Source organism: Canis aureus, chromosome 12, assembly GCF_053574225.1.
Source record: "Canis aureus isolate CA01 chromosome 12, VMU_Caureus_v.1.0, whole genome shotgun sequence".
NCBI classification, from domain to species: Eukaryota; Metazoa; Chordata; class Mammalia; order Carnivora; family Canidae; genus Canis; species Canis aureus.
The window spans coordinates 49,210,554-49,498,911 of record NC_135622.1 but is presented as its reverse complement, the minus strand read 5'-3'; the positions used below and the strand labels follow the sequence as shown (position 1 = coordinate 49,498,911).

Genomic DNA, 288,358 nt, shown 5'->3' with positions numbered 1-288,358 from the left:
CGAGGGGGGAGACTGAGGCTCAGAAAGGTAGAGGGACTTGGTCAAGGCCCCTCAGTTAGTGGGTGTGTGGCTCTGGGACTCTGGAGCCATGCCCTGCCCCAGCCAGGGAGGGATGCTTGGAACCACCACCACCACTAACAGAAACGTCCAAGTTCCAAGAATTGAAACGGCCTGGGGACCACATGGCTCATTTTTTCTGGAATCTCTGTCGAATCCAGCCAAGTGGAAAGTCCGACCTTTGTTCCCTTCCCAGCCTCACAGGCCGAGCCAGGGTGGATGGCCACCCCGGCCCTCGACTTCCTGCTGGTCCCAGGTGGCCCCTCCGGGGGTGCTCCTCATACACTTGGCTGGGGCCGCCTGAGCTCAGGAAGGGGGGGGGGCGGGCGGCCGCCACCCGCGGGGAGCCCCAAGAGCGCAGTGGGGCTTTCCCTGGGCTCCGTGAGCTGGGCCTTTCTTCCTGGCTCGGCCTGGGGCCAGCATCACGCCCCCCCTCCCCCCCGCCCCGGCCTCCGCCTCCACCCCTCCCTGTCTCAGGCCCAGGCCCCGGGAGCAGGAGCAGTTAGGGGGCGGTGAGCTTCCCGGGCTGTCCACTGCCAGGGCTTCCCCAGGACAGCTGTGACCTCATCTGCCAGCAGAGCAGGCCGGGGGACATCCTGCGTGACTCATCGGTGGGCCCCGCACCAGGGGCTTCCGGGCCCAGGAGAAACCAGACACAGAGGCCCATTGTTTGCTCCGGAAGCCCCCCCTCTCGCGCTGCAGCCTCAAAGGGGGCGTTTGTGTGTTCTTGGTTCTCTGTGGCTAGAGTCCTCTGGGGCGTGGGGGCCCCTGCGGCAGGAGGAAAGTCAGCAGCCAGGCACTCACCCTTGAACCCCAAAAGTACACCCCTGATGTGGGACCCCCTCTTTCTCCCTCCTGGCTCCAAAAAAAGAGTGAGTGAAAAGGCTGTGGGTCAGCAGGTGAGGCAGCTATGACCTGTTTCTCTCTGCTCTCTCCGGGTCCCCATGTAGGGCACCCCCCAGGACCCAAGGGGCCGGGCAGGTGGCCTAAACTGGGCACAGCTGGGGAATGAGGAGGAGCGGGCTGCCCCGCTGCCCCTGGGGACGGGCCAAGCTGGGTGTCCTTAGAAACCTCAAGGGGAAAACAAACAAACAAAACAAAACTTTTTCTTTCTTCTTCTTCTTCTTCTTTTTTTTTTTTAGAGGAATCAAAGGATATAAAAGAGCATTTACAGGAAGCAAAATCCAAACGACTAACAAGTTCGTGAAGAGGTTGTAAACCCTGCTAGCTATCAAGGAAATGCAAATTAAAACAATGAAGTACTATTTCACACCCAAGAGATTGGCAAAAATGACCAAGACAGGTGTTGTCGAGAATTGGCAGCATGGGCAAGGGGGGAATCAACTCTCAGGAGCTGCTGGGGGGAAAAAACACCGGCAGGCAAGTGATGGGTTTTTACTGGAAATCTTTATGTAAATTCAATGTGTACAGACCTCTGAGCAGGAATCCTGCCCCTGTGGAGCTCAGCCCCAGAGTACTGGGTGAGGCCCTAGAGTACCATGGCAGAGAACACTTCCCCAGCTGGGGCCCCCCCACCCCCATGCACACGTATTCCCCAGTGTGCGGGCCTTCTTCAGCAAAACCTGGAAACCTGGAAACCAGGCTCCAGGGAGGTTCCCTCACCTGCTGTCCTTCCTGGAACCCACCACTGTCCAGCTGCCGACTCTGGCCCTTGGGGGTTTGGTTTCAGGACCCTGACCCTGAAGAAAGCAAGACACCCCATTTCCTTTCTAAGCTCCAGGATAACATCCCAACCCTCCCCACTCAATATGAGCTTTCTATCTTTGGGGAGCAAATCACCACAAACTTGGCAGCTTAAAGCAGCATGCCTTTGTCACCTCATCTCACAGTTGCTGTGGATCAGGAATCTGGGCCTGGCTTCTCTGGATCCTTTGCTCGGGGCCTCAAAAGAATGTAGTCTAAATGTAAGCCGGCAGCATTCTCATCTGGAGGCTCAAGTGGGGAAGAAGCTGCTTCTGAGTTCAGGCATTTCCTTGCAGCTGGATGACCGAGGCCCAGCTCTTTCTGACTTCAGCTGGAGGCCACGCCCTGATCGAGACCGCCTGTGGTTCTTTGCCACATGGGCTTCCTTGACATGGCTGTTTATTCCACCAAGCTGGCAAGGACAGGCTGTCTACTCAGAGGGGGCCCAATCCCATGTTTAAGGGTTCTTCCCCAATTAAGCCAGTCCCACTCAGAATAACTCCTGTTTTGATTAACTCAGAATTGACTGGTTTGGAATCTTACCGACACCTGCAAAATCCCTTCATATTCTATGAGCTAGGACCAAGTCACAGGTCCTGCCCACACCGAAGGGGAGGGAATTATGGGCTGAACGTAGGGCGGGAAAACATGGGGGCCACTCTAGGGTGTGTCCACCACCTTTTCTGTCTTCCTGTAGAGGAAAGCTCCCATCTGCTGAAGGGAGGTGAAGGCTCAGGTTGTAAAGAACAACCTTGGGAGATGCAGCCTTCCCCACAGGGTGGTACAGGGTACCTGATGCAGGGTGGGACAGGGTACTTGGTGAGGGTGGGACTGGGCACCCAGTGAGGGGGAGAGAGGGCGGGGCTGTGGAGTAAGGGCCAACAGGAGTGGTGCTGGGGTGCTTGTCTACCTGAGGTGTGGAGGATTTTGAGGGGTAGGTGGGAAATGAGGTCCTGGGGAGGGCTGGCCTCTCCAACAGCATGAGTAAGTGAGGAGGAGTTGGGGCAGTAGGCACGGTGTACTCTGTGGGTGCCCTGGGATGACCAATTCTCTATTTCCAGCTGAGAGGGCCCCAGAGATAGGCACTCCTCATACATGTCAGCCCCTTACATTGCAACCTCTTCTGCCCCCACTATCCTTGCAATTGGGGGACCCACCCCCTCCTCTGCACAGCTTTCATGGGCACCTAAGAGGTCAGCTATGGGGCAGATGGGAGGGCACTACGTATCCCCACAGAGGGATAGTGGGAGGATTGTCAGCCTGCTGGCCTCAGCTCAGCCTGCTCCAAAGAGGAACATTGTCAACCAAGAACAAGCACCCACTATGCTGGGCCTCCTCCCACTGCTGGGTTCGGATCCAGCAGGGACCCTCTTGGAGGTTCAGAGCCTTTAGTGTCTGTGGGCTGCCCTGGCAGCCCAGGTTTCATACTATGCCCTCCTGAGAGAAAGGCACAAGGCCCTGGTGGCCCCGGGTAAGGGTGAGTCCTTGAATCTGGGATCCTGCCCAGATGTCCTGGCTTTCATCCTGCCCAGTTCTTGAGAACTCCCTGCCCTGCCTCTGCACCTTGACCACCTGCCAAGCTGTGAGGTGGATGGGATACCTGCCTCCTCTGACCTGGCCAACAAGGAGTCCCAGCCCTGTGCCACTGACTGGACCCTGGATCTCAGGCCTACTTCAGTTTCCTCTCACATTCTGGCCTACCTACCACTCTCACCCTAAGCTGAGTGCTCCCAGGACCAGGTTCCTGACCCAGAACCAATATCCTCAATCACCCTCAGCCTTTGCTCACACGTCAACCAAGCAAGGGTTCCAGATAAGGCATACACAAGCAAAGGTGGGGCCCTGGCACGATGGTTAACTCCTCTGAGCGGTGCTGGCCTCAGCACACGCTGGTCTGTTGCACTTGGTCTTCAGATGCAAACCACAGAAACCAGCTTTGGCTAACTTACTTAGAAAAAGATTTTAGTGGAAGAGTATTGTGCTGCTCACAATGGATTATCAGGAAGGCTGGAGAGCAAGGGAGGTGAGCACCGCTGGACAGTGTCTCCCATGGGGACAAAGTGCTAGTACTTTCCACCCCTGGGTGGACCCTACTGGATCCTTCAATCGTGTCAGCCTCTTTCTGAAGCTTTGTGTCACTCCCTCCAGATTCAAAACCCCAGGTACAAGAGTTTGACTGGTCAAGCTACCCCCTGGCTGAGGAGTGAGGAGTGGATAGTAACTTCATCTTCTATGGTGCGAAGTAGGCTCTCCTTTCTTGGGGGTCGTCCAGCAGAGGAAGAGCATGGCCGTCACCTCTCAGGTAGACTCCCCCATCTTGGCAATGGTGACTCCTGGGGCCCAGCATTCCCAGTGTGCATCAGATCCAACCAGTACGGGTTGAGGTCTCTCTGACCTGCCTCAGGATGTCTGGAGGACTGGTCACTCTTTGGACCTGGCCTGTGCACTCTCCATTTGTGTTGATGACAAGCAACTGTGCCTCGTTTCATCCCAGAACTGAGTCCCCCACCAAGCCTTAACAGACACACAGGGCCTGCCTGCGTTTCTCATTTGTGTTTCATACCTTGGGGTTTCTGACACTCCATATCTGGTACGTGGCTCATAGACTTCAGCTTAACTGGTGTTTTGCTCCTCTAGCGAATGTCCACCCTCAGAGTCATCAAATGGGGCATTTCTTCTATGATTTTACAAGATTCCCTATAACATTGTTTGGTTCTGCTGAACAAGGACATGAAGAATCCCTGGTCTAGGCTGGGCAGGGCTGGGAATGAGGAACCCGGAGCAGCAGCCTCCCAGCTGAAAATAGTCAGTATCCAGAGGGACATCTGGGAGGCCAGGAGGATAGGCCAGAGACTGCTCTCTTGGTCCTGCATCTAGAGGCTTCTCTCCTCTCCCGTGGCTCAGGGGATGGGCCTGGGGAGGCGTGGGGTGCCATCCCCGTCACAGTTCTGCTTCCAGACTCCTGCCCCGGTTGACTCAGCCTGCTTTCTCCAGCAAACTGAATTCTGGCCCTGAACACAGAAGAGGGTTCCTGAGCATTCGCTTGACCTGACAACCACCCCACAACACCATAAGGGTCTGAAGGGGAGGAGCAGAGCCCAGAGGCAGCTACCATGAAAGCTTGATCCTCAGAGCTGACTCATGGGCTCAGACCCTCCAGGGCTTCTAGGCTCAGCTAACTGCCCACCTTAGGATGAGGAATTTGCTCCCCGAACGAGGGGGATCAGATTGCACATTCCTGAGGCCTGAGTCACTCCCGGATCTTGCCTATTTTCGGGAATGTGTTTGTGCTAAGGCTGGGAGGAGAGCTGAGGGCCTGGAGGGATTGCACACTCCACAGGCAGTTCACTCCGTGTCCAGCTGGCCTGGGGCGGGGGATGAGGGCCCTCCCCCAACAAAGACGAGAGGGACAAGGCTGTGACCTTTGGAGCCACTGAGATGCGGTTCTGAATGGGCCCCAGAGGACCAGAGAAGGAAGAGGTCAGACTGAGGCAAGAACCCGAGCCTTTGCTTTGTCCAGAGTTGGCTTTAATTTGATCCCATGGGACAAAGAGTGGAGAGGGGCCAGTCCAAGCAGGGCTCCCTTGCCACAGCCCTGGGAAAAGGACTTGGTCCCTCCCCACCTCCTTCCAGGAAGGACAACCTCCTGGAGGGCACAGAGAGCTGAGTGAGGGTCTGGTTGCTCCTGGCTCCCCCTGAGCCATGGCTGTGAATCCTAGCCCCTCGCCCACCTTAGGGTGCTCCATCCAGGGTGCTCTGTTGAGATGCTCCTTTTCTGTCTCCAGCATGATCCACGCAGCTATGGAGAGAACCCCCGCACTCCTCAGTAAATCGGCGGCTGTCACAGAGGGCATATTCAGGCACACACTGTAACCAAGCCCTTTGTGTTGTGTGGCCACGTGCCCTGGTTTGCCTGGATTGCTGGACAATTATTAGTAGTACCTCTTTTCCCTCTCAAAAATGTCCTGGTTTGGAAGATAGGTGTATATTCACTCTAATTTTATAGATATTATTTTATTTAGTCCCCGCAATGCCCTACAAGAGGGGCTAAGAGCCCCATTTTATGATAGAGAAACCAAGGCTTACAGAAGAGAAATAACTTGCCCAAGGTCATACAGTTGGAAGTGGCAGATCCGGAAACTGTTAGGAACTCAGCTCTTGACTTCAAAGCCCCTTGACTTAGCCACAACACAAATTTCCTCTCCTTTGATGCCTTGAAGGAGTGAGAATCCAGTATCTCCAAATAGTAGAGAAATAACAATTAAAGTCCTGGAGTTATCTTGGCTCTCCTCCCAGCCCCACACTTCGGCTATCTTTGGCATGTTGTTCCCTTTTTGAGAGACAGCGTGCACAAATCTGATTTGCTTGTTGGCGGTGGAGGTATCATAATCATCAGACGAACAAGCATCGCTGTGCCTACCGTGTGCCAGGCGTTGCATCCAACCCTCACGCCAGCCCTGCAGGCAGGATGTTTTGGTCCTCCTTGCACAGAAAGGAAACTCCCCAAGGTCATACAGCTGCAAGGAGTCAGAGGGGTCAGAACGTGGAGATCCCAGCTTTGAGCCAAGTGAACTCTGCGCAGGGTGCCATTTCGGAAGCTCACCAATGGAGCGCTGTGTGGGCTGCAAGGGAATAAGGTTCCACTGCGTGTATGGCAGAGACAAATGGCTGAACCACTTTATGGACCCAAAGACTCTCAAAGTCCCCAGGCATCTTGGCTACCGAGGAGCCAGGGCTGTCTTGCCCAAGAGCACAGCAATAAGCCCCATGAGTTGGTCTGAGGCCCATACACAGATGGTCTTCATTTGCTGATACATCACATTTAAAAGGTTTCCAGACGGCGCTTTTCTTTGGTGGAGAGATCAGACAATGTTCAGAGCAGAGCATGTCCACCCTGAAGGTAGAAAACAAACCGTTTCTGGAGCCCAGAACTCCCTGCTCCAGTTTCTGCACCCAGAGACCAGCACACTGTGAGAGCCTCTTCCCGCCCCAACACCCTGGTCCCTGGGGGAGAGAGATATAAAAGCAAGCACATTCCAGATGGTCCAGGGAAAAGGGGATTTGGGAAAAGGATGTTTGTTCAAAATTTACCAAAAATAGATAACCAAGGGGAGGAAGAGTCCACCTCTTGACCCATTTAAAAAGCTATTTCCCAGGAAAGACTTTCTAAGTAGTGGACAGTCACAAGAGGAAAAACCAGTGGCTTTGACAATGTAAAAATATAAACATTGGGAGGTTAAAAGCCATCAAAAAACAAAAATAAAAGGAAACAGCACACTAGTAAAACACATATGCCACAAATGTCACAATGGCAATGTAGAGAGAGCTCATAGAGTGATTTGCTGGTATTTCCAGGAACTGGTGCAGACCCATGACACTGGTCCTCTTGGACCTCAGCTGGTGGTGGCATATAAGTCAGGGACAACCCTTCTAGAAATATTTTGGCAGAATCAAGGATGTTTAACTAGACAACATAAATGTCTTGGAATTTTCTCTGTGGAAATAATTAGAAATTCAAACAAGAAATTATGGGCAAAGATGATCCATAATGGGAATGTGGAGTAGCAAAAAACTCAGAAGCCTAGATATTCCAAAATAGGTGAAAAATTAAATATATTACACTCCAGCTATATGATTACGCGGCCCTTTAAAATGGTATTTTTGAAGAATGTTCATGCAGAGCAAAAAGAACTATAAAATGTTATTGAACAGGGGGATCCCTGGGTGGCACAGCAGTTTGGCGCCTGCCTTTGGCTCAGGGCGCGATCCTGGAGGCCCGGGATCGAGTCCCACGTCGGGCTCCCGGTGCATGGAGCCTGCTTCTCCCTCTGCCTGTGTCTCTGCCTCTCTCTCTCTCTCTCTCTGTGACTATCATAAATAAAAATTAAAAAAAAATGTTATTGAACAGACTGCAAGGCAATTGTATGATCCCAATTTTAAAAAGCATGCATCCGTACATGAATGGCACGGCTATGTAGAAACATGACGACTGCCAACCATATACCCCGGGGTCAGGGAGAGTACGTTATGGCACTTTCCCTTCAGGCACCATCTCTAAGGCATGTAAGCTGGCACCACCCCCTGCCCTCTGAGGATGGTAGGCACGTCATGAGATCACTTAATGTTCCAGAGGATGGAGGGGAGGCTGGGAATGGGGAAGGAGCCTGGGGGAAGGTCCAGAGCAAAAATGGCCCGGAGAGCAGGACGTTCAGGTGCCACCAGTAATGGTAGGTCCGGAGAATGTCAGGGCCAGTGGACCATAGGCCAGTGGACCACAAATATCACCACAATCCGAGTCCAGATGACAGCATCAAGGACCAGTCCCCAGATTAGCTCCATGGATAGAGACAGGCGCAATGGTTGGGTTGACCTGCTCTGTGGAAAGGAGTCAGAAGAACTGGGTCGTTGGCCTCTGTCTCTGCCCCAACTCACCACCTGGTCCTGGTGAGATGCTGAGCTTCTCTAGCCCCCGTTAGCTCATCTCTAACACTGGATGTGAGTTCACCCTTTGCCTACCTGTTGTGAGGACTGAAGCAGGCCGTGTAGACCATGTGGGGATCTATGGATTCCTGCTGGCCTCTGAGGGATGAGGCTGATTCCAGGACTTGATAGCCCCGGGCCCCTCCAGAGCCAGCCTTTTTCTAGAATCCTTCCCTTTCCACAAGCCCCAGGCCTGTTTCTTCTGGACCCCTCCAGCACTTTCTGCCTGACCACACAGATCCTTAGCTCTTTCATGCGTGAAAAGCTCGTCTTTATGTATTTTTTATTTAAACTCAATTAGCCAACATAGAGTACATCATCAGTTTCAGGTGTAGTGTTCAATAATTCATCGGTTGCGTGTAAAACCCAGTGCTCATCGTATCGCGTAAAGCTTGTCTTTACAATTACATTGTCAGATGGTTGGCTACTAAGGACGCTCGACTGTGCCCCAGGCTCTGTCTGGAGAAGAGCATCCCGCAAGGGGAGTGAGACATGCTCCTCTCTGAGAGTGAAGGGACAGTGGCCAGCGCAATCGTATGGCTGCTCTGGCTCCCCTGGAGGTGGAGACGGGCACTGCCGCAGGTGACTCAAGGGCCTGTCTAGAGACCAGCCCCGCCACCTGTTGACCATAGAAATCCGCAGATGGACACGGCTCTTGCTGGAGGAAGGCAGGGTGTTGGAGACACTGCCTGAGGCTGTTTAACCTCCAAGCGCCAGGATGGGCTGTGTCACTTCAAAGCTCTCTTCCAGATCCCAAGGCTTCAAGTTCCAGGACGGTAAGCACCCAAGGCCTTGGGATTCAGAGGACAGAGAATTCCAAGTGGTGCAAGTCCTGAGACTCTGAGAAGTGTCCTCAGGAACAGCATCCCCGGGCCGCCCTCCTCCATAGAAGTCACACAGCTTATTCAAACCCATGGGGGCGCCTCCCCTTGACATTGGGGAAGTCAACATTTCTGCCCAGAAGCCTCCACAGCCAACCTGTCACCAGAAAACCAGAGGTGGGTTATCCAAAGGAGAGGTGCTAATTAGTCATCTAAGACCAGGGCTCGTGCAAATGAAACACAGGGACATGAGACCCTCAGTATGTTCTGTCCAGAGTGTGCCCTCCTGAGACAGGTCTTCTCAGATGCTTGCTGTCCCTGGCTGGGTCATTGGGAAAGTCAGAAGCCTAAGTCCTTGCCCTGGGGCAGGGCCTAGCTCTTGAGAAGGAGACATTCCAGTGGGTCTCAGAGTTTTAACTCCCTCCTCACCATGGTGAGAAGGGTGGGAAGGCCACCCGATGTGTCCTTGGATCTTGTTGCTGACTTACTGTGCTGCCATCCCTGGGGGGAGGCTCGGATTCACTGGGGCGGAGGGGCCTTGAGAGACATACAGCCAAGCACACCCTGTCCAGCCTCCCTGGAACGTGTGGCCCCCGAAGGACAAAAGAACAGCCTGACCACAGGCTTAGCCCAAGGAACAAGGGGTGGCTTCTGGCCCTGGGACTGATGAGCTCATCAGGTCCCTCTGGCCTCATGCAGGCCAGAACGTTCCCTATGCTGCAGAACCCTCAGAACCTGAACCCTGTCCCCACCCGTGCCTGGCACAGCAGCCTAGAGCTGCCTGGTGGGAGCAGGGCTCTATCTGCAGGGCACGGCAGGTAGGAAGCAGAATGGGGAGTTGTCTTGACCATGAAGTTAAGCGTGGGTGTGAACCTGGCACTCGAGAACTCACATCTGGCACAACTGCCTTCTCCAGGTTAATATTCCAGTGCCTCAGACCTCTACTCTACTGAAGCCCAGATGTTTCTTTATTTTTATTTTTATTTATTTATGATAGTCACACAGAGAGAGAGAGAGAGAGAGAGAGAGAGAGAGGCAGAGACACAGGCAGAGGGAGAAGCAGGCTCCATGCACCGGGAGCCCGATGTGGGATTCGATCCCGGGTCTCCAGGATCGCGCCCTGGGCCAAATGCAGGCGCTAAACCGCTGCGCCACCCAGGGATCCCAGCCCAGATGTTTCTATGTGACTCCACAGTTCAGCTCAGCACTGAGTTGGGGCAGGAGCTGATCCTCCCCCAGCCCTAGCACAGATGCCAGCTGCCAGGCAGGGGCCCTGGTAGGCTAAAATGCCACTGCAGTTGGAGAGGGACATCCCTGGGGCCAGGAGGACTGGCTCTGATCACTGAATGCCCACAGGTTTCTTTCCTCTAAGCCGAGAGCCCACTGTGGAACGGGATGCACTCACACACTCCTACACACGGTCACCTTGGACTTTGTATGTATGGATTTATGTATGGATTTATCCATATGGTTTTTTGTCACTCAGCAAAAACCAGTGGGTCCCAGCAGTTCTCAACTGACTGCTGAATTCCTGGTGCCTGGCACACAGTAGGCACTTAGTCAGCACCTGAATGAATGAATGAGGCTAATGCATCGAGGTCATCCAGGCCTCAGCAGTTCTCAGGCTGCCCTTGCTGGATTCCCCACTCCCCTCCCGGTGGACAGATGGGGGTGCTGAGGCAGAGGCCAGGCAGCCCGCCGGCTCTGGCGATTTTGCCTGAGTGGCTTGGACCTCAGGCTCTGGGCTTTGTGCATGGACTTTGGCTCTGGGCTCGAGCCTAATCCTCATTCCCTGTATCCTCCTCACTTCCAGCTTGGCCGTGGGCCTCCCTTCTTCCCAGCTCTGCAGGGTCTGTGAGACACCGAGGGAGGGTGAGTGGCATCCTCTATTTCCTCTTCACCGGAAGCTGGTGGAAGGGTGTGTCTCCGGCCTCTGGGGCTCCCTGTGGGCAACAGTGGGATTGGATCATGGCAGAGGGCCCGTGGGGCCTGCCTCCCACCGGACACTGGAAGCAGCTCCTTGGCCTCCCTCCTCTCCATGTCACCCTCTCCCAGGTCCCGGCTGTGTCTGACTCATTGGCCCCTCATCCCACCCCTTCACCACCTGACACAGCTGACAGATGGATCCCCCACCCCCCATCCCTGGGGCATGGGCAACTGGACTAACCGGTATTTCTAGACTCAGAGTCAACGCAGGGGTGGATACTGCCCTGGCACTGAGCTAGGATTTCACCTCTACCCACTTTGGTGATCCTTGTCGGACTCTGTGAAGTGCCGTGTATTGACTCCGCGTCGCACTCGAGGAAACTGGGGTGCAGAGGGTTGAAGCTACTGGCCCAGGACGAAGAGCTGAGCTGGTGCTTCTCCACACGCCACCCAGGAGCCCCACGCCGGCCCTCGCCCCCCTCTCCTCTGTGTTACATGATCCTCACCCTGCGGAGCTGCGAGTGTTGGCAAGCGTGGCATCTCCGGGGAGTGGGGAGCCCTCGGGAGCAAAGCCAGGCTCCGGGGCCGGGCCGGGGGGCAGGATGGTCTCCCCGGGGGGCCTGGAGCCAGCCAGCCAGGCGCTGGTAGTTTACAGCTGTTCTCACGACACAGGGGGCAGAATCCAAGACTTTCCCAGCCACTGAAGAGGGGCATCTCCATCTGTGCCCGTGTCCCTGTGATGCCACCAGCTCTGTCCGCGACGGGAGCTGCCAAGGGAGGAGAAACCTTCTGTCATCGTCCTGGGGCAAGGAACAGCCCTCCTGCCACACTCACTGCCTGGTTACCTTTCTCCTGCTTCACAGGAACAGGACCCAGTCTTGCTTGAAGCTGTCTACCCCCAGGCCACAAAAAGCCTCAAATGTCGCAGGGCCACCAACCGCCACAAAGCCTCCGCTGCTCAGAGCGTAGGAGCCCCGAGAATCAGACGCCGCTCAGGGGTTCACTGTCAGAGTGTTTGTCCTCCGACTCCCGCACCGGCCCCGTATGTGGTCCTGCTGCCCTCTGGCCCTTTGGAGCCCATGTGAGCTGAGATTTTTCTTTGTTTCTTTGTTTCTTTCTTTTTTTTTTTTTTTAAAGATTTTATTTATTTATTCATGATAGACACAGAGAGAGAGAGGGGCAGAGACACAGGCCGAGGGAGAAGCAGGCTCCACGCAGGGAGCCCGACGCGGGACTCGATCCCGGGACTCTGGGATCACGCCCTGGGCCGAAGGTGGCGCTAAACCACTGAGCCACCGGGGCTGCCCGTGAGCGGAGATTTCCGAGCAGGAGCACAGCCACAGGCGGCTGGCTTGGGGCGGCTATGAAATCTGACAGCAACTGGCAGGGCTGCGAGGGACATTTCGATATCATGTCCTGCAGTGGGTCCAAGGACCGCACAGCCCTGGCACCAAGGCCGCGCCCAGTCCGAGGCTCTAGGGGAAGATCCTTCCTTGCCTCTTCTAGGTTCTGTGGCCCAAGACATCCCTAGCCTGTGGCTGCATCCCGCCATTGTCTGTCTCCGCATCTACACGGCCTTCTCCTCTTCTCTGTGTCCATCCTCTGAGGGTCTCTTGCAAGGACACTTGTCACTGGATGACCTCAGCTCGCAATCCTTAATTTAATTACATCTATAAAGCCTACCTTCTCCAAATAAGATCCCATTCACAGGTGCTGGGGGTTGGCACGTAGGCATATCTTTTGGGGGGAGCACAATTCAACTCACGACAGGTCATTATGTCACACATTATAGGTCTACACCGGCCGGGGAGGCCCTGTGGGATCTGGTGCCCATCCAAACTCTGCACCTCCCACCTCAGCCCACCGCTGCCCACTTCCACCCCGGCACCCCTGCTGTTTCTCCAGCACACCAGGTTAGCTCTGGCCTGGGCTCCTCGGGTGCTGGTCCCGCTGCTGGGAGAGTGCACCGTGGTCTTTCACACACCTCTCATCATCAGAGACAGCGTTCTTTAGGGTGTCAATCTTCTGATGGGGAGGCCTCCTTGGTCACCCCGTCTAAACTTCTGACACTCTTCCAAGCACTCCCTCTCTGTCTCCTGCTGTGTCTGTCCCCTCAGCGCTCATCACATTGAACCTACATGCAGTTTCCTCCTTTATCTGTGTGCTGTCTGCCCTCTCCTAGGAGGCAGGGCTGTTTCTGTCAGTTGTGCTCATGGCTGTGTCTCAGCAGCTAGAAGGGCTGGGGCAAGGCGGCCTTGGTTGAATGCATGAATAAATGAATAAATGAATGAATGAATGGATAAGCCTCTGCTTAGGCTGAGTTCTGAGTTCCCAGAAGCCTTCATGGTTGTGCTAGCCCCACTTCCCTGAACTTTTGGCACAACTTGGACTCTGAAGGGCCCACAAGTCAACCTGTGAGCATCCTCTTTATCAAGGGTAAGTCTAGAAGGGGGTCACTACTGCTTCTGCAGACACTCCCTGAGTCCACAGACAAGTCAACCCCAGGCCCTGGGTCTCTCCTGGCCCCTCTTGCCACACACTTGCCCTGGTCACAGTCATCCCATTCAGACATGTGTACCCAGGGACCAGTGTGGGAAGGATGGGTGGGCCCTGCTGCCCCTGCCCCCCTTCAGAGCTGCCATGGGAGAGGGGCACAGGGTGGGAGCAGGTCCTTCTGATGCACTAAAGCCTGGATGAAGGCCTCCAGGGCACAGAGGAACACACATGGGCAGCGCCCAAGGCCCTGCAACACTGTGGGGAGGCTCCCCCAAACACCACCCCTACATTTGGTTGAAAATCCTCCCCAGCAGAGTCTCCACTTCAGAAGTGGTAGATTATGGCCAGAACCCTGGGCCCAGAGGTAGGCAGGACCCTGTCTTTCCCCTCCCAGCTGTGGGACACACACACATTCCCTTCTATTGCTGGTCTGCTTCCTCATCCCTAAGTCAGGGCGCTCGAGCGCAGGAGGGATGGCTGAAATAGGATTCTTCTATGTTGACCCAAAGAGCTCTGTTGTGGCTGCCTGGAGCATTGAGTTGAGAAGGATTCTGAGGTTCAGTCGAGGGTTACAAGGAAGGAAGCACAGTGGTCAGTTAGCAATGTCTGCCATGGGGCTGGCGGGGGGCGGGGGCCGGGGGAGAGTGAGTGCCAAGGTGTGGGAAGGCTCAGTGAGATGTGTGTGACGGTGCTTTGGGCTACAGGTCTACACGGGTCTGCGGATGCCTGCGGGAGCACCAGAAGTCCTTGCTGGGTTCGGTTGGGGACTCTGAGGCAGCCGAGGTGACTGCTGGCCGGGAAATCCTCAGTGACCCAGTGGAGACACTGCTCCTTTCCTAGGCTGGAGTGGAGGCCACAGGACAGTGAGCCGAGGCCCCACACTACACTTTGGCTTCGGTGTAGCCCTGGTGCTTGCCGGTGGAGGCTGGCTTCTGGCCCGGGCTTGGATCAATGCGGCCGTGGCCCTGCCTGGGCCTGGCCAATGCCCTCCTCAGCTGTCAGAAGTAAGGGCTCCTCGGGACAGACACGGAGCCCCGCACACCCCCTCCCGGAATGCTGGGAAGACTTTTCACAGCCAGAGTTGCCAGAGCAGCCTGAGCGCCTTGGCCACCTTGGGAGGAGGTGCCCCAACATGCCTAGAGCCTCCGTTTCCCATCCGTGAGGTAGGAATCACACCAGCTGTTGACTTCTCAGGAGGGGCAGGTGTAGCTGTGCCTGGCAGAAAGGCAATGGCCGTTGGGTGGGTGAGTGGCAGCCACATGGCCAGGGCCAGAGCTGTGGCCACCTAGAGGATGGACCACCTTTTCCTAATGTGCACAAAGGCGCCCTGCGGGCCAGTGGCAGCTCTGGGGTTCCAGATCATGCTGAACCACTAGCTTCATCGTTACAGATCTTCATGCTCTGAATGAGGCAGGCAGGTTCAGAAAGAGGGAGTCATCCGACGTGGTGCCAGGAAGGCTTCCTGGAGGAGGGAGGGCTTGAGCTGCGCCTCGCGGGGTCCGAAGCAACGTTGACCACCACGGGCCAAGTCTGGACAGCTGACTTCCCCCAGACGGACTGCGACCGCTCTGTGCCTTTCCCAGCAGAGCTGTTTACTTTCCTACTTCTGTATTTTGGTTCCTGCTGACTCTTCTGTGACATAAATGCAAATGAGACAACAAGCACAACAACTTCAAAGCCAAGGAAGCCTGCAGAGGGGGCTGTCCCCACGGGACCCTGCTGGGCAGGGAAGCTGGGCAAGGGGATGGCCCCCTCCCTCAGTGTCTGCCCTCCCCCGGGCTCAGCTCAGCTGGGTGAAGAGGCCTTCAAAGGGCCCCAAGACCTCTGAGCGACCAGCAGGAGAGGGCGGCTGGGGGCAGAGTTCTGCACTAACCGACAAGAACTTCTAGCATGGCTCACGGCTGGATTTTCCACATAATTTTTTTTTTTCTTTTACCACTGGGAACTTAATTCAAAGGTTTTCCTGTGCGGAGCTCCAGAATATAAAATGGAAGAAGGAATGACCCGGAGCTTACACCCTATCCACTTTTTGGACACCTTCCTGAAACACTTCTTGGGCCACCAGTAGTTTGAAAACTCCTGAGCCCCAGGATGCGACCCAAATGTTTAAAGCTCTTGCCAACTTTCCCCTCTGCCTGCCCAACACCTCTGCAGCCCCATGTGTGGCCACACCAGGTACTCCCGTTCCTGGCCAGGCCTTCACAGGTTTTCACACTGTCTGCTTTGTCATCCCAAATGCTAATCTCTCTCCCTTTCTTCCTTCCTCCCTCTCATTTTTCTCCTGGAAAACTCCTACTCATCCTTCACGACCCCAGCTAGGATACCACTTTGTTAGAGAAGCTTTTACCGTGATGTCCCTCCACCAGCCACTCACAGATGTAGACAAAGTGGTCCTTTCTTCCTCTCCCTTTGCTTCATCCCCAGCCCAGCATCAAAGTATTCCTTCTACTGTGTTTGAAGTACCTGATTCCCTGTTTGTCCCCACAAGTGTCTAATCTCCTTCAGAGCCTGCTGTCTTTTCACCTCTGCCTTCCCTAGGGCTGGGAACCCATCTGCCCCATATGGGTGACTGCTCAGTGGTGTCGGGAGGCAGCCACAGGGGCCTCAGCTTACTGGCCTGAAGGTGGGATTTGGGCCACTTGATGGTGTTTGGAGGTCCAGCTCAGGGCCACTCCTAAGGCCACACAAAGTGGTTGAGCCTGCATCATTGCTAATTTCCGCATGCAGAGGGAGGCCCAGAGGATGGAGGAACCCTGGGCTCCCTCGATCTTTCTGGTGTGGCTTTGGAGATCCAGGTTTATAGGCCTTGAGCAGTGTAAGGCTCTTCATCTTAGCTCCGGCCACTGCCGCCCCCCACCCCCGGCCCTCCAGCCCAGCAGGAAAGAGGCATCTCTGTTCCAGGACTCTGGGGCAAAAGGTCACTTCCTGGGCCAGGGTAACCATGGCAGCAGCGTGATCGCCTCCCTTCCCCTCTCCCCCAGCAGCCTCGGACCAGCCAACTGTCTTCACAAGCTCTGATTTTGTCCAAATCTGCAGTTTCAGGCTGAGGAAGGTCTTGCACCAGTTTCTGAGCCCCGGCCAGATTCCCAGGTGTCCTGGGCAGTGTAGGATCTGCCGCTTACTCATCTGGGGGGCTCCTGTAAGCTGCTGAGCCTTCTGCTTCAGTTTCCTCAGCTACAAGGGAAGGAAGCTGATTTTGGTGAGAGGTGATCAAAACTGGGCTGAAGAAGCCTTAGGATTCCACAGACCTAAGAGTACTTTTGCCAAGCCCACTACTTTGCACGTTTGTTTTGTTTTGTTTTGTTTTGTTTTAATGTCAGACATGTTAAAGCTCTGGGTAGGATTTTTTGCTTGAGAAAAGAATAAAGATTTTAGCTGATTAAAAAAAAAAACACCTGTGAATTACTAGATACGATTTCTATGCATTTAGACACCCAGTGTGTCCTGAAATTCTCAAAATTGGGACAGAGAGAAACTGGGGGGGAAAAGAGCTGTTTCCTGTTTCCCAGCCATGAACCTCTGCTGTCATTGTGACATTACGAGGTGCCTGCAAAGCCTCTGTCTTCCCTGTCTTTTGCTTTCAATGTCAGCATTTCACTCACTTAAGACCGACTATATTTTTGTGCTCTTCAAATTCTTTTAGGGGTGCCTGGGTGGCTCAGATGGTTGAGCATCTGCCTTGGGCTCAGGTCATGATCCCAAGGTCCTGGGCTCGAGTCCCACATCAGGCTCACTGCTGGGGGTGGTGTGGGGGTAGGGGAGTCTGCTTCACTCTCTCCCTCTGCTGCCCCCCCTGCTTGTGCTCTCTCGCTCTCACTCTCTCTCATATAAATGGGTGGATAAAATCATTAGATAAATAAACAAAGTCTACTTTTAAATCTCCCTCCTCCTTCTCCATGGGTTCCTGGGGTGGTCAGCGGAGTGTCTCCCTGGCATAGGGGAGGGAGGGGATGGATGTGGGGGAGGTAGGCTGGGGGTTGGCTGGATGGGGTGAGCGGTGTGGAGACAGGGACACGGGGAACTGAAGCCCGAGTGAGCACTATCCCCTGGGACCTGGGGCCTATAGGAGAGGTTACTAAACTCTGCGGGCAAAGTTTCTATTATTCTGCCCAGGCTCCTGGCAGCTGACCCAGTAACAGGGGCTGCTGGGATTCCAAAACAGGAACTGGGGCAAGAAGATGGAGGAGCTGTCACGGCCCAGGGCTGAGCGAGGACACAGCAGTGCCGGCCTGTCCCACACTCCCTGCCACCCCCCGGGGCCCAGGGAAATGCCTCTGACGTGGGCAGTGCTGCCGGCCACAGCGAGCCACCTGGATTCATGCCCAGCTGGGGACAGGAGCCTGCATCACCCCAGTCCTCCTGGCCACCCAGGTCAAGCAACTGAGATGTGGGTATTTTAAAATCAGAATGGGACACATTCCAAACCCGGAGTCTGTCTCAGGAGAGAGTATTGGCACTGGAGACGGAGGCCAAAGGACCTTTGAACCTACTCTGCAATGTTCTCTTTTTTCTTCCCCCAAGGAAAACGTATTCGTGGACTACTTAGGTAATAAAAATTATTAAAAGCCTTAAAGAACTTACTGTAAAAATATCAACTGTCTTACAGTTAACTCCGAACATGCTCCTTTTTAGAGATGGGGGTAGGGACTGACTGGTTCGGACCGTGCTCCCGACTTGTCAAGTGGTCAGATCTGGCTCCTTGGGCCTCCGTTTCTCCATCTGTACAACGGGGAGGTGAACCCAACAGGCTCCAAGGTCCTTCCAGCCCTGACATCAGGTAACAAGAAGCTTTACTGTGTGAGGCAGCAAACAACCAAACTGACAGTCTGTGTCTGTCCAGGTTCTTCTGGGCCTTCTCAAGGTTTATACTTATGTGGTCTGGATTCATTCCAGATGCAGTGTCCCCTGAGCTGCGAGCCCTCAGGGGCTTGGGTGTGGTCCCAGGGCCATAGGCCACCGCAGAGCAGCCCGGGGCTCTTCGGGCAGCTGAGCTGAGCTGCCTTTCTGGGGACAGTATGCCAGGCCTCAGAAAGCCTCAGGGTAGTCAGGACAAACACTGGCCTAGCAGCAGGATTTGTCACGTCCCTTTCTGAGTTGGGGATTGAACAGCCATGACCTGTGTGTGTCATTAAGACAGAGATGGTCTGGTGAGGGACATTGGCCCAGTGACCCTGCCCCCCCGGCACCAATCGCTATGACAACAGCTCAATAGGGTCCCAAGAGCCTAAGAATCCTGCTTCCACTGAGAGCGGGGTTGGCTAAGGTCAGACAAAGAAGGATTAATAGAGCCCTGTTCTCATTAAGCCACAAAGCGCCATTATTACAAGTCGCAATGGCTCTACCAGGAGATGCATCATGTTTTCAAGTCACAGAAAGCCCAGTACACCAAAGGGAATGGTTCCAGCATCAGCCTCATAGTCACCCTGAGCCCAGAATCTGAGGAGGAAGAGAAAAACGAGAAACACCCCAATGTTCAATAGATGGTTACATAAAGCATAGCGCGGTCAAACCACAGCCTGGGCTGCACTCATGCACACGTCCACGTTCATGATGTTATTGCGTTGAAGTCCTCACAGTACACGGAAACAAGGTTACAAAATCTGTCCATAGATGCCTTTTTTGTTAAGAAAAAATCATATGTATATCTATAAATCATATACATATATATGTATACACAGCAAAAATACAGAAGAAAATATTTTAAAATGTTTTCAGTGATTATCTTTGGCAAATGTCACTTTTTTCTCTTGGTTTATCTGTATTTTATAATGAACATATATTGATTTTTCTTATATATATATTTTTAAGATTTTTATTTATTCATGCGAGACAGAGAGAGAGAGAGAGAGAGAGAGAGAGGGGCAGAGACACAGGCAGAGGGAGAAGCAGACTCCATGCAGGGAGCCCGACGTGGGACTCGATCTTGGGTCTCCAGGATCAGGCTCTGGGCCGAAGGCGGCGCTAAACCGCTGAGCCACCCGGGCTGCCCTTTTCTTGTATTTCTAAAAACTTGTTTTCTTAAACGTTGGTACAGAGAATTAGAGGATGGTCATTCTTTCCCTCTGTAGTCAAACTTCAGTTAATAAAACTTAAAAGACCTCATTGATTTGGAGGATCAAATTTTCTTGTAAAGAATATTTATAATCTAATATTTATAATGTAATATTTTATTAATTCAGGAACACATTTTTTAAAATTTTGCATTAGTTGCATTTTCCTTGGCCATTAAGAAGCCCTGTGTATGTAATTCTACACACTGACTTTACCCTTAGTTCTCTGTCAGATGCATACTTATGTTTTGTCTAGAATTCTTTATTTATAGTTTTCTTCTTATTTGAATTTCCATAAGTAGCATCAAATTATGTTTGGATCAAAGTGTCATATCATTTAAAAAATTCTTTAAAAGTCTCAGCTTGAAAAAACAAAAAAGAGAATCAAGAGCTTTTGCTATTTTGGTATGGGCACAGTTTTCTATGTGAAATATTGTTTTAAAAAACGGGGAAATCTATGACCCCAAAAGTACAAACTACCAAAGAAAACCAAAACACATTGGTCTTCGTTAAAATCTAAAACTTCCGTGCTTCAAAGAACACTACTGAAAAAGTGAAAAGGTAGCCCACAGAGTGAGAAAAAATATTTGCAAATCGTAGGTCTGATAGGGGACTTGTATCTAGAATATATAAGGACCTCTTACAACTCAATAATAAAAAATCAAACCATCCAATTACAAAATGGGGAGAGACTCTGAACAGACCTTTCTCCAAAGAGGATATAGGAATGGCTAATAGGCACAGAAAAGATGCTCAGTATCATTAGTGGGAAATGCAAATCAAAAGCACAATGAGATACCACTTTATATTCATGAGGCTATAATGAAAAGACAGATAGTAACAAGTGTTGGGGAGGATGTAGAAAAATCCAAGCCCTCATCCAGCACTGCTGGGAATGTGAAGTGTTGCGCCTACTTTGGAAAACATTCTGGCCGTTCCTCAAAAAGTTAAACATAGAATTACCATATGATTCAGCAATTCTACTATAGGTATATATCCAAGAGAAATGAAAACATATGGCTACACAAAAACTTGTGTGTGAATATTCCTAGCAATGTTATTCATAATAGTCCAAAGGTCTATTTGGGTCTAAACAACCCAAATGTCCATCAATTAATAAATGGATATTCCAAAGTGTGGAATAATAATATAATAATAATTTATTCCATATAATAATACGATGGAATATTATTTGGCCACAAAAAGAAAGAAATACTGATGCATTCTAGAATGTGGAGGAACCTTGGAAATATTGTGCAGGGTGAAAGAAACAAACAACAAAAAGCCATTTATTTGCTTGTTTCTCTTATATGAAATGTCCAGAAAATAGATTGATTGCTTAGGGCTAGGGGGTTGGGGAGATTGGCATATGGTAGCCAAAGAGTGTGGGGTTTCTTAGATGATGAAAAATGCTCTGAAATTGATGGTGCGGGTTGTTGTGCAGCTCTATGAATATAAGAACCACTGAATTGTACATTTTAAGTGGGAGAGTTGTATAGTATGTGGATTACATCTCAACAAAGCTTGTTAAAAAATCCTGGGAAGTCGCCATGCTTGGCCCACTCAGTAGAAGGAGTGTTCTTGGCAACTCAGGTCTACATGGCAGCAGAGATGGGTTTAAACTCCAGCTCAGCCATTTCCCAGCTGGGTAACCTTCTCACAGGAGTCCCTTCACCTCCCTAAAATGGACACAGTGATAGCAGATGCATCATGGGTTCCTGCTGGGCCTAAGGCAGCCAGCACTCAGACTATGATGCTCTCCGGGGGGTCCTCTGTAGCACCCCTCAACCCCGCCTCCACCACTGCCGAAACCTTCCTAAGTGACCGGGACTTGCAGATTCTCTTTATGGGATTTGACTGCCATGGGCCTTGTTAATGTTTAAATAATTAAATAGCAGTTCATCAGAATTTACAGGTTTGAGAAACTCAGAGAGAGTGCTGGAAGGCAGGAACATATCGGGAGCTATTTTTCCCACCCCTGTTCCCTAGGGAGCCTGATCCGGGGCGGGCTGGGGATGGCCTGAGGAGTGGCTGTCTGCCCTTCAGTGGCCATTTCATTCCTTGACCTTCAGCTGAAGAATGAAGAGCTCTTCAGTCTACACCCTGTGTGTCTCAGGCCTTATATAAACTGCCCTACTTTTTTTTTTTTTTTTAAAGATTTTATTTATTTATTTGAGAGAGAGCATGAGCATGAGCGGGGCGGTGGTGGGTAGGAGGGCAGAGAGAGATGGGGAAGCGGGCCCTTCCTTCAGAGTAGGAAGCCCCACACCAGGGCTCAATCCCAGGACCCTGAGATCATGACCTGAGCTGAAGGCAGACACTTAGCCGACTGTGCCACCCAGGTGCCCCATAAACTGCCCTCTTTCCAGACAATCCTCAGGAACAGCCTAGGACTGGAGTGTAGTCATAAAATTACAGAAAGTCAGGGCCAGCCCCCCTGCTGTTCGAAATGAGGGGTCAGGGGTGCAGAAATGGGCAGGCCCTGCCACAGCAGCCTCCTCGCTCGCTTGGTTCCCTGAGGATTCAGATACATTCAGGGACCCCCTCTAGGGTGCTATACTCTGCTCACGGTTCAAGTGCATTCCTGCACTTAATCCCAGCAAGAAACTTATGAGGTGGATCTTATTTCCCCTCCTATGAATGAGCCCACAGAGATTTGCCCAAGGTCACTCAGGATGTAAGCAAGTTGGATTCCAACCCAGCCTGTCAGATGCCAAAGCCCATGCCCTTTCTCCTGGACTGGGCTCCCAGTTTCTCCACTTCAGAAATCAAGCAGGTCACAGGGGAGACGGTCACCTCCATACCCATCCCCCATGAGGGGCTGCTCCACACTCGGGCTTTACAGAGTTTGCTTGGGCCTCACCTGGTCCTGTTGCTGTCCTTCCACCTCCCTCCCCCGCCACCTGGCTCATTTCTTCTTCCAGGGGCTCCATGCTCCCCAGCCCAGGTCTGTCCCTCTCTCAACCTGAGCCTCTGTGCTTCGGTTTCAACTCCCATGGGAGAGATGGAGAACCCGTTATGGATGTCCCCACTTCTAAGCCTTGAGCCTATCTGTTAGGATGTCTTCTGTTGCCAAGGAAAATGAAACAGATGTCTGGCAATAACTTCACAGGTTTCCTGCCAAACCAGGGGAGAGCTTGTCTTTGGTTTAGAAGCAGCCAAGAAAGACAAGCCCTGGCCCATATCATTCTCAGGAAACACACGAACACACACGGGCTTCTCAAACCTGGGGGGCCTGCGCTCCAGCAGCCTCTCCCACCAGGATTTCAACATCAGCTGTGGAAACATGCTGCCTCCCTTCCTCCACCTGCTTCATGCCTTCCATCCTCCATGGCCCCCCCCGGACCCCACCACTGCCTGCTCCCCATCAGCTAGTGATTCCGTTGCCTCTTGGCCCGGCAGGCAAGGCCAACTTCCTTGCTGGGCTTATTTCCCAGCATGCCCTGGGTACACTTGTGTGTGTGTGTGTGTGTGTGTGTGTTAAAATACACACAATGTAAAATTTACCATTTTAACCATTTTAAGACATACAATCCAGTGGGTTGGTATATTCACAACATTGTATGCCCATCATGACTGTCTACTTCTGATCACCCCAAAAGGAAAGCCCATAGTCATGAGACAGGCACTCCCCATTTCTCCAGCCCCCAGCCCCTGGCAACCACAAATCTGTCTTCTGTCTTCTATGGATTTTTCCATTCTGGACATTTCATATAAATGGTTTCATACAATATGTGGCCTCTTGGTGCTTGGTTTCTTTTGCTTGGCTTAATGTCTTCAAGGTTCATCCACGTTGGAGCACATGTCACTACTTCATGTGTGGATGTTCTCTGGCCAAACAATATATACCACATTGTGTTTACTCACCCATCAGCGGGTGGACATTTCAGTTGTTTCTATCTGTGAGCTGTTTTATGAATGGTGCTACCATGAATATTCTCGTGCAAGTTTCGTTTGAACATTTTTTTTCAATTCTTTGGGGGCATATATCCATGAGAGGATTTGCTGGACCTTACTGTAACTTTTTGTCTACCTTTTTAAGGAACCACTAAATTTTTTCCTCAGCAGCTGTACCATTTTGCATTCCTGCTGGCAGTGTGTAAGGGTTCCAATATCTCCATAGCCTCACAAACTTGTTATTTTTCCAATATTTAAAAAAATGAAAGTCATCCTACTGAGTGTGAAGGGGTATCTCATCGTGGTTCGGATTTGCATTTTCTTGATGACTACTGGTGTTGAGCATATTTTCATGTGCCTCTTGGCCATTTATATATCTTCTTTGGAGAAATGCCTGTCAAAGTCCTCTGAGCATTTTCAACTGATTTGTTTTATTTTATTGTTGAGTTGTAAGAGCTCATTATGCATTCTGGATTCTAGATCATTATCAGATATATGGTTTACAAATACTTTCTCCCATTCTCTGAATAGACATTCCACTGTCTTGGTGGCATCCTTTGAAGTACGACTGCCTTTAATTTTGAATTAAATGAAATTTATTTTTTCTTTTGCTGCTTGTGCTTCTGGGGGGCATATCTAAGACTCCATTGCCAGATCCAAGGTCATAAAAATCTACCCCTATGGTTTTTTTCTAAGGATTTTATAGATTTAGCTTCTATATCTATTTAGGTCTTTGATTCATTTGGAGACAATTTTTGTACATGATGGGAGTTAATATCCAAGTACATTCATTTGCATGTGGATATCCCCTCTGGCACCGTTTGTTGAAGAGACTTTCTACATTGAATGCTCCTGGCACCTTTGTCAAAAATCAACTGACCAAAAAAAAAAAAAAAAAAAAAAATCAACTGACCATAGATGTATGGGTTTATTTCTGGACTCTTAGTTCACTCCACTGATCTATGTCCATCCATAGTACCACACTATTTTGTTTAAACTTGGCTATACATTAAAAAAAATAATTTAAATTCTATTTAGTTAACATATAGTGTAATATTGGTTTCAGAAGTAGAACTTAGTGATTTGTCACTTACATATAACACCCATTGCTCATCACAAGTGACCTCCTTAACACTTGTCACCCATCTAGCCCATCACCTGTCCACCTCCCTTCCAGCAATCCTCAGTTTGTCATCTACAGATAAGTCTCCCTCTCTTTTTTTATCCCCTTCCCCTATGTTCATCTGTTTTGTTTCTTAAATTCCACATATGGGTGAGATCATATGGTATTTATCTTTCTCAGATGGACTTATTTCACTTAGCAGAATATACTCTAGCTTCATCCATGTCATTGCAAGGGGTAAGATTTCATTCTTTTTGATGGCTGAGTAATATTCCATTATATATATATCCATATATATCCATATATTAATGGATAAAGAAGAGGATATATATATATATATATATATATATATATATATATATATATAGTTGGTGGACATTTGGGTTCTTTCCATAATTTGGCTGTTGTTGATAATGCTGCTGTAAACATTGGGGTGCATGTGTCCCTTCAAATCAGTATTTTTGTATACTTTGGGTAAATACCTAGTAGTGTAATTGCTGGGTCATGAGGTTTTGAGGAAACTCTAAACTGTTCTCCAGAGTGGCTGCATCACTTTGTGTTCCTGCTACACTATTTTGATAACTGTAGCTTTGTAGCAAGTTTTTATTTTTATTTTTTAAATACTTATTTATTTATTTTAAAGATTTTATTTATTTATTCATGAGAGACACAGAGAGAGAGAGGCAGAGACATAGGCAGAAGGAGAAGCAGCTTCATGCAGGGAGCCTGATGAGGGACTTGATCCTGGGTCTCCAGGATCATGGGCCAAAGGCAGATGCTCCACAGCTGAGCCACCCAGGCATCCCTGTAGCCAAGTTTTAAAATCAGAAAGTGTGAATCCTCCAATGTTGTTGTTGTTGTTGTTGTTGTTGTTCTTCTTCTTCTTCTTCTTAAAGATTTTATTTATTTAGTCATGAGAGACACACAGAGACAGGCAGAGACACAGGCAAGGGGAGAAGCAGGCTCCCCGTGGGGAGTCTGATGTAGGACTCGATCCCGAGACCCTGGGATCACGCCCTGAGCCGAAGGCAGATAGATGCTCAGCCACTGAGCCTGAATTCAGGTGTCCCTAATGCTATTCTTCTTTTGCAAAATTGTGTTAGCTATCTAGGGTTCCTGGCAATTTGACACAAATTTTATGGTTATGTCTGGGCCTGCCTGGCCAGAGGAAAAATAAACCACCAATTCTTGCTGGTCTGACTGGCAGGTGACCAGAGAGAACGGATGGCCATCCAAGAGATGCAGGTGTTCCAGGGCACCTGGACCTCTGGCAGGTGGAGGCTGCTGACTTGGCATGGAAACCTCTGCGGGCAGGACCTTTTGTTCCCTTGCCTCTTAGCTGGAGGGAAATCCTGTAAATGTCCACAGTGATGCCCACGGCCCTGAAGCCAGGCATCTCAGTGAAGATAATGCTGCCAGCCACAGAAAAGGCAAGCTCGGTGCATAAGTTCAGAGACAAAATCCAGATGAGTCCAAGTCGATGATTTGAGGTCATATCCTCATAGGAGCCCTTAGTACCTTCTCTAAGACCAGGCCAGAGGCTGCTGGGGATCCTCAGCCAGGACTGGCACCAAATAACTCCTAGGAAAATTAGACAAAACAATCTTGACAGTGGCATGCCCCTTGGGAAATGATGGGTCAAGTAGACCCAAAGTAAATATGAATATAGAATTCTGAGAAACATAATTAGTAATTTAAAAATTCTATATATTCTACTTGTAGAATTTAAAATACCCATTTAACATTTATAAAAGTTGGCTATGTGTTAGGCTATAAAGAAAGATTTCAAATTATAGAAAGCAGAAATCATACAGATTCCCATTCCCAGATCATATGCAATAAGACTAGAAATGAATCACAGAGGGATAATAATAATAATAGTGATAAAACCTTGGAAGCAAAAGCACAAACACATCAACATTGCTAGTATTTACCATAGCTCGTCACTTTTAAATGGGAAATAAAAACTTCCAATTTAGAATTCTAAAAAATTAATGAAAATGTGAAGATTATGAAATCTGTGGGAGGTGACCCAAACTGTGCCAGAGAAAATTCTGTAGTCATACATATTTTTTAAAGTAACAACAAAAAAGGAAAAGTAAATTAAAAATGTGATTCTAAAAAAACAAGAACTAAAAAAAAATAAAACAAAACAAAACAAAAAAGGAGAAACGGATAAAGTGGAAGTTAATGAATTAGATGGAAAAGAAGTAAAATAGATCCTTCATACCAAAAACTGGTTCTTTGAAAAGATAAACAGAATAAATTTCTGACAAATATTACCAATTAAAAAGAAGAATAAAAAAAGAAAAAAACCCAGAAATGAAAATTGCACTATAGCCAGCAGCATGAAGACAATATTTAAAGGTATAAAAGAGCATGATATGTATTTGACATCTGGATAATTTTCTTTTTAAAAAATCTTTTTTTAAAATTTATTTGAGAGAGAGAGAGAGAGAGAGAGAGAGAGAAAACAAGCAGGGGGAGGAGCAGAGGGAGAGGGAGATACAGGGCTCAACCCCAGGACCCTGGGATCATGACCTGAGCTGAAGGCAGAGGCTTTACTGATTGAGCCACCGAGGTGCCTTGAACAATTTTCTAGAAAAATATAAATGATCAAAATTAACTTGAAAAGAATTAGAAAAACATGAGCAAACTCATGTTCATAGAAGAACCAGAATAATTACAATGGGCTAAGCCCCACCAGAGCGCAGGACATTTCAGAGATGAGTGGCAGGTGGGGTTGAGGATCCACCTCCAGGAGGGGGAGGAGCAGGCCTGAGGGCTGGCTGGAGAGCTTGCCCAGGTGCCGCATCACCTCTACAGTATGTTTTTTCTGATCTCCGTGCAAGTCCGGGGACCTAGATTCAGGATTCAGACTCTGGGCTCCCTCTTCTCTCTCTAAACTTGGGACCCTTGAGCCTCATGTCTAAGGGCATCTTCCTCAAGCTCAGCCCAAAGACACCAATGCCAAGAAACAAATTCTTTCAGGAACAGGTGGGAACAACAGCAGGAGCTGCCTCTCACCTATTAGCAGCACCTTAGGCTTACATTAAGGGGAAATGAGGTAGCCTGGGTAAAGCTCCTCCAATGCAACCATGTAGCCTATCCGCTTGTAGGTGACCATGGGACAAAACAAAACACCTACCTATGTGTCCAGTGCCACAGGAGGATGAGATTCTCCTGGGAGGCAGAGGCCTGGCCCTGCCCCAACCAGCATCCCTACCTGCTGTTCTAACAGGGCCGTGTGAGCAGTCTTTGGCTCTCTGCCCCTGAGAGCCACACAACAGGACTTCCTTGATCCCAGCAAGCAAAGATCCATGCATTTTCCAGCCCAAAGGGAGAGCTGGTGGCAGGACTGAGACTTCAAAGTCTGCTCCCAGGGTCCAGGTGGACCACTGAGTTTCCTCCCAGGAAGGCTCATTTTCTTGACAGCTTGTGTAACCCAAGTCCCTGGACCTTGTAGAGGCCTTTGGGAGAGCCCCTGGCATGATTTCCTAGTACTGAGGCCTCTCAGCTTCGTTCCATGAGAAGACAAAAGGAGCAAAACCTGGACGTGCTTCTCCATGATTTGCTCAGGAGAGCTCACCCACCTCTGCAAGGCACCGCTCCATCTTACAAGAAATCCTCTCCATCTACCTGTCCAGGACAGCTACAAGGAGGAAAAAAGGAAAGATGGAAATCATACAGAAGAGAGGCCGTGGAGGATGTCACTGAAGGTGGGGCACTGTCTGGATGGCCGGGCTGACCTCTTGGAGCAGCAGGCGTCTTCTAGGTTGGTGAGCCCCAACTTGTCGTTCCTTTTTTTTTTTGTTTGTTTTTTTAAATAGACTTTATGTTTCAGAGCAATTTTTATTTCACAGCAAAATTAAACAGGAAGTACAGCGATTTCCTCTATCCCCCCTGCCTGCACACAGCCTCTCCCATTATCAACATTCCCCACCAGGGTGGTACATTTGTTATAAATGATGAATAAATGATGAATCTGCACAGACACATCTTCTCCCAAAGCCCAGGGTTTATATTAGGGGTCACTCTTGGGGTTGTACATCGATGGGTTGGCCTGGATGCAGAATGACATGTATCCACCATCCTGGCATCCTACAGAGTGATCTTACTGCCCTCAGCATTCCTCATGCTCTGTCTGTTCATCTTTCTTCCCTCTGTCCCTGGTCATCACTGATCCTTTCACTGTCTCCATACTTGTGCCCCTTATGGAATGTCCCACTGTTGGGATCACATGGCATAGAGCCTTTTTTAGATTGGCTTCTTCCACATGCATTTCAGGTTCATCCGTAGAAGGAAGTTCTTTTTGTACCTCAATGATTCATTTCTTTTTTGTGCTCAGTAATATTCCATTGTCTGGATATATCACCGCTTGTTTATCTATTCATCTGCTGAAGGACATCTTGGTTAATGGGTTACTTCCAAGTTTTGGAAATTATGAATAAAGCTGCCCTAAACCTTGGTGCGCAGGTTTTTTAAAAAAAAATTTATTTATTCATGAGAGACACAGAGAGAGGCAGAGACATAGGCAGAGGGAGAAGCAGGCTCCCTCCCGGGGACCCCGGGATCATGTCCTGAGCTGAAGGCAGATGCTCAACCACTGAGCCACCCAGGTGTGCAGGTTTTTGTGTGGATGAAAAGTTTTCAACTTATTTGGGTAAATACAGAGGAGCATGATTGCTGGATTGGAGGGTTAAGAGTATGTTTAGTTTTCGTATCCTGGTTCCTTTTTCAACAGCTTTCTGGAGGTATAATTCACATACAGTAAAATTCCCCTGTTTTAAGTGTACAATGTAATGAGTTTTGTTTATAGTCATGCTCAAATTTTAGAATGTTTCTGTCATCTCAGAAAGTTTCCTCAGGCACCCTTGTCCAGCCCCAGCCCCTGGCAACCACTGATCTGCTGTTGCTATGGTTTTGCTTTTTCTAGAATTTCTTATAGATGGAATCGCACAAGATGCGGTTTTGGGGGGCCTAGCTTTTTCCACCTAGTCTGTTTCTGAGACCTACCATGACAACATATCTGTCCGCATTTTCCTTTTCTTTGCTGAGCCGTATTGCACAGTGTGGGTGTATTTGTTGGTTTATCTGTTGACCAGCTCCCGGTTACTCGGTTCCTTCCTTCAGCTGGTTCTATTATGAATAACAGTGCTATGAGCATTTGCATATATGTCTTTGTGGGTGTGGCTTCTTTCCAAAGGGGAATGTACTAACCCCACCCCCAGTCCTGGGAGATGAGGAAGTTGGAGGAGGCTCAAGGCATAAAGAGGAAGGGGTATCACGTTCAGGCCCTCTTCACAGCCCAGAAACCTCTCTCCACCCCACTTTCTCTCCCCAGCCCTGCCCAGCCAGTTGCTCTGAACAAAAGGTCAGGGGCCAGCAGAGGGAAGTAATGTGTTTATTTCCTTGTCTCCATGGTGCTGGGAAAGCTGTACTTGGTCTGGGGTGTGGGGTGTGCTGGGATGCGCTCCCTGATGCCATGGCCCTGCAGGTGTTATTAGTAATCCTCATCAGAATGACGTCTTCTCCAGAGGTTCCTTTCCAGCATGTTCCATCTGCCCTTCCTCCGGTCACCTTCCATGGCCCATCCAGATCTAGGACCCTGGCCACATCTCAGAGCCCCCAGCCACCAGGTCCCTTTGTGGCTCTCAGATGGCATATCTGTCACATATGATGTCTCCCGTGACCCCCACCTCACGTGAGGTGGGCAGAGCAGATTGACTTGCCCCATGTGGCAGATGGGCAGACCGTGGTCAGATGAGCCGAGAGGCTGGCATGGGACGGCACGCCCTCAGATGGCAAGCCTCATCGGCTTCCCCTTTCTTCCCCAAAGGTCCGGCTCTTACTCTCAGATGAAGAGAAGGAGCACTTGAATCCTAGAATTACTTGTAGTTCAACCAACTGAGTCACAATGCCCTGGAATGTTAGTTCTTCACATATGTGTACTAGGCGTCAGGCACTGGTCAAAGAACTTTACAAATTCGAGCTCATTTTCTCCTTATACTTATCCTAATGCAGCAGATCATTACCCCCGTTTTGTAGGTGAGGACACCGAGGCACAGAGAGGGTAGGTAACTGGCCCAGGGCCACACAGCCAGCAGGTAGGAGAGCAGGGAGCTGCCCTGCACTTTCAGCCACGGCACCCGGCTGCCCATGGGTTGGCTTGCTTGTTTCATGCTCCACTCATTGATTTTTAAAACAGTTTGATGGAGGTATAATTTAATGGCATACTTTAATTTAAAATTCACCCACTTTAAAAAGTAAAAGAATTTCAGTAAACGTACAGAATGGTGCAATCATTACAACAAACCAGCTTTAGGCCATTTCAGCCACTCCAAAAAGGAGCCTTTGTATCTATCTGCAGTCACTGTTTCCACCTCTAGCCTGAGGCAGCCACTGTCTACTTTGTGTCTACAGATTTGCCTCTTCTGGAAATTTCATAGAAATAGAATCACCCATTCTGTTCTTTTTTTATTGCTGCATAGTATTCCATCGTGTGGCCAGCCCACATTGTGCTTAGCGGTTCGCCAGCTCACGGGCTTGGTGATGGTTTCCACTTCTTGGCCGTGGTGAATGAGGCTGGTCTGAACATTCGTATACACTCTTTGTGGGGACATCTGTTTCCTTTTCTCTCTGGGTATGTTCGTAGAAGTAGAATTGCTGGGGCATATGGTAAATTCATGTTTGACTTTGAAAAAACTGCCAGGCTTTCACCAAGGTGCCGAAACAGTTTCCATTCCCATGCCCATGGGTTTTACAGTCGGGGGCCAGGGGCAGGGTTCTAATCCCAGGGCCACCCGTAAAACCAGACGAGCCTGATGAGAATCCCAGGCCATCGGGCCATAAAACGAGGCCCTCAGGCCACCAGCAGATCCTGCAGAGCCTCTTTGCTGCCCCCGATGGCCTGAGAAACAGGGAGACAAGAAGTCAGCTGTTCTGCTGTTTCACCTAGAAGAATCACCTTCTGGGACCAACAGCACCTGCTGGGAAAAATCAGCAAAATGGCTATTAAGCCAAGAGAAAAAGCCCAACCACACATGTGGAGAAGTTGGGAGAGATCTCACAAGGGAAGAAAACCAACTGGAGAAAGCAGGGGAGGCCCCCTCGGGCGCTGGGGAGTGGGCCAGCAGCTCTCAGGCTCTGGAGGCCGGTTCCCACCACCAGCTTCGTCAGAGGCCCGGCAGGAAGATGATGGGGAGACAGTGGGAGGGCAGCCCTGGCGGCCAGCTGCCCGGGAAAGCCATCAGGCCACTCCTGAGCCAGGGCTCTGAGCAGAAGGCACTGCGGCCCCACCAGCAAGCCTTCCACCTGCACTGTGGGACCCTCTAGGAAGGGAGACGTGGGCCCCTGTTAGCCAGGACTGCTCAGAGCACTGCTGACTTTCCATTTGGAGCCACTGGTTGTTCCAAAGAGTCATTTTTTAAAGGAAGTTTTGAAGTTTCCTTATTCAATAAAGAGATACAATTTTTGATTGAGAGGTTTCGGGATCCCTGGGTGGCGTAGGGATCCCTGGGTGGCGCAGCGGTTTGGCGCCTGCCTTTGGCCCAGGGCGCGATCCTGGAGACCCGGGATCGAATCCCACGTCAGGCTTCCGGTGCATGGAGCCTGCTTCTCCCTCTGCCTGTGTCTCTGCCTCTCTCTCTCTCTCTGTGTGACTATCATAAATAAATAAAAATTAAAAAAAAAAAAAAAGAGGTTTCGACATTGCTGGTGGCAGCTGCAGATGAGAGAACTCTTACTCTGGCACATGGCAGGTGGCCATCAGACACTTCCCTCCCTGTTCCCTCCCTCATACAGACGGGGTGGAGATGACGGGGTACTACTGACATACCCCTAGAGCCCGCAGGGATGGCACAGGGGCCACGGCCTACACAGGTCAGGGATGCTGCCTGCCTGAGCTTACCCCTAAAGCCAGTGGTTCAGGACAGGAAGTTTTTTGACCCATTCTCGGCCTGCCATTGCCTGGGGAAGAGGAGGCTTGATACCCAGGGAGGGTAAGGCCACACCTTGGCCAAGTGGGGAAGGACGTGAAACTCCACAAGTCACACACTTGGTGTGTCCTGCTCCCATCTCTGATCACAAGTGATGACAAAGGTTGAGATTGCTGTCAGTGGCAGGTCGATTCCAGGGTCTCCCAAACCTTATATGATAAGTACCAGATGGCACCCAACGGGCCCTTGGAGAAGGTCTTTGCCAGGCCCCAGAGTGGATACTGAGGGGGCAGAAATCACCGCTTCTGCTATCAAGTAACTCAGCCTGTGGGAAGGTCCCAGGCCCTTAGTGACTATACAGGGTGGAACAGCGTCCTCCCCAAATTCATGTCCACCCAGACCCGTGGACGGGACTCTATTAGGAAATCGCGTCTTTGCAGATGTAATTAAGGTCAAAGGAGATCATACTGGGTCCTAATCCAATGGATGGTGTTCTTACAGGAGGAGGGAATTTGGACACAAACCAGAGAAGACACAGAAGACAGAGATGGGCGTGACGCAGCTACAAGCCAAGGAACTCCAAGGAGTGCCAGCAACCACCAGAAGCTGGAAGAAGCCAGGAAGGATTCTCCCCAGAGCCTGAGCAGAGTGGCCTTGCCAACACCTTGATTTCGGATTTCTGGCCTCCAGAGCTGAGAGGGAATACATTCCTCTTGCTCAAAACCACAGCAGACGGGAAGCTGGGCTCAGGGTGCACGCAACACTGTGCTGGCAGGTGCTGGAGGGGAGGGAAGAGAGGTGCCAGGAGGAGGTGCCTCTTTCAGCTGCGCCTGCTGTTTGGGCAGGAGGCCCGGAGAACAGAACTGGAGCTAGGGGCTCCGCGTGGCTCACGGCTGACCTAGCTTTAAGGGCTTATGTTTTTCCATCTCTGCGACCTCTCTGGAGCCTGGGAAGGGCACCGGACCCCGTAGGTGCTCAGGAAATTCTCCTGGGATCTCTCATTCCCTGTGTCCCCGGAGCACCCGAGCTGTGCCTCCTACTTGGTCCCGGCCTCCCTCTGCTTCGTGCTGGATTCTGGCATGACTGGCCGGCGGGCTGGAGGAGCTAACTTGGCTTTACTAAATCTAAAAACAATTTAGACGCTGCTGCTAACTGCTGAGTTGGCAGAGAAGCATCGGCGCCCCTGGACGCAGTCAGTGGGGATCCCTGCTTACGAGGCCACAAGCTCGGCCCATATCCCCCTCCAGGGGCTGTGGTTTTATCCTGAGGAGTGAAATCGCTCAGCTCTCCCCGTGGCTGGAGTCACGGAGAGCAAGAGCCCGAGGTCAGCATGAGGGGGGTTAGCACCGGTCCTCCAGGTTATGCTCATCGCGTGGTCCCGTGCGCCACGCTGCATGGGGCCCAGCACTTGGCAGCCTGGATGCTGGGCTGAGCTGAGCGGAGTTTGCCTTCTGACCGCCCGCCGCTTCCCATTAGCGTTCGGCTCATCCTGGGCAGGGGTCCCTCTGGGACACGCTGGTGATCAGCCCACGAGGACTCCTTCAGCACCAACAGCACATCATAGTCCACTTGGCCCCTTCACGAGAACCCGGGGAAGTCTCTTCACCTGGCACGGTGGGTCATGGTAAGAGGGTGCCACAGGGCCCAGCTGGACTGAAACCTCGATCTTTCCATGCTCAGAGCCTGATGGCCGATTCCTCCAAGGGTCCTTTGGTAACTATCCCCCCCCCCCCCGAGGCCTCCGGGTGCTGTTGGGGAACGGTTTGATCAGAGTTGGAGCTGAATTGTACCCTCCAAAACTCGACACTGAAAGGTCAGTCACTCTAGAAGGCCCTGAGTGTTGGCCACACCTGGTCTGGGCAGCCATCAACTCACGCGAAGACCAAGCAGCCCTGGGAGGTGCCTGCCACCCAGTCAGGGCCACTGTCTGGGGGACGGCAGCTCCACGGCCCTTCTCTCTTCCAGGATATGATCAGCCGGACAGTGGGCGAGCTGGACAACTGAACAGGATTTCCCACACCAGGCCTCCCTGGAGATTCCAGGGGTGAGGCCAAGCCAGGCCTACTGCTGGGTGTTAGTCTCCCCACAGAGCGTATCAACACAGTGCCAAGGGGGCAGCTGGGCAGGGGCCAGGGGGGCCCTGAAAAGGGCTTGGACTATTGCCATCTTGTCTGCATCCAGCATGAGGACTCAAGCTTTGGGGCAGCCCCCAGAGCTCGTGGAGGAGAGGGAGGTTCCAGACAGTTGCCCCGACGTGAATATGGGACTCAGAAGGGTGCGCGCTCCCCGGTGAGCCCCACTGCGCAGCCTGGCCAGGGCATGAGCTAGCATCGGGACTTTCCAGCAGAACTGGAGTTCCTGGCTTCCTGAGAGGAACAATGCTGGAAGGAAGGGGACCCTTGCCACAGATGGCACATCCTGTCTATGGAGCTCATAGGGGCTTCAAAACAAAGAAGGCCGCCTCAAATCCCGCCCCTCGGCTCACTTTGTGTGGTGAACTTTCAGCTGTAGGCTCCTTCTCAGAAGAGCCCAACTGTTTGTCCTTGGGAGCCAAGACCCCAATTCAAGCTTGGTTACGAGGCCCAAAGCCAAGTGGTGGGAGGAGGCCAGCGTTGGTCCACAACCTGGTCCCGCTCGGGGGCTCCCCGGCTCCTGGGGACCCATTCCTGGTTCCCCAGTGACTGTCAGATGCAGAGCTATCGGCGCAGGACCTCTGGGGTCCAGGCACAAAGCAGCCTCTCAGAACCTGAGCTCCAGCAGGGGTGCGGAGGCCAGGACAGGTTTGTGTGCGGATGGATGGCTTTATATGGAAGGGCTGTCTGATGTCAGAGCTTAAAGACCCTAAGATGGGTCCAAGCCTAGGCCAGTCGCCACTATGAGGAGATGGCACATCTGGAGAAGGGAAGCATTCTCTTTCCAGACTGTTATCCAAGGGTCCTGGCTGGCCAGTTACTGACTCAGTGATCCCTGTGGGGCCTGGGCCTCTAGCCCCTCTGCCTCAGTTTACATAGTGGAATCCTCCCTTTGGCTTCAACTCCTAGAAAGCTACTACTTTCTAGCCTGGGAGCCTGGGTAGAGCCGTGGAAGACCTGAGGGTCCTTCAAGGGCAGCTCCTCTTGCTGAGCCCACTGGTAACAGGATACTCTCTGCCCTCCTCCCCGCCCTGCCCCCAGTATTTCCCATCAGCCCAGGCGCGGAAAAAACACCATTAACAAATGCTGGAATGAGTCACGGAAATGAACTTTATTGGATCACTGGGCGTCATCAATTCACCAGTAGGTCACAGACCCGTGGTGGAGAACCAACCACAGATTGAGCATCATCATCTGGGGACGTGCACATGCTCACTCAAGTGTCTAGGTGGTGCCAGGCCTCCAGGGAGGCCAGCCTGCTGCGGATGAACCCCCACCAGGATGGCAGGTTCTGTCCGTGACCCCTTCCAGGCCTGCAGGCTGAGCCCCCATCACAGTTGGCGAGAGGTGGTGGTGGGTGGGGAGCCGGCATAGGAGGGAGAACAGGGGGCAGCCCTCACCTGGGCACTGACTGCCTCTGAGGTCTCCTGGGCTCGGGGCATGAAGGCCTGGCAGTGAAAGGGAAGCGGAGTGGCAGGCACTAGGAGCCCCAGAGCCCGTGCAGAGCCCTGGGGAGAGAGGCCTTGGAGCCTGGGTAAGGCAGCGGAGAAGGCATTCAGCTCTCAGACCTCACAATTGCCTATTTCCTGCCACTCTGGCCTAGGCTGGGGGAGGGCAGCCTTCTCAGACCAGACAGCTGACCGACGGGGGCGCCAGGGTGCATGAGACACAGGACAGAGCAGAGGGAGGGCTCCCACAGCCCCACAGGCCCAGGCCCAGGCCCAGGGCAGCAGCAGGGGTGCCAGAGACTGATGGCGGCGAACAATCAGCTTGGTCAGGGCGCCCCATCAGGGAAGCGTCTGGGGTCCTGGTTCCAGACCCTCTCCCATGTCTTTGTCAAGAAGAGGCCAAGGGACAACAGTGGTTGTAGTTCATTAAAAACCGTGTTTCATTAAAAACTAGTTCTGAACACAAAGGATATATTTAAAAAGATATTCTTTGCTCTATTAAACATCATTCACTGAGAATTTCCTGAGCACCGAGTGCCGGGGCGTGGGGGTCCAGGGGAAGGCTAAGGCACGGGCCCTGCTCTGGCACAGGGCTCCTTCTCCCTAGAAAGGCGGTCCCCGCTGCTGAAAGGCCGGAGAGCGTGTGCAGATCTGGGAGACTGGCAAGGCCTGGCAGCGCCCACCGCGGGAGAAAGTGCTCGAAGCTGCAGCTGAGAGCATCCCAGGCCCACTGTGGGTAGGAGGGACACCCCAGCTGCAGGCCCAGCAGAGTTCTGCTCTGCTCAGAGCTGCAGTGGTGGACACTGGCCATTTGGCCAGAGCCCCATGGTGGCTGTGGTCTGGCCAGGCATTCCCCGGGCAAGGAGGAGGGAGGAAGACCAGGGGCTTGTCAGGCCGCCCACACTCCAGAGAGGCAGGCCTGGGCCTCATGTCTCCCTCAGGTTGGATGCAAGGGAAAGTGTATCCTGCTTAGCACCTGATGACCAGAGGCAGCTCAGGGACGCCCCACCCGACCAGGCTCTCCCAAGCACCACTCGGCATCTGTTCCTGGGGACCCTCTCAGAGCCCACAGGTCTCCAGGAGCCACACTGCTCAGGGACACCACCCTTCCTTCCAGGTTGGGCACATCCTCCCTACTGTGCAGTGGGCACGATGGACACACCCTCCCTGCCCCGAGTAGGGCCTCCCTGGGTCCCTCCTGTCTCGCTTCATCCTGCGGGCTGGGCTGAGCTCCTGGTTAGCAAGGCACCTCACGTGCTCTCCCTTCCACATCCACGTGGCTGAGACAATTTGGACTCCAGTTCTAACGGTGACCTCTCTCTGTGCCCTGCAGGGTACTGTGACCTTGCAGGCCCAAAAATAAAACCAAAAACAAAACAAGGTGGTACAGGGGGTCCTCTGACCTGGGCACCTGCCCCTGCCTTGGGAATTGAGGCCCTGGTCCTGCAGGGCAGAGTACCCACCTTGCCATACACCCCTCGGGGGAGAGGCTCTGCTAGCCCAGGGCCAGTACAGGGGTGGGAGGGTCAGAAGAGGCTGGGGGCAGCCTGGCCAGGTGCATCATGGTCCCGGATATACTGTAGGATGTCCATTTCGTCCATGGCTTGAATCTGCTGCTGCTGCTTCTGCTGCCCCGCCAAAGCCTCAGGCAGGCCTGCTTTGGGGGGCACAGCTGGCTTTCTGGGTAGTGCTGGCTTGGCTGCCACTGGCGGTTTGGGCTTAGGCTGGGGCTTGGGTGTGGGCTCAGCCCCCAGGTTCAGAATCTGGTCCAAGTCCTCTTCAACTCTAGGGAACCAGAAGGGAAGCTCTGAATATAACCTCCTGCAAAGGGAACAAGGCCCCAAGGCAATGACACCCCACTACAGGCCTCAACCTGGCCTTGGCCCCAGCCTGTCCCCAGGGAGGGACAGGGGCAGGCTACTCCTTCCCCGCAGCCCCACAGCACAGGGGGAGCAGAGCCCGCCCCTCAGCAGCCTCTGGAGAGCTGCTTTTCAGGTGGTCCCTCTCTAGATGATGGCCCTTTATGGGATTTATCCTTCAACCTCTCAAGGAACGAGAATAACAGCTGCCAGATACAGACCTCCCGCTCTGTGCCCAGCACTTCACACACACTATCTTGTTTTATCCGCAAGCCCTTTCGGGGTACGACCGAGCTCTACCCTACAGATATGAATGCTCAAGCCCCAGGAAGCCGAGCTACCCTACCCACCTAAGGTGACAGTGTGTGACGGTGTCTGAGTCGGGACCAGGGCGTCTGACTTCAGAAGCTGAGCCATCATCTAGACCAAGTTCAGCCTGAGAAGGACTAAGTGAGGGGATCTGATCACCGTGGGGTGAGGCTGCCCTCCATGTACCCACTGTGGGCCGCCCGGGTTCTAGGCAGAAAGCCCACCGAGGGCAGGAGCCACCATGGCCCTGGACCTGACAGCCCATTGCTTGGTGGGACTACAGCCCACAGGAGCCTGACAGTCACACGGGACCTGCCCCAGGTACTGGACGGCAGTTAAGGAAAGCAGGCTACAACCTGGCTCTGCCCTCTTTGCCAGAGGGGAGTACTTGCTGCCAGTTCCTGGTAGAAGAACTCAATTTCTGGAAACCAGAGGCACAAGGCAAGACCCTTTTGATCTATCCCACCAGCTTCCCACTCGAGCAACATTCTGCTCAATATCTAGTGTGGTCAGGCATTTCCACATCATTAACTCACTACATAACCATAAGATGCTGTCTGGTAGTAGGTATTAGCCCCATTTTACAGATATGGAAACTGAGGTACAGAGACATGAAGGGCTTTGCCTGGGGCCCATGGCCAGCTCGCGAAGGACTAGGACTTGGCCCGGGGGTGGCTGGGTCTCTCAGGTGCATCTGCCTTCCTGGGACACCAATGCAACAAAGCCCTTTCAGGTGGGGTTTCTCCAAGGTCGAGGGTCCCTCTTTATGCTGAGGCCACAGATCCCCTGAGGCCCTTCAGGTGACACCTGCTGGACCTGTGGCCTCTGGGGACCTGACCCAGACACGCTCTTGCCTCCTGAGGGAGGAGCTTGGGGCTCTGTGATAAGCTCCATACACCTGCGTCCTCAGGGACTATCCCCCCGCCACTGCTCCCGGGGTCAGGCTTCACGACACTTGCTGTCCACTCCTCTGTCCCTCGACAGATGGCAGTCCCATGTGGGACATGGTGATTCTAAGAACTGCAAAGTAAGTGACCACTGACAGGGCCCTTCCCCTCCCTGGGTCTTAGATTCCCCATCGGCGAGGGGTCGGATGAGGTCATTTCACGGATGTTCTCGCTTCCATGAGATGCTAAGGAAGAATGGCCTGACCAGTGCTCTCATGCTCTCCACTCAGCCAGGCAGAGGGTGGATGGACGCTGTCCTGGCCTCACGCTCCCAGGGGCACAGCAGCCTCCATCCTGCCCTCTGGGAGAAGGTGTACACTGGCCAGCCTGTTCTGGAACCAGGAGACAGCAGGAGACCCAGGGTTGGGTGTGGGGGCAGGAGTCTGGCAACACTATCCTGGGGGCTTTCACAGAGTCACATGGAAAATACCCTTTGAAATCCAAGGGCCAATGTATGAATTCCTGAAAGAGGATTCGTGGCCCTTTACACGCTTCCTATACCAGCCACCAGCAGAGACAGCCAGACAGATGCTGCCCACACGTGGGCCGAGGTGTCTAAGGCAGCTCAGTAGACCTCATTCGGCCATGCCGGGGACAGGGGAGGGAGGGCACAGGTGCTGGAAGCAGAAGACCCCGGTGTCCTCCTCTGTGGGATGGTAACAGCGGCATTAGCCAGCAGGACTGCAGAGCCACTGGGTGTCCAGAAACCCAGCGCTGTGCACGGAGCACAGTCCCATTTCTCTCCTGGGACTCCTTCATCAGTGGCCTCAGGTCCACCTCATCACTCTGCTCTACTTCATCCTCGGTCTCCCCATCTGTAAACGGGATCCAGCTCAGACATCAGCAGGGCTAGGAAGAGGTCTGTTTGAGCGTGGAGTGCCCAGCACAAACCTCCCCTGGAGGGGTGCCTGCCGAGCACCAGCTGCCAGAGGAGCTCTGGGTCACCCTCCTGCAGTGAGTGGGGCACAGACCCTCAGGGGAGAACTCACAGCCTCTGTGGATGGCAGTGATGTGAGCCTACGGCATCTTTCCAGCCCAGGCCGAGAGGGTCCAGCCCAAGCCAGGCCTTCAAAGACAGGCAGCTATCTTGGGTTTGCAGCAGTCTCAAGAAGTGTAACCTAGGACAGGCTGCTCCTGGCAACCTCAGCTCAGGTGTGCCCTGGCTCCCCACAAGCAGCAGCTTCTCCCTGAACTCCCTGGGGGCAGGTGCTGGCTCTTCCTCACCCTCCACTGGAACTAGAGCCCAGGAAAAGCTCAGAAGGACCGAATTATCCTCACACGGGACCCTTCGGTAAATAAAGCAGCAGCTAAAAGCTTGTTTCAGAGTCCAGGATTTACACTGCTTGGGAAATCACTGTTTGGAACTCATCAGAAGCTGCTCTGAGGTGGCAGGTGGGGCAGTCACACTCGGGTTGGGGGGGCCTCAGGGGTACCCCTTTCCATGTGCTCCCAGGCTACCTGAGTCATGGCTGGAATTAGGACCCACTAACTCGAGGTCTAACCCTCCCTCTGTTCCAGGCCCTGCCAGTGCAAGGTCAACCACTGAGAGGCTGCGGGGCACTCGGAGGACCCTGGTGCCCCTCCCCTTCCCCAGGTCCCTGCAGAGGACAGGCCACACCTGCAGGCCTCCCACTGGCGTGGCTGCACAGCAAGAGGAGACTGAGGCATATCGGACTCCACCACCTGCCGCTTCGGGCTAGCTGATGGCCATGAAGGCATGAATGGTGACAGCATCAGTGAATGAAATGAGTATCAGGAAGTTTTTTTTTTTTTTTTTTTTTTTAATCATAAGGAACCCCGATCACTGCCTGGATAGTCACAGAGCCAGCACAAAGGAGAATAAAACATGGCTCCTGCTCTCAAAATGTGAATTCTTTATCACCAATGTGTGGCAGAGCGAAGACAGGGCTGCAGACACCTGGCCCCTAAGGGAGTGATTCCCAGAGTGCTCTGTGGGACGCCAAGGGGCACGACCAAGGGAAGGGTCCCAGAGACCAACAGGGACGTGGAATGCTACACTCAATTTCCCACTCATGCCCTCAGAGTCCTGCTTAACACTGGCACTGCCCCAGCCACCAGCCACGGAACCCCTTTGAAGGCAGAACTAGAGCTCTGCAGAACGTGGGTTGGGAAGTGCCGGTGTCATGGATTTAGAATGAATTGTGCCAGGAAAGTCCCAGTAGGATGGCCTCCCTGGAATATTAAAAAAAGAAAACCATATCTGGGGGCATCACAATGCCAGATTTCAGGTTGTACTACAAAGCTGTGGTCATCAAGACAGTGTGGTACCGGCACAAAAACAGACACATAGATCAATGGAACAGAATAGAGAATCCAGAAGTGGACCCTGAACTTTATGGGCAACTAATATTCGATAAAGGAGGAAAGACTATCCATTGGAAGAAAGACAGTCTCTTCAATAAATGGTGCTGGGAAAATTGGACAGCCACATGCAGAAGAATGAAACTAGACCACTCTCTTTCACCATACACAAAGATAAACTCAAAATGGATGAAAGATCTCAATGTGAGACAAGTTTCCATCAAAATCCTAGAGGAGAACACAGGCAACACCCTTTTTGAACTCGGCCATAGTAACTTCTTGCAAGATACATCCACGAAGGCAAAAGAAACAAAAGCAAAAATGAACTATTGGGACTTCATCAAGATAAGAAGCTTTTGCACAGCAAAGGATACAGTCAACAAAACTCAAAGACAACCCACAGAAGGGGAGAAGATATTTGCAAATGACGTATCAGATAAAGGGCTAGTTTCCAAGATCTATAAAGAACTTACTCAACAGCAAAGACACAAACAATCCAATCATGAAATGGGCTAAAGACATGAAGAGAAATCTCACAGAGGAAGACATAGACATGGCCAACACGCACATGAGAAAATGCTCCGCATCACTTGCCATCAGGGAAATACAAATCAAAACCACAATGAGATACCACCTCACACCAGTGAGAATGGGGAAAATTAACAAGGCAGGAAACCACAGGTGTTGGAGAGGATGTGGAGAAAGGGGAACCCTCCTGCACTGTTGGTGGGAATGTGAACTGGTGCAGCCACTCTGGAACACTGTGTGGAGGTTCCTCAAAGAGTTAAAAATAGACCTGCCCTACGACCCAGCAATTGCACTGTTGGGGATTTACCCCAAAGATATAGATGCAGTGAACCGGCAGGACACCTGCACCCCGATGTTTCTAGCAGCAATGGCCACGATAGCCAAACTGTGGAAGGAGCCTCGGTATCCATTGAAAGATGATGGATAAAGAAGATGTGGTCTATGTATACAATGGAATATTCCTCAGCCATTAGAAATGACAAATACCCACCATTTGCTTTGACGTGGATGGAACTGGAGGGTATTATGCTGAGTGAAGTAAGTCAATCGGAGAAGGACAAACATTTTATGGTCTCATTCATTTGGGGAATATAAATAACAGTGAAAGGGAATAAAGGGGAAAGGAGAAAAAATCAGTGGGAAATATCAGAAAGGGAGACAGAACATGAGAGACTCCTAACTCTGGGAAACGAACTAGGGGTGGTGGAAGGGGAGGTGGGCAGGGGGTGGGGGTGACTGGGTGACGGGCACTGAGGGGGGCACTTGATGGGATGAGCACTGGGTTTTATTCTATATGTTGGCAAATTGAACACCAATAAAAAATAAATTTATATATATAAAAAAAAAGGATGGCCTCCCTGGGGCATGCTGGGTCCTGGAGATGGCAGTCTCCCAGGCAGGGTGCACTCAGCACGGCCCTGCCACCCTCCCCAGGGCTGACTCTACTACATCTGCTTCTCTGTGCCTCAGTTTCTCCTCCTAAAGATATAGGAGCTTCTCCCAGCCTGCCAGGGCTGTCAGGGGTGAGGACACAGGATGACAGAGAACAGATGCGAGGGACCACGGGGAGATGTAAAGACAAGACACCTTCGCTGGGACGCAGGCGTGGTGGGCACTCACAGGGCTGCTTAACAGCCCGAGGCCGCTAACGAGGGTGCAGATGGCAGCCTCTCGGGACCACATGCCCCATATAACTGTTCCTGGAAAGAGACTGCTCAGCTTCCTGTAGACCTCTGAGCATAGCCGCGTTCTGGGGGGCGTGCGTGACGCAACGGAGACGTGTGATGGCAAGCACACCGAGAATGCAGCGGCATACGCAGAAGCCCAGGGAGTGTGGCCAGCCCAGGGCCGGAGGCCAATCTTCCAGCATCTCCTCCTCTAAGTGCTCAGAGTCCTGGAAGGAGTGGAGGGGACGGGACACAGGTGGGTAGACTGGGTTCCAATTGTGGCTCTGTCCCTTGGGAGCTGCGGCCTTGGACCATCTACCTTTCCCACACTCTGTTCTCTAAAGCAGAGAAAATCGTGCCTAGGTGGCGGGCTGCTGTGAGGATGGAATCAGGCCACGTGTAGGGTCTAGCACACTGACCACGGCAAGCAGTCTGACGTAGGAGCAAGCACTTGTGCACACGTCGTTGATCCAGACTAGGCCTCGGTCTCCCCCCTAAAACCTGCTGTGGGGACCCTGCAGGGACTGGCCGCTGTCCAGCATATGTGTGTCCTGCTCCCTTTGGGAGGGCTGCCTGCTACCGAGAATCCATTTCACTTATTTCCCAATCCTGTTTATGCCAGTGATCCTTGCGCTTGGAATCACATAATTTAACCATTCTTCACATCAACTACTAAAGTGTATGTGAAAAGGAAAAGACTTATATTCACTAAGTTCTTTCTGGAATTTGCTAAGCTGCCCTGGACCACTGACTACCCCCACCCCTGAATCAATCCCCGCCACTGCCTCCTGGTTGGTGCCCACCCACAGGCTCCTGCCTCTGATGGGCCGAGACTGCCTCCCTTGGAGGCTGAAGCTGATGAGACGCTCCCATGCTGGGACGGGTCCCTGGCTCTGTCCAGGCTAGTCTCGGGGCTTGTGGAGCACCGCGGGGGACAGGTGGTACCTGAACAGCTCCGGGTGGGACGTGGGCCCTCCACTCTTGTTGGCGGCAGGCAGTAGTAAGGGGTCACCCAAGGGGACGGCCCCGCCGAGATCAGGATCTTCAAACAACTTCAGGGCTGTGGAGAAGGCAGGAACAGAGTGTTCAGAGGAAGTCCGGGCCTGTTCTCAGCTGCAGGGGGTACATGGCAGAGACAGCCTGGCCCAGCCTCCTGGCCCAGCCAGGAAACAGTGAGCAAGGGACAAGACACAGCACAGAAGAACCAGAAGAACAGAAAGAAGGGAAGGGACAGAAACTCAAAGGCTACCCTGTAATTGTCAGGATGTATCCTCAGAGCCCTGAGGCCAGGACTGTGTCTTTCTCATCAATGAGTTCCCAGGCTCAACACAGAGCCTGGCCCTCAGTGGCTGGTCACCAAGTGCTGGTTGGATCCATGGGTGACATCATTTGTCCATCCTGAAGGAGGAGCCGGGTGGGGTGAGCAAACGTCAGACCTAGGATAAGCATGAAGTCCCAAGGCCGTTTGGTTTTCCCCTTTCCAACTCTGCACAGGACCCTCCAGAGGAGTCTATACAGGTCACACAAAATCCCTCATTACAATCTGAATTGTAGAGTCACAGCACTCCTGGGGTGGTTGCATCCAACTCCCAGGCAGTGCCCACATCTGGCCACTGGAATGAAAAAGATTGGTCCACTCACAGTCCACACTTCTCAAGCGACCAAGGTGCCACCTTCTCTTCCATGGGATGATTAGAATAAACACCCAGCCCTGGAATGTTCCAGGCTATCGGGACACGAAGTGCAAGACTAGATCTCCCCAGAAGAAAAATCTTCATAAGCTGAGTGTGCATCAGGTCAAAATAGGACAAGGGGAAGATTTCCATCATGCTCACGTGTGGCAGGTCCGAAGCCACTTACAGACACTGGCTGGGTCACTGAACGGACACCAAGAGTGAAGGGAACACTTGGAGGCTCTACTTACGGTCCTTCAGGGGCACGTCCTCTGCAGGGCGCTGGGCAGAGAGCTTCGTGCTGGGGCCAAAGAGCCCCTCATCAGGGTCCACCTCCTCATCAAAAATGGTGAGTCGGGGTGAGGGCTTGGGCTTCACAGCCACTTCGGGGCGTTTCTTGGGCTTCTTAGAGCTACAGAATCACAGACACAGCTTAAGGTTAGGACTTTTCTCGAAAGCACTGATGGCCAGTGCACATGGCCTGGTCAGAGCCACACAGGCTAGGTGAGCTTTAGCTTGTGTCAAGAAGGAACTTTCTGGCACCCTGACAGTGGAGGTGTGAGGCCCTGCTACTGCAAGTGGCTGAGCCCTGTGCCCCAGGAACCACTGCCGTCAGGATATGAGGGAGGAGCAGGTGAAAGTCTGAATGAACCAAATGACTGTCGCACAGCTCCCAGCCCTGAAGGGCCACCCAGGACTCAGGCCTGCCTGCATGGTCACAGGGCAGGGAAGCTGCTTTCCTTCTGGAGGCTGTGGGGGCCGACGCCTCCTGCTGCTCCCAGAGGCTAGGCTCAGAGTCACTCCATAGCCACTGGAAGGGGGGCTGGACGCAGTCTGAGGCTGCGGACAGGTGGTACCGGGGAACAGCAGAAAGCAGCCTTGGTAAATGCTCCCCTGTGTCTCTGCCCCCTGAGAAGTGGAACCTCTGTCGATCTAGCAAACTCTTCAGTCCCACTGAGCAAACCCCACCTCCTTCAGGACACCCCCTTGGCTACTCGGAGCCCCACTGGCTCTGTCACCCCCACTAAGATCCCTTTATGTCTCATTCACCCACTGGCCAAGGTCCTGCCTTGGACTAGATGCTGCTTCGGGAAACTGGGAGAGAGCACAAGGGAAGCTTCTGGACCACGGGACGGCTTTGTTTCCCGACCCGGGTGGTGGTTAAACAGAGTGCATGTAAGCACTTGTGGAATTGAACCCTGAAGGTCTGCAGCCACATTGCTGATAAATAAACAAACTTGGTTTAACTTTAACACGGTGATCCAATCCCCGCTCTTTTTTTTTTTTTTTTTTTTTTTTAATCTATTTATTTTAATCTACGATAGTCACACAGAGAGAGAGAGAGGCAGAGACACAGGCAGAGGGAGAAGCAGGCTCCATGCACCAGGAGCCCGACGTGGGATATGATCCCGGGTCTCCAGGATCGCGCCCTGGGCCAAAGGCAGGCGCCAAACCGCTGCGCCACCCAGGGATCCCCCAATCCCCGCTCTTGATGCCCAACTTAGCCATTATAAGGTTCCCACAAATAGTGAAAATCCGCTTTTTACTGGAAACAAGCCGTCTGCCTGGCAGGCAGCTCCACTGGACAGAGGTCACCGTCTGGGCTCACGTTGGCAACAGTGTGCGGCAAGACTGCACTGAGAAGCCGGCCCTGCCCTCAGCAGTGGTCAGCCCAACCGGCGGCAGATGGACAAAGCAGCAGGGTGGCCCTGGGTGCCAGAGGGCAGGGTGCTCCGAGGAGACTGTTCCCACGGTCTGGGGATAGACTTCCAGTACAATCTTGGGCTCCCGCTGACATGCGAGAAGCTACAGAAGCTGGAAATGCACCTGCTGGAGGGTCACACTTCCAGGATGCAGCACACCTAGGCACTCTGGCAGAGGCCCGCTCACGGTCCTTTGCTCATGGTCCTGTGTCCCAGGAGCAGGAAACACATCCAGGATGCGGGGAGGACAACAGGTTCAGGGATGCACATTTTGAGGATGAAATGGAGAGCGGAGACTCAGTGGCAGGGCGGTGCCAGCAAGCCCCAAATGCCCCCGTTCCTGCTTTCTCTATCCTGGGCACAAGCCAGACAGGCTCATGCCACAGGCCACTAGGGACATGCCTCTGCTTTGGCATCACCCCCCAGGCCCTGCTTGTGGTGCTGGGCAAGGTGGAAGGAGCCTGGCCTGCTCCCTTCTCGCAGCAAGTGCTTTCCAGAAACTTCAGCCATGCCACCTCATACGCCTTGAAGGGCCAGGGTGGCCTGCTCTGACAGGGACACCTGTGTTTTGTTTTACTGGTCAGGCATGTTGGTTTTAACGGCCCCTGGGAAATGGATACCAAAGACAGGCCGGGCCCCTCGAGGCAGGCCAGCCGGAGATGGCTCCAGCCGAGACCTACTGAGTCAGAACCGCAGGGCCAGCCCAGGAAGCTGTGGTGGAGTCTCCGTGGAATCTGATGATCAATGGGCTCTGCCCCACTGCTTCCCTCAATCACCCAATGGCCACCCCTCCCCTGGCCCTTCCCGGCCCCTGCCCAGGGCTGTAGTCCCCAGGGAGGGCTGGGCCGAGGCCTTCCCTCTGCAGCACTGTCCGCAGGTCCACCCTGTTCAGAAACTAGCAGGTCCCTGAACATTTCTTAGGAAAGCAAACTCGAATCCTATACGGAGCACATGGGTCCCCAGGGGCAGGGGGGTGACAGGCTTCCCATGAACCAGAATTTGGAGGAAACACAGAAAGGAGGGAAGCGTCTGAAGAGCAAAGGAAGGGAGAGAGAACAAACACGACGAGTTATGTCTGGAGCAGCTTTGCAGAGATGTCAGTGATCTCCCTTCTTACACCTACTCTGGTTCTGAGAACGCAAATGAGGCCTGACTTTCCTGCTATGTGACTTCTCCTCTCAGATTGGATGAATGTTCTTGTTTTTCTCCCTGGAGCCATTTCTGATCCTTCCTTGTCTTGAACTGAAATCAGGTGAACCTATGGCACGTGTGAAGACAGGCAGTTGCCAGCACTAGTCTGAGACAGACGGTACGTGGAGGGCTCCGCTCCTCCAAAGCCCGCAGTCCCGTCAGCTGGTCTCCTCACCGGCCCTCGGCCACTCTGTAAGCAGCTCCTGCCTTCCTCCCCAGTGCCCCGTGTGACCCAGCACTCTCGAAGCACCTTCCACGTGCAAGATCCTGGTGAGACCTGCCACGGTCCCCAGAAGCTCACAGCTGAGAGTCAGACACGCAGAGACCCATCATGACCACACAGAGCAACGGTCCCGGGATACGCGGAGCACAGAGGAAGGATCCAACCCAGCCCAAGGGCTCCTGGAGGAGCCAAGGCGATGGAGGCATGGACTCGGCACTGGAAGCGGGCCCTTCGTCTGTGGAGGTCTGCCGAGAGCATGGCTCGAGCACGACCAGGAATCAGGTCCCCACGGCAGCTCGGCTCATGGTCCATGGAGAAATGATCAGGGCCTGGCCTGTGGGAGCACCGCAGTGTGACGGGGAGACGAGGACAGAGAGAATGGGAGAATGTGCTCCTAGAAAGGCGAAAGTGCTCCTAGAAAATCTGGACTGGGAAGTGATCAGTGGGCAGAAGGGGCGTGCCTAGAATGATGCCAGATTTCTGGCCTTGGGGACAGGGTCAGGCATGTCATGTGCGAGGTGAGTCTGCAAGCGCGGTTTCTTCCCTTCATCCACAGACTGCATGAGCGTGGCCTCCAGGCTGCACACACGGGTTATGGCCCTGGAGCGCCTCCCCCATCCCTGCTCTGCTCCTGCCCCACCAGCATCCACCTGGCTGTCTGCAGGAAAGATCTAAATGTGAGACAAGATTCCATCAAAATCCTAGAGGAGAACACAGGCAACACCCTTTTTGAACTTGGCCACAGCAACTTCTTGCAAGATACATCCACGAAGGCAAGAGAAACAAAAGCAAAAATGAACTATTGGGACTTCATCAAGATAAGAAGCTTCTGCACAGCAAAGGATACAGTCAACAAAACTCAAAGACAACCTACAGAATGGGAGAAGATAATTGCAAATGACGTATCAGATGAAGGGCTAGTTTCCAAGATCTATAAAGAACTTCTTAAACTCAACACCAAAGAAACAAACAATCCAATCATGAAATGGGCAAAAGACATGAACAGAAATCTCACAGAGGGACATAGACATGGCCAACATGCATATGAGAAAATGCTCTGCATCCCTTGCCATCAGGGAAATACAAATCAAAACCACAATGAGATCCCACCTCACACCAGTGAGAATGGGGAAAATTAACAAGACAGGAAACCACAGATGTTGGAGAGGATGTGGAGAAAGGGGAACCCTCCTGCACTGTTGGTGGGAATGTGAACTGGTGCAGCCACTCTGGAAAACTGTGTGGAGGTTCCTCAAAGAGTTAAAAATAGACCTGCCCTATGACCCAGCAATTGCAGTGCTGGGGATTTACCCCAAAGATGCAGATGCAATGAAACGCCGGGACACCTGCACCCCGATGTTTCTAGCAGCAATGGCCACGATAGCCAAACTGTGGAAGGCACCTCGGTATCCATCGAAAGATGATGGATAAAGAAGATGTGGTCTGTGTATACAATGGAATATTCCTCAGCCATGAGAAACGACAAATACCCACCATTTGCTTTGACGTGGATGGAACTGGAGGGTATTATGCTGAGTGAAGTAAGTCAATCGGAGAAGGACAAACAGTGTATGTTCTCATTCATTTGGGGAATATAAATAACAGTGAAAGGGAATATAAGGGAAGGGAGAATAAAAAGACTCCTAACTCAGAGAAATGAACTAGGGGTGGTGGAAGGGGAGGAGGGCGGGGGGTGGGGGTGACTGTGTGACGGGCACTGAGGGGGGCACTTGACGGGATGAGCACTGGGTGTTATTCTGTATGTTGGTAAATTGAACACCAATAAAAAATTTATTAAAAAAAAAAAAAAGGATGCACTGCCTAGCTCTGCTGTTTCCGTCTGCCAGCCCACCCTCAGCACCAGCGTGATAAAGGATGCCTCTCCTCTCCCTTCACTGATTAGACTCTTGTCACCAGGGCTGGGGTAATGGGGCAGCTGGGCACTGAAGAGAGCTGTGCCATGGACAACAGAACTGCTCCTGCCTTCCTAGTGAGCACGCAGGAGGTCACCTGAACTTGTGCAGGCTCTGACACAGCACAGGTGGCAGGAGATGGGTTGGGGGCTCCCTGGATGGGTGCGGGCGAGTGGAAGCAAGTTCCTGTAGCACGCAGGTGTGTGCATGGACAGACGTCAGCTTTCCTGCTTTGTGTGCCTGATGGCAGACAGATGTCCAGCCCAAGCCGCATTCTGCAGGCGAGTGTGGAGCAAACGTGAGGGAGGCAGCAGATGCCGAGGCTGACAGCTCTGACAGTCAGAGGCAGCCCTGCTCATGTGGCTCAGGCAGTTCTGGTGACAGTGACAGACACATGACAGCAGCCTCCCCTCCAGCCACCCAGGGGGCCTATGTCCGTGTTCCCAGATGCACCTGCCTCCCAACCCCAGCAGACCACCGATGGGCACCAGCTGCCCAGGACCCGCATCACTTGAGTTACAGGAGCATCTCCTGGACCAGACAGAAGGTGGTCGATCCTTCTGAAGCCAAGACTCAGTGACAACATGACTTACCTTTAAAGCCAGAGTGATGCTTCACCAAACACAGAAGTCAACCTCCTTTCCAGTCATACAATTTTCCTGCCTTTACACATTGGTTTTCATTTTTAAATTTTAAATTCAGTTCCTTTTTCATTTAGAGAAAATTCTCAGAGTACCCGTAAATGAACTTTTGTGAAGCTTATTCCGGGACAACGCTATCTGTAGCAGCGCCAGGCCTCGGGGCTTCCACGATGACCCAACAGTGTGGTACAGGTCACTGAGGAGAGGCAGTCACCCGTGAGCCGGGCTAGCCTCCCCCGACAGGAGCTTCGGGGAAGTGCTGGGTGGGGGCTGAGCAGAGTCGGGGAAGTGATGCTCTAAGGCACAGAACGGTCCTATAAAATGCCAAGGTGGGAAGAGCTTGGCTCATGCAGAGTGGCCAAGAACTGGGCAGCAGGCACACGGGGGAGGGAGGAGTCTGAGGGGAAGTCGGGCCCACAGGCCAAAGGGCCTGGGGAAGATTCTGGCCTTTCTGTTCCCGGGGAGGAGCACTGGAGGGGCATCCATGTCTGACCTCAGACCAGTCATTTCACTTCTCTGGGTCTTTCTCCTTAGCTCTTAAATGGGAGCAAGGAATGCTCTGGAAGCTGCGACATGGAGCCCACATGCAGGCTGGCACAGGGCACAGCAGGAGACAGTGATCACACGGCTAGGTTCACATGTTTCAGCCCCAAAGACTTGATTCTGGGCCCTAAAACATAAACGAGGCCTGGCAAACATCCACCATTTGCTGTAGCCCTAGGGTCACACTCAAGGATCTTTCTCAACAGCCGGAGCCTGGCTTCCCAGCCACGGAGCCCCACTTGAGGGCTGACCAGCACCTCGTGACCCCCCACCCTTCTCAGCTGGGCTGTGTAGACATTTCTTCTTGTCTCGCCGGGGCCAAACCCTGACCCTGCCGCAGCACGGCTCCTGCATCACCACGGAACCAGGCTGGTCTGGCTGCAAGGGCACGTCCCCCCACTGCTGGTCACACCCGAAACGGCCCCGAGAGACCGAACATACTAATGGGCAACGGTCCCGATGGTCAGGACTTGACCAATAACTGCCGGCAACCCTCATCTTTACCCCTGTCTCCCGCTTCATAGGACCAGCTAAAGAAAGCCAAATATGCTCCCCCAACCAAGTGCACAGCGTGCAGGACGCCCCACTACCAGTCAGCAGCCTCCCTTGCCAACCGCCTCTAGTCGGGGCACACCTGAGCCTTCTCGTTCCCATGAGGAATCGTTCCTACTCCCAGCCTGCCTTTGAGTCTCTGCTAAATGCAGGTCTGAGGGCCGACCCCTGCTTTGCCATCTAAGCTCCAGGATGGTGCTGGATTCCCAGCAGGGCTGGCTATCCTAGGCGGGGGTCTGAATCCTATCCTATCCTATCCTATTCAAGGCTCTGAATCAAGGCCTTTGCCTGTTCTCACCGGGGCAGTCTTGGTTTATTCCCACATCCCTGAGGACACTCCAAATGCTCACATGACCAGTGAGACCTGGAAGTCCCTTGGATTGAGAAAACCCATCAGCTCCATCACCCAGCATGGAGAATGCATGGATGAGGGCTGGGAAGCTGGCACCCTGGCACAGCTCCTGCCAGGAGCTCCATGGTACATGAGTGTATGATCTCTTGAAGGCTCCTGATTAATAACCAGGAAGACTCTGGATTTTTCCCTCAAGTCCTTCAGTTTAAGGACTATGTCATTCTAATGCTGTTACTTGCGGGTCCCCCGAGGCAGGGGAATGGCAGGCCTGACCTCCCAAGTTTCTATGGAGTCAAGTGACCATTCAATCCCATAGAGGACAGCTAATCAAGCCTGCTGCTCTGAACCATGTTCAGGACCACGTTCTGGACCAAGGCTACCGGGAGGCACCCTTGCCACCTGGAAGCAGCAAGTCTGACAGGCTGTACTGGGTGCTGGTATTTGCATAACAGAACAGGAAATGGGAAGGCTGCCTTTAGTTCAAACAGCCAAGGGCTTCTTCAGAGCGAAGCTAATCCGAAATGGTCGTAACATTACCCAAAGGAAATTTCCTGTACTACATCTCATTTCATCCTTCTACCCCTGGGGCTACTTCATCCTTCTACCCCTGGGGCTACTTCATTCTTCTACCCCTGGGGCTAGACTTGGTCTTTCATTTCTAAAAGGACAAACTGAAGTGCTAAAAAGTTCAATGACCTGGACAGTCTCTCTGGCTGGTAAGAGGCAGAACTGGGACGGCCTGCCTACGCCTAATTCGGCTGCGCCGACCACACATTCAGCTTTCCCAGGGACTCTCAGGCCGTGCTCTAGGGGCCTGGACCTCCTCTCAGGGGAGAGGTGAGCTGAGGCCGAGGCAGCAGAGATCCAGGCTCTACTCCTGTCCCAACCAGGCCAATTCTCCCTCATTTGGCTTCATACATACTGGGGCTCTGTAGGAGATTTCTCTTGAGCTGAAATTTCTGCAAATGAATTAAAGAAGTGGAAAGCACTGTCACACCATTCATTCAGGCCAGATGCTGTGCGCTGACACGGACGGGGAAATACGGTCAGCAGAGCACGTAATGCTGCCCTAATGGGGGGTGTGGCTGTGATCAGAGGGGCAGCTCCAGGGTGCGGCCGGCGGTGGCCGTCATGGTGCCCCCTGCATTCCTCATTGATTTTGGTCTCAGGCCACAGCTGAGTGGTATCTGCAGAGATATAGGGCAAGGCCCGCCGGTGCTGGCTCACAGCCCAGCTGTGACCAGGAAGAGCCATGTCCTGGCAGGTGGCAGGTGAGAAAGTAGGGAAGCCTGAGAGCCAGAGGCGGGCCAGGACTGAGGGTAGCAGGAAGAGCCCTGAGCAACCCCCCAGCCCCCCGAAACCCCTGTGGGTAGCAGAGCCGTGGCCAGTGAACCTGCTGCTCCTGCCTCATCCAAGGCTTTCATCAGCTTTGGTTTCTGGGGCTCCTCAAATGCGAATTTCCCTAAATACGTGAATCACCTAAAGAACTCCTTAAAGCCCAAGTCTAAGAGGACTTCTCGCAAGCTCCAGGATGGTGCTGGATTCACAGCAGGGCTGGCTATCCTAGGCGGGGGTCAGAACATTAAAGACATCCCAAGCCAGTGAGGTGGCCACGAAGCAGCTCCTGTGCATCTCACCAGGCGGGGCTGAGGCCACCTGCACGGCCCCTCCACGGCCCACCCTGGGGGACCTCTTGCTCCCAAATCTCAGAAATAATAGTTTTGTGAGGTGATAGAAGTGGCAACTAACCTTACTGTGGTCACTACTTTTCAATATACACACACATTAAATCATCACATTGTATACCTGAAGCTCACACAATGTTATACGCCGATTTGTTCTCCATAAAACCGGGGCAAAGAGAAATAAATCTCCAAGTGGAGCAAATCTGGGGGTACCTGGCAGTGTGCTGAGAGGTTTTCAAAACCACAGAGTCATCCCAGAGCAGTGATTTTATCCAAATATAAGGAGTAAGACGTTTTTATACTACAACACATAGGAAACTTTGTGAAGATAAAGCAAAATATGTATACACAACTGTGACAAAATACAGGATTCACACTCCAAAAAAAAAAGGGTCTAGCCTCCTGACTTGAGGCCATCCCTGTGAGCAGAGAGAGGGAGGCCCAGCCCAGCTGTAAGGGAAGCCACATTCATGGAGGGACCAGCCTGCCCCTCGGGGAGCTGAGGGTCCTCTGGCACCTGGGGCTGGAGAGGGGCTCCCTGGGCACTGGGGGAACAGGTGGGGGGCAGCGACCTTGCCTGGTGGGCAGGGTTTGCAAAAGCAGAGATGCCTTCCCAAAAGAGAGGGGTTAAGTCCCTAAAAGAATCCTTTCCTGGAGTTGCACAACCAAGGCCCCCAGGGAAGAAGCTTCCAGGACCTTGCTCGAGGGCAGTTATCTGGGAGGAAAAGCTCCATACACGATAAGCTCCTCACTGTCTGTAACAGAAAACACCACGATGCCCCCAGGCAGGCACCTGGCAATACCACTCACAGCACACCCACCGGGCCCAACGGACCAGCACAGTTAAGAACAGAGAAGTCAGTCTATTTACTGATCTAGAAAGACCTAGCATAGAAGCTGAAAATAAGCAAATTTTGGAATGGTGTACTCAACACAATCCCTTTTTTAGTATGAAAAACAGATATCCAGAGATGCCTGGGTGGCTTAGCAGTTGAGCATCCGATTTTGGCTCAGGGCATGATCCTGGGGTCCCAGGATCAAGTCCCACATTGGGCTCCCCATGGGAGCCTGCTTCTCCCTCTGTCCCTCTGTCTCATGAATAAATAAATAAAACATTAAAAAATGTGTATCCAAAACCATATACCTTCATGGCAAAAGGCCTTTTCACTGCGTCGTTAATTTTTCTGTTTCAGTCCTATGTTATTCAAGTTACAATTAAAGATGTTCCTAACAGGGTATTTCCGGCAGAAGGCAGAGCTATTATGGTAGAACTTCGTCTTTCTCAGACGTGTGAAGTCTCTAAAATAGTGAAACACGGGAACTGTGTACAACGCGCAAGGGGACCGTGAGAGGACAGAGAGAAGCGCTGCGCGTGTGGTTACCGGGTGGCCGGGACAGGGACGCTCCTGCAGACAGGAGGGCAGCAGGGCCAGGACGGGCCGCCTGAGAGCTCTCTCCCTCTCGAAGCACTTGGTACTGGTGTAGCAACTCGTCTTTTCCCTAATCAGAACCAGGTTTAGGAGACAAAGAAAAGCCAGGCCAGTCCTCGCACGGGGCTTTGTGCTGGCCACCCCCTCCCCCGCCCCCCAGCAGCCCTGCGGTGGAGCAACAGCGCCCCGCCTGGTCCACGGCAGGAAGGACCGGACGCCTATCACCTGGAAAATGTGGCTGCTCCAGAAAGCCAGGCCCAGATGGGTGCTTGGGGGGGGGGTACACATCTGGGAGAGTGGGGTGCTGCATCTGCAGGGGGACTTGAAGGCACCAGAGCGGGACATATACATGCAAGGTCTAAGTCTCCTGCAAGAACCAGAATGCTCCCCACTAACAGGCAGGTGGACAGCCTGCTCAAGAGTCAACAGGTCACGGTGGTGGGGGGCGGCAGGGGGGTCGGTGCGCTGCCACACACAGGGCTCAGCCAAGTCCCTGCTCAACTGTCCTCAACTTTCCCATCTGTGAAAGGGGGATAATCCTAGGGCCTCGCCCACCTCCCACACTGCAGAGTAACTGGAATCAGGGGACAGTGCCAGGGGACGCCATTGCATCATGACTCTGCCATTGGTGGCTGCATGAATTTGGATGAGATATTTGTCTCCAGACTTCGGCTTCCACACACACGATGAGCCTGATGCCACTGCTGGCTTTCTAGAGCACCATTTCTCACACCAGATCCACACAGGTCCTGGGAGCAATGTGTCATGACCTCTTAAAAAAAAAAAAGGGCAGAAATAGAAATGTCTATTTACATGAATGGGAATTGGTTCCTGGCATTTAATAAGCTCTCAAAAAGCCTTAGTTGTTTTGTTTTTATCCCTAAGATAATAACATAACTGCCCACTGCCACACCAGTCGTTAAAGGAGAAACTAGAAGGTCTGAAGCCTCTGGGATCCCTCTGAGGTGCTATGCTTTCCCAGGATCCAGGAATGAGGTCCCTGGAGTGCAGAGCTGGTGACGGTGCTGGGGGGCAGGTGGTCCCAGACAGCTGACGCATCCCACGAAAATCTGCTACTAGAAATAAGTAGGAAATTCAAGGCGGCCCTTGCCAACCCCAAAGAGCATTTTCCTACCCAAAAAAGGAGCCGCTTTGCTAAGCGTGACCTTCAGCCAAAGGCTGGCGTAAACCCTTGAAGTCCTTCTCAGTTTGGCTTCCCATGTGGTTACTCAGAACAACAGAGAACATGAGTTCAAACAAAGCCTTATCCTGACCCAAATAAAGCCCAAGAAGGGCCTGCAGGTCGTCCAAGGCTGATAAGAGTGGCTATGACTGGCTTCTCCCCATGTAACCTCGCACCCTCTCCCACTGGGCTGCTGACCCCCGTTCAGGTCAGGGCGGCTGTTGAGGGCCGGGTTGGGGGGCGAGGACACCTGACTCCTGGGTACCAGGGTGCTGCACGATTTCTGGCTCTGGTCCCACATCTCCTGGAGCACCAGATCTTCCCTGAGTGTAAACCCTTGTCCCCTCTAGGCTAGTCACAGGGCGGCCCTGCTGCCACACCTCCTGCGTGTCCCCAGCCTCACATCCCCTCCCCCACCTCCACCCCAGGAGAGAAAGGCTGGTGGATGGCGGGTAGAGCCTTCTAGACTGTGATTCTTATGCCCTTTATGGTGAACTTGCCCCTCCCTGACTTCTGGAACAGGACTTGCGAGACTGCCCTCCCCTCATCTGTTGACTGAACTTCGATCTCTCATCAGGGCAGATGGGATGTCACCCCAGGTCTGCGGTCTGATTCTGCTGAGGTGGTGGGGCAGTAAGCTGCGGCCATGAGAGGAGTGAAGCACTAGCATATCTGTTAACTCAGTGTCCACAGAGCCCTCCAGAGAGGTGCTATCATTCCCCTATTCCTTGCAGAGAACCAAAGACAAGGGGTAAGTTGCCAGGGACACATGGCTGGCAAATGGCAGACCCAAGATGAAGCCCAAGCAGTGAGGCACCAGAGTCCAGGACCCTGACCTAGATCTGAATCCCAGGACCAGTATTTACCGGCTGTCTGACCTTGGGCAGGGCCCTTGGCCTCTGCAAGCTTCGGTCTCTTTCACCTGTAGTGTGAGATAACGGCATCTCCTTGCAGGCAGGGTGTCAGTGAGTGCAAAGTACAAAGCTCCCCCCAGCACAAAACAGTCATGCGGCAGGGGCTCAGGAGCAGCACACTGATGCCGTAAGGCCGCTGGAGGGCCAGGAAAGGAGAAGGCCGCAGGATGTGGAGTCAGGACACCAAGGGGCCACCAAGACCACACCTGCTTACCTCTTCTCCAGCCAGTGTACCTGTGTGCGCACACCTGTGTGCACGTGTGTACAGGTAAAGGCGACACCTCTGACCAGCCAGGGGGCCCCAGGCCTCACTCTATCATCTTCATCACACACAGGTGGCACCTTACAGGTTATCAGTTCCTTCCACCCGTGTGATTTATGGGCCTTATGACTGCCTTGTGGGGAGGCAGGGCCCAGGTAAGCACCCCTGCTTTAAGAACAGTGAAATAGGGCCCACGGAGCTCCGATCGTATGCCATGAGTCCCAGGCTGCCGGTGATGAGCGGAGGTGGGGGGTGGAGGGCCCAGCCCAGGGCTCTGGGGCCGCTGAGCTGTCGGGGGTGGGGGCAGCTCTGCTGGGACTCAGTGCAGAGCTGGGGACCAGGAGCCTGCCCTGTGGCCAGGGAGGAGAAGGCAATACCTGAGCCCAGCCCGAGCACACCAGGCCACATGGAGTGATGACCCAGGAAGACGGGTTTTCTCAGACTTCCAGGATAGAGGGAGAGCCTGGAGCAAGCCAGAGGAGGCTCTATCCAGAGACCTACCGCATGATGCCCAGAGGGTCCAGTGCCTCTTCCTCTTCCTCCTCAGATTCTCCTGCATCCTCACCCTTCAGGTCTGGGATGGGCAGATCCTCACCCTCCGCTCGGTCCTGCTGCTCGAAGAAGTCAAAAGCCTCCGCATCATCCTGGGCCTGGTTGTGTGCATCCAGGACGGAGACATCTCTGCTGGAAAGATCCGCAGCCCCTGGAGATCTGGTGCCTGTGGAAGGACATGGAAATGAGCACCTGACAGTCATGGCCAGGGGACAAGGGGGCGACGCACCATACCCCAGCTCCTGTGCCAGGACCTGTGCTAGGGGCTTCCTACCGTGTCCTGGGACAAGTGTGGTGAGTCTGGGTAGACAAGGGGCAGCCAGGGCTCCAAGCCTAGAGCCTGCAGCAAAGCCTCAGTGGAGTGCTTATAGGTGGGAGCCTTGGAACAAGTTGGCACCACCCCAATAACAGAGCCTATGGCCACAGGCTAAGGGTAGGAAACGCCCGCCAGTGTACATTGTCAGGGAGCTCTGGCAATCACACAGGAAGGCCCACTCCAAGGTCTGGGCACTTAGACCATGAACCCAATGGATACATAGTGACCCCATGGAAGATTCCAGAACAAGCTGTAATGGCTCCATTACAAACTGGCTTACATCAGCACTTCTCAAAGCATGGCCCACAGACGGATGTTCATGATGCGGTAAGCACAGAAAGGGAGAGCAGGCATCTGGAAACTTCCATAGCAGCTTGGCATTGTCACGACATCCAGGCATGTGATTTTGTATTTGTGAAAGTATCTGTCTGTGACAGATTGGGAATACAAATCTAGTCCTTCCCCACGGATGGATTGAGAAACACGGGTTTGGACTACTTGTTCATCTCTATCCAGATAGTTACCAAGTGTAGATCTTTGAAAACAGTTCCTTAAAAAAGAAAATACCACGCTTAGATAGAGAACCTACCAGATGCCTGGCATAGAGGAAATTAATATGTACACCAAAGTAATACGTGTGACCGCGTTACATAAAACTCAGCAGTAATGATTACGTTGCCTCATATTGCGCTTTGTTATTTTATTAGGACAAATGTGAAAAAACCATTCGAAATCGCATGAAACTTCAAGTTCACATAAGAGGCATCGTGTAAAAATCATCTCAGAGGGGCGGATTCACTGAACCGCCCCTTTGTAAAAATTGTAAAAAGTTTTGTGTAAAATTGTAAAAATCCACGTGAGGGATCCTGTCTGCACCTTCACTTTACAGATTAAGAAACGGAGGTGCAGAAAGGCTAGGAGAGTTAGACCATCTTATCCCGCTTCTCTGTAACCCAGGGGCCAGGAGATCTGGAGTTTCTTCCTGTTATGGGTCAGCTGGAGCCCCCACATCACAGGCAACACAGCCCACTGGGAAGCAAGCAGGTCGTGACTGGGACCTCGCCACCAACGACCCGGGGCCGGCAGGCACCTATGAGAGAGAAGAACCTGTCGCCTTACCCAGCCCCAGCCTTCTGTGCATTCACCGCCTTTGCTTTCTTTATCCTTCACCCTTAAACGTTTTTTTGGCTGTTAATTGTCTTCTGAAAGACTCCCCTCTGTCTTGTGGAGCTTAGAGACCACAGTCATCGGGGAGGAAGAGCTAAACAGAACAGTCCAGAGAAGACAGAGTCGGGGGGCAGGGAGAGCCCAGCACCTGCCTCGGGGACCCCTCGTCTGCCTCGGGGTACCTGTGTGAGCCCGGCCAGCGCCAGGGGTGCTGGGTTGGGGGGTAAGTGTTAGCCAGCCTTCTAGAGCACCTCCTGCCCGGCAGGCTCTGTTGTAGGCACTTCACATGTGAGAGCTCCCTGACTTCTCACGCCACCTGGCAGCCAGGCATCCTCCCCTCTGAGAGCTGAAGAAACTGGAAGGGGGACGAGGTGGCTGTGGACACGGCCTGAAAGGGTCTGAGGTCCCCATTACTGGGCCAGCGTGGGGGGAGCCTCTGGCGGCCATACCCACCCACATCGCTGGGCCAGGTCCCCAGGCCGAGCGGGGCGGGGTGTGTGTGTGTGTGTGTGTGTGTGTGTGTGTGTGTGTGGAGGGGTTGGGAGGGCTCTGGGGATGGCCGGGAGGGGCATGGGTGGGGTCAGTCCTCGAGGGCCGGGTGCGTCTCCTCCTGCCCCTCGCCCTGGCCCACCTGCCCCAAGAGGCTGGCGGAAGCTTCCCGGCTGCAGGCAGAGGCCGCGGCACCACTCGCCTCGGCCAGGGCAGCAGGGCAGCGAGGCCTCGTTCTGGGCCAGCGGACACCTCGGGGTTCGGGGCGGAGCCTCAGGTACCTAGAAACTCTAGCAGCTCGGGGCTTCCTGCCAACTCGGCGTCCCTGGAGACACAGCGCAGAATCTCATTGAACACGGCTCTTCTTTCCCGGATGTCGGACTCCCCGACGAACAGGACCTTCTTGGGGAGCGGGGGAAGGCTGGCCGTGGGATGACGACTGCTCAGCTTCTGGTAGAACTCCTCGATCTCACTGTACTTTCTGGAGACCTGGAATGAGAGGGGCACGTGCCTCCTACCCTCTCCTCACCCCGCTCCGTCCGACGGGCGCCTGGGCGTCCTCGCTCTCTGACCCCGCAGCCCCCCCCGAGGCTCCATTCCCAACACCCCCAAGCAGCGCTAGGCTAAATGGCTGACGTCTTAGTAGCCAAAGGGAAGATACAGTCACTGTGGATTCCATTCGCTGTCACAGGTCCAGGTAGACACATCCGACACAGGGGCCCTGGCCTGGCCCGTGGGTGACCACGGAGGCTGGCTGCCTCCATTCTGGGCCCTCAGCATATTAGTGGGGTGACCTCGCGGTCTGGCCGGCTGTTAGGTCACCTTCGCACAACAGCACGAGTCACCTATTCTCAGCACAGATCTCGGATGGTTCTCCCGTGCACGAGCAGCAGCCTTCTGGTGGGGACGGTCCCTACAGTGCTCATGTGGAGAAGGAGCAGCTGTGGTACGGCTGTTTGTCGGCGCTGCTGTCAGCCAGGACCCCACTGCACCCTGGGACTCCAGGGACGCAGGCCACTCGAGTCACCCTGAGAGCACACTCAGTTTCCGGCTGAGTTTGCTCTGTGACAGGTCACCCCAGCATGGTCTCTGCCCCACAAGGCTCGGGCCTCATGTGGAGCGAGCAGCTGTAACACGGGGTGGTGGTGGCATCGCTGTAGTCTGTGTAGCCCAAGGTGGGCTCTCTAAGAGGCCCCCTGCCCTGAGCCACATACCCCAGCACTCCCAGCGTCCTCCCCTGTCTTGGACCCTGTGCTCTCCCTGTATGCTAGACCTGTCTCCCCGGCTCCTCCGAGGGAGCATGGGGCATGGAGCGTGCAAACACGGATACTCCCACTTCTGCTCCCAGGCCAGGGCTGTGTCTGCAAGCACAGCACTACTGAAATGCCGGTGTGGCTGATGGACTGGGGGCGGGGGCCAAGGCAGGTGGGTGGAGGTGCTGACATGAGACCTGGCAACCCCGGTGCACAGCTGTGTCAGAGCACGTGCCCTGGCTAACCAGAACTCTCACCAGTCCCCCCAGCCTGTGAGAGTCTCAGAGGCCGGCAGGTGTTTGGGGCGGAATTAGGATCTGAGCGCCCGGGGCCCCACACATACGCTGAGGGGTCATCTGGGACAGGAGGCTGCAGCCTGCAGTTGTCAACACCAGGGCCTGGCTCTGGAGCTTTCCTGAGAACAGCCCTCGAGGAAAGGTAAGAGGATCCTTTCACAGAAGTGATGCAGGCTCTAATCCCTGGTGCTCCTGAGGATGGTGACTCCAGCCAGGCTGACTCAGCCCAGGCCTGAGCGGAGTTCTGACCCTGAGGGCTGAGCGCCCTCTGCTGGCTTGACAGCGCCATGCGGGCCCAGCCCCCGGACCCACCAGGACTCGGGGCCTGGAAGCTTTGAGTCTCCAGAGCTCTGATGCTGATGGTGCGAGGGGGCGGGCAGTTTTAAGTCAGGGTGTCACCCCATCCAGGGCCCACATTTAGCAGTGTTCCAAAGCCAGGGCTTTTCATGTGGCTGCCTGAACAGCAGCAAGAGGAGGCTAAGAGAGAGGCAGGGAGTGCAGAGGGCGGGAGCTCCTGTTTATCTGGCGCGTCCACGTGCAGGGTAGACGGCACTGCTACCCGGAGTCTCTGGCGAGAGTGTGTGTGCCTGTGCCACCAGCACACGTGGAGTCCGCCAAAGGGCAAGCGTACACAGTGCCCCTGTCTGGGGGCTGGTTTTACTTTCTGATCAGCAATTAAATTCATTTTTCTATTAAAACATGTATATCTGGGGACCCCTGGGTGGCTCAGCGGTTTGGCACCTGCCTTCAGCCCAGGGCGTGATCCTGGAGTCCCGGGATCGAGTCCCGTGTCAGGCTCCCTGCATGGAGCCTGCTTCCCCGGCCCCCTGCCTGTGTCTCTGCCTCTCTTTCTCTCTCTGTCTCTCATGAATAAATAAATAAAATCTTTAAAAAAAAATGTATATCCTTTTCAGAAATAGAATGCAAAACGCTTTTTTTCTTTTAAGCTAAATCTCAAAACTTCAGAGATTTTCAGGCTTTGGGTTGCATCCCCAGATTTCATGGGGCGTAAATGCATGCTTCTCTGCTCTCACAGGTGGTTCAAATGCCTGAGAAGCACCTGCACGAATGGCCACGCAGGCACGCACACACACCCTCTGCAGGGTGTGGGTGTCACTGGTCAGAAAAGTGGCACTGGTGTGATGCGTGGAGGTATAGAGACATCTTCACGCACAGCCTCACACGTAAGGCTGGCCCTTGGCATGGGACAAGCAGGCTGGCGTGGATGCTCCTCAGAGCTCCCAGAATGCTATTTCCATTATTGACCAAAAGTCAATCCAAGTAGCAAATGAAAGACTTTTAGACATCATGCTCTTTTAGATGTTTCCGGTGTGTTAAGTATCCCTCAAAGAAACACCTGTGCCATACATTTTTATCTCCTGAGAAGGGGATACCTCTGCTACCAGGTCACCAGGGCCAGGTAATTCACTGTTTCCCTTTCTGTCTTGGCTGCCAGGAGATTCAGAACCCTCCATGTGCAAAGCTGTGGCTACTGATCCCGTCTATACCACAGGGCACTTGTTCATTTTACCTTTATCTTAAAGCTTTCTCTTCCCTTAGCTCCTGTGACTCCTCGACTTCTCTCCCCGTGGCCTCAGCAGCTCCTCCCTCTCCATGACTGTCCCCGGGCTGCTGTGTCTCTGGGGTTCCCTCCTAAACCCTCCCCTCCGCCCTTCACATCCACCTACTCCCAGGCTTTCAACCTCACCTCTAAGCTGATGTCTCCCAAACCTGCGTCCTAGGCCTTCACAGTCCACCACCCCACCCAAACCTGCCCCTCTGCACCTTACTTCCGTTGGTGCGGATGGACGGTCAGTCAGCAGATGACACACCCGTTACCTTGGAGATATTTTACAACTGTCTGCCTCCCCCTCACACCAACCATGACCGGCCTGCCTTTGGCCCTCCCCTGGGGCAGCACTGGCCCCGTACCTGGGCCCCTTGTCCCTGCCCCTGCCTGGTTCCGTCCAACCCAACTCTACTCCCCTCCAGATGGGCCAGGGAGTCACTCCCCTACTGAAAACTCCTCCTTGGCTGCAAGATGAGTCAGGCTCCCTACGTGCCCTCCATGACCTGGACTCTGCCCGTCGCCTCCCGCTTCCTCCAGGATGATACTCAACTGTGGGCAGCTCCCCGCGCACAACACCCTGCGCCCGCCCCGCTGAGGCTGTGCCCTCCGCCCGGACACCCTTCCCCGGCTGTGCAGCTCTACTCGCTCAGCCCTCAATCTTCTGAGAAATCCTCCAGAACATTTCCCGAGGTGGGTCAGGTGCCTCTTCACATGCCCACAGCCCCTTGTGCTCCCGGCACGGCCTGCATCTCTTTACAGGTCTATCTCCATGGACCAGAAGCTCCTGATCTGTCCTTGTGCACTTACTGCCCGACCGGCCCTGGCCCTCTCAGGCCCCACATCCTGATGCCGCTCACGCCTTGTGGTGGGTGTGTCTGTGCACCTGGTCCCCGGGCCCCCTGGGGAGCATCCCGGCAGAGTCCCGGGCTCACCAAGAACTGGACGACATCCTCGGGCCGGTGCTTGGCCGACTTGAACGCCGCCAGCCGGGTTACCACCAGGATCTGGTACTCCACGTGGCCTGACATCATCTTGCCCCGCACCTCCTGGTGCTGGGGCACGGTCAGGTCGAGGCCCGTGTGGACATTCTGAACTCGCCTGCCAAAGGGAAAGAAGGCAAAGGAAGCTCAGGTTCAGGTCAGCAGGCTTCTCGAGCGAAACGCAGACAGGACCTCAGGGTGGCCTGCAGGCCTGGCTGGGAAGCTGCGCTGCTGGCTGTCCTCAGCGGCCCCTGCTTTGGGCCACCGAGACCACCACACACGGGCCCCTCACAAGGCCTGGGCCCTCCCAAACGGCTGACCCCAGCAGGAAAACAAGTGGGAACAGAAGAGACGGGGCTCGGGGCAAATCACTAACAGTGACGTGTGTCCCACATGCTCGGTGCATGAGTCCCCGCAGGATTTGGAGGGACGGCATCCGGGGCTCTGTTCTCTCCAAGGAAAGTGCCTGGCTCTGCGCACAGCCCAAGAAGGACACGCCGCCAGGAACCCCGGTAGAGACACAGCTCTTCAGCCCATCGGTGGGCCGCAGACCTACGACAGAACCTGCCCGGGGCGGGTAGGATGGAAAGGGCACTGGATGCAGGGCCCCCATTAGCCTCGGGGCCCCGCAAGGCACTGAGGAGGCTGCTGTGTGAGGCTTTGAGAGGGTGCTCAGTAGAACATCGCGGCTCTTGGAGAATCTGTACGCGCTCCCCACGCATACTGAATTGTACGGGGGGCAAACGAGTCATGAAACGTTTTCTCTCAAGTGATAAAAAACGGTAACTGTGCCCTTATCCTCTGTAAGGGGGTAACGTAGACCCACGTGGACAAATACATGTCACACAAACACCTGTGACAGGACCCCTCCTCATCAAGGTGGAGACCTACTATGTGCTCGGCAGGACTTCCAGGACAGGAGCAAAGGGATGCTCTGAGGAGGAGGGCGCTTCTGCACTAAAACTATACCAGGGCAAGGGCTTTTCCCTCTCTGGTCTAATGTCCCGATCATTTAGAGACACTCTGTCCCCCGGGGCTCCTTCCACACGGATTCCTGCCACCTCCACACTAGGCATGCAACACCATCACCATGGTGATGCCGCTGTCACTCAACTAGGGAGGACAACTGCCATTCGCCTGCATATGGTCCATACACAAGCCTGGACCAGACAATCCTCCACACACACGAACGTCCTCATGTGGCACAAGGTGCGCTGTCATAAGCACTGGCCACTTGGGAAAGCCCAGGCGAGGCCAAATGCACCTCTGCGAGATGGAAAAGCACACCTGACTTATCAGCCCTCCTTTCCTTTGGCCAGTAACCTAATGAGCATTCTTGGCCTTACACTGAGGTGAGACCATGGTGCTCCTGGCTTAGCGCATCGTCTACTTGGGGGTTCCTGCTACAAGGGCAGGGGCACAGAGTGGATTAAAGGGGAGCCTGGTAGCAGCTGGCACTGCTGCAGGCTCTACGGACCTCACCTAAGAGTCACTCCTTCCTGGCTGCCCTGCAGTGGGTCACAATTGCTCAGACCCATTTAAAGAGAAGGGAAGAGGCACAAAAAGGGAGTCACCTCTCCGGGTCTCAGCAAGTCAGAGGTGAAGCCAGGGTTCACACCCAGGCAGCTGCCCCAGAGCCCGGGGCTGCCTCTTCTCAGGTGGAGGGAAGTAGGCATTAGGATCATTATGGCAACGGGGCATAGGTGGGTGGAAGTGCAGAGGAGCGGGGCCTCTTGGCCAAGAAAAGCAGGTGTGAAGGACCCCCTGACCTCCCTGCTGGCAGGAACCTCCTGTTGGCCGTGCTCACTCTCTCCCTCTTAGTACCTTGCATTTGGCAGTTCTTTGGCCCCGCGAGGGCCTGCAGTTCACCACCTCAGTGCCATCCACTGTCCCTCCTGTTCCCATCATGCCTCCTCCGCTGGGAGGCCCTGACGTGCCACTACTGGAACCAACTGCGTCCGGCCTCTGCTCCTCTGCTCACTCCGGGTCTCTGCCTCCTTTGTACTGGGACCTGGGACTGGGACACTCATACATGCCACCTGGTCCCACAACCTGCAAGCTGCAGCCTGGGTCTGGCACCCCTCCCTTAGACTAGATCTGAGCTTCTCAAAGTGTGGTCCCTGCTGCATCGGTGTCACCTGGGAAATTCAGGCCCCTGAATTGAAGCCCTGGGGAGGGGGGGACCCATTATCTTCATGTTGCCAACTCCTCCAGGTAACCTTTTTTTTTTTTAATTTAAAGATTTTTATTTATTTATTCATGAGAAACACACAGAGAGAAGCAGAGACACAGGCAGAGGGAGAAGCAGGCTCCATGCAGGGAGCCTGATGTGGGACTCGATCCCGGGACTCCAGGATCACGCCTTGGGCCAAAGGCAGGTGCCAAACTGTTGAGCCACCATCCTCCAGGTAACTCTGATGCATCCCAGCCTGACTCACTCACTCTCCCGCTCCCCTGGACCCCAGGCAAACTTTTGCCATAAAAGGCCAGATTAAGTAAACATTTTGGGCTTTACAGGACATATGACCTCTGTCACAACTACTCAAGGCAGCCATGTGGCATGACAGCAGCCACAGACGACATATAGACTTTATTTACAAAAAGGAGAGGTGGGCAGGACTTGGCTCCTGGGTGTAGTATTCCCAGCTATGCCTTAGACCAAGCTTCTCCACCCTCAAGTGCATCCCAGTCACTTGAGGAAGCTGTCAATATGCAGATTTGGATTCAGCGGGTCTGGGACGGGGCCTAAGAGTCCGCATGTCCAGCCAGCTCCCAGGGGATGCAGATGCTACTCTGCTGTTCCTGGGACCATCTGCCGAGCAGCAAGGCATGGAGTCGAAGCTGCCTCTCTCAACAAACTGCCCATAAGCGCCCAATACCTGTTCTTCCCCGAAAGCTCTGGTTCTTATTTCACTGAGAAGGGCAGCAATCAGAGAAATCCCTGCATCCATTTCCCTGACCCCTGGGGACACACTGGTTGGCTCCTACCTGAGGTAGGTTTCTGGATCTTCCCCCTCCCTTCTCTCTCTCCCTTCACCTCCTCCTCACCATAGTCCCCCCACTGCTTCCAAGCCCACAGTTCTTCACTGCCTCATCCAACACTCCCCCAGGCGTACTCCACTCCAGCCATGCTGGCCTCCTTGCTGGTGTCCAAGCACCCCCTGCCCCAGGACATTGGCTCTGCTGTCCTCTCTGCTCGGTACGTCTTGTTCAAGGTATCCTCATGGCTCTCTCCCTCAGGGAGCTTGTCAGGATCTGCCCAACTGCCATTCCATCAGAATGACACTCCTGGACAAATCAGCACACCCCAAAACCCAGCACTCATTCCTCCTATCTCCTCCCCCCCACCACTTTATTTTCCTTCATGCCAGTTATGATCCCTGACACATTATCTATTTACCTACTGTCCAGCTGTTCCCACGGAAGCTCCATGAGGTGGGCTTCATTTTGTTCACTGCTGCACCCTAGAATCTGAGCCAGTACTTGGGACAGAGTAGGCACTCGATCAGTAGCCGCTGGATGAACGCAGGTGTGAATGCATGTGGTGGTGAGTGGAAAGCTGAGTTGGGGCCCAAGTGTGAAGAGCCTGCCTGGTGGCTGGTCTCAAGTGTTGGGACCCACCCTGTGGGCAGCTCCTTGGATTGGCCAGTGCCTGCCAGCAGGAAGGACTGAGCACCACCCACCTGGCCTTCATCACCAGCACCCATCACTGTGAGCCAGCCCCGCTCACAGGGTTGGGGCAGTGAGGGGAGCCACCCACCCCCTTCCGAAGAACCCCACTCCAAAGTCACACCATGTGGTGTGTGTGTGTGTGGGGTGGGGGTGGGGGTGCTGAGGGGGATGTCTGCTGCCAGCCCTATTCACACCTGCCAATCTCAAACCTCCTTTTTGCAGAAAATGCAACTGGCTCCGGGAGAGGTGACTTATGTAGCACCAGATACACCTCTTTTGACAATGACAACACAACCTGTGACCTCACTGCGTCATGCAGAGGACACCAAACAGGTTCTGGCATCAGGGTTTACTTACAGAATCACATTTTTCTAGACCTGAAGTGACCGAGGATACATCAGATTACAGCTGGAAAAACAACAGTTGGGCTGGGAAATCAATAACATTCGTTATGCAATCAACTGACATCTTCGACCAAGACTCTTGTAGGGGGAACAAGAGGGGTGTCCATGAAAACACCGTGGTCCCTCTACAGAGGAGTCAAAGCATGTGCATCCCATCCTTCCCAGGGTCCATCTTGCCCTGGGTCCCCCAGGTCGGGGTCAGGGTGGGGCCACACTGCACCTGCTGCCTCCCGAGGCCTCCTCTGCTGTAACTTGCACTTCTCCGAGCTACTTCCTTGAGCAGCTGCCACCTCTTCCCTCCCCTCCACCTGGTTAACTCCTACTCTTCCCGCTGCGGCGCCGGGGCCCTTGCACTGTGCGCCCAGGGCAACCCCCACGGCAACCTGAACCTACTACCTCCCCCGGCTTCTGGCCCCCGCGGGTGTTCATGCCGTGTGCCCTGCAGAGCCGGGCCTTCGTGATTCCCCCCATCCCCAGGGCCATGCACCGCGCCTGGCACACAGCGAGCCCTGAAAGGATGCGTAAACTGTATTTTCGGGGCTGAAAAGAAACGAACCGTGCAGAGACGGGGAGAAGTGACCCCCTCTCCGCCCGCCGGCGGGGCCGGCCAATCCCGGCCTTCCACTGGGTCCTGGACGGGTCCGTTACCCTTTTAAGGGCCTCAGTTTTGCCATCTGTAAAACGGGGACACTCCATGCGCCCACCTCTCCTGCAGGGCGGTGGAGCGGCCGAGCCCGGACGACGCGCCGGGGCGCTGGCGAGGCCGGGCCGCGAGGCCAGGGGGCCGGACGCCCCCGCCTGCTCCTCCGACTGGCGCGCATGGAGCTCGTTCGCGCGCACCCGAGGCTCCGCGGCGCCGGGCACGGGGTCTGGCTCACCTGGAGGTGACGAGCACCGCCGGGGACTGCATGACCGCGGGGGCTCCGGGCGGGGCGCACGGTCACGGGACCCGCTGGCGCTGGCGCTGGCGCCGGCGTCGCCACGTCCCCGCCCCGCGCGCTCGGCCCGCCCCGGCCCCGGCGCCGGCCCCGGCCCCGGCCCCGGCCCCGGCCTCCGCCCGCCCCCTGGCGGCCGCCGCGAATTTCCGGCCTCCCTGGAACTTGGGCGCGGACCGCGTTCGGACTGCGCGGCGGGAGGCCCGGGTCCAGCTAGGCCCCGCCCCCGACCCGGCCGGCCCCGCCCCCGCCCCACCGGCCCCGCCCCCTGCTCCTCCAGGCCCCGCCCCCGCCCCGGCCGGCCCCGCCCCCTGCTCCTCCAGGCCCCGCCCCCGCCCTCATTGGCCACGCCCCCTCCAGGCCCCGCCCCCCGCCCCTCCCTGGCCCCGCCCCGCCCCCCGCGCCCGGACCGCTGTCCTGAGCCAACCCTGCGGCCAGGAGGCGAGCAAGCAAAAGCGGGGGAGCCTTGCTGGTACCCGCAGGGCCGGGTCTGCGCCAGGTGTCCCGGCAGCCACAGCGCCCGGTTCACTGTTGGGACTGCCCGGAGTGTCCCGGCTCAGACGCTAAATTACTTGGCTCCCCTGGCTTGGGGAGGGTGTCGGGAAACAAGGCAGCCAGTGGTCACTTAGAGGAGGGTCAAATGAGGTAACCCCTAACCCAGCAAACAAGACCCACCCGACCCGACCCGTTCTGGGGCGTTGTCTAAAGCAGCAGCCGCCGAGCACTCCAGAGGCCTGCCGGTGGCTTTCCGCGAAGAGGCGGGCAGGGTCTTCCCAACCAAAGCTTCCCAAAGCTGCTTCTCTCTCCCCCGCTGCAGAGACGTTGTCGGGACGCTTGCTAAAACCCCACGGAGGACTTCCTGAGGCTGCTGCGATCTCGATGGGCTCTGGACTCCCGGAGCAGGGGGGCCGGGCCCAGCTCAGTACACTCAGTACAGCAAGGGGTGGGGGGAGTCGGGCTCCACCTTCCCCATGGTCCTGGTGCTGGGTCAGGGTCAGGGTCAGGGTCAGGGTCAGGGGTGGAAGACTGGAGGGGGCAGCAAGGAGAGGGGGGTTCTTACTAAACCCACCTAGCAGGATTCTTGCTGAAGGCAGGCCAGGACTTAGACATCATATGTGGAAGTGATCAGTTTTCCCCCCAGGGGGTGGGGGGAGTTGGTGGTGGGGGGCAGTTGTCTCTCAACTGACTTAACAGGATTCTTTTTTCTTTGTTTAATTTTATTTACTTATGAGAGACACACAGAGCGGGCAGAGACACAGGCAGAGGGAGAAGCAGGCTCCATGTGGGGAGCCCGACATGGGACTGGATCCGGGGACCCAGGGAATCACCATCTGAGCCAAAGGCCGATGCTTAACCACTGAGCCACCCAGTGCCCCTGCTACCCAGTAATTCTATCAGGAAACTCCAGCTGTGCAACCACCTGTAAGGTGGGCCAGAGTCCACAGTGACATTTAGTTAATATGTTTGTGCTGCTCCAATGTGTAGCACTAACGAGAATTCTGCTTGGTTTCTGCCACCAGTCAGATTCCATCACAAAACTGCTCTCTGCTTTCTCTTATGGCCTTTTCATGCATTCATGCATTTACTCATTCATTCATTCAATAATATCTACTGAGCTGGGCCTCTATTCCGGGCCCTGGGGACGCTCCGCCCCTCAGGGCTGGAGACCCTGATGTCAGGTCCTGGGTAGGAAGCTGCGGAAGCTGCCTGGGGCTGAGCCTTCATTGAACCCATGGAGAAGATGGCCCAGGAAGATTTTAGGGAAGCGCTTGCCCCCCTCCCCCAGCACAGGTGGGAGGTTGCCAAGAAGGGTACTGGCCCTTGTTGTTGCAACTGGTAGCCTGCCTGTCACCAATGCCTTGCAGGCAAGTGAAGCTCAGGCCCTGGAAGCCCAGGGTTCCTGAGTGCACAACGCTGGGGCACTTGCTGCTCCTAGTGGCTGCCAAGAATACGACTGGTTCCCTATGAGGGTGTGACCCCATCCCTGAGAGCAATCCCACTTTCTGTCTCTGTGTGTCCTTCTTGCCCCTATGTGGCTCCAGTGGATAATTGTATACAATGCACGGAATGTGGGATCTAAATCTGATATTTTCTGCTTCCTGCCTGACTCAGGGAGCCCCTTCCATGGCTGAAGCTGCAGTAATGCAAACCACATTGCAGAGGATCTTATAATTTCCCTTCTCACTGCCCTGGAGGAAGGCTCCAGGCGTCAGTCCCCCTACCCCAGGGAAGTCCCTGGGCCCTGGGTGGGGGGGCAGTGCGATCCACAGCCACAGGGAGTCTGATCTGAGCTCTGGCCATACCATGCTCTAACATTGCCCTTGTTTCTGGTGGGGTGGGTCTTCTGGGGGGTCTGCTGATTTGTCTCTGTCCTCTAAAGTGATGCTTTAGCACCTTAGGGGTCTAGACATCCCAAGTGGAGCAGGGCCACCACCTCCCCGGTTACTCAGCAAATGCTTCCAGGCACAGCTCTGGGCCTGTGACCTTGCCAGGCTTTGAGGATGCAGAAGACACAGGCTTTCTTAGTGGGGCTCACACATCACTCAGGAATGGTTGGAGACATCAGCACGGATGCAGGCCCAAGATGCGGAGGGAAGGAAGGGCATATAACTAACTCAGCCTGGGGTTGAGGCATTCAAGGAACTCTTCTGGGGAGAGGAGGTGGTGTTAGACCTGGGTCATAAAAAACCTGAGTGTCATCTCTGAGCTTTGGGTTTTCTCATGGGTGCAATGCACATAATGGAAACCTTTAATTCACAGCACTGCTTGAGACTAAATATGACTGGGATGAGAGGAAATGTATGGTAAGCACTGTAGATGAGCTACCCCAAAGCCTTTCACAACCGTCTTTAGCTTTTACTGCCACAGAGGCTGGAAAGGCAAAACACTCCCAGCTTCCCTGGCAGTTAGGAGGGCATGTGTGACAACTCTGGCCATATATACAGAAGTCCCTGTGGATGATTTGCCTTGTTAGGAGAAAACTTTTTGTTTCTTCCCTGTCTTCTTTCTGGAAAGGAGATATGATGCTGGAGAGGCAGCAGCCACCTTGTGGCTGTGAAGCACAAGCCTGAATTTGGGGCCTACATATCTAGGATGGAAAAGGCTGGAGACCTGATGGCTCATGAACTAGCATACAAGCCCTAGACTCTTTCTTGAGATGTGTCAAGCCTTCTCCTTGCACAGGTGCTTAGACCACTCTAAGTGGGGCTTTCTACAGTGGATTCCATGTTGGTACAGTTGTAAAGTACTTACATAAGGTCTGAAATTAAAAAAAAAAAAACTGTTCAATACGGGCTAGGGATGCTTGAGGAGGAGGGGGTTGGAGAAGACATAGAGTGTATCCTAGGCAGCAGTGCAAAGCCAGGGTGCCTCCAGACAGCCCAGTGTACTCGGGGCTAGGGAGAAGAGCTTGCAGAGGGAGGGGTGGCCTGGACAGGAGGCTGCAGGTACCACATGGGATCTGCACTTGGGGGGTGGGCTTGTGTGCCACGCCCAAGAGTTTATATTTACCCTGAAGAAGAGTGGACTCAGAATGAACAAAGGAAAATAATATTTCAGGATGGGGAACTGGGAGTGTAATGAGCAGTACCCTCTAGGAAGCCAAGGCCAGAGTCAGGGTTAGCCTCAGGATGGAACTGATGGGGACAGGGATGGTGAGCTTGGCACCCTTCTCCAGAAGCTTGATTCTGAAGCAGAGGAGGCAAGCAGGGGATCTTCTAGAACTGTTATACAGAGCTAACTCATCCTCACTGAAAAAATACATGAAATATGGATAGTCCAAAAACAAAACAACATAAAATTCACCACTCATTCTATAGCAGACCTAACAACTATTAACTATTTTAATAGTTCCTGCCCTCTTGACGTTGTGTTCTATACCCATACATATCTTTCCAACAATGCAAAATCTTACTGGATGTAGTATGTTGTGACTTGCTTTTTTATTTACCACCCTGTTAACAGTTTTCCATGCTAAATTACTGCCCAAACCATTTTAAATCCTTACCTAGGATTCCGTGTGCCAATATACCATAACTTGTCCAGTCCTTAAGCTATAGATATATGATGGAAAGGCGGTGTGTGTGGCGGGAGATGGATGGGTGATCTTGCAAATGCTAGCTGGCTGTTTGAACCAGATACACCAGGAAAAGGCCGTGTGGGGGGAAAGGGCTAATGTCAGAAAACACGTTGGTGAGTCTCCGTGTGCTTTGTTGAGTAAAGGGCGGTCTCGGGAGATTGGGAGAAGGGCACTCAGAGCAAGAGCTTAATCTTTTTGCATTAAAAAGTAATAGACATTTGGGAGGAGGTGTCTGTGGGCAACTTCTGAGCTCTGGGAGAGGAGGGTGGGTGCCCCAGCCGGGTGGAGGACCCTGCTGGGATGGTGGTGCTCAGTGGCTGCCTTGATCCTGTTCTGCTCTGTGATGCTCTTCCAAGACTCCCCACTGCCTGAGGCACAGCAGATCCAGCCTTTCTGTTTAGATGATAAAGTCTGGAGAACTTGGGCGCAGGCACAGGGACACAAAACTTTCAATGGCTTTGCTAACCACCATCGGACATTCCCGGGGAGGCTGGGTGCAGAGCAACTCCCCAGACCCTCTACAGCCCGGAATTCATTTTCTTAAATTCTCTCAAATTTTTTAAGTGAAAATGAGATGTCTTGATTTAGAAGTGTTTTATTTGACTCCTAGTGAGGTTGAACGTTTCCATCAGTTTGTTGGTCTCAGCATGTTTTTATGTAACACTCCTGTTTATTTCCTTTGTGCCTGTTAAAAATTGGGCTGTTTGTCTTTTTTTTTTTTTTTAAGATTTTATTTATTTATTTGTGAGAGACAGAGACATAGGCAGAGGGAGAAGCAGGCTCCCTTCAGGGACTCAATCCCAGGACCCCAGGATCATGACCCAAGCCAAAGGCAGATGCTCAACCACTGAGCCACCCAGATGCCCCTGTTTATCTTTTTCTTAATTGATTTGTGAAAATGCTTTATAAATCAAAGATATTAACCTTTTCTGATATGCACTATCCCCTGCTTGTCTTTAACTTACTTTTTCACCTAAGTGTTTATGTTGAAAAAGTTTCAAACTCACAGAAAAGCAGAAGGTTCATAGGTCACGTGCACACATTCACCTAGACTCACGCTGGGGTTTCAGGATGGAACCGGCAGATCACCAGGGCAGGCAGCAGGGCTGGGCAGAGGGGCTGAGTGCCCCAGGCATAGCAGAGGCCTAACCCGGGGCAGGGGGAGCTTGGATGACCCTCCTGAATTGAGAGGAGGAGGTAGGACTTTAACCCCTACACTGACCAGACCCCACAATGCGCTGTGGGCCACCCCTTGGAGGCAGCCCTCAACACAAGTCCCAGGGAGGACTGAGCAGAGACTCAGCACTCCCAGCAGGGAGCGGGTAAGCCCTTCAGCCCGGAGAGGGAGGAGGGAGAGGGAGAGGGAGAGGGAGACGGGTGTGGGGCTGCGGTGAGAGCAGCACAGTTAACACTGCCATTGGCTTTATCCTCTCTCTCTGTTCTTCCTGAAACACTGACGCGTTCAATTCTATTTTTCAAATTTTTTACATACAGGTTTTAAGATTTCCAGGTAGTTCCAACCCTGGACACTCCTCTTGGTGTTTTTCTCAATGAAATTATATAATAAAGAAGTATTCCTTACTCCAGACTGTTTAACAGTCACAATTTTTTTCCAAATATATTTTTTCACAATTAATTCTTTGATGCACTGGGACTTCATTTTGGTTTATGTCATTTTTTCTAATATTTAATAAAATATCCAGTACCATTCATTGGTAAGGGTTTTTGTTTTTTTTTTTAAACGATTTGTCCTTTCTTCCACTATCTAAATACTCACAAACACTATTGTTAGCAAACATTATTATCTGGACTCCCTATTCTGTTGTCTTGATCTGTCAATTCAGCTTCGAGGGCTACATGGGAATTCCTTTATATTGATATCTTTTTTTTTTAAGATTTTATTTATTTGACAGAGAGAGAAGAGAGAGCACACAAGCGAGGGGTGGGTAGAGAGAGAGGGAGAAGTAGGCTTCCCACTGAGCAGGGAGCCAATGCAGGACTCAATCCCGGGACCCCAGGATCATGACCCTGACTTGAGATGAAGGCAGCTGCTTAACCAACTAAGCCACCCAGGCGCCCCATACTGATATCTAATAATGAAGTTCTCTGAGGCAGATTTATTGTTTCATGATGTAAAAAATGTGCATCTGTTTGTAGATGGAGGAGAGAAGTGAGAGAGATTCTCCGAGGAGAGGAGATGGCTGGGGGTACAGAGCATGGGTGGAAGGACAGTGACAGACACAGTGACAGTTGGTCACACATCCATCAAGGCAGCCTGGCCTTTGGTATGGATGGATGTTCCGTCCTCTTCCTGTACTCTGTCTACCTGGCATTTGCAGTATCATGTATTGCAGGCATCTTTCGATGCTACCCACTGAAATCTGAGTCTTACAATAGGGGAAGAGCAACCTATGTGAGGGTGTATCATAATTTATTTTATTATGACTCTACTAAAAGCCATTTTGGTGATTTCCAGTTTTCACGATTTCCTCTATTTTAAAAATGCTTGTATATTTGTCTCTGCTTGTGTAAATATACCCATAATGCCTTAAATTCCTACAAATGAGAGTACTGAGTCAAAGCATTTCCTTTTTTAACATGTTGATGCTGTCACATTGCTCTTGGAAAATCTATGAATGACCTTACTTTCCTGACAAGGGTATACAGAATGCCCACCTTTCCACTGCTCACCAAATAGTGGGTTTTATCTTCTGTGGTTTTACTAACCTGAGAAGTAAAGAAAAATTGGCATCTCACTGTTCTTTTAATTTGTCATGATTTGCAGATGGCAAAATCCCAAAGGATTTTGATTTTGTCACCCAAAGTTTTCCTAACTCTCTCAGATTTGTGTCCTCAGGAATCAGGATAAGAATTTGATTAGAGTCCTCCAACTCTTTATCTAACCCAGGAAGCAAGACTGGGAGGAGAGAACCCAGGTGGGGTGTTCCCCTAAATTAAGGTATTATTTAGAGGTGGGTCAGCTACCTAGGCAAGTAGGGAGCACTTGGGGCGTGGTCATGGCCTAGGGCCAAGTTCCCAGTTTTGTAGCCAGCCTCTTCCTCCTCAGGGCAGCCTCAGAGACTGTCTCTTGAAGACAAACCTCACAGATACCTTTGCTACTTTGGGCCAGAAGACCTGAGAGAGGCCACCCAGTGGGTGGGCCATTGATGACAGTGGGCCCCCAGGTCAGCCCCAGAGCGCTCCCACTGCATATCCTGCTGTGGGAACCAGATTTTTTTGGTGCCTATGTCCTCATCCTCGGAGGCAACTGCAAGGTCTCACAGCACAGATTGAGAGACACAACTGGTCCCTCCAACTCTGCTCCTGACCCGTGTCAGCCCCCACCTTCTCAGACGAAGACAGTATGGTCCCCTATTCACTGTGTGTCTAGAACAGAAACTCTGAGCTCCTATCTGACCAAGATTAAAGGACTGGGCATTCCAAATCATTAAATATTCTAAGAGCACCTGTTTTTTAGTCCAAAAGGAATTTTGTTTTTAATCTTATGTGTCCATGAAGGTCTCCAAGAAAATCTCCAGAACATTCAGACCACTGATACTCACAAGATGGCAAGCTGACTGACAGAAGGGAAATGTCTCAAAGACAGTGGCAATACAGAGGGTACTGGATGCGGGTTAGGTTAATTAGCCTTCCAACTGGTTACACTGACACTTGCCCAGAAAGCAATAAAAGCCGTCATGTGTTGAGTCAGGCAGTGCGGTAAGGACTTTACCTACTTAATTCCCTTTACACTTTGGCGAACCATGACAAGTAGGAATCCCTACCTCCATTTAAAGGCGAGGAGATGGAGGACTACAGGTTAATTAAGTCTACCAGGGTCACAAGCTAGTGCACTGCTAAGGTGGTTTGCAAGCCAGGTCTGTATCACGACCCCATACTGTAGTCTCTTTCCTGACCTTAGTGGAGGCCTGCAGTCCTTGTCGTGTGCTCTCCCAGGATACCTTACAGCTCCAGGTCAGCTGGCTCCACTGCCAGGACCCCAGAGCAGGGACTCCTGAGTCTTACCCTAGACTGGCAGGGCGCTCTGGTCTCCCTGATTCCCAGTGGGCGGGAGCTCTGCCACACTGTGATGCTGTTATCACCAGCGACCAGCAGATGGCAGTGTCCACCAGCCCGTCATCGTCATCATTTGTCCCAAAGGGCAGCAAGGGCTCTGAGAGGTCCCCTGTGGAACTTCCCAGGAAAGAAGCCACCCACTCCTTTCTTCTCTGTCCCCTCCCCTCCCCCACTCAGCAGCCCGGGGGCCCAGGGGGCAGGTCGAGCAGGTGGTCCCGGGCCGGGCTGCAGCCGACCGGTGTGGATGCCAGAGCTGTTGCCGGGTAACCTGGGGAGAGGCAGCCCTGGGTTGAGCATGGGAAATTCCTGGGAGCCTGAGGAAGCCCAGCCCCGGGCAGGGCATCAGACGGGGACGGGGCTGAGCCAGAGCCCTGCTGGAATCTTCCCGCACCTGCAGCCTAGGCAGCCCCAGCCCAGGTCTGTCTGGGGGAGGCCTGCAGCGGAGACCAGCAGCACCCGATGCAGGGGTGGTGGCTCCCTCTCTGCACCGTAGTAACCAGAGAGACTGTCTTCAGGGGCAGAGCCAGGCTCACCCAGGGCCCTGCCTCCTCACCACGAACCCTCTCTCCAGCTCCAAGTAGCAAGGGCCAGAGGCCACAGTGGGTGCAGACCAGGAAGGCTCCTGGCTGGGTTCCTGGCAGTGGGCCCCACCCTCACGTGCTGTCCACCTCTCACACGGGCCCACGGTGGCCATTTGATTGTCCACCTCACTGTGCGTTTGCCAGGAGGGGCTGAGGGACATGCAGCCCAAGGTTAGGGGCTGGGTTTGGATTCTGGTCTGTAGATCCTCAGGAGCACCAACCAGTCACAGCCAGGGGTTATCGTTCTAGCTTCCAAAACACTGCTTGACTGCAGGGACCCAGAACCCTTCTAGAATCCCACTTGGCTGCCATGGGCAGGGTGGAGGCTGAGCCCTCATTGGCCTCACCTACAGGGTGCCCAGGCACAGCTGGGATGAGACTAGTTGAGCAAAAGCGCAGGATCGCAGAAGGGACTGGCCATCCCAGGTGGCTCGCTGCCAAGTAACAGAGCGCAGATCGCTTCCCTTCCCCGAGTCTTGGCTTCTTTGTGGACAATGGAAAAAAGCTTCCCATGCTCCTGGCATCAGACTTGGAGGCCCTGTGTCTGGTGTGGTAGGTGACACTTGTTCAAGGCTGAGCGGGCTGCAGCTGGGGCCGGGGCAATTTCTGGTGCTTGAAGGTCACTACAAGGTGACTCTAGGGAGCAGAATCCAGGACAACAGCTGACCCTTGAACTACAGAGTTTAAACTGCATGGCTCCACTTCTACGTGGATTTATTTTGATAAATTCAGGACAGAACCATAAATGTGTTTTCTTTTCCTTATGATTTTCTAATAACATTTGTGCTTTTTCTAGCTTATTGTTAGAATACAGCACAGAATACCTGTAATATATAAAGTGTGTGTGATATAAAATTCTACTGTTTATGTTGCCAGCGAGGGGCCTGGTCCAGAGTAGGCCATCAGTAGTTAAGTTTTGAGGGAGTCAAAAGCGATTTTCAGATTTTTGACTGTATGGGGCCAGGGGGTGATGGTGGTGGCACCTAATACCTCCCCCTGCCCTGTTTAAGGGTCAGATGGAACTTCCTAAGTGGCATCAGCCCAGCATGCCAGGCGGGCTCGTGTTCCAGATGCCACATAGGTTCTGGTCAGTAAAGGTGCCTTTGAGAGGTGTTGTGGCTCTCACAGCTGCAGTGTAATGAACTTGCTCACACTCAGAACTCTCAGAGGGCTGCGTGGGATGGGGCTTCCCATCTCTACAGGTATACAAGTACAGCTTGGGTGGCAATTTGTCGTGATTCAGGTATGGTGTGGAAAATTGGCCCAAATAACTCAAAATGTTCCTTTAGATTCTGGGATTCCATGACCTGAACCAGAGCCCTGGTGCCCTGAGAAAGCAAACAGCTTCTGCAGGGAAGGATGAGCAGCAGAGTACTCTCCAAGGAAAGGGTCTGGAAGTGAGAATGTGGGGCCGTTCCTCCCCACCCCAGTCAATGAACAACCACCCCTCCACCAGGCTGCTTTCATCCCCCCTCCCCACCTTGGAGCCAGTCTGGCCTCTTCTCTCTGAGGGGGTAACAGTGGTTGTTTGGAATTCTGGGGGTTGGGGAGTGGTCAGCAGATTGATGAGGAACAGAAGTTCAAAGTCCCCTGTTTTCTGCATCCCTCTCTGAACTTTCTGCACTGGCCTCAGGGCTGCATCAACAGCTTCTCAGTGACCTCTGGGGCAATGCAGAGGAGAGAGGGAACTCCCTTCAAAAGAAGCATCATGAAGAACACAGCTTCCAGGTCTGCAGGCGGGAGTGCTAGCTCCCTCCTGCCAGGCCTACGGAAGGCTACCTCCCACCCCCCACCCCTCCCCCAAGAGAAAGACTCAAGTAAGCCTGGGCCAGCCTGGCATTGGGAGCCAACCAAGGGCCACTTGCTCACCAGAGGCCTCAGCTTCAAGGAGTCAGGGACTCTGTGACTCCTGGGACTCAGAACTCCTGGTTTCACTTCTCTCCCCCCTGGGATGGCACCATCTTCAGGGTGGACAGATGCTTATTCATAGGCCCCAGAGCCCCCATAAACAAAGGTTAAGTCAAGCCCTGGTTGTGGGCCTGACTCGCTAGGCCATCAGATCCATATCATGTAAAATTAGCAGTTGGACCACATGCTCCTGCTAGCCCATCCTGTTCTGAGCTCTGTGGAGCCAGAGGCAGACCCTGCTGGGGGGATGATAGAATGTGTCCCAAGGCAGACGTTTCTAGCTCCTCGCTAGCAGCAGCAGCTGGAAGGAGTCCCCAGGGTGATACTTTCATGCTCTTCACCTGGACCTGACCAGAGAGTTTACTCTCTGCTAAGAATTTTCCAGAGAGATAGAGAGGGAAGGCAGGAGCATCTGCCTATTCGGCAGGGTCAGGGAGGGAACTGCACACCAAGTGCCTCACATGCCTACCTCCCTGTGGGCACCCAAGGCTTGGGCAAACATAGCTGGTGACCCCAGGCTCTGGCACTTACCAGGTGACCCAGCAAAAGGTGCTGAATTTCTTTGTAACCCTACTCTTTGCAACTCTACTTTCTTTGTCTATAAAATGGGAATAATAATACCTACCTCACAGGAGATAGCAGTGGTGGGAAGGAAGTGACATGAGGTATGGTAAGCAGCCAGCATGATGCCCAGCATTCAGAGAACGAAGGGTTACTGTCAGGGTTTCAGGGGAAAGAGAGGGAGCCAGACAGGGCCAAGTGTCCCTGGGCCTCCCTCCTCTCTGGGGCTCAGCTCTGCTGTGTCCTCTGCTGATCCAAAAGCCCCCACAGCTCTGTGCGTTGCTGACTCAGCAACCCAGAGAAGGCTACTGGCAGTAAGTACTTACTGGAAAGAAGGAATGAATGGGGGGGGGGTGGATAAATGAGGAACGAATGATTACCTCACAGTACAGACAAGAAACGCAGGTGAGAGTGGTTAAGTCCTGGCTAGAGCGCAAACAGCTGGCGGGCAGTCTTTTCCAGAGCCTTTTGGTGCCTATGAATCGCTTCTCTCTGGGCATCATCACCCATGTCCAGGAGGGCACAGGGCAGGTGGGGTGAGGAGCAAGGCTACTGAGCCTCATCTGTGCCAGACTGTTACCCTGGCCGCACCCAAACTCCCTGAGCCGAGAATCCTCTCATTCTACAGATGAGGAAATCTGGTCTCAAAGAAGCTCCGTGGCCCATTCCCATTGGGGCAGCAAGAATGCAGGGGTTCCAACCCAATACTAACTCCTAAGCCCCAAGGCAGCTGCTCGGCAGGGGGATCCTATAATCCACACGTTTACTTGGCACAGGTGAGGCCACACCTGTGCCAGCACCTTTCCATTCTCTCCTTGCTGTTAAGAGGTCAAAACCAGGACTAGAACTTGCTCTGCTGACCTCAGCCCGAGGTTCTAGGGTGTTTGTACAAATCAGAATCAGTTGATTTGTACAAACATCCAGCAATGGTTCACCTGTGGCTGCAGGGGGGAAGGCGGTGAGAAAGACAGCAGGGTGGCAGCACTGGCCTAGGCCTGGCGCCCTCTGGCCGAGCCGGAGGGAGCCTGAGCAGCGTCTCTAGGGTGAGGCTCTGTCAGCTTGCTCAGGTTTCCGCGGGGCGCTTTGGACCAGCACCACCCAGAGAGGGAGAGCTGTGCCCAGGGGCCTGTGCCTGGCACCCCGTCCTCAGTCCCCACAGCCCGGCGGATTAATGCAGCCCTTGTCACCCAGCTCCCGCTGCCCTTCTCAACCACACCGTCCCACGCTAATCTCAGGTCTTTCTCTGGCCCACCAGATGGGCCTGGGGTCCGGGCAGGGTGGGGGGCGGGTGGCCCCCCAGACCTCTCCTCCTGCCCCCACGTGTCCCCGGCCGTGATGAGGGGACCAAAGTGCCAAGATGAGCAGCCCTCGCGTCTCCGCGGTGGCCGGCACGGTGACGAGTGAGGAGCACGCTTGGGACCAAGCAGCTGGGGCAGGGGAACTCCGAGCCCGGCCGGAGTCGGCCTGGGAGCATCCTGGGCGGGGGCCTCTTCCGAGGGCCAATGTGGCACAACCCAGAGAGACTCGGGGCTCGCTCGGCCTTGGGTGCCGTGGCGTCGTGTTGGCGCTGGTCACTCACTCAGAGTGCCCGTGACGCACAGACCCCGTCTAGATGTCAAGTTCGGTAGCAAATCGAATTTTAAGGGATAACGCATCTGCGCTGCTTCGAGGGTCCGCTGGGCTCAGGCGCTCCGTCTGCCTCCCGGGACCTCGTCCTTCGGCGGGACGCGCGGCGTCGGTGGGGGCTGCGGTGGAGCTGAACCGACCGGTCCCTGCCGCCGCCGCCCTCCCTCCCGCAGCGAGTGCGCTGGGCGCGCCGCCACCCGCCACCCCGGCCCGGGACTAGGGCGGCGCCACCCGCGGGCTCTCCGCCGCCCGCCCGCCCGGCCTCCCGGCTTCTGGCCGCGCCCCGACATACCAGGTAGCCCGCAGCCGCTGGCCGGCCCCCTGGAAGGCTGCGAGGGTCGTCACTTGCGACGCACGGATGAACTCGCTGCCGAGCACGTCCTCCATCACCCCGGGCTGCCTCCGTAATTCCTGCGCTCCTTTGAGGTCTTGGCTCCGGCTTAAGCTCCCCTTCTCCGCCCGGACCTTTGCTTTCCGACTGTCGGCCGACGTCCGTCTGTCTTTCCGGCCGGCCCTTCCTGCCACGAGCCCTCGCTCTTCCCCACGGGTCCGCGCCCTGCTCCGGCCGCGCGCTCCGGTGCTTGGAGGCTGGGGCGGGCTGCGCAACCGTCGAGCCGGCGAGGGCAGGCGCGCCTTTGTGGGAGCCCCGCGCGCCGTGTGGCCTCCGCGCGCCCTCGGCCTCGCCGTGCGCCCCGGGCCCCGAGGTCCCGGCCCCCGCCTCCGGAGCCCCGGGCGCTCGCGGAACCGGGCGCGGCTGCTGCTCCTCGGCAGGGGAGCGGGGACCGAGCGGGGCGGTACGCGCGGCGCCTCGGAGCGGCCGCTCTGGAGGGCGCGTGGGGCTGGGGCGCGGCGGGGGCGGCGGGGGCGGCGGGGGCGCCCCGCCGTGGGGAAGGGAGGCGGGGCCCGCTCCGCGGCGGGAGCGCCGGCGGGTCCGCGGGCGGGCGAGAGTGCGGGCCCCGCGCCCGGGCGCGGGGAGGAGGCTCCGGGCCCGACTCCGCGTCAGGCCCGAGCGGGGGGCGGGGGGCGCGGGGCGCGGTGCTGCGGCTCCAGCGTTCAGCAGGGGGCGCTGCTCGGGGCGCTGGGCGGGGGTGGGGGAGGGGGCGGGAGGGGGCCGCGACTGGCTGCGCACGCTTCCCCCGTTATTAAACACTATGTTCAAAAGGCGCCGGGGGACTTCCCGGAGCCACGGAGCCCGCGCCGCCCGCCCGCCCGCCCGCCGGCCCACGGAGCCCATGGACCTGAGCGCGGCCGCCGCGCTGTGCCTCTGGCTGCTGAGCGCCTGCCGGCCCCGCGACGGGCTCGGGCTCGAAGCGGCCGCCGTGCTGCGAGCGGCGGGGGCAGGGCGGGCCGGGGGGCCGGGGGGCGGCGGCGGCGGCGGCGGGCGGGCCCTCGCCCCGGCTGCGGGCGTCTCCGCTGCCCCGGCCGCCGCGGCTCCCGGAGCCCGCGCTGCGCGGAGGGCCGCCGGCTCCGGCTCCGGCTCCGGCTCCGGCTCCGGCTTCGGGAACGGCTCGGTGGTGCCGCACCAGTTCATGATGTCGCTTTACCGGAACCTGGCCGGGAGGGCTCCGGCCGGCGGGGCCGCCGCCTCCACCTCGGGCTCCGGCCGCCGCGGCCGCGCGGACACGATCACCGGCTTCGCAGACCAGGCGAACCAAGGTACTCGCGCCTCCTCTGCGCCCGTCCGTCCCGTCCGCTCCTGGGCTGCGGCCACCGCCGGAGCCGAGCCCCCCGCTCCAGACCCTTCGGGGCGCGGCCCCCCACGTCCCAGCCTCGGGGGGAGAAACTCCGCCGAGGCCCACGCACCCCAAAGGGCTGAGCCGGGGCCCTCCGCCGGATCGTCCTGGCCCTGCCGGCCGGCCGGGTCCCCTCGAGGAGGCAGGATCCGAAGCACGAAGGGGCCCGGGCCGAGAGGGACTGCGCCGTGACGGTGGTGGTGGCAGCGGCTGTTGCACTGCAGCAAACTCTGCAGCTTCTAGCTCCTGGGGGGCGGGGGGGGGCGCGCACAAACTGGGGGAAACTCAGGGGAATGAGAGAAAAAGGCGGGCTGCAATAAACGGCCCCTGGAGAGGCTGGTGGCATCACCGGGTACTCGGAGGTCCCCTCTCGGCAGGCTGTGTCAGGGTGGAGGTGTATGGCTGTGGGTGCCCCTGCCCTGTGCTGGGCCCCTGGGACAGCCAGAGGTGGAGGACTCCAGTCGTGGGAGGTGGGGAGGATGGTCGGTGAGACCCTGCCGGAATGCAGGCCCGGTTGGGACAAGCACCCCACCTTACTCTGTCCCGGGTCCTTCAAAGGTAGGGTAGGACGTGGGTATGACTGTGGCGGTTGCCGTGTGTCATCTGGATTTTATTAATCCCTATTGAAGTCATTAAAGCAGACAGATAGGGAAAATTCAACTAATTTCAGGCGGAAATGCAAGTAATGTTGGCCTTAATTCTATCCAGCCAGAGACCCAGCATGGAAGGCAGGAGGGAAAGAAAGGGGAATAGGGCTGGAAAGGAAGCGGCAGGCTGGCTGAGCCTGGGAGAGTCTCTTGCTGTACACCCCAGACTCTGGCCCGGGAAAGCAGGTAGCAGTGGTGCAATGACGAAATCACCCACCTCCTCCTACACACGCACCATGCCTACACACAGACTGCTTTATTTTGGGTGCCGGGACCTCCTGGGCCCAGATGGCCCTATAGTTCAGTGGGAACCATCAAGCATTCTCTGAAGGCCTGGTATGCTCCCTGGATTGGATGCTGAGTACTCCTACAAAGCCTGGGTGCTAGTGTCCAGGGCCCCTGCGAAGGTTCCAGCCTTGAGGCTGCTGCGTGTGCCCCCAGGATAGAGGGGAGGTGGGTGTGCAGGATGCCAGCTGCTTTCTTAAGTAGACTTAGGCCTACCATTAGCCTCAGCCTGAACTAAATCTTTTCTTGTGGAGCTCTGCTTGGCTGGCAAGGCTCTGAGGGCACTTCTCTTCTTCCCTCTGTAAGGAGAGGATGCAGTGGCAGCACTCTGGCCCGGGCAGATGCTGCAGAGGCAGCTCAGAAAAAAATGCTCGGGGGAGCCCAGAGGGAAAGCAGTGGCAGGGGGGAGGAAGCACTTGCCCGGCACTCGGAGCCTCCCTCCCTCTCCACTCTGAGCTTCAACTTGGAGCAGGGTTACTTGAGGTCCCCAGAAGCCACTGGCAGAGCCCAGACTTTGGACCTCAGGACGTGAGGGCCTGGCGGCAGTGGTGGGCGAGCAGATCTTCAGTGGCGGGGGCAGCGTGCACAGTCTCTCCGACTTTGGGGCAAAGCGAAACCATATGACCCTCTTCAAAGGGAGCTCCTTATCTGCTGCTCTCGGTGGAATTTCAACCGTTTTTTCCCTCCCTAAGCCCAAAAAGAAAAAAAAAAAAGTGCCCACGACCAGAAATAAAACCCCCTAACTCTGAGAGGTAAGTCATGACGGAGGGAAAGAGTGTATCTGCGAAGGGATCGGCGGGTCCTGGAGGCGAGCCCTCCTTGAGACGCTGCCCTCACTGCAGCAAGGAAGGCAGCCCGGGCTGCCCCAAACCCTCCGGAGAAGGTTCCTTGCGCTCCTCTGCCGCCTTCCCACCTCCATCGGAGGTCGCAGAAAGTCGGGAGAAGCTGAGCTAGGGGCTTCCCACCGCGGCCAGCAGCGCTCGCCGCTAGGAGCCCTTGGGCCGAGCCGGGCGCCTCCCGCCTGGGCCTTAGCTCGCCGGCAGCGTAGCCGGGAGGCTGGATGCCCCGCAGGGTCGGCGGCGCGGCTGACGCGTCCCCCCTGGACGACTGGCACGCAGGGCCCCAGCTGCAGGGCAGGCAGGTCGTGGCGGGCAGGAGGGTCCAGGCGGAGCCGGGGCAGAGGCAGCCCAAGCTGCAGAGTTTTCAGGGGACGTGAATGGTCCGTTTCGCCCAGCCGGGCCTCCGCGGCCGTCCCGGGGCCTGCGCTGGGCGGCAGTGAGCAGTCCCGGCACAGCGCGGGGCCTCCGCGGGCCTCCGGACCCTGGACGGGGCGCAGGGCTTCTGAGGGGCCCCCCGGGCCTTCTGTCCGCCCGCAAGTCTGCCTTGGGGTCCGGGCCCCGCGAGCCCGAGGCTCTGCGTCAGGCAGCGGCGGTGAGTGGATGCCGCGGGTCGTCGCGGGGGCAGCGCGGTGGCGGGCGGCACGGACGGGACGGAAGCCCCGGGCGGGGGTCGGGCGGGGGTCGGGGCGGCCGTCGAACCGCCTAACGGGCGGGGCTCGCTGCAGCTGGGAGGCCCCGCGGCCGGGGTGCGGGGTGGCTCTCGGCCCTCACCGCGCCCTTTCTCTGTCTCTGCCCGACTCCTGCAGACGACCCGCCCGCCGAGACCGGCCAGAGCTTCCTGTTCGACGTGTCCAGCCTCCCCGACGCCGACGAGGTGGTGGCAGCCGAGCTGCGCGTGCTGCGCCACGAGTCGCCCGGGCCGGCTGCCGGCCGCGCCGCCGCCCCGCCGCTGCTGCTGCTGTCCACCTGCCCCCGCGCCGCCCGGGCGCCGCGCCTGCTGCACTCGCGGGCCGCCCCGCCCCTGGCCCGCGCGCGCTGGGAGGTGTTCGACGTGGCCGACGCCGTGCGCCGCCACCGCCGGGAGCCGCGCGCCGCCCGCGCCTTCTGCCTGCGGCTGCGCTCGGTGGCCGGGCCGTCGCGGGAGCCGCTGGCGCTGCGGGGGCTGGGCTTCGGCTCGCGGGGCGCGCGCGGCGCGGCGGCCGAGGAGCGCGCTCTGCTCGTCGTGTCCTCCCGCGCGCACAGGAAGGGGAGCCTGTTCCGGGAGGCCCGCGCGCTCGGGGCCGCGCTGGCCGCGGAGCCGCCGCCCGACCCGGGACCCGGCCCCCGGTCGCCCGCGGCGGTCACCGGGGGGCGCAGGCGGCGGCGGACGGCGCTGGCCGGGGCGCGGCCGGCGCAGGGCGGCGGCGGGGGCGCGGGCCGGGGCCACGGGCGCAGGGGCCGGAGCCGCTGCAGCCGCAGGCCTCTGCACGTGGACTTCAAGGAGCTGGGCTGGGACGACTGGATCATCGCGCCGCTGGACTACGAGGCGTACCACTGCGAGGGCGTCTGCGACTTCCCGCTGCGCTCGCACCTGGAGCCCACGAACCACGCCATCATCCAGACGCTGCTCAACTCCATGGCGCCCGACGCGGCGCCGGCCTCCTGCTGCGTGCCCGCGCGCCTCAGCCCCATCAGCATCCTCTACATCGACGCGGCCAACAACGTGGTCTACAAGCAGTACGAGGACATGGTGGTGGAGGCGTGCGGCTGCAGGTAGCCTGCGGGCCCGGCCCGGCCCGGCCAGGGAAGGGGCAGCCGCGCCGCCCCCGGGACCCCCCCGCCCCCGCCCCCGCCGAAGAGCGTGGGTGCGCGTCGGACTCTGGCCCCGAACCGGCCCCGTGGAGGGAGAGCGCGCGTTCACACTCACACCCACACACTCACGCGCACCTTTCCCGTGGGCAGCAGCCTGCGTGCGAACAGGAGATGACCCGACCTCCCCGAACGAACGAACGAACGTGTACTCCGCAAACACTCCGTCGCACCTCCCACCACCCCCTTTTGGAGAGAGAGGATGGTGGGTGTGTTAAGGTTGCAATGACAGGCACCAAGTCCGGTAGAAACGGGTTAGGGAATTGGGGGTTCCAGAATGGGTGAATTAATGGGGGTAGTGGAGTGACTCTTAGCCCACCCCCTTTTTCCTTGTGGCTGAGTGTGGGGGAACGCCAGGCTGGGTGGCTCAGTGCCCGCTGTTGCGCCCCGGTGTTGACCGGTAGAAAGGCTCTCTCCTGCCCTTTCTGAAGATTTGCGTTGCGTGGCGGCCGTTTACTCCGGGAAGGAACCGCTGCAAAAGGCGTGTTTATTCTTTAATTTTAAAAATCTAACGTGCCCCTTCGGTTTTGAAAGGGAACATTTGTCCGAAAGAATGCATTGTAGAACTACCCAGATCTCTGCAAGGGTCAGCACTACCCTTTTAAAAAACGTCAGTTATAATTAGGAATGATCTAGAATGTGGGGGGGGGGGTGTTTTTCTTCCGAGGGGGAAGTGAAATGGTGGAGAGGCTATAAACCGCCAGTCTGGTCTGATATGGACTTGGGGGTGGGGTGGCATGGGCCAAGTTCTGAAACTTCAGGGCTTTTCAGCTCACGGTGGCAGCGATGCCTTGGGGGTGCTGAGGGGGAGGCTTAGTGCAGTGGCTGGGAATGGGGAAAGGCCGACCGCTATGCCTTTTCCTAGAGACCCGCCAGGAGGTTTTGCTAAGGAGCTGAGAAAGAGGCTCCTAGGGCTTTGAAAGAGGCAGGGAGGCGTCCCGGGGCGGGCTTCTGCAGAAGTCTCAGGCTCCTCTGCCAGGTAGGCGCAACCCTCTCCAAATGGTGTGCTCGCAATGTGCCAACATGTGCTTGTGCTTAGCTATCAAGTCTGTGTTGGCTTTTACACGCTCTCACTGTGTTGTTGCTGTAGGTTTTGGCAGTGTGATAGTAACGGGAAGTGAAGCTACACAAAAGTGCTTTTGTGAGATTTCAGCTCCCCGCGAACCCAGTGGTTCAAGGCAGGAGGAAGCCCCTCACCGCCCCTCCCTTCTGCAATGTAGAGGGGCTTTTGCAGCTTGGCTGCTGTGGCCCCTTCAGAAGGGCAGGGCCTCGGTGGGGAGTGGGGTGGGGGGCAGAAGGGGAAGCCTCTCCTCCAGTCCCGTCTTTGTCTTGTTGATGGTAGGACTGCCTGCCCCGGTAAAGGGAAGCTGGAACACCCATCCTACATTGTTTTATTTGGTTCATTTCTGCCTGGGAGTGCTTTGTGGCCTTGCGTAAATGGTGGAGGGAGGAGAGGAGGAGGAGAGGAGAGGAGAAGCGACGTGGACTCCACCTGTCTGGGGCTTCTTTGAAAACCCCTGCCGCCTCCCTGGGTATTCTTTAAGGTCATGCTGGGCTTTCTCCTTCGGGGTTCCTGAGAAAGGCATCCATTCCATGCTTCTTGTCTTGGATGCTAAGGTCCAGATTTGAATTCTCAGTGATTAAAGATTCCAGAGAGAGGAATACTAAGGATTTAGATACAGCGAATTTACTTAAGGGCCCCACCTGAATCTGTTTTATCCCGTAAAATTTCCCCCAAAGGAAAAGAAAATGCACTTATAATATGAATTTATATGCTGTGGCTATGTGAGTAGCTATAAATAATCAGAAAATGCAAGTCTCTTTAGGTTAAAACTCACAAACAAAATTCCCAAAGTGGCAGCTATGGTACACTTCCTCTCAATTTCAGTGACCCGTGGCCCCCTTAGGTTTATGGATTTGGCCAGAGAAGCTTCACTTTTCCAAGTAGTTTTTAATAATTGCACAGTGATTGCTCTGTCATAATGAAGAATAAAAAAATGACACTAAAATATGAGAGGTTGTGGTATTTGAAGTTTTAGAAAGGGAGTTAATGAAACACTAGCTATCACTCTGCAGAAATTCTAGGTTATTTAATATCTTGGACAAAAGGAAACATTTTGATTCTTTTTTAGTGACTAGGAGAAACAATGTTTTGAGAAGAGATGTTTTGATTTAGCCTGAGCTTTTCGTGGCAGGGAAAAAAATGTCCATTTTCTCAGTTTTTTCCAGATGACCTCCTTTCTACCAAGATGTGTTGTAAGTGATGGAGGAAGTAGGCATCTTCCTGTATCTGGAGGTGCAGGCTGCATCCGGGGAGGGGGCTGGTCCTTGGGCAGTGGCAGCTCCTTCGATGCTCTCATGCTCTCGGATACCCTCAGTGTGTTCTTGTTTACGGAGTGGCAATGTCTCCAGGATAGTTCAGGAGCTGTACGTAGCCACCAGGGACCACCCGTGCCTGCTATAACTCAACTCAGGCCTCTGGCATCTCAGAGTTAAAAATAGGTGAATGGAGAAGATGTGTCACACTTTGTGAAAATGACAGCAAAGGGCCCCACCACATGTCGAGGCAGACATGTCTTTGCTGCTATGATGTGGTTGGATGAGCTTTGCCAGGATTTGGAGGAGGATTCTGCTAGCACAGTGGTAGTGGCCTGTACTGTCTGTCTTCTAGGCAGTGGGGTGCAGGGCCAAATCACTCAGCTGGAAGCCCCGGTCCCCACCCGTTGGGAGAGCTGGCTGCTGGCAAGTAGGGATAAAGTGTGACGGCACTGTGGGTGAAGGCAGTGCCCCCTCTCCAACTCAGACTCTCTTGGGTCTGGGGCCACCAGAATATTCCTCCTCCAGCAGTGAATTTTCCATTTTGTTCGGGAGACACGCGCACTTCTAGTTGAGGCCTTTTGAACCACTCCTTCGTGCTAGAGAATAGGATGTCGTCCCTGCTTGGGGAGCATGGGGCAGGCCAGCTGGTGCCCAAGGGGGTCGGTACTGGGTCTGCTAAACATGAAGACCGTCTAGTTCTGCTGCCTAGACACAGCAGAAGCCAGACTTCTGTATTAAGGGAGACATTTCCACTGGCAGACGGCTGTGTCCAGTGATGCCCAGACGCTCACCTGGTTGAAATCTGGTTTTCTGAGCAGCAGCCTTGGGTCCTCCTGAGAGGGTGGCAGGCTCTGTTGTCTTAGCTCATGGTCTGTCCATTCATCATGTACGTCCTAGGCTTCATCCTAGTGTGCTCACATCTTACTACCAGAGTGGCATGGGAAAAAGAAGAGCTGTGGATTGTGTGATGTCGAGTCAAAGCTAGCAAAGCTAGTGCAGTGACTGCTCCTGGGACAGTCTCCTGGAGGTGTCCGCAGGAGTGGGGACCCCGCTGTCAGTGTGGAAGGGAGTAGGGACCACCCTGTGGATGTAACAGAGCGTAACTCAAATCTAAGAAGTCATTTATCCTGCTTGTGATTTTTTATTTAAACTCATGGCAGAAAATAATCCAGGACTGTGGACTGATTGTCTTCTTAAAGCAGGGAGCAAAACTGAATTCTTCCCAAGAGGACTTGGTGCACATTAAAAGGCAGACTCTTCTCTTGCTTGAATCTAGTCTTTGGAACAGCCCGTGAGAAGAAGAGCAAACACTACTGCTATCTCTGGGACAGATGTCATTGGGGCCTCGCCAGTCTCCTGAGAGCAGGTTGGTGGGGTCACAGAAGCCTCCCCCGGCCCAGAAAGCAGGGCCTTTTCAGTGGGTCTGGGCCAGGAGCCCTCAGACAGGTGCAGCATCGAGGGTCTGGGAGGCAGCCATCTGTCAGAGGCAGGGAAGGACCTCCGTTGTTCCCCTGAGGTGTCTGGATTGGGAAGGAAAGAGAGGCAGCTGACAAGAGCGCCCCAGAGTTGAGAGATGTGGGGAGCAGGATAGGAGAGAACTGGAGCCCTCTGAGGTGTGTCTGGGCAGCGCTGGTGTGTCTGCAGACTTCTGTGTACCCGGGAGTGAACTGCCCCCTGCTGTCGCCTGCTGTCTGCCTGCTGTGAGGTCACCTGGGTGCTGGAGCTCCGAAAGGTGCCTCCTGAGAGGTCTGGGACGGTTGTGGGCAGCCACCTCCCTACCCGGAGCTTCTACTTCTGCCCCTGTAAAAGGAGCAGCTCTCCAGTCCCCTGGTTCTAGGATTCTAGATGGTCCAAAAGTCCATTAACAGAGTTTAAAGGCAGAGGAGCTGTGACTGTTCCTGGAAAGGCCCCCCGCCCCCCAATCCCAGAGCCACTTCTCACAAGTATCACAGCTCTTGCCTGTGTCTATGTGTGTGTGTGTGTGTGCGTGCGCGCATGTGTGCACGTGTGTCCATTACAATCCTAGAGTCTGTTGGTGCCCTATGGATGTGGCTTTGATTTCCAGCTGGGTCAAGGCAGGTGCAGGGGAGACCAGGATCTCAGGGGTAGGGCTCAGCTCACCAAAGCCACAAGCTTTCCTATGTTCTGGGTGAGGGGCACTACCAACCCAGCTGGAGATCTGTCCCCCCCACCCCCACCCCACTCCGCCACACACACCCAGGGGCAGGTGGAGCCACACCTGCTGAGATTGTCCTGTGACCAGATTCTGGGAAGGCTGCCGCCTGCTGCTGGGGCCTCTGTGGGAACGGCAGAAGAAAGCAAGCCTGGGCCTTGCTGGCAGCCCAGCAGGGACCTGGGACTGTCCCAGAGTCCCTGGACAAGGCAAGCAAGCCTGTGCAGGGTGAAGTGCTGGGCCAGGTCCCCACAGGCCCCCACCCCCTCCTCGCTGCCATGCCCATGTCTGGTCCAGCTTGCTGGAGGAGTGACCCAGCGGCAGGCACCTACAGAGCTGCTCTCTTCCTTTTTGTGGCCTGAAAAATGGTGGTAGAGTTTAACAGTGAGAGACAAGGAGGAGTCAAAAGAGGTAACTTATAATTTTTCAGGCAGCTCTGCCTTTTGTGCCTGGAGCTTCTGGCCACTTGGGCTAGAGCAAGCTTCTTCCTCCTTTTGTTGCCATTTCTGGACTTTAGCTTGTTAAATAGTTAAATCCCGACGGGACTCAAGGTGAGAGAAACCTGTTCTGGTCAGGAAGGCCACACTTCCCTTAAGTGGAGTCACCTGCCTGGAGGCAGCTGCAGGAAGAGGGTTGGAAGCTGGCTTAGGAAGTCAATGGGGGTGACTGAGGGCTTGACATTTGCTGTGTGGGCTCTGATGATTGGTTCAGGGATACTCTCTGCTCATGATGTGTGCACACCCAGCTCCACCAGAGCTTGGCTTCTTCCCACCCACCCTCAAACTGCCGGCACCAGGCCCGTGCTTGAGGCCGGCCTGGGACTTGGCCATTGGCCTTCTGACTGGGCAGCGTTTGGGTTGGCGCTTCACAGTGACTGCCACACTTTCGGCCGAGGAACCTGGGGAAAGGTGGAGTCGGAGTGTCAGCGAGGTCACTGAAAAACTGGTCTGCATTTCGAGTTTGTGCTTAGAGTTGTTGGAAAGTACAGCACGCCCTCCGACCGGCCCGCCTGGGGGGATTTGGTCCGCTTGCTCCTGCCTTCGTACACCTCCAGGGAGCAGTCCTGCAGGCCCCTCTGGCATCTGTGTGTGGGAGTGTATGTGTCTGGGCTGCAAAGGACAGGGCTGGTTTCCCTCACCCGCATCCCCCTACAATGGCAAGAGGGCTGCAGTGTGCATGGACGCTTCTGCAAAGAGGTGTTTCTGAGTCTGCTGGCAGGACAGCTTGGCGTGCTGGTCTATGAAGCACTTCCTTCCGCTTGGTTAGAAACCCTTCATTCCAGACAGGGCCACCTTGTTCTAAGTCAGTGATAGGAAGCTGAAACAAGTTGTTTAGAAAAACCAGGAAAAGCTTCTGATGGTCGCGTCTCAGGCACCTTTCAGCCTGGTAGTCCAGACCTTCCAGGCTGTGGCCGGCTGCTTGGTTTCTGCATTTCTGTGTTACAATCTTTTGAGCTGTTGGCGACTAGGAGTGCGGTGTGGAGGCAGCTGGAGATTTGGCCAGGCACGAGGCAGGAGGTGGGTCAGCGCTGTCTTCTTTGCAAAAATTGTCTCTGCACTGCTCCATCTGACCGGCAGTGGCAGCGACCACACCCAGCTGCTGCATCTAGAGATGGGGTGGTGGGGGTGAGATGCCTGTTCTGAGCCTCCACCCTGCTCGGACACTTGGCTGCAAGAATCTAGAACCTTGTCTGAACCTCCTGGTGCTGAGGTGTGCCTCTGTTTGACAGAAACCAGATCCCTTGCAAGGCTCAGGGGTCCTGCTGAGCTGGAGGTAAACACAAAGCAAGCGGAGGCAGGCGCTGGCTTCAGTGCCCCTGAGCACCCTGCCTGGTGCCGCTGCAAGGTGGGAGGGGGCGTGGTGGCTCGGTGCACCTGCACCTGCACACTTGGCCGCTGTTTGACGCACTTGCACAGCTTCCTGACCAGCCTGGCCTCCCTCAGACCTAGCGCCTGGGCAGCCCTAGCCTGCCTGGACTCCTCAGTGGAGTGAGTCTGAAAAGTAAGTCCGACAACGTGCACGGGAAGCCTTTCTTGGCCTGTGAGTGTATCTCCGAGCGTGGGAAGGTTGCTGAGGGCAGGAAAAGACGCACACGTCTGAGGTTTCCCCGGGGGGCTCGGGACAGCAGCAGCTTGGCTTGAGGTGAGCAGGCTTGTGGTTGGAGGATGGGGTGCCCCTGCAAGCAGGGCTTATTTTTCTTTGCAATTTATAGTTCCGGATCAGGGCCCGTCAGAGTCAGAAGAAAGCCAGCCATTCAGCATTCTGTTTAGAAAATGATGATACATGTTCAGGGAGAAAGCAAGAATGTATTTTCTGGCCGGGAGATACTCGAGTGTTCCAAGCCAGGAACAGAGACTCTGGAAAGCAGAGTTTCTCTGGCTTTCTCCACCTCCGATAAATCACGGATGGCGAACATCAGCTTCCTTACAGTAATTGCCGTTTTCCTGTTGTTGTTTGGGGTTTTCTGTTTTGTTTTTTTGTATTCCACTTTTTACCATAGTGCAAACAGCTTCTGTGTTTCCTGTGACAAAGAATCCTGAGTCCCCTTAGGTCTCTCAGCTGGAAGTATTTCGCCCCAAATGAGAAGTTAATGCATTTTTTTTTTTTTTACAAGGATTTGTATGCTGAGTGTAACTTGCTGTTCAGCAGTTGAGAATAGGGGATTCTGAAAAGTTTGGAAAAAAAGAATTTTAAATAGATATCAAGAGGTTCCTGCAGAACTCCCGCACCAGCCTCTGGCACACCTCTGTTTAAGCAGGCTCTTGGTGGGCAGCAGCTTCTGACATGACGGGCGCCCTGCCTCCGAGCGAGCACCCTGACTCTGCTGCCAACACCGTGATTCTAAGGATATGAGCGAAACTCAGAATTACAGTAATGCCATCACAGCTCAATACGTACCATTCCCTCGGCAGCTGAAGACAGAATGTATTATTTCGGGGGGCTCAAATCCCTTTCATTTCACAGCCATACCCACTATTTCTCAGCTTGGCTCGGGAGTCAGATGGGAAAAGTGGTGAGAATTTTAAGCTCATTGAATGCAAGCTGAGATCGCCTTCATCGGCAGTCGTCCAGCTCTGGTTTGGCCAGAGCAGAGCTCCGAGGCTTGGAGGCTGGAGAGCGGGCCGCCTCCCTGCTGCTCTGCTGGGCCGCTGGGGCAGCACGAGCTGATGTTGTGAGTGCTGCTCATGCCCAGACCAGCTGGCAGGGAGCTTTTCCAGGCCAGGTACAAACCCACTGTGTATATGTATTCTCAAGTTTAAATAGATTGTACATACTGGAATGTAAATGAACTGTAAAACAGCAATCTCTATTTTTCTTGACAGTTATATAGCAGTATATATTTGTTAAACAGGCTCGTATGCTCTTCATTAGCCCTTTTAAAATGTTGTACAGATAAATTGATTAAATATTTTATTGATACACCTGCTCCTGGCTGGTCTTTCGAGAACGGTTTTTTTTTGCCTTGCTATTCAGCCTCTCTCTGGTGGTCGGTTCCCAGTGCTCCACACCAAGAACAGAAGCCAACCATTTAGGTGTTAGGACAACTGCATGCCAATGGGGCCACACGGTGGCTCTGGGCCTGTCAGTCTTCACTCTGACCATTCCCCCTTGAAACAGCGCAGGCTGTCCTGTGCATGCATCTGGGGGCCTCGGGTCGTTGTGACCGCCGTGACTCCGGAGAACACTGCATGGCCTGTACCGCGTGAAGCCACGGCACAGGAAGGTAGCCAAGCTTGGCTTTGGGGGTGAAGAGGCCAAAGCGCAGCAGAAGACAGATTTCCCTTTGGAAAAAGGGCATGGCTATGTGTAGCGAGGGAGCGTTGTCACTGCAGACACAGTCCGAGCGGAAAGGTCTTGCTCCACACACAGCAGGCCGCTGGAGGATCTGTCTCACTTCAGGAAGCCTGGGCACCCCCATTCTGAGCTGTGCAGGGAAGCCTCTGAAACCCACAGCCAGAGCAATGCCCAGTTACAGCAGCTTCCCCTGCAAGGCCAGTTACATATTTTAGTGAAACCAGCGAAGTCCTACAGCCAGTTTGGCTGCTGTTGCTCCACGCTCTCCAGACAAGGATAAAGATCTGTGCTCAGTGGCATCACCTCGGACCCTTCAGGACCTCTCCCAGACCCGGCCAGAGAGGACCAGCCACTCATAACTTCTTCCTGCAGCAGAGGAAGGAGAAAGCTATTTCATCAGTTCCCAAAATATTTCTGGGGAAGGACAGGGACTTGGCCGCCAGGAATGACCTGTTACCAGAATGACCTCCTCTGGGATGTGGATACCGCTGGGCAGGAGGCACCTTTCTGCAGGGTCAGGGCAGGGCACGTCCACCGCAATCAGGTGTCCTGCTGTCCCAGTGGTCGTGTTTGTCTCTGTCTGGTGCGAAGTGGATCAAGAAAGTCTGCTCCCCTTCTGCCTCTTAATTTCATCAGTACGAAATAAAGGAGTCTTTTTCTTTGGAAGAAAATGAAGTTCACCTTTCAACTAACTCACTTGGTAGGTACAATTCCATATAAGATTTAAGACTCTGTCCTGGAGAAGTGTAAAGTCTTGTCATGCTTTGTTTATAACCATCCTTGGGCGGTTCTTCATTTTCCTATTTCCTGGTCCCTTCGTGGCCCGCCCGGGCTTTCTGTGGTTGCAGGGGGTGGATACAGAGTAAGCAGACTGTGGGTAGTTACAGGGAGAAAGGAAAGCCAGGGGTAGCATTTAGACATTTATCCTAACACTGATGAGAGCACATCTCAAAGGTCTGCAAGGACTGATGCTAACGGGAGGAGAAGCCTGCCGGCTCGGCTCCCTCTGGGGGGCCCTGGGCTGCTTGATACACCCTCTATGCCCGTTGGCTGCTCACTGCCCGGCTGCCGAGGCAGACACTTGCCACCTGCTGCCCTGCTGCGGGTGGCCCTGCCTGCCCTGCTTGTGGGTGCATTGTGCTCCCGTGCTCCCGGGGCGCCCCACACTCTTCTGTGCGGAAGGGAGGGTGATCTGGGGAGAAACTCATCCGTTGCAACGTGTCACCAGTGTGCAGCCACCGACTGCGAGGCCGTGGGCGGCTGCCAGTCCTAATCGCATGCAGGTGCGCGGCCCTTTAGCAGTGGCCAGTAGGAGGAAGCCCAGCTGTGGTGCAGAGCCTGAGCTGGGTGGATTTGCAGAGACGGGATTCTAGTCCCAGTGTGAGGAGGGGGGCCCTGCAGGTGCACCCGCACCCCCTGGCTGTAATGGACGCCCAGTCACAGGGTCACATTCCCATCCCAGGGAAGAAGAATTTTCCCATAGACTTACCCAGCAAGGAAGTCTGTCCCAACGTAGGGAGGTCAGCCCAGGCCCCTCTGCCAGAATGTCTGAGGAATGCGATCCAAAATGAAAACGCTCTGCTATCCCAGAGCATGGTCTTGTGTATTGTTGCTATAATTCCCGCTTGGGGTGCTGCACGGGGTTAGCACTCAAGAAGTAATAACCACATATTTGGTAGTTGCTAATACTCGGGCTCCAGAGGCTTTCTGACCTCGGAAGAATGAAGTTCTTGCCATCAGAGGGAACGAAAGTGGGCCCGAAGCTCGGGGGCCTGGCTTCCTGTCGTGCCCAGCGCCCGAAAGCCTGCCTTCGACGCCCCTGTCCTGCGCGGCTCAGCCGGGGACAGGCTTGAGGGACGAAAGAGCCCGTCCACTTCCCATTTCCATCTCCACACTCGTTGTGAGGGGCGCAGAGTCTCTGACATGTGACTCCCTGAGAGTCTGACCAACTGAGAGCGCCGTGCTTCTTGACAGGTTGGCCATCAGGTGTGGTACACACTTTAATTTAGGTGACACTTGCTGACTCTTCCGTGGAGAGGCCCTATAAGTCTATAAGCCCCAAGATGACAAGACACAAGTTCCATGTCCTCGAACTCTCCTTTTAAGGGCAGGAAGGAGTTGGGCAGCGGGGGCAGGAGGAGCAGAGACTGGAAAAACAGAATTCCAGCCCTGGCTGGGAAGTTCTCCAGTAGAGACATGGCCAGGGCACCATGAGGGCTGGGGGGGAGGCAGGGGGCGGCAAGAGCAGTTGGCCTTTGGGGCCGGGTTTGGGGGCGGGGAGGGTAGAGGCTTGGCTGCTGCCAGAGCTGGAGTGGTGGACGCCAAAGTTTCAGAGCACAGGTGCGGGGAGAGGTCAGCACCTGGAGGGCCAAGGTGGCTGGCCAGAGCGGAGGTCACAGTGAGGGCTGCAGCCTGCGCTTGGGCCCCTGCAGGCAGCCGGGCCTTCCTCCTTGCCATGTGCGGCCTGCCTGCTGCCCCCACTCCCCCGCCCCCTCCCCTGTCCCCTCCCTGTCACCTGCCAGCTGGTCTCTGTTCTAACCTGGCCCTCAGTCGCCCTTCCCTTGACTCCCAGGTCCAGCCCCCCACTCCTGTGGCGCTGCCCACTGTCGCCTCCAGGAGGCAGCAGCATGGTGTGGAAAGGGGAGGAAGCCCTGGCTCTGGAGTAGAGGCTGCCTCTCAGTCGCTGTGAGATCTTGAGCCAGTCACTTACCTCCCTCTTCTGTGGTGATCTGGTGAATAGGCCATAAGCTCAAGATAGCCTCAGGGTAACCTCAGCGACACCCCCTCCCCTCTTTCTGCAGCAGCCTCTTTCTGCAGGCTCCCTCCTCTCTCCCACACCACCCAAGCTCTCCCGGTCTTTCTGGCACTAAGAGCAACTGCCTCCCCTCTCCCTCTGGGTGGTTCCTCTTCACCGGTCTACTGGCAACCAGGAGCCTTCAGTCTGGCAGAAGAGGCCAGACCCATGTCACACAGTGGCTCCCCAGGGGGGACCAGAGCCATCACTCACCTACATCTCCACGGGGCATAGGCAGGAATCTCAGTCACTTTGGAAAGGAAAAAAAAAAGCTCCCTGCGGGAGAGCTTCAGCCTTAAGGCCTCAGAGAGAGATTTGTTCACAGACCACACTTAGTTCCAGCCACTGACCCCTCTTTTAAACCCCACCTCCCAGAGGATGGAGCAGCCCAAGTATGTCCCCTTCTCTCCTGCAAAGAAAAGGCCAGGAACAAAGATGATGCCTGATGTTATTTAAGAAATGTTCTGCTTCCTGCAACTTTCCTAAATCTACCGTAAAGTCTCCTCAAAGCAGATGCTCGAACATCCTGTGCTGCATGGGGGAGGACGGATGGCATGGCCTGGGACCAGAAAGCTGAGCCAGGTGAGCAACCACCCCCTCCCTCCACCCCCAACATGAAGCAGAAATGCTAAGACTGCAAGAATCAAGTTGCAGGCTAGCCTAGGTGAAACAATGCAGAAGCTGAGACATCACCGGGTTCTCTGCTGCACCAAAGAAAAGAGACAGTAAAAGAAAAACAAGTTTGCTAGGCTTTTCCTTCAGTCACTATTTTACAGAGCATCTACCATAAGCCAGACAGGGTGCTAGATGCTATATGCATGACCTCAATTAATCCCATTAAAAACAAACAAAAACCCTCTCCAAATCTAACATCTCAAAAGGAAAGCAAGTTTTTTTTTTTTTAATTTTTTTTTTAAGATTTTACTTATTTATTTAGGGGAGACGCAGAGACAGAGGCACAGACATAGGCAGAAGAAGCAGGCTCCCTGTGGAGAGCCTGATGGGGGACTTGATCCCAGAACGGTGGGATCACGCCCTGTGCCAAAGGCAGATGCTCAACCACTGAGCCACCCAGGCATCCTGAAAGCAAGTAGTTTATGAATGTAGAAATGGGTGGAGGGGGAGCCTCCGGGAGGCTAAGCCAATGTAGCATTGCAAACCCAATAAATGACAGATCCACGATTTGAACTCAGATCTCCACTTACTGCTCAGATGAAGAAATTTACTTTCTGGAAAAGAAGCAGTGGGAGACATATGCAGGAGAGAGCACAATGGCTTTTTAAAAATTACTTTTATAAATTTCAAACTCATATCAAACTTACAAAAAAGCTGCAGAACATTTTCTTTCCTCTGAACCATTTGAGAGTAAACTGGTCTGATGCCCCATCACCACCAGACCCTTCAGTGTGTCTTCAGTACAAATAAGGATGTTCTCTTCTCCACAACCCAACCACTGAAGTCTGAAAGTTAATATTGATTTCTTACTCCCAGCTCTAGACCCTGATCAAGTTGTGCAAACTGCCCCAACAATGTTTTTTTATAAGAAAGCATCTAATCCAGAATCGAGTGTTGCATTAAGTTGTCATGTCTTTTCAGTCCTTTTTAATATGGAATTAATTTTGGGCGCCTGGATGGCTTAGTCAGTTAAGCATCCGACTCTTGGTTTTGGTTCAGGTCATGATCTCAGGGTTGTGGGATCAAGGCCCATGTTGGGCTCCATGCTAAGCTTTAAGATTCTCTCCCTCTGCCCTTCTCTCCACCCTACATTATATTAAAATTAATTCCATATTATTTTTTAAAGATTTGCTTATTTGAGAGAGAGTGAGTGGAGAGAAATCAAATCTTTGGAGGCCCCTGGCTCTGGGGAAGTGGATAGTGATAGGAGTTCAGAGAGCCTCAGGAGCTGCCTCTGGAGATGCTCTGTCCCCAGCACAGCCTGAGGACACCCTTTGGGCAGTGATCATGACTCTAGCTTAGACTTTTCACTCAACACTAGATAAACTCCTATGAAGCTGAATCTTTGACAAAGGACCATCCATGTGGCTGACTGGAACATATAGACAGAAATGCTTTTGGAAAATGATTTCATCCACTGTTTATCAAGTTTAGTCTGTTTTTTATGATGATGATGTTTAATAATAAATTATTATAGCCAATCTTTTTAAAAAATTTTTTATTTGTTCAGAGGCAGAGAGAGAGAGGCAGGCAGAGAGGCAGAGGGAGAAGCAGGCTCCATGCAGGGAGCCCGACATGGGACTCAATCCCGGGTTTCCAGGATCACACTCGAGGCTGCAGGCAGCGCTAAACCGCTGCACCACAGGGGCTGCCCAATTATAGCCAATCTTTATTGAGAAGATACTATTGGTCAAGAATTGCACTAAAAGCTTTAATTTTACCTTTCCACTTATTTCTTCCAACAATATGAGGTAGGCATTATTATTAATTCTATCTTATTTTTTTAAGATTTTATTTATTTATTCATTAGAAATAGAGAGAGAGAGAGAGAGAGAGAGAGAGAGGCAGAGACACAGGCAGAGGGAGACGCAGGCTCCATGTAGGGAGCCTGATGTGGGACTCGATCCCAGGACTCCAGGGTCAGGCCCTGGGCTGAAGGTGGCGCTAAACCGCTGGGCCACCCAGGGATCCCTAATTCTCTTATAAGTGAAGACACCGAAGCTTGGAAAATTAGAAAAAGTTGCCTAAAAATTACACAGATGAGGTCTCCAGAGTTCTTATACCTTATTACCTCGTACATATGCATGGAAGCCTTTAGTCTTTGGTTTAATTCCTTTTTTTTTCTTTAAAGATTTTATTTATTCATAAACACAGAGAGAGAGGCAGAGACACAGAGGGAGAAGCAGGCTCCATGCAGGGAGCCCGATGTGGTACTCGATCCTGGGTCTCCAGGATCACACCCCAGGCTGCAGGCGGCACCAAACTGCTGCACCACCGGGGCTGCCCTTTGGTTTAATTCCTAATGAAATAAAATGAACTTTAATCTCCTAAAGTCGGATTCTTCCTTCTCTAAAAGAAGTACTGAGAAAAATGGCTTTTCAATTTAAGAGAGAGACTTTGACTTTCTCAGATTATACCCTCCTCCCCAAACAGAGAAATAAGGCCAGGCAGTTGTTAATGCTGGTAAAACATTTATTTTGAAAATTCATTTGGCCATCAGATGATAAACAGAAAACGAGCCAGCATCTTTTACTTTATCATTTTATTTTATTTTTTTAAGCTCTGAAAAACCAAAGTTAAGACACAATGTCATACATGTAGAATTCTGAAATACGTAGTAATATAAAATAATGCTGAAAGTAAAGCTAGGGGATATTATTATTCTAGTAGGTGTGATTCACCCAGGATTTGCTCAAATGTGTCAAGTTAGTACTACTGAGCATCTCCTATATGCAAGGCACTGCAGTGCCATGAATCCTAAGCTTCTAACATCAGACTTCCAGAAGGCCTCCCCTCACAGAGGGCAATCAGGATTTTGTGTGCAGCCCTGTGCCAATGGTCTGTGTGTCTCCTGGCTTCTCTCCAGGGCCAAGAGCACTCCTTGCCTGGGGCTTGGCTCTTCCCTTCTGAGAAGTCATTTGCTCAGATGCAGAAGCCATGCCAGGACAGCAACTTGTTCTATGCTCACCACTGGGTTGGCAGCATATCAGAACTGAATCCTTCATTGGGGGCTTTAGGGCTTTGGAAGGAAGGACAATATTCTATTGTTCTTAAGGAATGATAACACCATGAGGGGGGTCTCCTCTAGGAGAAAACTGAATGTTCTGATTAGTCGTCAACTATCACTGCTGTCAGTGGGACTTATTGGCTCCTAGGGTCCCAGGATTGAGTCATTTTAGGGAAGGCAGAAATATAGTGAGCCTACTCGAGACTGGACAACAAGCTTCTCTACTGGACCTCAAGGCATCCAGAGAAGGTGAATTCACATGATTCATTATGGCTTCTTTTGGTTCATTAGTAAAACAATTTCTTTCCAACTAACAAAGCCGGGGCAGAAATGTAGAACTCATTTATAGCAATTCTCTATTCAGCAACTGAAAGATGCCCTCCCGAAAGTTACTTACTGGAAGATTTTCCTAAGAAAAGAATCATGACATAGCCAAGAACTTTATCCTCAATGCCTAGCACAGTATTTGGCTCATAGCTGGTCCTCAATATAGTTTTATTGGAAAAATCACAGAAGGGGCAACTCTTATGAGGAGGTACAGGCTGGCTTTGGGACACCCAGGGCCTCCCAACCTGGCAGGCTAGAGCTCAGCACAGAGCTTGCCGGCTGTCTTGTGGCAAGAGGTGCAGTCAGGATCCTTCAACAGCTCTCATCGGGTTCCTTCACCAAAGTTATGTCTGGTGAACTTCAGTGTCCAACTAATGCAGGAAGATCAGGAAGTCTCACTCCTCAGGGAAGCTTCTTAGAAGCTGCATCTTAGAGATGCAGACAAGCACTGCCTCCCCTTGATGCTGGCACTGCTTGGTGGTTTGTGACATGCTGCAAGGTAGTATCGTGGGGGGAGTGGGGGGTGATGCAGGCTGTCCTGGTATCCAGTGTGATACTGAGGACCTCAGCCAAGATCTCTACAAAGTTAGTCTGGGCTGATCTTTAGCTTCTGTCCAGGTCCGCTACCAAGATCCACTACTCACCACTTCCTGCTCCTGGAATGTGCATCCTTAAGACCTCGTCCACTTACATGATGCCCTTTACATTTTCTAGTAGGTATTTCATGATTTCCTCTAGGAGAGCCTATTCTACATGGTAACTGTATTAAAATCAACTAAATTTAGACTTTTGTCTGCAAGGATCCTGCCTACTACAATCAACTGCATGGTGCCACTGGGGTAATCTCATGCAAACATGAAGGGTCTTGTTTAGATCACTGATTTCTGTGTTCCCTGAGTCTTGGAAAATGTGCTGTTAAACCTATGGTGTATTTCATCAACTGTGTTTACTTCAGCCTGTAGTATGGGGGGCTAGCTAGGAGCTGATAGTAAGCCAAAAGGTTCTTTTTTTTCCTTCTTCTAATATCAAACATTCACACTGAACACTTACCTACCAAGTATACTAACTACTAAGAGATGGCACAGCCACTGCTGCTATGTACTAGCTGTCAGTGATGTTTCCATGGGTCAGTACTTATATTTTAGACAGATCATCCTTTAGCCAGTCAGCTACCATGTCAGCCATTTCCTGGGGAAAATGGAGGATGAATGCATGAGGTATTTTCTTCTCACAGAGCCGAATATCTCCTTCTGGAAAATCCTTTTTTATGTCTTCATAGTATTCTTTTGGACACCAAGCATCTGTAGTACCATAGTAAAATGTAAGCTAAAAGACCAGACAAAAACGTTTTATTAGAAAACATTTTCTTCTTCCAACACAAACATGACACCAGCAATCTGCAAGGCTTGGAAAACAGCACCCGTCCCTGGCCCTGTACGCTAGTCCCAGGGCTCCCTCCAGAGCATGGCTCTCTCAAGGCAGCGACCTTCATGGTGCGAATTCGTAGGAGTGAATTAAGAGGCACCTGATCAGAAGAAACCTATCCCCATATCAAGAGGGAGAGTCTTGTATGAGCGGTCACCCATGATTCACTAAAAGGATGTGCCAGCCAGTTGTGTACACTGTGGCTGGGATGGGCAGGAGTGGAGAGACGGCTGGTGAGGACAAGGACGAGTTACTGGGACATAATCACTGGGTGATCAGTGACCTATTTATTACATACTTCACCGTTTTCATGCAGCCACATGGTAGGTGAATGCACCCAAAGATGAATCAGATAGGCTTCTCAATGTAGAAGAAAAGTCACCAGAACCCTGAGAGTGTCTATAACATTTCTATGAATAGGCTCTGTGCAGCAGGACAGTATGTTGATTCAGTGGCAGGTGATATAATTATACTTCAGGTGATAGCAAGCAGCTGCATGGAGACACAATCCCTGAAGACATTACTGACACCCTTACCAGATACTGATCTAGACCTGCCCATGACACACACACACACACACACACACACACACACACACAGAGGTATCCCCTGCTTTCCCAAACTCTGTGTTATACTGCTTTGCTTTTATGGAAACACCTATGTTAGTACCTGTTTTTGCCTCCTGAAAGAAATCCAAAGAGGATTTTTGCTTTTATGAATAAAGGCTAAAAGGGAAAGTAGAATTCAGTGTGTGTGTGGCAGTGGGCACGTATAGAGGCTGCATGCCCCTGGAGCGGTGAGGGTGGCTTCCCCGAGCACCTCCCCCTGGAACTACATTACGCATCAAGCCACCAGAGCTCTGAGCAGTGTCTGCAAGCATCTGTGCTTTACCTCGATTTACTGTGTGCACCCACTAGCAAGATGTGTCCTAAGGCATCAGAAAAGCCTAAGAGAAGTTCTTTTTTTTTTTTTTTTTTTTGGTCTGGATACACTCAAAAACTTTTCACCAGATACATTAAAGGTAAATGCTTCCTTGCTTTATGCCATTTCAGCTTATAAAAGGTTTCACAGGAATGCTCTGCTTCCTCCCAGCAATAGGGGAGGGGGGTGGAAACCTGAAGTCCACAGGAGCTAACGAAAGACTCCATGCAATGAAGTGACATGGCCATGTCTCCATGGTAGGACACTTACTCCTGCTACAATGGCAATGAGAGACTGGGGGGGCCAAAGTGTGATGGGAAGACAAGATGGAACACATGTGCTATTGCCCACTGGGTGATTCTGCTCTAATGGCCATTAAATCCATTAGCTGGACAAAAGAGATTGCGCTTATAAAAACACTGGTCTTTATTACAAGAACCTTATGATTTAACCTGTAATTAAAGGGATAGTTAAAGCAATACTTTAAAGAGGAAAATATGTGATGTAGTACTCCAGAGAGTCAATTATTAACAGCTAAACCTTGAGTTGCAGACTGACTCTGAATAACTTTGTAGAGATTTTTCTGGTTGTCACCTGGGGTTTTAGTTTTGAATACTGCAAAGGATCTCTGGCTCACAGGCTGCTCACTTATTCTTCTCATTCTTCTGTTTTTTTTTTTTTTTTGTTTTGTTTGGTTTTTGTCTCACTACAACCATTTCTGGACACTCCAAAGCCCCTAAAACTGAAATTCATTTTGCCATGGCTCCTAGCAGAGTATGAAGTTCTTTCTGTTGCTGGAGAACAGAGAGCCTGGCAGTGGTCTGGTTTGTTCCTTCAGGTGTCAGTCTCTACAGGTCTGGCACACTGCAGTGTTATGGCCAGTGGGTGACTACTCTGGCCAGCAACACCCTGCCACAGCTTCCCTTTGAGGTATTGCTGGGAGGACAAGCTACTTGCAGGCATTCATTACCTACCAATAGGGCTAATAACTTCAGGTTCTCTCTAAACCATGCCCTACCCTTACCCACAAGAATCTTTTAAGTTATACCCAGAAAATAATGTATGGTACAGTCATCATGTCCAGGGGTTTCTGCACTTCCTCAGAGTATGAAACAGTGCTGGGAAATCCAGAAATGCTGACTTGGCCTTGTGTCCATCGGGGTGTTTCTCTGCTCCAAGTGCATTCTCTTGCCTGAAGATTCCTAAACACTGAGAAAGGCACCCTGGAAGCCCTCACACCAGCCCAAGCTGGTGCTGAAGTCTTGTCAAAAGCCCTACCACAAAAAAAGTAAGCTAGAGGGAGAGCAAGGCAGAAAACCATCCCTAGGAGTCTCTTTGATGAGGAGACTGTATGCACCTGCTGCTTCCTGCCTCACATTTCAAGAACTATTTCTATGGAGAACCCAGCATTTACTTTTCAGTGAGGCAATCACTCCTTGAAATGTCTCCACTGAACACTCCCGCTTATTGAGCCTCAGCACTGGGGAACCACCAACCCTTCCCTCATGCATAAAACTGTCAGACTGTTGAGCAGGAATAATACACATAGGTTAGAGGGTATCAAGAGACAAGTCGTGTCCAAGTAGTCGTGAGCACTACTACCCAAGGCATGTACTAGGACAACAACAAAGTGTTCAAGATGGCGTGATAGTGATGATTCCAGATTTCCCATATGTTTATCTAACTTTCTCAATCCTCCATGACCAGTAACCATTTAGAGCGGGCTAGATTTTGTTCAATCTCTAAGTGATAGTGGGGTAAGGTCTTTATGTTTTGTGTCTTTTTTTTTGTTTAAAGATTTTATTTATTTATTCATGAGAGACACACACAGAGAGAGAGGCAGAGACACAGGCAGAGGGAGAAGCAGGCTCCAAGCAGGGAGCCCGACGTGGGACTCGATCCCGGGTCTCCAGGATCACACCCTGAGCTGCAGGCGGCGCTAAACCGCTGCGCCACCGGGGCTGCCCCTTCTTTTGTTTTTTAGATTCTTCTTCAGACTATATTCACTGAAGGGCCCTCTATGAAAATCTTGGCTTACAAGTAAAACACGTGGTTATTCTAATGCCTTTACGTACATGGGTCAAGATACTTCCTGTCCCTATAGATTATAAGTCACAGGCAATAGATCTGAACAGAAGACTCTGCATCTGTAACCCTAAACAGGAAACTGAAAAAGTATGGGGTGTGTAGAGGTACTAGTGGGGGGTGGGGGAAGGCAAGTGAAGTAGAAAGAAGTAACTGGACACCAAAGCATGATAGTTAAGAGTGTATACTACTATGTGTCGATTTGTCAAAACAAATTACCATCAGAACACATGACGAACTGATAAAAACTGAGAAGAATGTGCTAGGCTCTATACTCTCACAGAGTCCTCACAACAATACTCTGGGAAGGTATTTTATCCCTATTTTATAGAAGAGGAAACTGAGGCTTAGTAAGTTGCTTAAGTTCAAACAATTAGTGAGTTGTAAAGCTGGGTTATATATCCCAGGGCAACATTCCTAATCAGTTCCTTTTACTACTGTTTACAATTAACAATGAACTGACCCATGTTAGGAAAACACAAAAGCTACAGACTGGGTGGTGGGGGGAGAGGGTCTTAGACTGGCTATGAAAACTGAGTGTGACCATCAAGGGCAGGAGTGCACCCAACCACCTGCACTTACGGCCTTCCTCAAAGTCTATGTAGTTCTGGGGTGCTGCGTGTCACAGGAGGGATAACTGATGGGAAATTACTGGAATTGTGACCTGAGAATCTCAGGCTATCAGCGGAATGTTTAAAGCCAAAGGTCTGTGAGGAGATAAATTATTTCCTGTAGTTTCTTTCTTCTTGGCACTCGCTTTGATACGCGTGAGAGTTGATAAAAAGTACACATTATTGAATGGAAATTATTCTGTGTTTCCAGATTGCTGTCATGTTAAGTAATCCATTTCTCTATTAAGCACAAAATTTAATTTTCTCAGTTTGTGTACACTTTGACTTCTCGGGATTGCTTTTTGCTTTTCCTTGTGTGTTTTCTGCGGTAAGGTGGCATTATGGTTACTGTAATCTCTGTGCTCACAGACGTATTTTCCTTTGACTTTTCAGTGTCCCCCTATGGAGATATGTCCCTGCAAATTGTTGCAGTTTGCCACCACACAGGAACCACATTTGTCTTTTCTCATGTGGGTGGTTTTTTCCCTCTCACTTTCTGCTGCTGAAACTCACAGATTCAAAGCAGTCCCACCAAAAATGACTCTAACCCGATTTTCCATCTGGCACTGGCTAAGTAGTTAAAATTCACAAGCGAGTAAAACACAGCTTGCCCTGGAGAAGCTGCCAGACTAGGGAAGAACAGGCATATACAAGCTGGCCCTGAAACACAACAGGCAGAGAGATGCTGCTACAGGAGCCCAAAGTGGGGAAACCTGAATCCTGCCTGCAGGAGTCAATTTGGAGTTGTTGGCTTTTATGCATTACCAGCAGAGGATTTAGTTTAAGAAAAGCAATGCTAGAAACCATATTATGACCTAAGTTTATATATTTGATTTAGCTAATAAATAACAAAAGTCACTCTCCATGGTAGATCCTAAAATATTAAACATGAAGGAAACCACAAAAATCCCTATCTGGTGGTATACACACACACACACACACACACACACACACACACACACACACACGCAGTAATACTATTCAGTCATAAAAATGGAAGGAAAGTCTGCTGTTTGTGACAATATGGATGGACCTTGAAGGCATTATGCTAAGTGAAATAAGTCAGAGAAAGACAAATACAGCATAGTTTTACTTATATGTGGAATTAAAAAAAAAAAAAAAAAGAACTCCTAGAAAGAGAGAACAGATTAGATTGGTAGTTGCCAGAGATGGGGAATGGAGCGGTGAAGGGACTGGGTAAAGGTGGTCAAAAGGTACAAAATTCCAGTTATAAGATGAATATACCCTTGGTCTCTAATGTACAGCATAGTAACTGTGGTTAACGGTATTGTGCCGTACACTTAAAATATGCTGAGACAGTAGACCTTAAAAGCTTTCGTCGCAAGAAATTTAAATTTATAGCTGAACTTACTATGGTAATCATTTTGCACTATATACATATATCATATTCATTAGGTTATAAACTTTAGGCTAGTACAATGTTTTGTGTGAATTATATCTCAATAAAACTGGAAAAAAAATCTGTTTGTATTTCTTCTCTCTATTCAACAATCCAATAGGACTATAGGCATTATAGGAGACACAGGTCTAATAAAAGGAAGTTTTTCATAGTCTTAGAATGTTGTTTATTTTTCTTTTAAATTTATTAATTTTATTTATGTATTTGTTCATTTATTCATTTTGTTAACTTTATGGATAAGCTCAATTTTAGAAGCTCCTTAGAATATAATTCACCATGTAGCCAAGTTTGGTATAAACCAGTTGTCCTTGGAAGTTAAACAAATTGAACTTCCTCTCTTCAAGTGGTCCTTGGGCAATCTGTTTCATGATATAATGTAAACCCGAGCAAAAGGGTAGATGGTATTTCAGGGCCATTATGCTCAGAGTGAAAGCACTTCTCATAAAGCCTTTGTATTCTATTATGGTAAAATCATCTGTGAAGCTGCTCAAGCTCATTATTCAGTTACAGGGGGAGAGCACAGTGCAGCGGGCACAGTGTTGAGAGCTTGAGCCCTGAGCCATACCTGCCTAGGCTGGAATCTTGGTTCTTCCATCTATTAGCAATGTTACCTTGGACCAGTTTCTTAGGCTCTCTGTCTCCTTATCTGTAAAGTGGGGACAGAACAGATACCCTGTGGGGTGGTAAGGATTAGAAAACAAGCATATCAAGTACTTGACATACAGTAAGCACTCTAAAGGGCAGGTGCTATTACACTGGTGATGACAATGAGGACAAAGGCATCTCTTATGGGGGCAAAAATTTGTCTAGATTCTTCCCTAAAGTGGGGGTTGTGCTCAAGTCAGAGGAAAAAGCAGCCACATGGCCTTAAATTGATTTCTGAAAATATATTTTCTTCTGATAAGCTGCTTTTTGATACAAGTCAGGCTCAGAAAATATATAAGTATTATACACTTAAAAAAAAAGACTTATTTTTTTGGGGGGGGGTCGGAGGTGTAGAGGGAGAGAGAGAGAATCTCAAACAGACTCTGCCAAGTACGGAACCCAACATGGGGCTTGATCCTATGACCTTGAGATCATGACCTGAGCTGAAATCAAGAGTCAGTTGTTTTAACTGACTGAGCCACCCAGGCATCTCTATACACTTTCTTTAAGCCTAAAGCAAAGCATTTTATTATATACATTATATATTATCATATAGTGCACACACTCTACACACACATGCACACACACACATGCCATGTTCCCCTGAAAAGATCATGGGGAAGGACATTGGTTGGAAGATCCAGGGTCAGTCACCATCCAAAGAAACAGTGAAGCACAGCCCATCTTCAAGCCACTACTCACACTTGGCTCACGGAGGTGACTCTCACCCACTTTTAATTACGAATGAGATCTGGTGCCTACACTGCAGTGCCATCTGGGTACTCCTGGTCCAGCATCATCCAAAATGAAGGACGGCACCAGCATTCAGAGACTGCCACTTCCCACCTGGTAGGGCTCACAGGCAGAGCCTCTGGGCCCTCACGGCAGCAGAGATAAGGCCCCCTGCCTTCCTGGGCTGCACAGGGACTCCTCTGTTAGTGTTCCATAAAGAGTTGTGGCTCCCTAGGTGCTGACTGAACAGGTTTCCCAGTAAGTTTACAAGCTGATTTCTTTAGAAAGAGTGGCCTAAGCCGTCACATGGCATGGCAGGGAAAACTCCTGCATTGTGAGAGCAACTACAGGGCAGTGGTGTAGATGCTCAGGGAGGAGACCTATTTTCTCCTTCGTGCTTTGAGAAGTCAGAAAAATTATGTCAATCCTGCTTTCTCCACTCTTCCTTTCCTTCTCCAGAATAACTGTCACCTGTCAGGTTTGGGTTTAGTTTTTATTTTTGTTGTTTGTGATCAAAGAAGCCAAATATCAGACACAAAGCAGCCATTTGCCTACCAAGGGGTCAAATTAGTACCCGCACATCTAGGTACCAGCTAGATCTCCCTGTTCTGCCTTTATTTCTGTGTTTTCATCATCCCCCTACCCTGCCCAGCTTTCCCAGGCTTTTTTCCCTCCATTGCATTCTACCCTTGCAGAGAACCCAGGGCAGGCTGCAGCTCCCACCCCCTCCCCACTCCCCGTCAGATGACGCACTTCAGAGGAGGCCTATTCTGTAACATAAGCTTCTTCTTTTCAATTATTTAAAAATCATATTCCTCTTGGGAACAGAGGGATGGCAGTCACAAAGCTTTACAATTTCACTGCAGTCCTTCTGAACAAGCATTTTTAGGAACTTGAAGAATTGCTAAAGAAAGGGAGACAGTTTAGGATATTCATTTTCTAATTTACTTTGTTTCCTTTCTTCCTTTTATCCAGAATTGGCTCAATTACCCTCCTTGAGAACACGAGAATTAAAATCCCCAAAGATGAAGAAATGTGGCTGAGGATGGAGGTGACAACACAATCCTTTATGACCACTGAGCCCTCTTCCTTCTGCAGGCACCTCAGGGAGCTGTGGGCATCAAGGCACCAAAGGAGGAGGATGAGGATGAGGATGAGGATGAGGATGATGATGATGATGAGGAGGAGGAGGAGGAGGCAGCGGAAGGCCAGTAGGTTACTGGCTGGACCCCTAACCAGTGGCTGCCCATCAGACTCATAAAGTGAGGCTCAGTCCTTTCTGTGTGACTCGAGTATAAAGAGCCAGAACACACTCACTCCCAAATGGAGGGCACTGGACCAGCTACTGACTAGCTTTGTCTCTTTCTTGCCTGGGACTAGAGTGAGAGGCTGACCTGAGGCATCAATTTTCTTCTGGTGAGGTTGCAGAGTATGAGGCATTGGGAACAAATGCATCCTCTTGTGTTTCTGTTTCTCTGTGGTCATATGCCTCAGGAGATTGGCAGATGTGCTGGACGGTCTTGTTTAACTCAGAGAAACAGTGGCCAAGTCCAGCTCATCTGGATTCTTTGCATGAGGGTACTGTCCTAAGTTCCGGCAAAAATGAAGTACTCCTGTGCCTTCTTTTGCCACTGTTCCTTCCTGCACAACTTCTCCTTTAGGCATCTCAAGGGGAGCAGTGGCTGTGATCTAGGATGGGGTTGGGGCATTCTAGGGTCTCTAGGGTATCTACTTAGTATCTGCAAAATCTTTCACTGCAGAATGAAATATCTGGGAAGGAGTGTGTGGGGGAAGAAGTTAAGCAAATAGTCTTTTTAAAGCACTCAGAGGCATATCTAGGATATAACAAACTTTATAATAATAATAAACTCCTATTGAATGCTTATTAGTACATGCCAGATACTCTTGGAAGGCCTTTGTATGAATTACAGCATTATATTTTTGGAACAAATGTGTGATACTAGATACTACTATTAAACCATCTTATTGATGAAAAAAGGAGGCTCAGTGCGGTCACGTAACTTAATCATGGTTCCATAAGTAAGCAAGCAGTGGAGCTGGGGTTTGAACCCCAGGCTGCGACTCAGAAGTCTGCTCCCCAGTACGCACCGGCTCCTTTCAATCTTGCTCCACCTGAGAACTCAGGGTATGCTAACACAAGTGCCTAAGATAAAGCTCTCAAGGTCAAAACGGTTGAGATGAAAACAAACCTACGCACTTCCAGGATGATTATGACATTCTGAACAGGTTTCAAATTAAACAGGCAGAACTAACACGATCAGTTTCGGACCGAGGCGTGGCGGAAGGCAGTCCTGGTCAGCCGGGCCAGGCAGCACTTCCTATGCTCCGCTGGGCAGGACGTGTGCATGTCCGAAGGATTTGCATGCCCGAACCTGCCAACGACTGCACAAGGTTTGCTCCCACAGGCAACATGCACCTCTGGGCTCGGGTGGGCTAAGCAGGATGGGGAAAGGGCCACAGCAGAGGGGTTCCTGTTCCTGAGGACACTTTGCCCCCTTCCCAAAACACACTGTCACCTGGCCTGGCCCTCTGGGGGCAGGGGCAACATGACTCTGCCGGCGGCCCCTTCGCGGCTGCCCGCCTTTGTCACGAAGCTTGCACCTCACAGGTTCTCGCTGGGAAAACTTTAGACCCCTCACTGGCTGATAGCGATGCTCACCGTCGGTCTGGCAGTAGCACACACCAGCTGTTTCCATACGCCTAGGCCAGAGATGGTCACGGCAGTTTAGAGTTTCCCTCCTAAGTGAGTTTCAAATGAAAACTTCAAGTTTCTAAACCAAACACAAATTCACTTTTCTGTGAATGGGACATACATTTCCTTATAGTTTAGAACAATGACAGAACAAGCGAATGCTGACCTATTTGCCTCAGACACACCAGGTGCCTCATAAAGCAGAACATGCCCCAGGGGTTCCCAAAAGAATTGGGATGGGGGTGGCGAAAATGAACAGTTGATTCCCTTACTTGGGCTTGTTTTATTGTGGTCCTCATTCCCACCCCTCTCCCTCCATTCCTGTCTTATTTATTACCTCCTTTGCTTCTTCCCAACCTTTTAAGCTGTGCTCCCAAGGATCCATCTTTAGATGTCTTCTCTCCATATACTACTTCCTTTTGTTACTGTTATCCAGGCTCATGGCTTCAAATCTATCTCTATTATTTCCAAATCAAAGTTCAGCCCAGACTACCATTCTAAGCTTCACACCCATAGGTCCAGCTGCCTGCCGGACATGTGTCCACTTGAGTGTCCCATAGGTATCTCAAAGGACCCAGATGAACTAGTTTCTGAACTACCTCCCACAGCTTGCTAGTACTTCTCTCCCCACGTTCCCTATCTTGTTACCAATCTAAATACAGAGAAATAATCCGAGACTCTTCCTTCCTCATTCTCTCCTGTCCTGTTAGTACAAGTGTTTCTGACTCTACTTCCTAAATCTTCCCTATCCTACCTCCTCTCTGCCCTCACCCCACTGCCTCAGTCCTTGTAAAAACCTCCTGAATGGTCTCCCTACCTCAAATTTCATCCTTCTCCAATATTTTCCATACATCCTCCCACCCAGTAATCCCTATCATTTGTTAATCCAGCCACATTCCTAGGGCTGACTGATATGAACTGGTAGCTCTCAACTGTCTAGCTGTTCATTGATGGCACATGTTCTGATGGGTAACTGGCTATGCCAAAAGGTTGTCAAACATTTTGGCTATCACTCTGGTCATTACTCTTTTGCTTAAGCCTTCAATAGCTCAACAACAGCTCAAACTAACCTCATCTTTTTAGGGTGGCATTTCATGGCTTCTTGTTCTCAGACCAGCCAGCACCCAAGCCACGATACCATGCTGCCTAACCACTTCTAGTGTCTCTAAAGCAGGGCTTCCTCACTGGCCGGGGGGGAATCTATGGGTCCACATGGGTTCATGCAGATGTGGTGACAGTGGGGGAAGGGTAACGTAAACTTGCTTGGGAAAAAGATGACATTTTTTGGGATCCCTGGGTGGCGCAGCGGTTTGGCGCCTGCCTTTGGCCCAGGCGCGATCCTGGAGACCCGGGATCGAGTCCCATGTCGGGCTCCCGGTGCATGGAGCCTGCTTCTCCCTCTGCCTGTGTCTCTGCCTCTCTTTCTCTCTGTGTGACTATCATAAATAAATTAAAAAAAAAAAAAAAAAAAAAAAAAAGATGACATTTTTTGCTAACCTCTAACTATATTTTAGTATTTCCTTCAATTATGAATACAGGCAACAAACAATAGTAGTATGAGTGACATCTACATTTTGTCACCTATAAAATTATTGAAGTTTTCAAATCACAGGAAATTTGTTGAAGATAACTAAAAAGTTATTTATGCTCATTATTATTTATGCTCATTACTATAAACTTATTAATTCTGACTGCTATTTTTATATCTCATTATTTAATGTGTTAATAAAGGTGTACGAACTATCACAAATTTGTTTTTAAGTTATTGTGATAACTCTATTTCGATATAATTGCTTTTTTGTAGTAATTTCATGTATTTATTTTATGTACTTAAAACCATTATTTTGAGTAGGGCCAAAGAGACCCGTGGCACAAAAAAGTCTTAGAATCTATGCCCAAATGGCTTCCCCATCCATCTATCCATCTAGTACACATTTATTTATTAACTCAGCAGGTATCATACATTGTGCTGAGTCTTTAGAGATACCGAGATGAGAAAAACATAATTCCTGACCTGAAGGTACACAGGAGGGGAAAACTGACCACTTAAACACTGTGTGGAAAATGCAATATTATAACTACACAGGGGAAGGGCTGGGGGAGGAACATCTAACCAAAACCAGGGGCTGAGGAACGCCTCCTGGAGATGACATTGGATCCAAGTTTTAAAGGATAGGTGGCTTCAGTCAGGTAAAGATAGAACACAATCTTTGATGCCACAGGCCATAGTATACTCATTCGGAAGCAAATAGGAGGCTGGTATATTTGCTCCAAGAAAGGAAAATAACTTTATGTAGTACTGAAGCACTGCTAATAAACACAACTGCCTGATACTGTATATAAAGTCTGCAGACCTGGGAGGGAAGGAAGGCAGGCAGGCAATAGGCAATTAGTCCAGTAGATTTTTCAGAGTTAAAAAGTCCATTTTCCTCAAGAAGTTCTCTTCATGTGGACAATGGAAATCCAGTGACAGAAAATCTGAATGTAGAACCAAAGCCTGCAGTTTATGGTGTGATAGTTTTCTAGCAGATGAGAAAGAATCTGAAAGCCATCCCCATGATGTAGTAGAGAGACTATTTTTAGACTTTCTTGCGGCTTCCTGACTGGATGGCACAAAGACACATTTTTCAGAACTGTTTTAAAATTAGTTGAATAATTGAGATACCTTCAAATATTTTTGCAACAAAGTATGTGGCTCACAGAGTCTTCACACTGGACAGTTCTGGCAGATAGGTATGAAGTTTTTGAACGCCAATGTTCGGGGCTGAAATGGGATAGAGTTCCTTGGACTAAAGTACCTAAAAAGGGATATGTCTAGTCTTGGGAACTGGTTTTCAAGTTGAACCACTTGTCAGGATTGTTGGGAAGGCAAGAGGCAATGGCCACTACCTTCCTAAAACTACATGCCCTTTCAAGTTTCCTTATTTTCTCAAGCAGATGGGGCCGTATATTGATTCGACTTTCACCAATATTAAATTACAGCATGTTTCCTCTTTTTTCATTATAGACACAAAAAGTTGCAATAAACTTCCTGTCTCTCTGTACCTCATTTTACTTAGGAATCGGAACCGTATTATTCTAATGGAGAGATCAAACTGAGTCAGTACAAAGGATAATCAATTCATGGCAAGGTAGTTTTGCATCCTTAAACTAAACAATGCTTTGCTTTCCCAAATTCCACCAGTACCTTTTGTGCTATCTTAAAAAACAAAACAAAACTACGCCCTGTAGTTGGAAAAGTTTATTCCTGTGACTGCGTTAATAATAACCTTGAAATGCCTGCCATCTACTATTATCCCCCCATATTTCTCTTAAAGAAGTTTCAGTAAACTTACAGTCCTGACATAGTTACCATAAGCAGACTTCGATCTGGGAATGATTACACTTGCATATGGATTTAACTTAGGACAGGAATAAGTTAGCACCTTCCTTTGACCTCTTCCTGAGCACAACATACAAACAGAATCCAGAGATGATGAGTATTTTATAGCAGCTGGCTTCCACAGGTGGTAAGATGGGCTTTGACACATGATGGGTCTAGTCATTCTGTAAGTGTGAATTTTGGAAGTGAGCATCTGCCAGTCTTATTATTAACTGGGAATTGAGTTGTTTTTATGAACTTCTAGCCTTGAGAACTTAAATGCATTTTTGAAACAAATTCACTTATAATTTAGCTGAAAAATAAAATACTCTTTTTCTTGTATTTTTACATCCTTCAATGACTGGAAACAGCTGAAAGCCCTGGAGAAAGTGTCCTTCTGAGGCCCCCAAACTCCCCCATTCAGCTAGTGAGGGTTTCCTTCTGGCTTCAAAATTTCAATCTCTAGCCAAATGCTATTTTAGAAAAAGATGAGTACTATGGCCATAAGACAAATACAGATTTTCAAAAGTCCTCTCTGGGTGAAGCTACTATAGATCAATATTCTGGAAAAAAACCTTTTTTTTTTTTAAGAAAAAATATATTTTAAAGAACACATACACATATATTTCTTGCTTTAAGATAATTGTATTGGGAGGTTCTAGAAATATGAACACTGTAGCAAGTTTAAGTCAAATGTCTCAAAGTTTATGAAAACATTCTAAACCCAGGGGGCGGACATCTAAGATTTTATTTGCAGACTATAGGTTCCTGGGCCCTGTAAGAGCTGGCCACTCGGCTGGGCTCATTACATCATAACCTGCAGATGTCACAGGTCAGCACTTACTGTAAAGTTCTAGATTAGCACAGCCCTACAGAAATATAAAGACACATATGTAATTTAAAATTTTCTAGTAACTACATTAAAAAAAGTTTAACAGAATGGATGAAATTACTTTTAACAGTCTATTTTGTTTAACCCAATAGTCTAAAATATTATCATTTTAACATATAATCAATATACAAATATTAATGAAATACTTTATCTCTTTTAAGTACTAGGTTTCTGAAACTCAGTGTGTATGTTATACTTAGAGCACATCTCCTTTCAGATTAGCTGCAAATAACCATACTGGCTGCTGACTATGGTATTTAGACAGCGTAGCTCTATCCTATTTGGAATGGACAGACAGACAAATGATGCCACAGGAGTACCAGAGCCACCAATTCTAGGGTTCTTAGATATATTCTTGACCATGGTATCCTCACTGTTTCAGAGACTGGTGCTTTCAACTGTGTTTGTGTAAGACTTTGACGTTTGCAGCAGTAACTCCCAAATGCTAAATATTTCAGTCTTTGCCTTTCTGCACCTGCTTGTACAGAAACCTGGTCTTGGTGTCACAGCTGAACATCCCTACCCTAATGCACTGGAGAATAAAAAAAGACAGGCTGAGTCAACAGGTCATAGCGATATTAGTTCTTGTCCAGTGTTTTACTTACATTTTAATATACCTCATTCATTCTATAAATATTATTGAGAGTCTCCTCAGCATAAGGCCCTAGAGAGAAGCACTGATTCTAAAAACAAACCTTACAAAAACAGGTGGTAAATTATATTTAAGTATCTACTGAAGTATATGGTCAGCTTTGCTTACTTCCTATGCAACTTTCAAGAACTGCCTTATTTGAACTAGAAGTGGAACATTATAGGAAACCCACAAACCCTTGAGGTCTCATAGACTCTAACCAATTCCAGCACTTCATGCTCAGTAAATATTTCTGCCCATCTACTTACTTCCTTGCAGCACCAAAATGATTACCTTAGATAAATATGTCTTTATGGTTTCGTTGTCTCTCTTCACCACTTTCATCATTTCTTGGCCTCCAAGGTAGGCAGCATTGGCTACATTTAAAAAGAAGAGTCAGACACTTAGAATATATAGACCAAACACAAATGTCAAATTAATTGTATTTAATCCCTGGTTCCTCTATTCCATTCAGCAAGCAGTGTCTGATGTGAAGTTATCACTGATGCCCAGAGACAGGTGTGAGTCAGCCTGGTCTCTGGAAACAAGACCATGTCCTACAAAAGAACCTGTTCTTTCCCTCACCTGCCTTTCTCAATAGCAACACGCAGCAGGACGGCCTCATGTCAGATACCACGTCAGATGATGTGTGGTGCACCTGAACAATGTATTTTTATGATTTAAGGATTAAAAGCACAGATGTTTACAGGTAAATCATGCACACCAGGGAAATGGCAGGCAGTTACTAATGTGAAACTATCCTTTTTATTTTATTTTTTGTTAAAGTTACAATTAAGATGAATGCTTATTTTAAAATAGGTTTAAAGGCTCCCTAAGAGCTTTTAATGAGGGTTAGTCCCATTGTACTGACTGCATGAGGAGCAAAGCTGACCCTCTCCCTTTCTAGATAGATGTCACATACCTGAGAAAGAGGAAGAAAACCAGAGACAGCACACATTTAAGTTGCTTTCTCATACTGGTATGCAAATTTTCATTCAGTGCTGTGTGCCTTGGGTTCCATTTTGAATAGTATTATTATTGTCATTTTGATCTCTTCTTTGTCATCATCTGCCTGATATATTTGTCCTTTTATTTTCAATCTTTTCTCATTTTAAGAATGTCTCTTGAAATCATAAGCAGACCTCTTTAAAAATGTAATTTGAAAGTACCTCTTAAAGGGACCTAACATAGTCACGTATGTTGATAGAAGAGATACTTGGTTTGAGTCCAGTTATCCTGTTTTGTATATGCTTTGCTTTCTTTTGATTTCCCATACTCCTTCCCACCCCCTTTAGTGTAAGTGATGTTTTAATCTCGTATTTATTTATTTATTAATTTTAAAGTTTATTTATTTTTTTAGTTATCTCTACACCCAGTATGGGGCTCGAAGTCAAAATCCTGAGATCAAGAGTTGCACACTCTTCTGAGCTGGCCAGGTGCCCCTTTGCTATCTCTTAAAAATTTCTTTTCACTGAATAGTCTGAAAATACGAATTCTGCTTTTCTTCACTGAGTGATTAGCTGTACCTAAAGTTTTATAAGACTTATATTTTTTCTATCACTGGCTGGAATGAATCAGTGTCTGTAATCTCTCCAACCAAACAAGGTGTCCCCTGGTATCCCTCCACTTTCCTCATGCCTTCCTTCTACCCTGTCTCCTCTTGGGAACTGGAGGGAATAAATTCTTATTCCAAAGGCAGTTCTCTGTGCCTGTCACTTTGTCACAGCTGATTAAAAACAAATTCTGGACACACTGTACAAGAAAGAGGCAGAGCTGGGGAAGTCAGTGTGTGGTTTTGTACGGCAGAGTCATGGAGGGGAGAGAGCTGGTGAAAGTGGAGGAGGGGAGAAAGCTCCAGAGACTAGCAGACGGTTCCTCTTCAGTTCCAGCTAAGTACTGACTGGCACTACCCTGTGAGACATCACCAGAAGCTGGAGAAAGAACCACCAAAAAGGCTTTAGAGGAAACAGTGCCCAGACAGGGAGTAGTTACTGTTCTTACTAGCCTACTAGGAAAATTTTGTAATTAATGGTATATCAACTATAGGACTTGGAAAAGGTTTTGCCTTGGTAGTGGGTAAAACTGACCCTAAACACCCTAAACTGAATGCTGTCTTGCAATCAACTAACAAAGCTTAAAAGCAAGAACAGAACTTGCAAGTAATAGAACTGTCCCATAACAAAGCTCAAGAACATCTACATAAATACAAAAATATCCGGCATCCAAAAAGGTAAGATTAATAAAATAAAGCATGCCATAAACAGTTATCAAGCATGTAAGGCAGGAAAATACAACCCCAAATCAGGATATAAATTAATTAAAACTGATTCCAAAATTACAAAGGTAATAAAATTCATAAACACTCAAATAACAGTGCTGGGAAAACTGGATATACACACACAATATTATGGGTTGAACCGCTGTCTCATATCATATACAAAAATTAATTAACAAGGAATTATAGTCCTAAATTTAACAATTAAATCTACCTATAAAACTTAGAAGGAAACATAAGAATAAATCTTGGTGATCTCAGAATAGGCAATGGGTTCTAAGACATGACACTAAAAGCATAAGTGAGAAAAGTAAAAATAAACTGTTTTTCATAAAAATTAACACTGTACTTTATTTTTATTTATTTATTTATTTTTAAAAGATTTTATTCATTTATTCATGAGAGATACACACATAGAGAGAGAGGCAGAAACACAGGCAGAGGGAGAAGCAGGCTCCATGCAGGGAGCCCAACGTGGGACTCGATCCTGGGTCTCCAGGATCACTCCCTGGGCTGAAGGTGGTGCTAAACCGCTGAGCCACCTGGGCTGCCCAACACTGTTTGTACTTTAAAGGACACCATCAAGAAAGCGAAAAGACAATGCACAGAATGAAAAAAAAAAGATATATCCCATAGGATCTAGCATCTAGAACATAAAGAACTCTACAACTCAACAATAAAAAGACAAAAATTTCATTAAAAATGGGCAAAAGGGGCACCTAGGTGGCACAGTTGGTTAAGCATCCGACTCTTGGTTTTAGCTCAGGTCATATCTCAGGGTTATGAGCCAAGCCCTGCCTTGGGCTCCACATGCTCAGCGTAGAGTCTGCTTGAGTTTCTCTCCCACTCTTTGCTCCTCACTCCCTTGCTTGTGCTCTCTCTCTCTCCCTCTTTGTCTAAAATAAATAAATCTTTAAAAAAAATAAAAATAAAAATGGGCAAAGGATTTGGACAGGCCTTACTCTAAAGAAAAAGTACAGATGGTAAGTGTGTGAAAAGATGCTCAACATCATTTTATTAGTCACCAAAGAAATGCAATCAAAACCACAGTGTCATACCACATAACCCCTAATAGGATGGCTACAAGAAAAAAGACGAACAAAAGCCAGTGTTGACAGGGATGCAGGGAAACCGAAACCTTCATACATCGTGGGTAGCATTGAAAATTGTACAGGTACTTTGGAAAACAGTTTGACACTTGCTCAAGTGTTAAATATAGAGTTACTGCATTTATCCAGCATTTCCATTTGTAGGCGCAAACCCCAAAAAAGTGAAAACAGAAGTCCACACAAAACTTTATGTGAATGTGTACAGCAGCACTGTTCATGATAACCAAAGGGTAGAAACAATCTGCACAGTCATCAACTGATGAATAGAAAACCAAAATATGCTATTAGCATAAAATGAGTATTATTGATCAATAATGAAGTAGTGCTGTATGCTACAACATGAATGAACCCTGGACACATTATGCTAAATCAAAGAAGCAAGTCACAAAAGGTCACATACTGTATAATTCCTTTTATGTTAAATGTCCATAATAGGCAAATACATTGAGAGAAAAAGTAGATTAGTGGTTGTCAGGGACTGGGGAGAGGTGGAAATGGGTAGAGATGGGCATGGGGTTTCTCTGAGGTGATGAAAATATTCTAAAGTCAGATAGTTGTCATGGTTGCACTACTCTGAGAATATACTAAAAGACAACCACTGAATTGTGTACTTTAAGAGAGTGAGTTTTATGGCATTTGAATTATAGCAAAATTAGTCTATTTTAAAAAAAATTGGTATTCACAGATATTGAAAGTTTTATAACCTATTCTATATATTTGAGAAGAAATATTGAACATATTAAATAGAGTTAGGGAAGATATAAGAAAGACTCATGCCAAACCTCTAGAGATGAAAAATACACTGGATGGGATAATGGCAGAGTAGACATCATAAAGGAAAAGTTAGTGAATTGAAGACAGAGCAACAGAAACTATAAAAAAAAACAAAACAAAACACCCCACAGAAAAGAACTTGGGGTGGAGTGGGGGAAGAACAGAATATCAGTGGGCCACAAATGAACCTCAAAGTGGTGTCATATGTCATATGCCACGTAACTGGAGTCTCTGAAGAAGGGAGGTACAGAAAAATATCTTAAAAATATTAAAATATTAAAACCATAAACTCACAAATCCAAGAAGCTCAAAGAATCACAAAGCACAAGAACCATGAAGAAAAGTATACCAAAGTACATAATGAATTGCTTAAAATGAGTGATAAAGAGAAGAATCTTAAAAGTAGATAAAAATGATGTACAGCTTGACCCTTTTACAACATAGGTTTAAAGTGTATGAGTCCACTTATACCTGGATTCCTTTTGGTAAATACAGGATAGTACCATAAATGTATTTTCTCTTCCTTATTATTTTCTTAATAATGTTTTCTTTTTTCTAGCTTACTTTATTGTAAGAATACAGTGTATATAATACATACAATATATACAATATGTGTTAATTGTTTATATTATTGGTAAGGCTTCTGATCAACAGTAGGATATTAATAGTTAAATTTTGGGGGAATCAAAAGTTATACACAGATTTCTAAAGGCATGGTGGGGAGTTGTGCCCCTGTCCCTCACATTGGTTCAAGGGTCAACTGCATTACATATAGAGGAACCAAGACTTAAAAAGACAGCAGGTTTCTTCTTTAAATGATGTAACTAGGAGACAGTGGAGGAACATTTCTAAAGCAATGAAAGGGGGAAAAACAACAACAACAACAACAACAACAACAACCCTGCCAATCTAGAATTCTACAGTCAGTGAAAAAAGCTTTCAAAAGTGGAGACAAAATACATTTTCAGACATACAAAAACTGAAAGAATTAACTATTAGTAGAACTTCAAGAAATGTTATGAAAAAAAAAAGAAATGTTATGGAAAATACTTAAAGCAAAAAGATGATAATCTGATACAATTGTGTCTACACAGAGATAAAGGACACCAGAAATAGTAATTATGTGGGTAAATTTAAAATACATTACTCTGTTATTTATACCTCTTTATAAGACAATTGTCTGTTTAAAGCAAAATAATAATAACATGTCAAATAAGTAAAATACGTGACAAAAGTGTCCATGCTAGGAGAGAGAAAGGGCTTACTGTTAACTTTTTAGTATAGGACAGTATCATCTGAAGACTGTAAAAGTGGTAGAGTATCATATTAAAACAAAAAATGATTAATAAGTCGACAAATGAGATAAAATGTATCATAAAAAATACCCAATTGATTTATAGGAAGGTAGGAGAGAAGTAAAAATGGGACAAAGAACATAAGAGACAAATAGAAAATATGTATCAAGATTTGATTTAAGCCATCCCGGTTTGTAACTACATTAAATTTAAATTGTTTCAACATTCAAATTAAAAGGCAGAGCTGGTAAGAAAGCAAGATTCAACATTTGCTGCCTGCAAAAAATGGACCTTACCTATAAAGACTAAAAGTTAAAAAATGGAAAAAGATATGTCATGCTAACATGAGTCAAAAGAGAGGTGGAATGATTATATTAATATCATAAAAAATGAGTTTCAGAGCCAAGAATATTACCATAGATAAAGGGTCAATTCATCTGGAAGGTGTAAGTCCTAAATGTTTATGCACCTAGTAAGTTTGAACTTCAAAATATGTGAAGTAAAAGCTAATAGAAATACAAAAAGAAATAGACAAATCCATAAATAGTAGTGAGAGATTTTGACACTCATCTTCTAATAATTGATAGAATAGTTAGAAAATCAGTAAAATCAGAAAATGATACCATCAATCAACTTGACTTAAGTGATATCTATAGAACAGTCTCACTAACAAGTACAGAACATACATTCTTTTCAAGTATCCACACAGCATTTCTCAAGTCAAACCATATCCTGATCCATAAAACATGTATCATGTCATTTAAACAATTAAAATCATACAAAATATGTTCTCTGGCCATAATGGAACCAAATTAGCGATCAATAACAGAAAGATATCTGGAAAATCGCCAAAAATGTAGAAATGGGTAGGAAATATCAGAAAGGGAGACAGAACATGAAGACTCCTAACTCTGGGAAATGAACTAGGGGTGGTGGAAGGAGAGGAGGGCGGGGGGTGGGGGTGAATGGGTGACGGGCACTGAGGGGGGCACTTGACGGGATGAGCACTGGGTGTTATTCTGTATGTTGGCAAACTGAACACCAATAAAAAATAAATTTATTATTAAAAAAATGTAGAAATGAAATGATCCATTTCTTAATAAACCCCTGGGTCAAAGAAGAAATCTAAAGGGAAATAAAAGAGTACTGTGAGGTGAATAAAAATAAAAACACAACATATCAAAATTTGTGGGACATGATCACAGCAGTATTTAGAAAGCAATTTATAAAGCTTTAACACCTACTTTAGAAATGGATAAAGATCTCAAATGAATGACCTCAGTTCCACTGTAAAAAACTAGAAAGAGAAAATTAACTCCAAAGTAGGCAGAATAAAGTAAATAATAATGTTCATAGCAAAAATTAATGAAATAGGAGGCAGAAAAACAATTGAGAAAATAAATGAAACCAAGAACAAGTTTAGTAAAATTTATAAGCCTTTAGGCAGCCCGATCAGGAAAAAAAAATACAAGAGAAGACATGAGACATAAAACATTAGTATCAGGAAAGAGAAGTGATACCTTACAGATGTTACTGATGCCAAAGGATAATCAGGTAATTTTGTAAACAAATTTATGCTAAGAAATTCGACAAGCGATAAAATGAACAGAATCACAAATCTTAAGCTTACTTGAAAACAAACAGCTTGAAAAGTCTTTTATTTATTAAAGGCATTAAATTTGTAATTTAAAGCCTTTTCATAAAGAAAACTCCAGGGCAAGAGGACTTCATTGGTCTATTCTACTTAACATTTAAGGAAAAAATAATATTGATTCTATATAAACTCTTCCAGAAATGACTATGCATATATGGATACTGGATTTTTGACAGAGGTAGCATTTAAGAGCAGCAGAAAACAGAGGGCAAGTGACACAATACTACTTGTCCTTCTACAGTCTCCTCCCTTTTGAGTGCAGGTGGCACCTGTGAATCTGATGATGTATTACCCCCATGATGAGATTACATCATAGAGTAGAGATGACTTTAATCACACACATCCTTCAAAATCTGAGTTTTCCTCTGGCTGGTGGGAGAAGAGGAAGTCAGAGATTCAAAGTGCTAAGAGGACTAGAAGTTTCACTGCTGGTTTGAAGCTGGAGATCACGTGGAAAGGAACAGAGTGACTTCTAGGAGCTGAGAGGGATCCCTGGCTCATAGTGAGCAAGACAGTGGGGACCTCAGTCATAAGGCCACATAAAATGGACTCTTGCCAACAGCCCGAATGAGCTCAGAAGTGGATTTTTGGAAATGCAGGGCCTTAAGGGAGGTTTCTGAGATCCAGGCAACGGTGACTCTTGAGCTGGGTGTGTGTTATATGGGAGTTTACTTTGGGATAATTCATGCAGGTAAAAACATTTATGTTTTAATCAATTTTCTGTAGTGTTATTCCAAAATTAGGAGCAACTTAAAAATGCAAATCACTTGTAAGGAATTTTATATTTCCAAGAGTAAAATTTCTTATCAGAGAATGTACCTTACCCTGTCTTTATTTCTATTCTTTTTTTCCCTGATAATTTCTGATCTAAGTATACTTTTTTTTTTAAAGAAAGTAACATACCAGTTTCCTTTCCAGTAATTGCTCCAAGGAAGCCATCTTTTTCATTCCTCAGAAATGCTCATAACACAACACAGTGGTCAGAAATAATAATACCAAATGGACATGTAATTTCCTAAGGGGAAAACACATTTCTCTTGGCAATGATTGTCAACAGCATTCTCGGAAACCCAGCAGAATTCAGAGTTTCAAGCACCACAGTGAGGGAAATATCCAGGAGCAAGAGTAATGGAAACAAAAACATGAACATGAAGGAAAGAGAATGACTTAGAAGAATGGGAATTGTTTACTTGTTTTTTTCCATTACAAATCTCAATACAGGTACAAAGAAAACAAACTGAGGAGTCTAATATACTATACTTTGCTACTATATCTTCTGAAACCTGCTCATTGTTCAAGGATCACTACAGCACTTCACCTCGCAGGAGAGTGGCTAAGGGGATGAAAGGAGTGGGGGCTGACATTGGAAGACAGAAGGATTTTCATCTCACAAGTCAGATGGCATCATTAAATTCTCCAAGTATATGTAATCTACAATGGAGAATTGCCTTCTATTGAATTTCATCACCTATCTTGATGCTATTCCGTCCTTCTGGAAAAATCCAAACTCATCTTCAAGCCAAATTCAGTAGTCTTATTCTCTGTTCCTGACCCAGGGAGAACTGATTTCTCCTCTATCTGTTCTCATGAAAGCCCTAACTCTGAGAGTTTAAAATTCTTCACATTTGTCTCCCTGACCATGCTGGAAGTTAACTTAAAGGCAAGAGCTTTATTTATTATTCTTTCCAGGGCTTATCTGAGTACTTGGTTCATGGCAGGTATCCGTAAGGGTGTTAAATAAGATTAGGAGGGACTGAGCTGATGTTGTTTTTTGGAAGAGTTGTAGGGGGGCAGTGGTTGGGAGGAAAAACCTGTTGCTTTCCTGGAAGTGGTGCAAAGCTGATGTTACAGGGGAGCCCAGAACTGGGGGCAGAAACCCAATCACACTGGTGAGCCAAGGAGGGATGTACTGGTATAAACTGGGACAGATCCCTGCAGGTAAGAGGGAGAGTCTAAGGGTTTTTGTTGAGACTGGCCAAAAATTAGGTCTCCTAAAGCACTCGTCTCAGCAGTGAGGGAAAATGCAGAGGGAAGTAAAACCACAATGAGTGATACAATAAGAAGTCTGGGGGAGATGCACAGATAGTTTTCTAAGGTAGAAGTTGGGGACTGGAAGCCAAGTTGTCCTGCTAGTTTGGTGACACGTAATCCAATGCCTCCTGTAGGGTTCCACAGTAGAATGCCTCGGTTTGTTTGATTTTACCATTATTTTCGTTATTATAACCATCCATTTAGTCTGCAAATGGATCACCTTATCTCTGTGACACTGAGTTCACCAAAGGGAAAAACACCACTCAAGGTGTATGATTTTTTTTTAGAAAAAAATAATACAACTTCTTAGAATAGCAGGATAACATACACATACAAATTTCTTTAGAAAGCTATAGTAAAGCTTTCATTGAGTCATTTAATTTTAAACTAGAGATGGTCTAGTATTCTAGTATTGTATCCAATCATTACCTTTTATCCTAAATCCTAATACTGACCATGTACACACACACAAAACTTCTCTGTCATGCTGCATTTCAGGCTAGATTTCTAAGAATTATTAAAGTTGCAGTTGCCTTTTAACAACAGATTTTTTCTAAGCTACACCATAAATAAGAGAATAGGTAGCATGGGAGTCTGGTTTTGTCTTACTCAAAAAATTTTTTCTGAGATTGAGTTAAAAATATTTTGAGAAGAAATGTGTGATTCTTTAGTAAAGGTTATGTGTCAGTTCATTGAAGAGTTCATTTCATATCACTGTATGTGTTTAAAATAGTTATTTCTACACAGATCAAGGAAAGGAAAGATAACACAAGTTTTTTTTTTTTTTTTTTTTTACAAGAATGTATGCAATAAAGTAATATAACCTACCAGGAATGCCCTTTGTCTCTGCACTATGTTTTTCTAGTTAGGTAACTGAAAGGAATTAAAACATCAATTTGGCCTAACTAACGAAAAGACCCTAGAATATTTTTTAAAGTTAATTATCTTGACCTGTGATACTGCTAAGCTAAAATATATTTGCTTTTAGCTTTGATCAGGAAATCCAATTTAGCTGTCTCAGTGAAAAGCCTATTCCTTATGAAGTAGAAGAACATCTATTATAAAGAAAATATGTAGCAGCAAACATTCCAGAATTAAAATTAAAGTAAAAAACCCCATATATTTTCTTTAAAAACAACATTTAAAACAATCTAATTATGTAAATTGATCTGATGGACACTGTGGTAAAGTTTATAAAATATGCTAATTGAATTAGGGCTACTCTCTGAATGCCAGATAGGAACTGCTGTTTCACTCACTCAATCTGGGGAAGAAGGCTAATACATGGACTCCCAGCCCAAAGGAAGTGCCATCTTTGCCAAAAGGGCAACAGCATTTGAAATACTTGAATATTTTGGTTCCTTGAATTTTTCGGACCTTACTACAACAAAAAAATATGTGTATAAACTAAAGGATACAGAAAATCAGTGTCTATCTAGATAGGGCAGGATTTATTATCCACTATTTGGACTAGCAAACTTCCTCCATTTGTTTCTGTAAGATTTCTACTGAAGCACAGACATTACATAATGTGCAAACACCGTAAGGCCTACTCAAAGTCAAGCTGGCATGTTAAAGGTCACTGTCTGGGTGACAGTAAAGCCAGGGAAACAGGTCTGCAGGGATGTCACAGATGTTACAGACCACTGAGAATAATCTTGGACCCCGCTTTTTCCTCTTGATTAGCCCTCTCTTTGTGTAACCTAAAAATCATACTTCCGATTCAAGTGGGTTGGTTTGAACACTGATTTACCTCTACCATTCATGGGATACAAGCTTGGGAGGAGGCCACTATTATCTGCAAAAGCCATGGTCTTATGAGTATTGGTCTCTCTCAGCTGGGACCATCTTCCTTTTGTAGTAAGCAAGGTGATGGGAATCACCTAAGGGATAGCCAGGGCAAGCCTGGGCAGAGGCAGTTTCTGTGGTACTTGTTGCAAGAGGAGACAAGGGTGATGGGGGATCCCAAGGGGATCCCAAGGTAGCAAGAGGCTTGCTAGGATGGTTGAAATGCTTGGTTAAGGATCAGCCTAGGATGACTACTGGGAGATTTAATTAAGACACAAATAGACAATGAACCAAGGGTCCAAAGAAAAAAGACAAGTAATTCTCGCCTGCCTTCAAGGTTATACAGACTGAGTGGGAAATATGGAAAAAAAAGAGACCACTGAAGTACTGCTTACATCAGAAGGCCAGATCTAGAACAAAGACAAAAGAAAATCAGAGAAGCAAGGATGGCAGAAATAGGAAAGCTATGCTCTAAAAGTTTGTTTGGACTTTGGATGTTTGGAACAGATATGAAGCAAGGTAGCTGATAGCTCAGTTTACTTTAGAGTGTAATTTGCACATAGTATAACTCTACAGTGCTTGTGCAGAAAAGGAATCCCAGGGTCCCGAAGGAGCAATGTGGCTAGAACGCTTTGGTTTTCTTGAGCCAGGGAAGGTAGAGTGTCATCCAAACTATCTTGTTTCTTGATGCTTGCACTTGGGGCCACTGGAAGACATAGTAGGAGGTCAATCACTATAGCTGAAAGGAAGATTCCTATCCTTCAAGGACAGCTTATGTAGCCCACTTCTCTAAGAGGGTGCTTAGAACTCTGCTGTAGAAAAACTGGAAAACATCTTTATATAATTACCTCTTTTAGTTAAAAACATTAAACACTTGACTATATCTCGTATGTGTTACACAGCCACTAAACATATATAGAAAAACAAATAAAACTTTCGTATACTCTGTGTCCTGGTATGGCTTTAGAAAATATTTCTAAAGAGGTATAAGAAAAGCACAGATAGTTTGATAATCAGTTAGTTTGATAATCAGGCATTCCTATCTAATGCTTATCAGAAACTCAGATGTTTTGAGTGAAGTGTTCTATAAATATCTATTAAGTCCTGTTGGTTGATACTGTGGTTCACTTCTTCTATATCTTTGCTAATTTTCTGTCTTGTTCCTTCAACTGTTGAGAGAGGTGTTCTTAAGTATCTAACTATAATTGTGGATTTGTCCATTACTTCTTTCAGTTCTATCAGTCTTGCTTCATATATTTTGCAACTCTCTTGTTTGGTGTACACATGTTTAGGATTGCTATGTCTTCTATCTTCTTGGTAGACTGAACTTCTTATTGTTATTATGCAGTGTCCCTCTCTGTCCCTTGTAATTTTCTTTGCTCTAAAGTCTACTTTATCTGATTTTAAGACAGTCATTCCTGGTTCCTCTTGATTAATGTTTACATAATGTATCTCTTTCCATTTTTTTACTTTCAATCTACCTGTATAATTATATTTGAACTGAAGGCAGCATATACTTAGGTAATGTTTTTAATCCACTCTGTCAATCTTTGTCTTTTAATTGGTGTATTTTGACCATTTCCATGTAATGTAATTATTGATATGTTAGAAGAGCTTGTACGCCATTTTATTACTTGTTTTCTCTTCATTCTGCTTTTTGTTTTTTTTGTTTGTTTGTTTGTTTTCTGTGTTTTTTCTCTTTTTTTGTGTGTTTGTGTGTGTGTTTTTTTTTTCTCTTGCCCTTCTACATGTTACTGAATATGCAGGGGGTTTTGGTACTTAGTAGGAAAAAGTACATCCATTCCATCCTTCTGGAAGCAGAATTCTTTGTAGGAAAATGGAATCTCTAATTGGAAAATGCTTTTTATAATTCCTTCTATCGGGTAAAAAGAAAAATGCCCAAAGGAAAAAAAAACTGTAAAGGGAAATAAAATGATTTACTGAAGCATATGTGGAGTAATTTTATATTTTTTAAAAAATATTTTTTATTTAGTTATTCATGAGAGACACAGAGAGAGAGAGAGGCAGAGACACAGGCAGAGGAGGAAGCAGGCTCCATGCGGGGAGCCTGATGTGGGATTCATTTCCAGGACTCCAGGATCATGCCCTGGGCTGAAGGCAGGTGCTAACCACTGAGCAACCCAGGGATCCCCAATTTTTTATATTTTTGCCAGAATTTCAAGTGACTTCCATTTGGTCTCAAATAATTTCCAAAGGTATATTGGCCCTTAGAGATCATCTAGTCTAACTTTTGGTCTGATCAATGTCCAAGAACCAGACAGCAGAAGGGTTTCTGACATGCAGACAATGCCCTTCTCACTTAGGCCATCTCTTTCTCTGATAGGAAGGAAGGATAAGGGGTTGGATCAGGTCTTTAAGGGGCCTCTCCAACTTCAGTTTTTGTGATTTTTATAACTTCCCTGAATCTTGCTTCCTTTCTTCCTTTCTCCTCTTCTTCCATTGCTATGCTAGGGTATACTAAAAGAATGGGGGTTGGAGAGAGCATGGAACAGACAAAAATCCACAAATAAAGAAAAGATAATGAACTTTTGGGAGTCCTGCCTTTAATAACTGACTGGGGCAAAAAGATGACAATAGCAGCTATGGTAAAAGGAATCTTTAGTATAGTGGTAGACTGCCAAAGTCTGAACACTACCCACTAGTTGTATGACTGTGCAAATCATGTAACTTCTTTATATCTCTGTATTTTCACCTGTAAAATGAGGACAGTAAAATATCCAAAACAGATTAGTTCTGAGGACTACAAGTAAATACCCAGAATGGTGCCATTAGCTGCTGCTGCAATTGTTGTTATATCATTCACTGGAGGCTTATTATAAATAAAATATTATATAGACACTTTGCATATATTATCATGTTTCATCTTACAATAACCTTTTGAGGTATAGATTAAGAAGGGATCATTTTATTATGAAAATAATTGATAAATAGTCTATAAATTAGTATTAACTAAAAAGGTAGCTTACATTTATTTATTTTTTATTTTTTTAAAGGTAGCTTACATTTAAAAACAAAAATTGAAGCCAAAAACTATAGTAGCAAATATTCCCTGGCACATTCAGAAAATATAATCAGTACAATGACTGTTATTAATTACTTTTGTCATTTAAACTCCTCCAAAAACATGTAAAAGGGAAAATAAAAGCATTGCTTATTCACTCTATGGGAGTATTGAGCCTGGTTTCCTTGGCTGGTTTCTCCTAAGTTCTTACACTGGACTAACAAGGTGTACTCTGGATTCCTATAGAGTCCATATGTACTATATATAGAATTCTCTCCCACCATCTGGCAGCTAGAGTGGAGAATCAGAAGGATAAGTTTTTAAATCAAAGCCTGATGAAAATGAAAATGAAAGCCTCTATGTCTGTTTTTATTTTATGTCTAGTTTTAAGCTTTTAGGAGAAAAATAATTCCTTGCTCGATATTCACTCACTGTCTGAGGTAATTCTGCATTGTGATACAAGAATAAACCTATCCATTTAATTTTTATTTCTTTCATTTATGTATTTTTTAGAATTTTATTTAAATTCAAGCTAGTTAATATATAGCATATTATTAGCTTCAGGGGTAGAATTTAGTGTTTAATCAGGTACATATAACACCCAGGGCTCATTATGTCAAGTGCCTTCCTTAGGGCCCCATCACCCAGTTACCCCATCCCCTCACCCACCTCCCCTCCAGCAACCCTGAATTTGCTTCCTATAGTTAATATTTTAAAAATTAAGTTAAGAGTCTCTTATGGTTTATCTCCCTCTCTTTATCTATTTATCTTCCCTCCCTTCCCCTATGTTCATCAGTTTCGTTTCTTAAATTCCACATATGAGTGAAATCATATGGTATTTGTCTTTCTCTGACTGACTTATTTAATACATTTTAGTTCCATCCACGTCATTGCAAATGGCAAGATTTCATTCTTTAAATCAATGCACAGAAGTCTGTTGCACTTCTATATACCAATAATGAAGCAGCAGAAAGAGAAATCAAGGAATTTATCCCCATTTACAATTGTACCAAAAACTATAAGATACCTAGGAATAAACCCTGAGCCAAAGAGGTAAGAGATCTGTACTCTGAAAACTTAGAACATGTATGAAAGAAATTGAGGAAGACACAAAGAAATGGAAAAAACATATACCTTTTAAAATGTGCTTACCAAGGCAGAATGGTTCTAATATGTTTAGGACCGAAAATTCGCTCTGCAGGTTCATCATTTGAAGAGCAATTCTGATAACAAAGGACTTGATTTTCTCAGGCCATGGTTTAAGTAGAAGGTAGGCAAAAACATAGAGAGCATATCGAAGCCAGCACAGGAGTGGAGTGGCGATCCTGCCATTCGGTGACTCAGACATTCGCTCAATTGTTGGAAAGAGCAGAAAGGAGCGAATTATCTATAATACAAAACATACTTTGATGAGAAGTTTTCTTAAGGGATAACCCACTGTTTTATTGTTTCTTCTATATAGTACAGTACAGGACAAATGACAGGGCTTCAGAATACAACTAAAGATCTGCTGCAAAAAACTACCATCAGCTGTCTTCTCAGTGCACAAGCAATCTGGGGGAGGCATAAGGATGTCCCCTTGAGTTACTGGGGTTAATATTCAGGGTGAGGAACAAATCAGATTCCTAGATAACTTCCTGATTGTGACAGCAATTCACAATCCTTTTGAAAGACCACCAAAATTAGGCATTCTCGTTCCATTCTAATAGTTATACCACCACACTGCCTAGTGATACCAGAAGAAATCAGAACTACATAAAGAACTTTGGTTCTGGTCATCATTTCTTTTGTTAATTATATTTGGGGATAGTTCACTCTTGATAAGCTTCTCTATTCCTTACTCTTACCAATAAAAGATAATCATACTTCAAACATACTTCTGACACCTGATTTAACCTTAGTAAAATGCAGGCTAGAAACAAGGAAAGCTGGGAATCTCTACCTATAAGGGAAAATGTTCAAGGACAAAAATATAATTTCAACTGAATTCATCGGGATATCAGGAAATATATTTTAATAATACTCCACAAGAAAGAGCTTTGCTAAAGCATTTTAAATTTACCATTAGCTACCATATGAATATTTTAAAAATTCATAGATAAAAATAATTTCTATTGTTCTGGATCCAGAAACAAAACACTGCCTGCAGGGGTTCTTCCAATCCCAATTCCGACCTCTGCTCACCTCTTAGGTAACTCCTATCCTGCCTTCCTTACTTTGCTTTACATGAATACTTATTCCTTAATACTATAATCACTTCCTTATCTTGCTTTATATTAATAGTTATTGTCCTGCAGTTGACTGAATTGTGACTCTCCTGAAATCATAAGTTGAAGCCCTAACTCCCAATGTGATTATATGGAGAGAGAAATGAGGTCACAGAGTGGGGCTCCAATAGGTGGGATTAGTATCCTTACAAGGAGATTCACCAGAGAATGAATCTCTTCTCAAGAGGTGGCTCTCTCTTCCCAAGCACACACAAAGAGGTCCGGTGAACACACAATGGAGAAGACAGCCACCCAAAGGCCAAGAAGCCTCCCCAGAAACTAACCATCTGGGCAAGCTGATCTTGGACTTTCAGCCTCCAGAACTGAGAAAATGTCAGTTGTTGAAGCCCCTTAGTCTATGGTATTTTGTTATGGCAGTTCAAGCAGACTAATTACATATTCCTTAATATGAGAGTTAAATCTTTTCTGTGAATGAATTTTATATAAATGCAATCAACAGTATGTTTTTGTGTTTTACTTCCTTCACTCAATACTGTTTATAAGATTAGTCCATGTTGATATATGTAGCAACAGCTTATTATCTTGGTTATGTAGTTTTCCACTGTATGAACATACTGCTATTTATCTTACTGATACTATGGACATTTTTATACATGCCTCTTGGTCGCATGTACTTCTGTTGATGGTATCGCTCAAAGTAGAAATACTGTATCATATGGTATGTATAAGTTCAGCTTTATTTATTTTTGAAAATTTATTTATTAATGAGAGATACAGAGAGAGAGAGAGAGAAGCAGAGACATAGGCAGAGGGAGAAGCAGGCTCCATGCAGGGAACCTGACGTGGGACTCAATCCTGGGTCTCCAGGATCAGGCCCTGGGCTGAAGGCAGGTGCTAAACTGCTGAGCCACCGGGGCTGCCCAAAGTTCAGCTTTAGTAGATAATTCCAAATAGCTTCCCAACGTAGCTATAAGAATGTCCCCCCATACCAACAGACATGAGAATTCATGCTGTTACATACCTGCACTAAATTTGGTTATGGCAAACTTTGTAATTTTGACTAACCTCATGAATAGCGGTATTTCACTATGGCTTTGTGTTTCTCTGATGACCGGCAAGGTTGAACAGCTTTTATGTTTATGGTTTCTATATCCCTTGAAGTGCTTATTCAAGTCTCTTGCATGCTTTTCTGTTAGGCTGCTTATCACTTTCTTTCTTGACTTGTAGTTTTTTATTTATTTTATTTTATTTTATTTTATTTTATTTTATTATTTTATTTTATTTTAATTCTAGGTACTCGTCTTTTGTCATGTTGCAGTCCTTGGCTTGCCTGTTCATCTCTGATATTTTTCTTAATGGACATAAGTTCTTAAGTTTGATGGAAGCGAATTTAAATCTTTTCTTTTATACTTATTCTTTGTGCCTAGTTTGAAAAATTTCTGTCCAACCTCAAATCATGAAGATACTACTTTTCTCATTCAAAATGTTTCTTTAGAAATTAGGTAAAGCTACCTTTTAACTGAGTCTGTGAGTCTGTTCCTTTGATTTGAGGTACCAGTGATTTGCCATTTCCCTTATGTATTTATATTCCTCCTTCTGGAGGAACTGAGTGCAGTTTTCCTGGTAGAACTGACAGTACAGTACAGGTTTTTGTGGACTCTCATCCTCTACCGTTGACAATCCTTTTCTGTAGTAACCTGTAGGGATGGCATTGCCCAAATGTTCAAGTTGATCTGTAATTCTCACTGATACACAGTCTCTCTAATAAAGAACAAGGACTTGAGGGTAAAACTATGGAGGACTTTTTTCTTTCTAATCATCTTTGTTTTTCCTTGGTCCTGTCAGCTGAGTGCTGAGCCATTTCTTATAGACTTCCTTTTCTCTCAACAGTAGCCGAGATATTGTAGCTGTTTCTCCCTTGGTCACAATAATTTGACTTCTACTAGGTCTCCTCCTCTGTCACATAAGTAAGAATGTGCTGTTCCTTGTGGTCTTGGTGGTAAATAAGACATTCTTTGGGAGTAGGGAGCCATAGCCTCTTCTGATGATTTTTTAAAAATGCTGCTTTGGCAACTTTACATGCAAAATGCTCATAACGTGCTTTTGGAATGAATGTAGGGTTTCAGTTAGAATAGGGGAGTTTCTGCCACCTTGGCATCTTCTTAAGTACAAAGCAGAGAAGATGCTAGATGGACTGTGTGTGCTTAATAAAGGCATCCATGGGGACTTGTGATTCAGATGACTTTGGACTCCAGAGCATCAGGGATGATCCAGAATCTTCCAGTCAGAGCCAGCTGCCTATTTGGCAATGGGTTTACACAAAGATTATATATCAAGATTCACATAAAGGTTATGGAATCTCAGTGAAGTCTGACTAACCAAGAAAAGTCAGTTAAAGGAATTATCTTCCCTGGACACCACTTTCACCATGAATTCCAACTCCATGTATTCAAACACGGACAGAGAAGGAATGAGGTCAGCTCTGGAATCCCAGGACTCTTCTGTTATTCAGTCTTCTTCCCCTCTGGTCCTGATTTCGCTGTAATCAACACAGGGTGAGGACACAGGGTAAGCAGGATGTGAAGCACCAGCATCATAACTGCAGTCCTCTGCCATTGCAGGAGGTGCCCGCAAAGAATCCAACAACTTTCCAGGGTCTCTGGGCCCTTGAACAGGCTTACCCTGCTCTCATATTCAGTGAACAGTGGTATGCCGCTACTTCACCTTTGCCTTTCTGTCCAAAGACAGTCTTTGGGATCGCGGCCAATGGCTCAAAGTCAAACGTGACTGCTGTCACTCTTGGAGACGTGGAATATCCCCTTCAGACTGACAAAAATTAAGAAGTCTAACAATACCAAGTGTTAAAGATGTGGATCAATGAGAACTCTTACACAACGTGGCAATAATAACTATTACACTTTCCTCCTCTGTTTTTGAAAGTACAGGCACTTTAGTAGGTGCCTGGAACTCACGCAGAAAGTAAATTTTTATCATTTTGTTAAATGTTAATAGTTTAATTAGGGGATCTGGCATTTCACTTGGATACCAAGCAGCATGCTTTAAGAGTCTGAGAGGTAGAAATGATGAATTCTCTCAGCAACGGGAATGGTGTTAGAATTAACCACGAATTTTATACCTTCAAATTCAGAAGTCTTTCCCTCTCTTTTGGGTAGCTCTAACATCTGAGTCCTTTTATTCCTTTAAGTGCTACCAATGTTCTATTGGACTTAACAAGACTTGAGAGATTCAAACGGATGGGTTTACACACAGCAATCTTTGGTGCTGGGAGAGGCTGGGTTTCTCATTGCCCTGCTGAGGCCTCCCAGCCGAAGGTCCAAGAAGGAGAGCTGCTTTCCCCAACCACAGGAAAAGTTCTCCCTTGAGGCTGGAAGCAGGTGTGTTAGCAGCTGTGGTGGCCGCACAGGATAAGATGAAGGAACTGACTTCTTGGCTTCAGATGGGCTCTCATTCGCCAGTCGCACCAGGAGCCACAAGAACATGCCACGCCGAGGGAGCCGGGTGGGCCACAGTCCGCAGGCACGGCAGGCTCCCTGGCAGCCAGCATTCTTTAATAGGATTTCCAACAGCTCTGTGATCTAGTCTTCCATACTTTCATTTATAACCTACCTGAAACTGATTGTTATGTGTGCCATGAAATATGGGTCTAATTCAATTTCTTTCCATATGGAAACTCAATTTCCCAGAGCTGTTAACTGTAAAGGCTTCTTCCTGGCTTTTCTGCAGTGACACTCATGGTGTGAATCCCATGTAGATGTGAATGGTTTCTTTTCAGTGTTCTCTGACTCACTCTACTGGTATACCTCTCTAACTCTGTGCCAAGAGCACCGTGTCTTATTTACTAAAGCTTCATAAGATATTTTGATATTTAGGATAGTAAGTTAAACCCCATCATGTTGCTCTTCAAAAATGCCTGGGCTATTTTTGGCTCTCTGCAATTCCATAAACATTTTGGAATTGGCTATTTGACTTCTACATGAATCTCACTGAGATTCTGATTGTACTAAATTTATAAATTAATTTGAGAAGTAGTATCTTTAAAATACTGAGTTTTCCAATCTGAGAACATAGGGATAGTTCTCCTTCATGTCTCTAAAAATGTACATACATTTTATGTGTAGTCATTTTGCGTAACTTTTGTCAGATTATTAGGTACTTATTATTTTAATGCTGTTGTAAATAGGCTATTTTAAAATTTTCACTAAATGGTTGCTGCTTGTATGATATAAAAAATATTTACATGTTGATTTTGTGTCCAGCAAACTTATTAAATAAAGTCCCTTAGTTTTAGTAAGTTGTCTGTAGATTCTTTGGATTTTCTAAGTACATAGTTATATCATTCATATATAATAACAAGGTTACTTCTTCCTTTCATATCCTTGTATCTTTTTTTCTTATATTACCTGAGCTAACCAAAACCTTACTACAACACTGACAGAAATAATTCTTGCTCCTGAATTAAAAAAATTTTTTTTCAATATAATCACAAAACATGATGTGTACTAATACACTTTGTTGGATTAAAAACATTTCCTCTATTCCTAGTTAATTGCTTTTTATTTTATTTATTTTTATTTTTATTTTATTTATGATAGTCACACACACACACAGAGAGAGAGAGAGAGAGAGAGAGAGAGAGAGAGAGAGGCAGAGACACAGGCAGAGGGAGAAGCAGGCTCCATGCACCGGGAGCCCGACGTGGGATTCGATCCCGGGTCTCCAGGATCGCGCCCTGGGCCAAAGGCAGGCGCCAAACCGCTGCGCCACCCAGGGATCCCTAGTTAATTGCTTTTTAAAATCATAAATGGATGCTGAATTTTATTAATTACCTTTTTTGTACCTATTGGGATGATTGTATGATTTTTTTCCCTTTCATTTATTAACATGGTAAACTATCAATTGATTTTCTAATGTGAAACTAACTTCAATCTCTGGACCACAGTAGTGATATTACCTCTTTCCTTCCTGATATTGACTGTTAGTACCTAACAGAGTAAACTTTTATAATTATGAAGGAATTCTCTTCATTTCTAATATGCTTTTTCCTTAGGGCTTATTTTAATATGAACATGGTTATACCAACTTTCTTTTGCCTAAAATTTATAAAACTTTTCCCACTCTTTCAGATCCTATCTTTTTAAGGCCTTTATTTACAAGTTATATTTGGATTTTTTTCCTCTAATTTGACAATCTTTGTCTTTTAACTAATATGATTAATAGGTTTACTACCTTTTTATTTAAATCATTCCTAGTATTTTGGAGCTAAATCTAAAATATAAACCTAAAATCTTACCTTGTTGCTTTTTATTTTTTATAGACCTTCTTATTTTTTTCTTCTTTCTATCTTTTGCAATGAGAGAGACAAATAATTGATAGCAAGTATTAAATAACTGAGTAAACGATACAAAAAGTGATTAAAATATGTATGTAGGGATGCCTGAGTGGCTCAGCAGTTGAGCGTCTGCCTCCAGCTCAGGGCGTGATCCCGGGATGTGGGATTGAGTTCCATATACGGCTCCTTGCAAGGAGCCTACTTCTCCCTTTGCCTATGTCTCTGCCTCTCTCTCTCTGTGTCTCTAATGAATAAATAAATAAAATCTTTAAAAAAAATAAAGCATGTGTGTAAGTCACAAAAATGATTATAATTCTAAAGCAATTAGAGGACAATTTAAGGAATAACAACAAATAATAAAATAATTATTAACAACAATAATAACAGTATGCAAAAATGCATGTTAGTAAACTCAAGTCCATGGTGACATAGGGAAGAAATACAATAATGAAAGGAGACTAGGAATTGCTGGAAGTGGTGCTGTAGTTTAAATCGGGTGTTAAGGGAAGGCTAAAGAAAGATGACAATTGTGCAGCCAGTCATGGAGTGAACTGTAAGATATTTGGAAAAAAAGTATTTCTGGAAATGGAAGGGCAAGTCAAGTGCAAAGCCTGTAAGACAGATCCTAATTTGCTGTGTTGAGCAAAAACACAGAGAATAGTATCGCTGGGATGGTGTGTGTGAAAGGAGAGCAGTTCATGTTGTGATCACAGGAGCAGCACGGGGGACAGAGGATGTAGGGTCTGGTAGGGCTTTGGGTTTTATTGTGAGTAGCTGAGAAGCTGTTGAAGGGTTTTGGAAGCAAGAGTGATCTGTTTGACTTCCATTTTAGTAGAATTATTATATTGTTGTATTGTTAATACTGCATTGTTAATACTGTCTGAAAAGGACTAAATCAGTGAAATTAGACAAGATAAAAAATGAGTAAATACTGGAAAGGTAAAATTACCATTAGTTATGACTTATGTTTAAAACATTAAAAAAACCCACATATAAAAATAGCTACATACAAATGTAAGAAGAAACGTAGTGCACTTATCTAAAGAAAAGTTTAAAACACAAAGGGAATTCATTTCTTTGTTCTTCTGTTACAAAAGAGATATAAATTTTCCCACTAAATTAATGGACCAATTCATTTCAATCCCAATTAAAATAGTAAAAGATGATTCTTATTTTGAAATTTAATGAATTCTTTTAATGCTCATTTGGAAAATGAAATGCACTAACCACCTAGGAATTCTGAAAAAGAAGAAAAAAAGATTAGCTCTCCTAAATATTGGACAAAGCTGTTTATCAGAAAAAGATCACATAGTTCAGTGGAACATAAAAGAGTCTCAAAACAAACCTGAATACCTGAGGAATTAAATTTATGATAAAAAAAATTTATGATAAAGGCATCTATGGAGAAAAAAAGGAGTTATTCAATAAATGCAGTTGGGAAAACTGGAAAAAAAGAGTTACTTGGAGTAGCAAAGGACTGGAGACTAGAGTTCATAATGAAGAATGGCCCCACATATGGCAGTGTGCCTATACAATGGAATACTATATTACAATGAGATAACAGGTATATTTGCATGTGTTGACAATGAGGATGTACAAATTTTCTTTCTTCTTTGAAACCAGCTGGTTGGGACTGTGAATAAAAGGGAGTTAGCAAGCTTTAAAGGAGACATTCTATGGGTTTGGGCTCATATGCTCTTTGGGCTTTTATTTTTATTTATTTATTTTTGGGGGGCTTTTAATTCTGAAAACACAGAGGCAATTTTGCTTATTTTCAGGTTCTTCAACTGTGTCCTGGAGAATTAATGTCATTGAATAATGCAGTCTCCACCAACTGCAATTTAATTGTTCAGCTCTCAATCTTATTTTCTCCATATTAGTAAATAACCAAACCAACTACTATCAGGGATTTGACTAAAAAATAATTCCAGCAAATAATGTGAGATCAGTACATTTAATCTTAATAATCCCCTAAGCCTTCCATCATTTATAAAACAGCACTGTGGATGATAAAGGAAAATATTCAGAACTAGGACCCTCAAGTGCTACAAATTCTTAATTAGGAAAGTAAAACGATTATGTTCTGTTCTATCCTGTTTGTAAAAGCAGAAAAAATATGTTAAATGGGAAAGCTAGAAAGAAATGTTTCTGTTTTTTCCCCTGGTCAACCCACAGTTAAACCAGAACAATCTTAATGAAAATTATCTGCAAGAAGTCTGGTGGCTTAGTCCTTTATGATAACCCATTGCTCATACTAGTTCCAAGTTTATTCACTTCATAACAAGGGCTTCTTTGTGTTTATTAAAGTGTCCTTAAAAAAATATAAAGTGTCCTTAAAAGATTTAGAGAATATAAATGGTTAATACAGTTACTGTCATACTAAAAAATACACCATATAGATTCCATACTAGTTATGTAACCCACAGTACAAAGGAACTTCAGACTGATCAAATCAGTTGGCAGAAAGAGGAAGCAATCCATTACTTTGTATAAATGATCCATTACTGTGACCCATGTTAAACAAAACTGCATGCAAGGGAAACTCTAAAAATACATGAGCAACTACAGGGTTACATGTGGTTGATCTATATCAATAACAAAATGAGAATTCAAGTGCACTCTGAAAACATGGGAATGTACTGAAACAATAAGGAAGTTCAAATACATACTCTGAATGCATCATTACCTCTAAAAACTATAAGAAGACCAAAGATTGTTTATCACAACTAACACTTAGTTGATGAGACTTGTTTTCCTCTCTTGCCTTTGGAGAACAACAGTTATTACCTGTTGGGTGAAACTCCTACTTTTTCTTAGATACCAGAATGGTAACTTCAATGAAATTTATAGTCCAAATTTGATAGGATAAGCCACAGCAACAAGAATTTATTTTATTCATACAGAAACCTACTGGCAAAAAAAAAAAAAAAAAAAATCCCATCAAAGTCAAGGAAGTATACCCAATTTTATAACACAGCTGTTCAGAGGAGGTTTCCAAATCTGTGTACACGACAACACATTTTCTTATGTTACTGTCTCAATAAAGAAAGAACTTCTAGGCTGGCCAGTTCACTCTACTGAAACATTCTCATCTATTTCACATTCTCATTTGAAATCTACCAGAGTCAATTCTGATGATGAAGCACAACCATGGTTTCTTGAATAGTACAGGAAAATAAATATAAACAATGGGATTTTTCACAGAAGATGCATTTTGGGGATTTGAAATAGTATTTTGATGTTTATTTTTTTCTGAAATTATTATTATTATTAATCATTTTACAGAAAGGAACTTAGGAATGATTTGAAGTGCAGCCATAAGGTAAGATGAATGATGTTCAGGTGTGGATTGTGTAAAATCCGTTTCATTAAATAGGCATTTTTTTAAACAAAGAGTACAATCTAAAGATCACCAATCACTATGCTTACTGTTCAGATAGTATACTAGAGATATATTATATTACAGATATATCATATAGTGTATATATTATTGTTTGGTGACATAATTTCCTGCGGGTGAGTCAATCACTATCATTTTTTGGAAAGATTTTATTTATTTATTCATGGGAGATACAGAGAGAGAGGCAGAGACATAGGCAGAGGGAGAAAAGCAGGCTCCCTTTTGGGAGCCTGATGCGGGACTCAATCCCAGCACTCTGGGATCACGACCAGAGCCAAAGGCAGACGCTCAACCACTGAGCCACCCAAGTGCCCCGAGTCAATCACTATCATTGTTGTTAGAGGCAGGCCAATATTCACAAGTGTTTCAAACTACTTGGCTTTGGAAATGACTAAGCCTGTATCCTAAGAAATAAAGCATGAGATCCTTCAACTAGTGATTGCTGAAAAGGATGATGCCACTTCAACATGTTCTGCTTTAGATGGCATTTAAGGAAATGACCACTTTTACTATTTTCTATTCATATGAATTACACTCATGACCCTCTGGGACAGAGATTTTTCTATACTTTAATTACCTGAATGTAAAAAAAAAAGCCATTCCATGCATTTAATCTACATGTCAGTGTTGCTAATTACAGAGAATGCTTGCATATTTTCAGATAGGTATATTATAGCTTATGATTGATTACATTAAACATTTGAAACATAGGTTCAAAATCTTCCTACAGTCTATTCTTCCCAAACTTTTGTCATTTTATACACTTCACATTTATTTTATTTTGTATGCAAATTACTCTTCTCTTCAGCTTAATATCTCTTGGAATTTCCTTCCTTTTGAGTCTCTCAGATTTGGAATCACAAAGAACTCAAATAAAAAACAGTGATGCTCATAGACCTACCGCAAATTATTCTTCACAGGTTGCTGGGCAGCACAGCCATCTATTACAGAGCATCTGTTATTCCAAACTAAACAGTGTCCTCCAGGTAGCCTCAGTGAATGGTGACAACAGCAAACCCATCCTCATGTCTACACCTACAACATTCTCACATCGCTACTTTGGGCCTTTGGCAATTTCAGCTTTCTCTTGGTTTCCAATGGCAAAACTACACAGAATTTGAAAGGATGGTTTTCCTGACCAAAAAAGGTAGTAGCTGGTAATTCCCTAAACTTGGAGCCAGAGTAGTCTATGTGGGTCAGGAAGCAAAACAAAACAAAACACAACATCCCAATTGTTTGTAATGGGATTGGGACTTTTCAAAGTTAGAAACTGGAGTCTTTAAAAGCTTAAGCAAGATGACTGAGAAGGAAAAATCATTAGGTCTATTGCTTGTTTTTTGGTTCATTCGTTCGTTCACTCATTCATTCATGATATACTGGTACCTACAACATACTAATGCTGTGGGGCATTCTGGAGACTCAATTCTGTCTTGTCAATTAGACAAGACAAAGAGTCTGCTTTTAGAGAACCTAAGTCTAAGCAGAGAGACATTAATAATAATGCATGATAGGCTGCATGCTACAGGAAAGAAAGAGTGTAACAGAACCATAAAACGGACACTAGAAACCTCTGATTCATCATGGCCTAGGAACCTCTGAGAAAGGCCTTGGAAAGAGAAAATGACAAATGTACACTGGGTACCTCCATGAGCAAAGTGCTGACAACAGAACTCAGGGTTATTTGGGGAAATCTGTATAAAAGACGACTCCTCATTTAACTTTGCTGAAAGACTGTGAAACACATTCACTTCCATTTCATAAACTAAAGTACCATTTTAATACTTGAACTAAGATGAGGCATCACAGCTTTTCAGACTAAGAGAGAGCGGAACAATGGAAAGGCCCATGGCCAGAGGCACACGCTGGACACGTGTCAATGCACCACCCAGTGTCAGACTATTGCCACAGGAGCTGTCCCAGTTAACACTCCTAGCTTCTCAGGAGTCAAAAGGAAGTCTCAAGGTATTGCTCTCTTGTTTCATTTTATCTGGCAAAAAATAAATCCAACACTCAGGGCAGCTAAGTGTTGCTGGAGACAGAGATTAAAACGGGAAAATGAGCAGTTAATTCACAGCAAAGGGTTAGGCCTAAATAACTAGAATTCAGGCACAAATCCCATTACCAGCTTTGATAACAGAACAGGTAAGGATCTGTTCTCCTTTCAGATCAGGAAAAAAGAGAGAGGTACCAAAGATGTATCTTAACATATTTTCTCTCTCACAGGCCTCTAAAGGGGGTGCTCCTCCTCTCACTGACTCCCAGATACATCAGGTTCTTGAGGGAGCTATCCCTCCTATAGTCTCCCAGGCTGGGCAAACACCCGAGTTAGTTCCTGAGTCCTACCTCTGAGACTCACTGAATTTCTGAGGTCTCAGCTTCTATGAAGCTCACAGAAGGGACAAGAGCCCCTGGGAAGGCCCTTCCTTACCTTCTCTCACAGGGTTGGACTGCACTCTTGGAAAGCCTAAGAACTCTCTGCTCTCAAGAGTATTTGGCATAAAATGACAGGTCACCTATTTATCAATTAAAAACATTTCATGGTATCTGAAAATGCTATACAATGGAAATGGGAGTCATATATTCTGTTACCAGCTCAAAGTTTAGCCAGAAACTAATATTTTATATCTATATTTCTATATATCTATATCTATATTCTGTGTGTGTATATATATATATACACACACATATAAATACATATATAGTGTATATATACCCCTACCCTATACATATGAGAGGAGACAGAGTGTGAGAGGGTTGGGAGAAGAATAATAAGGTAAATGAGGTAAAATATTAACATTTATAAGTGTGGGTAAAGTGTATATGGTGTTCTACATACTATTCTTATTCTTCTAACTCTTCTGTTAATTAAGCCTGAAATTGTTTTCAAATAAAATGTTAAATAATAAAGTACAGTCCACCACTGCCCTCTATCCCCCAGCCACGGCACTTCCAATCCCTTTGATCTTGTCTCACTCTAGCATCACCTTTGAACACATTAATTTCTGTATTTTTCTGTATTTTTCAAGTCTACTACTGTTTCCCCTTAGCAGACTGTGAACTCTGAGAAGGCAGAGCTTCTTTTCCGTTTTGTTCATGGGTATCTTCATGTCCATTACAGGTGCTCAGTGACAGTGCATGGCACCTAGCAGACTGAATGAAGATTGGTCTGGTGGAGGGGCAGTGAGCCTTCCAAGATGACTGCCTCATTCAATACCCCTAAGCAACTCCTCCTCTCCAAGCCCAGCTCAGGACTGCAGGTTTACTCTGTATAGAAACCAAAGGAGAGAGCTTTCTGAGCTGGGTACACAGGCACAAAGAAAGGCAGAGTAAAGGGCCCACAGGAGAGAGGGATTAAGTGAGAGCCCAAACACTAAATGCTGAAACTCTCAGATGCAAACACCAGCCTCTGTGCTGTTTTGTTCCGATGTTGCTGCCCTGAGGAAGGAGATTTGGAGAAACTGAATGGCTCTAGACAAAAACCACTGAGTGACATTGAGGAATACCACACACACAAAAAAATGTCAGGATACCTGTCCAATCACCCAGCAGCGAGGCCGGCTAGCTGATAAGGCCCACTCCCACACACAACTTCCTCGGATTTTCAGTGCTTCATTCTTAAATATGAATAGATAACAAAGGAATGTTGGACATTTGAGCAAAGCTTCAATTATGCTAGACAAAACAACAAAAGCAAAACATGAAAACAGGAATTCAGAATGAATCGCAATAGTGCCTGAGTACAACAAAACTCCAAAGATTTGTTCTCCTTAGATAGAAAGGGAGTGAGCCGTGAAATAAAAAGCACACTACAAAAAGTGAACAGAGACTAAGAAATTATCTTAGAAGTTATTTTTATGAAGGCTGAAAAAAAATTATATAAATTATAAGAAACAGTTGGGAAAATCTCCAATATTTCTCCTGGTAGAGAATGAAAACAGAGGGGAAAGGGAGAAAGAGATTGATAGTGGAAAATAAAATGAATCAACAGAATTGTTTCTGGATATTTAACATGTAAATAATGAGAAAACAAGGAGGAAAAAAAATATAGAAGTTTTTGGTATGGAACGATGCCGGTTTCCAAATTAAAAAGGATAAAGAGTCCCAGGAATATCATCATACGATGTAAAAATGGGGCTGAAGATTCTAAAACTGTCCAGGGAAGAAACAAGGCCCATAAAGAATCAGAAACTCGAGATGGCATACTTTTCAATAGCAGAGTTTGAAGAATTTAAAGCCAGGCAACAGCTGGTAATAGTGGAGATGGGGAGTGGGGATGGCAGACTAGCTTACTGCAAAGCAATCCTCTTGCCAAGAACAATTAGAAAAGCTGGAAAAAGTATTTTTTTAAAGTGCCTTTGAAGGCATCAAAGGGGGGATCCCTGGGTGGCTCAGTGGTTTAGCGCTGCCTTCGGCCCGGGGCGTGATCCTGGAGACCCGGGATCGAGTCCCACATCAGGCTCCCTGCATGGAGCCTGCTTCTCCCTCTGCCTGTGTCTCTGCTTCTCTCTCTCTCTGTATCTCTTGTGAATAAATAGAATATTAAAAAAAAAATGAAGGCATCAAAGGCAGAAGGGGCTGAAAGGGCCAAAATCCTAGAGAAGAAGGAAACTCAAGAGAGGTGTGTTTAAATAGCTCTTCTTATTTTCCAATTCATGAGCAACAGGTAAGAGGACAAGAAGCTGGGTTTCTAGAAGTATACTATGGCTCAAGGGTCAACATTTGGGCATTTGGTGCCCATTAAAGAGATGGAATCCCAGGCTTTCAGTGGGAGCTACCAAAGGGTTACCCCCTAGAAGTAGTGACCTACTGGACATAGACCAACTCCATCAAAGGCACTGTTGATTGCGCCCGAGTCCAGATGGCATTAACATGATCTGTCCTTACTGTAATTGCTAGTCAAGAGCAAAAGGAAATTCTCCATGGAGGAATATAGAAGCCTCATATTGTCTTAATTTTTCATATATAATGTCAGGTATTCAATTAAAAAAAGAAAAAGAACATCTTACTAAGCAGTGATGGTTCATTTTTTAAAAAAGATTTATTTGAGAGAGAGAGCGAGAGCGCGCAAGCAAGTGGGAGGAGAGGCAGGGGTAGAGAATCTCAAGTAGACTCCCCACTGAGCGGGGAGCCTGATGTGGGGCTTGATCTCATGACCCATGAGATTATGACTTGAACCAAAACCTAGAGCTAGGTGCTCAACCAACTGAGCTTAACCAGGCTTTCCAATGGTTCATTTTCTTTCTTTCTTTTTTTTTTTCTCAATGGTTCATTTTCTGCCAACTCGACTGAACCACGGGGTGATCAGATATTTGGTCAGACACTATTCTGGGTGTACCTGTGAGGGTGCTATGGAAGAGATAAATAAATATTTGAATCAGCAGACCAAGTAAAGCAGAGATTGCCCTTCCTGATGTTAGTGCCTCATCCAATCAAAAGGCTGAATAAGAGGGAATTCCTCTGCTGTTTTTGAATAGAGACATTGTTTTTCTTCTGCCTCTGGACTCTACCTGAAATATCAGCTCTTCCTGGGTCTTCCCAAACTTGTGTGCTTTGGGACTAGAACTTATACACCATCTGCCTTCCTGGGTCTCCAGTTTACCAACTATAGCTCTTAGGACTTGTCACCCTCCAGAATTGTGTCAGCCAACTCCTTCTAGTTTGCGTCCTTCTTTCTGCATACATATCCTTCCAGTTCTGTTTCTCTGGAGAACACTGACTCATATACAAACATACTGAGGGACAAGATGAGATGACCAGAAACAATGAAGAAAAAAATGCAACTGGATAAGATTTGGATATTGACACAACAGAATTTATCTGACACAACAGAATTTCAAGAATTGTTATAAAAATGATAAAATGGAAATTTTATAAGCTAAAATTACAATAACTGAATCAAGACTGCCAAAAATGGGTATAAAAAGGTTTATACATAGCTGAAGGGAAGATCGGTGGACTGGAAAACAGGTCAGAAGAAAATATCTAGGGACACCTGGGTGGCTCAGTGGTTGAGTGTCTGCCTTTGGCTCAGGGTGTGATCCAGGGTTCTGGGATGGAGTCCCAATATCAGGCTCCCTGCAGGGAGCCTGCTTCTCCTTCTGCCTGTGTCTCTGCCTCTTTCTGTGTGTCTCTCATGAATAAATAAATAAAATCTTAAAAAAAAAAAAGAAGAAAATATCTAGATTGAGGGAGGGAGAGAAAAAAAGGAATTATTGTGTGTAAATTATACCTCAACATAAAAAGAAGAAAATCTTAAAAATTTAATAGGGAGAAGAAAAAAATTAATAGAGAAAATTAAATAAATATGTAATACCTATAATACAAGGTAGAATATATAAGAATCATGAGAAGGTTTCAAAGAAGGATAATAAAAATGAGAAGAATCAGGAAAGAGTTCCCACAGGAGTTTACATTTGAGATGATTTCAGAAGGTGGACCAATGGCATTTGTTGGGTGGTGGTAGGAGAAAGCAGAAAGGAAGAAGGTAAGAAGAAGTAGTAACAGGTAGGATGGAGCACTATGTACACACCGGGCAGGTGCCGTGTCTACAGCCAAAGGAGACACAGGAGGCCACCTCCCTCGGAGGACCTGGAGAGAATGCCCCAGCACCCAGATTATCACAATCTGACCCTAAGATTTTCTGAAATCGCTTCTCAATCGACATCAGTCAACATTCATATAATATTATAGGAGTTCTCAGGACCTTTCTCCTCGGCAGTAGGGCTCATGAAGCTCCTCAGCATTTCCCTAAGGGTCCTGGGCTATGGAAAAGGCTGAATCTATAACACTCCATTTGGTTTACTACAGAAGCTCCCAGAACTCTACTGGTGAGGGATAAATTAAAATTATTTGTTGAAATGGAGTTTCTGGACTGTCTACAGGCTTCATTTTTGCATGCTCCCTCTGGTCTCTGTATGACTGATACTGAGAAATGATTTACTGTCTCCTTTCCTAGGGATAGGCTGCCAGAAAGGATGCTGGCTTCAATCTTTACTCATTCATCAATATACCTTTCTGACACCTGATAATCTGGCTTCTTCCCAACCTAATGCAATTAGTCTAAACCAGCTTGGAATGTAAGATCTCAAAGCAACCACATTTTATTCTTGTGAAGCATCTTTCATTTAGTGCCTGCTAGGCTTTTTCCACTTCAGGGAATTTTTTGTGGCCTGCATTGCATATTGTTCACAGATTTTCCGTAAGAGCAAGAAGGGAGGGTAAAAGAGCCTCATGCACACAGGATAACCATATTAGAGAGCCTTTTCCTTTCTTAAAGATCACATTCACCGTTCTCATCTCCACAAACTGATAGACCTAAAAAGAATCTTCTGGCTAGAATAAACAAGAGCCACAGAACTGCACAGAAATTTAAGAGAAATTTGTTCTTCGGTTTTTATATTCTTGCATGCTACCTCTTTCCTTTTTTTTTTTTTTAAGATTTTATTTATTTATTCATGAGAGACAGAGAGAGAGAGAGAGAAAGAGAGAGAGAGGCAGAGACATAGGCAGAGGGAGAAGCAGGCTCCATGCAGGGAGCCTGATGTGGGACTTGATCCCAGGACTCCAGGATCATGCCCTGGGCCAAAGGCAGATGCTCAACCGCTGAGCCAACCAGGGATCCCTGCTACCTCTTTTCTATGCTATGCTCCATCCACTAAGGCTCTATGAATCTGTTCTTCTGTGAACACCCAGTTCACTGGCATAACAAAGTCTAATTGTAGCAAGGTATGAGCTCTATTTCTCAGATCTGCATCCACAAAGGAGACACCTCTGCCTTAGCATGGGCACTTACTCATACCCCAGAGCCTCTTAGAGTCCAAATCACTATGAACCTCATGGTCCGGTGAGATTTGAATATGGCTGTACTAGAACCTTTTTTAAAAAAAGGACCCGCTTCACTCTAGCAGTATGATGAATGATTATGCTAATCCCAACCTGCGGTTTGTTTGTTTTTTTAAAATCACATTCAAATATAATTATGAAGAGACCTCAAAAGATATACCTATCAACAATCCAAATTATTCTAGGAGTAAGGAGAAGCAGGTTAATAAAAAATTGCAAGGAAGGACAAAAGCCTAGCTAACTGAGTAGAGGAGGAAGAGTGGGTAAGATAAGGTAAGAGGTGAGGATCACTGCTACTGCTGAAAATGCTACCTACCTGGTGCCACTACTGGTCTTAGGAATGGGTTTTCCTACAGAGAAACCATGACACTGATCTTTTTTCTGATAACACACAGTCATTGTAAAATAGCAGAAACAATACAGAGTCTCTACCTCCAATATACCCTTACCTCTAACCCCAGAGATCACAATCATAAGCCACCTGGTGTTTAACTGTTCAGACTTTCTAAAAGTGTATCCAGAAGTATATACACACACAACACTAAACTTTTTCTTTTAAATACTGCAATAGTAGCAGCTCATTTTGATTACTGCTGAGGTCTATTTGTCAAGCATTATTAATTGCTACTACATACTCAATAAGCAGACATTATCAAGTACTACCATATATTAATTTATTAAGGACTGTATCATGCATTGTGCCAGGTACATATTTTTGGATAGATTTTATTAGCTAGCTCTTCTTCAGTGAATTAACTGCTCATGTCCTCTGTGCCTTTCTTTACTGGAGAACTGCTGTTCTTTTTATGGATTTCTACAAATTCTCTATAATAAGAAGCTAATCTTTTAGCTTAGTGGGTGGTGGGAGCATGAATTTTGGAGTCAAACACACATGGGTTCAAATCCTAGCACAGGCACTTACCAGCTATCTACTTTTATCCCTAGGTCTTGGTTTCCTCATGTAGAAAATGGGAAAAGGAGCCTGTCAAAGAGTTTCTGCGAGGATTAAGACCCTACAAGTGATTGCTACAGTGATATAATAATTGTCATAGCAAAAATAGTTCATAGTTTAATTTTCAATCACTCTGAGTATCTTCAAGAGAGCTAAGTATCTTATGTAAAAATTTACATCCTAATAAACAACAATGCAAAAAATAGTTCAAAGTTTCAGTGTTTTCTTATTAAATAAAAACAAAATTGAGAGGGTGTGCTGGATTATCCTATGGTCTAAGCATGGAAACCCAAGGGACAAATTAGCTCAGTTTAAAAAGACCTGTATAACATTATGATCTAGCCATACTTTTCTTTAAGCAATTTCACATTCAGTTGTAAAAAGCTACTTGTTGACTTATGAAAGAAATTTATGGTACATTTCATATGTTAAATCTCTCTGAACACTATACCAACCTTCAGAGTCACATATTTTTTTACTTTTTTCCCTACCTTCTTAAAACTTAAAAATATATGAACTTTTATAATTGGAAAGGAAACTTTTAAACTTAAGAAAGATCTTGCAAACCCACTGTAAAGACACATTTTGGGGACAAAGGAAATCTGAATATGGGTTATATTAGATGATATCAAAGAATTATCATTAATTTTGTTAGGTGTGATAATGACATAGTAGTTGTAAAAGAAAAGGTCCTTTATTAATGATGCATAATAAATTATTTATGGGTCAAATACCATGAGGGCTACAATTCAACTGAAAGTATTTTAGAAAAAAATAAAGATAACAAAATATTAGTAGCTATACTAATCTGGATAATGGGTTCTGGTGATTCATTACTACTAATAATTAAAAATTAATTATTTTTATTTTTGTTTGAAGTTTTTCATGATAAAAATTTTAAATGAGCAATTTAAAAATGAGCCTCTTTTTCCTTTCCAGCTATATAAGCTTAGGTAGCTGTATTCATGCTTCACTGAGATGGGTTGTAACTGAATATAGCTTTAAACTGCTTAAACACCTCTCCCAGGCTATGTCTGAATTTCCCATTCTAACAACAAGCTGGGGCACTGGGTGATTAGCTAAAGGCCCACATACAATAAACTGATGACTTCCGTCACCAGGAAAATATATTCAGAATTTGATATAATTCCACAAATACAGCTACTTCTGTGCTTAGAGACACAGTGACATAGACACTAGGGTTTGCTGGAATGCAGAGGGCCAGTGCAAAACAAAAGTTTGAGAACTTGCACACAGGAGAGCAGGGCTCAGTCAGCTTCCATTGAAAGCTGGAATTTAAGACTGCAAAGAAATGAAAGTGACATGCATGGGCCCACTCCAGGTGTGACCCTGATAACTCAAGGAAATGAGAAAATACTTCTTGGTAGCATTGTTTCCCTGAGTAATCTGGTATCAGCACCTTTACTCAAGAGGGTCACGGTGCTTGTGGATCAGATCATAGGCAAAGAGAGCTAGGATATATGAAATAGAGACAAAAAGAACTTTCCTTCAGAGAAGCTGATTAGCATTCCTCCTGCTTCCAGGGCATGACATGAGAAGACAGAGCTGACAGGTTCCTGAAAGACCAAGGACAGATTTAATTGTCCACGGCATCTCCATACACCATGTTTTCAGATTTTGGAAAGCCTAGGTTGGCGGCTCCCGACCTGGAGCATGTGTCAGAATCACCTGCGTTACTTGTAAGACCATGAATAGCTGGGTCCCAGCCTCAAAGTTTCAGATTCAGTAGGTGTGAGTGGGGCCCAAACATTTACGTTTTTTTTTTTCCTTTTTCCTATATAAATTTTTTTAGCGAAGTTCGATTTGCCAACATATAGTATAACACCCAGTGCTTATCCCGTCAAGTGCCCCCCTCAGTGCCCATCATCCAGTCAAAGACCCCACCAAAAAGGAGAATTATAGATCATTCATGTTTCTAACAAGACCAAAAGTAATGCTGATGCTTCACTGAGAAATGCTGGCTTCATTATCTGAATGAGTGCCTAATGTCATCTACTATTCTACACACAACTATTCCCAAGCCAAGAAGACGTGGTGCTAACATGTGTGCGGGCAGTATGTAAGGTTTCTCTGCCTCATGGCCACTTCACTTCACTTGCCCAACTTGTCCCTCTAAACATATCTTGCTAACTCTCAATTCACGTGGACCTGTGAGAAGATGGGGGAAATTTTCCATGTCTGACTGTATCCTGGACATACCAATACTAAAATGGTTCAATATTTAAATCTGAAAAGTGCTCAGAAATACTCAGATGAAATGCATTAGATAAAGTACTAAGGATTAACATGCATGAAGAATGTTTTATTATAAACCCCTGTTTTCACTTTCTTGCAGCTCTCCAAAAAATTAGCCCTTTGTGGTGAAATTTTCCATGCTTGGTTTCAGCCCAAAGGTGATTTTTTTTTTTGCAAAGTTTGAGAAAAATATATTAAATAGTTTTTGAGTTATGAAAAGATGAAAAAAGCCCACACAATTTTTCCACTTTGAAAGCAATTTTAGGATTTTAAAAAAATATGCAGATGACTAAAACATGGCTGAAGTCGCAAAGTTGAAACTTTCCATGTGTTCGGCTTTCAGCAAGGTAGTCTCCTGGGTAATTAGAAAAGATAATGTGTGTGCACACACACAAACAGATAAACATATGTATTTAAGTAAATGCATAAGTGATTCGCAAAGTCGCATCTCATCATAGTCAATAAGAGCCTTCCTCAGAGTAGGGGGAATTTATTGTTTTCTGAAAGAGTCTTTCACCAAGCAGAGTAGCTAGCTGTTGACTGACTGACCCCTGTGGTTTTCATGTAGCAGGGGTCACTCCTGGCTCACAGGGACACAAGTGTGTCAATTCTGTGCACTGTGTCTCCAGAACCATCTATTTCCTTTCATACTCCCATCCCCCTGCTGCCCCCAGTTCCTGGAACATTATTCATTTACCACCTAACTGCCTGCGACCCCCTTCTCCCACTATTTCATTACAAATGTGCTCTTCCGGGTCACTACTGACCTTCTGATTACCAATACCAGAAGCTTTAAGTTCTCTTTGAATTCAACTCTGTTACTCTGTTTCACTTATCTATGGCTACATAATGTACCATTCCCTAGCTTATGGTTTAAGACCACAATGGTTATTTTTTCTTAAAATCTGTGAGGTCAGGAATTCAAACAGGACTCAGCTGGACTTCTGTTCCATGTGTCACTGGCTGGGGTCATTCCCTGGGTTGCATTCAGTAGCAGATGTAACAGGCTGAAAGATTCAAGAAGGTTTCACTCATGTCTGGTGCCTCATGATCCTATGTGGCCAGTTTGGGCTCTTTCACAGCATGGTAGTCTTGGGTAGTTGGACTTTGCATATGGCAGCTGGCTTCTAAGATGGAAGAAGTAGAAGCTCCCAGTTCCCAAAGGCTTGAAATTAACATCACTACCACTGTATCCCACTGGTGAAAGTCACATGCCCAACCCAGATCCAAAAGAGAAGGGAAAGAGACTATTCCATGAGAGAAGAGTGGTAAAGAACCTGTGGCCATCTTTAATCACCACACATTTACCTCTTTCTTGATCTTCTCCTTTCTCTTAGCATGTGGTACACTCTAATCTAGGGTAATGGCTTTCATTTTTTTTTTCTTTTTAACCCTGATCTAAAGTAAGATATATACTCTACATTGTAATCTAGGATATCAACAAACCCCATAAAAAGTGAAACAGAAGTTTACAATACAATCAACTCTAATATTTTCTATTCTATTTTACTCTATTATATTTTTAGAAATGCTATTTTATTGTTCACAAACATATACTTCGCTGCTCTGAGGAGGATTACACTTTGCAGCCTCCTCAAAGGCTTGGTCATAGATGGCAGACTTGGTCATAGAACTTGTTCTGTGCAATGCTGTGTGAAGACTGACAAATGTCACCTCCAGGCAGAGGTTTTAAAATGCAGTGGTTTATTATTTCCTTTTTATCTTTTGCCATGAGACTGGAATATGCCAGATAGAAGCTACTCCATCAATCTGGATTCTGGAGTAGGAGTGCATGATGAGAACATGCTGCATGGGGCAGCCAACCCTCAAAAGATTTGTATTATGAGCAGTAAATAAATCTTTGTTGTTAAAAGCTACTTACTGTAGTGTAGCACAGTCTACCCTATCTTGATTGAGCCACTGCTTGCAACCCACTGAGGTGACTTCAGAATCCACTAATGGACTAATGTAGTCATTAGTTTAGAAACTTACTATACCTTTTGCTTCTTCTTCATCTTCCTTTCTATCAGATAAAGTCATTCTCCTAATATACATATATGACCAGTTTTTTTCTCTCTTAACAATTTCCCTTGGCAAATTCCAAATATAGTCTTAAGTATTTCTCATCAGAACTAGTAATAACTTGCCTATCACTGGGTTTTTAGCTTCTTATTCTTCTTCTTATTCTATACTCTCTCCCCAATTCACTCTCCTTTTCGCTGAGAGATTAATATATCTGATTCAGGACTATTATTATCACAGATCCCTCAGTGGCTCCTTACTGTCCAGGAAATAGAGTCCTAACCTCCTAGTCCCCACTTCTATTACCCTAGGCTCTCCATCCCACTGCTCGCTACATGCATACTAGGCTGCATCCAAATAAGACCACTCACTGCTCTCTTCATGTGTCCAATGATAAAAACTATTTTTTTATACTGTTCCCACTACTTAGAATATATAACAACTCCTTACCACCAAAACATCAAACCCACTACATCTAAACATTTCTAAGTACTGACTCAGTCTTCCTCTGCTCGAATACCAGCTCTTCATCTTTTTCTGATCTTCCCAGTTAGGAGCCATCTCTTTCTTCAAAATATTCAGAGCCTTATGTTACTTTCCTCAGTTAATCTAGGGACAGGACTCTGACAACAGTTACTTTGATATATGAATGAGCTCTTATTCTTTCCCCTCCCTCCAGTTTATCTTGACTGTTGAACACAATGCAGTGATGTTGTATGAATGTTTATCACAAAGATATCTAGCTTTCACTTCAGACATGAAGGTTCATCCGAATAGTGTTGGGGCACTACAGTCTAAATAATTTCATTGTTTGCAGAATATTTGACTTTATTTTTTTCCCTACTGTAGACAAGATGTACTCCTAAATCAACACGCATGATCTAACATGCTATTTTAACTCTTTCAGTAAAAAGTGTCCAAAATTCTCAGCTATGTCTTTTAAGCCTCTCAAATTTTGAGTATCTAAACACTACTGGGGACCCAGAAGAAATAAACAAAGAAAAAGCTCTGAGCAATAACAAAATCCACATATTTAATTTCATCAATTTTACTCTTGCATATGCATTTTAAGACCTGTTCATTCTTACTCAAGACAAAATTCTAACATGATTATTTGTTGTCTCTACTAGGCTCAAATTACAGTAACCAATTGTAAGTAGGGAAGAGAAGTAGAACCTAACACTGAGGAAGAAGACAGAGAAACTAAAATAAACAGGCAATTTTTTTTTAAGCACTATCATTTAAGAAGTTTCAGGACATAGGCAAAATCTCTTTAATCGTATTTCACTGTAGTATAATATCATTATCAAAACGACGTCCTTGAATCACTAATTCCTCCATAATCAATATGCACTGTTGAAGAAGATAGATAAGTAAATAATATATTTTAGACAAATTTTTATTCAACTGGATAAAAGAGTCTGGTGCTTAAAAAAGAGTTTAAGTAATCTGGAAATTTCATTTAGAGAGAAGATAGTTTTGCCAACCAGACAGACAAAGGAAGCTCTATGTTATTGTGCATTTTCCCCAAGAAAGGCCAAATGATATAAAAAATTAAGTTTTTGAAGGATCTGTTATCCCTGGAAGGGAATGAAGTGTTTTCATAAAATGCTATATAAATACTTAGAGGAAAATAAAAGTAAAATTACTTGAGGTTCACCTCACAACTCAGTGCAGAATCCACTTGAGAATCAAGGTCTTTCAACTTCCAACCTTGAATTTGACGCAATCTATTGGCAAAATCAGATGGCACATTTTTAACATACAGAGGACTAATGCTGAAAAGAAGATTCTAAATAGGATGGATGAAACTACTACTTTTTTGTTCCAGTTACTTGACCTCCAGCCCCAAATTGCTAAAGCAGCATTCATGGGGGTCTCCAGCTTCTTGAGCTGCAACATCATGGACCGCATGAAGCTCGTTGTATCCAGGAGTATACAGTGCTATCTGTAGGCTCTGCTGTCATCCAAAGTTTGAAAGAGTCATCAAATATCTTCTTAGACTCTTGTTATACCCACAGCTAATATAACTGTATCCTACCCCTGGATTAAGACAGAGCTGAGGCTGCATCCTGGCAAGGGACTTTGCTCTCAGCTCCCATCCATGAAATGGAAGATAGGATGAGACTGTTTCTAAAGTCCATCTCAGCTCTAAGAGCCTATGAGTCTAAAACTATGTTTGTTATTACAAGTCATGACAGCTACTATTTAACAGTCTTCCAATTATATATTTTCTCAGGCTTCTTTTTAAATTCTTTATTTTGGGCATTTCTTGTTAAAATATAGAATGATTTCTCTAATTCTATGTACCAAATTTGCTTAAAGAAACAAAAAAAATTTCAATATCAGATTTTTAAAAGAGCCATTTCTTTAGTATATTAAAATAAAGGTCAGATAATATGTCTAAAGTGTGCAATAAGTATTTTAAAACAATTTTAAGACCAAAGTTTCCTATAATTAGTTATAAAAATATTGTAAAGAACTGAACCAAAATAAAACCAAATAAACCAGCTACTAAACTACACATATGTCTTCAAAATCTTATGGGAGTCAAATATTCCAGTAAAAATAACAGAAGAGATGGAAACACAAGTTTCTTATTATCACACTTCATATGTTATAAAACATAACAGCTAACTTATTTTTGGCAAAATGATTAGGGATTGCAACACTCTGGCTTATACAAACTTATTTGATTGTCAAATGCATCTTAAATGGAGCGTGTCATGCTAACTTCAGGCATGCAGGCACCGTGCCGTCTTAGGGTAGCGCAGAGACACTGAAATTTCAACACTTCAGCAGGGATCACACCACCGATATTAACTGGGCCAGGTGTTTAAAGAGGCGGGGGCGGGGGGGGGTAGGGTGGGGAGGGCTTCAACAATGCAGTTAATTGAAAACAGACGAAGCTTTTGAATAATATAAAAAAAAATCATACAGATGTTCACCCTTCTCCCTGGGTGACCTTTATGGACAATTTATTGCATGCGTTATTTTCTAGAAAACACCCTTTTTAAGAAGACACGGTTTCACATGTCTCTCTGAAAACTCTATAATCACAGTATGAGTTATGCCTCCACAAACAGACTACGTTACGCTCATGTTTCATTTCCCTTTCCCCTTTTCACCACCGTTCCTGCAAGGGCAAGAACACCTGGAAGGAGAACAATAATTAGAAAGCTCTAGAGCTAAAGGAGCTATAAGAAGCTGCATTCACCTTGAGAAGCATTGTACTTCTTTCCCAACAGACATGTGAGCGCACGCCAAAAAGGAGAGATGGATTCAAAACAAATGTGCTGAACAACTGTTCTCCTGAATGTAGAAGAGAAACTATACACTACACGCAGAATCGATGTGAAGCAACCAAAAGCCAAAAAGACAGATCAGTGATTAAGTTAATAGACTGTGAGGACTCAGAAATGAGTATTTTCTTCTTTATGTTTACAGAATAGTGTATTTGTCAGGGTTCGCAGAGAAAAAGAACCAACAGGATTTATATGTATGCATGCATATGAAAGGAGATTTATTATAGGAATTGGCTCCCATGATTATGGAGGCCAAAAAGTCCCACAATATGACATTTGCAAGATGGGAAGCAAGAAAGACAGTGGTATGATTCAGTCTGAGTTTGAAGGCCTGAGAGCCAGAGGAGCTAATCTTGTAAATCCTGGAGTCGAAGGCCAGCAAACCCGGAGATCCAATGTCAAAGGGCAGGAAAAGATGGACGTCTCTGCTCAAGAAGAGAGAGAGAAAGAACCCCCATTTCCTGAGTTTTGTTTTATTTGGGACCTCAATGGATTGGAAGATACCTGCTGACAATGGTGAGAGCAAATCTTTGCTTGGTGTACTGATTCAAAAGCTAATCTCTTCTGGAAGCATCCTCAAAGACACACTGAGAAATGTTTTACCAGCTCTTTGGCCGTCCCTTAGCTGGGTCCAATTGACATATAAAATTAACCATCACAAATAGTAATGCTATTATTATTTCAAACATACAAGTACTCTTTTCTTCAAAAAAAAAAAATTCCTTTTTTTTAAGGTTTTTAAAACACCCGAGATAACTAATAACCCCAAATTGTATTTCATATCAGTTTGCTGCATTTTCTTTGGCAAGACCAGCTCACTTGCTATACTGGGAAATAAACTCAGTATTTTAACTTATATGTTATCTACGTATCTATATGCTTGACTGTACATGACACAAGTGAAATACTCACTGTAGCGGTGGTGGGGTAGGCAGCTTCTGACATGATCCTTACTTTCTAATGTTCATGCTGCAGTGTAATCTGCTCCTCTTGTGGGGGCTGGACCTAGGGCCTTACTTCTAACAGATGGAATACCATAAGAGTAATGGGACATGATTTCTGTAATTAGGCTATAGTTTGTGACTTCCATCTGCCAGCAGACTTTCTCTGGCTCTTCTACCATACTTCCTCTAATGAGGCAAGTTAGAAAGACGACCCACATGTTAAGGAACTGAGGATGCCCTCACCGAAGTGCCAGTGATGGACCAAGGCTCTCAGTCCAACGACCCTCAAGGAATGGAGTCCTGCCAATGACCACGTAAGTGAGCTTAGCAGCACATCCTTCTCAATTCAAAATTTCAGATGAGACTGCAGCCCTGGAAGATACCTTGATTGCATGTAGTCTTATGAGAGACCCCAAAGCAGAGGACCCAGCTAAGTTGTGGCTAGATCCCAGACCCACAAAACTCTAAGAGAATAAATGTGCATGGTTTTACTCTATTTGATTTTGGGGTAATTTGTTACACAGCTGTAGATAACTAATACAGTACTTAACCTAGTGACTGAGCCAATGATTCCAATGTCACAATTACAGCTAGTACCTATTAGGGGACTTCTAAGGTTGAGGCACCATACTTAATTCTCTCTTTGGGGAACATATCATTATCCCCATTTCACAGATGAGGAAACAGAGGTATTGAGATACTCAATAACTTGTCCCAGGTCACACAAACTATGACAGCAAGTATTTGAACCTAGGTGTCTTAGCTCTAGAGCCAGGGCTTTCAGCAACTTACAAACAGAACCACTGAGTGGCAGGGCTGGGCACTGTAAAGAAGGTAACTTCATCACACAGTACTAGAAGAGATTTGGAAGGCACAAAAGAGATCAAAAGCCATGCAAGATGCTAAAAACAAAAATAAAGTCTCCTTTCCAAGTAAAATACTTTTCTGTGGAAAAAAGAGTAGAAACAATAACACAGTGAATGGAAAGCAATCCTGAATTTATCGAAATTGCACTTAGAAATAGAAAATACACTTTCTTACACCCAATAAGCAAAAATTAACAACCTTCATTTGTTTTTTTTAACTTAAATTCAATTTGTCAACATATAGTACATCATTAGTTTCAGATGTAGTTTTCAATAATTCGTCAGTTGCATATAGCACCCAGTGCTCATTATGTCATGTGCCCTCCTTAATGCCCATCCATTTGGCATTAAAAACTATAACCAGGGACGCTATAGTTGTACATTTCCTAAGGGCAATTATGAGTGAGACGTAAGTGTGTCAAGCTGGTACAAACAGAAGAAAATTTCCAGTGAGCTTTGAAACTCCTTGAGATTTTTATCATATGGAATAAGAAGAGTCAAAATCCGAGGACACAGAGATTCTAGGAAGGAATCACTTCTATCTTACATTCAGACTACAAGGTTAAATAGCATTCCCTCATACTCCTACACTCAGTAGTTATCAGACCTATGGGTTAGTGTGTCTCTTCCATTAGACTTTGGACGCTCTTATCTCAAAGACTGTCTTAGTCACCTGGATGTCCTCAAAACACAGCTCAGGGCCTCACACATGGCCAGTGTTTAATATATGTTTGTTGAATAAAGAAATAATTTATGTTGTGTATTGCATCCATTCAGTAGATTCTTTCAATTGTACATGTAAGTGAGAGTATGAGTTGCTCTCTTGTTTTGAAGTCCCTTCTAGCTCACTAGCTTTCTCAGGCACTTTAAATAGGCCTTTGTGTCTCCAGTATTCTACTTAATATTTGACACCCAGTGGCACCCAGTCATTTATGAATGAATGAATGCTTCAAAAAGGCTGCCAATCTATAGAATGGAGAAGTATCCAGGCTTATAATTAAATAAAGATCTGGTATTCCATAAGGACAGCTGTTTGCTTACTGATGATCATGATGACGACAATGATAATAAATTATCTTCCTTTTGAAAGGAGGCGTGAACATTTGCAAAATACTGTCACAATCAGATTCTTCTCTAGGTCTTAGCTGACGACTACTCTTAAATATGCCTTTATAAATGAGAAGTTATAAGCAACTTCAGAATTTCATATAACCCTAGATTAAATAGCATTCATCTGGTAAATTTCTATCTCCTTATTATTTTTTGAAACACATGGAAACAGCATGAACATACATGCACATAGGCCCACAGTAATATAGATAAAGATAAAGAAAGGCAGCCACCAAATATCCCCCTCTCTGTTCTGTTTATCATTAAACAAGAGATAAAAGAGGGAAGGAAAGCTGAGGTGAATTTGCGCAAGTGCATAATCTAGCACTTACAGTCACTTCCTGAGGCATACTTACTGGGAGTTCAGGGGCAAGCTTCAAAATCTCAAGAGAAAAATGGCAGCCTATTGAATGGCCAATGACCACAAGTTTTATTTCCTTTGGCACATGAGTTCTCAGGAAAGCTAGCTTGTGTTCCACTTGACCTTGTAGTCCATAGATGTCATTAATTTCTTGAGCGTTTGTATCTAAAAGCAAAAATATGTGTATATTTTCACTTAATGAGGAAAATAATAAACTCACTGGGAAAAATACCTAAAAAAATAGCCAACAACAGTACTAGTTATGACTTATTTAAAGCCTACAATGTGCTAGTTACAGTGTTATACACTTTACTCAAATTATATCAACAAGTCTTCACAACAGCCCTGGAAAGGTAGTATTTATTTTCTTTTTATAGATGAAAACCCCAAAGCTTACAGACATTAGGTGATATACACTAAAAATCACACATCTATGAAGTGAAAAAGGTAAGATTCAAACCCAGGTCTGTCCTCAGAGCTCAGGAACTTTCAACTAGTCCATGAACTACAGTTAGCTTAGGCCACTACCTCTCAAACTTGATCATCTATCAGAACCCTCTGCAGGATTTAGGAAAGCAGTAATTGCTGGACTCTACCTTCAAATTCTGTGATTCAGTAGGTCTGGGCTGGGAACTGAGAATTTCTGTTTCTAAGTTTCCAGGAGATGTTGATATTGCTGGTCCCAAGACCACACACTGAGAACTGCTGGTTAGGCTAGTTTATATCATTAATAGAAAACTACAAAAACCCATGACACTGCTTCATTATTTTAGATCATCTGTTGAAGAATTTAGACAGAAAGCCTTAAGAAGAAATGCTGCAAATTGTTCCTTTTAACCAGCAGTCTTAACCTGAAATATCCTTTCTTCCTTTCACAAATGAACTGTCTTCTGGAATCTTCAAGAGCTAATTAAAACTTTATCTAGCTAATCTCCAAGAAAAATGAATGAGCCTTCCTTTGTGCTTAGCCAGTCCTCTCCACTCTTATTAGAGCACTTTATCATACTTGTATAATTGTCTTTTTATTTCCTCTCATGGGCTGTGAGCTCCTAGGAGGCAAGATTCACCCTTTCCTCTGTGGCTAGCACATAGTAAATCTTAATGTGGAGTGAAAAAAAAATGAACTCACTGGACAGTCTCTGAGGATGCTGCTAAGCTCTGGTATTCTATAAATATGGGAAATTTCAATAGGTCTTCCCTATGCACCTGTAATATTTCAAAATATCACAAGGTGGTAAATTGTTTATTAAAATTTGAATCACTAGCATATTAAATTTCTTGCCTTCGATTCCTACAAGTTACTAATGTGAACTGTAATGAGCCACACTGTGGCTCATTTGACGGGTACCCAGAACTCACTGTGAAGGACTGCTCTTCAGTTTTCTCTGTACATGCCGTTTCCATTCCCTTCAGTGCTCAGCAACCCTTGTTAATCTGGCTAACTCCTCTTCATCCTTCAAACTCCAAACAAGTGCTATCTCCTCCGAGAAGCCATTTTAGGATTCAGTGGGTGAGAAGTAAAGTAGCCTTCTTTTCAGGTTCCCCAATATCCCATGTTTATCTCACCACACTACTCCTAATTTTTTCCTATGTTACAATTTATGTCTTGCTTATCTTTGTCCCACTGTATGTTTCTATACAGTTATGGAAGACCTTTTTTACTGAGTCAATGAGGCTTATTAGTTTCCTTTTTTCCATAGTATTACTAATCTCTCAGGTAAGATGTGCTCTGCCCTAATCCTTCTAGGTCAGCCTCGAATCAGGGAAGTTCAGCATAAAACAGAATGGGGAAGAGAGAAAATCTGGAAGTCTGACTTTGGTAGGGCCCCTGATAGCTCCAAATTAAAAGTGTTCATTGAATATTACACTTGAGTACTTTATGTTCCCCTCTCAGTTTATCTGATTTGATCCCTCCACCCAGAAGTGATCATATTATCCTTACATACTCCAAAACAAACATCTATAAGACCTGCAAACCCATTTTTTTATTTTTCAAAATATATAATGCTTGAAACTGTCAAAATCTTCCTTTCATTGGGACAGCATGGTATAGTAATATCATGGGTGTTGGAGACAAAATAAATCTGAGTCTAACTCCCAGCTGAGCACCTTATTAACTTGGTGGCTAAGGCAAATCTTTTAACCTGGCCTCAGTGTCCTCTTATCTACAACAGAGATAATAATTCTAGCCTCCTAAGAGTGTAAGCATAATATTTTTAAAGCACATAACACAAGTGTCTGGCATAAACTATAAGAGAAGTGAAAGTTATGGTTGCTATCATTCCAATTCCCATCATTTAAGTCCTCCCTGGAATATATACCAAGAACATTTACTTGGATAGCGCAAAGAGAAAGAAAATGAGCTAAATGCAGTAAAACATTTTAAAACTTCACTGACACCAGAAATAAGGTTCTAAAAGATTATATTTCAGATGAACTTTAATGAACACTATAATTCAAAAGATTAATCAAATGAATATTTCAGAAGTAAATCTAGCTTTACCTCTGGGAACTGCTCAGTAGATTTCCAAGGTAAACACATTACTTATTAATGTCTGCTATAGTAATGAGGTTAAAGGAGAAGAAAATACTTTCTAGAAATAATAATGATAGCAAACTTAAATGTGCTATCTGGACATTATTTTACTAGTAAAAACTAAAGGTTAAAGGATTATATATTTCACTGTTTTTCATGATTATTATTTTAATATACTCTGAAAAAAGGCCAGAAATCATTATCACTTTCCATAAAATATAGTAAAATAATTATATTTAATTGTACCAAAATGAAAATAATAATATGGAAATTACCTAAGCCATTTTTTTTCTGTAGAAAAATGTACTATGTACTACAATTTACAATCCACTAAATATGTTTGGAACATAACATCTATCAAGATATGGTCTTAAATATAATACTGACAATTTTTAGAACCTGACCCTATTTCTTAGACCCATTTCTATGGAATTTACTTTATAGCTCATATATTGAGTCTGGAGTTTATTTCAAAAGGTACATATAATCTGTTCCTACAGAGTTCATAGAGAAATTAAGTAATATTAGTATTTCACATTTACTCTTTATCTAGTTGTTCAAATTGATTCAGTTATTAAAATTTTGTCACTTTTGGATCGAAATGTTATGTATCCCTTACAGACATAGGTATCTGATAACTAGTATTTCATTCCATTTCACACTAAGTGAATTGACCACTCTAACAGAAAACAGTGACTAAATGGCCAGCCCATGGTGACTTTGAAAATACAGATATAAATACAGTATACTCCCCTTATCTTCAAGGAGTTCACAATCTAATAAAAACAAACAAATAGATAAAAACACAATTATAAAACACTGAAATAAGTTTATCTAAAGCATTTCCTCGAGAAAAGAATAAATTTTTATTGCATTTAAAATACGGATTTTAATTTAATTTATTAAACCATTTTAATTGTGTTTAGAACAATTGAAAGGTAATGCCCCTTTGGATTCATGAAAACTACTGTGCCCTTCTTCAAATAAAACAAGATAAATATCTAGAAAATATTCTTTACTAATTCACATTACTATAAATGTGTAACTTTACGTATTTGAATGCAAACATATGGCCTAAATTTAATAATACATACATAATATATATGTATGTCTAGGTACATATTGGATATAAATGCATAATAAGTCTTACTATATATTGTCGTTTAAGCAGTATTTATTTACAAGTTATCTATGACCACAGAACTAACAAAATTGGAGATTAGTGCTACATGAGCCTTCTGCTAGGACCAACTGATTCCAACTCAGGTCATTACCTCAGGGTTGTGAGATTGAGCCCCACATCGGGCTCCTTGCTGGGTGTGGAGCCTGCTTAAGATCCTTTTTCTCCCTCTGCCCCTTCCCCCCTTCCCTAAAAAAGTACCAATAAAGATAAATAAAAAAAAATGGAACTTCTGAATTGTTTTTATTTATTAACAGAAAATATTAAAGCAATTATGGCAAATATGGCAAAGTGATAACTATTGAGAGAAAATCGAGGAACAGAACCTTGGACTGTTACACTATTGTTTGTACTTTTTCATACTTAAATTTCTTTTCTCAAAATAAAACATTTTAATTAAGAATGCTTTGACATGACTTTCCTACCTACATCAGTTTTATAGGGGAAATTACCATTCATTTCTCCATTACTCTCAGTGGAATACAAAAGCCCCAAGGGACTTTATCTAAGTTTATGCAAAACATCAGTGAAACGGTGGATGAGAACTGTCCCTAATTCTTCATGCGTATGTAATTCACTGATCCAAAGGTCTTCCTTTCATGACTGTACCCTGAGTTTACTAAGCTGATGTGAAAGCACATTCTCATAGTTTAGGCCTCGACTGTCCCTGGCCCCCTAAATATTTCTGTAAACTTGTTGCATCTAAACATTGGTGTAAGTCTGCTAGCTAATTTTAAGGCATGGAACACAGGCTATGGTAGGTAGGCATCCTATTTAAAACTGCTATCAAATAAATAAAATCTTTTAAGCCCCAAACACGTCTTATAAAATAATTTATTATTATTATTCTCCAAATACATGGCTAAAAACTGGGGTCATCAAATTATGCTTTTCACCTGATAAAACCCAGTGCTCTGCTAAGGATTTTAGTAGGGGAAAATACGGGAAATGAGAGACCAAGAGAGAGAAAGAGAGAGAGAGACAGATTGATTCAGCAAGAAGAACATAATGTTTATTGACTTAGCAAATAACAAAAGCCAAAGACATAAAAGTGTGAGGTGTAATTTTGGACAATGATGAGTTCTGTGGCTGTTTGTGGTTTATAGGGAGGTGGAACAAATGAGGTCGGAAAGGAAGGCTGCCACTTGATCAAGGAGGACACTGAACATCACCAGGGAGTCTGGGCTCCACTGTTGTGAGCAGCGGGAAGAGGCTAAGGCCCATGAAGAAAGGGGCAGTGACCTGGCCTGTGTAACAGGACACTGACTTCAGTATTACTTTCCCTAGTCTTGTTGTGCTTCTTGCTTCTGTCTTCCCCGAGACTCTAACAATTTGTGGGATTCTTAACTTCTTTTCTTGCTCCACCCCTTGTTTTTTTTTCCTGTTTCTTCCCACCTACTGAGAGCCTTGTTTACTGTCCAGTGACTATGAGTCCCCCAGACTTGACTGTGCCTGCCTTCGGCTTTTCTAGCCATTCCATTCTGCCTCCATGCTCCTCTGCCAATCGTGGTCCTGGCAAGAGACAAAACTTTACTGTTTTTCTCTCTTTCCTTGTGTTTGAATACTGGAATGGGAGTGGTTTACTGTTTCTTTGGATAAGCATGACTCAAATTCATCATCAGTTGAAAGATTGTGTAACTTTTTTAGGTAGTGTTTTATCAGCTGAAACTAAATCACTGTGATTTCTAGTTTTTATGTTACACTTTTTGAACAAATGACTTAAAATAGTTGATAATGAATCTGCCGTCAAGTAAGCTGACTCTATAGTAAATCAAAGCCAGAAGGAGTTTATACTTCTAATTCCTCACATTTTCTTTTCACACTTTTTTTTGGTCTTGAATCACCCCCTCCTGACATTGGTGAACATCTGTGCTCCCAATTATACTCAATTTATGGTTGTGATAATGTGGCGCAACTAGAATATTATTTCCAACTGTTCATAATTTTAACATGTGCTAATATGAAGCAAAACATACTTTCAACATTTGATGGGTGGTTATAGCTTATGTCCTCTCTCTCAATGATTATATATTTTCACACCATATTTTGCATGTCAAAAAACCTGTTCTTTAGGGCAATAATCTTGGATGATGAATAATCTATCTACCCTGCCTATCCAAAGCAATCTACCATAGCATGCATTTGCAAACATAACCTTTAATATGTAAAACAGATGAAAGCAGAACTGTTCTGGCTGGATGGGATACTAGAGCCCCACGTGCCCATCTTAGAACTTTTGGGCTCCTCAGAATACAGATAGAAAGTCACCACCTAAAAGGCGGAGACTGGAATCTCTATTTCTTTGTAGATTTCCGCAGTACGACACATAATCATCTAGTAGGTTGTCAATAAATCCTTGATGATGATGAGCCACTCATGTACCCTCTCTAGAAAACCATAGCTTCCTTTGGCCCTCTGGTGGCCCTTTGGGCTAATGCCTCTAGATGGCACTGTTCTCATTAGGTAGCAAAGGAACCAGGCTCCAATTACTAAGTTATTAACTCAACAGTGCACAGGTAGCCTAAGCAATAAGCATACTCAAAGTTATAAAAAATAAGATGTCAATTTAAAATGAGAATCAGGACAGCCCCGGTGGCACAGCGGTTTAGCGCCGCCTTCAGTCCAGGGTGTGATCCTGGAGACCTGGGATCGAGTCCCACATCAGGCTTCCTGCATGGAGCCCGCTTCTCCCTCTGCCTCTCTCTCTCTCTCTCTCTGAATAAATAAATAAATCTTTAAGAAAATAAAATGAGAATCAGGGCCGCCTGGGTGGCTCAGCAGTTGAGCGTCTGCCTTTGGCTCAGAGCATGATCCCGGGCTGGGGACTGAGTCCCACATCAGGCTCCCTGGGAGTAGCCTGCTTCTCTCTCTGACTGTGTCTCTGCCCCCCACCCCATGAATAAATAAATCTTAAAAACCAAACAAACAAACAAGAAAATGAGAACCAAAGACATTTCCCAGAAATTTAGCCACACACAGATAATTTTACTGGTTTTCCTCAAGAGCTATGTAGTGGTTCTGAAAATGTGGTCCTAGAACTAACAACATCAACATTACCAGGGGAACTTGTTAAAAATGCAAATTCCCAGATCCACCCCACATCTACTGAATCAACAACTTGAGGTGACACCCACTCATCTGTGTTTTAATGAATCCTCCAGGTGACTCTGATGCCTGCCAAAATTTGAGAAACCTTGATCTAGGGTTATCCTTTGAGTCTATTTTCAACTTTCAATGTTGTTCTTCCTGTTCAAATGCTTGATTTTGCCTTCACTTAAGGGCTTCTTGTGATAATGGGGTTGAATGTTGCTCTCATTAGATAATTCAGTACATAGCTTCTCACCCAGGTTAAGAATGTAGGAATTAGACTTGTCACCTTATCACCATTACATTACACAAAAGAAGATGTATCATCCTTCACTGAGTACCCTGAGGTTATTTTCACTACTTCCTAGCTCCCTCTGTTTTGGGCTTAATGTCTTCTCTTGCCAGAGGTAAGATAACAGGCCAGCAGAGCTGGTGGCTTTTTAAGCAGTTAATCAAGTCTGTTTTCTCTTTTTTTTTTTCTTAAAAAAAAAAAAAAAAACCAAAATGATTTTATTTATTTATTTATTTGAGAGAGTGAGTGAGAGAGCATGTGCACGTGTGCAGAGGGAGGGGCAAAGGGAAAGGAGAGAGAGAATCCCAAGCTGACTCCACACCCAGCACAGAACAGACCTGGCCAGTCCCACAACCCTGAGATCATGATCACAGCTGAAATCAAGAGTTGGACACCCAAATGACTGAGGCCACGCAGGCACTCCTCAAGTCTGTTTTCTAAGAATTCTAACACCTCTGTTTTCCAAACACAACCTAAGATTGCAAAAGCACATTCTAAGCAAACATAAATTTCCTGACAAAGGAAAAACTATGATACTGAACCTAAAATTTTCTTTGGGCTTATACATAGAAATAACTTAGAACAAGAAAGATGTATCTGTTAAGATATTTCATAGCAGAGCAAGTATCTGCTACATACTATCAGTAACAGTATCAGTCACATTTCAATATGATGGCTGTTGAAATACATGTTTTTAACCAAGGAAGCAAAATCTCTGTATACTCAGTTTTACTTCACTACTGCTCTTAAAGTCCTTCACTGGTAGGTAATCAAGATTTACTTATCTTTCAAAGTATACCCTAGTTTTTAAGCGGAGTGTTAAAGACTCTCAAGTGAACTGAATTCATAGAGGGACACACACACGTGTGTGTGCATTAACACAGAGAAAAAACACTATGAAAAAAGCCACTTTGAAGTATTTATACAACATTTGCCATGAGTTGTGCTGTTTTTTCTATACCCCATTACTCCTGTTCCCCTATGAGCCACAGCTGGAAAAGGGTCACAGACCAGGTAAAACTGGTGATCATGGAAGGGCCAATCTGAGAATTAGCCCATGGAGTAACTAAACCTGAAAACGGAGTCTCATTAGCACTTTGCATTAGCCAGCTAAGATGACCTCTCGACAGGAGGAGGTAACACTAAACTAAATATTCAAAGTGCTGGCTTCCTGTCGAGGTTTTGCCACTCACTAGCAGAAGGTGATTTTGCCCTGTTGGGCTTTCCTTCCTTGAAAAATAAGGGTTCAAGGTAGGATTTGTTGTGGATACTTTTACCTCTAAGATTCTATAATTCTTTTTCTTTCTTTAAAGATTTTTTTTTTTCCCAGTAGTGGAAACTTTCAAACATACATAAAAGTAAAGAGAATAATATAATAGAATCACACATACCCATCACCCATTTCCTACAATTATTTTTTTCTGCTTTACTGAAATATGATTAACAAATAAAAACTGTATATAGTTAGGATATACCACATAATTGTTTTTGTGTGATGATTTAATATACAGATATATTGTGAAATGATTACCACAATCAAATTATTATATCCATCACCTCATGTAGTGTACTGTTAAGTGCCTGACATCAAGCTTTTGATTGACTAGGCTTCCATTTCAAAAGACATCCATCTTGAATAAGCATATTGCCATCTGTATGACACAGCTACTAGTAAAACAGCCAGATAGGGAACTAGGCCACTCTACTCATGAAGGTACCTTTCAGAAAGCCTTGGGTAATTTAGATAACTGACTGCTTATGTGACCCACTTCTCCCTCCCCAAGCCCTAATTCTGGCTCTTAAGCCTTGCATTAGCCAATGAAGAGTGAACCTGCAATTGTAGACACTCTACCCTTGGACCCTAACAGAACCCAAGGTCTGCTCCCCCTGCCATGTAGGTAAAAAATCTTGTTCCTCAATGGTTTCTTGCTGAAGTGTATCCTGCAATCATAATTAAGAACCACAAGAGCCAGGCCAGCCATAAATAGGGGCCTGGATGGAAGAAATGTCTGTGGAGCTCCCTACCAGTGATGTGTGCCCAGGCAGGCACTGCAGGCCCTCTTAACTGAAGGTACTGCCATCAGCAGGCTTGGGATGGAGGGAATAATAACCCTTTTTCTTTTTTGTGATGATGAGAACACTAAGATCTACTCTCCTAGCAAATTTCAATTATACAATGTAGTATTATTAACTATAATCATCATGCTATACATGAGATCCCCAGAACTCATTCATCTTACAACTGAAAGTCTGTATTCTTTGACCAACATCTCTCCATTTCCCCAATTCCTCAAATGCTGGCAATAGTTCATAGAACTCTGATTCTGAGTTTGACTTTTTTTTTTTTTATTTAATTCCACATGTAACTGAGGTCATATAGTATTTGTCTTTCTGTGCCTGGCTTATTTCACTTAGCATAATATCCTCTAGGTTTATCCATGCTGTTGAAAATGGCAGGGTTTCCTTTTCCTTTTTATAGCCAAATAATATTGCATTGTGTGTGTGTGTATCTATCTATCTTACACTTTTTAAAATCTATTCATCCATTAACACTTAAGTTGTTTCCATATCTTGAAATTATTTATATACTGTGAATAACACTGCAATAAATATGTGTGTATGGATATCTCTCTGAGACACTGATTTCATTTCCTTTAGATATATATCCAGAAGTGAGATTGTTGGGTCATATGGAAGTTCTATTTTTAATTTTTGAGGAGCTTCCATATTGTTTTCCATAATGGTTGTACTAACAGTGCACAAGAGTTCCCTTTTCTCCACACCCTTGTCAATACTTGTTATTTTTTGTCTTTTTGATTATCATCATCTGAACAGGTGTGAGGTGAGTCTCACAGTGGTTTTGATTAGCATTTCCCTAATGATCAGTGAGGTTGAGCATCTTTTCATATACCTGTTGGCCATTTGTATGTTTCTCTGGAAAAATTTGCCCATTTTTAAACCAGACTATAGTTTTTGTTTGTTTGTTTGTTTTTTTGCTATCTTGGTGTATGAGTTCTTTATATATTTTGGGTCAGATAGATGGTTCACAAATATTTTCTCCCACTTGTCTTTCCATTTTCTTGATTGTTTCCTTTGCTGTGCAGAGGCTTTTTAGTTTGACACAGTCCCAATGTTTATTTCTGCTTTTGTTACCTATACTTTTGGTATCATACTAAAAAAAATCACTGCCAAGACCAATGTCAAGGAGCTTTTCCCCTATGCTTTCTTCTAACATATTTTCTGCCCCTATGTTTTCTTCTTTTATGACTTCAAGTCTTAAATATAAGTATTTAGTACATTTTGAATTAATTTTATGTGTATTTGTTTATTCTCTTACATGTGGATATCCAATTTTCCTAACATCATTTATTGAAGATACTATTTCTTTCTCCATTGCGTTTTCTTGGAGCCTCTGGCAAAATTAATTGACTATATGTGTGTGTTTATTTCTGGGCTCACTATTCTGTTCCACTGATTTGTATTTGTGCCAGGGCTATACTGTTTTGATTACTAGCTTTGCAATATAGTTTGAAATCAGGAAGCATGGTGCCTTCAGCTTTGTTCTTCTTTCTCAAGATTATTTTGGCTATTTGGTGCCTTTTATGATTCCACACAAGTTTTAGAATTTTTTTTTTCTATTTCTGTGAAAAATGCCACAACTGGAATTTTGGTGAAAATCTATACAGGGATTGCACTGAATCTGTAGATCTATAATTGGAAGATAATTAGGGAAGTGAAAAAGGTGGTGGAGATGGCAGTAGAAGATTTCGGAGTGGCTAAAGTATGGAAGCACAGTCTGGCTCACCAAAGACCTGAGCACTGAAAGTGGAAATTGTAAGCAGAGAGGAGTAGGGGTTTCCCTGAGAGACAAGGGTAATCTTTCAGGTGATGCCTTAAAGAGGAGGACACAGGAAGTCTGGCTAGTGACATTACCTAACCATGAACAATGTAAGTACAACAAATGTGTTTTAAGTACAGGTGTATTTTTTCCTAAGTGTTAGCAAAGAGACAGGTTCACAGTGGGTACTCAAAATGATTAAATTAAGTGGAATTGGGGGGGGGGGCGAGATTAAATTCCATCCACAAGAGCTGGTATCTGATGTTAAAATCAACTTAAAGTTAACACAGGATTCTGGAAAGCACTAAGATTTCAGGAAGCTGATCTATACTACCATATGTGAGAAGTAAGAGAAGAGGTCAAGAACCAGGGAGTGGAGGGGCGCCTGGGTGGCTCAGTCAGTTAAGTGTCTGACTCTTGATTTGGACTCAGGTCATGATCTCATAGGTTATGAGGTTGAACTCAGCATTGGGCTCTGCACAGGGCATGGAGCCTACTTAAGATTCTCTCTCTCCTTCTTCACTCCCCACCCCTCACCTTCTCCCACTCTGGGACTGCACTCTCTCTCAAACAAAGCAAGATCCAGAGAGTTGAGATGTTCAGAGTCAGATGACACACAGAATTTGAGCTATGATTTCAGGAGAGAAAATAAAGGAGAACTATATTTCATATTAACTATAGAACCAAAGAGTATCTATTCTGTATGCATGATGGGTGATTTTATTTCCTAAATTCTGTAATAACTGTATTGTGTCTTAACCATATGCTCCAATTAACAGCCATAATAGGATGTGAATAAAAATAAGAATCACCTCTTAACTGTCACCCACTTCTTCAAATAAAGCAATTCTTGTAAATTTAGCACACCTGCAGATGTTCATAAATGTGTGAAGAAATTCAACTTAGAACAGAAACTTCTTCTGTTACTTAATAGGGTCAAGTCTTTAAAAGACCAGTTTCCCAGTTTCTAAAAACTGTCAGGAAATACTTCTGAGGATAGACCAAAGGCAACTATTAAAACTGAATAAATATTTAGTAAAAATGTTTCAAGAAGTAACTTGTATGTTTACTATTATTTAGGTGCAATGTTCATATGTATATGCTGACCTATACCTGTGATGAGATTTGGAATGTCAGTATATAATATTCCTATTCACAACTGTTAAGGACTCAATGTTTGTATCTCTTAAAAATCTTTTATTTTTTTAGATTATTTATTTATTTATTCATGAGACACATACACACACACACACACACACACACACACACACACAGAGAAGCAGGCTCCATGCAGGGAGCCCGATGTGGGACTTGATCCCAGGTCTCTAGGATCAGGTCCTGGGCTGAAGGTGGCGCTAAAATGCTGAGCCACCCACGATGTGGGACTTGATCCCAGGTCTCTAGGATCAGGTCCTGGGCTGAAGGTGGCGCTAAAATGCTGAGCCACCCAGGGCTGCCCCCTTAAAATTCTTATATTGAAGCCCTAATGTGATCACCTCATCACCTCATGTGATGGTTTTGGGAGATAGGACCTTTGGGAGTTAATTAGGATTAAAGTTAGTCATAAGGGTGGAGCCCTAGTAAGGGGGATTAGTGGCCTTATAAGGAGATATCCGAGGTTCCGGGAGCACATGAAATCATTCTCTCTCCTTCTCGGTCATATGAGGACACAAAGAGAATGAAGCCATTTGCAAGCTAGAAGAAGGGGTCTCCAGAATCTAACCATGTTGAAACCCCAATCTTGGGCTCAAAGCCTCAAGACTATGAGAAAATAAATCCCTGTTAATCAAACTACCTAATATATAGTTTCTGTTATAAGCAATTAAAAAAAAGCAATATTTAAATATTAAATTATTTTTAAATTCCATATTTTTAACAGGTTTTGTTAAGAATGGTTTTAGATTTATAGAAAATTTGAACAGATTAGTACAGAGAGTTCCCATATCACCTGCTCCTTTCTCCTTCCCTATCCACACATGGTTTCCCCTATTAGTAGATGCTCAGTAAGATGCTCATACCATGGGAGAGGCATACCAGAACCAGGAGCAAACTAGAGCCATAGCCACCTCTCTCCCATCTCAAATTAACTAAGGGTCATGCTTGGGACAAATGGCTGTTGAATGGAATGCATACAGAGAAGTGAAGTTATATTTTTCTTTTTTAGAGGAATGAGCATGCTGTATTTTCCTACATTAGAGGAAGGTAATTTGCAGCTACCTGGTGCTACTTTCTCCATTTAAAAGCCCCCAGGAGCTTTCTCCCCAGCTCCGAGGTTCCTCCAGGTCTGGTCCTGCCCAGCACTAACACACTAACACACCGACCCACCTATTGAATCTCTCTCCCTGCCATGCTACTTCCTTTGCCTGTTATAACTGTGCACTCACCCCAAACCCCAGATCCAAATTCTACTCAACTATTGAAACCCATCTACTCCACAAAGTCTTCTCAAACCCATACTATGTTCTTTCCTTTGTTCATTCTTCAAATACCCACATGATGAGCAGACTAGAGGTTATCACTTAGTCATTTTCTAAATGTCAGAATAAGAGCCTCTTGAGAGTAAGGATCAGGTCTTATGATGCTTTTTTTTTCTCACCACTCCTCTTAGTACAACCCTGGAAAATTAGTGTTTGATCAATAAATATATAGTTGATTGCCAGAAAATGAAAAGGACTCTAAAATCCTAAAATTACCAAAATGTGGCAGCATGGCCCCAATGCCACAAGCAGAGGTTTCCAATGGTGTGACTCTTAACTTTCTAGACACATGAACATCCACTCACTGTAAAGGAAAGCAGGTGTTAATAAAGACATACCGTCTGAGGTTGTAAGAATCTTCTTGCCTTTGGGGACCAAAGCATGTCCAGCATGACTGATAACCCAAACTGGGAAACATCGGTTTACTGAGGAGTACAAAGCCTTTGCAAATGGTACATAAAAGGCAGAAAATCCTGGATTACCTAAGAAGAGAAACACAGACCTTAGTTAACTAAAGCAATAAACTCACATAAGATGTGCAGGGTAGAAAAGAAAGATCTATGTGACCTCACACTTTCTCTTCTACAATATCTACTAACATTTATACATATACTTCAGTTTTAGTATCCTTTATACCTTAAGTCTGGGAATGATCACTAAGAAAATTTCTGCTCCTGCTTTGTTTCTCAACGGTTCAAGATAAATTCTTCCTCCCTATTCCTCAACTTAATAAATGGAACCACCAATCCTAAGCCAAATACTCAGTCCTAACACCAGGAGTCACTTTGGGTTTCTCCCTGTTCTTCACATCCAATTAACCAGTAAGTCCTGTCAACTTTGCTTCTAAAATAGGTCTCACAGGGCACCTGGGTGGCTCAATGGTTAAGTGTCCACCTTCAGCTCAGGGAGTGATCCTGGGGTCCTGGAATTGAGTCCTCTGCCTATGTCTCTACATCTCTCTCTGTGTCTCTCATGAATACATAAAATCTTTTAAATAAATAAAGAAATAAAAATAAAATAGATCTCACATCTTATGCATTTCACATCTCCCCATGAGTATTATCACTTGGAGTTTCCTGCAGCAGCCTCCTCATGAGCCTTCTATCTACTCTTGTCCCCTGGGACCCATTCTTCAGGGTACCCTGAGAGATACCTTCAAACTTCAAATCAAACCATAGCACTATCCAATTTATTTATTTATTTATTTATTTTTTAAATTTTTATTTATTTATGATAGTCACAGAGAGAGAGAGAGAGAGGCAGAGACACAGGCAGAGGGAGAAGCAGGCTCCATGCACCGGGAGCCTGATGTGGGATTTGATCCCGGGTCTCCAGGATCACGCCCTGGGCCAAAGGCAGTCGCCAAACCGCTGTGCCACCCAGGGATCCCAGCACTATCCAATTTAAACACCTTTCAGTGGCTTCCCATTATCATTCTTATAGTCTAAAGTCATTAATCCTGCCTCTAAAGCCCTTCGAGATTTTATTGTGCTCAGTTAGCAAGCTGCATGAAAACAAATCAGTGTAAGAATCATTCACAAACAGTACTTTAAGGAGTCTACTGAGGTTTCCTTGTCATTTATCACAAGTACTTATATTGTAAGCAGATGTATAGTTTGAGCTTTTGGGAAAAAGACCACATAGATCTAATACACATAGATTATCTAATACACATAGATTTTTCTTGTGTATGTCTAGAAGGTATTTTTGACATGGTTTTGCTACAGAGAAATGGAATGAATAATGACCTTTTAGGAAAAGAGTCAATCCAATACATCTTCAGGGGGAAAACACAGTGAAATGGGGTTTTCACCTTGCAATCATCATCTGTATAATGTTTTCACATATACTGGTCCATTTCCATCAATATCAATTTTCCAATCAATTTATTATCTCTTCATGCTATTAGGTTTTCTCCTCTTTGCAATTACATAACATGGTTTTTCTGAACTGATATATAACCTCTGCCACCCTTGTCAAATGACACAGATTTCTTCATTATCTGTATCTTTCAGGCTCCTGGATAGGCAATGTAGCAAAGTGGTTAAGGGCACAGATTCTAGAGCCAACTGTGTGAGGTAGAATGTGGGCTTTGCCACTTACCAGGTGTATGATCTTTGGAAAATCATTTAATTTCTCTGGGCCTTAGCTTCCTCGTCCACAAGATGAGGATAAAATAATTGCACCACCTCGTGTGAGAACTAAATGAATTAGTATGTGTAAAGTACTTAAATACTGCTCAATACACAAGTGCTGCATAAATGTAGCTAGTCAGACTTGTCACGTGTAGCCATGATGGTAATAAGTGGCCTTATCACTCATAGTGCTATTTTGCTTCTGTTGCATTCTATCCTACTGACCCAAGTTCCAAATTCCTTTCTGTAACTGTGCTACTGTCATCTTTGTTACATAGCAAAGAAATTCCTCAAATGCAGTAACCTGCTCTCCAGTCAGCTGCCTGGTCACTGGGCAGCTTGAGAAGGAAGAGAGGTATACAGTACTGGAGCTATAACCTCTGTGGTGGTTGTGGAGAACACGGTTTCATGTTTTATATCTGAATCTTCCATAAGTTTGGAATATTTTTGAGTATACAGTACAAAGTAGCAATCCAACTTCTTTCCAACTGATTAGCCAAGCTTCCCAAGACCATTTATTATATAATCCATTCTTTCTGCATTGATTTGAAACGTCTTTTGAATTTAACACTGAATTCTTACATTAGCTTGCTAATTCTGATTCCAAATAATTCCATCTATTTTTTTCCTTTTCTCTTCTGCCAGCACCATACTGTCTTGATTACCACCTTGGTTTTGTTTGTTTGTTTCTAAATGTTTCACTAACTGGCAGGGCAAATCCCTTTTCTTAATTTTTCCCCCTAAATTTTCTAGGCTGGCCTCACATCCTTTAGAATTATTTTCAACAGCTTTCATCTTTAAAAATCTTACTGGAATTCCAACGGAAATTTCATCTCATTTATACATTAATTTAGAAAGATTTGATTTTTTTACACATTACTGAGCATAATCTTCTAGGAATGGGTCATGTCTCATATTCAAATGTTTTATGGCTCTCAGCAAAGTTTTACAGTGTTTTTTATATGGCTAGAAAATACTAATAGTTCTCATTTTATTTCTTAAAAAATTTTATTTATTCATTCATTCATTCATTCAAGAGAGAGAGAGAGCAAGAGCAAGCAGGGGAGGGGCAGAAGGAAAGGGAGAAAGAGTCTTCAGTTGACTCTCCAATCAGTGCGGAGCCTGAAGCAGGGCTCGATCTCATGATCCTGAGATCATGACCTGAGCCGAAATCACAAGTTGGATGCTCAACCAACTGAGCCACCCAGGTGCCCTTAGCCCACATTTTAAAGTGCTGTACCTTATTACATGCCAGGCAGCATTTAAGTGCTTTACACGTATTAGCTCATTCAGTCCTGCCATGAGGTAGTACTATTCTTAGTTCCATTGTATGGACGAGGAAACTGAGGCACAAGGAGGTTAAATAGCTTGCCCAAGATCACAAAGATGAAAAGTGCTCAAAAAATATTTGATGGCTGGAAGAATACACAAAAGAAAAGAGTAATACTGGATTTAAAAAAAGCATACATTACCTGGCTTAGGCTCTTCTGCATATCCTGTTTCAGTTAATCTTACAAAAGGCTCACAAAGTAGCTGGCATTATCATTAGGGGTAAGGCATGGGTAATCACTTGTACAATACTTGGCACATAATAAGTGCTGAATAAATGTTAACTATTATTACATATATTTTTTTTTTTTTACATATTTTTTATCGAATAAATTAGACGTGACGTTCTGTAATTTTAAGGTGTAAAGCATGTTAAAACTCATTTCAGGAAAATTCAGATAACAACTATATGACTCAGATGCAATAATTATGATGAGTTATGATATGAAACTGAAGAGTACTAGCTAGTGAACTGCTATAAAACAATTTTTTCTTCCTATTTCTGGGTTCTGAGTTCTTTCCCTTAATGACTATGAGATCTTAAGCAAATCCCTTGATGCTTTCTTGTTCACCAATTTCTCATCACTAAGTAAATGATAATGTTAACTACTTCATGTTCATTTCATTCTAGTCAGTGCTATAGCTTCTTTTGAATATTCTTCTAGTTATCAATTATTTATTGACTACTTACTATATGGAAGTCATTGTGTCAGGTAAAGGTCTTTTTGTAAGTCATATTCTAGTGGGAAAATATATACAAATAACTAAATAAATAAATAACTCAAGAGTGTGATAACTTCCACGAGGGAAATAAATAGGATAGTGTGATAGAGAAGGGAAGAGATTAAAGTAGTCTGAGAAAAATGTTTGGGGAGGTGGCATTTAGCTAAGATCTGAAAGGTGAAAAATCAACCATGTAAAAATGTGAGGAAAGAGGAGACCAGGACAGGAGAAGAACAGGTGCACAGCCCTCAGCGATGAAGAGCTTGGCTCCTGAAGGAACAGAAGAATATACAATAGCTGGTAAGTAACACAAAGATCCAACTTACAACTGAGATAGAAGTGGAAAATGTAATGCAAACCGTTTAAATGTCATTGCATACTTTGCCACTTAAATAGTATGGCTTATGTTATTACACTTTATGAACCATGAAGTTGACTTCTCGGTTAGGAAACCACAAAAAATTGAAAGGGTCTTGTTTATGCAACAAGAATCAGATACACACACATACATTCATGTTATGTATTTTTGTATTTTTAGGTGTAGGGATTTTTGAAAACCTTCCAGTACAAAAATGCCAGTAAAACACTTTATCAAAGGATATTAAAATGTGTTAAAAACACATGCTTGATCAAACATATAGTCAAATCTTGAGCAACATATAACAGAGGCTTCAGTAACAATTTCTAGACCCCAATAAATAGCTCTTCAACATTGCAATTGTAGACTTATGCCTTCTAGTTAATCTTGTAGGGAACAAAAACTGCCACATAGAAAGTTCAGGTGGCATAGCATCTATACAGAAGGCTGTCAGGTGGACAGAACTCTGGGCTTGCCTTTAGAGCCTTGTCTGTTCCATTTCCAATCACTAAACTCCATACAAGACATAATTACATGACTCTATTATACCCAGAGGACCATTTGAGAGTTATAATGACTCAATATGCTCCACAGTGAGTTCTTAAATTGGCTTCCTTTGCTCATTTCTCTATTTAAAGAAAGTCCAAGGATATTGTTACTTAACAAAAACTTTAAAAAAGTTTCACTGTAAAAGAGAAAATAAAAGTCCTTCAATCCTGGATTCTAATAAATCACTCATTATCATTACCAATTTAAAAGTGATAAATTTTGCTAGCTGCAAAAGTAAAATAATATCAAAAGAAATGTATCAGTCTGTCAGAGACAGAGTAAACATGATGTCTTTAGTGGCTTAACAATCCTTGAAATTCTGTCATCCTACTTTTCCCCACAGTATAAATAGGCTCCACCCAAATACAAAATATCTGAATTCCACAAACTAACGAGCAGCACCAGCCTACAGCTCCCATGAATTCCAAGAAAAAGGGCCAAGGGCAGTAATAGAAGAGAAGGGCAAACATAAAAGAACACTAAGAAGCTAAATATCATCTGAAAGTGTCAAAGCACTATAAAACAATGACACCGTAAAACAACAAATGGTTTCAGCTTCTCTTTCCCCACCAGGTCTTCACTGAATGCTCCCTCTATCTACCTCTTCATTGTATGTTGCACCTGGCTCTCCCCATGACAGACTTTTTCTTTTCGAGCCTGAGCAGCAGAGCTGGCACTCTTCTCTAACACCTCTTATGCCCCAAGGAGAGTAAGACTTCTGCAACACAGGACTCCCAGTGCTGAGTGTAAATAAGTGAGCAAACAAGCACCTCTGAATGGGGAAGCACATTAGAGCAATCAGCTCCACCTACTCATCCATTTTATTGTAACAACCTCTTCTCCTCCACTTCCATCTATCAGCTTTTTAATTATCCTCACACATTCCCTGAAAGCCTCGATCCTTAAATGATGGTTTCACTTGCCATTCCAGGTCAGGAGATTTCAAAATCTGGTAGGGTCACTGAGCCAACACCTTTGTCCCATAATCCATTACCTTGATCAAATTCAAAGATCTTCATTAACTTACACAACGAGCTACACCCTAGTTGAATGGTGTGCACATCACAATCCTCTGGAGGGCTTGTTAAAACACATGCCACCTCCAGAGTTTCTGGTTCAGAAGGTCTAGGATGCAGCCCAAGAACCTGCATGTCTCACAAGTTCTCAGATGATACTCCTGGTCTTGACCCCAACTTTAAGAACCACAGTCTTAGATTTTTTTCATTACCCAGAAATGGTTAACATTCAAACCATTCTCACTCTGATGAGCCTTCTACTCTTTCAGACCTCACTCCCAATACACCTGCTATTCCATCACACTGCTGCTCAAAATCTGTTTACTTACTTTTGGTTATCACCCTGCATATCTGCTATTTTCTTTTTTTTCTTTTAAAATTTTATTTATTTATTCATGACACACACACACACACACACACAGAGAGAGAGAGAGAGAGAGAGAGAGAGAGAGAGGCAGAGACACAGGCAGAGGGAGAAGCAGGCTCCCTGCAGGGGGAGCTGATGTGGGACTCCAGGATCACGCCCTGGGCTGAAGCCAGGCACTAAACTGCTGAGCCACCCAGGGATTCCCAATATCTGCTATTTTCAACACTGGCCACTTTCCTTGGGGCCTTTATCTACTCTCTGCCATACTTATTCTCAACAGATCACCTCAACTCTTAATTAGCAGAGAAGACAGAGCTCAGGAGACAGGACTACTTCACTCCCTCTAACATGCCTTCATACTTCTCCATTTCAGTAACTTCACCTCCTTCCTGCTAGTGTCAGATGGTTATCCCATCTCCAGTCTAAGACAACATATCTCCTTAGTTTCTTAATCCTATACTCTGCCATGGTCTCACATTTCTGCTCCACCAAATAGCACATGTCATGCCTATAATTGCAAACTTTCCTCACTGCTGGCAAAGTATATGTATTTTTAATTATAATAGATGCCAACCGACTGTTTTCCAAAAAGACTCTTACATCATGGCAGGAGACTCGAAGTTTTATTTCCAGAAGAGGTTAAATGGAAGGGAGATTTTATTTTATTTTTTAAAGATTTTTATTTATTCATGAGAGATACTTAAAGAGAGAGGCAGAGACTTAGGCATGGGGGAAGCAGGCTCCCCACAGGGAGCCCAATGTGGGACTTGATCCTGGACCCCAGGCAGGGGCAATGCTCAACCGCTGAGCCACCCAGGCATCCCGGAAGGGAGGTTTTAGATCAGGAATCTTATGTCAGTTGAGAACAGAAGCACTATACTGAGAAGGGGTTAAGTGTTACTAAACACTGAGACTCCCAACATTCTTTCCCTTGTTCAGCCCTGAACATTAGCAAAGAGGCTTCTATTCCTCAAACTAGATACGGGAAGACTCCTTCCTGGGAAAACTGAATGACTCAAGAAATAGCTGTAGATACTGAAAGCTGGAAATTCTCCAGTGAAATGCTGGGTCCCTACCCAATTACCCTAGCGTGACGATTCCTAGGGTGACTAGCCATCCTGTTTTGCCTAGGACTGTTGTGGTTTTAGTACCGAAAATCGAAAATCATGTGTCCTAGAAAATCTCATCTATGACTATGATGGTTGGTCACTCTAGGCAAACCTGGGAAAAGCCTCATCACTGAAGACAAAGATTCCAATTAGCTGTCTATGTCATCCTCTTTCTTAAAAAAGGGTTTTGTTTTGTTTTTTTTTTAAGAAAAATGCAAACAAACAGTAAAAATTCTAACAATGCAAGAAGCCAAAGGAAATGATAATGCTCCCATGAGACAAGGAGACTATAATAAAAGAAAAAACAGAGCTTTTAGAATTGAAGTATATGAGTTTCTGGTTTAAAAGTGTCCACTGAAGCTGATAGCATATGAAAAAACATCTATACCAAGGTGCTTTTGCTGTAAAATTTCAGAATTGTAGAACAAAGGAAAGATCTAAAATATTTTTCCGTGCAGGGGAGCTTCAAACCCAAAAGATGAAAAAATCAGAATGATACTGAGAATTCTCAAAAGCAGTCTTGACCCCTAGAAAACAGCTAAAATGTCCTCCAAATTGTCTGGAAAAATGATCTCCAACCTAGAAGTTTAAGACATTTTCTGACATGATAGATCTTTAAAAGATTACTTCCCATGCACCTCTTCTTAGGAAGTTACTAGAAGATGTGCTTAAGCAATAAACCAAGAAATAAGAAAATATAGGATCCAGAAAATGGAATCTAACTCAGGAGGAAAATGAAAAGAATCTCCAGGATGGCCTGTGCAGCACACCCACAAAGCAGTCAGTTCAAACTGGAGCCAAAGAACAGAGTTCTGCGAAGGATATCTCCAAAGAAAGAAAAAAACCAAAATCTGATTGATTACTCAAACACAGTAGGAGGATTTAAGATAAATAAGTGATTTAAAAATAGAAAACTAAGCAAATAAGACAATCATTAACCCAGGGAGAACAAATAAGAAAAAAATGTACAAGAAAAGAAATGTGGGGCACCTGGGTGGCTCAGTCGGTTAAGCATCTGCCTTCGGCTCAGGTCATGATCCCAGGATCCTGAGATCAAGCCCCCATTGGGCTCTCTGCTCAGGGGGGAGCCTGCTTCTCCCTCTCTTCCCTGATCGTGCTCTCTCACTATCTCTGTTTCTCTCTCTTAAATAAATAAATAACATCTTAGAAAAAAAAACAAAAGAAATGCAGCCATAATACCCCATTGGCTTAGCTATACATGATATGATACATATTTACAGTTTCGCTTTTAATCTTTAAGGCTGATATATGTTTGTGTGTGTGTGTGTGTGTTCTCTCATATATATATAGTATATATATATATATATACATACTATATATATACACATAATGTAATATACACATATTCTAACTCACAATTTCAGAACTTTGAATACCTACAATCAAGCATCCACCTCTAACACTCTTTTGATAGTGATCTAGCAAAAGTCACAAACGACTCAGTTGTCGAATCTCAGGACAAATAAACACAGTAACTTATAATCATCTTGGAATGATACAGAAAAAACTTAAAAAAACTGTCAAAAACTTGATAGTTCTAATCATTCTAAATATTAAGAAAATTAAAAAAGTGGATCACAAAACTATATGTATAGTATACTTCCAATTATAACTTAATATATATATATTAGACAATGAAATATACATAATCAAAATGCATAGAAGAAAAACAAAAAGCCCAGCCACTAAAGGACTAAAGGTGGTTGTTATCAATGGCTTGAGTGATTTTATTTTCTTTCACAAAGTTTTTCATATTTATCAATTTCTCCTAAAAATCTGCAAAAGTTATTATAAGTATCCGTAGAAAGACTCCTCAACCAGAGTTTTCAACTTACCTGTAATAACAAAAATAAGCAGCTTAGGCCTGTTGGCTCTTGGCTCATTGAAAAGGTTAGTCCAGGGCCCACATTTTAGAACCTGGGTTTCAACTCCACAACATAAAATGAATTCCTCATGCACAGGAACTTCTTCCTTGATTTCTGAGTCCATTTCTAAATAAGAGGAGAAAAACAATATAGTGAGTTGCTAAAAATGTAAAAATTTGAGCAAAAGGCAATATTCAAGAATTTTTAAAAAGGCAAATTTCAATCAATACACACAAATACAGGAGATGTAGGACTAGTCAACTATTCTGGATCACACAAAATTAAAACAAACCACAAAAGGAAGGAAAAAATGTGCACATGTCTTCTAGTGAAGTGAAAGACTACACAGGAGTGTGAGTCAAGATTAGATTGGCCAGGGATGTTGCCTAACATTCTATGGTTCCTAGGATAGCATTTGCAACAAAGAATTAACTAGCTCAAAAAGTCAAAGGTGCCAAGATTGAAAAAATACCCCACTCCAGTGCTAGGTGCCTATAGGGTACAGCTTTCTCCAGCACTGGGCTGGCTGCTATGTGTTTCTTCTTTTTCTAGCTCTCTATTCTGGCAGCAACAGCAACAATATATCAGGAGTCCTAGATAGCAAAGGTATGTACCTCAGACCAGGTGGCTGCTCCCTGCACCCTCTCCTCAGCCCACAGGCACACTAAAGAACCAGCCATCTGACCTTTGTCCCATACAGTAGCCTGGAGCTTCCCTGCCCAATAGAGCTCTGAGTTGCTTAAGAGGGATGCTTCTCCAATATTCCATTCTAGCAGTACCCAGAGCAGTGCCCCAACTTTCTCTGAACCTGCCAACCAGCCTCAACTCACCTGAATCCCAGAGCTTTTTACTGAGGACCTTCCAACACAGACACCACACATGCCAGACCTCACATCTGCACCAGCCCTGACTCACTCTGCACACGTCCCACCAGTTTTGGTTTACCTGCTGACATAGTGACCGTTGACCAGCTTTGACCCAGGCAACCATCCAGTTTCTCTACCACACACCTGCAGCCACACCTTCTACAACAAGATCTAAACCCACACTCACAGTTTGTTTTTTCTTGGATACTTCCCCTCAGCCCTAGAGTATCTTTAGAATTTTATTTAGTAACTTGAGAGTTTTTTTTTCTTCCACAGTCTAATAATTCCTTATGTTTATTATTTAAGTTACTGAGTGATTTCTGTCTCCTGAATGGATCTAGACTGACCTATCCTTCATTGTCTATACAAATCATTTCTCCTCAAATCTTTCTCAACTTAGATGTGGCTCAAATTCTACTTCCTACTTGAGGTCTTCCCTGAACATCTCTAAAGGAAATCTCCTTTTCCTCTAAACTTGTAGCACCTGTCATTATCATAAGTCAACAGTGGTAGAGGTAGCCAGTTCAACTTCACCTAGTAATCTGTACACTTGTTTTTCAAGTCATGCCACACTCACAGCACAACAGCCAAGTCCACTACAAGCACCACCCATTCCTCCCTTGATTGATACCCACCTTAAGGTAAACCTAATGGTAGCAGCTAAGATGTAGTGAAATCAGAGATTCCACACTGATGGTAATAGTGCGAATCCCCTTTGGGAGGCAATCTAGCACAATGGGGCAACATCTGTAAGGCATGAACTTTGACTCAGCAATTTTGGGGAAACAATTCTAAAAAGGAAATCTAAAATATTTTTCAAAGAATAAATGCATGGAATGCTGTTTACAACACTGAAGAGCTGAAGAACTTCAATGGTCACTTATGGGAGACTGGTTATGTAAATTATGATAATCCACTATGCAGCCACCAAGAATGATATATATGACTCAACATTAAGGGGAATGATTAGATAAATTATAAATCAATCTTCTGATCACTATTACATTCCATCAAAACTGCCCAGCTCTGCTAAATGGCTATAATTAACCCACCTACGATCTAACATTTCTGAAATCTCACTTCTCTAGTCAGATATTATGTTACCTCTTTCATTTTCTTCACTTATGCCTTTATTATTTTTACCTTTATTTTATTGGATTTAGAAATGAAGAAGAAACAAACATATTTCAATCTCCATGTGTGATCAAAAGCCTAAAACTCTCTTAAATAAAACTACTTAGAAAATAAAAAAATTCTCACTCAAAAGTGGGGAACTCCTCTTCATTCAAAATAAATGGACTAAAATAAAAGTATCATCTTCTTCAGGACTGATTTTTAATTCACCAATAAATGTCACTGTAATCTCTTAAACTGTCACAAGACATAGTGTATTGATAAAGGTCTTATGATGTCATTTGTAAAATGTTGGAAACAATATTAGATTTAGTTGTTCTATACTGCATGACAGTAGAGCACCATCAGAGGAGACACTGGCTAAACTGAATACTTATACCAGAAAAGAATCCAAAGTTATTAACTATATTTAACTTATAAATACTTAACTTTAAGCAAATGATATCTTGGGAGTTTGATTAGCCACAGAATTAATGAGAATTCAAAGACATGAAACTCAAACACAGTCTATAAAATTTGGAAAACAAACAAAAGAATAACTATACCTCTGAAATACCTCAAATAAAATACAACTAAGAAACATGGAGTAAACCTGTATATTATAAAACATCTTTTTATTTTACTTCACTCTTATGTTTCTGAACCCCACACTGCCCAAACATTAACAAACAAAGGCAGAGGAAACCTTAAAGTATGAGAATTAAAATCCTTCCTTACCTTATTCCAAGGTAATTCAGTGTGCAAACACGTGTCCCATTAAGAAGGGACAATGTGTTCTATTTATAAAATAGTAGAGGCTGATGGTCCCACCCACAGTCACAGCCTACAAGCAATCTCGAATGAAATGAGTTTTGATAAACATCAAGACAGGCTGGATAAAAACCAAGTGTGGATACAATGTGTACAACTTAGGCAAGCTTTATCTAAATGTATGTGTTCTTTGGCTTAGATTAATGACTTTAATTTTATTTAGTAAAAATTTTTTTCCAATTAAATCTTACAAAAACCAAGACAATACGTAAAACAGAAAAGCAACATCTGAGCAGTACAAATTTTAGAGGTTCAAATTTATAATATTGATTATAAAGTTAGCCAGTGAGAACAATGAGGCTATACTAATGAACAAAAATATTTGGAAGTGGATTTATAAATGAGTCTCATTTAGCTTTAGCATCCAAATCCAAATAATGTTTGCATTTTATTTTGTCTACTCGATAAGAATTCTGCTTTATTCATCCATGTAAGAACTGCAAATGATACAGATTCATTTTTTTATTTTTTTAAATTTTTTTAAATTTTTATTTATTTATGATAGTCACACAGAGAGAAAGAGAGAGAGGCAGAGACACAGGCAGAGGGAGAAGCAGGCTCCATGCACCGGGAGCCCGATGTGGGATTCGATCCCGGGTCTCCAGGATCGCGCCCTGGGCCAAAGGCAGGCGCCAAACCGCTGTGCCACCCAGGGATCCCCAAATGATACAGATTAAAAAAAAAAAACTTGGTAATACAAATCAAAACCACAATGATATACCACTTCACACCAGTCAAAATGGCTAAAATTAACAAGCCAGGAAACAACAGATGTTGGTGAGGTATTGGAGAAGGGGGACTCTCCTGCACTGTTGGTGGGAATGCAAACTGGTGCAGCTACTCTGGAAACAGTGTGGATGTTCCTCAAAAAGTTAAAAATAGAACCACACTAGGACCCAGCAATTACACTGGGTAATTACCCAAGTAGGTGTTTACCCAAAGAATATAAAAATACTGATTCGAAGGGGCACATGCAACTAGATGTTTATAGCAGCATTATCAGCGATAGCCAAATTATAGAGAGAGCCCAAATGTCCATCAACAGATGGATGGATTAAAGAATAGGTGGTGTATATACACAATAGAATATTACTCAGCCATCAAAAGAATGAAATCTTGTCATGTGCAACAACATGGATGGAGCTGTATTATGCTAAGTAGTCAGTCAGAGAAAGATAAATACCATACGATTTTACTCATATGTGGAATTTACAAAACAAAACAGATGAGCATAAGGGAAGGGGATTAGAAAAAGAGAGGGTCTTTTAACAAGAGAGAACAGTTGATTAAAGGAGGTGGGTGGGGGATGGGCTAGATGGGTGATGGGTATTAAGGAGAGCACTCGTTGTGATGAGTGCCGGGTGTTGTATATAAGTGATGAATCACTAAATTCTACTCCTGAAAATACTGCACTATATGTTAACTAAATGGAAACTAAATAAAAACTTGAAACAAACAAAAAACCACAAACTTGTGTTGTAGTCATCAATTAAATTACATTACCTTTGAAATATAGTGAGATGATTTTCTTTCAAAGTTAAAACCCTAACAATACGTAACAATAACTTGTACTACTTATCATATATACAAACAAGCCAGCTAAGAAGCTCCTAAGCTTTTTCAAATGATAAAATCTTTATACAAGTTGTAGGCTGTGTTATTGCCCAACAACTACACAGAGCAGAGCATATACTTTGCATGTGTCTGAGCTCTGACTGGCAGTTAGTTAATGCTTTTTCTGGGCACTAATACTAAAATTACTTGTGAAATGTTTAGTGACTGAGCAAATGAAAATTAAATTTTTAAAGTCCCAGGGACAAGATACTGAATTTGTAATTATTTTCAAAACACAATATAAGAAGTAAACATATGTACAAAAAAAGCAGCAGCAGCTTTATTTAAAGTTCTATAGGTTTTTAGTTACTCTAGTAGCAAACATTAACATGCTGGTGATCTCTAAATCTCATGAATCTGGGAGTTGTTTTAAATTAGACGTTTTTTTTTGTTTTTTTTAAATTTAAAATGTACACTAAAATTAAGTTCAATCCTACGTTAGCAAGAAAACACTAGCTTGTTGTTTCAAATTGTTCCACTAAGAACAATTTTTTGTTCTTAGTGGAACAATTTGAAAAGCCAGAAAATATTGAAAAAAAAACCTGTTAAAAAATCAGTAATCAATAAAAGAACCATTCAAGAATGTGAAATAAGATAGGAAAGAGAGAATACATTTAATATGAAAATGAGAGGAAAGCAGAGAAGTAACTCAGAACAGGTATAACAAATACATTTTAAAACGATAGTAAAATTACATAGTTAAACACAAATATGTCAGTAATATATTAAGTGAAAATATATCAGTAATAAATTAAATGTAAATAGACCAATTATGCTAATTAGATAAAGGCAAATATGATCAGATTGGATAAAAATAAAACATGTAACTGTATGCTTATAAATGATATACATTAAGAATAAAGATACATAAGGAACAAAAGTGAAAGGATGGATATAATTTACCACAGATATACTAATCAAAGAAGAGGTGGTATACTTATACTGAGATCAGATTTAAAAAGTAAACTTTAAAGTAAAAAGTATATGAGAGATAAACAGGAGCATTTCAAAAAGTCAATCCACGAGGAGACCATAACAATTTTAAATAAACATGGACTTAAAATTTTAGCCCCCAGAGATAAATTAAAAATTGACAAATGTAAAAGGAGAAATAAAGATCACAATCATGGAAGTGGTCTTGGAAGTGGAAGATTCTGACATACTTCAGTATCTGATATACAAAACCAAGAAAAGTCAATGAAAATAAAGAAAATTTGAATAATGCAATTGTTTATACGAACACAATGAACATTATTTACATGTGTAGAATTCTATACCATATAATGGTAAAATGCACATCCTTTTCAAGTGTTCATAGAACATAAACTGACCATATACTGAGCCATATATCAAGTCTCAACAAATTTCCAAAAAGTGAAATAATATAATAGAGTATATTTTTTAACCACAGTAGAATTAAGCTATAAAATTAAAAAAAAATAAGAAAATCCCCCAAATTTTGGAAATTTAGCAATAAACCACCAAATAACTCACGAGTAAGAGAAGAATTCACAACATAATTGACAACCAAATAATAATGAAATAAATAATGAAAAAGATATATCAAAATGAATTGGATGCAGAAAAAGGTATGACTGCAGAAAATTTAAAGTCTTAAAACGCTTTCTAAAATATCAGAAAAAAGGGCTGGAAATCAAAGATCTAAACATCTATCTTAATTAGTCAGAAAAACTAAATGCATCCAAATAAAGAAAAATAGAGAAAAGTAAGTAATAAAGAATAAAAATTAGTAGAAAAAAGTTTACATTTGAGAGGATTAACAATGCCTGAAATCTAGGCTTTGAAAAGACCTATAAACAACTTCCTGAAAAGACTCATCAAAAAAAAGGCCACAAATATCCATTCAGATGTGAAGAGGATATCACTCTAGATTCTATGGATATTAAAAAGATAATAAAAGAAGTATCATAGAAGAACTTTATGGCAATAAATTTGATATGTGCAAATTCCAAGGCAAATGCAAAAAGGCTAGAAGACTTTTAACAGTCCAATAGCTACTAAAAACATTGAATAATTTCAGGTACAGATGAGAGTCAACACTTAAGGAAGAAATAACACCAATCTTACAAAGTTGTCCAGAAAATAGAAAAAGATGGACCTCTTCCCAATTCATTTTATGAGTCTTGCGAACCTTGATATCAATACCTGACAAAGACATCATATCAAAGGAAAATTACAGGCCAATCTCTCCATGAACAGAGATGCAAAAACTCCACTGAAAATACTGCAGGCCAAATCCAGTGATACATATGACCAAATTGTGTCTATATCAGAAATGTACGACTGTTTAAACATTCAAAATTTGGTCAATTTATCACATTAATAAAGGAGAAAACCATATAATTGTCTCAACTAATGAATGAAATGAAAAAACATCTGATTATATCCAATAAAGAATCATGAAAAATCCCTTTAAGAAAAGAAGAGTCCAAGATGGCAGAAGAGTAGAAGACCTTAGTTTTGTCTAGTCCCAGGAATTCATCTAGATAACTATCAAATCATTCTGGACATCTGTAAACTCAACCAGAGATCTAAGAAAAGAATAGCTGCAACTCTACAAATAGAAAAGCAACCACTTTCTGCAAGGTAGGCGGTGCAAAGTAGTGAATCCCAGGTGGTATATAGGAAGAGAGATCACAGGGAGAGGGAGACGACTTCAGTAGTCAGCACCAGAAAGTGATATAGCAGTGGAGTGTAAAATCAGAACATTTAGGGGTCTGCTCCAGTGAGGGAAGACCTGGCCAGAAAGGTTCTCAGGTGGGTGGGGTGGAATCTTAGATGGGACAGTGTGGTCTCAGGATCACAGGAAGACAAGAGGTGCCTGAGTGTGGCAGAGTTTCCAGGCATGAGTTTCAGGCTGCAATCAGCGAGCCCAGGAGTGGGCTCTCAGCTTGAGGTTACCATGGACCATGAACCCCAGAATGGTTGGGTGACTGCTCCCAAGCAGGGGCCCAGCAAGTGGCAGAACCATCATGAGACCCTTCCTTGCCCAATAGGAATGGCACAGGTGTGAGCCACAGGAGTCTGCAGGGTTTGGTGACTCAAAATAGGCTCATATGCCTGAGACAGAAATGCTCAGTTACAGGCTAGGTCAGCATGGAGTGCGGACAGAGACCAGGGAGACAGGCATGACGAACTGCTTTTCCTCGAGGGTGTACTGAGGAGGGGGGCCCCAGGCTTTCAGATCCAGTGTTGGAGAATGGGAGGCTACCATTTTCACTCTCATCCTCTAAGGTGGCAGAGAAAGCATTCGGGGAACCAAAGCCATGTATTGTAATCCATAGAGCAATCTGGAACAGATTACTTATCCTAGCCCTGGGAAGGGCGGTGCAATTGTGCCTGGGACAAATCCACCTGAGAATCAGTGGAACAGGTCCTTCCCCCAGAAGATCAACAGGAACATCCAGTCAAGACCAAATCTATTGATACAGAGAACTGCAAAACACCAGCACTAGGGCAGAACAGCATATAGAATTCATGTTTTTTTTTCCCCCATGATTCTCTAGTCTTTCAATCTTAATTTTTTTCTCTTCCCTTTTTCAACAAATTTATTTGATCAATTCTTTTTTAAAAATCTTTTTTAATTTTTATTTTTACAGTGACATTCTATTCTTCCATTATATTTAATTTTATTTCTGTACACATATAAGTTTTTATTTCTTTACAATAAGTCTAGTCTTCTAACAAATGGACCAAAATACACACAGGATCCAGCACATTGCTCTGTTCTGTCCATCCGTCTGATTATATTCTCTTTTTCTCTCTCTTTTTCTTTTGGTTTTGGGGCTCTTCTGACTTGTTAAGTATATATTTCTCTGGGATTGTTGTTGCCATTTCAGTATTTTGTTGTCTCATTCGTCTATTCTTCTATGGACAGAATGACAAGACAGAAAAACTCACCTGAAAAGAGAGTAAGAGCAGTACTGACTGCCAGGGATCTAGTCAGCATGGACATAAATAAATGTTGGAACTAGAGTTCAAGATAACAGTTAAAAAATACTAGCTGGGCTTCAAAAAAGCAGAGAAGACACTAGAGAATCCTTTTCTGAAAAGAACCTTAATCCAGTTGAAATCAAAAAGGCTATTAATGAGATGGAATACATAATGGAGGCTCTAACTGCTAGGATATAATAAAGCAGGAAACAGAATTAGTGATATAGAAGACAAAATGATGGAGAATAAAGAAGTTGAAAAAAAGAGAGATAAACAACTATTGGATCATGAGGGGAGAATTCAAAGATAAGTGATACCATAAAGTGAGACAATATTAAAATAATTGGTATTCTGGAAGGGGGGGGGCAGAAGGTATGCTGGAGCAAATTATAGTGGAGAACATCCCTAGTCTAAGGAAGGAAACAGGCATTCAAGTCCAGGAGGCACAGAGAAATCAATAAAAATAGTTTCACACCCCAACATATAATAGTGAAACTTGCAAATCTCAGAAACAAAGAGAAAATTCTAAAGGCAGTTTGGGACAAGAGGTCTGTAAACTACATGGGTAGAAACAGTAGACTAGCAGTAGACCTATCCACAGACACCTGGCAGGCCAGAAAGGACTGGTATATTCAGTGTGCTAAATGAGAAAAATATGCAGCCAAGAATACTTTATCCAGCTAGGATGTCATTCACAATAGGAGAGATAAAAAGTTTCCAGGACAAACAGAAACTAAAAGAATTTGTGGCCCAAAAATAACAGAGACCAGAAAGGAACAGAGACAATACACAGAAACAGTGACTTTACAGGTCATACAATGGTACTAAATTAATATCTTTCAATAATTACTCTGAATATAAATGGGCTAAATGCCCCAATCAAAACTTACACAGGGTATCAGATTAGATAAAAAAGATCCATTGATATGCTGTCTGCAAGAAACTCATTTTAGACCCAAAGACACCAGGTTGAAAGTGAGGGGGTGGAAAAGCAGTTATGCTTTAAGAAATTTTTTTTTGAAGATTTTATTTACTTATTCCTGGGAGATACAGAGAGGCAGAGACATAGGCAGAGGGAGAAGCAAGTTTGCTGTGGGTAGCCTGAGGTCTAACTTGATCCTAGGACCCTGGTATCATAACCTGAGACAAAGGCAAATGCTCAACCCCTGAGCCATCCAGATGCCCTCATCATGCTAACAGATATCAAAAGAAAGTTGAGGTGGCAATCCTTATATCAGACAAATTAGATTTTAAACCAAAGACTGTAAGAAAAGATAAGAAAGGACATTATGTTGTAATTAAAGGGTCCACCCAACAATATCTAACAATTGTAAATATTTATGCCCCTAACATGGGAACAGCCATTTATACAAGCCAATTAATAACAAAATTAAAGAAACACATCATCATCATCATCATAGTAGAGGACTTTAACACCCCACTCATTGCAATGGACAGATAATCTAAGCAGAAGATCAGTAAGGAAACAAGGGTTTTGAACAACACACTGGACCAGAGGGACTTCACAGATATATTTAGAGCGTTCCATCCTAAATCAACAGAACATTCTTCTCGAGTACACATGGAACATTCCAGAATAGATCACATACTGGGTCACAAATCAAGTCTCAAACAGTACCAAAAGACTGGGATCATTCCCTGCATATTTTCAGACCACAATGCTTTGAAATTGGAACTCAATCACAAGAGGGAATTTGGAAAGAACTCAAATACAAGGAGGCTAAAGAGCATCCTACTAAAGAATGAATGGGTCAACCAGAAAATTAAAGAATTTTAAAAATCCATGGAAACAAATGAAAATTAAAACACAAGTGTTCAAAACCTTTGGGATGCAGCAAAGGAGGTCCTAAGAGGGGAGTGCATAGCAATACAAGCTTTTCTGAAGAAACTTAAAGGTCTCAAATACACATCCTATCTTTACACATAAAGGAGCTGGAGGAAAAACAGCAAATAAAGGCTAAACCCAGCAGGAGAAGAGAATTAATAAAGATTAGAGCAGAAATGAATGAAATAGAAACCAAAAGAACAGTAGAACAGATGAACTAAACCAGGAGCTGGTTCTCTGAAAGAATTAATAAGTTGATAAACCGCTGGCCAAACTTACCAAAAAGAAAAGAGCAAAGACTCATATAAAATCATGAATGAAAGAGAAGAGTTCATAACTAACACTGAAGAAATATAATCAATTATAAGAACATATTATGAGGGGTGCCTGGGTGGCTCAGTGGTTGAGTGTCTGCCTTTGTCTCAGGTCGTGATCCTGGGGTCCTGGGATCAAGTCCTGCATCAGGCTCCCAACAGGGAGCCTGCTTCTCCATCTGTCTCTGCCTCTCTCTCTGTGTCTCTCATGAATAAATAAAATCTTAAAAAAATATTACGAGCAACTATATGCCAACAGATTAAGCAATATAGAAGAAATGGATGTATTCCTAGAGATGTATAAACTACCAAAACTGAAACAAGAAGAAATAGAAAGCCTAAAGAGACCCATAACCAGCAAGGAAATTGAAGCAGTAATCAAAAATCTCCCAACAAACAAGAGTCCAGGGCCAGATGGCTTCCTAGGGGAATTCTACCAAACATTTAAAGAAGAACTAATACCCATTCTTTTGAAGCTGTTTCAAAAAATAGAAATGGAAGGAAAACTTCCAAACTCTTTCCACGAGGCCAGCATTACCTTGATCCCAAAACTAGACAAAGACCCCACTACAAGGAGAATTACAGACCAATTTCCCTGATGAACATGGATGCCAAAATTCTCACCAAAATACTAGCCAATAGGATCCAACAGTCCATTAAAAAGATCATTCACCACGACCAAGTGGGATTTATAACAGGGCTGCAAGTGTGGTTCAACATCTGCAAATCAACGTGATACACTACATTAATAAAAAAAAGGAAAAGATCCTCTTGATAGATGCAGAAAAAGCATTTGACAAAGTATAGCACCCTTTCTTGATTAAACTCTTCACAGTGTAGGGATGGAAAGAACATACCTCAATACCATAAAAGCCATATATGAAATGCCCACAGTAAATATTTCTCAATGGGGAAAAACTGACAGCTTTTCTCCTAAGTTCAGAAACAGGGATGTCTACTCATCACTCCTGTTCAACACAGTATTAGAAGTTCTAGCCTCAGTAATCAGACAACAAAAAGAAATAAAAGTCACCCAAATTGGCAAAGAAGTCAAACACTTACTCTTTGCAGATGACATGATACTCTATATGAAAAACCTGAAAGATGCCTCCCCAAAATTGCTCAAACTCATACAGGAATTCAGCAAAGTGGCAAGATATAAAAATTAATGCACAGAAACCAGTTTCATTTCTATATACTAACAATGAGAAAGAAAGAAATTAAGGAATCTATCCTATTTACAATTGCATCAAAAGCTATACGATACCTAGGAATAAACCTAGTCAAAGAGGCAAAGGATCTGTATTCAGAAAACTATAGAACGCTCATGAAAGAAATTGAGGAAGACACAAAAGAATGGAAAAACACTTCATGCTCATGGATTGTAAGAACATATACTGTCAACGCTCTTACACTGCTGTTGGGAATGCAAGCTGGTGTAGCCACTCTGGAAAATGGTATGGAGGTTCCTCGAGAAGTTAAAAATAGAGCTACCCTATGACCCAACAATTACAGTACTAGGTATTTACCCCAAAGATACAAACGTAGTGATCTGAAGGGGTACCTGCACCCCATTGTTTATAGCAGCAATGTCCACAATAGCTAAACTATGGAAAGAGCCCAGATGCCCATCAACAGAGGAATGGATAAAGATGTGAGATCTATATATTATACATATATAATATATATAATATATGGAATATATGGAATTATATATATGAATTATATATAATGGAATATTACTCAGCCATTAGAAAAAATGAAATTTTACCATTTACATTGACATGGATAGAACTGGAGGGTATTATGCTGAGTGAAAATAAGTTAGTCAGAGAAAAGAATTATCATATGGTTTCACTCATATGTAGAAGAAACGAAACAGCACAGAGGATCATAAGGGAAGCAAGTGAAAACACAATGGAAAAAAATCCGAAAGGGAGACAAACCATGAGCAAACCTTAACTATAGGAAACAAAGCAACGGTTGCTGGAGGGAAGGTAGGGGGATGGGTAACTGGGTGATGGGCACTAAGGAGGGCACATGATCTGATAAGCACTGGGAGTTACATGTGATTGATTTATTACTGAACTGTACATCTGAAACTAATGATGTAGTGTATGTGGGTTAATTGAGTTTAGATTAAAAATGGGGAAGGATTTGATTAATGTAGTTTTTTTTTTTTTTACATTTTTAATGTAGTTCTTTTAAAAAGATTGTGAAAGACAAAAAAAAAAAAAAAAAAAAAAGAAGACTACACTAGAGTTTGGAAACTATCAAAATAACCTAAGCAAGAAGTAAGGGTGGGAATAAAGGAGTGAATGTGAGACTCAAGTCTTAGTAATGATTCTCTATGAGAAGCTAGGGAAGGGCAAATCACAAAGATGACTTAAATTCTATGCTAAGATGAGGAGAATGGAAGTACTACTCACATAAAGAGGAACTACCAGGGAAGGGAAGTTAGTTGGAGGAAAGGAAGTTGATTGAGTTACAAATATTCTAAGTTTCAAGAAAATAAGGGACAAGAGCAGAAGACAGTAGGAGCTACAGAACCAAAGCTCCAGAAAGTCTCAGTAGAGATATGATTTGCCCAGCTCCTTCTTAAAGAGCTCCCTTACCTTGGCTTCACTGATACCTCCCCGTCCTCATTGAGACATTTTCCTCCCCCATTCCCTATATCCAAAGGTTCTGCCCAGAGTAGAACCTTCTCCCTTTAAGTGCTAACTACTGAGCGCTTTTATCTGGGTGCCTCCCTGATATATCAACCTTTCATAAGTGCCAAAAATACAAATCACTTTATTTCAAAAATCAACTCTACAGACCCTATACCCTGACTTCTCTGTTGCCATACAGAGTACCATTATTCACCCAGTCACCTAACTCAAAAGATTCTTTGACGGCTCCTGCTGGAATTTGGAGGTGGGGATACCGTGGCGAGGGATATCCCTGGGCAAGAAAAAAAGAAGACAGCAAAAGAATGAAAAGAAACAATTAGGAATAGGCGTGAACTAATAAGATATGTAAAGACATGTGAGCCACAGGGAATGTTTCAAGAAAGTTAGGGGCTGGTAATGAATTTCTGAAAATATATAAATATCAAAAAGCAAGAGAAATGAGGCAATATTAAGAATTCACATTTTAAGAGTACTTTCTATAAACCAGGTGCTGTGCTAAACACGTTATAAATATAGTATCACTTACTCCAACAGCAATCTTATGGTGATGTGCATTATTGTTTCCTCCCTCTACCCCAACAAAACATGTGAGGAGATAATGGATTGAAAGATACTAAGGAATTTATGTTAAGGTCACACAACTAGGAAGCTGGATTGGGGCTGAAATTTAAACCCAGATGTCTGAATGACTCCAGAGGTCACATTCTTTGAGAAATTTTACTTATGTATATATACCTTATGTATAATTTCATTGGAATGGATAAATGAGAAATATTCTGAGATTTTTTTTAATAGTCAATATTTTTTAATCTTTTACATGCCTCATCTCTACTTCTCCTTTTCACTTCCATGCATATCACTTGGAAACACATCTTACTTAGTTATAAAGTCTTCCATGTTTTTCTGTAGTCACATACAAATATTCATAAGTACTTATACACAATTTGATAAATATAAGTTGTCAGTGTTTGATAAATAGGAGGATATTATACACAGTTCAATGCATTTTGCTTTCATACTTAATAACACACGAAAATACTGCCAAATCTAACAGAATAACTAATTCATTATTTTTAATGTTTCTATAATATGGATACACCATAATTCATGTGACCATTTCCCTGTTAACAGGCACTCAATTAGTTCCCAGTGTTTTGGGACAACGTTGCAATAAGTACTCTTAAATCTCCATGTTCTTACATATATCCATACATACCAGTTCTTTTGTTTCTAATGGCCAGATTCCCAAGTATGGAGTTACCGCCTTGAATTTTAACAGGTGTTGCCAGACTGCTTTCCAAAAAGACTGTAAGAATCACATTTCCTCTAGCAATCTAGGAAGGTATCCTTCCCTTTATAATCCTATCATCAATAAGTAGTACCATTATTTTTAAGTCTTCAGATATTTTATACCTCACTCTAGTTTGCATTTCTCTGCTGCTTAGTGCATTTGAACATCTTTTAATGTTTGCTTGCTTTTGAACTTTTTCTTCTATGAACTATTTATATGCCCATGTTTTAAATGGGTTATTTATCTTTTTTTTATTGGCTTATAAAAGAATTTTGTATATTGCTGACACTCAACCCTTTTCTGGGCTCCTGTATTTTACATACAACTTCGTAGATGTTTATTTTCATTTTTGTCATTCTAGTGTTCACATTTTAACTTTTGATCTACCTATATAACTATCTACCTTGTTTTCTTTCAGATAGAAAGCTACATGTGCTAATACCATTTAATAAAGAAACCATCTTTTCTCCAGTGAATTAAAATACAATTATTTTTCATATAATAAATTTTCATACTTACTGGGAGCTTCTTTTTTTTTAAATATTTATTTATTCATAAGAGTGACAAAGAGAGAGGCAGAGACATAGGCAGAGTTGGGAAAGCAGGCTCCCTGTGGGAAGCCTGATGCGGGACTCAATCCCAGGATCCCACAAGACAAAGATGCTCAACCACTGAGTCACCCAGGCATCCCCTTACTGGGAGCTTCTTAACTATAGAAATACAAACTTCAGAAAATCAAAACAAGGAAAAAAATCTTAAAAGCGGACAGAGAAGACATAGTATCTACAGGGGAACAAGAATTTGAATGTCAGATTTCTCCTCAGAAATCAGGGAGGCCAGAAAAATGTGGCACATTTTTCAAGTGCTGAAGGAAAATAACTGTCAACCCCAAATTCCTATCAGGATAAATTACCCCTCAAAAGTGAAGGGTAAATAAAGATATTCTCAAGTGAAGAAGAACAAAAGGAATTTGTGACTAATAGATCTATCCTTAGGAAGTTCTCTAAACAGAAAGAAATAAGTAAATAAGGTTTAACTTCAGAAGAGGAAGAACAATGGAATGGTTAAAAGCAGTGGTTAATATAATGGACTATCCTCTCCTTATAAATCTTTTAAATCATATTTGATGATTGAACCAAAAGTTATAGCATTGTTTGATGTGCTGCTCAGTGTATATAGAGGAAATATGACATATGTAAGAAGTGGAGAGGGTAAAAGGACCTAAATATAAGTAAGGTTTCTACATTTCACTTGAGGTAGTAAAATGTCACTACTAGCAGGCTGTGTGATGTTACACATATATAACCGTTATATCGAGGGCAATCACTAAAAAAAAACAGTATACTAAGCAATAAACTAAAATAAAATGTCAAACGGATTTTTTTTTTTTTTTTTAAAGAGAGAGAGCGCGCAAGTGGGACGGGCAGGGGCAGAAGGAGAGAGAGGATCCCAACCAGACTCCCAACCAGCGTGGAGCTAATGGAGTTGGGGGGGGGTTAGTGAATCTTACCACCCAGGAATTATGACCTAAGCCGAAATCAAGAGTCAGATGCTTAACTGAATGAGCCACCCAGGTGCTCCCAAATGGAATTCTAAGAAATATTCAAGTAGCCTACAAGAAGCAAGAAAAGAGAAACAGAAATGAGGAAACAGACAGAAAAGAAATAATAATAAAATGGCTGAATTATGCCCTAAAATATCTATAATTACTTCAAATATGAATGGTCTAATTATACCAGTTGAATGGCAAAGAAAGGTAGTAAGGATTTAAAAAGAAACATGACCAAACTATATGTTGTCTACAGGAAACTCATTTCAAACATAATGACATGCATAGGCTGAAGATAAAAGAATGAAAAAAGATACATTGTGCTAATATCATTTTTTTTTTACTAATATCATTTCTTTTTTTTTTTAACTTTTTATTTATTTATGATAGTCACACAGAGAGAGAGAGAGAGGCGCAGAGACACAGGCAGAGGGAGAAGCAGGCTCCATGCACCGGGAGCCCGATGTGGGATTCGATCCCGGGTCTACCAGGATCGCGCCCTGGGCCAAAGGCAGGCGCCAAACCGCTGCACCACCCAGGGATCCCACTAATATCATTTCTTAAAAGCAAATTTGGCTATATTACTATACTATATTACTGTCACAAAAAGTAGACTTCATAGCAAAGAAAATAACTGGATAAAGAGGGACACGTCATAATGATAAAAGGATTAATTCACCCAAAAGATCTTAAATGTATGTGTGGGGCACCTGAGTGGCTTAGTCAGTTAAGCATCTGCCTTCAGCTCAGGTCATGATCTCAAGGTTCTGGGATCAAGCCCCACATTGGGGAGTGCTCAGTGGGGAGTCGGCTTCCACCTCTCCCTCTGTGCACATGCTCCCTCTCTCTTTCAAATAAATGGATAAAATCTTTTAAAAAATATATATTCAATGAACAACTGACATTCAAAATACATTAAGCAAAGACTAATAGAGCTGAAAAAGAGAAAGAAAAAGGCACAATTATAGTTGGCAATCTCAGTAATCAAAGAACTACTAGATAGACAATCAACAAAGTGGGGAAGAATGGAACATCCCATCAACCAACAGGATGCAATTGACATGTAACTGACATCCAATACCAGCAGACTAGGTATTCCTTTCAAGGGCCAGTGGAACACTCACCAAGATACACCATATTCTGGGTCATACAACATATGTAAAGGAATTAAAATCATTTAGCTTACGTCTTCATTATGGAATAAGGCTAGACATCAATAATAGAAAGACAACAAGTAAATCTCCAAATACCCAGAAACGAGAGAACACACATCTACCTAATCCACAGGTCAAAGCAGAAGTTTCAAAGGAATTTTTAGGAATACATAAAACTCCATGAAAACGGAAATACAATATATAAAAATTTGTGAGATACAATGAAAGCAATGTTGAGAGGGAAATCTATAGCACTATATGCTAACATCAGAAATGAGAAAAGGTCTTAAGTCAATAACGAAGAAACTAGAAAAAAGAGTAGAATAAAGGTAAGGCAGGCAGAGGAAGAAAACAGGCAGAGGAAGAAAATAAATATCAGATCAAAAAATCAATAAAATTGGAAGTAGAGAAAAATGAATTAAATAAAGAACTAGTTCTTTGAAAAAGACCAATAAAATCAATAAAACTCCACTGAGAAAGATAGAAGGCACAAATTACTAATACCAAGAATGAAATATAGGTTTATCACTAAAGACTCTACAGAATACTAGTGTGCTGATAAAGACAAAACCAAAGACAGCACATGAAAAGAAAACTATGTACCAATACCTCTCATATCTACATCTTAACAGAATATTAGCAAAAATAATCCAGCAATATATAAAAATATTATATATTATGATCAAGTGGGACCTATTCCACATATGTTTAACATTCAAAAATTAAACAATGTAATCCACCATAACAAGGTGCTAAAGAAGAAAAAATATATGATCACATAAATTAACTAAATACACACTATATGATCCAGCAATTGCATTCTTGGGTATTTATCCCAGAGAAATAAAAATATGTTCACACAAAATTTCAAAGGTTTATAGCATTTGTAATTGTAATAGCCTATAACTGGACACAACCCAAATGTCCTTCGACAAATTAATGGTTAAACAAACTGTGATACAGTCATACCATAGAATACTACTCAGCAATAAAAAGAAACAAATTATTGACATACTCAACAACTTGAATGGATCTCAAAGGAAGTATGCAAAATAAAGAAATCTCAAAAAGTCCTATACTATATGATTGTGTTTATACTACATTTTTGAAATAGGCAAAATTATCAAGTTGGAGAATAGTGGTTACCAGCGGTTAGGGACTGGGGTGTGATGAGATGGCTGATTATATGAAGCTATATATATGTATATACACTCAAATGAGTGCTTGTGAAATAGAGGAAATCTCAGTAAATTCTGTGGATATATTAATGCCAATTTTCTGCTTTAAGTTATACAAGATACTACCATTGGGGAAGGTTAGTGGAATGGCACATGGGGACCTCTTTGTATATTTTTTTTGCAACTTCCTGTTAACCTAGAATTATTTCAAAATAAAAATTAAAACCACGCATATTTATTTAATTGCAATTGGTACAAGTGGAATTAAAGAGAAAAACTGAGAATCTTATCACAGCCCAAAGCTTCAAGACATACAAAGCTGAAAGTCACCACATAATACAGATGCATAAACAGAAATTTTTTTACAGTCTGCTATAACCATTAAATTTATATCCATTCCATCTTTCTCCAAATAGCTGTTGAAGCAAGAATCATATTCTATGTTGACGTGATGATCATCTTACCAACTGCAACAAAACCACGTTCTTTTTTTGTAGTTCCTTTCCTTTGTGAAGTACATTCTCATCCTTCTCTTCTGACCTTAACAATGGCTGCAAAATAGGCAGTACAACTGATGTAGTATTATTTGTCCAAAGTTATAGGGCTTTAAAATAGTAAAATCAATTCGATAGTCTTCTGACTCCTACTCCAATACTTCCCAGTCACATATCACTCTGAAATTTTATGCAGTACTACAGACTCCAAAAAGATCGCATATTATAGGAGAAAGTCAAAGGAATGGGCATGATGCACATTATACCAAAATTCTGTGCAACAGTCTCTTGCTCTTCCTTGATAAGTGGTCATGAAACCAGCAATTTTACAATTTTTTTACTTTTATATTTCAACTAATTTTGATATCTTAATGACCGCATACTAACCTCCAGTGAGATTCTTCTCAACCTGTTTAACTGGGTCAGAAGAAGCTTATATGATGAATACAAAGTCTATCATCCCCACTGCAGAAGTACCAAAACTTCATGAAGCACATGCTATACTCATGATGAACTTGCAGAATTATCTTTTCTTGAAAAAGTAAAAAAAAATTTTTTTTTCATAACTCCTTTGCGGGTTTTAAGCCACCAACTATTATTGTAATCACACACAAAATAATTTTTTTATTGTCCCAGAAAGCAATTATAAATTGTAATCACACACGAAATAATTTTTTTATTGTCCCAGAAAGTAGTTTTCAGCTTCTGGACATCAGCGAAAACCAAGAATTTCACAAATTTGTATGAACTTCTCTATTTATATATTAAATACACTCACTGAAAGTAATATACCAATTTTCCTTTGAAGTATACTTGAAGTAGATTTCAGAATTAGCACTTAGTTCTAAGTATAGTAATAATAGAAATGAGAAAATGAGAAGAGGATGGGCTTTTCAGGAAAGAAAAAGAAAATCACCTATTACAAAGGTCGAAGTTATCAAAATAAACACCAGTTTCAGAGGAGCACCTACTGTGTTGCTTTGATTGCCCCCTATATACCTATGCTGGAAAGTGGGGCTTTAGGTCTGTAGGCCTTCTTCACCTTTAGGTGAAAAAATGGAAAAAAAAAATCCAAAAGAGACATTTCCATTTATGGTTTAAGAAAGAAGTTCTTAAAAAAACCCACACAAGCCTTTACGAGTAAAGATTCCAGAGATTTTCCTAACTTTTCTGGGTTTATCTTTCACTATAGAGCTTTGCTCTTAGAATGAAAGTGGGTTGAGAACTATGGGTCAGGGACCTTAGACTATGAACTCTTCCAGTGTTTGGCATACCAGACATAAAGCAGGTGTCAGGTTACTACTCCTGAAGAAGAAATGAATTTATGAATCAAATGAATACCTGTCTCATCCTGCCTGGTGTGGAAAACCAGGAAACCCAAGGGTGAGAGTTTAGGCCTCAGGGCGAAGGGTGACTGTAAAGCAGTGTGAGCACCGGATGCCTGCTGGGAAGATCACCTGGAGAGCTGTGGGCATGGGTGTGTTATTCTGAAACAGCTCATGTTCCACGAGTGCTTTGAACACTGTTCTAAGTGCTGTATGAACTACCTCGATTAACAAAGCAATCTTAACAGATACACTAATGTATCCCATTTTACAGATGAGAAAAACCGAGGCACAGACGCCTTCCAAAAAAATACCACAACGCAGGGCAAGTGGTTAGAGGCAACTGAAAGCCTCAAAGGTCCCCCCACAACATGCCCTACTGTAAATTCAAGGGAACAAGCTCCGTTCTGACCTTGGTGCCACCGAGAGATACCTTTTTTTTTTTTTTTAAGGTTTTATTTATTTTAGAGAGAGAAAGACTTGGGGGGGGTGCGGGGGGGGGTCAGAGGGAGAGAGTGAGAGAGAATCTCAAGCGGATTCCACGCCGAGCTCGGGAGCCCGGAGCTCATGACCTTGAGCTGAGGTCCCCAGTGGGCCGCCGCAGAAAAATAAAAATACTTGAGCGACTAAGGCTGAACGTCAAGCATGTGGTCGGGGTGGGGGGGGGGGGGCGAGTCAATTCAAACGGTTCCTGCTGTTAACAAATTTGGGAGAGGCGTGGGGGAGGAGGCTGATCCTACGGGAAAACCTGAGATCCAACCAAAAGAGGCTCTGGTGACCCCGCCGATGGGACAAGTGGGGAGACTGCGATGCACGGAGCCAAGGGCGGGCCAGCTAGAGGAACTCTGATCTCTGGAGTCCCCCCGACCCAGATTTTGGCCCCTCCTGGCCCCTCCTCCTGGCGGTCAGTTGCCCAAGATCCTGGCCCCTGCCCCCCAAAAGGGCCGCTACAGGCCGCCCGACGAGCTGCAGGCTGCACTTCGTACAAACGGCTCGCTACTGCGCCCACGACAGCGAGCGCTGGGGCAGCACCAAGGTGGTTCTGAATCCCGAGCGGTCGCAGCACGGTCATTCACGCCCCCGCGGGCCGCCCCACCGAGGCTCCCACGGGCCGGCCTGCCCGCCAGGCCTCGCGCAACGCCGTCCCCGCCACCTGCGGACACGGCCTCACCTGTCCGCCTAGAAAGCAGCGGGCTCTGCCGCAACGCTCCTGCTTAGACGTCACCGGGAGCGGAAGTCCCGCCTACCCTGACGTCACGTCAGAGCGCCGCGCCGCGCCGCGTCGCGCCGCGGGGAGGCGGTCCCTTTCGACGCGCGACGTGCTCAGGGCTGGGAGCTCCCGGAGCCGGGCGTGTGGGGTACGTGTTCCCGGGGCGGCGAGGCGGCCGGGAGGGTGTAGCTGCGCGGGCGGCCTGTGCTCCCTCCCGTCTGAACGTCACCCTCCTCTTATCCCGGTTGTCCCGCTGTGCCCCGTTCTCCATGCTCGTGTTTCCCTTCCTCCGTTAATGGTTCCATCTCTTCCTCTGCCACACACCCAGGAAAGTTGATTCTCGGGTGACCTTGTCCGTTAGCATTTAGACGGCCCGCCTGGGCCACTCCGCGCTTTTAGCAAAATGTGGGGAAATGTCGGTTCCAGAGGTCTGTCGAGCTTAAGGCACCCAGCCTCCATGAAGACCAAGGTCACAGTGGCCTTGTGAACTGCTGCATCCTGAGTACCTGGCACGTAGGTGAGCGGCGTTCATCTGTGCAGCAGAGCGGTAGCGAACGCGACGTGGGCCGGGAGGAAAGCAGAGGAGCGGACCCGCAAGGCAGCGAATCAGCCGCGGCTAAGCGCCTTCATCCTTTGGTATTCAGCTTCTCCGGGATAGACCCCACCCTCCAACCGCTTGTCCGGCATAGACTGGTACCGCTCGTTCATTTCTTCTCCACTTTTCAGTGTTACTTCCTTAATACAACAGTTAACACGATGGGTTTAGAAAAAGCCTCTTAAGGTCCAAGACTTTTTTTTTTTTTTTTGTGAATTAACTCATTTTTAAATCCTCACAGCAGCCCAGTGAGGTCACTATTAACCCGTGACCGCGGAGTCTGGAAACACAAATCCACAAAATAAATAAATGAGTGACTCTTTTGCATGGCATTGCCTATGTTCAAGGTCTGCATTACTAATGCACAACTCAATGTATGCATCTCAATGAACAGGATTCACTAATGCAGGCTTTCTTTCAGCGCTTGTGAATGCTTTTGCGGTGCATTTCGTTAAATAAGCCTATGCCAGAAAACTTAACTGAGGGAGTTCAATCATTTAAAAAAAAAAAAAATCTTTCTAGGCTGATGGCTACTCTATTATTATCCCCATTTTTACCTGCAGGATAAAATAAGGCACAGAGAAATTAACTTGCCCAAGGTTGCATGGCAGAGCTGGGTTCTACAACTCTGTACAGGGCATAATGCTTGGATGAGTTCCCACCACCTCTGCTTGTGTTGAAGCACTTATTCTTCTACACCTGGGTTACTTGGAGCAGCCTCATTCTTTTTCCTTTAAAAAAAAAATTTTTTTTTTTAATTTATTTGAGGGAGAGAGTAGTGTGTAACAAGATGGGGGAGGGAAAGGGAGAAGCCGACTTCTTGCTGAGCAGGGAGCCAGATGCAGGACTCGATCCCAGGACCCTGAGATCATGACCTGAGCTGAAGGCAGAAGCTTAACCAACTGAGCCACCCGGTGCCCCAGCCTCATTCTTTTCTATGCATTCTCTCTGCTGTTTCTGGAATGCCCATACTCTCTTCAGCAAAGCTTTCATATTTTTGTGCACACTATTCTCTCTGGCAGGATTGTTCTTCTCTCTCCCTTTCCTAATTCTTCCATCATCTCTAACACTAACACATCATGCAAGATTCACTTTGGCATGGCATTTGCTGGTGCCCCCAGGTGGAGGCCTATATCAATGATACTTATGTTCTTCTGTTAGGGTGCTTATTTGTCTCCAGCATCAGACTGTGAGATCCCAGAGAACAAGTACTCCTTCCTTCTTATATCTTTGTATTTCCTAGGTCTAGAAAAGGGTCTGAGACATGGTGAGCATTCTGTAAATCTGTGTTTAAATGATTCCACTCAAATAGCGCCCTGTGAGGCCTATAGGATCCATTTGGCATGTGTTCTAGGTGAACTTGTATTGTCACACCTGAAAACCAATGCGGAAAAAAAGATATATAAAAACTCCACAATACATAGACAATGAATGAGAAAGTAGGAAATAAGAAAGTAATAAAAGAAAATTAAATGGTGGGGGTGCCTGGATGGGTCAGTCAGTTAAGCATATAACTTGATTTTGGCTCAGGTCATGATCTTGGGGTCATGAGTTCAAGCCCTGCATTGGGCTCTGTACTCCTTGGGGAGTCTGCTTGAGATTTTCTTTCTCCCTCTCCCCCTATCATTCCCCCTACTCTCCACTCATGTACACACACACACGCACACACACACTCACTCACTTTCTAAAATAAGTCTTTAAAAATAAAAAAGAAAAGTAAATTACAATGTGAAGGAGAGTGGGTCAATTAGGTTGGACAGTCAAGGAAGCATCTGAGCTGTCCTAAATGGTAAGAAATCAGCCAGAAAATGTAGTTGAAGGTAACTCCTGCATTCTTCTCATCCCCTGTGTTTGTTCAGTCTTCCCTTCTTTCTTTTGGATATTTGTTTATTCATGAGAGAGAGAGAGAGAGAAAGCACAAGCAGCAGAGGGAGAGGTATGCACCTCCCCTGGAGGTGGGAGGGAGAGTAGCAGACTCCTCACTGAGCAGGGAGCCCAACCCAGGGGCTTGATCCTAGGACCCTGGAATCATGACCTAGCCGAAGGCATGTGATTAACCAGCAGAGCCACTCAGGTGGGACCTCTTTATTTTATTTAAAACATTTTTAATACAAGTGTAGTTAACATGCAGTGTTTTGTTAGTTTCAGGTGTACAATATAGCAATTCAACAATTCCACATATTACTCAGCGCTCATCATGACACCTGTCTTCTTAATCCCCATCATCTATTTCACCCATCCTCACCTACCCACCTCCCATCTGGTAACCATCTGTTTGTTCTCTATAGTTAAGATTCTGTTTCTTGGTTTGACTCTATTATTTTTTCCCTTTACTCATTTGTTTCTTAAATTCCACATGTGAGTGATATCATACGGTATTTCTCTGACTGGCTTACTTCACTTAACACTATACTCATTAGCTCCATCTATGTTGTTGTAAATGGCAAGATTTCATTCTTTTTTATGGCTGAGTAATATTCCATTGTATATAATACTATTTCTTCTTTATCTGTTCTTCTATTGATAGACGCATGGACTGCTTCCATAATGTGGCTATTGTAGATAATGCTGCTATAAACAAAAGGGTGCATGCATCCCTTTGAATTAGGGTTTTTATATTCTTTGGGTAAATATCCAGTAGTTTGAGTCCTGGATCCTATAGTAGTTCTATTTTTAATTTTTTGAGGAACCTCCATATTGTCCTTTAATACTAGCTCTCGTATCCTAGAGCACTTCTCTATCTAAACACTCCTCTCCTTACCCACAGCTTTAAATACCATTTATAGGTTACTCTTGAAGTCACATTTCCAGCCTAAACTGTTCCCATGGGTTCCAGGCTTATAGACCAGACAACCTTCCTAACGTTTCCACTTGAAAGCTAAATAGGCATCTCAGTTAACATATCCCACACAGAACTATTGATTTCCCACCCCAAGGACAGGAATGCATCCAGATCTGAGTACAAAGTTGAAACAGGATCTAGAAAAAAACAAACAGCTGAGAAGCGAGGCAGGATTCTCTCTCTAGACTTCACTTCTCTCTGGGCATCTGTTTTGTTATCATTCTTTGGTCCTCAGGCTCCATGACAGAATATGGCTGTTTACAGCTCATGCAATCTATGTTGTAGGTTGAGGAGTTGTGAGTGCTGTTCAGATAGTTTCTGCTTTCCACCTTCTAGGCACTTGCTAAGAAGGTACTTTCCTTATAGTTCAGGGGAGGGTGGGAGGAGGGGAGTGACCAGAAGATGTGAATAGTTCTGTCCAATGAGTTATGAAGAAAAATGTTATGTCACTGCCAGGTTGAGCAGTTGATTCCTTATGTGAAATCCTCCGTCACCGTTTTCTTTCACAATGTGATGACAACATTCAAGATGGTGTCTGTCCCAACAGCCGGTATCCTTGAGTAGCTGCTGTTGTATAAAGCCTACTGATCATCCTGTGATGAACAAATGGGAGGAAGAAATGCAGTTTGTTGTTATTTTTGATGATGTTATGGCAGTAAAATGTAGCCTATATAGGCTGCCTGGGCTCTTTCTTCTCTTGATTTTAATTCCAAATACTTGGGGGATAATTTCTGATTGGCTCAGTTTGGGTCTGGCTTCTAGCAGTTGTCCAATGATGAATGACAAGGGCTAGGGGTCATATTGTATCTTATACAGAGGGGCTCTCTACTACAGTAAAGGGGGTCATAGTGAGTAGGCAAACATTCCACAAGGGTGTCTCCTGTAAACACGTGGCTATAAAAATTCGACCATTGTATACTGATTTTAAAACAATATATGAAATTGAAGCACTTTGACCTTTTACATAAAAATTTTAGACTCTCATTATTCATTCAATATTTATTCACCACCTATTACATTCCAAACTCTTTTAGGCACCAAGGACACAAAGGCAATCCAGAGAGAAAAACCCTTGCTCTCACAGAAACACAAATAAATGAAATGCATTAATATACAATGATGGCAGAACTAAAAGGATATGAGTCAAGGGTGAGGAGTGCATTCGTTACCTATTGTTGCTTAACAAATTACCCTCAAACATAGCAGCTTAAAACTGTAGATATTTATTATCCCACAGAGCCTTTTGAGGGTCAAGACTCTAGAGGCAGGTTAAATGGGGGATCTAGCTCTAAGTCTTTCATGAGGTCTCAGCCAAGCTGGCTGAGCAGAGCTGCAGATATCTCAAAGCTCCACTGGGGCTGGAGAACCCATGGCTGAACTCAATCATGTGTTTATTGGTCAGTCACTGTACCTCATTGGCTGTTGGCCAGTGGCTGACCTACTCCAGGGGCACCTGGGGGCTCATTATAAAATCATTCAGGAGCTGACTCCATATTTCACTGATGAAACAATGTCCGCAAAAAGATGCAATGCAAAGTTTTCTGATTATTTAACTTCATGACTGAGTGGCAAGGAATAATTTATGGAAAGAAAGCTTCAAATCATAAATTGAGGCTTATGTAGAATAGGCTAATTATAGAACTCTAAGGAATATAATGGCCAAAATGAGAGACTTGTGTCAATTAATATTTATTGAACATTTACTATATGCCAAGTTTTTTGCCAAATGCTTTATGTAGTTCTAGAAGGAGAAAAGAAATTTCAAGACAGTTCAGATGATGACCTCAGATAAATGGTCTCCTTTTTTCCCTATCCATTTGGATTCATGTTTTTTGAGTCTTAGAGAAAGATTATAACAGGAAGCAGAAAGAAGTGATATTCCCACATAATCTGTGAGAGATTTTGGGATCCCAAGGCAGTACTCCTCAGGAACTACTGAGACAGTTTATAGTACATATAGGAAATATGTCTCTTGTTGAACTCAGAGAAGCCTCTGTACAATGTCCCATGGACATGAAGTGATTTCAGGGGACTGTTAATCACATTCAGCCCTTACAAGGAGGAACTTGCTGTGGAGGTTGTGTCAGAGCCTCTTGGCATCTCATAGGCAATGTCAATGAAGAGAAAGAGAAGAAAAATAGTTGTATTTTTGATATGGCCCAGATAAGCTATGGAGGGACCCATGAAAACAACTCCTGGAAACTGCCACACATGTTGAGGACCCTTTAGTGAAGGTAAGAGAGTAGCTGGGGACACTTTGCAGAAGGGATGGAGAGCCCACAATAGCAATGAGGATGAAACAGAGAAAGGTGTGACACTTAGATATTTATGATAGGAAAGAATACTTCATTTTTCCCCCAAGATTTTATTTATTTATTCATGAGAGACACACGGAGGCAGAGACATAGGCAGAGGGAGAAGCAGGCTCCTTGCACAGAGCCCAAAGTGAGACTCAGTGCAGGACTCCATCCTGGGATCATGCCCTGAGCCAAAGGTGGACACTCAACCACTTAGCCACCCAGGTGTCCTAGAGAGAATACTTCTGATGGATGTTATAAAGATGTTAGAAGGTCCTATACTTACTAGTAAAGTATATTCTCTTCTTCCTCATTATTCCATTGCTCAGAAAGTTGAAACTCTTGGTTAGACCCCTTTTGAAATAGGAAATGGAGATTGAAGATTATGTAAAAAGAAATGTGAGGAAGAAAAAGAGCAAAGAAATAGAAGAAAATTTTTTTCTAAATATAGGAGACAACTAAAATTTATTCTGAATATATGTTCTTTTTTTAAAATATAAATTCATTAGCCAACATAAAGTACATACTTAGTTTCAGATGTAGTGTGCAATGATTTATCAGTTGTGTATAATAACCAAAGCTCATCACATCATGGGCTCTCCTTAATGCCCATCACCAAATTACCCTATCCCATCACCCACCTCCCCTCCATCAATCCTGTTTGTTTCCTATAGTTAAGAGTTGCTCATGGTTTTTCTCCCTTTCTGATGACTTCCCATTCAGTTTCCCTCCCTTTCCCTGTGATCCTTTGCACTGTTTCTTACATTCCATATATGAGTGAAACCATATTATAATTGTCTTTCTCTGATTGACTTACTTCACTCAGCAGAATACCCTCTAGTTTCATTCATGTCGATATAAATGGTAAGATTTCACCTTTCTGAAGGCTGGTAATAATTCCATTTTGTGTGTGTGTGTGTGTGTGTGTGTGTATATATATACACACACACACACACCATATCCATTGTGTGTATATATGCCAGCAGAATATATATATTCTATATTCTGTAAGAAGATTTATATATATATATATACCATATCTTCTTTATCCATTGTACCATATATTCTTTATCCAATATTCCATTGTGTATATACATACCATATCTTCTTTATCCATTCATCTGTCGTTGGACATTTGCACTCTTTCCAGTTTGGCCATTGTGGACATTGCTGCTATGAATACTGGGGTGTAGGCGTCCCTTTGGATTATTACATTTGTATCTTTTGGGTAAATATTTAGTAGTGCAATTGCTGGATTATAGGGTAGCTCTGTTTTTAACTTCTTGAGGAACCTACCTACTGTTTTCCAAAGTGGCTGCACCAGCTTGTATTGCCAACAGCAGTGTAAGAGGGTTCCCCTTTCTCTGCATCCTCACCAACATCTTCTTTTCCTGTCTTGTTCATTTTAGCCATTCTGACTGGTGTGAGGCAGTATCTCATTGTGGTTTTGATTTGTGTTTCTCTGATGCCGAGTGATGTGAGGCATTTTTTCAGGTGTCTGTTAGCCGTATATGTCTTCTTTGGAGAAATGTCTGTCCATATCTTCTGCCCATTGCTTGACTGGATTATTTGTTTTTGGGGTGTTGAGTTTGATACGTTAGTTATAGATCTTGGATGCTAGCCCTTTATCTGATATGTCATTTGCAAATATCTTCTCCTATTCTGTAGTTGCCTTGTAGTTTTGTTGACTGTTTCCTTTGTTGTGCAGAAGCTTTTATAATCTTGATGAAGTCCTAAAATTGTTCATTTTTACTTTTGTTTCCCTTGCCTTTGGAGCCATGTCTAGCAAGAAATTGCTGCAGCTGAGGTCATAGAATTTGCTGCCTGTGTTCTCCTCTAGGATTTTGATGGATCCTATCTCACATTCAGGTCTTTCATCCATTTTGAGTTTAACTTTGTTATGGTGTAAGAAAATGATCTAGTTTTATTCTTCTACGTGTGGTTGTCCAATTTTTGCAACACGATTTATTGAAGAGACCGTCTTTTTTCCACTGGATATTCTTTCCTGCTTTGTCAAAGATTAGTTGACCATAGAGTTGAGTGTCCATTTCTGGGTTCTCTATTTTGTTCCATTGATCTGTGTGACTCTTTTTGTGTTAGTACCATACTGTCTTGATGATCACAGAGTTGCAATAGAGCTTGAAGTCTGGGATTGTGATGTCACCAGGTTTGGTTTTCTTTTTCAGCATTCCTTTGGCTATTTGGGGTCTTCTCTGGTTCCATACAAATCTTAGGATTATTTCTTCCAGCTTTGTGAAAAATGTCAGTGGTATTTTGATATTCTCAATATATGTTCTAGAGATAGAACCACTAGTCATAAATATCAGTAACTTTTGAATTGTGGTTTTCCACTGGCTCTAATAATGAGTTTTCTCCTTTGTAAATTTTTTACTGTAGGTAGTTCTAAAAGCTTGTAAACATAAAATTGCTTCATGCAGCTTCCGTAAGATGGCTCTGGTGCACCCTGGGATCCACATTAATATCTTTTTCAAACACCTTAGATCAAGAAAAGTGATCCACATAATGATTTATCTTAAGCATAAGTTAAAAATCAATAGCTAAACCACTGACAAAGCCATATTTTTAACTCCTATATTATAGCTATCCTATTTCAGTTGGCATTTAATTATTCAGAGACCCAAAGAGATAGATAGCTCTAAAGACCAGTACACTTGATCTGTGAGATTTGGAAATTCTTGCCAAAGGACTATTCACTGATAGCATTGCCGTTACAGAGGCACTGGCCTTATAAAAGAATGAATTTTTAAAATCTCTGGCAAACATCAACATTTAGATGTTTGGGCCACCAATGTGTATGTTTGTGTATGTACACACACACACACACACACACACACACCATACACATACATATATGTTAGAAAGAGACTAAAATAATATTTTTAAGACTTTCAAGGTAATTCACCATATATAATGTAACTGCAACTCAAATATTTTGTTTAATCCATTGATATGATCCCTTAATTCCCCTCAATGAAACCACATCATAAAGAAGCTTTTAATGTCAGGGCAGGCAGTAGTGAGGATAAGAAAATATGGGAGATGTAATTCAACTATCTATTATAAATTAAAGCCAAAGTAGAGCTTGGAACTAGCTACACATGAATGTTCCTTTAGAGTACTGTATATTTCCATTTTATTGGATTCCTCAGAAACTAATTGCTCTGTTCAACAAGGTCTCTGTGGGATAATCATATTGCTATCTTTATAAATTATTCCTTATTTTTTAATGGAAATTTCCCAGTAAAATAAGAATGGAATTTTTCATAAATCAAAATGTCTTCCTATATCATCCATTTATTGAACTGTTGTGGACTAAAAAATGGCTCTCCAAAGATGTCCATGTCCTAATCTCTGGAGCCTGTGAATATTCTACCTTTCATACAAAAGGGACTTTGCAGATGAGATTAAAAAGTGGTATGGATCTCCAGATGGGGAGATTATCCTGGATTATCCAGTAACCTAATGTAATCCAAAGGGCCATAGGGGACGAGATGGGAGGTGGGCAGAATCAGAAGGGATAATGTAAAGGTGGAAGCAACACTCCTAGTCAGAGAGACAGGTCAGAAGGTGCTAGGCTGCTAGCTTAAGGATGCAGGAAGGAGCTAAAACCCAAGGAATGCAGATATCCAAGTGCTGGACAAACCAAAGAAATAGGTTCTCTCCTGCATCTTCCAGAAGAGACACAATCCTGCCACCATCTGGTTTTAGCCCAATGTAGTTGACTTGGAAGTTCTGATTTCCAGAACTATAAGATGGTAAATTTGTGTTGTTTTAAGACCTAGATTTGTGATAATTTGTGGCAGCAATAGGAAAGGAATATACCAACTAAATAAAGGCTTAGATCATTTCTGTTTTATAAATGAATAATATTAGCCAGGTAGATTTCAAACTTCAGAGTGTTAGTTGCCAAAATACTATGCCATCTCTTACTTCCACCAAACATTTCCCCTTCATTGCACCTTTATCCTGCTGTTGGCTGAACATTCTTGTTTGATATGACTTTTGACATGTATTCAGTCTTGACAGAGAGAAAGCCAGTTAACTCAGCTAATATAGGTTTTTTCGTTTAGCTTTCTTTGGGCTTAGCCATGTGCACTGGTTTTTTAAAGTTTATAGCTTAAAAATGCGTATATTGTTGCCTTAAAAATCTCACAAAGGCATTTTATACTCAGCCTAAACCAACCAAACTTTAATATTTAATAGCTTTAATGAGGCCCAGGTCTACAATTCAGCTCTCTGAATTATCCATCAGAGATACTGCCCTCTGATCCTGAATACCACACAACAGAGGAACTAAAATATCTATTATTCTCTTGCCCTTTGTTAAACTATTGCCATCTAGGATTTAGAAACCTTTAAAAGAGTCTTACTTTGGCCTTACTTTTCATAGTCTAGTTCCTAGAAAACTAAATGTAGTCACATTGTTAACAGAGTTCAATTCCATTCTTAAATTCCATTTTAATTCATGATTTTCTTTAGAATTCTTAACTGAAACTGACAAAGTTAAGAATTTAAAAGAAATACTGAAATTCCAATGTTATTAGAGCATCTTGACTTTTAGTTATCATAGTATAGATTTTTGTAACATTTCAGAAAGGTTAGAGAATCACATTCACTTTCCCTTTCTGGAGGATTTTTCCCCTAGATGGTAAAGCTGAGATAACAGCCCCAAAGAACATCTGTGGGTATTGAGTAGATGCATAAACTTTTGACTGCTCATATCTGGCCTTTTCTTTGTGTTTGGAGAAATGCCCCACAGATGAGTCCTATAAGATCTTAAGCATTGTTCTAGGCTTGGCTAGAGGCAACTTCTTATAGCCAAGAAGATGAGATTATCCCATATAAAACTGTCCTGGTATCATAGATGAGCTCATCATCCAGAGTCACATTGAATAGCCTGCTTTCAAGTCAGAAGAGGGGGAATTCAGTGAACTATAAGTTGGGTAAGGAGAGCTTTTAACTGAAGGAAGTTCTTGAGTCCTATCTTGAAAGATAGCTGGTATTTTCATAAAGGAAAAAAGAAAATGGTATTCTAGCTGAGGAGATAATTTAACAAAATTAACTGGTCTAAAATGGCAAGCATTGTGGAGAAAAGCTGGCTCAGTCTCAATTCTGCAGAATCAAAACAAATAAGGCTCTTTCCCTTAAATGTTTTCACTAGGGTTGTACACATTTTCTACTGAAGAATTGCTCTGAGTTCCTCCATGTTTATTTCAACATCCTCTTGCAAACCTGTATGCCCTTACATATCACCTACCCTTTGTTTAGAATGCTTTTGCTTTTCCTGGTAACTCTACCCCAAATAGACCAGAAAAGTCCTACACATCTTTCAACACTCAAATAGCACTGCCCTCATTTTCCCAGGCAGAATCAGGCTCCTGGACTTTTGAAATACCTTGAACATATTTAGAGTTTAGCACTTAATTCGTCTATAGTATGTTCTCATTACTGTAGTTTTGTTTGTTTGCTTTTATTTTGCTGAAACATTTAAAAGTGTGTTCCTGAAATCATAGTATATTACCCTTGAATATTTTAGTATGAGTCTCTAACAGATAAGACATTTTTTGAGATAAGTACCTTTTTAAATTATTTAAATTCAATTAGCCCAACATATACTAAATCATTAGTTTCAGATGTAGTTTTCAATAATTCATCGGTTGAGATAAGGACTTTTAAGAACAGAACACCACCGCCATTATCACACCTCATAAATTAACAATAACTCTGCAATATCTTTTTACTACCCAGTCTTTATTCAATTTTTTAATTTCTCTAAAATGGATTTAGCTGACTACATCCTCAAGGTTCCAATTTGGAGCTTCTAGAACAACCATAAAGATTTGTGTTTTACCATTGGAGTACCTTAATATTGTCATTTAAACTGATTGCAGAACTTCTGTTTTAGGCAGCACAGCTAAGACAAAAATTAAGATAGAAAATAGAATGGAGAATAAAATTTCAGCCTTGAAGACAGCATGGTTTTGGATTTATTACATAATGTACTTTTCTGAGCCAGTTCATAGCTTTCTGGGGGAGAAATCCATCTTGTCCAGCAGTAGTCCCAGGACAGCTAACGAACAGTTGGAGATGCAATAACCTCCTGAGGGTAAGAACAGGACTTTCCTTATGGGTCTTAAGACCATAGACTCATGGTCAAACCAAATTAATAATAATAATAAAGCTAGAATATATTTTCCACTCCCAATATTTCTTTCCACGGTGGAGTTTCTAAATAAGTGTAACATTCCTGGCCTCTCTCAATCCCTTCCTCAATTTGCCCCAGGAAAGTGAAATGACTTGCCTGATCTGTAAGTTTTGGAAGAATAAACTGTGCATGTTTAACTCATCTCTGTATTCTTGGAACTACCTTTCCACAGGGTGTAGGAAGTCTTTGTTCTCTATGATATAACCTGGGCAAGTCTCCACCCTGATAGAATGCTGTTTGGGTAAATCTGCCTTTGGCATTCATCGTGCTGTCCGTTTGGACTTGCATGCTGGCTATGGACCCTAATATAGCCTTTATTGGAAATCCACATGATGTTTTGGTTTCCATATGTTCTATTCCTAGTCTTCTCAGTGCTTTTAGAATCCTGATAGCAAATTGTTTCTTTTTCTTTTTTTTTTTTAAAGGATGATCAAATTATCATTCTTTTAAATTTATTTATTTATTTGTGATAGTCACAGAGAGAGAGAGAGAGGCAGAGACATAGGCAGAGGGAGAAGCAGGCTCCATGCACCGGGAGCCCGACGTGGGATTTGATCCCGGGTCTCCAGGATCGCGCCCTGGGCCAAAGGCAGGCGCCAAACCGCCGCGCCGCCCAGGGATCCCAGCAAATTGTTTCTTAATCCAAACTGTTAGACATAGAGTGGATTACACGTCCCCTCTTCAGTAGCATCCAGTGCTTGACTGTGGTGTGATCTACTGATCTACCTCCCTACATGTTATTGGTAATGCTTATGCTTTTTCACTTACCTGCCCATTCTTTTTTTTTTTTTTTTTTTTTTTTTAAGATTTTATTTATTTATTCATGAGAGACACAGGCAGAGGGAGAAGCAGGCTGCACGCAGGGTGCCCAATGTGGGACTCGATCCCGGGACTCCAGGAGCACGCCCTGGGCCAAAGGTAGGCGCTAAACCACTGAGCCACCCAGGGATCCCCTATTTTCTATGCTCTTGAATAATTTAAGTAGTGTTAGAACTATCAATAATTTATATTTTCCTAAAATCATCCTTTTAATCCAGGTTCTCAAATTTATTGACTCAGAGTTGAGCCAAATAGTTGCTTATGAATCTTGCAGTTTCCTCTGTATTTGTGGTTATTCCATTATCATTTCCAATTATTGTGCTTTGTGGTATCATTTCCCCCACTTGATTAGCTGACCTAATGGTTTATGTTAATCTATTTTTAAGATTTTTGGAGAAAGCATTTGTTGGGTTTACATGATGGTTTTGCATGTTTCTCCTTTTAAATTCATTATTGAATACATTTTATTTATGATTCTTCCCTTCTGCTTTCCTTGGCATTCTTTTTTCCTAACTTTAGTCTCTTTGGTAAATATATGTTTTCTATCTATGAATTTTCCCTTGAGCTTTGCTTGTATCCCATCCTTCTGATGTCCTGATGAGTAAAGTCCTTTGATAAACAAGCAGATTTGCTCATTTGAGAGATCTATAGTCCTGTTAGGAGATAGTTGAATGATCTATTGTTTGGGTAAATACGTTTTCAGGAAGTCTTTTAAGCAATAAAGTTATTACCAATAATTTCCTGACCTTCCACTAAGAGGTTGTATTTGGCGCTGCATCGGTATCAAGCTTGGCTAGGTGGTTTGTTTCAGACAATGACATATTAACAGATGGTTCATTGAAGGATTCTGATGTTCTTTCCTCTCTGCCCAGAATCAGTATGTCCTTGATTGGGGTTGTTCATTTGTGCAGGGTCCCAGAATGAAGATGTAGAACAGAGGTGCAGCTGACCAGTGAAGGACATATATTGGGAGCAAGAGATAAATCTTTGTTGTTGTGAACTGCTAAGATTTTTTAGTTGTTATTGCAGCATAAGCTAGCACAACTATCTGCTATGGCATGTATTGGATATATATACATACACATGTAGGTATATAATCTATACTTCTTCATATGTACCTTTATATAGTCTATACTATATTTCATGTACACCTAGATATGATATAGAAACATCTTTTCAAAAATTGGTATAAGTAAAATTTATGGAACTTAGGATACAATATTTGCTAATTAAATTATTATAAAGGTTTTATAGTTGTGTCTTTACTTTTATGACACATTTGTGGTCAGAGCTATGATTTGTTTGATGACAAGTCTTTTGTCAGAAAAGTTCCTCTGTTACAACTTTTTCTTTCAGAAAAATCCTTTGCTCTATACCCATCAGCTTTAAGACATGATTCTAGAAAACCACTACTATGAAAAAAAAAAGACACTGCCTCTACTTGTTTGCAATTTTTAAATTCTGATTTCATTACTCCTTAAAACCAGTGGAAATGACCCATAATCATAGTAACATATTTTTATAAATGTTGTCTCTTATAGAAGAAAAATGTCTTCTGTGACTATCAGCATGATGTATAAAGACAGTTTTAAAAAAATTCTTCTAAATAGGGGCACCTGGGTGGCTCAGTCAGTTAAGCATCTGCCTTCTGCTCAGGTCATGATCCCAGGGTCCTGGGATTGAGCCTGCATTGGGCTCCCTGCTCAGTGGGGAATCGGCTTCTCCCTCTTCCTTTGCCCCCCTCCCCACCTTACCCCCACTCATACTCTCTCTCTCTCTCTCTCTCAAGTAAATAAAACCTTTTTAAAAAATTCCTCTTGGGCAGTCTGGGTGGCTCAGCGGTTTAGCATTGCCTTCAACCCAGGGGATGATCGTGGAGACCCAGGATTGAATCCCATGTTGGGCTCCCTGCATGGAGCCTGCTTCTCCCTCTGCCTGTGTCTCTGCCTCTCTCCCTCTCTGTGTCTCTCATGAATAAATAAATAAAATCTTGAAAAAAAATTCCTCTAAATGGGAAAAAAGAAAATATTTTAATTTTTTTCTTGAAACCATCATCAAGAAGTCAGGTAATGTTTAAAGATTCCAAAATATGCATCTCATTTTGAAACCACAGATTAAGAGTTGTACTTTTATTTAGCGAGTACTTATATAATTTTATAATTATTTTAATATTATGTCTTACTGAACACTCTTTGTTATAGATCTAAACAAAAACAAAATGCCAAAAAATTTTGAAAGTATTAATTTTGGTTTAATACCTCCTTCTCTGTATTGTCATTATTGTACAATGGCAAAGCTGGCATGTGAAAATTTGATTAAATGTCTAATTTTTGCCTTATAAATCCCAATTTTCAATATGTTAGTACAAATCTGAGTTCTAGCATGCTAATCTCTGAGTAATCAAATATGCCTAGGAAAAAATAATCCTCAGGGAACTGCATTTACAGACCATATGATTTGCATTATTAGTATTTTCCATGTAATAATTCTACACATTGTTATCATTAGCAACACTATTTCAATCATGAATATCACCAAGTTCAGAAGAAATCATTTCTGAATTGTCTCTATTAGGCCATGATCAAGAGGAAAAAATACAAGACTGAGTTTTCCTTTAGTGTTGTATCTGACATTTTTAAATAGACTCATTTTCTGTGGTTTCATGTAACCTATTACATTTGTCACTGGATGGCATGGAGGCCTGTCTCTCATTAGCACTTCCGCTTGTACTTGAGAAAAATATCCTGGAAGAAAAAAGATTCAATTTGCCTCCCCTGGATTTGGAGGCATTTGATTTTTTGAGAATTTCAGTAAATATCATCTCTAATTTTAGTTGAATACCCCTTACCATATGATATTACAAGATATAACTAACATACTCTCCGCCTAGAAATATGTTTCTCTTTGATCCTAAAAATGGCTTTTGATTAAAAAATTGGCTCTCCATTATGTTAAGAGTGAGATAGAATTTAAGTAGTGGTGGGGGAGACTGATCTGTAAAAGAACAAAAGAAGAGATCGGAATTAAATCTGTGACTTTATCCATCTCTTAATTTTTTCCCTCCTTTATGTTTATCTGAATCCAAGATTTCCCTGTAAACTTCCACAGATTTGAAATGTATTTATACTGTATAATTTTGTAGTGGGTTTGTCTGTAGTTGTCTGTAGTGTTTGTGTGTGTGCGCACATGTGCATGTATGCGTGTATGTGCATGTGTGTTGTCTTTGCAAGGAAATTTTGGAAAGTGTTTTATTTAGCCTGGTTATTTGCCTCGCTCCTCTTTTTTCCCCCCCTCCCATCACCAAAGATGTCCTTACAGCATCTGTTAATGATTCTCTGTTGAGGTGAGCTATTCGGGATAAGACAGATTTCCCCTTGTCCCACTCACCAATGGATGTATCTTAGTGTAAGTGTGAATAATCTTACAGTTATGCAAATCAGACCTTATCACTCCCATGCTTAAAATTACCCATTGGCTCCCTCTTACCTGCAGGATGAAACCCATACTCCCCTATCTAGAAAACAAGGTCTTTATGATCTGGTCCTAATCTTCCATTCTGGTTCTCGTCTCCCCTTCTGTAGGAGTTTGAACAATCTATAGTTTTCCTACAAGTTAAAATTTGATCCCTTTTCTTTACACATCTATTTGTGTGATCTTGGGTGGCTTTCACCAACGGGGGAGGCTAATTCTCTTTCATTCAAATACTAAACCTTTTTAGGAAAGCCTTTCCTACCTACCTCAGGCATCTTCCAGAATTCCTGCTGTACTTTATACGCACTTACTGAACCAGAGATGGCTAATGTACTGTCAATCCAATAGCCAATCCTTTGTTTGTTTCCCAGAGTTAGGAATCTCTCATGGTTTGTCTCCCTCTCTAGTTTTTCCCACTCAGTTCCCCTCCTTTCCCTTATAAAAATTGCAGGTTTACATATTTTTAGGGAGAAGAAATCCAAAAGTTTTTAAAAATAAAATTTGCAAGGGTATCTATGAGCCATAGTATAAATAGTCAATGTTAGGGCAATGGCAACTTTAATAACTTCTTCATCTGTTTTGCCAAGTTCCTATGAATAAGATTCCAATAGGTTAGTCCCTCAAACAGGTAAGTCTCTCCCACTCTCTAACTCCATCTACCAAGCAGTTTCTCTTGGCTTGTATTTTCACTGTAAACTTCTTCCTTTGGTGTTTGCCTATAACTGTTACTAAGATTTTGATGGGAAAACATCTTTACTACATCTTTGCTCCATTCTGGGGCATGCGGAGTTTCAATATTTGAACGCCCTGGCAGACAGATGAACAATTGTTTCTATCAGTGTTGACAGCACCAAAAGGCCTGGTGCTCTACAGTCAGTTCTGATATTTTCCTTTATTCTTCACAAGTGTTTGCTCAGTTCATTGTGATAATTGGAACTTGAATGCTCACTCATTCAACATTGTTTATGACCTCTGTTGACTTTGACAATTATGTTTATTTCCAAAGTGATGTTTTCTTTACTCATTTTATTAGATATTTTTATGCTTCACACCTCCTTTAATCAGACAAAGGAGTTAAAATAAAATTTAAAAATGTTAACGTTACTGAGTGAGTGAATGAATAAACAACACTGAAGGGGAAACACTGGGTCTAGGTATAGCTGAGAATGGAGTCTGCTAAGTTGCCACTCACCTTGACTGGGTCATTGGTATCTCATACCTATTCTATTTTTTCAAAATGAGCATGCTTCTGATAGATGCTGCTGAAATAATAAACCATACATTTTTTTCCCTGGTATGTCCTACCGGTCCTTCTCCCACCTGGTTGAAAGGGCATTCCACATTCCCTGTAGCAGATTGGGAAAGACACAACAGAAAACAGAAAGAAGTCAAACCTTGCTTTTGTGTTTCAAAATTCTACGTCTCAGTGAAAGGGGAGGAACTTCCCTACAGTACCTGGACTGTAGATTGGGAGACTGTATGGTAAGAGAAAGCTTGGAGACATTCTTTAGGCTAGGAAGATTGAGAGAGAAAGGGAGAAGATATAATTAATTAGGGAAGAGCATGAGGGAAGTGGGATGGACCATGGGAGAGAAAGAGAGAGGGATGGCAACTGGAGACTCTTCAACATTCACTTGAGCAAGCAGCCAAAGTATTCACTACCTACATGCCATAAAGGAGTTAAGCCAGTGCTCATAGGATGTCTAGTTTCCCATGGAGTATCCTCTGGGTTGAGGAGCTATGCCACTTGCTCTTGGTGCTAGCTTTTTTTTTTCTTTTTTTAATCTATTTATTCATGACAGACACAGAAAGAGAGGCAGAGACACAGGCAGAGGGAGAAGCAGGCTCCACTCAGGGAGCCCGACATGGGGGTCCTGGGTCCCCAGGGTCCTGGATCCCGGGTCCCCAGGATCACACCCCAAGCCGAAGGTGGTGCTACCACCCGGGCTGCCTGGTGCTAGCTTCTTAAGGAGAAACTCCTTTGCAAGAGTTAAGATGCTACCAATGGCTCCAGAAGTAGTTATGACTTTTTTTTCCCAGAGCTTTTGATTGAGCTCTACTGGATCATGCTATGGGGAACTACTTTTTTGATGTGCTAGGGCATCCACAATCCCTTTGAAGGAAGGCAGTGTCTTGGTCAGTAAGCCTTGTGGAGAAAGCAATAGTCTTGTGACCCTGGGGTTTAGGTTTTTAAATATTTTCTGGCATATAACATAAAAGTTCTCCCTTTTATTTCCTTTCAAAGAAGAAAAATTGTTTTGGTTAGGCAAGATGAGGGATGGGGCCAAAATAAGGCACAAAAGTGGAGAGGTAAGAGAATGATAGAAAAACCTTGAAGCAATACACACCACTATGTGATTCTTGAAAGATGGGGAGAGATGCTCCTGTCATGTCCATCCCTTGTTGGGTATGTTCCAGAAATACTGCTGAAGCAGCACTGCATGTTCTCACCTCCCATTTCCACAGCTTCCACAGGGGTTAGTGGAAGTACTGAGGGAAGTGGAAGTATTAAGTAATACTCCTATCCATTTTCATCTCTGGACACTAGTCGTTAGTGTCAAAGCCTTGAAACGTATGCTTTTTACCAAGGCTGTAACTTGCACTTCTCTCATTGTTTATGGGGCTCTGAGAGAGATACCTGCCACTTGGGTCATTTCCTATATGGTGTTAAAGGGATTTTTCAAAACTGTTCTGTCATCTAATGAATGTTATACCCCAGAGTTGTAATTTCAATGCCAATCATGATAAATTTTGGCAGCAAAGAGCATGTACTTCTGTCATTTCCTATGAAGTCATATATACAAAAGTGTCAAGTCCTCTCTAGGGCCCAGAAGAAAAGTGGTATTTTAGACAAATCATGAGCTACAAGCCTTCGATGTGTGTGATGGTTAATTTTATGTGTCAACTTGACTGCTCCATGCTGCCAAGATATTTGGTCAAACATTATTCTGGATATTTCTGTGAAGATGTTTTTTGGATGAGATTAACATTTAAATTGGTAGAGTGGTTACTCTCCATAATGCAGGTGGGCCTCATCTAATCAGAGGAAGGACCTCATAGAACAAAGATTGACTATCCCCTACCCCCAAACAAAATTCTGCAACAAGATTACCTTTGGACTGCAGCTGTAACTCTTCTTTGGGTCTCCAGCCTCTGGCCCACCCTACAGATTTTGGATTTGCCAAACCTCCACAATTATTTAAGCCAATTCCTTGAATTCTCAATCTCTCTTGGTCTCCCTCTTTGTCTCTCTCTTTCTCTCTCTCTCTTTTTTTTTTAAGATTGTGTTTATTTATTCATAGAGATACACACACACACACAGAGGCAGAGACACAGGCAGAGAGAGAAGCAGGCTCCATACAGGAAGCCTGATGTGGGACTCGATCCCACATCTCCAGGATTGCACCCCATGCTGCAGGCGGTGCTAAACCGCTGTGCCACTGGGGCTGCCCTCTGTGTGTCTCACTATATATACTGTGTGTATATATTTATACTGTTGGTTTCATCTTTCTGGAGAACCTTGATTAATATGACATGTGACTTGTGTTTCTAGTTATCTTATTGTTACTTAACAAACAACCCTAAAGCCTAGTGGCAGAGCTGGGCTGTGGAGTGACAGTGATGTGCTGGAGTAAAAATCTGCTTTTTTTTTTTTTTTTTTTTGAGTTTTATTTTTTAAAAACAATCTCTACACTCAATGTGAGACTCGCACTTAGAACCCAGAGATCGAGAGTCACATGCTCCATTGACTGAGCTGGCCAGGTACCCCAAGATCTACTTTGAAGATCACTCTCACACATGGTTAACAAGTTGCTTCTGGGGTCTGTCTGAGGCTTAGCCAGAGCTATTCGCTAGTAGTCCTGTTGCTCTCTGTGTGTGCCGCAGGCTACGTGGGCTTGCTCACAGCATGGTGACTATATTCTAACAGCAAACCACCTAAGAGAGAGGACAAGGCAGCTGTACCATCCTTCATGACCTTGCCCAGGAACTCACATAGCATCATCTCTGCCATAATCACAAGCCCACTCAGACTTAAGGGGGAGAAATTCTAGGGTTGCCAGATAAAATACAGGATACTTAGTTATATTTGAATTTCAGATAATAATATTTTTTAGTATTAAGTGTGTCACATGCAATTTTGGGGTCATATGCTAAAAATTATTTGGGTTTCTTGTATTTTCATTTGTTACATCTGGCAACCCTCTTACAGACCCCCTATATTGATGGGAGAAGAGTCAAAGTCACATAGTAAGGAGAGCAAGTGGAATGACAGTATTGTCCTACCTATATTTGGAAATGACCCTCTGCCTGTCCCAGTCTGCCCTCTGGCCACAACAGTAGCCATCCCTCACATATGCAAAATACGCCCATCCCTCATCTCCTAGACCACTTGTCCTCATCCCTTTAACAATCAGCTTGGGGATCCCTCGGTGGCGCAGCGGTTTGGCGCCTGCCTTTGGCCCAGGGCGCGATCCTGGAGACCCGGGATTGAATCCCACGTCGGGCTCCCGGTGCATGGATTGAATCCCACGTCGGGCTCCCGGTGCATGGAGCCTGCCTCTCCCTCTGCCTGTGTCTCTGCCTCTCTCTCTCTCTCTCTCTCTCTCTCTGTGACTATCATAAATAAATAAAAAAAAAAAATTAAAAACAATCAGCTTGAAGTCAGGATCTCACCATCTAGATCTGGTCCAGGTGCAAATGAAACTCTTCTGTGGGGTACTGTCCATCAGGTACAATTCCTTGCATATCATTCTGTTTAACCTGAGACCTGTGGAGAGAAGACAAGTTTTCATGCATTCAACCTGAAAGAGTGAGATACAGGTAGGTCAGCTGCTATAGACACTCCCATCCCCCAAAAGGAAACGAGTACACAGCAGTTACTTGTTCAGAATAATTCTGAAATTTAGCCAGTTATATGTCACATCTTTCTTGCTTTGGGCTCAGTTGGAGTGCCTGGCAGTTGTTCTCCAGGACTGCTCGCTCTCTGGGCTCTTGGTCCTGCCCTGTGGGTCCCCTCTTTCCTTTTCCATAAGCTTCCTGTGTTTGAAGCTGGGCAGTTTTTTTTAAGTCTTTTTCCTGCCCATAGCAATCTGGGAATACAAAGTCCTTTTTCACTTTGTGTTATCTCTTGCTTTCAGCCTAAGTTGATAGAATTCCTTTAAAAATGTTGCCAGCTTTTTGTGTATCAATTTATAAGACTCTCCATTAGACAAAAGTCACACTCACAAATATCTAGATATACCTTCCTCTACCTAGGCTCCCTGAGGGACTGCAATCAATGGGACAGGGCCCTTAAGATTCTTAGAAGCTGGGGCACCTGGATGGCTCAGTAGTTGAGTGTCTGCCTTTGGCCCAGGTCATGATCCTGGGGTCCTGGGATTGAGTGCCGCATCGGGCTCCCCGCAGGGAGTCTGCTTCTCTCTTTGCCTATGTCTCTGCCTCTCTCTGTGTTTCTCATGAATAAATAAAATCTTAAGAAAAATTCTTAGAAGCCCTCTTGTTTTGTTTTTGTTTGCCTTTATTTAGAAATACTTTCAAATTTAGAAAAAGTTGCAAAAGGTAAAACAAAAGTTTTGTAGAAGCCATACCGTCTATTTCCTTTCTCCAGATCTGCTTATCGTATGAGGTTCCTGTGGCTGCGCAACACATTACCACAAACTGGGTAGCTTAAAACAGCAGAAATATATTCTCTCTCAGTTCTGGAGGTTGGATGTTCAAAATCAAGGTGTAGACAGGGCCCTACTCTTTCTGAAGGCTCTAGCGGGGGAATCTCCTACATGCCCTCCTGGGCCTGCTGCCAGTAATCCCTGGCATTCCTCGTCTGTGGACAGACCACTCCAGTCTCCACCTCCTTCATCACATGCCCTTCTCCCTGGTGTATGCTCACATCATCTTTTCTCTGATGTCTGTCTGTGTGTCCCTTCTCTTATAAGAACACGAGTCCCACTGGATTAGGAGCCCATCCTATTCCAATAGGACCTCAGCTAACCTTAATTATACTTACAACAACCCTAATTCCAAGTGGGGTCACATTCTGAGGTTCTAGAAGGACATGAATTCTTAGGGGGACACCCTTCAACCCAATACACCTGTTGGTACAGTTTTACCCCAACCCAATACACCTGTTGGCACAGTTTTACCCCACTGGGTTTCTCATTTGCGCTTTTTTCCTCTCCCCAGCTCTTGTTTTGTTTCTGTTTCAGTTTTAGGTCCCTCCCTGCTTCCACCACCCTGTTCCTGTCCTGATTGACTTAATCTCTTTTATTGAGCATGGAGGATAATGAAATGCTTTCAGAAGTCAAAGATATTTCATTCTCTCTTGTACTCTCCATTCTCCCTTCTCTTTGCTGATAACTTTCTTGTTTTCTAGTGGATGCATCCTGTATTTCTGTTTTGTAATGACAAATAGAGGCATATATGTTTAATTTTTTTCAGCCTTTCACAAAAGGTAGCCTACTCTTCAGCATTTTGATTTTTTTTTCACTGAAGTATCTCCTAGAAATAACTCCACAGCAGTTCATAGTGATTGCCCTCATTTTTAACAGCTAGATAGTATTCCATTGAGTGCATACACCAGAGTTGATTGAACTGATCTCCTTTGGTTGGATATTCAGGTAATTTCCAACATTTTGTAGCTACCATGAATAGCTTTGTGCAAATGAATGTTCGTATGGTTGGGGGGGGGGGTATCCTCTAGGTAAATTTCTAGCAGAGGGATTTGTGGGTTGAAGAAGCATACATGGTTCTGTTAGACATTGCCAAACTGCTCTCTATATAGCTGCTCCACCAGCAATGTACAAAACCGTCAATCTCCCACAGCCTTGCCAGCAGAGTGCATTGCCACTGGTTTTTGAATTGTGTTAACCTATGGGGTAAGAAATGGTATTTCAGTGTGGTTTTACTTCTGTTCTTCCTGTCATAAATAAGGACAACACCTTTTCGTGTTTTAGAGTCATTGTGAATTGTCTGTTTTTTGCTCCTTTTTCCTCCCAAATTTTATTTTATTTTATTTTATTTTATTTAAAATATTAAATTTGTTTATTCATGAGAAACACACACAGAGGCAGAGACACAGGCAGAAGGAGAAGCAGGCTCCACGGAGGAAGCCCAATGTGGGACTCGATCCTGGAACTCTGGGATCACGCTCTGAGGCAAAGGTAGATGCTCAACCACTGAACCACCCAGGCATCCCTTTCCTCCCAAATTTTAAAACTAGAGCTGTGAGCCCTTTATCATGATGCCCATCACAAATATCTTCTCCCAGTTTTATTGCCTCTGGATTTTGAGTTACAGCAAGAAAGTCTCTTTCTACAGTGAGGTTAAAGTGGTGCTCATGCATGTTTTCTTCTGGTGCTTACATGCTTTCTTTCATTTAGCTGACTTTGGTATTTGTTTAGTTTCCCATTTTTTCCTTCTTCTGAAAGAAGAATCAAGATTCAAGAGTTTTAACTATCCAAGACCATTTTTTAAAGTGCTGATTTAATTGCTGTATGTTTAACCGTGTTTTCCATGTGCTTTAAGCATTTTGCACATATGTGAACCAAATGATAATTGGATAATTAAAACTCTTGAATCTTCTCCTGACCTTTTTGTCAAGTCAAGAAAGTGCTTAAAAATATTTTATTCAGAGATTTCAGTGGTGATTATCAGGAGGGTCATTCAGATTCAATCTACCATGCTGTTGGAAATACAAGTGAGCTAATCTCTTCTCTGAAGCCGTTGAAGAAGACAGTGTGTTTTGGTTCCTCAGTTCTTAAACCTATATTGTCTTATAACCTGTCAATCCTTTTGGTCATTTGCTTTTGGCTGGTCACACTATTCTCCTTTATAGCTATTAAGAAAAGAAAACAGTGCATGCTAACTTTCTCCTCAAAGCTTCCTTCTGTCTTTGCTTAAAATACGGTAACATATAGATTATTTAACAGCTAAGTCTTTATTTTTAAGGGCAAGATCTTAAACAAAAGCAGCTTAACAAAAAAACAAAAACAAAATCTGCTTAAAGTGAAAATGTGCTTGAAATCTACACGATTAGCAAATATTAAGAAAATTCAAATTTCCTCAAGATAAACCCAAACAGATACTTGTTTAACAGAGAAATGAAATTTAAATAATCAGCCACAAATATTTAAATTGTTCCTATCAATGCAGAAATGCACTTCATCAGGAGATCATTAAGCATTTTGAGGCACCTGTACTTATTTCTCTGTGATCTAGAATTGATAAGGTATAATAGATCATAGTAATTGTACACATGGCTTTTGTAGTCAAAAGGGTGCCAGAATGTCACATAATAGAATTTCTATTTATTTGCAAGATGATTATAGCTGAAAACAAAACTCAGAGGAAATACCTCTCTACTGCACTCAGCACTGAATGAATGACTGGCAGTGCTCTGGAGAGCTAGTGTGGTTTTCTACTTAGCAGGAAATTTCAGAAACCTTCCTCTGGGCCATTAGTCATAGGCCAGGGGAGAGGAGATGCTGAGAACAAAGGCAGCCAGAGATGGGACTCAGAAGGCCCATGCTAGGTGATCATCACTGAAAATTTCCTGATGCAGAACCTGGCCTAATACCATCATCCACTGTACGGCAGAGGTCACCTTTCAAGGCCCAGATGGAACAATGCATTTTATTCTTTGAGAGAAAATGAGAAGGTAGAATTATCTTGGTGCTGCAAAGGATAGTCCTTTTTGTGGTTGTGCTTCTCTCTGCTGCCAGACATGCTAGGACTTGTGCATCTTGAACTGTGGAACAAAATTCCCCATTTTCATTTTTTGGCTCTTACGAAATTAGAAATTCCATCTCCAGTTCATTTGGTTCACATATGTGCAAAATGCTTAAAGCACATGTGTGAAAACACGGTTAAACATGACAGCAATTAAATCAGCACTTTAAAAACTGGTCTTGGATAATTAAAACTCTTGAATCTTGATTAGGTGGTTAAACCATATTCCGACATTCAATTTAGGGACTGTGTTAGGCCATAAAAGTTCTTTGCAAATCCCACTTGAATTTCATAGCATGATGGTCTGTGTTTACAGTTGTTAAAATGCAAGTTACTAAGCATAAACCCTGGTGAAAGTATCTCTGCTGAGTTCAGACACTTTTTCTTTAGGTCCCTCAAGGTTAAGAGCTTTATAATTTCCCTATAGCTGAGGCTGGGGCTGGAGATGGAGCCAGGACCAGTGTTGACACATGAAACAACTCTTTAGAACACAGAAGGGGATTTAGGAAGTTGAGTGAAAACCTACGAAGGGCTGGAAGAAATCTTATTTGTGATGTATCAAGACTTGTAGGTACAAATTGACCAAATCATTGAGCTATTTTCTTGAGTAGCCTTATTCTTATTCCACACAACTCTGAGTCTATACCTTCCCCGCATTCTTGCCACATTCTTCTGTAGGTATTCATGTCTCCAGCTCTATTCTAATGGTTCAACCCTTTCCCAGTGTAGATCTTCAAAGCCCAGCCCTCCTGAGGGGCAGACCGCTGGATGGGAAAGAAGGCAGACACCTTGGCATAGAGCTCTTTGTTCAGGCATCTTTCCAGGCTCTAATCCAAATCCACACTTACCTCCAAAAGTGTCTCAAAACACTAATCCAGTCATGTCACACTCATCTAAAATCCTTCTGAAACACTACTGCAGGTTTTCAAACAGTTCATACGCAGGCTATCCTCTGCTTATTATCTTGGCTTGTGTGACCCCTTCTGCCTGGAAAAGAAAGCAACAACAACAAACCCCAAACCCATTTATCTTTCAAGGCTCTGTTTTTGTATCCTTTGTGAGCAATTCCATCATCTTCTACCTTTTATCTCTACTTCTACCTTTATCTCTTCTTCTATCTTTTATTTCTTCTTCTACCTTTTATCTTTACTAGGACAGAACTAGGCTCGCTGTTCTTTATGTGCCCACAGAATACAGTGCTTACTTACAGATTATAGTACAGTTGGATAGTTACACACGTGTGTGCACTTAAATGAGCACACATACATTTCAACTGTATGTCAAGAGCCACATCTCTTTCCCACATGCTGTACAGTGGGGGCAGTTACAAAATGAGGAATTAATCAATTAAAGGAGAAAACACAAGAATCCCGGAAGAACCACAAATTATCTGGTTATCAGGAGATATCACTTATTTTTGTGGTTTCACCTATGCTCTAAACGCTGATAATTTCCTCTCTGTCCTACACCTCTCTCCTGAGCTCCAGGTTTGTATCTCCAATGCCAAGTAGTCATCTCCACCTGGATGTTTCTTAACCACCTCAAACACAACATGGCCCATGGCTCACCCCATTATCGCCTTCGAACGCCCAGTTTTCTTTTCCTGATCCCAGTGAATGTCATCACCAGTCATTTACACTCCAAATCTTGGAACCATTAACTTCACCAAATATTTTTTGAGTGCCTACCTTGGACCTGGCATTGGGAAAATATTTTGATACAAATTGTGTAATATTTGGCTTTTTCTTTGTCTTCATACCAGCCTTTTGGCCCTACTCCACCATGCCCAACCTGATTTTAGTCTGCTCACTTTGATTCCTACACAGTTCCTCACTGCCTGCCTCTTGGCAGCAAGTGTCCTATTAAAAGTTCCTAAACCTGCCAGTTATCATTGGAATTCATCTGGAATAAAGTTCACATCCAGCTTGCCTTCTAGAGCTCTATGTGATCTTTGACCCAACTCCCTGGCCTCTCCACCTTCTCTTCCACACCCCAGAGCTTCCACCTCCAGCAACACTAATGGACTCTCTCTCTTTTTCTTTTTTTTTTTTTTTTGCAGGCCCTTCTCTACCATGGTGGCATGCTGGAGTATTCTACCTCTTTAGAGGGCTTTTCTCCTGTTCTACCAACCTTAAAGGTCCAGCTTATCTTCCCAACTTTATCTCCTTAGATTTTAGTGATCACTGCCCCTCCCAGACACTTCCAGAGTGCTTGCTTTACATTATGAGGGTCACAGCTATCCCAGGAGACCTTAGCATGAGGTGCTAGAGGGGACAGTCTCTATCTCAAGTCAGTCTGCCTGTTTCCACTTCTAATTTAAAATTGGACAATATATCATTGATCACAAAACTTTGGACTGAGTGTGGTAGGATCACTTTGGGAGTTTCAAGGGAAAGGGCAGGGAGAGGTCAGCTGTGTTAAGGAGGCATAGCGGAGACAGTAATAAAATTGGATGACCATCGCAGTGATAACCAGAAGGTAGGCCTCAAAATAAGTGTTGCATCATTTGTTAGGGTGCATTAGGTAATTGTCCTACTTTGCCACAACTGGAGTGAAGTAAAGTAACTTGGCCATGACTACCATGTGAAAACATGGTGGGATGTATGCAGCAGTGACTATAGGTAGTGTTAAAACTTTATCTGGAATTAGATGATTAATTCAGAATAAAATTCAACAGGCTGAAGAAGTACATAGCAAGTAGAGCATAATTTGGACCAAACAACAACAAAAATTTTAACATTTTCTCAATTGTATTTTACCTTTTGAATTGTATGGAAAATCACTTCCAAACTTTAATATTCTAGTAAATCAGTGCTACACATCAAGAATACTGGTATTTGTAGTCATTTATGCAAGGAAATAAAGCAATCCAGCAAACTAGTGGTGTCATTGACAAAGGGCACTGCTTCTCACCTGAGGATGTGGTCATTTAGCTATGAGGGCAGATGGTATCCATCCTAGAAGAGTGTTCCTACCTCTCCCTGCCACCCCATCCTGGTAGTCTCCCCCTCCCTGCCCCAAGAACAAGCACATGATCATTACAGCATTTCTCAGACTGTATTGAATTGGGTCTTTTGTTTCCTCTCCAGATTGGGAGCTCCTTAGGGATCTCTTCAGGCCATTTCTTAGATTTTTGCATTTTGCCTGAAATTAAATTCAGAGTATTGTGTTGCCTTTTTATAATTACCTTTCCTGAATGAGGCCAGAGGCCCGAGTGAGAACTTGAAGGAAGAATGTGAGCCGTTTCAACTGGAATCTGCCCAGGCCTCCAGGAATGAGAGAACATATAGACATGAAAAGAATGGGAGCTTGGTGGCCCTTCATGGAGGGGCAGGTATCTGCTGAGGAGTGTTCCTACAGAGGAGGATGTTGACTGCATGATTTCAAGTCAGGTTTTAATAAAGGAGAGCTGTTCAGGACTCCAACTTGAGTCAAACCATGCAGCTCCACACATGCCAGAGACGGAAGGGGGGAAAGAGGAATGCCTTCTCCCGAGTGGAATACAGGGGTCCCCTTCTGGGTCGCTGGGCTGACTGCCTTTTGGTGTAACAGAAGAGGGGCTGCTGATACACTCTCTCATCAGAGAAATTCTGGCTTAAGAGCCTGGGATAAATTGCAAGGGTTCTACCCTGCCAAGCAGGTGCAAGTGTCTCTTCATTGAGGAGACCAGGCTTAGGTCTGCAGCCCTGTGTTTCATGCAGGCATAATTAGCAGCCAGCTGGGTCACCTGGAGCTCTGAGCATGTCTTCCTTTTTTTTTTTTTTTTTTCTGATCATGTCTTCCACTGAGCATTAAAATTCCCTTGCTCATCAGACAACAAAAAGAAATAAAAGGCATTCAGATTGGCAAAGAAGTCAAACTCCCTCTCTTCACAGATGACATGATATTGTACATAGAAAACCCAAAAGACTCCACCCCAAGATTGCTAGAGCTCAAACAGCAATTTGGCAATGTGGCAGGATATAAAATCAATGCCCCAAAATCAGTGGCATTTCTATACACTAACAATGAGACTGAAGAAAGAGAAATTAAGGAATCAATCCCATTTATAATTGCACCCAAAAGCATAAGATACCTAGGAATAAACCTAACCAAAGAGAGAAAAATATACCCTAAAAACTATAGAACACTTCTGAAAGAAATTGAGGAAAACAGAGAGATGGAAAAATATTCCATGCTCATGGATTGGAAGAATTAATATTGTGAAAATGCCTATGCTACCCAGGGCAATCTACATGTTCAGTGCAATCCCTATCAAAATACCATGGACTTTCTTCAGAGAATTGGAACAAATAATCTTAAGATTTGTGTGGAATCAGAAAAGACCCCAAATAGCCAGGGGAATATTGAAAAAGAAAACCAGAGCCAGGGGCATCACAATGCTGGATTTCAAGTTGTACTACAAGCTGTGATCATCAAGACTGTAGTATGGGCACAAAAACAGACACATAGGTCAATGGAACAGAATAGAGAACCCAGAAATGGGCCCTCAACTCTATGGTCAACTAATATTCGACAAAGCAGGAAAGACTATCCACTGGAGAAAGGACAGTCTCTTCAGTAAATGGTGCTGGGAAAATTGGACAGCCATGTGCAGAAGAATGAAACTAGACCATTCTCTTACACCATATACAAAGACATTTCACCAAAGAAGACATAGACATGGCCAACAAACACATGAGAAAATGCTCCACATCACTGGCCATCAGGGAAATACAAATCAAAACCACAATGAGATACCACCTCACACCAGTGAGAATGGCAAAAACTAACAAAACAGGAGACAACAAATGTTGGAGAGGAAGTGGAGAAAAGGGAACCTTCTTGCACTGTTGGTGGGAATGTGAACTGGTGCAGCCACTCTGGAAAACTGTGTGGAGGTTCCTCAAAGAGTTAAAATAGAGCTACACTACAACCCAGCAGTTGCACTGCTGGGGATTTACCCCAAAGATACAGATGCAGTGAAATGCTGGGACACCTGCACCCCTATGTTTCTAGCAGCAATGTCCACAATAGCCAAACTGTGGAAGGAGCCTCGGTGTCCATCAACAGATGAATAGATAAAGAAGATGTGGTCTATATATACAATGGAATATTACTCAGCTGTTAGAAATGACGAATACCCACCATTTGCTTCAACGTGGATGGACCTGGAGGGTATTATGCTCAGTGAAGTAAGTGAATCGGAGAAGAACAAACATATGGTTTCATTCATTGAGGGAATATAAAAAATAGTGAAAGGGATTAGAGGGGAAAGGAGAGAAAATGAGTGGGAAATATCAGAGAGGGCGACAGAACATGAGAGACTCCTAACTCTGAGAAATGAACAAGGGGTAGTGGAAGGGGAGGTGGGTGGGGGATGGGGTGACTGGGTGACAGGCACTGAGGGGGGCAGTTGACGGGATGAGCACTGGTGTTATATTACATGTTGCAAATCGAACTCCAATAAAAAATGTAAAAAAAATCCTTTGCTCTCCTAGTGGAAGAAAAGAGATCTGGATGCCAATAGGGTGAAGGATGGGAAAGCTCTTTGGGTTACAAGTCTGATACCCCACCATTAGCCCTTGAGCTAAGGCAAAGTCCTTTGCTCAAAGGCAGCTCCACCTAGAAGGGGTCAGACATTAATGATAATTAATTGATCAGTCATCAATTTCTTGACTCTTTCCTGCGTGGCCCTGAGACTGGAGTTTAAAAGGAAGATTGGAAGAAAGGAGTCCTGAGGTCTAGACACCCATGGGGTGAGCTGGTCTGAAAGCCAGGGGTAAGGATTCCACAGGTTGTCTGAAAGAGGAATGAGAGAAGACAGAGGAGGAAGAGCAGAGACACAGGGGGAGCATGGTGCTGGAAGGACAGATGGAAAGAAACACAAAACCCTCTCCTGCCTCCATTGGTTCCTGGACTGGCCTTGGCCTGAAAGGGAGTAGATCGAGCCAGAGATCCCGCCCATTTTGCCCGACCAGGGAGCCTCACCCAGGCAACGCATCTGGGAGCAGGGACAGAACCTGAGGCCATAATGGCCTTTCTCTCCACTAAGAGCAAGAGTTAAGCTCATTTGAAGAGAGTTGGTGGAGAGGTGGCCGTGCCAGAGAAAACAGACAAGCAAAACAGAACCTCACCCAAGACTGCAGGCTGAGAAAACGAACATAGGAACGTGGATTTCTTTCTGACATAGGGGCTTGGCTGTAAATGGCAAAACACGCAAAGGTTTTATTGGGGAAACATTACACAGAGAGGACTATTCCTTTCGAGATCTGTTGTCCTCAGAGTACATCCCATTTTTACCTGCTTAAATAAGCAGCCCTTAAATCCGGGTTTTTCAGCCTCAGCAACTATTGACATTGTGAGTCAGAGTCCTTTCTGGGGAGGGGCTGTCCTGTGTGTCATAGGATGTTTTAGCAGCATCCATGACCTCTGCCTATTAGATGCCGGTGGCACCCTCTCTCCAATGTGACAATAAAAAATGTTTCCAGACATTTCTAGATGTGCCATGGGGGTACAAAATCTCCCCCATCTGAGAATGATTGGCTTAGATGTTCTAAAGGAGGATGTTTCTTTGTTACTTTGTTCAACTATTTCCTGGTCTCAGTTTTTCCTTTTTTTTTTTTTTTTCATCACTGGACTAAGTTGATAAACCCCGCTTTACATAATTAATTTGTTCATCCATTCAATCAAGTTTCCTCCTCATTAGGTGGTAGTGGTAACAAGAAATGACATTTTGAAGTTCAAATGAGATGTTTGAGCAAATGGTAGATCAACTGTGCTTATTTAACTCATTAGCAGCAAATTAGTGCATTTACAAAATTATTAATGGAAGCAATGTGGAATGCTTAATTGACGCACTGAATTTGAAGTCAGAAAACCTGTCACCCAGTCTCTTCCTACACACGGAGGTGATAGCAGCTCACCCTTGCCAAACCAGTTTAAAGTGGACAGAGATAGCACACCCACACAAAAATTGTCATTTTATTTTTCCATTTTATGAAGCCAGACGCACATAGGAGAAACCTTCCACTAGGAAGTTTTCTGCAGAATGGCTTGGCTCTGTCTGAACAATAATGCAGTATTAAATGCATCAACCACAGGAGGGGTGGTTTGTGTCAGTAACTCCAGTGAGACATGTAAGTATAAGGAAACAACCAAGCAGGAAGAAATTGCAAAAGTGATCAACTTGGTGAATCATATGGCAATAACCACATACATGCTTATTAGAAACATGAAAATAAGAGATGCCTTTAGCAAGTGACTGAAGCAGAAAAATAAAAAATTTCACAAGAGGCTAAAACTGACTTCACAGAAAAAGCTCTAATATTAAAAAAAGAAAAAGGTAGGTGGAAATAGCATTCTTGAGCAAGTTACCTATATGTAAATTCACTTTAGAGAAATTGATTTTAGGCCAACTGTTTAGTTAAAACTGTTTTCTTAGTTTAGTTTAGTTAAACTGTTTTCTTAGAAAATTGCACTGCTCTGGTTATTCTGGGGTTATACTGGCAGTTTGGGGAGTAAAAAGAAAAACAGTGTAGGTGGATACAGGAAAATAAAAATGAGGCAGTGTTAAAGGACAGGTTTCTGCCCAAAGACTATATCTCCACAGATCTGGTGCTTCATAAAGTGGACAACACAGACCCTCAGTGGGTTTGTTTGTTTATTTGCTTATTGTTTGTCTCCTGCACCCCCTTCCCCTCAAGCAACATACATGTATACACATACACATGTGTGCATACATATGTGCACACATACACATGCACACACACACTCACACGTGAATGTAAACTCTTCAGTCAGTACCGTGTTATTCAGGGCTTTTCCTTCCTGGTTCTTCAGAACTCTTAGGCACTGAGTATTGTTTTTTTATTTAGCATTAGATATTGGGCCACTTATACCCTGATGCCTGAGCCTCACAACATCTCTGCCAGGCAGGGATCGCATTGCATCTTCAGGAAACTCACGGAGTAGGGCAGGTCAAATAGATTCACAATAAATCTCTCTCTTTTTTTAGCAGGAAGAATAAGATGTTTAGAGAGGTATAGAAACACACCTACAGTCACACAGCTAATAATGAGACTAGCTTGTATTTAAAGCAAGCAATTAAAGTTGTTCCCAAATGCCTTAGTGCTCTAAAGGAGCAAAAAGCATCAGGCAAAGAAAGACCTTTTGGTCTGTTGGAAAGTGTTCTTCAACTTCCACCAGGACTCACTGTGAACTTCAGGTTTGTTCCATGCTTGGGGATGGCACAAAGGCAAGAAAGACCTGTGGAAAGTCACCTGATTCAAGTGTGTCACCTGGCAAGGTGGGAGACCACTACCCAATGTCCCCAACTCTGGGTTCCTGAACCTGGAGATGGTGCTTGAAAAATTCCTTCCAATAGAAATGTAAGGTAATTCCATTACTGAGTATTTACCCAAAGAAAATGACAACACTAATACGAAAAGATATCTGTGCCCCTATGTTTATTGCAGCATTATGTACAATAGCCAAATGATGGAAGCAGCCCAAGTGTCCATTGATAGATGAATAGATAAAGAAGATGAGGTGTATATTTACACTGGAATATTATTCAGCCATAAAAAAGAATATCTTGTCATTTGTAGCAACATAACTGGATCTAGAGGGTATAATGCTAAGTGAAATAGTCAGAAAAAAAGTACCATATGATTTCATTCATATGTGGAATTTAAGAAACGAAACAAACGAACAAACTAAAAAGAGAGACAAAGCAAAAAATAGACTCAGAACAAACTGGTGGTTGCCATAGGGGAAGTGGGGGGAAGGATGGGTGAAATAGATGAAGGGGATTAAAAGTACACTTATCTTGATGAGCACTGAGTAATATATTGAATTGTTGAGTCACTATATTGTACACCTGAAAATAATGTAACACTGTATGTTAATTATACTGCTTTTAAAATAAACTGCTTTTGAAATAAAAATTTCAAAAAATATATAATGTGGGCCATAATTTGTTAAAATTTTCTAAAAAAATTCCACATTAAAAGGAAAAAGAAACAGGTAAAATTAATTTTTAATAATATATTTTATTTAACCCAATATATCCAAAATGTTATCATTTCAACATGCCATTAGTATAAAAATTAGTAATGATATATTTTACATTAACCCTAATGTTAAAGTAAACTAAAATTTAAAATTCAGTTCCTCAGTTATTCCAGCTACATTTCAAGTACTTCTTAGTCACATGTGGCTGGAGATGGTGGTAATGAACAGCATAGGGCTACAAACATTTCGTGCTGGTGGCAGTTAGGAGGAGCTCCCTCAAGTGTCTGTGTGTAGTATCTCATCAAGGATTTTAAAGGCTATCCAGCATAATAGTTCAGGGTGGTCAGACTGCTCAGTGTCCCAGAAAATAGTGCAGAAGCTGCATGCCTTTCATGGGCTAGTCTCAAAAATCACATTGTGTTGCATCTGCTATATTCCATTATTGCTCATAAAAAAAGTTTGATTGTAAAATGGCCATGCTCATTTGTTTACATTTTGCCTATGGCTGCTTTTGTACTACAATTTTGTATTAGCTGTGTTGAGGCAGAGTTGTGTGGTTTCAATTCAAGACCTAAAATATTTGCTATCTGTCCCTTGACAGGAAAAGTTTGCTAACCTTTGCTGTAGAAAATCAAAATTTGGGATGGCATTATTGGACTCTCAGGTTTTAAATGGCAGGATCAAGTTAAGATTATGCTACCTTCTCATCTTGGAAATTAAATAAAGGCAACAAAGAAAAAAAATCAGACATATTTCCATCTTCAACAAAAAAGGAAACATCTATAACCTTGAACCACAACCTATAAGGAAATGCAATGGAGATCAAACAGGAGAAATGAGGAGATGATATGTGTGTCTTGGATGTCTCAGAGAAAGCTGGCAGAGCAGAGTTCTCTCAAGTGGATGGCCCATTCTGAGGGGCAAAACAATAATTTCTTATTTGGAACAATGGGAATATCATGAGCAGAGTGATAGCAGGAGCGCTCTTGAAGTTGATTTGCCACCAAGGATAGTCAGATGGCAGCACTGTATTGGAGAACCTGCCATATCCTGAGAAGAGGAGAGGAGAGAGATTCTAGACAAACAGCAGCAGCTCCCAATTTCCCAAATTTATTGGAAGAGGTAAAAGCTAAAAATGTACACAATTTTTCATTCTTTCACAGCATAGTGTATTAATTTCCTAGAGCTGCCATAAGAAATTTCCATAAAATTGGCAGCCTAAAATGGCAGAAATGTATTGTATCAGAGTTATGGAGCCCAGAAATTTGAAATCAAGGTGTTGGCAGGGTCATTTTCAATCTGAAGTCTCTAGGGGAGAAACATTCCTTGCGTCTCCCAGCCTCTGGTGGTCCTGCCATTCCTTGGCTTGTCATAACTCCAGTCTCTGCCTCTGTCTTCACATGGCTTTCTTTCCTGTCTCTATGTTTGTGCATCTCAAATTTCCCTTTCCTTTCTCTAATTAGGACACCAGTTATTGGATTTAGGGCCCACTCCAAATTCAGGATGATCTCATACTAAGATCCTTAACTTAATTAGATCTACAAAGACTCTATTTCCAAAAAAAGGTCACATTAAAGGTCACATTTCAACCCACAACAGAGAATGCGGTGGCTTTAACACATGGCCCCAAATTATTGGAGATTCCTTCCATTAAGGGGGAGTGGTCTATGGCTTCTCTGTATGAATCCAGTGACCTACCCATTGAAGCGGTCTATGGCTTCCCTGTATGAATCTAGTGACCTACCCATTGAAGCGGTCTATGGCTTTACTGTATGAATCTAGTGACCTACCCATAATTGCTCATTCCTCCCTCTTCCCAGCCCCTGGTAAATCTGTCCACTTTCCATTTCTATGAATTGGCCTGTTGTAGATGTTCTGGCTAATTTCACCTGACATAAAGGTTCAAGGTTCATCCATACTGTTATCTGCATAGAACTTCATTCCTTTTTATTACTGTATAATATTCCATTGTATGTATATGCCACATTTTGTTTATCTATTTGTTTATCTCTTGATGGACACTTAGGTCATCTCCACGTTTTGGCTATTATGAATAACACTATTATGAACATTGGCATATGGATATATGTTTGAGTCCCTGTTTTCAAGTATATACCTATGAGTGGAATTGCTGGTTTAATATGGTAATTCTTTGTTCAGTATTTTTTGGGGAACCAATAAACTATTTTCCAGAGTGGCAATGCACAAGTGTTCTAATTTCTCCAGATCTTCATCAATACCTGCTATTTTAAACATTTCAATTCCAACCATTCTAGTAGTTGTGAGGTGGCATCTCATTGTGATTTTGATTTGTATTTCCCTAATGATTAGTGATGTGGGGAATCTTTTTATGGGCTTATTGGCCATTATAGATCTTCTTTGGAGACATGTCTATTAAATCTATTTTTTTCTTTTTTTAATAATAAATTTATTTTTTATTGGTGTTCAATTTGCCAACATACAGAATAACACCAGTGCTCATCCCGTCAAGTGCCCCCCTCAGTGCCCACCACCCAGTCACCCCCACCCCCCGCCCTCCTCCCCTTCCACCACCCCTAGTTTGTTTCCCAGAGTTAGGAGTCTTTATGTTCTGTCTCCCTTTCTGATATTTCCTACCCATTTCTTCTCCCTTCCCTTCTATTCCCTTTCACTATTTCAAATATATTTTCTAATTGAGTTTTTTGCTTTTCTGTTAAGTTGCTTTTCTGTTGTTAAGTTATTCCTTATATATTCTGAATATTAACCTCTTATCAGATGTATGATTTGCAAAGACTTTTTTCTTTCTGTAATTTCCCTTTTACTCTGCTGATAGTGTCCTTTGATGCACCAAAGTTTTTAAGTTTTTAAAAAAGATTTTATTTGTTCATTTACTGAGAGAGAGAGAGAGAGAGAGAGAATGTGAGTTGGGGGAGGAGCACAGGGAGAGGGAGCAGCTGACTCTATGCTGAGCACAGAGCCCAGGGCAGGGCTTAAACTCAGGACCCTGAGATCATGACCTGAGCCAAAACCGAGAGTCAAGTGCTTAACTGACTGAGCTACCCAGATGCTCACAAAAGTTTTTAATCTTTTTTTTTTAAGTTTTTAATCTTAATGGGTCCAGTCTACCTATATTTTTCTTTTGTGGCCTATGTGAATCACAGCACTAGCCATCTAATTTGTGTAACTAGTGATGTCTTTCAGCTGTATTGTCCTCAAAATTCTGATGCCTGTAAAATATACAATATCACCAGTTTTAGAGTTGATTTTTTTCTCCTAGAGATAACCTTTTCCCCCTAATCATAGATGGGGGAAAGAAGTTTGGGCAATAAGGTATAGCAGGTGTGTGTGTGTGTGTGTGTGTGTTGCATGTGCATTCAGATAAAAGCACTTCACTCTGTGGATGCAGGTGGATTCTCCAAGTACCCTAGAAATACAGAAAGTCATTCGTGATCTTTTTGGGTATCAAATACAGGTGGTTTTTTTGTTTTGTTTTGTTTTGTTTTTTTTTGCCATGTATAGGAAACAAAACACACAAAGTACATCCAAGAACCTATGGAATATATGGAAAGATTTTGAGTCCCAATTCCAGATACTCCTTTCAGAATAGATTTAGTTCATTGAAACTACTGGTATAGTGACTTAATCAGTATAAAAGTTTAAAGACAAACTTGACATAAGCTTCATGATTTCACTACATTCATATTTTCAAGTGATAGCAATGTGGAAGCAGTGGTCTGAAAGAGCAGAATTGGAAAATATTTAAATAAGCCATTAGTCCTGCCAACTCAACACCAGGGCATCTTGACCGCACATTTGGAACTACAAGAAACAAGTCATAAACCTCTGAACTCTGGGAACGATTAAATTACATCTGGCACTAGAAGAGGCAGGGCGGGGTCCTGCAAGCCAGCCACAGCTGATCCTTGGAGTGTGTTTCTAGCCTCTCTGGGAGAAAGGTAAATGGAGCCAAGGAACCTGAGTGGATATTTATCAACAGGAAGGGAAGGCCAAAGGCCGCAGGAAAGGGTAACAAAATGGAAAAGAAGGGGTACGGGACTAAAGTGTTGCCAAGGACAGCTTTGTACGAGGTGGAGTCTGATGGAGAAAGGAGCCACCCCAGCTAAGAATGCATGTGGATGTGAAAGACTGGAGCAAGAGAATGCAGAAATTCTGTTCTAGAAACTAGCACTTCCACAACTAAAATGTATCTTCAAATAATGGGAGAATCTTGTTAAAATTTTGATGAAGTTGGTCTGGCGTAGGACTGAGATTCTACATTTTAACGACTGCCAGGTAATGCAATGTTGCTGGATCCCACTTTAAGTAGCAAGGCTCCAAATTGAAGATAAGGTAGAAAAAGAATGAAGGAAATGAAGGAAGGATGGAGGGATAGAAACCCTAATAGTTATTCTGTGGATCACACCCTGGGACTACTTCCCCGGAGGTCTTTTAGATTCTTCTGCCACTGAATCTCCTTCATAGGGTCCCTGCCAGAATTCGTTCTTGTAAGAATTGTAGCTGTTTGCTTCTCTTGGATCTGTGTGACAAAGAATGATGCAGAGTGTGGAGTGGTCCTGTCTCCTCATTTTGCCTAGGGAGACACCATGACTTCAGGGTAGTAAAACTCTTGAGGCAGAGATATCAGTTTTCTAAGGAAAGGACTGGAACAGAAGCAGCCACATGCATTCTAAGTGTATAAGGCAGCATGCATGAGACATCTTTGGGAATGTCTAGAACAATATTGTTTTGGTGGACCTGATAAAAGTTGAGAAGTATGTGGGCTTCCAAGGAACCAATGTGTGCTGACAGGAGAGCCACCATTGGGTTGTCTGTCCCAACAGCCCACAGAGAAGAGGGTATAGCATCTATTTGCCTTTTCCCCCCCTTTCCCTGGTCCCATCCCAACATTGGAGGAGCTAGAGGAAGGTGGCAATGAGAATATCTGAAAGACTCTTTCTTTGATCTTAAATACTTCTAAAACACACTTTAACATATATTTCTTTTATTGTGAACCTGCATGTTTATATTTCTTGCCAATTTTATTGTTTATATTTTCTTATTGGTTTATGAGAGTAATTAATAATATATATTAATATAATTAGGACTTCCTTGTATGTGCATGTTTAAAGTTTTAGAACATATGCCCTTCAAAGATGCAAATACTACTCTTTGGGCATCAGTCCTGGGGGTCACTAGTGTCCCATGAATACTATTATTGCAGAACAAGCATGCAAACTGAGCAGTGGGTTGAGAACAAATGGAGGTTAAATGGGGACCACCACCAAGTGGCTAATTAAAGGTCTCATGAATATTTACTTATGCCTCATGAAAACTTGATGGCTCATATGCCTCATGAATATTTAGTGCCGACTTGGGCCTTCCATCCATTCCAATCTGTTTTTAGCACATGTATGTTCTCCTCCTCCTCCTCCTCCTCCTCCTCCTCCTCCTCCTCCTCCTCCTTCTTCTTCTTCTTCTTCTTTTTTTTTGCAAAATGTTTCTCACATGATATCTATCTCTATACTTGGCTTCATTTATACTCATTTATTTGTTTCTCTAATTTTTTGATTGTAGAATTGAATATTCTTTAAAAAAAAATCACAAACATCTGTTTCCCCAGTGCAGTTTGCAAAAACTGGAGAGATGATGAAGGAAGCATACAAGGCACAATTAAGTCTCCCCTCACAAGCTGAAGTATCCCTCCCAATCTTCACTAGGTTTGGGTCCCAGAGAGCATGGCATGGGAAACCAGTCACATTCCTTCCCATCAAGGCTGTGTGAAGTCCACATGTCCAAGTGTAAGGAGAGCTTGCATGTTCTGACAGCAAGATGGGGGCTTCTTGGAGGCCATTGCAGGGCCACGGAAAGTGTGAGTGTTCAGGATTTGTAGTATATTTGTGAATGGCACTGGATTATTACTGCATATACCTGCACTCTTGAGGTGGTACAGGGGTGAATGGTGGCACCTGTGCTCTTATGGGTTAATTCCATACAAAGCAAAAGTTGAGATCCAAACTGAAAACATAAATAAATCCCATCTTCCAACATTTGTGACATCCCATATAATGAATGGACAAAAGTGAAAACTTAAATTACTCTCATAAAATGAAAATAGTTATGGAAATAAACTTTCTCCCTCACATTTAATAGGAATCATTAGGCTTTTATTTTACATGGGAAAGGGGGATCAAAGGCATTAAAGACCCATTATTTAAAGTAAAAACAATGTTTTATTGGGTTTTCATGAATTAAAATAGATCAAGGTCTTTTCAAAGTTCAGAAACAAAAGTGAATAAAGTTAGGAAAAGGATGTAGCATGGAAGGAAAGAAAGCTAAACTACTAGAAGTTCTATATTTAAAATAAGTGTTCCTTGCCCCTCCTCCAATTCTTGTGTTTGATAGAAAAACAGAGATAAATCGTTTTCATTAGCTAAGCATATTCTAATGTTCTGTTAGCTAAATGGAAATCTTATTATAGTCCCTGGTGGAATAATTTAAGCTAGTATTCTTTATGTGGCTCTGCATATAAATATCTAACTTCAGAGTTTTAACCAAGATCCAAATCAAACAAAATTAGTTAATTTCATCTTTCAGTAAGACATTGTTCAACTAACACACAGGTGTACTCTTTGGAAAGAAGCCAGTTAGAAAATACTTGAAATTGACTACAGAGAAATTGCTAGAATTTACTAAAGACCATAGGTTACAGTTTTAATTACTTAAAGAGCAATTTATTCAAATAGCCAGGAGGGGTTTTAATCTCAGCTGAAAATGTTTGGGTAGGTTCCATTTTAGTTTTACCTTATTCTAGAATCTAAATCTTGTGGTTTTTTTCCTCCCCAAAGTACCATATTGCTTTTTGGGTCATGCCAATAAATACAAAGTTCTTATTAGTTGAAATATAGGCAAACAAGAAATACTCACTCACTGTCCAGATACTCTTGATTCACATGTCTAAAGTGCTTAGGATGAATGATACCCATGCCCCTTTGTTCTGCAAATAGAGCCTAAAATCTCCAAAGATTAGATTTTCTTGCAGTGCTTCCAATAATAATACTTGATTACACAAGAAACTGATGTAATAATAGTTTCAGATAATAATAATGCTTAGCTCTTAAGCATTTGTCATCTTCAAAGTGTTTTAACTATTTAATCCTCAGAAAACCCCTGTAAAGTGAGGAAATCATCCAGTAGTACGTTATTCTCACTTCATAGTCTTGAACTCAAACCACTGAAGCATGTTTGCCTCCTTTTGTATCACTTTGATCCAGGTGGGGTAGATGAATTGTGAAAAAACTTTGCCTTCACCATTTCATTTTGTTTCCCATAAGACGTAAAGCTGGCAAAAGGCTGCAGTTCTTGCTTTTATTATTATTATTTTTTACATCATAAGCATTAGTTCAATTATCTTAATGTCACAAAAGTAACTGGTGAATACCTTCTGTGGTACAGGTGAGACACAACTCCAAGCCCTCTGTCTTACTAGATTTGGAAATGTTCTTACTAGCTGTTAGAGAAAGTCACTTTGCTTGAAAGATAGTCTAGAAATAAGAGGAACTTGGAAGACTGAAAAGCATTTAAACCTTATCCAGATAAAAGGTTTGGAATTTTAAACAAAATTATCCAGATTTAAGAGGAGAACACTTAAATATTTTTAATAAAATTGAGTGATTACTTGATTTTTAACATCAATTTGAAAAAACAATTATAGAATGCAATCATTGCTTCTAAAACCTGCTACTCTTCAATCTGAGTTTAAATCTCTACTTGAGGTTTGTTTTAGAGAATTCCAAGGAATAGTTACTGTATCAGTCAGGATAGGATAAGTTATATTGGGGTAACAAATTAATTGCAGCATCCTAGTGGCTTAACACAACAAGGGTTTACCCCTCATACTATCTGTTCATTGTGAGTCAGCCAAAGGATTGGGTAGGAGAAGAGGCTTTGCTCTGGGATCCAGCTAATGGATGTTCCACCGTCTGGTTGCTACACCAATGTGGAACACACCTCATTTGCCAATGCAGAAGAAGAAAGAAGCATAGAGAATTCACATTTGCTCTTCAATGAATGAATCTGAAAGTGACAAGTCTCATTTCTGACCAGATTCCATTGACGAGATAAGCTAGAAGGAGAGCAAATGAACCTCATGGTGAGCATTATTGCCTCTGCTACAGTTACTATGTGATCTCTACAATACCTTATGCATATATAATATGTTGTATGGATATGTATATACATCAGAATTCATGTACATAAACATATTCTGTATATTAGAATATTTTATATATACATAGTGTACATTACATGTATATTCATCTTATTTTACTTCTATTTGCTATGAAAAATTGAATGACAAGTAAAAATGTGTACTTCCCTTCTAATTTCTATTCCATTTCGGAAGAGCAACCATTTGTCCCAGTAGAAAATACAAAGAACAGTAAAGAACTGATTCTAACGTCTGTGTTGTGAAACATCCAACATTGTAAGCCTATTGAATGAAGAGCTTCTCCTGTAAGTTCTTTATATGTTCAACCAAAACCCACATAGCATACTACACCACTGAAATAGTTTTGACTATGGAGTTTAAGTGACAGCGATGCTAGAGGACAAAGGATAATGTGGTGTGTCCTAACCATTCACCACATCCAGTTGAGAGATAAGCCAGGATTTGTTAATACTCTGGCTTTGGCATGCCATTTGCAAGCTCAGAGTCCAATATCAAAGGGATAATGGGCTAAAACAATAATAAACATTAGTTAATGGTGGTGGGGGCTGGGAATAGCAGGATCTATTTTCTGGCCACTTGAAGGTTGGTTAAACCACTGTAAGGGAGCATGGCTTAACATCTCTACATGTTAACTGGACTTCGCTTGGTTGTTAAGTTCACTCTAATTTTTGAGGTGTCTTGGATATTTTGCTCCAGGAAATTTAATGAAATGGAAGAAACCCAGATGGATAAGTAGAATGACCACATTAGGAAGGGCTTACTCTATGCCAGGTATATTACTAGGTGTTTATAACATTATCTTAGTTAATGTAGATCACACAATGACTATTTGAGGTAGATAATAAATCCATTTTACTGATGAAGAGATGAAGATCCAGACAATGAAATAAACTTGCCTGAAGTCATAAGGCTGTAAATTACAGAAATATGACATGAATCCACACACATTTGTGAGCTGACTGGATGAGGGTTGTCTGGTCTGATATGTGGGGGTCTGATTAGACCTGAAGCCATCCTCACCCCTTCTCAGGGTCACTTACCTTCTACAAGTGCACACGCTCAAGGAAGCCTGGACAACCCTCCTCGGTCACAGCCTTTGAAAATAGGCTTAGTTCTCAGAGAAGCCAGAGAAAACCCAGGTTGGAGGCTAGCTATTCTCTGAAAGCATATCTCTTGTGCATTAGTCACTTCTTCATTCTTGGCGTCTTTACGTAACTTCTCTGCAGTTTTAATATCTTGCTGGTATTTTTTGCTTCTGTTTGCCACTCCTTCCTTCTGGTCTTACACTTCATGCCTTCCATAAGTGAGCTGTTCCTCTGATTCTCAAACCTGCTTTTCCTGTAAGAGACCAATTTCTAGTCCTTTTGGATATGTTGCAATGACGTGCAGCTACTCCCAGCACGGGGCTAGACTTTTCTCCAGCTTCCCCAGCTTTGTCCATTCCCCTTCCCACTATATCAGCTGGAGCACCCAGGAGGCCCATGACTTCTCTGAAAACAGTGTCCTCGGGCCTCTGGATTCTGCCTGGATTTTCCTTCTAGGAAAGAAGAACAAAAATTGACTGCAGCGGGCAAAGATCTATCTATAGCCCAATGGGGACTGATTTTTGACATGTTCTGGGATCCTTGCTCCAGGGACACTTATCACAGCCTCTAGAAAGCCCAAGCTGAAAGCAGTCTCAAAGTGTTCTTTGGCATCTTGCTATGACATCGAAGGATTTTTGTGCACAAGAAGTTTGGGAAGTCTTTGAATGTGGTAGTCAGGGCTCCATCCTGTCCTGAGCTACCTGTCCGCCACTCCACCACCACACACCCTTTGCTCTCTGCCTATCAGACAGAGATCTGAAACTCATTCCCAGTATAAGAACCATCTCTAAAGGGCACTCAGAGTCAAATCTCTTTTGAGGTCTTGTGTTTTAAGCAGGTGCATGTGAGAAATCCAATAAATGTATTTTATTGAACCAGTGAACATTTCTCACAAGGAATAGTTTTGCAAAGAAGGACTTTCAGTTAGGAAAACTTGACTGGGCCTCTGAGAGCAAGTGGCTAAGAAGGGGGAGCAGGAGTGTCCATACTTACTCAGTGCCAGAGCTTCAGCCACAAGGCGCATGGGATCTGCCAGTGAGCCTCAGGGATGATGCCATGATTCCCTGAAAAGAAGCTCTGGAATGGGGTGTTTATGCTCCTTTTCCCAGGGGCTTACTCCTTCAGTTGAACCCAGACCATGATGGTGGCTCTTTCTCACTTGGCTTTCTTACCCCTTTGCTCCTCTCTTGGGATAGCACAGATGTCTGCCATCTGAAGAACTGAGGTGACTGTGAGCCAGACACAGACTTCAGCCCAACACTAGCCCACTGTGCCCTCCCTCAGTGCACACCCCTTATTTTTTGGGTTTTCTGCCCCTCAGAGTCCTGCAAAAGGTCTGGGATTTGAGATGTGTCCAGACACTGAGAAGCAGAAGTTAGGATCCCATAGCTGCAGGTCTGAGGAGCTTTAATTAGAGGCTTCTCCAGACCACCCGCCTGCCGGCCTCTCTAAGGCCCTGCCGTCTGCATCCCAGAAGGGTCCTCGCCGCTGTGGGTGGCAAACCACAGCAGGACGCCTGAAGGTAGTCAAGTGGGCCTGAGGAGGCCCTCAGACCTCAGCTGTTTTTAATTCCATAAAACTGAAACTTAATATATGAGGCAGGCAAGATAAAAAAAAATGCTTTTGTGCCGCATCGGTGTTCCACATTGGCCTTCAAATCCCATTGGGTCGAATTCAACTATAATAATGACGATGATGGTAACAGTACTAACAGCAATCACAGAAACCATGTGATGATAAAAGAGAAAAGCAGGAACCAAAGGGGGGGATCCTGACACTGGTCTGGCACTGCCTGGTGTGTGTTGTCCTGGCTGATTAAACAGGAAGCCCAACTGATAGAGCCCAGTAACCGCAGGTCCTCCTGGTCCCAGCAGCTCTGTTGGAGGTGTTGCCAACCTGGGGTCATCCTCAGGCCTGTGTCTGGTTGCCCAAAGCTGACTGGGGGGTCCAGTCAGAATTCTCTTGGCTTCTCCTCAGCTGTGGTGGCCTGACATCCTGACCTCTGGGCCCAGGAACACCTATCTAGATGTCCTCCTGAAGATACCTGAACAGCTGGAATCAAGACAAGAGCAAGTGACCAAGAGTAGAAGACTCATCACCTTTTGTTACTTGATTAACTTGGTACGAAAACTAGGGAACCTTTTGCATGTCTCCAGGTGAGCACCTTCTCCAGCTCTACCACACTGGTCTCTTGCTTTCCACCACAGCACACATGGGCTGCCTCACTGTGGCCCTCTGAGGGGCTTGACTTTACTCTGACCTCCTTCCACTCTGGCTCTGTAGGAAGAGCCAGTCCTCTTCCTTTCCAAGACCAGTCACTCTCCTTTGCCCTTGACTTCATTTTCCTCCTCTGTCCTTCTTTTGGACCATCAAGTCTTCTGTCATGTATTATTAGCAGCTTATTCTGCTTGGCCTGTGAACATACTCAAGTCACTCCTATCTTAAAACAAAGCAGAAATTCATGCCTCTTCCACCTCCATTTTTCCTTCTTTCCTTGTTTCGTCTGCACACACAGCCCCACCCTGCCCACCTATGGTGTTTAATTCTTTGTGTGTGTGGCAAAATATATATGACATACGAGGCACCATTTTGACCCCTTCAAGTTTTGTAAGTCTATAATTCAAGGGCATTAAGTACCCTGTCATTGTCCACTCTGTTGCTAGCTACATCATTGCACTGAAACTGCTCTTACTGAGCTCATGAACAGCCTCCTGATTACTGACTCCAGTGGATACTCATTCAGGTCTTGTCTCACTGGCCTCCTTGGGGTCACATGTCACACACCTGGCATCAGTGCATTGTTTCAGAATGACTGCTGGCTTGCACCCATCTCATTCCCTCCAACTTGCTGGCTGTACCACTATCCACGGTAGGATCCTTTTGCTCTGCCTTGGATTCTGCAGCTCCTTGGGAACCCATCTGCAGCTCTCTGTTTTTTCTACCACGTGTGAATTATCTCTTGGTGCTTTGGCCAGGTCCCTCCAAATGAAGGGCATAATGGGCATATTACAGCTGAGAGAGGCTCCAGAGAGTATTATGCAATTAATTCCACCCCAAAGGATCTTCTCCAGTATCCCGATAGTTGCAGGTGACTGAAGTGTGTCTGGTTGGTAGAGGAACCGGACATATTGGGAGTTTTGGTGACGGATGGCATAGACTACAGATAAGTTAATTTTGTAGTTCTTAAGAGCAAAGAAGAAATCCCCAATCAACTATAGGTAAAACATATGGCCTACATATGTAGGAAAATAATATTGTCCTTCTATCTTTGAACCATCTCCCTGATTCCTGTATGGAGAGCCTTAGTTCTCCAGCTACTTTGTAACCTGCTGTTTTAGAAATCAGGAGGATAGAATCACTGTGTTCAGGGAAGTGTAGTGTGAAAGTGGAGGCTTTCAGCACCCCAGCAGAGGGGAAAGAGGCCTAAGGACAAGCATGGGCAGGAATAAGAACTGAGGAAAGGCTGTCAGGGACCCTCTTGCTTCTTTTCTAAATTGAGGAATACCTGATATTAACCCAGTCATCAGCGACTGAGAATACACAGGCCCTGTCACAGGGTGTGTGCTTGGGGATCTTTGTACAATGAGATAGGCCTAAAAGAGTCCTCCCCTGGGATTGGCTGGCTCAGGGCCTGCTGATTGCAGGGCCAGCATCAACTTGCTAACACCAGAGCACTGTGGCTGTAATCAGCCAGCCTGGTAATAACTGTCAGCATCTTAGGGAAGGATTTGGGGGGTTTTAGTATCCTTATCATTATAAACTGTTACATGACCAGGTCCTATGCAGAATAGGAAAATCAAAACTCCTAGGAATGATGATGCTCTGGATAGCTCCTGCTCGTCTTCTAAGACTCAGCATACATGTCCCTTCTCTATGAGGCCTTCCTGTCCCTGACAGAGTGAATTTCACAATGCCTCTTCCATGCCCTCTTGTATGCCCTTCTGCCATATAATTTCTTTGCATGTGCCATAATCATGTGTTCATCTCTGTCTCAGCCGTTGGACTGTATGCTCCCAGAGGGTAGTATATCTATTTCTGATGCTTACCATTATTCATGGCATACAGAAAGCCCTCAGGTAATTTTGGATAAACAAATGAATGAGTGATGAATGAATGAGTGCAGATTTGAAGTGACTGGTTTTCAGGGCCACACTGGGAAATCACTCCCTAACAATGGACACATATTGTTGGGTGTGTGTGAAGCCTTAGATGGTTAATAATGAAGCATCAGGAGCAGGTCCACTAAGAGAGGTATGGGAATTATGTAACCAAGGGCCTCGGAGAAGGAGCACATGTTAGTTTGTTCATTAAATGTTCCATATGAAATATCAGGATGACATAAAATACTGGGCTCTCCCTGGGTGTGAAACTCTTTCCAGTGTATGACCTCAACACACCTAAGCATTGAGCTGGAGAGGCAAACTTGTGCTTGGTTTGTTTGTTTGTTTGTTTGTTTTTCTGTTATTCTGAACACGTTTACTACTCCCCCTACCACCTCCTCAAGAGATTGACTTAGGAGAATGTCTTTGATAAAAGCATCCTTATAACCTAATGAAGTCACTTCAATGTAACATCCTCTCCATCATACCAAAGGGTGGAGGTGTTGGCTCAGGGATGGAGCAAACATTAGATCTATCAATTATTATCACACCAGTTGTTTTATTTTTTATTTTATTTTATTTTTTATTTATTTTAAATAAATAAAAGGGTGTTTAAAAAAAAACCCTTTCCCCAACTCTGTGACAACAGGCAAATTGGACCATTATTATTATTTTTTCTTCTTCTTCTTCTTCTTCTTCTTCTTCTTCTTCTTCTTCTTTCTTCTTTCTTCTTTCTTCTTCTTCTTCTTTTTAAAGATTTTGTTTATTTATTCATGAGAGACACAGAAAGAGGCAGAGACCCAGGCAGAGGGAGAAGTAGATTCCCCATGGAAAGCCCGATGTGGGACTCGATCCTAGAACCTGGGAATCACGACCTGAGCCAAAGAGAGACACTCCCCCACTGAGCCACCCAGGTGCTCAGAAGTTGGACCATTTCTACATAAAAGAAGGAGGCCCCAGCAAAGGGAAGAAGGCATTCAAGTTCTGTGAGTGCCAAGGCAGAATGAGAAAAGGATCAATGGGGATGTTAAAGGATCAATCTACTGATGTGAAACCCTATCAACCTGGCTCTGAGAGCTGAAGATTTTTCTGGAGTAGGCGAAGGAAGTAGGGCCTGCCTCTCTCAAGCCTGGTGGGCTGCTTAGCACCCCAAGTTGGGTGATCTTCCCAAGTTGGGTGATCTTCCCAAGTTGGAAGATCTGGGGCTGAGACATCCTCACCACTTTTGCATTATTTCATTAGGCTGTTGACAAATAAGCACATGGAAACAATCCATCGCTGGGCACTGATTACATTTTCCTTCAGAGCCATGTGTCTTCTGTGAAAAATTATCTTAATCCCCCATTGACATCGGACCCACCCTCACATTTTCCAAAATTTCTTAGTCATGCTTTTCAAAGGGTTTGATTGCTGTCCCTTTGTACATGATTTTGCGCATGGTGTTTGCCTCTCTCTTCTCTTCTGACCTGGAGTAACTTGAGGCCAGATGACAGCTGAGCTGACGCCCCCTCCCCTCACATCATCATCCTTATGCTAGATGCTGCACACTCTGTGGTGGCCCATGAGTAACCCCACCATCCGGGACCTTTCTGCAGAGCCAGAGTAAGTTCTTCCTTCTTGCTTATGTGTGATCTCAGTCAGATCATAAACACTCTGGAATTCCGTATATCCCACCCTCCCTAACACTCTGTTGGCTTTTCATTCATTAATTGACAAATAGCAGCCCCAATAGTATAGAACGAACTAATTTTTCTTGTGTGGATTTAGAATGGTACGAGTTACTACCATACTTAGGAAAGTGGGTAAATAGTCACAGTAATTTTTCACATCCTGTGGTCCCAATGATACTGGAAAGTTCTTTAGTGGAACAATTCACATCCATGGTGCAGACAGCAGCCTAGAATCAGGTGAACTTGGCAACTTGCTCAGCAATTTTCCACTGGGTCATTGTGAGTGAGGGCAGGAGGTTCCTTGGAGGTTTATCGTTCCATATGTGTTTATGCAGGCTTTACTTCGAGAGAGCATATCTCCTCAACCTGACAGTCTGTTTATGCACAGGCCTCCTGATACACCATGCACTAGTGAAAATGTCCAATGTGGAAAGTATTATAACAGCTATGCAACCACCTTTGATTAGAAGCAGCTTTTGCATCAGATATGATCGGGGATACCAGAAAATCGGGCTTGTGCGGGGTGGGGGGTGGCTTAATGACTTTAGTCTTTGCTCTGCTCTTGTTTATCGTTTTGTAACCTTGGGAGGTGATTTCTTAAGTTCTGTGTTCCCTACAGAGTGTCCTGTGGCGTTGACATTGAGGAGCACAGATATATAACACATGAAAACCATTTATAGTAGCAAGGAAGCTTTTGAGGGTAGAACGTTTTGAATGTTCCATTCCCAAGCTTTGGCTCATTACCTGAGAGGTGGAGACCTCTTTCACAAAAACAACAGACCAAAGTGAACCCAGTACTCAGACAGCTAATGTCTGATGACCTTGGCGTTTGGTGTTTTGAGTTTCTTAACTACCCATGATTATTGGGTATGGAGCCATGCCCTCCTGCAGGTTCCCTTGAAATCTTATCTAAAATACAACATGGTTTTGTAATGAAAAGTAGCCAGTTCCCACTCAGAGTCATGCAGTTGGTGCAAGGCATAAAAATACATGGCCGGTGGGTGGGGGGGAGGGTATGGGAAGGAGGGGTTTGTGGGGCTGGAATGCAGCCCTTCTCTGCTTCTCAGGCCTTGTTCTCTGGTCCTGGGCTGTCAGCCCAGAGGATGAAGCACCTTTTCGTAACTCGCCATCTCAGAGGGACACCCTTTTGCCCAGAAATGCTGCCAAGCTCAGTACCATCCTGGTGTTTCCTTGACCTCTGCCTTGGGTGACTCTCAGGCTTCTCTCCTGCCAAGGAAAGACCAGGGGTGGAGGAACTTCTTCTTTCATGCCATTTCCCATGAGAGCTTGATCTCCTCTATTTATTTCCAGCTTCTTCAGTGATACTCCTGAGTATCAGTGAACACCAAGGATTTTCTTCCATATCCACATCCTATAGGATTGGGATGCATAGCATGGCAACATTTTGTGACATTAACTTCTGTGCTGTTCTTTTCTCCCTGTAGTTAATTATTTTGCCCTTCCCTCTCCACTCAGTCAGTTTAAACAACTAAGCTGTTTTGTGCTCAGTCCCTAGGAAAGGGAAGGGAAAAGTAGGATCAGAGACAACGAAGGGTTGTCTTGAAATATGTTTCCAGAAGCTGATACTCTTAAGGGAGAAGTGAGGACTCCGTGTTAAGACAAGATGGGATAGACATCGTGAATAAGAGCAAAGATGCCCACTCTTTGCTAAAGACTCTTGCTGTCTTTAGGAAGGGCCGTCCTGGCAGAAGGAGGGTTGGTAGAGAGCTCTGTGGTCTACCTGTTGGCAAGGCCGTCTGGGGAGATTCTATGGCCCCAAGATGGCATAAAGTGAGTCCTGTGCTTTCATGGGCAGCACAGGAAAGCGAAAGGAATCGTCAGATCTAAAGGGATTTCTGCCTGGAATGAGGGATGTCCTGCTGAGAACTGAAAAGTGTGGACTGGAAATGATGAGCAGGAAGAAAGATGTCTTCAGAGACTCCATGAGACCTCCCACCCAGTCCCTTAGCACCATGTGAGCTTCCAGAACACAGACAGTCCCAGGGAAAACAGACATGCTTGAGATTAAGCTCCTGCCACCCCAGTGCAGTGGGGCTCACGATATAACATGAAGTTATAGAAAAACAGGTGAAATGCACACCTGAATGGTGAGCAGGGATCCAAACCTGCTGTAGGATCTGCAGAAATCAGACCTTTCACCACTTTCCCTTTCTGCCTCACTCTACCCACGCGTCTACTCATGCTTCTGTAATTTTGTCCAGCACCCACGTTCTGGGGAGGAAACCAGCTAGGGCTGTGGGGCTGCTGGGGTGGGGGCTGGGGTGAGAGGCTGGGCCCAGGTGCTAGTGGGTGTAATGCTAGTATGAGGAAAGCTTCTGAGAGTGTCTGCTCACTTGTCCTCTCATGCTCCCTCACCCTGTGGCCAGAGCGAGGTGCCAGCTCAGGTTTTAACATTAAGCCAGGAGTTCTCCCACTCCTGCTCTGTTAGAGTCTCCTGAGAGTCTAGTCCTCTCTTCAGAGTCTGAGGGAAAAGGTGTTTTGCTACCTGGGTTCCAGCTCCACCCCTCTGACTTCTGAAAGAAGCAGGTGTATTCTGGGCTGGAGGCAGGCCATGAACATCCTGGTCCTGGCTCTGGCAGGACATGAAGTGGGACCATAGCCCTTGTCCAACTTCTCCAAGTTTCCAGTTCCTCCCTGGGAAATGAGGAGACTGGACTAGAATGATCTATATGGTTCTTCTAGCTCTTCAATATTTGTAAGTATGACAGTCTCTGACATTTCCTTTCCCTGATTTGAGGCAGCAGTTTAGTTCTTTCAAAAACTAGGCTGATGCAGTTGGTTAAGCATCGACTCTTGATTTCAGCTCAGGTCATGATCTCAGAGTCCAGAGATGGAGCTTGGGGTTGGGCTCTGTGTTCTGCAGGGAGTCTACTTAAGATTCTCTCTTTCCCTTTGCCCCTCCCCTGTCTCCTCTATTCTCTCTCTCTCTCAAAACCAAATCAAACCAAACCAAACCTAATGGAGATCCTGTCCCATTTATATGCCTGGCACTTTAGAGGGTCCCTTTCTCATCCCCTATAGTAATGATAACAGCAGCATTTCCCATATGAACAGGCCTTTATAGTTTAAAACAATGTCACATTAATGAATGCTGTTCACTATTCAGGACCTGCCATTAAGAGTCCCTTTTGCCCCTCTCCCTCCTGTCATCTGCCTCTTTGGTGATTGCTTTTCTCTTTCTTTCTGGGGCCTAGAAGGCTCCTGACTGTGCCTGGGGGCAATTCCTGCAGCTCCTGGCTACGGTCCCCTCAGAATTTCCTTGTGCACACCTTCATGCCCATTTGTAGTGATCAAAGCAAATGACTTTGACCGCACTTTATTTTTTTAATTTTAATTCCAGTGTAGTCAACATACAGTGTTTTTTTTTAAAGACTTTATTTATTTATGAGAGAGAGAGAGAGAGAGAGAGAGAGAGAGGCGGAGACATAGGCAGAGGAGGATCAGGCTCCATGCGGGGAGCCCGATGTGGGACTCGATCCCAGGACTCCAGGATCACGCTCTGGGCTGAAGACAGGCACCAGACCACTGAGCCACCCAGGGATCCCAACATACAGTGTTTTGTTAGTTTCAGGTGTACAATATAGTGACTCAACACTTCTATACATGACTCTGCCCTCATCACAACAAATGCACTCCTTAATCCCCAATCACCTAGTTTGCCCATTCCCCACCCGCAACCTCCCCTCTGGTCACCATCTGTTTTCTATACTTAAGAGTCTGTTTTTTGATTTGTCTATTTTTGCTCTGCTCATTTAAGTTTCACTTATGAGTGAAATTGTATGGTATTTGTCTTTCTCTGACTGATTATTTCACTTAACATTATACTCTCTAGCTCCAGCCATGTTGTTGCAAATGGCAAGATTTTATTATTTTTTATGGCTGAATAATATTCCATTGTATAAATATACCGCATCTTCTTTATCCATTCATCTATCAATAGACATTTGAGCTGCTTCCATAATTTGGCTATTGTAGATAATGCTATTATAAACATGGGGGCTTGTATATCTTTTTGAATTTGTGTTCTCATATTCTTTGGGTAAATACCTAGTAGTGGAAATATTGGATCACATGGTAGTTCTACTTTTAAGTTTTTGAGGAACTTCTACACTGTTTTCCATAGTGGCTGCACCATTTTGTGTTCCTAAGAGTAGTGCATGGGAGTTCCTTCTCCACATCCTCACCAACACTTGTTATTTCTTGTGTTTTTGGTTTTAGCCATTCTGACAGATGTGAGGTAATATATCATTGTGGTTTTGATTTGCATTTCCCTGATTAGTGATGTTGAGCATCTTTACATATGTCTGTTGGCCATCTGGATGTCTTCTTTGAAGAAATGACTTGTTCGTGTCTACTGCCCATTTTTAATTGAATTATTTGTTTTTTGGGTGTTGAGTTGTGTAAGTTTTTAAAGGTATTTTGGATACTAACCCTTTATGGGAGATGTCATTTGTAAATATCTTTTCCCATTCAGTAGATTGCCTTTCAGTTTTGTTCATTGTTTCCTTTACTGTGTAGAGCTTTTTATCTTGATATAGTTTATTTTTGCTTTTGTGTCCCTTGCCTCAGGAAACATATCTAGAAAGATGTTAGTATGGCCAATATCAGAGAAATAACTGCCTATTTTCTCATCCATGATTTTATGGCTTCTGGCCTCACATTTAGGTCTTCAATCCATTTTGAGTTTATTTTTGTGTGTAGTATAAGAAAGCGGTCGAGTTTCATTCTTTTGCATGCAGTTGTCCAGTTTTCCCAACACCATTTGTTAAAGAGATTCTTTTCCCATTGAATATTCATGCCTCCTTTGTCAAAGGTCAATTGGCCATATAACTGTAGGTTTATTTCTGGGTTCTCTATTCTATTTCACTGATCTATGTGTCTATTTTTGTGCCGGTACCATATTATTTTGATTACTATAGCTTTGTAGTATAAATTGAAATCCAAGGTTGTGATACTTACAATTCTGTTCTTTTTTTTCCCCAAGATTGCGTTGGCTATTCGGGATCTTTTGTGGTTCCATACAATTTTTTGGATTATTTTTTATAGTTCTGTGAAAAATGCTTTTGTTTTTTGATAGGGATTGTATTAAATTTATAGATTACTTTGGGTTGTATGGATATTTTAACTATATTTGTTCTCCCAATCCATGAACATGGAATATCTTTCCATTTATTTGTGTTGTCAGTTTCTTTCCACTTTGACCACTCTTTAAACACTTTGAGCATTTAAAAAAATGCTTCCATTCATGTGAAGAATCTACTGCTCTTCTGACAAGAAGTGTCACATAGAGTTATGCAAAATTTAGGTGTTTTAAAAAGCTTCATACAGTCAGGTAGAAAGCCTATCTCCCTGAAAGGAGCACTGTTAGGGTTTCCCATACACTCTGCCACCAGGCTTTCTCCACACAAATGTTCTGTGTACCCCATCACCTCCTCTTCTTTAAGCTTGATGCCTCCTAAAGTTGAGGGGTTAAAAATATTTTTACTTTTTGACAGTATAACTCAAGGCTGGACAGGAGATAGACCTTGTTCAATAATAAGGAAAAGGAGACAAACTAGCAGGAGATTGACCTATTTGCACTGCTTTTTAGGATTTTAACTTTCTCTCCCCTTTCTTCCTCAATTTTCAGTGCTTGAAGCTTCTCTTCTGCCCCATTAAGATGCAGAACAAGTCAGGGCAAACAAGGTGCACATCTGGTCCTGACCATTTCCTTCTGTCATAGATTAAATATAGAAATCTCCACTAAGATGAGTCTTTGGCTCACATAGCAGCCTATTCCTCGATCTCTGCCTCTCCATTTCTCCTGTGCCCCAGGTCAGAGGAGGCGAGGCTGTACTTCATATTACATTGAGTGGGACGTGTCTCTTGGCCAGAAGTGGTTATCTGCCCAGTGTTGGAACAGGGACAGGGACAGAGTGGGAGTGGCATTAGGTAGAAGAGAATGCCTATGGCTCCTTAGTCATTTTCCCATCTACCATGTCCTTAGGGTTTCTGGCTTTGGGTGGCTGCTCCTGACCATTGAGGATTGTGTGAACTTTGCATTTCACAAAGCATTTGTTTTCCTATTTCCTCATCTGAACCTCATAATGCCGTACAAGGTGGGCTGAGCAGAGTGAAGTGCAAGTGGCAGTGGCTTGGCAAAGTCACATCAATGGTAGAGATAGGACTTGTCACACATGTGCCCCGACTCTCAGAGCCTGTGGCCCAAGAGCAGTTGGCTAGCAGTTTATCCCTGAGGCTTCAAGCCAGGCCTACAGCTGCTACAAGATGTGGAGCACAGGGAATGGGTGAGGCCTGGCTTTTTTCTACCCTTGAGAACTTCTCAAGGTTTAGTGTCTCTTTGAGGCTATGCCTGTTAGGAATGTCTTGAGTCTTTGGGGCATGTTTGAATCCCTGAGTAGGGCTAAGGGTACCATTGCCAGGTAAGTTTGAACTTCATGTTAGATGATCAGCTAGGACTGTGTTTGCATGCTCTGAAAGATTGGTGTGCACAGAGGCATAGTCACCATTAGATGTATGGACTCAATCCAGAGCCAGTGTTAAATGAGTGCTTATTGGCTGAATGAATGTGAGAGTGTCTCTCGATCCAGAACAAGCTCTTTTATGGGATGCCACATATTCTAGAACGTTCCCCAGAGATTGTGCTTAACATATCCCTTCTCCTTCTACCTTCCTGAGCCTGTAACTCTGAGGCTCACCTTTGGACTCCCACGGAATCAACTTTCTCTGCTGATTTTGAGCTTAGTGACAACTTTGTGTGTATGTGTGTGTGTGTGTGTGTGTGTGTGTGTGTGTTTCTAAAAAGCTCTGATGTCTAGAAGCTTCGTGATTATAACCTGCCTCATTATATTTTATTAGGTGTCCAAGGCACTGCATTGCTCCTTGTGGACTCCAGAAGGTAACACTAACATTTTTCCTGGGGAAAGTGACAGAGAAAACAGGTTTGAGCCCTGTTGCTGCCCCTCAGCCGGCCTGGCTGCTCACGCTCCTCTGCTCACACACAGAGCAGCCTGCCTTACCAGCCAACTGGCGTAGCTTAGCCATTAAATTCTGTTTGAAGTTTTATTTCCTTCTATTCTTGTTATCTCAACGGGCAATCACTCTCAGGACATTTTGTAACAAATAGCATTTTCTGTTCTGCTGAGAACGTGGGCCTCTGGCCTATAGCCTGGTTGTATTTGAGAGCCTAGCCCATCCCTTCCCCCAGCTGAACCTCATTCCTTCTTGCTCCTTGCTGTTGTTGTTTTTACTAATATTATTTATTTCCGAGGACCTCAAGTGTACAGCAGTAAAGTATATATGCCCCAGTTCGTGTCACACTAGCATCAAGGCCTTTGGTTTTATTTTTTCCTCCATCTCTGTCCCATTCTCTCCCTCTGCAGGAACCCACTTATATTGCAAGGCCTGTAATGCTGTGCACTGCCTGGACTTCTCTGAGCCTCACAGAACCCCACAGGCCCAGCTGTGGGTTCCCTGCTTTCACCAGACACATTCCCACATAGTGGGAAAGTTTCCCCTGCTGGCTAGTCCTCTTACCAGCTGGACCAGCTGCACCCCATTCGGTCCTTGATCTAATGATTTCACCTCCCTGCCAGCCTGTGAAATGATTCAAATGTCAATCACATTCTGTGGGAGTCAGGGGCACTCCATCCACCCTCCAGTTACTAAAATGCCTGCTACTTGCAGGCCCCACAGGCTCTCTCTGCTCCCAGGTGCAGCCCCGGATGGCCCTGTGTGGTGTGTGGCACCCTCCTCCCCAAAGTGGTGAGTACAAGTGACTAATAACGTGCTGTCGGTCTCATGTGTCCTGTGTTGGGTGTCATGGTTGCAGGACTCATACGGTTTTGGACAACGGGCTGAACGGTAGGTAGTGAGAACAGTGCTCAGTGCATTTCATGCGTGTACTTCCAAACTGTCTTCCATCATTTCATTTAGACATTAATTTAGACATTAGGCATTTCATTTAGATATAGCCATTTAAAATGCAGGGTGTGCTTTTACTCTGCAGTAGGTGCTATGCTAAAATCCCAGTTTCTTTCTGGAGCATCGGCTTCTGGTGCCCCCTCCCCCCCATATCCTTTCATCACTCACAGTTTATTGAGCGCTCCTGGGACTTTTGGGGAACTTTCTCAGTTCTAATGATGGGGCTAGTTAGAAATGCAAGATGGGCATCATCCCTGGGAGCAGTCCTCAATCACTGAAAGTGATAAAACCCAGCTTTCTTACAATCCCTGGGGCATGCTCTAGGTGGTTCATCTGAGATCCTCCCAGCTGCCCATAGAGATGCCTTACTTATCCACCTGCCAGTTCTTCCTGTGATCACTACTCAAGCAAACTAGTTACCCTCAGATCCTTGTCTTAGATTCTGCTTCTGTTTTTCACTCCACGGTTGTGTTTGAAAACTCTGCGAGTTGCTGTCTATAAATACATTTCAGTTGCACAGAATCCCAACATGGGTGTTCACTACATGTCACACGTCCGTTTTCCTGGTGGCAGCTTCATTGCCCATAACCTGCCCTGGGCTGGCCATCCTTGGCCCCTTCTCCAGGTGGATGGGTGAGATGGGTGCATGAGCTTCTCTGGGGTAGACACCCAGACATGGGAGTGCTGAGGTTGGTGGAGTATGCACACTAAGTGTTGTCAGATTTCCCTCTAAAGTGGCTCTGCCTATTTATTCTATCCCTGTGTTACAGGCCTACATCTTCCTGCAATGTGGTTTGAGAAAGTGGTATCTCATTGCTGTTTTGATTTGCATTTCCTCGATTACTGGTGAGCTCAAAAATGTCTTTATGTGCTCATTAGTAAAACTGATTCAGCCAGTTGGAACCAGATGTTAAAATAGCCACTGCTCGAACCCCCAAATGCACCCCCCTAACCTGGCTCAAACAACTCAGCCCCTCCACTGGGACCCCCTAGACCTCTCCATTATCCAGTATTGGTAGAGGTGTCCTGCACCAGGGGACCTCTGACCCTGCCCCAGGGATTTAGTAAGTCTCTTCTGTTTGTCGGTGCCTATGCCATATCTGCTTTGAAAATCACCCTGAGAAGGAACTGTTGTGTTTTCCTTTCCATGAACTGCCTGTGTACAACCTTCTGCAATGTTTCTATGAAGTTTCTAAACCTTATCCAGAGGATGCTATTTCAGGCTTCAGGGCTTTTGTGGTGGGGAGTGTGGGGTAGGTAAGGGGGAAGAAGGGTCCAGGCTGTTGCCTCTCTCAGCACCTGCGAGAATCAGCAGGTCTTCAGGTCAGGGGCCAAACAGATTCAAGGCCTGCAAGGTCAGGCTGAGGATAGTGGGAGTTCCTTGGGCATAGAAGAGCAGGGACCTGCAGCTGTGCCTCCCGGGAACCCAGGTAATCAGTGACATTCCTGAGGAAGTCCTACCAGACACCTATGATGGCTGTCCCTGGGATGAGTGGGGAGAGGGTGGCCTGCCACTGTCTTCGCATCAGCTCCACACACCTGTCTCTATTACTCTGTGTCCTACTCGTCTCTGCCTGCCCAGGGATCTCTCCCAAACACCTATTCTTTACACTAAATCCCAAGTAAACTTTATTTCTAAAACCCAAATCTGGACGTATCTCTTGAATTTTCAAAAACCCTTCAAAAGCTTCTTATTATTTATTAGCATTGTGTGATCCAGGGAGCGTAATTGGTTGGGCCCCTTTTGGCTTTATGTGATGGATAAAAATCGAAATGTTCTTCACCCAAAGTGAAATGTGTAGGTGTAAACATTTGAAAATCATGAGGATGTTTAGATTAGATTACAGAGATTGTTTTGGGATTATACTGCTCTGAAACGGTTGCATTCATTGTTCTATATTTTTAATGTCCACAGCTAGTTCTTGGATTTTTTTTTTAAATCTGCCAAGAATAAAAGTGAGAGTTTGAAAAGAAAAAAGAAAGAAAAGCTCCTCATTGTCTATAGCATAAAATCCCTTAGTCCAGCACACAAGATCTCCCCTCAGTGGTCCCAGCTCTCAACCTGTCCCCTGTCCCACATCCCTCCTCCCCACCTCTGCCCATTTACCCACATCTCTCCTCCATCCCCATAATAGCTCTGGAATCTCCATGCCCTCAGGCCTTTTCTCACTGGGTTCCTTCTGCCTTGAATGCCTTCCCTTGGTGAAGTTTCCCTGACTCCTAGTGGTCAAAAATGGGTGGCTTCCCTCCCTGGCTTTCCCAACAGGTGGGGCCTGAGATCACAGCTAACTAAATGAACCAGGCGAAGAAGAGGGGGAGCAGAAGGGATTTGCAGGCAGAGGGAATAGCATGGGCAGAAGACTGGGGTGACAGGGGGCTCAGAGGATCCAAACTCCAGTAGTGGGTAGTTCGGGAGGGCTGGAGAGAAGAGCACGTGTTGTGTATGTGTTGGGGAGCTGGGGTGAGGGTGGCCAGGAATGAGATCAAAGAGACCAGCAGGGACCTTGTGGTCCAAGTACGACTTACCTTTTGGCAATGGGGATCCACTGGCTGAGTTAAGCACAGAGGAGCCTGGCCAGGTTGTAGTTGGGCTTTCCCAGCTTCCCCTTATGGTTCTGCCCAGCAGCTTACCCAGTGGGGTCTTTCTCCAGGCTCCTATGTCTCCATGAGCTCCCACTGGCCACTGAATGGAGCCTTCTGAGGCTCATGGACCCTGGCTGCTTTGTTAATGGTATTCCTCCGTGGGTCCTTGGATTTGTGATTCTGGGAGAGCTGAACACAGGTCCTTAGGCTCTAGTCCATGTGAAAGTTGTTGCTCATCTGAAGAGAAGGGTCTCTGGGTGGGAAAAAATGGTAATGGGTACCCTATGGCCAGGGGTATAGCTCAACAGTAGAACTGGAGCCCAACTGTATCTTGTGTTTCAACCAAGTGTACTGTTGGTCTCCAATGACTTTTGAAACTCAGGCCCTAACTCAGAGGATCTAGGTGTCACCAGGATGGAAGAGAAGGGGACGGTGCCCAGCCTGGACCCAAAGAGCCTGTGTTGAGGGGGCCCCACAGAAGCCTGTGTTTTCATTACTAAGCAACTTTAGGAGAAGTGTGTTTGGGGAAAGAAAGACGGTGGGGTAATAAGGCTGTAATAATGGCTGCCATGTGGAGGGAAGGCAATGTTACCCAGCTACGAACTAGAAAGCATGGTTTATATTTTCAACAGTTGGAGAAAGAAATGAAAACGGAATATTTGCTGCACCTGTGAAAACATATTTGATCATGATGGCAAGTCCAGCATTCTTAGTGCGGGATTCATATTTCATAACTCGTGTTCAAACAAGAAAAATGATTATAATGTTAAGTATTTCCTGAGTTTATTTTGATGGATGACAGAATAAGTACTGTATCTTTCACTCATTAAAATACAGATTGGTGTAATTTAATAAATGAACTTAATACACAGATGTTCCAGGCTGTTTTACCAGGGTGTATATTAATCAACTTCTTTATATATGATCCTCTTTTATATTTTTTAAAGAAACTTGCAGGAGCCAAGAATTTATTAGATTTGCATGCTCTAGGACGAGTATCCAATGTCAGGTACATGCAGGAGTGTATTAAGATGTAACGGAGCCAGAGTCTGCAGAGCGGCCAGGCCCCCACAAGGGTCGTCCTCGGCTCCCGACCAGCTCTCTGGGTCATCCCAGAGCCCGGGTCTGTGCCAGCTGTGGGCTTACCTGCTGCTGCCACTGTGTCAGGCCTACTCAGAGGTGCCTCTGGAGCTTGGTGGGCTTGGGCCCTTAGGTGGCCGGGAGTGGACAGTGGCTTTGCTGGGGAAGAGGCCTGCAGCCCATGGGGCCTCTTGGGCCCGTCTCAGGTTCCTTGGCCACCCTCAATGTCTTCTCCACTCTACATCACTCTCCCTTTCCTCACTGTCTCTTGGAAGCACATTATGGGACTGTGCTTTGTTCTGTCTGTAGTTCCCATGAGGGAAGTTTGCCTTGCTAACGAGACGAGACTACAAACTCCTGAAGGCGGGAGTGATGTCTTTGCCAGCTTCTACAGTCTGTGCTCCGTGAATCTGGCTGGTCTGGACTGAATCCATGTGTCAGAGCAGGACCTACCTCCAACTGAGGAAGCTTTGGAAGGGGACATAGAAACCCTGGTTCAGCCATTCTAGAAGGTGCAGGTTGGGAGGGGAAAGCCGGGCGGGGACACAGTGCTACCTTCTCTCTTTGGTGAAGGACAGAGAAAGTGAGAGTAGGAGCTTCAGTTACCCTCTTTTCTCATGTGCAAATCCTGTTGAAGACTGACCTAGGGCTCCAGGGAAGTTGTCCCCAGCAGTGGTGGTGGGAAGGCCAGAGGAGGTGTCTTGGTCCAGGCGGTCTGCTCTGCCCACAAAGAGCACTCAGTTTTCTCTCAAAGCACCTTGCACTCTCTCAGTAGTTCTAGAACTATAGTTATATTTCTTGGTGGATAACACTAGGTGGAGATGCTGCAAGGCTAGGGGTCACTTCTCACCAATTTGTGGCACCTCTCTCTTCATGAGCATTTAGCCCAGGCCTCTTGCACCTCCCCTCACCCCCCAGGTAGATGGTTAGTGCAGGTTGATTTGTATAGTGTGCGTGAGAAAGTCCACCACCTGAGCATAAACACCGGTGTCCCTCCAGTTCCCCCCAAGAATGGGTGCTCCCTGGCAGCTGCAGCCTGAGCTGGCCTGTTCCCTCTGTAGCCCCTCTGCACCCCTCAGTGGCTCATCAATCACACGGGCAGGTCCTGCGGGTGGGTAGTGGCTCTGCTGTCACATGCCTGTTTGCAATAAGCTCTGGCCATAATCATTAATCATTCATTGAAGCTGTGGTTAGCGGCCCTCAGTCAAGTAGATGGTTTCAGGTTTTCCGGGCTAAGTGCCTCTCCAGCATGCATCCTTCCCAGCCCTTTCATGTCCAGCCATTTGATGTTCTGTGCATGCCGAGCTGGCCTCCAAGGCCAGGCTTTGTTTTGGAGGGTTGTTCTGAATGCTTCCCTGAGGGCCAGTCCAAGAGAATTCTGGTCTCCAGCTCCACGTCTGCACAGGAAGTAGAGCTCGTAGGATGAGTCTATGTTGAATACTTCCGAGAGCCCAGTTCTCTGCCAGGCCATGGGGATCTGAGGGAAGGAGAAGGTACTCACTCTGCCCTCAGACCTCCATTTAGGGACGGAGCTCATGCAAAACAGTTGACTAGCAAGATGGAATTTATTTGGATGCAGAGGACTCAAACAGCCCTTGGTCCACAGGTTTCTCAAGAGGGTAGATGCCTGGAGGCTGGGGTGGAGGGGGAGAATTGAGGGAATGAATACAGGAGCAGAGGCCGTGGGGGGGGGGGGAAGCGGCAGTGTGTGCGTGCAGCTGTGGGGGGCCTGCTGTGCGGTCTGAGCTGGGCCTTCCCTCTGAATGGCAGACTGAAACCATTGGTAATGGCCTGGAAACAGGGGTTGCAGTGAAAACTCTGTTTGCTGGGAGAAACGTAAACTTTAATTTGAGAAAAATTAACTTTACATTAAATCTTAAAATGAAGTATTTCCTGCATTTTACTAATATGGTCATAGTCAGAGGTTCCTGAGTTACTTGAAAAGATACATAATGCACAGGAGTGGGATTTCCTGGGAAAAGCTGGGACTAGAGTTCAGCTGGGTTCAGCAAACACTAGGAGGTGCCTGGACCTCTGCCATGGGGCCAGGAAATGTCCTGAAAATGCAGACAGAAGAATTGTGGAGTGCACTACACCCAGGGCCATGCCTGACTCCACAGTTTCAGGGCTCAGGACTCCAGGGTCCAGAGCTAAAGGAACACGAACTGGGGGCTGGGAGTTGTTGGTTATTGAAATGTGAAGTTAACACAGAGATATTACTGAGGCTGATACCCCAGCCCCCATTTCAGCTTCTTTGCCAGAGAATATTTCTTGCCCAGAAACATTCACTATGTGTTCATCCACTGAGGTACAGCTTTGAACCAGTAAAAGAACTCTGGGTATTCAGAAGGAAGAGTCATTGCATCTGGTTAAGGGGGATCAGGAATGGCTGCATCTAGCAGATGGGCTTTGGTGAGGTCTGACTTTCCCGGGCACAAGTGGGCTAGAGAGAGTTTGCCAAGTAGATGGAGCAAGGGACACAGACACAGAGGGTAGTCTGACTTGCTGGCAGCCAGCGTCCTTGTGCCAGGGTGGAGGGAGATGAGGTTGGTGGTGCAGGGTGGCATGAAGCTCAGCATTCCAGGCTGAGTCTCAGACTCTAGTCCTGGGAAGCTCTGCTCTGCTCCTAGATCACCACCCAAAATGCTTCAGCCCTGTGTCCTCACCCATATCTCTCATTCCTGGTGCACAAGATGCTCTCTGTCACCTGAACAACCATACTCTTGTTCTCTCTGTAATTTTCTCACACTTTCTTCTCTACTTGGGAAAATTTTCCTCTTTTTGTCTCTTGGAGAATTTCTCTTCATCTTGTAAAATGCAGCTCAAATGCAGCTCTTCCTTGCAGCCTTCCATGACTGCCATGGTGGTACGTGTGGGTTACCCTCCCACTGGAACCCTACACTGGGGGCTTAAGATGCTGCCCACCACCTCCTGGGAGCTGGTTGGGGGTGAGGGATGGTGACAGTCTGAGACCAGCCCTTGCTACTCACTGCCTGGGTAATCAACCATGTTGATTCCGTCATCTCTAAGAGAGAAGAAACATTGCAAAATGTTTTGCATAGCAGTAAATGGAATAATAAAGTAATGTGAGTAGTGCCTGCTTCAGAGTCTGGCACAGAGTGGACACTCAGACAAAGTTAGGCTTCTTCCCATTCCCTGACAGCATTCTGTCCATACCACTGTCAGCCATTTAGAGGTTAAGTCTCTGCAAATAGGCTGTGAGACCCATGAGGTGGAATCCATGTTTCTGGTACCCTCAGTGTCTTGCACAGTAACTGACGTGGGGTATGGGCTTACACCACTAGGAATGCTTTGAAACTGCTTCATCAAGACTCCTCTACTATGGAGAAGGAGCATAGCTATTCAGGAAAATTTATAGATGTGGGAATCAAGTGTGTTTATTTTTATTTTTTTTAATGAATGATCTGATTAAGTCAGAAACTTTCTGAAGTCCCACAATTCTCCTATCCCTAGAGAAGGATTTGAATAAAGTATCCTCCTGCTGGAAGGAAAATTAGAGATAATTAGTCCAGCGGTTTTCAAAATTTGTAGAGGACTAGAACCATTTTTTCAAAAGAAATTTTATATAGAACCTTAAACTACACAAGCAGACAAAGCATGATTTTAGGAATACATTTCTATTTATTAATGAATAGTGAAAATTAATTAAATCATATTGACAAATATATTTATTGTTCAATTATAGCAAATAAGTGAATAAATAACAAATAAGTGAATGCATAATAAATCAGCTTGACAAATGTATTTATTTTATAATCCCAAACTTCTATGATATCTTTAAGATGTAAAATATTGAAAAAAGCATTTCTAAAATCCGTAAAGTAACTTGGCTCTCTAGAGTCAAGCCCAGAGTGTGTTGATAGGACTTGCTGATTGAGCCTACCCCTTTATGTCACAGATGAGTAAACTGAGAGCTGGAATGTGACAAGGACATGCCAAGGTTACACAGAGATGAAGTGGTAGGCTGGAGTGAGAACTTGGGTCCTCTGCACCCCACCCCAGGGCTCTTTCAAATGTATTCTCTCTCTCCTAATTTGAGAGCAAAAAAGTATTATTGTTATTACTTGTTTTTTAGCAAGTAAGATCCCCTAACTCCATAGTTTTGACTTATATTTAAGGCTTTCATATAACCTGCAATGAGCATGAAACAGGCTGCTTGCTAGAGTGAACAGTACAACCCAGAAATCTCCATCCGCGTCTTCTCATCTCAGCAAGAGAATTTTTGCCTGGTGATGGATAATTGAAATGGATCTGGTCAGCCAGAGCTCTATACTGATGATGGTTTTATGTTTGTTCATCTGTCAGAAGAGTAAAAAGCAAAGCTGGTAATTTCTGTTAACTAAGCACCTTCATTATAAGAACTCAAGGGAAAGGGTGGGGAGCGAAACATTTTTTCGTCCAGGTGTCCCGGATCCCGAGGATGATTTGTGTAGTTAAGGAGAAATTCTAATAATGTTAAGCGTATGGAAAAGTTTAAGGAAAAGATGATGGGTCATTTTCCAAGTGTTTGGGTTGAATATCAAGAGCTAGTGCAGCTTCCTTCCCAACCTCTGCTTTTCCTGGCTGGGCCCATCTCACATTGTGCCTCTCGCATGGGGCAGTAGTGACCTCTTGTGAATTCCCAGCTCACAATGGGCCATGACAAAGGTATAAATATCACAGAGGGACCCAGAATTTCCCCCTCTTCACCCAAAAAAGGCCAGAAAAGACTGGATAAGGATCCCCTTATCCTTATCTGGTTCTGTCTGGCAGGTGCTGAGCACCTAATTCGAGGCAGCATTTTAAGAGTGATCCTTTCTGGGGTTGTTCTTACTATAGGGAGAACAGGCTAATGGTCTCCTTTCGTTTCCTCTGTCCTCAGGCATTTTTCCTCCTCCTGCTCATCCAAGAATGTTATCCTTTGAGATAACAGATGAGTAAACTGAGAGCTGGAATGTGAGAAGGGTGGCACCATTGACAAAAGTGTGCACCATTATTATGGCTGCTGCAGATCACAGCTATCAATGGTGAGGCCCCGTCCACCCCACCAATTTCTTGTGACTAATCAGGAACATCTTTTCTGTATGGCCACATCTCTCAGGCATTGAAATCATGGACAAAGCTGAACGTGTCTCCCTTTGTTGGATTCACATTTTCTTTCTGAGGAGATTATACCTGAAGAGTTAAAGGCAAATCTGACAAAATAAACAGGGATCAAATGTTTGCCAGGGAGTCTTTAAAAAAAAAAAAAAAGAATTGCTCTTTCTTTTGGAACCTTGGTTGACCTATATGTGTGAGGGGGTGGAAATGTCCCCAGGACAACTCCAAAACCTCAGAGGAAGCTGCTGACAGGCTTCCAGTGAACTGGGTTTTTGCTTGTGCTCAGAGGGCAGAGAGTAACAGATGGACTTTGACAAACTCGGACAGATAAGTATAATCTTCAAAAGGTCGGTTTCTTACTTTTGTTTTGTTTTTTTTTTTTTTTCACTGGCAGCATTACAAGTTCACACTGCAGTATTTCTGGGCACCACAGTGGGGTACTGGCCTAATGGCAGTTTTTAAGAAATTGTAAAGAGCACCTGACTAGAGTCAGGAACTCTGCATGTCTAGACAAGTCACCTAACCTTTAGTCCAAGAGTTTCTCATTTGTAAGGGGAGATAACAAAAAAGCCCTATCTACATGTCCGAGCTGTTGTGAAAATTACATGGGGCCCTGGAGATGTCAAACACTCTGTGAGCAGATTGGAGGCTGTAATAGCTCAGTGATAGGAGCTCAGCTGGGCTATTACATAGAAGCACAGGTTGGAGAGGGCAGTAGCAGAGCAGGGCTGCATTTGAGGGAGCAAACGTGAGTGGAGGAGCAATTGTGTTATCTCCAGGGAGCAAAGACATTTTCTGTCACCCTACAGACATGTGCTGTCTTTACTTAGAGATCCACTTCTTTCTATTCCAGGTTTAGAGGCTTCTGGTCCAGTAGGGACAAAGAGCAGAGCAGGGACTGGCCCAGTGTATGAATCTCCTCAGACTTCCCTGAGCGTGTGATCAGGGGCAACACTTCCTCTCCCATGTGGACACTGAGCCAGAGATCAGGTGAAGCCTCCACATCCCTGATTTCCTTGCTGCCCTGTTCATCCTAGGGTGCTGCAACTGAGATGCTGGAATGTCCATGGTGAAAATGGCAGGGGTAGGCTCCATGAAGCACAAATGGGAATAGTCCAGAAAGAGGGGTGACTCAAAAGTGGCTTGTCTCTTCACTGGTAATTAACCTGAAATGAAATCATGACAGCTGATGAATCCTGTGCAGTCTGGGCACAGAATCTTGTGGAGCACTAGTCTTCAGGGTAAAACTAGCTCCTCTGTGATTCAGGATCATACCCACCAACCTCTTGTGGACCACCTGAGCAGCAGCTGTAGAACCCATGAAACCCAACTCGGCTTACTTCCGGGCCAGTTGCATTCTTGGGATCCTTGAAGTTGCACAAGATGGGCATCTGGCTAATGGAGGTGCTCAGCATCAGCACTTTCCTCTTCCTGCCACCTCCCTCAGAAAAATCCAGGACTCTGGTCCAGTTAGCTCCCCAACAGAGGTCAGAGCTGGAGCTCTCCAAGGTGCTGATAGCTCAGGCCAACTCCCCCAGAGGACACATTACACTGCAAACGTGCCTTGAAGCAGGTCGTCTGGAATATCTTTCTTTGCCTCTATTCTTGTTGCTGAGGTGGAATCCTGGTAGGTTTGAGGGAAAGAAGATACTTCCTTGGCTCTCCAGACCAGTGTGGGAAGATTGACCAAAGGATCTGAGCAAACCTGAGAACATAAAAATGATGCATTCCTGAGATGCCTGGAGAAGCGTGACTCAAAATGCCTTACTACTTGGAAGTAGCCACCCTTGAGTCAGATATGTTCACCCCAGTATATACTCATCACCTTTGAGAAGTAGGAGAATGCTCCTTTTAGAAAGAGTCTAAACACAAGGGGAGCAACTTAGGGCATCCTGTTGATTGACTATAGGTGGGACCAGTGAGTGAAACCAACTGGAGGCTATTTGATAGTTCAAGCCAGAGATGAGTACTGAATTAGGGCAGTGACTTTATCACTGGAAGAATCTTAAGAGGTAACTCCAGCAGGATATAGTGAGTATAGGATGTTAAAGCTGGGATGGTTAGAGATCATCCTTGATTCTCAAGGCAATCTGGGAAACTGAGTTTCCAGAGTATCCCAGTGATAATGCTACTCAGGAGGGGTAGCTGAGTTTTTGGGCAGGAAGGATGATGTATATCTTGGGTGGGAGGTTCCAGTGGTACTCCCAGAAGGGTTGTCCAGGAGCTTTTGGATACATGGTTCTGGAGCTCAACAGAGATGTCAGGGCTGATGATAGAAGTTTCGGAATTGTCCATAATGGGAATGTGGCTGAAGAGATGAAATAAGATTAAATCAACCAGGCAAAATGTGTCAAGTGAGAGGAGAGGGGAGCAGAGAACAGGTCTTGGTGAAATGTGTACATTTTCTGGGTAATGCTGAGGCATAGGTGCTGATAAATGAGTCTGTCATGGGGCTCTCATCATCTTCTCACAGACTACTTCATCACCCAACCTGATGTCATTCCAACCACTTCTTTTTTATTCTCCTCTGACATATATATTCATATATTGTATAGATACAGATTTAGGTTTAGGTATACAGAGATAGATTTATTTTAAGGAATTAGCTCATGTGATTATTCGGGTTGGCAAGTCCAAAATCCAGCCAACAGCCTGGAAACACAGAGAAGAGCTGATGTTTCAGTCTTGAGTCCAAGGGCAGACTGAAAGCAGTTGGGCATTAAAGAGGGCACATGATGTAATGAACACTGGGTATGATATGCAACTGATGAATTACCGAAAACTACATCTGAAACGAATGATATACTATATATTGGCTAATTCAATTTGAATAAAAATAAAAGAAAAAAGAAAATGGTTCTTTCTTTCTTGGAGGACATCAAACTTTTTTAAGGCCTTCCATTGATTGAATGAGGACCACCCACATTCTGGAGACATATTTGCATTACTCAAAGTCCACTTATTTAAATGTTAATGTAATCTAAGATTTACTGTCACAGATATGTATACCTACTTTAGTGTTTTACTACATATCTGGGTACTGTGATCTAGTCAAGTTGATACCTAAAATTGACCATCACAAGGGGGGACATCCACTGGAAGCCTTACACTCAGGTTCAGATGAGGGCAAAAAAAAATAATACATGAAGAATAACCTGCCCCTTCACAGTTGCTATAATGACCCACATGCCCACTTTTTCTCACCATGCTCATCACACATATGAACTCCAGGGAGGGAGGAACAGGGGATGTTGGGCCACATACCAAGTCAATCATATTTGTTCATTCCAATCTGATCTTGCTCAATTCTCCAACCTAATTTTCACTTCAGGCCTCCTTTCCTCTGATAGACTATTTTGGACACTCTTCTGTGTTCTCTACATAGAGATTCTCCTTTACTTCTGATTCTAGTATTTGTCATACTGCACTTTTGAGCAGGTAATGGATGTTTCAGCTTCTACTCTGTCTCATCCTCACAAATATAAGAAGGTTATAAGATGAAAAAAATTTTTTCATTTTTATTTCAAAACTAGAAAAAGTGAAATGAATAGGAATTAAATTACTGCCCCAACAATCTTTCAGAGAAAGTCTAGTGCTGCCAACAGTGGGGTTTTCTGCATAGCTACACCATTCCCCATCTGTGTCAAAATCCTTGGTGCATTTTTCAAGCTTAGTGTCCAAGACATCTCTAGCTTAATAAGAATAAGGTGCCCTGGGCTGGTTCCCAGCCAGGGAGGGAGTGAGCAGATATGCATTCCTTTGAAGCCGGTTTCAGATTCTGGAATGCTTTCCTGGAAACCACACAATCTCAGGAGAGATTCATCACCTCCTGATACTGCCTTAGGACTAGGTCAGGACAGGGGCCCTGGACCTCTGAATGAGAGAGTGTCTGCCCTGATTAGCAGCTTCCTGTGTGGTGGCTGCAGGATTTACTCAGAGCTAGCCTGGGCAGATCTGGCTGAGATTCAGAATCAACCCCCCACTTCATCTTTCTTCCAATCTTCCTCTCTCCTTATCCCTGTACGTACTTCCCTACAAAGCATGAAGGTGGGGATTTAGTCCTTGCATATCAGGGCAGGAGGCCCAGGGCCAGAGGCACAAGTAGATCTGGATGCGACCCAAATATATTCTCCTGTCTAGGAGTTAGGGATAGGGTTTGGCTTCCCTACTGTTTAATGATGCTGAGATGTCTTAGGAAGGCAGCTGTGGGACCAGTCACATGAGTACTGGACAAAGTCAAGAGCCTTGAGACCATATCTTGATTCTACTGTCCCCTCCTGGTGACCTCAGGGGAGTCACAAAGTCAGAGAATGGTGATGACAGATGAGTTCTTATGGATCATCTTCTCATTTGAGAGATGGGGAGACTCTAAGGGGTCACAGCACTGGCTTAAGTTCCCAGACTAAGGTGTCAGAACCAGAATTAGAAATAAAATATCCCAACTAATATACTTCCCATTATTGCCTCCGTCCCTACTTAATTTCTCTGGACCTGAGATCTCATCTGTCAGATGAAGGCCAGTGGCATCTGCCTCTAAAGACTATTGTAAAGACTAAGTGCAATCATGGATAGAAAAAGGTACTAAAATGGTGAACATGTTGGGTACTAGGAGTGACACCTACTTACATGTCCTGATCTGAGTATAGGTTGCTTTCTCACATCTGACACAGCCCAGCAAGGATGTAGGTATGAATTCTAGGATGATGGATACTGGGGATGATGCCCAGCTGGTGCTCATGTATTTGTCCATAACTGGTATTAAAATACTGAAATGCTTTCTGCCCCAATCTCCCGGAGTGCCCTTCTGTAACCCTGGACCTTGCCCCAGAAATTAAAGGATAAACTTTTGACACAGCAGGAGATCTCTAAGGACTCTGCTCCAGCCCTACTGCCAGTCAGCATCAGTTCCAATTGAACAATATTCACACCATACCATATACTTTGGTTATCTATTGATATGCAACAAAAAAACCTTGAAACTTAGTGGCTTAAAACAACAGTTTATTATTATCTCTCACACTTCTGTGGGTTTACCAGGCTCAGCTGGATGGTTCCCCATTGGGGTGTCTCCTGTGATTGCAGTCAGTTGGTTGGGTCTGACATTATATGAAGGCTCAGCTGGGCTAGAATCTAACATGCTTTATTCTGTGGTCTAGCAGTTGATGTGGTCATCACCTGGAAGCTCGATGGTGGTGTCCACCCGACCGAAGCACTTAGAGTTGGCCTCTCCAAGTGGCTTAGGCTTCTCATAGCAAGGTGGCTGATTTTCCAGAGGTAGCATCTTAAGAGCAAGTGTGCCCAGAGTGGGAAGCTGAATTGGCCTGGTGCTATCTTCACCAAATTCTACTTGTCAAAGCCACCAAGGGCCCTTTCAGATTCAAGGAGGTGGGAGAGTGCCAAGATCACATTGTAGAAAAGCATGTGAGTGAGAGATCCTATTAAATTAATCCTTGGAAAATATAATCTGTCCCTATCACTGTGGGAAAAGCTCATCAGACTGGCCCTCGGTCTGTCTGATGTCCCCCTGCGGTTCTACTACAGCCTTTTCTCCTTCCCAGGTGGACTTGCATGGGCCAAATGTGAGAATTCCTTTTCCTTTCTAGAGCTCCCTCTCTTCTGTTTTCACATCTCCATCAGGGAAGACAACTGACAGTGCTTCTACACACTCTTACACCATAGGCTTCCGCAGCTACTTTTGACCAGATTTGCATCAACAACAACATGATGCAACCTCAGGGTCATGAAAGAGGCCAGTATGAGGTTTTATCCCTTATGTATGTGTTGGCAAGGAGGAAGCATGGCATGACAGGATGCATTGATACCAGAGGTCTTTGGGTAAACTTTGGCCCCTGCTGGATACATGAGTTCTGAGATGGTGTTAGAATTCAGCAGTGTCATGAGTGAGCTATCTTAAAAGGCTTTGCCTTTTCCAACTAAGTCAGCTCCATATTCTTGACATCAAATCCTCACCTCTGGCATGTAGGTTTGTGTCTACCTGGGTTGAATTCTGGGTGGTGTTTGGACAGTTCCTCTTGCTGTTTATAAAATCTGTACCCTCACCTTCTGGGGCCAGGGAAGGGTTTGGAGTAATCATCAACCATCATTCTTATCTAGAATGTTCCATTCACCCGGTTTTCCTTCTGCCAGTGTGAAGTGTAGGTGCATCTGCAATCTTTCTCTTTACCATGTATGTCCTCACACTTCTCTGTCAAATCTTTGCCAAGCTATCTTGGGGAGATGAATATGTATGGCCTTCCTGTCCACCAAGGAAAAATCAAGTGACTCTTGGGCTTTCTTTCATCCGACCAACCCCCAATGTGCTTTTTAACTGAGGGAAAATCTGTTATTCATAAGGAAAAACAAAAGATGATAAATTATAGGATCTTGTAAAATATATTAACATGAATCCACACTTTCTTCTATATAATTGAATTTAGAGTGATATCGACCAGACTCTGCAGCTCATGCAGGAATGCCAGCCTCCCTCAGTTGTTTTTCATTCTTTTAGTGTGATCCCACAAAGACCTGGCTAAGTCAGAGGGCCTCCATTGTTTCTAGGCCAGCACATGTTGTAATCTTGTCCACAACTTCATGACTTGCTATGAATTAGGAGCTTCCCTGAAATATGTCTCTCTCAGCATTGTAAATGACAAGTGACCTTCTAACCAAATGTGGCCTCATTAGACGGCAGGAAAGAATTAAATGTCAGGATACAAGATAGTAAGGTCTTGATATTTATGAAGGCCAAATGAAGGGTGAGTAATACAATAGTGTATTCCACTTAAAGTCAGACCAGTTCCTGCAAACTTTTCCTGTGGCTGTTCTTTGGTGCTGTAAGAAATGGGTTTTCTGTAGATTTCACTTACATTGTAAGGTTGTGGACTGTCCATGGTTTGCATATGGCACCATCATATTTTAATTATAATTGGAAGACTGATTGGGAAAAAAGGTGGAAAATGTCCAGAAATAACTTGTTTCTGCCAGCTCTCTTAATCTTCCACTTTAACCAATTATTCACTGGTTAGTTGGTACTTTGCCAAAGAAAGGCTACTTTGCTCATCTGAGAATCACTGTGATTTGGCTCTGCTGGACTTCCTGCCTTTTCAGACCTTTTTTTTTTTATCTCTTCAAATAATAGAAGAAGTTTGGTTTTATTTTATTTTATTTTATTTTATTTTATTTTATTTTATTTTATTTTATTTTATAAGTCTGGTTTTAAAAGACATGTTCAGTGCTTGGGGCTACTCAGTGGAATGAGAAAGAGGCTTTGGTTCTGTACCACTGTTATTCTGATTGGTGTGACCCCAAGATCTGTAGGCTTTTGGAGCAGGGGACAGTTGGTGGAGGTTCAGGGATACTAAAACCATTGGGGTGGTCTATCCCAAATCCAAGAAGTTTGTCCTCTTAAATCCCCAGCATCTTGGGGAATTGGAGGAAGGGCCACCATGTAGGATTGTGTAGGTTTTGCCCAAGGGTACCCAATCAAAAGTATAAGAAGTGGATGAGTTTTAGCCAGTGTCCTTTTTTCAAGCTCTGGTGGTGGGCTGCAACCATCTGGAGCAGGGTTGGCTAACACTAGTCAAGATTCAAATCAGGTCCACTGCCCATTTTTATAAATAAAAATATTTTGGGACATAGCCATATCCATTTGTTTATGAATTGTCTATGGTTGCTTTCATGTGACAAATGGCAAAGTTATGTAGTTAAATAGAGACCTTCTGGCCTGTAGAGCCTAAAATATTTATCTGGCCCTTGAAAGACCGCTGATGTGGAGCTAGAGGTACCTTTTTCTAATCTGCAAGGGTTCTGTCTGCCTGCCGAGCCAGAGTTGCATCTGAAAAGTAGGCGCTGTCTTTTCCTAATTAGCACAAAGATGCCTGGTCTGCTAGCAAGGGCCTCAGGAGGAGACCCCTGCCATGCCTCTGAGGGTAGGAGCCTGTGGGAGCCAGTGCTCAGGAAGCCTTACCTCAGACCCTCTGGGTTTTGGTCATCTCCAGAGCTGGGGCCAGGCAGTAGAAGAACCACAGGCTTGCTGTGCAAAGAGGCTATTTGGGGAGTGAGGGGCTCCTTGTAGCAGCTCCCAGGGGTAAAACAAATGCTTTCCTTGTTCCTTTTCCAAATAACCGTAAAAGAGAAGGTTTGTTTTTGGATCTTTGTCGCTGGCTACTCCATAAAGAAATGCAAACTGTCTCATGGGTTATCATCAACCACTTGTTTACACAGCAGGGCTGATTGACACGGTTTATTTTTCTGCGGTTTTTCTTCTAATCCAAAGTGAAATATGAACTAGAGCATTCATGGAGTTCCTTTCACCTTTTGCAGCCCAGAACCTGCAAGGGAGGTGACTGTTTTCACTTGTGTGACTATTATATGCCCAGTATTGGTCTGGCTGCACCCACGTGAAAGGTTGGGTCAGGTATGCTTGAAAACCTGCAGGATCACCTGTCCTCCCCAGGGGATCGATGGACAACGCAGGACCAGGGACTGGTAGAGCATGAGACTGGAAGGAAACTCAAAGCTGTCTGGTCTTTTGACAATTCTAGAGGCCCTTCATTGAGAATCAGCTCCAGGTAGATGCAATGATCTTCCCAAAGCCTCACAAAACCTGGTGGTACCTTCTCTGATCAACCTCCAGTAGTTAGGACCCGGAATCCAGGCAGGACACCCCCGTGGTAGGAGAGAGGGCTTGTGGCGATCCAGACTGCAGGAAGCAGGGCATGGTAGGAATAATCCTATAAAAATTTCAGCATACCCAATGCATGGTCATTTACAAAGGTCTTCTCACCTATGATCTTACTTCTCCCTAATATACCCTGAGTTTGACGCTCTGCCCAACATCCCATTAGTTATTATATATTGTTTAAAGATAATCTCAAAAAAAATCTGGCTGGATAGGATGGAATAATAAATCTAATGGCCTACACATATTAAAGAAATCATGTAATGGGATTGATTGATTGATCGATTGATTTAAAGCAAAGAAACCAAACACCTCTGGCCTTGTTAACAGCCTTGTTAACCTAGTTTTTAAAAGCTCACGATACAAAATCAGAACAGGAGGGGTCTGCCTATAGCAAAGGTCATGAGGATAGACCTGGGGGTCTGAGGCAGATGGAGCTTGAATCAGGGATAAAGAGGCTGCCTGTAGAAGATGATGCTGTGGGACACAGGGTCCAGAGGGGGCCATTGCCCCTGCCTTGAGGAGAAGACAACAAATGGGTAGTGTTCTGACCCGCAGTGCATTCCTGGGCCACTTCTTAGGGCTACGAGCACTCCTGCCAGACCCGAAGGAGACATGTTCCTCACTTCCCTTCCTCTTGGCCTGATGTCTGTTGCCCACACCCTCCTGGAGACTATGGCGGTCTTAGAATATCCACAACATCTGCAATCCCAAGATCTATTTGGAGCCTGTTTCTTTCAGGATTTCCTGCTGTGTTGCCCCTCAGCCCCCTGTACAGGTGCGCACATCCTCATATACACCTGTGTGGTATTTCTCACTGACACTCTCTATTGGCTATAGAATCTTTTGTGGGAGGGTGATGGGCTTTGTTTCCTCCTAAATAAGACTCATCAAGTAAGTAGGCTTACTCAGCAAGTGAATTAACTCCTCAAAGCAAGTTGGGGGAGTAATGATGTTCTTAAGACCCACTGTGTGGTGTGTGTGGTGTGTGTGGTGTGTGTGTGTGTGTGTGTCTGTGAATGTGCATGCATGTGGGAGGCCTCCCCATAAGAGTTTTGTTAGCCCTCTCTGCCTTCATGGAGGGCACTTGCATGCAGCCGGCAGCAAGAGACATTTTTAGGCTGAAATGAAGCAGGCTTTAGGCCTGGAAGAGTGTGGGAGCCTTGGGACCTTTTCCCAAAACCATCTCTAGGTATTTGCATCCCAGCTTTAAGAAAGGCTCTCATTTGTTTAGGAGGTTTCATTAGGCTTCTGCTCTGTCCAGTGACAGGGGAAGAAGTTGATGCTCTGTTTAGGGCTATCCTTGCTCAGCGGTCTATGATTCAGGGCGAGGTAGAAGAGGACAACCAGAGTCCCTTACACTCAGGTTACTGATAAAATCCATCAGGGCAGCAAACCCTGTCCCAATCAGCTCTGGTCTATACTCCAATCAGAAGCAATTCTGGAAGGAAACTTTGTCTTTGCCAGTGCCCTGAGCAATCCTTCCCTGTATGCCCCTCTCTCTCCCTGGGAGTTGTGTGAACCACCTGACTTTGAAGGAAGCCACTTTAGTCAGGGCCCTAGAGCACCAGAGCTATTGTTTCTAGAATCCCGGAGACAGGATTGTAGTTTTGTTGCTTATTATAAGGGAAAAACTCAGTTCTTGGGTTGTATTTACTGGAACAAGGAGCTTCTCAGGATTCATTTCCTCTGAGGTCAGAACCAAGAATTCTGAGGGGGTGCCCCGTGCTGAGAGCACCAGATGTGAGCACCAGTACATTGTGGGAGAGAATAAAACAGACCACAACCCTTCCGAGGGCACAGACATGTTTCTCAGGCACCCAAGTTCTGCACCATGGAGATTAGCTTAGCTTTGGAAAGCGTAGATGTTCATATGTACCCAAGTCTCTTTCTGAATTAGTTTAATACAATGAACTTGTCCATTTCTCTCTTTGAAAATATGCTGCCTGACTGACAAGCAGAGCTACCCATGCTCCCATTTTTCAAGCATTTCTGCCTCTTTAACCCTCTCTTGTCAGCTCTCTTCTTCTCTAGAAAGTCTTCCTCGTCTATCCCAAGTCATGGCTCTTGCCCTCTGAGAGCCTGGAGCATCCTGGGCCTTTGCCTAGAGTGTCTGACAGGGTGATTGCCAGCATGGGAAATACCCTAGCCTTGCTTCCGGACTTGGCCTACAGAAAGTCTCCTCTCTCCTAAGGAACTGTAATCTGTAAGCTTGGCCAGTCTGGACTTGGACCCAAGAGTTTAACTGAGTAGGTGGGGCCATGTATAAATCAGAACACCTTAACAGGAGTACAACACTGACTTTACCCACTGAGTGCCTAAGGGGGGTGTGGTCCAGGCCCCACATGCCTAAGGGATGGGTCTCTGCTCTTCCCAACTTCCCATGGCCTTTGTCCTGTTGTGGGTTCATGAAAAGTTTTAAGTTTTAGGGGAACGTCTTTGTTACAATCATTAGTATTTTAAAGAGGTTATTTATGCCAGCAACTGTTCATCTTTTCCTTTAAATGACCTGAGCCCACAACCACAGTGACTTTTATCTCTTCTTTCCCCTTTGGTTTCTGGAATTAGGGGAGATAGCATGAGTTTCTTGACACTCCGAGGGCCTTTGAGCACCAATTACAGAGCAAGCACCACATGAATGGTTTTTAATATTTGATACTTGGACTGTGTCTTCTCATGCTTTGGACATTGCCAAACATTTCTGAGAGCAAGGGCAAGACAAATCTCAGTCTCTTGCCATTTCTTTCTTTGGTCTCAATGTCTGCTGCCTCTGGTAATATCTGGGTAATCAAAAGATATCTGAGTGATAAAACATATCTCTCCCTGGAGCCCTGAAGCATGAGTTGAGTGATGGTCTTTGCCAAGAGTACATAAGTGCATAATGGCTGTTATGTGTGAGAGGAGCTTAGTGATCTTGCCAATAAAACCCACCAGCCAAGGAAGATGGAACAGACTTAACGTGCCAACACTCATTTGGATTCTGAGTCAGACCATGGGAGGGCACCAGGACATGTTGTCCAGGGAAAGGATGGTTTGGGGCGGACTAGTCAAAAGCAAGGAGAAGAAATAGATAGTATGGCCTCAGAGGGGCCCAAAGCATGGCATATATAGGCCAAGAGAGAATAGAGCTTCCTACCAATCAAAGAGCACTGTTGCCATCAGGCCTACAGAGAGATAGCAGAAGCTAGGGGGATAGTCACTAGTGATATTGCTAAACAGTGTTTCTGTAACATAGGATGCCTATGAAGCCAAATGTGTAAGAACATACAACCTGATGGTCTTTAATAATAAAATGACACCACACGCACAACCCGATAAAGGCCTGGTTTAAAAATAATGATATTGCTTATCTTTAGTGCAAAAATAATGAAGCAGGGCAGCCCAGGTGGCTCAGCAATTTAGTGCTGCCTTCAGCCCAGGGTGTGATCCTGGAGACCTGGGATCGAGTTCCACGTCAGGTTCCCTGCATGGAGCCTGCTTCTCCCTCTGCCTGTGTCTCTACCTCTCTCTCTCTCTGTCTCTTGTGAATAAATAAATAAAATCTTTAAAAAAAAATGAAGCAGGAGGAGAAAGGAAAGAACAGTACAAATTTAAAAACTTTCAAGGCATCTGATTAATCACATATCTTGAAAAGGAAGGGATGGTTGTTCATCTAAGGTTAGAGCAATACTGGAAATCTTGGGCAGTAATTGATCCTCTTCTTCAGCTCAGAGAATGGCTCCTGCTTGGATAACGTCAGCTAGTCCCCATGCATTGAAAGGAAGGGTCTTCAGGCCAGGTATCCCTGGGAGATGAGGACAGCCACTTCAGGTTCCCTTTCTACCTACCAGCCCCACGCAGCCCATTCCCAGTGCCTACAAGAGCAGGCCGGCAGAGAAGGCTCCCAAGTGCCATGATGCATGGCAAACCTCAAAGGCCTGTGTGATGTCCTCCATCGCCCCCAGCTCCACCCCGCCATGTGTCTCCTCATCTCTGAGATAATGCTGGTTGCTGGGTTGCAGTCCCACCATGTTGCTGCTGCACAAAAGGCGCACTCAGGCAACCCAATAATAAAAGCAACTCGCAGGCAGACCAGCTGTACTTATAAATAAACATCCCGAGCACATTAATCTGCTGAAGGTTTTTATGAGGGGAAACATAAAATTTCAAATAAAGGGCTAATGGGAAATATGTCCAAAATGTTGGAACTGGTGATGTTCTACAGTAGGGAATGGCCCAGATAGATCCATAAAACAAAATGTAACGAACGACTGATTCAGTTTTAAGACCTCGGCCCTCTCACTCCCACACCTGAGCTGTATATTTTATCTGAAGGGTTGTTTCATGTTCCAGAATCAGCTCTGTTTGCAAGCGAGCTGTCACAATTTTATGGCCTTGACTTTAAAGAGCAGGACATTTCTTTCCTGGAGAAGAGGGCTAATAGGAGGTAAAATGCAGGGATTATGGGCTCTCCCACAAATCCAGGCTAGCAGATGCGCCTCTTTTCTGTAATCAAAATGAATGTTTTCTTTGGATCCAGCTAGGAAGGCCCCTTAAAACATCCCAGGAACAGGAGACATGTGCCAGGCCAGATAACAGATTGGAAGCAGACGGTGAGGAAAGCAGGTGTCTAGCTCTTTGGAGTACCTGGTCCTTTCCCTCTTCAGGACAGGTAATTTAAAAAAAAATGACAAGGTGATTTTCTTTTTATAAGTGAAAAACGGGAGATGGCATATGGTTAGCATTGCTCCCTGCCCTGCCCTTCACCTCTGTTAACGATCTGCTTTCTTCCCCTGCTGGGGCTACGAGGAGCTCTGTTTTGCGTTCCTCTCCTCCTTAACTTTGTTCCAGACCATTCTGGGCTGCATGGGAGGATACTCTCCTCCCCTCACTCCCCCCAAGTAAGAACCTTTGGAGCAGTGCAGAGAGCTTAGACTAGGGAGTCAGAATGGGTTCAAATCCCCACTCCTTCACTCACGAGCTTTGCTGGACCTCAGGCAAAGTCACTTGTTTTCTCACTGGGCGAAGAAGGAAATAGGCTCCAGCATCCCGGGCTCATTGTGGGTTCAGAGGTGGCCCTGGGGCAAGCACCTGCTTGGGCAGGGGCAGACTGCCCAGGTGCACAGTTAACTGTTGATGGTGAAGAGATACCTTCCCCTCTGAGCCTCAGCTTCCTCCTCTATGAAATGGGGATATGAACGCCTCACAGTACTCACCTGGCACACCATAGCCCTCCTTGAATCTGAACCATTACTGCTATTATGTAAGCAGAAATCAGGCTGTTCAGCAGAGGGTCTGACTCACCCAAACACCATGTGGTGAAAGTTCATTGAAGTCAAAACCAGGCACTCCATACACTACTCCTTGCTTGCCATAGGGCCCTTGTTTCATTCCTGTTCCAGCCTATCTCTGGCCCTTGGGTTCTCTTGCTCTCAGGCTGGCCCATTCTCTTTGGGCTCATCACCTGAACATGGTTTGCCAAGCTAGGGGATGCTCAGTATTGTCTGAGATCTGGCTTGGATCCCTCTTGAGCTGTTTCGGCTCCTGGATACCTTAGACAGGGCCTCCTCTGCTAGCTCTGATCCTTGTGTACCAAATACCAGCTCCAGGCTGCTCACCACCTTCAGGAGGGTCAAATTGAACCCCCTAAGAGAGCAATAAATTATTAAAGGTGATGAGGGAATTAGGTCACACTGGATATTTTCCATCCATTCCTATTTAGGGGCCAAACACTACTTTGCTTGCTGTATTGACTCCAGTTTGACAGGAACACAGAACTAAACACAAAGCTAACACACTCACTACCAGCAATGGGGACAATAGCAGAGCAGAGGCAGCACCAATGGTGTCAAGTTTATGCCATACGCCCAGCATACCCTCTGTCGTCATTGTGGATCACCCCTCCTCTGGGTTGAAATAAACTCATCTCCTCTGCCCATACTGCCCGCCTCATGCTACCTCCTGTGGCTCTTTAGTTCTTCTGGATTTTTTTCCCTTCCATCTTTCAAATGAGATTGAATTCAGGGAGGGTGGGTACCATGGCCCACAGCTCCTTGTTCCCCCTTATCTCACGTCACAGAAGAGACTAAAGTAAGGGGGGGCCAGGCCTCAAGGAGAGGCTGTGCTAGAGGTGTTGGGTCTCTTTGTCAGTTAGATATGTGGAAACCTCAAGAGTTTCTCCTCCCCTAGCCACTGCTGGCCACAACCAGATGAGGGATCTGAAGAGTGCCATCTAGCTGAGCCCAGTCAGCCTCTAGAGCCATGAAAATAATAATAATAATAATAATAATAATAATAATAATAATAATAATAATAAATAGTATTAAATAATAATAATTATCAGGTTGGAGTGGCTTGTTGAGCAGTAATAGATGCTTGGATCACTGATTGTTTAAATAACTTTTGGCTATTTGTATGGTCATGAGAGCCATAAGCCATGCTACTTAAGAGGGCTGGTGGTAGAAGGTGGCTCCAGACTGTTGTCGCTTCCCACCATACCTGCATGCCAGGCTTCAGGATTGCCAGGGACCTTGGGCTATGGGATTCCTCTGGCTGGACCCCTTGCCTGGGGGAGGCGTTGGCTGACTGGCCCTTGGGGAGCAACCCACCCTTCCTCTTCCAGCCGAGCTGGGAAGGTATCCAGGGCCAGCTGTGTGCTTTGGAAAGCCACTTCTCTGGTTCCTCGGCTCTCTCCCCTGTGCAGGAGTATAAGATTAACCTCCAGTTTTATACCCTGGAACTCCAAGTACCATACAAGTTTCAGTGTTTTTCAGGTGCAAGCTCTTTGTTTGGCTTTAGCAAATGAGTACAATAACAATCTTGAATATGCAGGTCCTCAGGGGGGGTGGATCTGGGAACCACAAGAGCAAAGGGGTTTTCAGTTACCCTCTGGCTTGTGCTCAAAGTCCTCACTCTCCCTGAAGAATGGGTGTGAAGGCTCAGGCTACGCAATGGTCTGGGAATGAAGACTTGGAAGAGAGACTGAGGTTCCCCAGAATTGCAATCCACGCCTTTAGCTAGCAAGCAGGTGGTCAGACAGAAGGGAAGGGAGGGGAGGGCTGTAATGAGGGGGTGTGATAAGCTCAATATACTCTTTCAAGATGGTTTTCAGCAGCTCTACTTGTCTACTGGCCCTGTTGTAGACTGAATATCTGCATCCCCCCCCCCCCATTCATATGTTGAAGCCCTAATCTCCAGTGTGATAGTATTTGTAGGTGGGGGTCTGTGGTAGATAAATGAGTTTAGATGAGGTCCTGTGGTTGGAATGTCCATGATG

At 45.0% G+C, this 288,358-nt stretch overlaps 4 protein-coding genes, 4 long non-coding RNA genes and 1 pseudogene across 17 annotated transcripts; 5 read left to right on the top strand and 4 right to left on the bottom strand.

Moving 5' to 3' along the window:
- The first annotated feature begins 573 nt into the window (after window positions 1-573).
- Window positions 574-7,615, top strand: LOC144281171 (uncharacterized). Of its 2 annotated transcripts, none has more exons than XR_013349656.1 (3): window positions 574-929; window positions 1,200-1,360; window positions 3,910-7,615. It is a non-coding gene; the product is annotated as an uncharacterized LOC144281171 (long non-coding RNA). The 2 variants fall into 2 exon arrangements; XR_013349655.1 differs by having other exon boundaries at window positions 574-956.
- Window positions 7,616-10,031: 2,416 nt separating this feature from the next.
- Window positions 10,032-18,669, bottom strand: LOC144281170 (uncharacterized). Its single transcript, XR_013349654.1, has 3 exons — window positions 18,066-18,669; window positions 11,495-11,755; window positions 10,032-11,005 (listed from the first exon to the last, which is right to left on the bottom strand). It is a non-coding gene; the product is annotated as an uncharacterized LOC144281170 (long non-coding RNA).
- An 11,086-nt stretch (window positions 18,670-29,755) lies between these two features.
- Window positions 29,756-36,508, top strand: LOC144281169 (uncharacterized). Of its 2 annotated transcripts, XR_013349653.1 has the most exons (4): window positions 29,761-30,627; window positions 31,046-31,197; window positions 32,993-35,271; window positions 35,665-36,508. It is a non-coding gene; the product is annotated as an uncharacterized LOC144281169 (long non-coding RNA). The 2 variants fall into 2 exon arrangements; XR_013349652.1 differs by having other exon boundaries at window positions 29,756-30,627; window positions 32,993-36,508.
- On the bottom strand, window positions 35,716-69,168 carry HS1BP3 (HCLS1 binding protein 3). Its single transcript, XM_077844005.1, has 7 exons — window positions 69,045-69,168; window positions 64,043-64,208; window positions 60,273-60,480; window positions 57,969-58,185; window positions 45,127-45,287; window positions 44,148-44,262; window positions 35,716-37,856 (listed from the first exon to the last, which is right to left on the bottom strand). The coding sequence occupies exons 1-7, from the start codon at window positions 69,074-69,076 to the stop codon at window positions 37,598-37,600; spliced, it is 1,158 nt and encodes a 385-aa protein (XP_077700131.1). The 5' UTR covers window positions 69,077-69,168; the 3' UTR covers window positions 35,716-37,597.
- A 13,996-nt stretch (window positions 69,169-83,164) lies between these two features.
- Window positions 83,165-87,192, top strand: GDF7 (growth differentiation factor 7). The gene is made up of 2 exons (XM_077844004.1): window positions 83,165-83,588; window positions 86,243-87,192. Exons 1-2 carry the CDS (start codon window positions 83,165-83,167, stop codon window positions 87,190-87,192), a joined length of 1,374 nt encoding a protein of 457 aa, XP_077700130.1.
- A 15-nt stretch (window positions 87,193-87,207) lies between these two features.
- On the top strand, window positions 87,208-95,196 carry LOC144281167 (uncharacterized). 2 transcript variants are annotated; one of them, XR_013349651.1, is made up of 2 exons: window positions 87,208-90,969; window positions 93,989-95,196. It is a non-coding gene; the product is annotated as an uncharacterized LOC144281167 (long non-coding RNA). The 2 variants fall into 2 exon arrangements; XR_013349650.1 differs by having other exon boundaries at window positions 87,208-93,777.
- Window positions 95,197-101,491: 6,295 nt separating this feature from the next.
- LDAH (lipid droplet associated hydrolase) lies at window positions 101,492-206,782 on the bottom strand. 7 transcript variants are annotated; one of them, XM_077844000.1, is made up of 8 exons: window positions 206,649-206,737; window positions 204,123-204,209; window positions 185,247-185,402; window positions 176,143-176,286; window positions 162,390-162,559; window positions 132,911-133,145; window positions 118,105-118,187; window positions 101,492-103,700 (listed from the first exon to the last, which is right to left on the bottom strand). In XM_077844000.1, the coding sequence occupies exons 3-8, from the start codon at window positions 185,398-185,400 to the stop codon at window positions 103,509-103,511; spliced, it is 978 nt and encodes a 325-aa protein (XP_077700126.1). In that variant the 5' UTR covers window positions 185,401-185,402; window positions 204,123-204,209; window positions 206,649-206,737; the 3' UTR covers window positions 101,492-103,508. The 7 variants fall into 7 exon arrangements, 6 of the variants coding, with proteins under 6 accessions (XP_077700126.1, XP_077700127.1, XP_077700125.1 ...); XM_077844001.1 differs by lacking the exon at window positions 206,649-206,737 and adding an exon at window positions 204,540-204,684; XM_077843999.1 differs by lacking the exon at window positions 204,123-204,209 and having other exon boundaries at window positions 206,649-206,782.
- LOC144281380 (nuclear pore complex protein Nup88-like) lies at window positions 134,490-137,486 on the bottom strand (annotated as a pseudogene).
- Window positions 206,287-275,256, top strand: LOC144324557 (uncharacterized). The gene is made up of 9 exons (XM_077916006.1): window positions 206,287-206,513; window positions 206,661-206,835; window positions 207,114-207,380; window positions 251,924-252,102; window positions 262,596-262,635; window positions 263,450-263,501; window positions 264,431-264,506; window positions 271,463-271,669; window positions 272,206-275,256. The coding sequence occupies exons 1-8, from the start codon at window positions 206,287-206,289 to the stop codon at window positions 271,482-271,484; spliced, it is 1,038 nt and encodes a 345-aa protein (XP_077772132.1). The 3' UTR covers window positions 271,485-271,669; window positions 272,206-275,256.
- The last annotated feature ends 13,102 nt before the right edge of the window (window positions 275,257-288,358 follow it).

Coding starts and splice junctions, on each gene's coding strand:
- LOC144324557 (XM_077916006.1), top strand. CDS start 206,287: ATGCACGGAGCCAAGGGCGGGCCAGCTAGAGGAACTCTGATCTCTGGA. Junction 206,514..206,660: donor AGCGCTGGGGCAGCACCAAG/GTGGTTCTGAAT, acceptor CTGTCCGCCTAG/AAAGCAGCGGGCTCTGCCGC. Junction 262,636..263,449: donor CTCCTTGTGGACTCCAGAAG/GTAACACTAACA, acceptor CTCTGCTCCCAG/GTGCAGCCCCGGATGGCCCT.
- HS1BP3 (XM_077844005.1), bottom strand. CDS start 69,076: ATGCAGTCCCCGGCGGTGCTCGTCACCTCCAG. Junction 64,209..69,044: donor GCGGTGCTCGTCACCTCCAG/GTGAGCCAGACC, acceptor TCCCTTTGGCAG/GCGAGTTCAGAATGTCCACA. Junction 60,481..64,042: donor AGGATGTCGTCCAGTTCTTG/GTGAGCCCGGGA, acceptor CTCTCATTCCAG/GTCTCCAGAAAGTACAGTGA.
- LDAH (XM_077843999.1), bottom strand. CDS start 185,400: ATGGACTCAGAAATCAAGGAAGAAGTTCCTGTGCATGAGGAATTCATT. Junction 162,560..176,142: donor GATTCTTACAACCTCAGACG/GTATGTCTTTAT, acceptor TTTTGCTTTTAG/ATACAAACGCTCAAGAAATT. Junction 118,188..132,910: donor ATTAGAACCATTCTGCCTTG/GTAAGCACATTT, acceptor TTTTAAATGTAG/CCAATGCTGCCTACCTTGGA.
- GDF7 (XM_077844004.1), top strand. CDS start 83,165: ATGGACCTGAGCGCGGCCGCCGCGCTGTGCCTCTGGCTGCTGAGCGCC. Junction 83,589..86,242: donor CGCAGACCAGGCGAACCAAG/GTACTCGCGCCT, acceptor CGACTCCTGCAG/ACGACCCGCCCGCCGAGACC.